This window comes from Eschrichtius robustus, chromosome 2 (assembly GCF_028021215.1).
Source record: "Eschrichtius robustus isolate mEscRob2 chromosome 2, mEscRob2.pri, whole genome shotgun sequence".
Lineage (NCBI taxonomy): Eukaryota > Metazoa > Chordata > Mammalia > Artiodactyla > Eschrichtiidae > Eschrichtius > Eschrichtius robustus.
The window spans coordinates 142341599-142629956 of record NC_090825.1 but is presented as its reverse complement, the minus strand read 5'-3'; positions in this window follow the sequence as shown (position 1 = coordinate 142629956).

Genomic DNA, 288358 nt, shown 5'->3' with positions numbered 1-288358 from the left:
AAATGTTTATTGGGTACTGACTTTATGCAAGGTATTATTCTAGGTACCAGAAATACAACGCTGAACAAGTCAGAGAAAGTTCCTACGCTCTTTTGATTCCTACCTTTTAGTGATAGGAGATAAAAATAAAAAATAAAAACATAAACCCAATAAACAAATTGGCCTCAGTTAGTAACCTGGAAAAGGGAAAAATTAAACTAGTTGATTTGAGAAGAACTGGAAAGAGTGCTGATCATCAGGAAAGGCAGCATCCTAGTTTATGGCCTCCCTTGAAATGCACTGCACAACCCCAGAAGGTGCTGCTTATATAGATTCCACTAAGAGGGTCTGTGAGCAGAGAGCTAAATGGCACAAGAGGAATGGCATGCAAAGATCTAGGTAAAGAGCGTTTCTATAGAAGGGAAAAGAGAGACCAAAGACCCTAGAGAAGGAATGAGCTCTGTATGCTCAAACAGAAAGCAGGACAATGGACTGCAGTATATGAGCATGGGCGCAGATGCCCAAAGATAATGTGAGAAAGGTAGGCATTATGGTTCCCAGGACCAAATACATAATATCACTTATATAGCTTTTGCAAAATATGGATACGTGGGCCCCACCACAGACCAATTAAATCACAATCACTATAGGTGGAGTCCAGGCTCTGTGTGTGTGTGTATGTATGTGTGTGTGTGTGTTTGTGTGTGTTTTAAAGTTTCCTAAATGATATTAAAATGCAGCCAGCATTAAAAGCCATGGATAAAGAGCTTTGTAATCAGTGATCAGGAGTTATGATTACTACATGGCGTTGTTCACGAATGTTCCTGGTTAATTTTTCGTGTCTTGGTAACCCATTAGAAGTTTGTGTTCCAGGCATTCCTAATCATCACGTCTTTGCAAAATGCCAACTAGAGACCTGTGCATGCAATAGTTGTATTGTTGTGCAAGATGCACAATACAAGGCTGTGATTGTCTTCTGTGAGCCTAAATCTGCTTCGAGTGCACTAGAGAAACAGACTCAGGCTTCTAGGCATATTCCCAATTACATTTTAAAAAATAAACAAACAGGTGCATGCAAACACCAGCACTTAGCAGCTGGCTCCCATGCATCTCCTCCAGGGAAATGAAGATACTGGCTAGGAATCCTCCAAAGTCTTTGAAAAAGAGACAAAGGAAGGTTCTTTTGCTTTGGGGTTAGGAGGTGAACAACACAGGACCTCTGGACCATGAGAGGGGTCGATACTCCCAAATGCTGATAAACATTCACAACGATATTCATCTTGTCAGAGTCCCAGTGATCTCTCCGAGAGGAAAGAATGGCCCCACCCAGTTTCAAAAGTCAGAAAACACAAGTACAGGGGGAAAGATCTACCAGATGAAGTTCACGTGAAAAGCAAGAGGGAGAGCGTGAGCAAAACACTGTGGGGTTTGGAAACGACTGTTGGCACGTGTTAGAATTCCAAAGAGTCACTCCAGGATTGTTTGCGGTGGATATAGCTGGGACATCTGTCACCACAATGGCAGCCAGGGCTGGTTTTGATACATTTCTGCTTCATGTGCTCAGTTGAAGAGAAAGCCCTTCCCAACTGGAAGAGAATCATTCTTCAATTGTGGTTCACAGGAATTGCTAGAAGTCCAGGGAGACTTCTGGGTAATAGAGGATAGGAAAAAAAGTTACATCCTTGGTAGTTTATTCCTGATATTGTGATAGTGGGGCACAAAAGTAGCTGTGAACACTCCAGACTCACGTCAACAGTCTTCCTTCCTGGATTGTTCCAAAATTTGACCTGCAGGCATGGCTAACCTTAAACAAGGCTTTCAACATCCTATAATATTTACATATGCTTTGATACTCTGATTCTAGCTATTTATAATAGGGTTTTTGAATTTGAACCTGGGTTTGACTCTGACATCTGCCACTTACTGTGTGACTTACACAAACCACTAGCAGGCAAGCTCCATGAGGATGGGGCTTTAAACCTGATTTCTTTTATAAGAATACACCATTGAAAAAATTAAAAGCAGATCCAAACCAAAATCAAAAAGAACTTTAAAGCCTTTGTCTACTTTGCCTTAGTTTTTGCATCTTTAAAATGGGAATGATTATACTATCTCTCTTATAGATTTGTTAAGTATTAAATGAAATAATGCATGCAGAGCACTTTGTGTGTTGCATAGGAATAGTAAACATTCAATATTATTAGTTGAGGAAAAATTAGTGTGAGTATAATGTCTTTTAGCAGAATATTGATAATGATAAGATAACTTTGCAATTGTCTATAAATATTTTAACAATAGAAGGGTAATCTCTCAGGCTACCTAACAATCACTATCTTGAGTATATGATCCCAAATGTAAGCTCCAAACTTCAAACTAAGTACTGTATTTCTAATGATAGTTAAAAATTATATCCAGATCTTTGATTCACCTATTTCAGCATCTTTGCTTTGAAAACTCCTCCCCTTTCATTTTGAGCTCAGTCTAGGAAAGAATAAAATCACCATGGTGACAACTGCCCTCTCTTTAGAGCACATTCAAATTTATGTTGAGCTTTTCTTGAATGCTGCTGTGTCTTGCCTTTGAATTGTGTTTTGGAGTCACTCCAAGGTCAGGGGAATTTCTTTATCACTTAAGATGGCCTTCAAGGATACAAAAGGGCAATTTGGAGTTCATGATCTGGAATGGATAAATTTGAAAATAAATAATTCTATCATATTTGAATCAGGTGAATAATTCACCATGGCCCTCATGTTAAAGAAGTTGTGACTAAGAGCCTCATACAACAAAAATATATGTATAATATCTTTTTTTCCCTAGACTGTCTGATCGAGACATTCACTGAGTGAGTATTACTTACTCAGAAAGCTGCCATTCATAGTATATAACATCAGCTTGAGTTCTGATACTGGTGTGATAGAGTAAACAAATTTGGGTCTTTTTGTTTTATATTAAACAATGACGACTTGAATTATACTGTGAAAAAAAGTGCTATTTCAATGCTGGTCCAACTTAGGAGAGAGAAGCTGAAAAACAATATGCAGGTAAGGCTGGGTGATGAACTGAAGCTTTAGTGGGTACAGAAGTTATGAGTCTGGAGTGTCCCATGGAGCACTGTGGGAATCAAATGAGATAATGTATGTATGGTTAGTCCTTAGCAGAGCCAACTCATGATACTATATGGTCTCCATATGTTAGCTATTATTAAGTTCCAGAATTTATTATTATTGTTGTTGTTGTTATTGAATTTCAACATTTGGTCTAAAATATATCTACATTTTGGGGAAATTCTCAATCTGTTTCGTATACATAAAGAACTAACATGGCTCTCCAAAGCAATCCCACAACACAGAGCTTATGGGTAATTAGAGGCAAAATCCTGGATATCCTATAGGTACATCTTCAAACTATTAGCCAGTATAGGCAGAGGGGTTTTGTTTGACAAAATAGTTAGAACTCACTGCTTTGCAATGAATTTGGGAAAGCGTGATATGGTGTCTCTTATTACAAAATCCCTATAGCCTTCCTCCCAGTACCCTCACCAAAAAATCACTGCCATCTCTTATACCTGAATGAGAAAGCACACCAAAAGCAGAATCATCCTATAATGGCTAATTTCACACGTCCTCATCTAAACCAATGATCTTCGATATTCGATTGACGTAAGGAGGAAGCTTTAGAGCGGTAGACTAGGCAACTTTTCTGAAAGCATTTCCCTTGACAACCTCAGCTTCACACACACACACACACACACACACACACACACACAGACTGTAGTAGAGAATTATTTGTCTCATGAACCATCCTGCTTCACGTCCTGTTAAAATAGTCATGCCATTATGCGGGAGCACCATCTCTTTGCTCTCCATTGCCCTACCAATGGGCTTTTCCACCCCACTGCTGGCAATCCATGAAGACTCCTAACAGTTAAAACTGAATGGGTCCTGGGACTTCCCTGGTGGTTCAATGCAGGGGGCACAGGTTCAATCCCTGGTCAGGGAACTAAGATCCCACATGCCGTATGGCGTGGCCAAAAAAAAAAAAACACTGAATGGGTCCTTTAAGGAAACTCAGTGGTCGGTGACATTTCTTTCCTGAAGCCCCTATAGTCATAGCCTCATCCCAGGAGGGACATCTGTGTGTACTTTGGGGCTCCTGGATCAATTGAATATCTCAATCTGTGGTACCAATGATTCGTCTGACAGTGGTGGGTCTCCGAAACACTTCTACAGTGACACTGGTGACCTCACCGAAGCTCATATATCTACTACATTTTCAATTAATTCACTTATTCTCTCTATGCCAATCCCATCAAAGTTCTTAGATGTAGTCACACAAATATGAAATGAACTCAGGGAAGGACCCTCAGCAGAAAGAATTCACTCATTCATTCAGAAACTATTTATTGAGCACCTATAATGTCCCAAGCAGCTGGTTAGGCTTTGGGGATTTAGTAATAAGGAAGCCAGACACAGTGGCTGCCCTCTAGGAACTTAGTTTCCTAAGGAGAAAAGCCTGAATCAAGTTGGCTATTCCAAAAAGGTTTCCTGAATTTAAATCACAAAAAGAAGTGGCCACTGAGAGTCCTCACCCGAATGCTGTGGTTTAGAGAAGAGATTCCCCAATAACTGTCTACAGACCAGTGCTGCCTCCCCGACCCACATTTTTATCACTTCATGGCGGAATGAGTAAAAGGAGACCTTCACCGACCTTATATTCCACGAATTCTCTGTGTAAACCCTCCGTTCTGCTCACAGTGGTTCCTCTGTGGAGTCTGCTCACTCCATTTACTTTTTGCCAGCTTCTTATACTGCAATGTTTCCCAACCATATTTCCATCACTACCTTCCCAATGGCCACCCTCTCACACCATCGGCGTTATTTCTTACTATTTTTACGTATCTTGATAAATTTTTGTTTTTTAAACACACTATTTTAAAAGTTAATGATAAAAGACTTAAGCATAAGAAACAGTATTGTTTGCTATGGCTAGAAGGTAGCTGTAAAAATAAATTTAATTTTTAAAACGTTCCTCATTTCAAACTACATACAGTTAGCTAATGAAAGCTCTGAGTCTGAGCCTGCTACCTTTTTTTCCTAAAAGAGAGAAAAGAACAAGTTTAAAGGAGTTGTTAAAACCTTAGTAGATATAAACTGAGATGCTCTTCTTGAATTAATGGACTTATCAGAGAAATCTGAAATGGGAATAACTTCCTCATTGTTCTATTTCACTGTTTCACTGTTCTATTAATCACTTCAGTGCCCTGTACCACCAGTGATACTCATTTGGCTTTTTGGGTAATAATGCTATAATAATATGATGATTGTTGTTGCTACTGCTAATGATAATAGTCATAATAATTAAAATAACAACAACAACAAAAATAAAAGTGCTTACTATAAGCCCAGCACTGTTTTAAGGATTTTTACATGTTTACACAGAATAACTAACTGACTCTTCCTAACAGCCCATGAGGGAAGCACTTATACACATGGGAACCTGGAGCCCTTGAAAGTTTAGTAACATGATCAAGCCTGTCAAGTTTAAGAGCAGTCACTGATCAAACCTCAGCTCTAAGTCAGACAGACCTTGTTTCCAGCTTCATCATTGACTTTGCAACCCTGGGCAAGCCACTTTGATGCCACTTTGCAGAAAAAACTGAAACTTTGAGAGGTGACAATTAAATTATGTTTTTTCCACTATTACTTAGATTGGAATTCACCTTCTTGGGTTCTGCTGAGATGACCTTTCTCATTTCATGTAATTCTTAATGGAAAAAACTAATTCGTGAAATGTTTTGTATGTGTGTCTTTTAAGAGAGTATAGTATGTTAAATGTGGTAAAAGTCTGTAAGTCTTTTTTGCTTTCTAAAAGGTTCAATTACATTGCAAGTATACGTTGGTGCTTTAAAAGAATAAAAGAAGTGATATGAAATTCAGAGGTAGGAGTTACCATTGTAGTTATCACCGTGGGCAGCACGCATAAGGGAAAGCACCAGAGAAGGATGGCACAGAATGAGCCGTGAATAATGGCTGGGGATTTGATAAGCGCACAGCAGAATAACAACAAGGGCTGCTTACTGAGGGCCTATTACATACCACCTACTGTGCTAGACTTTCACTGCAACCACTTCAAAACATTTGCCACAATGTTGGCCAGGAGTGGACATCACCTCATTTTACAGATGAAGAAAGTGAGACTCAGATATTAAACATGCTTCTCAAGGTTAAATAGCTAACGCATGACAGCAGAAGGGTTCAAGTACCACTCTCTTCCTCCCCTTCTTCTTCCTCCTCCTCCTTTTTACTGAATTCTTATGCCAGCATTTGCATTATGAGCTATCAGGCTTTATTTGAGCATTTCTTTTCCAGATTGGGCTCAGAACCGAGGCAGTTGGACTGGGTCTGACTTAAGAACCAGACTGGGTCTGACTTAAGCTGGACTGGGTCCAGGGTGAGGCTTCAGGTGAATAAAATTTTGTTTTAAGGCTGAACAAGTAGGTTAACCTTATCAAAGATAATCTTGCATTACAGTGACCACAATGGAGAACTTTCAACCATCTTAACATAAGCTTGCCCATTTATGAGGTGCCCTAGAGAAAAAGAAGTCTAAGGTAGGCACTCACTACAAAGGGTAGAGGGAAAATTATTATTCCTTCCTCTATAGTTTCTGGTGACCAGAATGAAACTTAACGGGACACCACACTCACTCCAGAACCTAGAAGGGATCCTGGCAAAACTGGCAGAAGCTGGCAAAGGGTGAGAATTCTTTCCAAAGTCAGCTCTCCCAGACCTGTATCTTTGGTGTCTGGTCAAGAGAGGAAGGTAAAATTTCATAGAGTCCTGAAACAGGACAGAAGGAGGCAGGGCACAACCTTTAAAAGAATGACATAGCCATTGAGGATATGACAAAAACTGGTTAGGACCAACTACGTCCAAGATGGCAGAAGATATGACTTCCAGTGGACCTTGAGCCTCACTATACACTCATTATAATACATCAGCATGCTAAGTGACATACTCACAGGCAGCAGACATTTCAGAGGCCAAACATAAAAGGCCAAAAAGTGGGTGGTGGCCTGATTTCTAGGAATCCCCGCCCCTTCCCCCAAATAGTTGGAATAATCCTCCCACTCATTAGCCTATGAAATTACCCAGCCCGTAAAAACTAACCACCCCATATTTTGGGGCCTCTCGTCTTCTGAGATGGCCCACACTCTGTCTGTGGAGCGTGTTTCTCCCATGGCCCCTCTCACTTTCTGAGATGACCCCATGCCCTGGGGCCACTCTTGCGTTTTGAGACATTCTGTCTATGGAATGTGCATCTCTCTAAATAAGTCCACTTCTTACCTATCATTTTGTCTCTCACTGAATTCTCGTCTGCAACAAGACATCAAGGACCTAAGCTTCATTAAATCCTGAGACCAGGTGTATGATCTCAATTAAGAGACAGAGGGTTCAAGTCCCAATCTGAGTTTTGGCTGGGCTCGAGTCCCAGCCTGTGGGTTCAAGTCCCAGTCTCTATTCTGGCTGGGTACCAGTCCTGGCCCGTGGGTTCTGGGTTGGGTGGTTTCAGTCCCTTCCTTTCCAAGCTCGGATTAGCAGGAAAAAACATTGATTGTGGATCCTGTCTCTCCCAGGGATGCCTACTGCCTCTTGTTTATTTCATTTCGCATCCAGAGAACTTGATTTGGCAACTGGGAGGTTGAGGGGCCCCCAAATATGGCCAGACAGAAATGCGGGCTGCACTCTGTGGCCTGGTTCTACTGAGTGTTGCCACCTCTCAGGGGAACTGAGTTTTTCTTTCTTATGTCTATCTTTGAGATGTGGCTCTGATTCTTGGGAGGGCAATATCCTTTGCATCCTCTTTGGGGACTCCTCTTGTGTTCACAGAGTTGTTCAATACTGCCAGGAATATGTATTGTTTGTCCTGGCTGAAACCTGACAAGATATTCAAAAGGATTTTTTTTAAGTGGCCTTATGTTCGGAAGTTGGTCAAGTTGGAAGGTGATATTCAGAACCTTATAGGAACTTTCTTTCTTTAGCTTCTTCCCAAAGCTAAAATGAAACTATGTATCCACAGGGAAAGAAAAGCATTCTGAAGCTACTGTGGAAGGTTTTACTAAAACATTCCAAAGACACCCAGCTCTAAATCTAGAACATAGGAATCTTTTGATTTCCATCTTAGTTGAAGATCTTCTTGCTGATATAAAGAAGCAAATTGAGCATAATGTAGTTGGATGGCTGGGTCAGCTTCTGGATATCATTCAGATTACAAACCAATTCTTTGAGAAACTAACAACAAACAGTTTTATTTGTATTTGTCTTACAAATCTAGTGTTTACAAGAACAGAAATGTGACTACAGAAAAAATTCAAAGCCCACTTACCCTTTTTACCAATCCCAAAGCCTCCCCCATTCATCTAAAAAGCTTACAGATATTGTAAAAGTCTGGATTTAGGAAACAAAATCCCTTTTCTGAGAAACTTAAATCCTTTCTCTGTGCTCTCTGAGATGTAAATGCTCTACCTTGTCTTCTCTAGGAACCCACAGCCATCTCTTGAAATGCAAACTTCAGGAAGGCAATTCTTATTAGAAAAAAAAAAAAGAAGCTATTTGGAAATTAGGTGAATGAAAATTCTTAAAAGTCTTTTCCACAAATATTAGTAAAAGCTTTAGCCATCTGAGCAGATAAGCTTAACTTACTCTATATGCCAGAAACACAATTTGGATTCAACTGTTCTTTTATAAGCTAGTGAGTTTTGCATTATTTTATTTGTCTCATGGCTAAAATTTTAAAACAAAAGCTGTAAGATCTCTGAGTTTGTCTGTAAGTTTATATATGTCTTTGTATGTATGTTATAGATGTGTGATATTTTTTCTACCTCCAGATGATATAGCCAAATTTAATTTGTAAATAGTTCTATTTAATTGAAGACAAACAATTGTTTATATAAATCAAGTATACTCTCAGAAATATAGAAACTAACTAAACTGTTTTTCATGTTTCATGATCTAGGATAATCTTCAGAAAATAAAAGCTAGTTTAAGTTTGTTGGTTTAATTAAAACAGGCATATTTTTAGTGTTATCAACATTAAACCTACTACTTCTATTCTATCTTGGTTACTAACATTCAAATAAGCTCATGTTATCGCTGTTACAGAATTTATCAGCAAGAAAGATAACTTAAGACTATGGTCAGCTGTTTAATGCCTCATGAAATTTTCATTAGTAATCTAAACATAATTGTTAAGAATAAGTAAATTAAGTAGATGTAAATAAGATAAAAGTTTATAAATAAACTTTTCAACAATAATTATGCTTTATGGCATGTCAACTTAAAAATAGTTTCCAAAATCTTTTTGGTCACTTGAAACCTTAATGCTGTACAGTCTTAAGATGGGGTTATATTCCAATAAACCCACTGTAAATTGAAAATATAAGTTGAAAATCCATTTAATACCCTTAACCTACCAAACATCATAGTTTAGCTTAGCCTACCTTAAATGTGTTCTGAACACTTACATTAGCCTATAGTTGGGCAAAATCATCTAACACAAAGCTTATTTTATAATAAAGAGTTGAATGTGTCGTGTCATTTATTGAATATCGTACTGAAAGTAAAAAACAGAAAGCTGGTGCGAGTATAGAATGGTTTTAAGTGTATCGGTTTTTGACCCTCATGACTGAATATCTGACTGGGAGCTGCAGTTCACTGCCACTGCCCAGCATCACGAGAGAGCATCGTACTACATGTACTAGCTGGAAAAAAGATCAAAATTCGAAGTACTGTTTCTACTGAACGTGAATCTCTTTTGCACCGTCATAAAGTTGAAAAATCTCAAGTCAAACCATCGTCAGTCAGGAACCATCTGTACTGAGATAAGTTAAACGATGACTATTCAATGACTATCTAGATAATTTCCAAATAAGATAAAATATTGAAACATTAATTACTGAACATAGGTGTATCCACTTTCAACTTCTTTTTACAGAGGAACTAAAGATATTTGTAACTCTGAAATCAAGACTCCTGGCACAGAGCAGTGAAAACTCTGAATCACCTGATGCAGGTTTCCAGCTGAGATGGAACAAGGCAACTGCCTTGTGGTGTCAGTGTTCATATTATAAATAAGCCTTTTTCATGGTCTCCATAGTGTCACATTTTTACATTTTTGCGCATATTGTTCGTGATTTTGCTATTTAAAATGACCCCCAAGCATTGTACTGAAGTGCTGTCTAGTGATCGTAAGTGCAAAAAGTCTGTGATGTGCCTAATGGAGAAAGGACATGCGCTAGATAAGCTTTGTTCAGGGGGGAGTTATAGTGCTGTTGTCTGCGAGTTCACTGTTAACAATCAACAATGTATATTAAATAAGAAGTCTTTAAACAGAAACACACATAAAACAAGGTTACGTATTGATCTGTTGATTGATAAAAACGTTGCGACCACAGGGTTGCACTTACTTAATCCTCTATTTCCCCTAGGAACAGTAATTCAGCATTTGCTAATTCAGTGTTTTAGACAGCTTTATAGAACATGACTACCACAAATAAGGAGACTCAACTGTATTTATTTATTTTCCCTATGTTCTTGATATTTTATTCTTTGTATGACTATGATCTTGCATTCTTACATTCTTTATTAAGATGCCTTACTTTTGCAACCCATTTTCTGTGGAACTGGGTATGATATGCATGAACACAACACGCACACACACGCAAATATCCATTTAAAGACCTTGACTATAATCTTTTGACTTATTTATAATTTATATTATGTATGATGGTATTTAATTTATATTAAACTGACCTTTTAACAATATATATTTATGTTTTAGTTTTTCAGTTAAATTGAACTCATTTACTTATTTTCCTTTATTTACTCAACACCTTGTTGAAATGCTTGGTTTTACTCAAATTCTGTTCCATTTGTTCATCCTGTTTTGCATAGTTCTCAAGATACAATAAACAGCTATAGGATACTTTTCTTCTTTTTGTAACTGTTTTGTAATAGTAAACAAAGTCATTCAAAGGTATTCCATGTCAATTTTCCAAATGAGCTACTTAAAAATTTAAATAGCATTTTATAATTTTCTTAGTCCATGTTACCAATATCTCCTTGATATATATTGATATATTCAGGGACATGGAAACCAAAATCTGCATCCAATGATGGTTGGCAAAAATGCTAAGTACATTAGTCCCACTTCAGCATAAGTGACAACAGCGGGAATTTAAACAAGACAATCCATAATTTAGAAAGTTATGTAATTCTTTATAATAAAACATATGGTTTTCTCTAGAATAATCCCATATCTTCGCTGGTCAAAAAATGTTCAATCAGTGGATTAGTATCTGGAGTAACAGATTGGACCCAAAAACTTGGTTCCCTTGACCAAAATATTTAACCTCTTGGATCGCAGATTTTAGGATTAAATAAGACTTTGTTTTTATGTTAAATAAAATAATTTATATTAAGGAGAAAACATTTTTTAAATGTGGTACATGGTATGCATTTAATAACTGTTCCTTTCTACTTTTCATCTATTCATAATTGTTATATTAAAACACCACAAGCATCATATATTAGTTCTGATTATATGTTCTACTTTATTCTTTAAATTTTCAAGAAAATATTTTGTGAAATATATAATATTGCACGACTGTATGTGAGAGAATGTGAAATATTTAAAGAAAACCTGTTGTAAGTCTCACAATGTTAAGAAGCAACTCAGGCATGTAATGCAGGGAAAAAAAAATAATCTCAAAATGCACTCATCTTAAAGGTTAGATGTTGAGTATTAAAGGGTGTTTCTCTGCTGGCAAAAAAGGAAAAGGGAAAAAAAAGAGCTTAGTGTAATACTTTCAAAATGGTGCTAATAATTTCAGTTCTTGCATAGAAGTGGATTTGAAACTAGAGAATAAATGTGTTAATCTTATTTTTTTAAAGAGACTTGGTCACATATATTCAGTACATACTGATTATTATGAACTCTTTAAATGGGAAGGAAAGTGAAAAATGTCACTTGCTTTCTATTGATGGGGAATTAAATCCACATCTCACCCACTGCCGATGTGTAGCTGAAAACACAGCCTTCATGTAGGTCTGTTGATTTTCCCAAATTCTCTACCTAAAGTAGGGTTTCATTTCAATAATATCGGAAATCAAGAAACATTCTTTCTGTTTAGCCCTTATCAAAGGCAATCTTTCAAAGTATCACAGTTTTTTCTATGATTTTTAAGTTGCTTTCTCTTTCATCTTCATTTTTAAAATAGTGAAAAATAGCCAAAAAGCATGTTTTAGTGATGACAAAATCACAGCTTGCATTTCATCCTAGTCTGGTTGAAAGCAGATACGACTGTCTTAGAACTATAACAACCTCCATTTAAATCTTGTGTTTTCTATCAATCCACCATGGAGTAAAAACCATTTTATATACTACCAGTGAAGCAAAAGGAGCCACATGGAAACGTTTAAGGTAGATCCCTGGCCAGAAAAGCTGTATACTTCATTCTGCCTCTTATGAGCAAAGAGAGTATCATTTAAAACTTCAGGCGTAAGCCTAACTTGAAAAGAAAAAAAGCCATTGGTGGTCTAGGAGGAAAGTGAAAACCCGGGCAAACACCAGCTTGTATTTATAAAGCCTCCTATTGTCTGGGAAAGCTACTCTCATTGATTCTATTAGGGCTGCAAATGACACTCTGAATGAACAGCAGAGGGCAGAAGCCTTGCAGAGTCCTTTTCCAAGTAGGTGGGTATTTCTTGAGAACAAGTTCAATAGAATATAAAATATGATGCCAGAGAGTTATCGTGAAGAACTTCTTCTCAAAGTTAATAGTAGTTTTCTGAAAACCAAGCCCGGCCTCACTGACTGGCTTGTTATTCCGCCAAAATTCAAGGCATTTTTGGTTTCAATAGTCAATTACCAAAGTACTGCCCTAACTAAAATGATGGCAAAACCTAACGAGAACATTAAGAAAGCGTAATGAATTTTCAGGCCAGCACGTTAGGCAGATCACTGACATTTGGAGACTTGCTTTCATTATCAAGGAAGTTCCTAAGACCATGTAGCCTTTTCTCCCTCTTCCCACATCTACATGCTACTCCTCATTATCCTCTGCCTGACCACCATGTACCAAAGATCCATCTTCTCCAGAAAACCTAATCAAAAGGTTATAAGCTTTTTAGATGATAAACTTAGGATGGTGAGCAAGAAAGGGAAAAACAGGGGACAATTGCCAGCTCTAACAAGGTCAGGAAAATCCTCTAGGAATCCTAAATACAGGCCTCCTTCTCCAATGCAGGATTCTTTCTTCTAGGTCCTGCCCCACCAAACTCACCTCCTCTAACTCTGCAGTGTTCTCTGTTACTTGCTCTGGGAGAGGACAGATGGGCTAGCATGGATATGTCAGAGTCTTAGGTCTGCTTCACCGTACGCCCTCCTATTTCTTCCAAAATTAACAACTCTGCATTTATAATGGATTTCCAACACTTGGTGATATTTCCTTAAGAACAGAAACAATGATGGACCCAGGTTTCCGAGACAGAAAGTGGAACCGGGAGATGATCCTGGGAGAGGATGGTGGCTGATCTGTGTGTGAGCAACCGCAAAGTCAGAGCTGTGCTCTAACAAAATCAAGTTTTCCCTGTACAACCCACTTTGGATCTGATCTCCAAGACACTAGGAACAACGATACTTTAGAGAAAGTAGACTCTAAACTGACTGATTGAACTAAGGCTGTCTGATGACTGTATTACACACACCTCCTTCCTGAGGGTATTCCCATCCTCACCCCTCCCTTATTCCCATGCCCACTCCCTCAGCCACGGTAGACCTATACTCATTGCCTCATTTTCATTGAAAAAGCTTCTGCAAGCAATAAAAAATAAAGAAAAAGAAAAAAAGGATTTAATCCAGATACCTTTTCCATTTATCCATCTAATCACTTATGAGTCTTTACTGGACCTCCTCTCATACCTCCTCCTTGGCCACAAAGTCTCTATACGTACTCAAATTACTGAAATTATTCTGTAACTAATGTTTTAGCTAAGTCAGATGTCCCATCCCCAAATTAGAACTGCATAATATATTAGTTGTCCCCACAGAACCCATCTACGGGTCAAACTTGGTAGGATTTGACTTGTAAAAATATAAAAGCAAGATTGAAGAAAGCAAAACACTGGAGAAAAATGGATGTAGGAAGCCCAAGAAAGCCTTAGGAAGACATTTGATATATGATGTTAGATGCTGTAGAAATATATTGAGGATGTCAGTTCAGGGATAATAAAAGCAGAAAGGATTTTACTAGGAGCATTAGAAAGACTTGCTGGCTTCCTTTTGCTTTCTGCCTGCATAGATTAACAACATTAAACAGATGAAGGGGAACAAATTTTTCTATCCAAAAGGTCTTTACACATGACAATGTGATGCTATGTGGTCCAGCTAATCAAAACCATCACCTTTTATTTCCATATGTACATAACAAATACCAAAAGTGTGGTGGCCAAATTATTCTTAGAGGCTAGGGAATGAGGACTTGGGGGCTGGCGGGGGAGTCCATCCAGGTAGATAAGAACCAGATGCATGACTGAAGAATGGTAAAGTCATTCTCTTGGGTTGGGAGCAAGAGAGACAATCGCAGATTTCAGAGAGAGAAAATGACAGTACTAATTACTTTTGTCCATAAGGAAAAGCCAGCTTTCCTGCACAGAGCTGGAAAAGCCCTATTTTGTGCTCTGTATGAAAGCACTTTGGTCAACAATGCAAACAGAACTTGAGGCACAGCAAAACACAAAATTGTAGCTATGATTCCACTCACCAAAATGGTGGATCTTCAATGTGCAACAGGGAGCTCTACAGGAGTACTCCACAGCAAAGCCAAGTGACAAAGCAAGCCCCAGACTGCTCAGGCAATAAAAAGCTGGATGTGACTGTTAAAAAAAAAAAAAAGAAAGAAAGTAGGTAAGATTAAAATGAGTGCATAAAACAAAACAAAACAAAAGAATAAAAATGCAAATAAATACCATATATCTTCAATATGTAGGGAAGCTGGAATTGGGAGCTAAATTAGCTTAATTGTATACCTTACCCTTTCGAATATCTTTCAAAAGAGGAATGTAAAATATGGTATAAAACATATTAGTTCAGTTATTTTGACTATGGCACACCATTCCCATTAAGATACAATAGCATACCCATTTGTTATCCTTCAAATGTGATGCTGTTTATAATATTATAACACTGAAAAGCACAGTATTAGAATGGGAGAAGAGTTTAAAGGCATCTTTCTAGCAATATACAGATTTTAGGTCTGCTCTTCACATTTATGAATGATTTATTTCATCTTAAAATGTACTGTTTGCTCACCCATACAGTTTGAGCATTATTTTGTCAACTTTTAAATTCAAATACTTGCTAGTTGGTGCCATAGTCAATAGGATATGGGAAGCCCCCTGACTCTAACACAACTTGCTTTGGACAAATAACCTAAGCTCTCCTTACCTAAAAATTGGATATAACAGCACCTATTTCACAGAAATGTTGTGAAAATTAAACACAAAAATCTATCAAAGCACTTAGTACAGTGCCTGGCACACGGCACCCCTACATTACTTGTCAGCTGTCATTGTTGTCATAGTTGTTACCACGACTCCAAGGCCACAGAGATCTCAACAGAGATTTTTGTGCTCATTTCCCAACGATTAACTCTTTAAAATTCACACACACCCCTCCCCCTTTCAAAAAAGTCCACAAATTAAGTGAATTTGCTTAAGACATTCACTATTCATTAGATTCCCTTCTCCCCTGGCAGTAGGACTGGGGCAGTGATGGAGGCACAGGAAGATTTCTTAAGTTTGCAAAGGAATTTCACAAATAATGCAAACATGAAAAGAAAGGTCAACAAAGAGAAACAACAGTTGAAAATGAATGGTTCTAATTTCCCAGCTCTGTTTCAGTCATTCTCATCCTGAGTACTAACGTAGACATCCACATGTCAAAAGGAGCCATCCCCCACCAATCAGCCAACCCAGGTAGGTTCCCAGGCAGTGCTGGTGAGCAAGAGAGGGGCCAGTCTGACTGAGGCCATCTCCAGTGCCCAGATGTGGCCAGAGCTGGATACCACACTCCTAATCACCTTCCTCCCAAGGGCAAGAGTTATTTTCAGACTGATGGCTCTATCTTCCCTGGCCACTCTGAAAAGCCTTCCAGCCCTCCACAGAGACTCCTGGTAGGATGTAATAAATACTGGGTGCTAGCTTCCTGATCTTCCAGACAGGAAGAGGGCTTGCCATAGAGCAATGGAGAGTACAGAACTTAAATCACAGCAGACCTGAGTTTGAATTGTGTCTCTATCACTAATAAGTACAATCTCATACAAGGTTCCTCAGACCCTCTAAGCCTCAGTCTACTTATCTGTAAAATGGGAGCAGGGGCAAAACTCCTACAACACAAATTTGAATAGGGAAAGAAAATGTTTCTAGAACACAGTAGGCATACAACAAATGTTCATCGCAATTTCTGCTTTCCTTGCTCTGCTATCTTGCTTATTTTGGTACACTGATAGTCTGATTATAAGGAAATGATAGAATTGTCTGATCAAGACTATGTGTCTTTAAAAGACAAACTGACAAGACAAGACAGAATTATAAGACCTTGTGTCAACTTGCTTTGTTGTTATTTTGTTTTTTTCCCCAAGGTTTCAACCTGGCAATCACAGCCCAGCAAAGCAATACAGTTCTTTGATTTCCTCCTTAGAAACTCCGCAGCCTTTATTGTCTTTATATTGTACAACTTTAGCACTTAATTATATCCTACCTTGTAATAATTAGGTGTCCTTATAATCAAGTCTGTTTACTCACTTGTGCAGTTCTGATCCTTTAATCTCTCTTGAATATTAGTTTTTAATGCTAATAAGAGCCACAATTTAACAATTTTATTACTAAATAAAATTGAGAGACTATTTTGAAGATTCACTAATGGGTTGAATCTAAAACTTATTTTTATAATTAGGAATAGTACCAAGTCATAAAAGTAAGCCTCAACAGTAGAAACACATGGAGCTTGTATGCCTTCCCATGGACTAGTTGTACAGCCTTGGACAGGTCACTGACCTTCATCTTTGGACCTGTAAATAAGCCTGCACTTAAGTCAAATCTTTGTTTCAGCTAGATCACAAATTTATTTTACCGAGAAATTAGGAATTCTCTATAACAACAAGACAGCTGTTAATTTTAAGCAAGAGATATGTTACTGGCTTTGTTACTTCAAATCATGTTAATTATAAATTTAAAAGCCTGTTGCTAGAATGTAAAATAAAAACAGGCGTGGTCAGTGTACATAGTATAGTTAGTACAGCCTAATGATTAATAAATCTCTAGGCTCTACAGTTAAACTGCTTGGGTTTAACATGTGACAAAGACACAATAGCCATGGATTCCAAGACAAATTTCAAACCTCTATGTTCCTTAGACTCCTCCTGGGAAAAATAGGGATAATAACAATATCTAACTTACAGGGTTGTTGTAAAGATTACATAGATAATTCACTTAATGACTGGTACATACTGAATGTTAGCTATTATTATTTTTTATTAGTGAAGTAGAATTACATAAAAATCTGCTTTCTGAAGTATCAAATTTACCTCATATTACATGCATTATGAATATTTGTCAATTGGATAAATGGAAATGATTTTTTGACCAGTGTAGTTCACTTATCAAATATTCAGTAACAAATGATGCATGCTTTAAGGCAATACATTTACTAAATGTTGTTATTTATTAGGTTTCCGTCTACACTGATATGTCAGATAATGCATATATTGATTGAAATTAAATACCTTATTAATTAAATTATAATGAAACTAACCCAACCCAAACTGTAATTTTTTTTCTAAAATATAAATTTTTGTTAGATTTTATAGACTTTATGTAACTACAATGAAATCTATATTTTCAAATTTATTTTTGAATATTCTTTTATAGTATCATTGTTAAAAAAAGGTACAGTTAAATAAAAACAAAGACAGTAAAAGTCGTTCAAAAGCACATCAAACTGACAGAGCAGTGTAAAGCAACTATACTCCAATTTAAAAAAAAAAAAGCACATCAGCCAGTGATAACTGCTGCTTACATGTTGGTGAGCAACCTCCTAGACTTCTCTTTATAAATAAATTCACATGGAATACACAAAATTGTGCATACACAGGACAATGCCATCTATCTATTTTTATTCCAAACCCTTTTCTCTAATAGAAATACATTTTCTAGATTACTGATGGCAGTTAATCTGGGTCCACTGTTGATTCAATCAAATTATTTTAACTTTTCATTTAATGTTGATAGGAAATTTGAGAATTCTAAATCTTCTTTTAGAAGTATTGTAAAATGAGTAATTTAAATTAATTAAATATTATTGACATTTGGGGAGTAATTTAGGAATGCCTTAATTTGCATCTTTCAGATAGACTTTTCCACCATTAAACATGTCAGAAAAATTAAACAAATACCAGAGTATGTATTTTACACAGACGCCACAAAACGAAATGATACAGACAAACCTATAAAAAGCCAGACAATAGGAGTAAAACTTGCAAGATGTTGTTATCTTCATTCAAACTACCAGTTCCCTTAATGGAAATTAAGTTTATAGGCTTAAAAGAAATATGAACAATTTTCCCTTGAGATATAAAGAGAATGATATTACAATGTGAGGAATGGGAGATTAGCAAATGCAAATTAATTGACTTCTTTCTAATGAATAAAAATATTTCATAAACATAAAAATATGAGCATATGAGTTTCATTACACATGGCAGAAGAAAATGAAATGAGTTCAAATGAATTTCAGAATACTCAAGCCATTTTGCATTCTATGATTCACATAAATGCTTCGAAACTTCAGCCTTATTCAAAAATGGAATAGTCTAAGTCCAAATAGAAGATCTCTCTACTACTCAATAAGGAAATTTGATAATGAGGCATTTTGACCTGCAATAAAATAATTTTATGAGGTAGTGAAGTATTAATTGATCTAGATATACTAAAATCAGTAAACTAGTGACATTCATGCATTCATTTGACAAATACCTAATTGATCATATATCAGATACTACTTTGCGCTCTAGATCTATGTTGTCCAACAGAGTAGCCGCCAGCCACATATGGGTACTTACTGGCTATTGAGCACTTAAAATGTGGCTAGTCTGCAATGACATGTGCTGTAAATGGAAAACACACACGTGATTTCACAGATTTAGTATAAAGATGTAAACTAACTCAATAATATTTTTATATTGGTTATTACACATTGAAAAGATAATGTTGAATATATTGAGTTAAATAAAATATATTCACATAATTAACTTCACCAGCTTCTTTTAATTCATGTGCCTATTAGAACATTTAAAATAACATATGTCGTTTGCATTATATTTCTATTGCACAGCCCTTCCCAAGAAGATGACAGTAGTTAACAAGGAAATCAGGTCTTTGTATTCATGTATGCATGCTTGTGGTCGGGCACTAAGGCTGTTTAAGGACCTGTGTGTCAGACACAGAGGAAGGTGCATTAAAGTGTGAGCTGCAAGCCAACCCATGAAATCTTGCCACCTAGTCATATGCATTAGAAAGACACATCAAAAGTCACGTAAATAGCAAAGCTATTAAATATGAACAACTTAAAACATAACACTGCTTTTTGCAAAGAAGTCTCTAATACAGTTATGGTTGTTCAATGCATCTCACTTCTTTTGTCATGAGGGGAGCATTAGGTCAATCTGCGGTGCAGAACGTACCACTGGGGTGGTGGTGCGTGCTCCTCGGGCTTCAGGGGAGGGAGGAGGAGCTCATATTTTATTTGCTTTTAATGGTAAATTTGTACAGTGGAGCAAGAGAGCAGCCTCAACACAAATGCTATTTGAAATTCATCGATATCTCCAAGCTAGCTAAGTTAGATCTGTAGAGGAGAAAGCCCCGAGAAAACATTTCAAAACCTCCAGAGGTCCCTGAAGCCCCCCTAAGGACCTGAAGGCTGTGACAAATAGATTACAGAACTGTCAAGTAAACGTTAGAGGTTAATTAGCAGAGCACGACCATTGGTGGCTCTGACCAATATCACACATAATAACAAGAAGGTATGCTTAGAATAATATCTATTTTTATAATATGTTTTATTCCCTCCAAAACCACTTCTGACCAAAGAAGTCTCCTTTTCTCACTGTATGGAATCTCTGAACTGTTCACGCTTTAGGATAACATTTCAATTAATTTAAATCATCTTCTCTCCCACACAGAGATTTCCACAATAACCTGTCAAATTCTGGCATAATTTTGCTCAGAATATGTGGTTTCTATCATAGAGATGCACCAAACCAGTCAAAACACAATCATATTTTCAACTTTCAAATGCAGAATATGTGATCCGAAGCTTATGTTCAACAGTTTCAATAAAAAGAAAAAAATAATCGACCAAAGTTTAAAAAGATACCCCGTGTAATACCAATTCTTTAAGTAATTTTGAAAGGGTCGAATCTTATTTTGCTTCAGAGTTTTTTGATAGAGACATTACTGGAGTTTTATAAAATATTCACTCTCTCCCTGCTCATTTTTTGAATGAATAAATATGAGGCCAATTTTATACAGAATCACTTCAGCCTGAACTAATAATTGTGTACTGCAGCCTAGAATAATGTTTGTTTCAGAGGGATACATATAAAAAGGAATGCAAAAGAAAACATTAAATCAGGCACTAATTATAATTAATTCATAGATAGTTGAGATTCACTTGCTTTTGCTAAAGTATTTAAAAGAGCATTCATATGGAGGCCCAGAGTGCAATCAAAAGAGGACTCGATCATATAAGCACTGTTTTTATTTTCTGAATAGCTTTAGGATACAATATACTGTGTTAGGAGACAAATTGGTTCAAGCAGAAACCTGTAGGTCCCTGTGAATCCCTTGATGATTATTTCTTTTATGTTGAGGAATGTATGTGGGTCCTTCAGAGAAATTTTGAAATCTTTAAGGAAAAATAAAAACTTGACAAAAGGCATTGCTTAGCATTGATTTACGCTGAAACATTCTGGGGCATTGGATTTGCATTGAAACATAAACACACGTTTATAAAACTATCATCTATTTTTAAATAGGGATAGATGGACAACTAACCCACGGAATAAGAGTGCTTTTGAAATCAGAAAAAGAGTTTGATCTTTGTGTATGGTAGCCATCTCTTTTCACCTGATGTCTCAGACTACTCAGGTGGTTTCATTATAAAGTAATCAACGTATTTAACCCTTGTTTATGAGCAAACTATTTAATTTGTTAATCTGATCGCCTCAACTATCTCCCACGACACCCTCAAAGGGTTACTTAGCTGTTCATAGTATTAATTCCCTGATATGGAGACAGCTGAACTCCTTTTCTGCTCACTCGTGGCCCTGCATTCTCACCACCCAGGGAGGGTTATTCAAGTGAGTAAGCCAACAAGGTATCAAGTCAGCCTACCACCTAAAACTTTACATCAACACACAGTCACCCTTGGTGAGAGCCTGACCCAGAATACAGAATAACTGTAGAATACAAATAGGCACAGCATTCCACCAAATGCTATAAAGCTACAAAAGAAGCCAAAGAAAAAAGCTTAAGGAATTTCGTTTCCAAATACATGAACACTGACCAGGGCTGGTCTATGATAATTTTTCACAGTGAAGACAGAGTAGGAAATTTTTCACAAAAATTAACACAATCAATACGGCTAACCAGTCTGTGAACAAAAACTTTTGAAGCACCTTTAAATTTGCTTTAACTGCACTCAGTTTGAAATGATCAGTTTACTAAAAATCACAATTGATTCATATTTTTGCATTAAGAATAGCTGCCAGTGGACTTCTATTTACCAACATTTTATCAGCCATCACTATGTTTTACTTGTAGTTAGATGAAAATAATGAAGTTGCATTTAAAAAAAACAAATCATGTTTCTCCCCTTCAGGCACACTACTCATACATGGGTACAAACAAACACACACATATTTTCTCTCACACACACATACACATCAACTCATTATAGGCATTTACAATTGGAAGAGATTTACTCTATGTTCACTATTTCAGAATAAGAGAGGAAAAAGGAGATAGAGAAATTTGGAAATAACGTGTTTGCAATATTTTGAAAATTAAAAATCCCATATCCGAAATGTCATATAGATATAATTATACTTTTATATTTTCTAAAAGTACAATCACTAAACAGATGAAGCTGTGAGAATATTAAAATGTTATGTTCTAAAATTTTTAATACAAATAATGCCTATTTTAATCACATTGCTGTCAGATCTAATGGCATCAATAAAAATTAAGGATACCCAGTCACCATTAATTTCAGAGCTAAAACACTCATTATATAAGGTGCTGGTGGAAAGAATGCCATTCTTCCAGAAGAAGAAATAAAAATGAACTGGTTATTTACCATGTTCATCTCACCAACATGAACTGCACCCTTTAAAATATAAATTCTCCAATAAGAATAAATACAAACACACCCCAAACAAGAAATCAGCAGGATTACTGTATTAAAAAATATAGGGCCGCCCTGGTGGCACAGTGGTTAAGAATCCGCCTGCTAAAGCAGGGGACACAGGTTCGAGCTCTGGTCCAGGAAGATCCCACATGTACTGAGGAACTAAGCCTGTGCACCACAACTACTGAGCCTGCTTTCTAGAGCCCGCAAAACACAACTACTGAGGCAGCATGCCACAACTACTGAAGCCCTCGCACCTAGAGCCCGCGCACCACAACGAAGAGTAGCCCCCGCTCGCCGCAACTTGAGAAAGTCCACATGCAGCAACAGAGACCCAACGCAGCCAAAAAAAAAATTTTTTTAATAAAAAATAAATAAATTAGAAAACAAAAACTGATTAAAAAATATATATACATATATATTCCCAGAAAATCATATTAAGTAGCAAATAAATGCCTTCGTCTCTTTGGCTACCCTCCCCTTAATTAAAGATTGGCACAGTCTAAGAACTAAATTTATTTTCAATTAAAATAAGAAGCCCGTATGTCATGATAATTTTTTGTTACTATTTCTAATGTACAAAACAAAGGTTTGCTGTTAGCGCTGAACACAGTCATCAAAACAAATCCTTTAATTTTCAGTAACTGTAAGGAGACTTGAAGAGTCGTTCTCCTAGTAAGGTACTACCTCAGTGGTTAATCCTATTAAGAACTGAGCCATGCACTGCCACTAAATCCTCTGGCGAATTTGAGGAATCAAAGGCTTACTGCACACTTAGAAGGCAACGACTTTTGTAAAGGGCTCTATTCTATGAGGAACAAAAGAATACCACTTGTGTACTTAAATACATCTGCTTTTCCTTCCAAAATACTCCATTTTTAAGGAAAGATATGTGATTTAAACGTATTTAGAGTTCAGCTTTTGGCACCACTCTCGTTTCTGAGGAGAAGTGCCATCTGCGGGCCCCATCGCTCACACATAATGATATGCTTACAAGCTGCTTCCCTCTTCTGCACAATATACCCTTTTCACTTTAACATACATTTTCCATAAATTTTTGAATAACAAATTGGGCTGTGGAAGTTTGCTGAAACGGGACAAGGGAAATGCCTGTAGGCTAGAAAGCGGCGATTTTACTAAAGAAATGGCTGCAATAGGAAATATCCACCCCGCCTCCCCCCCAACACCCTCCCCATACACCTATCTTGAGCTGTGACACTTTAAAATTGCAAAGGAAAACTTCTCTCCTCGATAGATTAGGTCTGTACATTAACTTGGGCAAAGAGCCCACATGCCTGCCATCCATTACACCTGCTGGGTGACAAACAGATGAGAATCATCATGCAGACTCCCAGCGTTTGATCTCCTGATATCGCCAGATGTCCCCCATTTACATTCAAACATAACCACAGTCATTAATGCAACTCGCCTGGCTGGCACTTAATAGGGGGAAAAGTTGAATTCTAATCTAAAATCCTAACTATCCAAAGCTTTCAGTAAGTGAATATCGAAACAACTGAATACAGTTCAATTTGTGTAACTTTCTGCCTATTAAAAGAACTGATTTCACTGTCGGGTTGGGGGCTGGTACAGACAGGCAGACTTTGAGCATATTTCCAAAGAGAAGACCTGTATCTTGCCCCATTTGCTTTCTGAATTTTGAATTTAAACAACAAAATTTACCTTTACCTTTATCTGCTATATTCTTAAACACAATAAGAATAATCTTGATCGTTGGCTCCAATTCAAATACACCACTTACTAAAACAACAACAAAAGTCCAGGAAGCTTGGAAAGCTTGTTTCTCCCCCGTCTCCCTCCCTAAGTCTGATAGCACTCACGAAACTGCTTGCTGATAAGAATTCAGCTGGAGAACTCGGGGCGGGGGGGGGCGGGGGGGGGGGGAGAAAAAAAATCAGATGCACAGGTATCACTCCGGATCCACTGAATAAGAGTCTCTAAAGGTAAGACCCAGGAATTTTAAAATTTCCTTGCTCTTTTGAAATCGATCCTAGATCTTGAGCTTGACAACTCCTGGAAGTATATTCAGGAACTAACAGCTTGACTTTTTGAGACTTTTCTTGCCCATTCTTTCTTTTATGCAGAAAATATTTATATAGTATCTACTGTGTACCTGGCACTGGGTGCTTGGTATACATAGAATCTGTAAGACACAAGATTTTATTTTTGCATGGCTCAATGGGTGGCTCTAGGAAGAGGCAGAAGACTGTCTAGTATTACGAGGGCAGAAAGATTCTTATACAAGAACTAAAGTGAGTGAAAAAGCCCTGAGCAACTTCCCAGCAATTTATAATGTGTCTGTCAATTTGGACATTTCTAGAAGATTTGGGAAGGAAGAAGCCACTAGACTTACCAAAAAGACCTTAACAGCTATGCCTAGGTAGGGCTCTGATTGTTTAGGGGAAGAAGGTTGAATTTAAGCACTAAAGAGGAAGCCAGAAACACTGCAGCTTATTCCTGCATCCTTCCTCTGTTTAGACTCGAATCCATTTAGATCTCCCTTCTTCTAGCTTCCTCTCCCTCTGGATTGAAAATACTTTCTCTCCAGAGAGATTGTTATTGAGCAGCTGTCCTGGACCCCCAGTTGCTCTCCCATAATGCTCTGTTCTATTTTCCTCATCTCATTTACTGCGATGTGTTCATTTGTTTATCCACCTCTTATCCGTCTCCCTACATGGGAGCAGAGGACTTGCCTGTCATTCCCCTGTCCCAGGACCTAGAACACCTAGAACAACACCTGGCAATGAAGTGGGTATCCAATACATGTTGAATGAATGAATAAATAAACCAAAAATAGTTATATTTACTGTTCCTTGATCCCGTCTATCACCAGACATCGATTATTTTCTATAATATACCTTCTTGGATTTATATTGGTGGATTATATTAGCATTAGTGAATTTTTCATTTGAAATCCAACCTGATTCTTTTGGCCCATATGTTATCTAGCTTTTATCCACTGAAGAGGCTTACTCTTGGACTCAGTTCAGTAGCAACCCATGTTTATGCCAACCCAATACATCTTCAGCCCATCTCTCATTATAACTTATAAAGTATCCTAATGCCCCTCACCAGGGACAGAATTCCAAACCTTATTCAAATCTTCCACTCCATACTAAAGAACAAGGACAACAACAAAAAACCCTCGAAGGAAGAATCCTTGAGGAATTTCTGTTTCAAGGTCAAGGCAATAGTCTTGATAAACTTGATAAACCCAGACCATCAACTCATAGAATAAGAGGAATTAAACACTGAAATCATTGATTTAAGGCTTTTGGTAATAATGTCAAAATATTAAATCAGGCTTAAAATTACTAAGTACTATCAGGCTACTTTTATTTTATTTTTTTTCCTCCAGCTGCTCAGCACATCCCCGCAATTGGATGGCACCTTCTAATGGAAAGGGAGCTCCGATTCTATCGACAGTTCCATGACAAGTCATCCTTCACCTACCATTGTCCAGTCTTCTTAGCTGTTCATTATCTTGACTGCTGTACCTATGAGATAATGATACACTCTGCTTCTACCCCTGACTGTAACACATTTTTGCTCCAGGCTTCCTTTTAATTGAAACACACTCTCTGTATTACTATATTTCTGGGCAAAAGTAAACACATTTAACACAAGAATTCAGTTTGTACTTGCTTCACCAATAGGAGGTGTGTAAAAAGTTACCTGCCTCTAGAAAAGAGCTTGAATGATCCTTTTGAGATGTTAATATTTTTAACTCTTTTCTTTCACTTTCACTGCCATTTGTCACTTCTGGGGATGTGATAATCAATGATCTCTGTGAGGAAAAAATGTTATTAGCCACCCTTACCAATTCCCCGAGTGTCCCAAACTCATTCAGGAAGTAGTGAGTAAAGTTTTCTCAACCCTTAAGTATAAAACTGACTGAAAATGCTTTAACTCGGAAAAAGGGAGGAATCTAATAACTTGTGCGTGTTAAATTATCTGTGTTCATTGTAAATCGCTTTGAGTAGCCACCAATTAACTAGAACAGAATTGCTCAACTTCAGGATCAGTGGCAGCTATGCATGGCCAAAATGTTGCTCTTGCCTAGCAGACATTCTCAAAATTTGAAATCTTTCAATAAAAACAGGTGAATTAGTTCTGCCAACAAATAGAGTTCAAAAAAATAAATATGTGCATAAGGAACGTTAGGGTTTATTTTCTCATTGACTGGCATGAAAAGATGGTGTGCTAACCATACAAGAACCACGCCATATTAAGTACAGAGCCTTACTTCATTTTATCCCATTCATTGTTACGATCATACCTATGCTATTAGAACATTCATCATTCCCATTTTTACAAACAAGAACACCTAAGCACAGAAATATTAAACATATTGTCCAAGGACACTCCATAGAGCTGGACCTTGGACCTAGATCTACCTGATCCCACATCCCAGGTTCTTAGCCAGCACTGTGCTATGATGCCTATTCTCTCATAACTGAATTCTTTGGAGTTAAAATATAAAAGCAGCCCAATAAAGTTATCTAATGACTGTCATGTATTCTTATAACAAAAAATGTATGATTTACATTTTGAAAATATAAAATGGACTCATGAATTATTAAATTATTCAGACTGACTTAAGATATTAATATTTGTTAGCATTCCTTTTATTTATAAAGTGTCACATTACTTGTCTTTTTTTAATTTATTATTTTATTTTATTTTATTTTATTTTTGGCTGCATTGGCTCTTCGCTGCTGCTCGCGGGCTTTTTCTAGTTGCGGCGAGAGGGGGCTACTCTTTGTTGCGGGGCGTGGGCTTCTCATGGCGGTGGCTTCTCTTGTTGCGGAGCATGGGCTCTAGGCACGCGGGCTTCAGTAGTTGTGGCATGCGGCCTCAGTAGTTGTGGCTCGCGGGCTCTAGAGCACAGGCTCAGTATTTGTGGTGAACGGGCTTAGTTGCTCTGCGGCATGTGGGATCTTCCCGGACCAGGGCTCAAACCCGTGTCCCTGCACTGGCAGGCGGATTCTTAACCACTGCACCACCAGGGAAGCCCTACTTGTCTTTTCTCATCATTGTGGAAAACACACGTTTTTCAGCACCATATATTTACGGAAGGGGTGATAGAAGAAAGAGAATTTACTCCTTCTACCAGGAAGATAGTAATTAACCAAGATTAACAGTGTGTGTGTGTGTGTGTGTGTGTGTGTGTGTGTGAGAGAGAGAGAGAGAGACAGAGAGAGAGAGAGAGAGAAACAGAGAGCGAAGAGAGAGAAACAGAGAGGGAGAGAGAAACAGAGAGGGAGAGAGAAAGAGAGAGAAAGAGAGGAGGTAGGAAGAGATTAATCATTCACCACTCTTAGAATTAAAATGGTTCTTAAATGTTAACATGCAGAAGAATCAGCTGGAGTTTTTTTAAATTTCAGATCACTAGACTCTCCCTCAGAGATTCTGATTCAGCAAGTGTCAGGGAAGACTCAGGAATCTGAATTTTTAATAAGCAACAACAGGTGATTCTACTACAGTCTGTATCTGTATTGTCCAATAACGTAGCCACTAAGCATTTAAAATGTGGCTACTACAAAATGAGGTGCACTGAATGTAAAAAATACACACTAGATTTTAGACTCAATAAGAAAACAGATATGAAATATCTTCTGAATAATTTTTATTTGTTACATGTTGATATTTTAGATATGTTTCATAAAATACATTACTAAAATTAATTTTTTACTTGGTTTTAGTGTGGGTACTGTAAAATTTTAAATTATATATGTAGCTCATATTGGTATGTCAATTGACATATTTCCTTGTGAACTCATTTTTTGGGGGGTGGGGGCAACACTGGTTGACACTCTCATTCCAAGACAAAGGTAGTAAAAGAATTCTAGGGCTTCCCTGGTGGCTCAGTGGTTAAGAATCCGCCTGCCAACGCAGGGGACACGGGTCAAGCCCTGGTCTGGGAAGATCCCACATGCCGCGGGGCAACTAAGCCCATAAGCCACAACTACTGAGCCTGTGCCCTAGAGCCCGCGAGCCACAACTACTGAAGCCCGCGTGCCTAGAGCCCGTGCTCCGCAACAAGAGAAGCCACCACAATGAGAAGCCCGCGCACCGCAACGAAGAGTAGCCCCTGCTCACCGCAACTAGAGAAAGCCCGCATGCGGCAATGAAGACCCAACGCACCCAAAACTAAATAAACAAATTAATTAATTAAAAAAAAGAATTCTAAATTAAAATCAGGACAAAGGTGTGTATAATAAAAATTTTACTATGTAACATATTTTTGAATACTTCTAAAGATCTGACAAAGATATAATAAAGTATTTTGTACTGAAGAAAAAAAAAAAAAAACTTGAAGCATTAACTATCCTTAACTACCATTCAATGATTATCAAATCTCATGTGTGACTGGTGTTTGCCTTTAATTATGAATTCCCTTGGGGTGTGATATATGTATGCATGTTCGTGTGTATGGACACTGTTCAGAAAACCCACCACAAAGTAGGATCTTTCATTCAGTCTTGTCCACAGAGAAGTAGAAACATTCGGCAAGAAAACTGTCAGGTATAATCCAGTATGGTTGTAATTGGCATTAGCTATGTAATGAGATAAATAGGTTTATTTGGGTATGTGGGAACATAATTACCCTTGTTAATATCCTCTCTATTGGCCAATGTACAGTTGACACTTGAACAACATGGGTTTGAACTGCGTGGCTCCACTTACATGCTGATTTTTTCCAATAATACATACTACAGTGCTAAACAATTTGCAGTTGGTTGAATCAGCAGATGTGCAACCACAGATATGCAGGGCCACAGATATGTAAAGTTATATACATATTTTCCACTGTGAGGAGGCTTGGTGGCCCTAATCTTCTCATTGTTCAATGGTCAACTGTACTATGAATTCTAAAGAGCTGACACAAGTTGTACCTTCTGAAACCAACTTATCTGGAATTACTACTGATACTCCAAATTATCCATTATTACTCTACTAAAGTGAGGTTCATACATTTATTTTCATATCACTTTATACGCTTTAGTAATGAGTCAATTTCAGTCTTAACTTCCCTGATGTATACCATATACTCGTATTTTATTCTTTGTTTGTCCCCACCTCCACTATATACTCATATTTTTATGAAGGGTTTTATCAGAGGTCCCCAAACTTTCTCAGTTCATGGTACCCTTAATGTCTCAGTAATGTTTTCATGATGCCCCTAGGGCAAAGAATTATATAACAGTTCCAGTTATTAAGCAATTAGGCCCAAACAACTTAACAATAGTGGTTTAGACAGATATTGCTGTGTTTAAATATTTTAAGTATCTCATAGGTTCCAAGTGAGTTGGCTAAGGTTCACACAGTTGCCTCAGCCCAGTTTGAGAACTGTAGGACTACATAGTTTTAAATGTTTTAGGAAGTAAAATGCAAAATTCTGTTCTTTTTAAGGGAAAAAACACACCTAATAAAAATAGCTATTTAGAGCTTTGTTACTTTTGACACATTTTAATTATCAGAGTTCGTAAAAGTCATCATGTATTGCACCACTGCAATAAGTATCTCAGATTGACATTTAATATAGATTATATCAGTCAATCAGTTGATGAGTCAACAAGTATTTGTAGAATACATTTGTAGAATGCCTATTATGTATCCAAGTCTCTACTCTCAAACAGCCGATACCTTATAATCTATCTACAGATACATCTCAATGTCAAGATCCCCATGTTTTTCTAGAAGAAATTATCACATGATTCAAATAGGGAGCTCAAATGACTACTGTAATCTAAATTCTTCTATTTCTTATCTTTATCTTTATTTATTGTGTTGTTTTTATTAATCCATGGTTAAAAATTCTTGTGATGACTGGGAAGTCTTGTGAAATTCTGAAGATAAAGTATTTTAACCAAAATGTTGCTATCCTTTTAAGAGGTAGGGACTCAAACAGTGAGTCAACAAAAATTAAAAACTGACTCTCAAATTCTAGTTCCTATCTGGCGTGTAAAGACGATTAGAAGTTGCCACTCTGTCCTAACAAGTAAAAAGCTGAACAAACAGAAAAGTCACAACTCTGGTTTGATATGACAGAGAAGTGAGGCTGCCCTTAAAAACTGGAGAGATAGGCAGATACAGAGAATCACAAATTAACAGAGCAGAAACCCACAATCAGAAACCTCCATGGGAACCAGCGGCAGGATAAGAAAATCTGAACTATAATTAACAAATTGCTGGAGGCTCAATTTGGACAAGTCTGAGAGTTAAAAACTCCAGGGGCACCTCAGTCATAGTGAGTCTCCCAAACTTTTGTCAGTTTTACCTCCAGAAGCTCTATCAGGTTCTCACAGTGAATATCGGAGAAAAATTCCCTTGTGCTTTTGGCAAGGGAGAGGAAAAGAAATCATTTTGAAATATGCTAGAACATTCTATACTTCTTAACAAGGCCTGATCTCAGGAGAAACTATATTACCAGTTTAAGCTGGCAGGGATTCATCAGATACTAACCCATCTGTGGGAAGGGAAATGTCCAATTCCAGTTCTTTATAGTCTTTCATGTAGGGGAGGGGAAATACCCAAATTCAACCTTGTCAGGCTTTCATGTGAGGGAAGGGAAATACACTCCAGTCCTCTCCATTCGTCCTGTCCCACTTACGCAGGGGAACACTGAGAAGCACTGGTAAAGTTCACAATCCAAGTTTACTGAGACTTAATCATAGGACTATAGAACACTTACCCTCCCCCCATACCTTACCACCACACTACTAAAGATCTGTTTAACACAATTCCTTCTATCCAGTACTGCATGTCTGCCTTTCAACAACAACAACAAAAAAAGAAAAATTATAAGGCATACTGAAGGGCAAGAAGCATAGTCTGAAAGGATTTAAAAAGCAACAGAACCAGAGTCAGAAATAGCAGGAATATTAGAATTATTAGACTATAATTTTTTTAAACTATGATTAATAGGCTGAGGGTTCTAATGGAAAATGTGGACAGCATACAAGAATAGGATAATGTAAGTAGAGAAATGGAAATTCTAAGAAAGAATCAAAAAGAAATAAGTCAAATCACTAACATAAATAAAGAATGTCTTTGATAGGCCCATTAGTAGACTGGATAAGACCGAGGAAAGAATCTCTAAACTAGAGGATGTGACAGTAGAAACTTCCAAACTGAAAACAAAGAGAAAAATGACTGGGAAAAATATAAAGGACAAAATATACAAGAACTATGGGACAACTATAAAACGTGTAACATGTGTAATGGGAGTAACAGAAAAAGAAGAGAGAAGGCAACAAAAGCAATACTTGAAGCAACAATAACTGAGAATTTCCCCAAAATTAGTGTTGATACCAAACCACAGATCCAGGAAAGTCAGAGGACACCAAACAGAATAAATGCCTAACAAACTAAAATTAGATAATGTTCAAACTTCAGAAAATCAAAGATAAAGAAAAAATCTTTAAAGAAGCTAGAGGAAAAAAAACACTTTACCTACAGAGGAGCAAAATAAGAATTACATCCAACTTCTCTGCAGAAATCATGGAAGCATGAAGATAAGGGAGTGAAACACTCAATGTTTTGAGAGGAAAAAACCCTACCAATCTAGAATTCTAGATCCTTAGGTAAGCTATATATAAGTGAAATGAATAATAGCAATGATATAAGAAACTGGAGGGAGGAATTAGAGATATTTTGTTATAAAGTACTCACACTATTCATGAAGGGATAATAATGGAGCAAAGATAGTCTCTTCAACAACTGGTGCTAGAACAACTGGACATGACATGCAAAAATACATCTAGACTCAGATCTTACTCCCTTCAAAGATTAACTCAAAATTAACACAGACCTAAAGGTAAACATAAAACTATAAAATTCCTAGAAGGTAACATAGAGTAAACCTAGATGACCTTGGATATGGGTATGAAATTTTTAGATACAACACCAAAGGCATGATCCATGAAAGAAATCATTGATAAGCTGGACTTCATTAAAATTAAAAACTCCTGCTCTGTGAAAGAGATGTTAAGAGAATGATAAGACAAGTCACAGACTGAGAGAAGGTATTCGCAAAAGACACATCTGATAAAAGGCTGTTATACAAAATATACAAAGAAGTCTTAAAACTCAACAATAACAAAAATAACAAATCTGTTTTTAAAAAAGGGCAAAAGGCCTGAACAGATACATCACCAAAGACTGTACACAGACAGCAAGTAAGCATATGAAAAGATATTCCATATCACATGTCATTAGGGAATTGCAAATGAAAACAATACCACTATGCACCTACTAGAATGGCCCGAATCCAAAACACGGACAATATCACATGCTGGTAAGAATGCGGAGCAACGGGAAATGTAATTCATTTGCTGGCCTGAATGCAAAATGATACAACCACTTTGGAAGACAGTTTGTCAGTTTCTTACAAAACTAAATACATGCTTACCATAAGATCTGACATTCACACTCCATGGTTATCTACCCCAATGAACCAAAAACTTACGTCCACACAAAAACCTGCACATGAGTGTTTATATCTGCTTTATTTATAATTGCCAAAACTTGGAAGCAACCAAGCTGTTCTTCAGTAGGTGAGTGGATAAACTGTGGTACATCCTAACGATGAAATTTTATTCAGCACTAAAAACATATGAGCTATCAAGCCATGAAAAGAAATGGAGGATTCTTATATCCATATTACTAAGTGAAAGAGGCCAATCTGAAAAAGCTTCACACTGTATGATTCCAACTATAAGGCATTCTGGAAAAGGCAAAATTATGGAGACAGTAAAAAGATTAGTGGTTGCCGGCAGTTAGTGAGGAGAAAAAGATGAAGAGGCAGAACAAAGAGGAGTTTTAAGGCAGTGAAACTATTCTACATGATATAATAGTGGTGGGTACATGTCATTATACATTTGTGGAAATGCACAGAAAGTCTAATACCAAAAGTGAACCCTAATGTAAACTATGGACTTTGAGTGGTAATGAAATGTCAATTTAGGTTCATGGATTGTAAAAAATACACCATTCAGGTGTGGTAAGTTGATAGTGAAGGGGACTGTACGTGCATAAGGACAGGGGATTTATGGGAACTCTTTCAATTTTGTTGTGAACCTAAAATTGCTCTTAAAAATAAAGTTTATTAATTAAAAAAAATCCCTCACTCTCAAAATAGCTATGCCTGGGAACAGCTATGTTAGTCATGCAACCCTACAAGATGATGAGGTTAACATAAAAGATACTCTGTTGGGTAAAGTGGATGGAAAAATGGACACTTCCAACCAATCAGGAATTCCTAATGGTGGAAGACTTCATGCATAGATAAGGGTAATAGTTTATAGTGGTAGTTTTGACATTATAATCAGTTTAAATGGAGACCTTAAGTAAAATTTATTCAAAGGAAAAGAGGTGTGGCCACTCAGTCGCTTTGAACACCTACAAACATCTGCTCCAAAATTGAATTTATTCATTCCACAAACAACGATGAAGTAGCTACTACGTAGAAGACACTGTACAAGTGCTTCAGGGCATGCGTGAGATGTATAGTCTTCTGATCAGGATCTTGGAAGTTAACACAGAGATGTCATATGTATAAGAAAAAAAATTCTTTTCTAAGTCGAAATGTAAAGGAAAATAAAGAATATAGTAAAGGAAGACAATGTTGGAAAAAAACTTCTGTCTGAGAAAGAAGGAGCATATGGGTCAAGTCTGGAAAGATGAAAAAAATCACCAGGTGGAAATGGGAAGAGCGGAAGAATCCTACTAGAGGGAACAGCATGAAGCAACAGGAGTGCAGAGACGGTCCTGTTCTGAGGACTGGAGTTTGGCCAGGATATGAGGGATGCAAATAAAAGTAGGGAGAAGCCAGACTGGAGAACTGTAAGTGGCGGTTTGGACTAGATTTTGTCAACACTGGGGAAGAAGGCTTTGAACGATTTTAAGCAGAAGAGGATAACATGATTCTCACTGAGTTTTAAAAGGATCTAATCAATAGGACTGTTGATTAGATATTAGAAGAGGGAAGGAGGGATAAAACCTATCTCCAAGGGTGCCCCCAAGAATTAAATAATGTTTACTTAAAAAAAAAGTCAGAAAACTCATGTCTTGGCTTACAATTGTAAAAGCTGCATACACAGTCTATATCATAGTAACATCAACAGAGTTGCAGTTCTAAGAGGAATGAATACTTTAAGGCATGATAATCCAGTAACCTCATATATTAAATTACCTTAAGTGAATTATAAGAGTTTATTCTCTGTAACAGAAATGAAATACAATTTAAGTAATTCATTATTTTCCAAAGTGTCTTTTAAAAGCAGCATATTTGGTGTATCACAGAGTACAACGCTCTTTCAAAGGATCTTTTTAAAATAAAGCACCACCAAATCCTCTCTGTATGTGGAACAAAGTTAAATTCCAGCTCTGCTTCAAGCATAATTAAGTACCCATAGCACCATAAAACTTTTATTAAATTACAGTGTTGGGAATGAAATGTAAATTTGTCTTCCAATATGATGTTGGCATTTCAACCTTTTTTTTTTTTTTTTTTCAGCCTGAATATCATTAATAGTAAAAGTTCAAGGAAAAAGTAAAGCTCAAGTATTTGGTAGAATTCTAGATGTCACATAATTATAAATATTAGTGAGCTTATATTCTTGAGCTATTCTCCACCCTTTCTACTCTACCTATTTTCTAAATAACAATCATTGATACAGTTTAGGATTATAAAAGAACTAATAAGATGGGATTAAAACCTGAAACACCATATATAAATGAGCTTAGTCTTTTGTCATAATAAATGGAGGACATGAATGGCTTTACCTGCCAATTGTTTATGCTACAAATTGTAAAACATATAAATATTATAAGCAGAAGATATTCATTCAAATTCAAAAGCACCAAGAAAATCCTGCAAGTGAATACGGGTCTCTCTTAACACGTAGAAGGAATAGAGAAATCTACTTAAGCTTTAAATGAATTGAAAAAATAGAAATAAATATATATTATCTTTGATCTGCAATACAGAAGAGACATGGGCAAAAATTAGGGAATTCAGATCTTTGTATAGCTGAATATTTTATATAAAGAACTGTTTTGAGAACATCCTACCCAAATAGAGTGGGTTGTTTTTTTTTGCCTTTTAAGAAAGGAAAATGCTGCTTTCATTTCAGAAAATCCACCTTGCCCCAATATCAAAAGCTGACCATGCAAATATGTTCAGGGAACATGTCTGTCTAGAGTATGTCATGAGCAAGCAGAAGTTTCTTTCACCTTCCTCAGGTCCCCTGGAGATCTGACCCAAAGAAAATGTGAATAGAGTTTTCCATTTTGTTTCACATCAGGGTCTCCTGAGAGGCAAAGGACTGGAAAACTAGAGTCACAATATCCAAAGCATGATTCCAGCTGATGTCCCAGTAAAGGAAATGTACACTCCAAGCTTTCTTTTTTTCCAACCCACCATTTGCTCCAAATGATAAAATCACAGCCTCAAGGAAAATCGCACCTTTAACAAAAATTGTTTGTGTTGGCTGTTCTCTTAGAGAAGTTGAGTTTTCCTGGAAAGTTAACATTCCTTGTCAGAGAGGAAGTAAAAATAAATGCGGCACAGGCAAAGATGACATTTGAATCCAAACAAAAGTTTGCCTTTTGCTTTTTTTTTTTTTTTTTTCTTTTCTCATGATTATACACTGATGTGCTAAGAAAAACAGTCCCAATTTAGCTTTCCATAAGCCCTTCGGAGTGGTGCACATATATAGTCTCTCCTAGGGAGGTTCACTCACAAACCCCTGTCAGAAAAAGGAACAAATATGCCATGTGAAAACTGAGTGTTGGTTACAGGATCAACAGAGAGGCCACAGGGGAAAAAATGCCAGTGGCTTATTTATTGAATGATTCAATGTTTTAGACAAGGGAAGACTGAAGTATGTCTCATGAGCTGAAACCAGCTTCAGGCTGACAAACTCCCACCTACAGAACTTATAAACACTAGTGTGCAATACATCAAATTCAGGGTCCAATTATAAGCATCTTGACTAGACCTTGGCCAGTTAATAGTTCCAGACTGATTCTTCCAGTGCCATCAGTCGACCCACCTTGCATTTACATTGGACCTGGACAAATGTATAATATTCACTAAGGGCGGTGACACCAAACACTCCAGAGTGAAGAACTATGCAGACAGAATAGGGGAGGGGCCTCTGATCTAGGTGTTATATTCTCTTTACATTCTTCTGTTTACCTTCTTTAATGTTCTCTGACCCCAGGAGGAAATCCCGACTCCCCACTATAAGGTTGTTCGAGGAACAGAGCCTGTCTTTTGGGGTCTTTTCTCCACAAGCTCAGGCTCTCAAACTCCAAGTCCCAGGCACAGAGGCTTCAAATCTCCCCTCTCATTTCTCCTTGGTCTCTGGGTATTTGTACCATGCTGTCCCCTCAGCCGGAACACTCCTCCTCCATCACAAGCCCTCCTTTGCCCTAATGACTGGAAAACGTCCACTGATTACCATTGTATTTTATGCTCACTATAATTTTTATACAATAGATTTGAAATAAGTGGTTCAATTTTCTCTCACATTATGCTTAGTCTCTAAAGACTACATAGCACAGTATCCGGTACAATGGAGAGACTGAAAACAAATATTCTGAATGAATAAATGACTGAAAAAGAAGTCATCTATCTTCTTAGTTCTTATCAAATTGTCAAAAAACATTCAGTATGTTGAAATCCGAACTTGGTTAGGCATGGCAAAATTCTCATTATGTCCTAGGGCTTAATATGCATTCAATAAACTGTAGCACAAACGATTATTGTTTACATTACAAAAGCATGTATGATTTAGAAAATTCTTCACAACTACTATTTCTACTGCACAATCATATAAAGATGATCGCTTAAAACTTGTTAAAACATTGTTTGATGCATGTGCATTTTTTTTGTGAAAGTGCCTTTATTTTAAGTGAAGGAAACCTGTAAAAGTAAGAGGACTCCCGGTCAACAAACCATATAATTACATGCTATTGTAACAAAAAAAAAGAATTATCAATAAAAAGAGCTCACTCTATTTATGTAGAGACAAGGACATTTTAGGAAAAAAGGTAGTGATGAAAACCTCCAAATGGCCCACAAATAAATTAAGTAATCCTAGTGATATACATGCATGTGGCTTGTGTGTCATTTTAATAAAAGTGCCTAGAGGGCACGGATTTACCACATTTCTATGGCTCTGTGTAGCAAGCACTGCACATGTGTGGGTATTACTTGTGGGTAAGCACTATTTACTCTACAAATAAATTACTATGTAGCTTACATTGTTAGGGTCGCACGATAGCCCTATAGCTTAAAAGACTGAAATAACCATGCATTTATCTTGTCACTACAGGTACTTACAGTGTAATTACAAGGTCAACAGTTACTATGTAATTACGTACTTTCAACATTGTGGTTCTTATAAAAAAAAAGTACACTGTTCTCCCAGTACCTGCTGAGAACCCCTATCTCTGCTCCACCATCCTCACTTGCAAATTTTAAATAGCTACAAATAACATTTTCAAAGGGAAACAAATCAAAGAATCTTTGTTGGCATGATAGCTATCTTAGAATTATTATACAATGGTAGCAGTCAGACCTGAGACATATTCTTGTTCAATGCCCTCACTTTGTTGGAAGATTTTTTTTTTTTAATTCCTTGTAGTATTATACCTAATTTAGAAAGTAACTCAAGATAGAAAATAACCCGAATAGGTGTTTTTGTTTAGCAGCAATAATTTTATAATGGCTGCTCGTTTATATAGAGTAATGAGATGGGGCACATTTTTAAAAGGGTGAATTTCCTGATTTAACTTAATCAAAAGAAAGTACTGAATCATAACTTACCACATAACAGCCCTAAAATTTCACGCTTCTAAAGTTCAGATTCTAACTTCATTTCTGTAGGTCTGATGAATATTGGCATCACATTGCATATAATTTTGTGGTTGGTCCTGTGTATGTGTGGTGTGACTAAACCTCATTCATTTCTTTTCCAATGTCTGGGTGATTCTGAAATCATGAGTGTCATTAAAGCCTAAAGCCCTTCAAATTCTTCCCCCACCCCACCTTTATGCAGTGAAGCAGAAGTACATTGCTTTGATAGTCAATATTTGAGCAACTCATTCCAAATTTATTACAGGTTACTATCATACAGAGAATAATAAAGAATTTTTTTTAATTACTTTAGCTCATAAGAATGGGCTGATAGATATTCCATCAATGTTATGATTCCCTTGGATGGAGAAATGCTAAATGCTAACCCAAACAGATTTTAAAACCATAATTACTTGGTAAATAAGGAAATCATAGCCAAATAATTATTCATGAATGCAGATTAAATTCATCTAGATTTTTTTTTTTCTTATTGAATTCTTCTATCTGTGGCAAAGCCACTGAGCATAGCACTATCAAAGTGGTATTGCTTCTTCAATATGTTTTACACAAAAAAGAGCATGCTGTGTACAGGCTTTTGCTATAGGGTCTTTCTTCTTTCTCTCTCTAGCGATGAAGCACAGATAAGTTATCCAACACTAGTGTGCTTGCGTCATATTAAAAGAGGATGCTTGTTCCCTGATGCAGGAATTCACTGAAAAGCAAAAACCAGGCAATCACATAAGGAACATCACCACTGAGTTCTCACAACTAAAGACTTACTATGATGAGAGTCATCAGCAAGGAAACCACACTCTATATAGACAAATGGGGAAAAGTCTTCAAAACAGAATCTCAGGATGGGAGATCGTCAAGATCTCAAGAGATAATATAAACTAGCCTCTCTCTTATCACCTAATAAAGCCAAGAAGCTTACTTAAACAGTTGCAGGATTTACCTTCTCATTCCTAATCATAATTGAGTTACATGTGAAGGGTTTTTCTCCTTTTCAATAGTTCCAAAACTCATTTGAACATTTTCTTTGTAAGTCTCACAAGATAAATCAAGAAAGCAAAATAAGCTATCTCTAGGATATAAGAGAGGTTGAAATATGCCAGGTACAGATGAACACCTACAGAATGACGTTTTGATGTTAAAAAATAGAATGATTACCTACGTCAAGCTGATTAGAGAATCTGTGAGGGGACCAGATGTGGGAGGAAGGTCAAAGACGACTTTTATCTGTGATGATTCAACCCTATGTATGAGAAGAATATTTAGATATTAAATATAATATAAAAATTAAGAAAATACATGAGAGTAAAGCAAATTGTAATAAAAAGCTACATAAAGAAAAACAGAGTATTTCTCCATTAGTCTTGGGCACAGTTTTCCACGTTGGTGGCAAGAGATCTACCAACACAGTTTGTTGGAAATCAAAGGACAGAGAAAAAGGGGAAATTCTTCAGCCTGCTTCGTATAGAGATGCATGGAGAAAACTATAAATAGGGACACTCATACTGACCTTGGAGTTACTAGAAGTGAGAAAAATGTGTATTATTAGTAGCGTACTGACCCATAGGCTCTGACTAAGAAATGATTCACACTATTTATTCCACGCTTTTAGTAAGTATGCATTTCAACGACTGCTCTCATTCCTTTTTTTGGTGGTAATTTTCAGTAAGTAAGAAGCACTGTACCTTTAAGTTTTAAATACAAAAAAATGACACTGATTAACCTTTAAAATGGTGCCATTTAATCAAGGCAAGTAGATCTTTAATGGGTTTTCAATGGACTAATAAATCACACGATTCTTTTTCACCATGGAAATAAACAAAATATTTGGGGAAAAATTCTCATATTACCTCTTGGAGTGTTCGTGTATAGGAGACTGGGCAGGGAGACAAGTGACGGGGGTTCACACATGGTTATTCTCAGTGTGACTATGATTTGGAAGGAGACCCTTTTGCCTTTTTTTCCAGTGAGTTCTTGATTAGTTACCTTTTTGCTCTGTGTGCTCACAAGTAAGTGGCTATATTGGGATGTCTTAAGGAACTTTGACAAATTTTGAGACAGGGACTAAGAAATGTGGTTGAGCATCATGTTGAAGACAACTGATCTTTCAGTCTAAGAGAAACTGATCAGAGAAGATGAGTAGAGGTTACTCTCTCCGCTCATCCTCCTGCCATCACTCATTCTCCTCAAGGCACAAATGAAGAGCCAAGCAACCATCAGTGTTGGAAAGTGCAGACTGAATTCCTTGTGTCCAGAGCTCAGCGTCTGGGCAAATAACTACTGTTTTGCCTCCAGATTCTGGAGAATTGCCTCCAGCAATTCTCTTTGCTCCCCTGAAATGGGCAGGTCTGTCTTTACACTGTGATGCATACTCTGCCTGGCTTACAGTTGCTTCATGCAAACAAGCTGAGTGAATGACTTGGGAAAAAAGAGACAGCTTGATAATGGTAGACTAGTTGTGCTTTCCCTTTGAACCATGTACAATCTTAAATACAGAAGAACAAGAGGCCATTCATAATAAATTGACTTCCAACTCTGAAGAGTGACCTCTGTATTGGACGAGGAAGATGCCAAGGTAGGGCTGTAAGGTGGAGGAAGGAAAAGGGAATGGAGAGAAGCTACATCTGCAGAAGGGAATGAAAAAAGTCAGGAAGGATGTAGGGATGAAAGCTCTTCAGCTGGCCCTTCATCAGAGCCACCATTGTCAAGCACTTACATTGTGTTAGGTAGTGAACTGAGAATTGTATAGGCTTTATCTCATTTAATCCACATAACTCAATAAGGTTTAGATAATTAGTGTCACGATTTTACAGATGAGAAAACTGAAGAAAAGAGAGAGAATAAAACTTGCAAAGGACACACAGCCAGTAAGTCAGGATTTATATTCCAAATAATGCAGTTTGGGAGGGTTCTCCACGTCACGTCTTCTCCCTCAAGCAAGTCTACATCACCCTCTCCTCCTCTGTAGTTTCAAAGTGTGAAGTCTGCCTCCTCCTTGTCAAAGGCGGCTTTCCCTCTGTGCTGGGACCATGTTATCCAGTAACGTTCTCCTTTAATTTGCCCCCTCACCTCTAGGTCCAGTCTCTCCCATTCTAGAGTCTTCTTCCCCATCAGTCTCTAAAACTGCTCCGATCTGTTCACCCCAATTCTATTCCTTGACCCCTGGACTTTCTCTGACCATCACCACTTTGTCACTGTCTGTACGGTTGACCCTTGAACAACGTGGGTGTGAACGGCATGGGTGGGTCCACTTATAAACAGCTAATTTTTCAATAAATACTACTGTATTACATGATTTGCAGTTGGTTGAATACCAGGATGCAGCACTGTGGATTTGGAAGGCCCACTCTAAAGTGATATTCTGATTTTTAATTGTGAGGGTGTTGGCATCCCTAACCCTCATCATTTTTTCCAGGGTCAACTGTACTTGGTTTTGCCCATTATCCTCTCTTGCCTCTGGAATAGACCTCTGCCCCGCCATGCCCAGAACTGCCTCTGCTGAAGTCACCAGTATTCCACGAGTGGACAAGTCAAGTGGACACTTGTCAGCACACATCTTACCATGACCTTAGGCTTCTGGTTCATTGAAACATTCTGCCCTTCTTTTCTAAAATCTCAGTCTGCCGGCTCTCCATCCCTTAGCCAGCTTCTACACCAGTGGCTCTTCATTTAAATGTCTCAGAAATATTGGTGGCACCGAGAGTTCCATCTGTGTCCTTCTTTTCTGCTACCTCTCTACGCACCCTCGGGATGCTCACAATCTCTCACAAGCTGAAGTGACTTGTACACACTGGTGATCTGTTCACCTATACCACCGACCTGGATTTCTCATCCGAAAACCAGAACTGTACATCCCACTGGGTATTAGGCACAATGACCACATGGATGAATGATGTGACCTCAAACTCAACATATTCCAAACTGAGCTCACTGTGTTCCTACCCTTCTTCCTCACCTCAAAGTCACTTTATATCACACGTCAAAAATAGACGCCAAAACTCTGGAAGTTACACTTGACACTTCAATCTCCAGGACAGCCTTTTCTTCCTCCCTCATAATTCCTCAGTCTACCAAATCCTCTCTAACGAACCACCACACTTTGTCACACTTCAGGCCCTTGTCACTCTTTCCTGGGCCAAGGAGATGGCCCATGTCCTCTGTCTCCAGTCCTACCCCTGCCCCCTTTAACCAGTCCTCTTTACTGTCCTCACAACAGTATCTCTAAAACACAAATCAGACCTAAAGGATGCAGATGCTTTACATCTGCATAAACCTGGCTCTGGCTTCGCCAACTTCCTTAGCCAGGCTGTGCAGGATCTGGCTGCTGTCTTCCTCTTCAGCCCCATCTCCCACCACGTGCACCCTTGTCCCCATAACTCCTGCACAGCTGAGTGTTCTGAACACACTGTAATTCTTCACATCTCTGGATATTTACACATTCAGTTTTCCTTTTCCACTTTGAATTCCCCCCCTCCTTTTTTTTGCCAAGAAAACACCTATTTTATCTTCAATACCTCACACAGACAAGAATTATCTTCTTCCTGAAACAGTTTTTGATCTTGCCCAGAGATAAGCCCTCCCTTCCTTGAAGGCATGCACAAACAGCATGAAGTTTCTAGCATTTACACTTTACACTATATTGCAATTTGATTTTTACCTGAGCCTGTCTGCCTCACTAAGACTTTGAAATCAAGAGCTCCCTTTTCAATCATTTTGCTTTTTCCAGTACCTGGCTCAGGGCCTATCACACAGGAGATGCTGAGTAAATGACTGTTGAACTCCACTTGACATTTGATGGACGAGAACCTTCAGTTTTAAGCTCAAGCAAATAAACAGGCAACCTCAATTATTTTGAAAATAATCAGTATGCCTTTGAAGCAATTTAGCCATAGAACAAATGAGATTTATTTTGGAGATCAATAAATTGGAAGTCAGAATGTGTAGTTCCAGAGCCTGTGGTGTCACTGGCCAGCTGTGAATCCTTAGACAAATCTTTTATCTCTGCTTCATCCAAACATTCCACCTGTAAAGTGAGCTGAATAGAATAATCTCGAAAATCTCTCCAGCTTTCAAATATCTATTTTGTTGTATGAGATCATAACTGCCCACACAGGCAGACATTCAAAAGAAAGGACTAAAGAAAAAAAAAAGGACCAAAAAAAAAAAAAATCCTCTTTGTTGTAAATAATCAAAGATGTGTATTGAATAAGAAGAAATAACAAATTGCTCCCAACAATCTTCCCAAAAGTATGCATATAATTGAATATTTCATACTTAGCTCTAAAAAATCCCCACAAAACTGTCTTGGAAAACAGTCCTTTGGCTAGGAAATGTATGTCTTTATAGATGCATCAAAGACATCTTTCTATCTTTTCCCTCACATTTTCAAATCAAGTACACAATCCTATTATCATTCACAGCTCTAAGTTTCTCCCCCAAAATATAAAATTTGTCTTTGATTCCACAGATCTTGAATATTTATATGCCTTTCAAGTTGGTGTAGTCTATTGAGGAAAGAACACAGCACAGTCACGTCTATTAAATATTAAGTATTTTGCTGCAAAAGCAGATACAGGTACACAGATGTGTGATTACAGCCTCTAGAGATACAAACATGATGCTTTTCCCCCCATTTGGTTGCAAATGAGGGAAAAAAAAAAACTGTGCTAAAAGAAAACTTGCTTAAGTAACATGGTGAGCAATAATGTGGTATTCAAATAAAATGTATTTGAAGTTGCATATTATATCCAAAGGAGCACTGCCATAATTCATAGTGATTAATGTTAATGTCAAAAATATTAAAGAAAGTAATAATGATTTGTATCTTCATGTAATGGGCTACCCTTTCTTTGATCTTTTGTTCCCTTTGATCGATGAAATTAACGGACAATAAATTTCAAACCAATAAAAAGGAATTCATCTTCGCCCAGCACATTGGTCAGCCTGTGGGAATAACTCCTGCACGAGGTCAGAGAGACAAATGCTAAGGCTGGTGTTAAAAAGGGATCAGATAATCTTATGACCATTAATAAAGTTTGTCACGCTGCAAGCTCACGTGCAGATAAGGGTAATCCAATCATCCTTCTGGGCTCAGACTAATTACCTTCTGGGTCACAAAGATGCTGCCGGACCAGCACACAGTCTGGGACACATGTGCACTCTCAGAGAGGGGCTTTGCTTCCATTTCAGTGCAGAACAAGGTCAGCTGAAGACCTTTAAAGGGCACTAAAACCTGAAAATATTTTGATACTTCCCCCTGAGTTTGTAATTTAAAAAAAAAAAAAACTAAATCATAAAACACATAATTTCATGCACGTGCTGAAATTAAAATGGAATTTTTCCAGATTCCTTTGGTTACAAAGTTCAAGTTTGTTTTTTTAATGCTGATTGTTAGAAACGTTTTGGTGTCCCTGCTTTCTTAGGACTCTGAACACTTTCACAATTTGCCTATTTGGTAATTAGACACTTGGTGGGAAGAGTGAAGATGAATTTGTTCACAGCCAAGAACATCAGCCTACACGTGGTTCCCTTGCTCAAGTCCAAAGTATCAGAATCTGTTTCAGGAACTCTGCTTCCATATGCATTGGTGGTGGTTATGGATTTTTGAAATCTTTAGTTAAGGCTGGTTGCATAAATTATGGCCTGCTGGGGGTATCTTCCCAACCAAAGGCATTCCTTAAGACATCCCTTATGTATTATTTCCATATCCTTAATGAGATCCATATCTGCACTGATATTAGTGATCAGTGCCAGGTAAATGTTGAATACACCCAGGGAATTGCACTCAATAAAGGCTGACTTGTCACAAATTCAATGCCAATTGCTGAGGAAATGCATGATGTCTATATGGTTTACTATCTACATGCACGCGACTATTCGTTTATTGTGCTCTGCTCCCCTTTCACCAAAGGCCTGATGTGTCATGAAAAAGAAAATGCATCTAATTGGTATCTAATAACTTAAGGGTTACTGAAAACTGACCACCATGTTGCTAAATGATACTACCCACAGCTCTCATCAGCAGGAAGTCATGATTCTCTTAATAGACTTATAATATACAGACACAATTTACTTTCATAAAACTGCAGGGGTATAGCTCTAAGTTGGCTTCAGTGTGAGGAAATTCATGATCATCAATAATTTATCTCAAAGATTCATTAAAGCTCAATGTATTTATGGCCTTCGAGCTACAGTAAAGTAAGATTAGTAACTGCCAGTGGAGGAAATATTATTCATGTAATTTTCAGCATTTATTAAAATACAGTGTATAGATTTTTTTTTTCCTTTGCATGGTAAAGGCCTCTACAAGGAAAAGTAAGTGTTGGAAACGAAGAATTTTCCAGAACCAGATTCAGACACAAGGAAAATAGATATAATTAGAGATTTAGTGTCTCAAATACTTCTTTTAGGTCTCTGCTAGTGTTTCTTCTCACAGGAAGTCTGGCATCTCACCTCTGTTCTGCCAACTCTTTTACTGCCTTCTGTGTTCCTGACCCTAATTCCACAAGAAGACTGCCTTTTATTCTCTCAGCATCTAGACCCACCTGGTCATGTGTCTGACCTGGGGACTTCACGTTCAGCCTTCTGCCAGCCAACTTCTAACTTGTCTAAATTTTTAACTTCAACTTCAAGATTCATGTCAAAGCTTATCTCCTCTGGTAACCATGTCTGTTCCCTGGTTTTGGCAAGTGAAATGTCTGGGATAGTAGTATATATTGGGAATGATCTTAAAACTGTAAGAATATTTGAGATCTGCAAGGTACTTAGTTCAAGAAAGGATGCTTTGAGAAGAACTGAAGACCACAAGAATAGAAAGCTCCTGGAAAGTTCTGCTGAAAAGCAGATAAACAGGGTGTTAGCTAGATAGGAGTGTAAGATGAAGAGATTTGTGTGTGTGTGTGTTTTAACGTAGTGAAAATAACAGCATGTTTGCATCTTTAAAAATATATGGCTCAATGAATGGATCCTAGAAGCCCTATTTCTGCTGCCAGAGAGAAGGCTATGTCTTTATGCTGACAGATGAACTCCTATTGTAAATAGCAGAAGCAGAAGATTATTAGAGTTTCAGTTTGGAAACTAAATCCCAGAAGAGACATACAGAATGCAGCCAGGCCTTCAAACTCGACTCCCCTCAGGATGTATGTTGGTGAAGCATTAACTGAGCAGGTGAGGACTTGTGCTTTTCTCTTTTTTTTATGACAATGAAAGAGCAACTTCTGTACACTGAGCCTTCATTTCAGAACCTTTAGTTATTTTGATTAGAGATATATTTATAACTTTGGAAAACTAAGTCTTTAAAGTGAAACCAGTACTAACACTGACATAAGGCTTCACACATTATAGATGCACAGATGTTTTTGGTAACACTAAATTAAAATTTGATGTGGCTTCAACCTTCTATTTTTGCAGTTAATACTGCATCTGTCTTCTGTGTTGTTTCCATTTGCTAGCTACCACAACCAGAAAGGAAAACAAAATCCAGCTATACAACTGCAGTATGGGCAGTAGCCATATTGGGCGTGATGGAACAAACATATTAGTGCAGGTGCTGTGTGCAAAGGTGCCTCAGGTGTGTATTACAGTGGTAACTGCAGAGCTGTGATGGTCTGGGTTCCTGAGCAGTGCCTCTTCAAGGACATGCTACCAACACCCAGAACCTCAGCACTGGCAAGGGATCTTACGCTATGAAATCCGAGATTCTCCCCAACGCAGGGGTCTCCTGCAGCATCCCCTGCATTTAGCCAGTTGGTCTCTGCTTGCAAATACCTAGAAATGGTAGCGTACTCTCTTAGGCACACCTGGTTCCAGGATTTAAAAACAGCTCTGAACATTTTAAAGTTGTAATTTGGTTAGCATATCATCTCTCTCCCTAGAATGCTCCCAAGTTTGATTCTATGAAGACATACAGAATTAAATACAGTCCTTCATCCATGATACATGAAGATAGGTGCCAGATTCTCTCAATTTTTTACACACTAAATATGCCCCTTGCCCTTATATCTGTTCTTCATATGGGAAGGATCTCAGACCCTTCATCATCCTGTCACCTTTTCCTGATGCCTACATTTCCTACTGAATTTCTCCACAGCCAGATTTGGGCTTCACTTCTACAGACCAAAGAGACAAAATGTAGATATCAAATAAAGGCTGAGGGTGCTGACTCCAAGCAGATTCTGAGCTGTTAAACTGAAAGAAAGTCTCATCACTTAGTTAATATTCCTAGTAATCTCTAAAAGCAAAAAGGTAAAGGTTAGGTTGAAAGCGCAGAGCTACACAAGGCACAGGTGCAAAAAGTTAGGCTTGGTCATGAACCTCATTCAAGCTCATTCTTGTGGCAATGGATTTTCTCTCTCCTTTAAGGACAATCTAGCCAACCCCAGGACTCTTCTAACCACTCTGAGATAATGAAAGTCTTTAAGTGACTTTTAGTTAACTAAAATGCTTTTCAGTTAAAAAAAAATCTTCTATAGTTAAGATGTCCAGTCCTAGGTACTAGTTAAAACTCCAAAGTTCATTTAAAGCTAACTTATTCCCTCTCTCCTCCTTCAGTCCTATTTCAAGCCTAAACTACACGGTCATGGAGAAGGGCCATTGCAGTCCCCTGAATTTCTGTTTACTGCTTCGAGTTTCTCCTCTTTCCCAATTCCTAGCTTGTCTGCCTTGAATCCCTCCAGAACTGGAGCGGGGAAGCAGAGAAGGGATAAAAGGTACAGGGTACACTACCACTTATTTGACTAGCACTGATGTAACCTGGCCTTGGAGTCGTTGGGTCATGAAAGACGTTTAATGCCTGATTGTTCAAGGACTCCTCCCCCACCTTCTGCCATCACGAGGACATCTTCATCACAGACCCCCTAAGGGTCTCCATTGGCTGCTATAAGGAATGCCCCTCAGTCTTCATTTCATGATACATCTCCAGTCTCCTTCTCCTGTGCTTCATGATACATCTCCAGTCTCCTTCTCCTGGGCCTGTCTTGCCTTCTAAGAAACCTCCTCTAGGAAAGTTTCTCCCCCAAAGCCCACAGAAGACACTTACACATTTTTCCCTACAATAGAGCCCAGGAGCACAGACCATTCCCAAAGCAGCCCCTCTCCCTGCTCCCTAATCTAGGTCACGTTTTCTCATCTCCTCTTCTCCAGGAATGGTCCCAGCACCATACTCTGTGCCTAAGTGTTAGCAGAGAACCTGAGTCAGTCAGTCTCTGGAGCTTTGCTCGGTGGACCCAAGAGGTCCACTCCTCGCCCCTTCACAAGACCCTACAGCTCCTTCCAAGAAATGTCACCCTCCATTTCCAGTTCCCCTTTCAGCTCCTCCAGCTGCTTTAACAAGAAGGCGGTTGGTGGTGAGAAGGTGGCAAAACCAGTTCTTGGGCACTTCTGCAAGTTTTGCATGGTTGGGCTAGGATCCTGTGTTGGAATGAAAGTAATCAGGGCCTAAGATGAAAAACAGAGATAATCCTAATGTAACTTCCTGCTACAAACTGGAAACAACTGGCAATGACTCTGTAAACCATTATTCTTATTTTTGAATATATTTGAATGGGGGTCTAAATGAAGACCTTAAAAACAAAAAGCTCCAAATCACAGAACTGAGTGAAAACAGCAGGAATAAATACAAGTGATGTCTAAGACCTGAGATCAGCCAAGAAAATTTTTCTCCTCATATGACCACTGAAGTGCCTCAAGAAATCAAATTATCATAACATAACTTAAAGCTTACAGAGCAATGGTATGGAGGAGTTGCTCTTCTAACAACAGGAAGATAGCAAAGTCTGTGAAGTGGTTTGCTAAAACCTTCCTCAAAATGCAATGCAAAATGTCCTTACCAGGACTGAAGAAACCAATAGATCTTTATATACATTCATCATGCACCTATTTTTTTTTTTTTTTAAATAGACACTCAAGATTCAATCTGCTTTCCAAACCGGATTCAGATTAAGGGAGGAGTATTTTGTTGAAAATTTAATTGAAGATCCCAGAGCAAAATAGAATTTAAATGGCAAAGCATATTCAGTGTAGGAGGGTCTGCCTGGTCTTACTTAACATCTTCATTAATGGTCCAGGCCAGAGAAATAAACAACAAGTTAATTAAACCTACAGGTAGTATTAAATTGGTATGAGGGGCAAACACTGGTGAGAGATAATAAGAAGTCTTTGGAGGTTAGGAATACAGGAGCAAATAAAAAAAAGACTTTGAGAAAGTGCACATATTTAACAGGATGAGGCCCTTGGAAAACAGGATGGCTCAAAACAAATTCAACTGATTATGCAGACAATTAAAGAAATCCTGCATTCAGTGCCTCAGGAAAATAATCACCAACATCATTTGACTTTCCCACTCAAAGATGTAAAATAATAATAGGTAAGGGAAGAAAAACTTCATGAAATATACCTCAACTCTGGAAAAAAAAAGTGTTTATGTCTAAGTAGAATATAAGAATTCAAAGCAAAGACATTTTATTGATATAATGTGAAAACCCGTAATATAATTAAAATAGAAGAGAAATGAAGATTACATATTGAAATGTGATCATTGTATTATTGGTCTAAAGAATTTTTAAAAACTAAGATCTTGAAGGGTGTAATTTGTTTATAAGCTATCTTAGAAATGCTGAACAATTACTCCAAGCAAAGCAGATGAGTCACAATGAAGAATATAGCCTGAAATAGTCTGATCCCCACTTACCTGTTGAGTTTCATCTCTTTCTGACTTTATTCATGTGCATACATAATAGCTCCAAACTTTAAAACAAACCTTCCATCTTGGTCTGCCTGTGGTCCCTTGCAATGGTTCTTCCCTCATCCTAGAACACTCCTCCCCCTGGATCTTCCCCAGGAGGGAGTCAGGGCAGATGTCCCCTCCTCAGAAGGCCTTCTCTGACCAGCATACTTAAAGCTGACCTTCCTACCAAGGCAGAATCTCATTCTCATCCTGTTTAATTTTCTTTGCGGGACTTATCACTGTCTAAAACTACCCTAGAGTCACTTCATTGTTTGTTTCCTGGCTTCTTCCTGCCACCCCACCCTCGGCTCCCAATACAAGCTCTGTGAAGGCACTCTCCTTGCTTCCTTTACTACTGTGGCCTTAGCCTCAATAATAGCTCCCTCCATAAATGATCACTGAATAAATGAATAAACGTAACCTGGCTGACAGTTAGGAGATTGTGCAAATACCACCAAGAGTGGAAGAAAGTAGATGTAACATAGACAATGGTGGTAGATGACATCATTACCAATGTCTAACAGCAAAGAATCTAAATTTAGGCAAAAGTTTTAAATCAGCAGACGCATGAACACGAATTCTTCAGAGTGGTTACACTGCCAACTCTGTAATTACACATTGGGTCATATTAGGCCTCGAATAATGAACTTTCGAGGATCTCACTCATCTAATAGCATCAAGCCAGTGCCTATATTTACTCATGAAAATCCATATGAAGTTAACTGCCATGTAGTTACTTCCAGTTTTCTTTTTTCTTTTTCCCATGGAGTAGAATTAATGCATGCAACCTAATGAAATATGCTGCAGTTAAAGAACTACTATGCATGGTAATATCTCTGTGTGTATATGTTTCAAATAAAGTAGAGTCTGTGGTGACGTTTCAGGAAAGAATGAAGAACAAGAATTAAATCGCTATTCAATTTCAAATTGCATCTGGGCACCTGAATGCAAAGTCAGACTATGAAAAACTGATGGTTTAATGTACTCCCACCCAGCCTAAACCATTATAATATGTATGTAGGTTTGTTGTATTATTTATTACAAAATATAACGTGGCCCACAAACCAAGATATATAAAAACACTTTCATTTAAAATAGAAAATCACCAACACAAAGGTTTTTAACCTACTCCAGAAGAATGTTTTCCTTTTTGAGGAGGAATTTTGGAGCCTTAGAAGACAGCACTAATTTCTATGGCAGCTAAGGGTCCCTATGCCCGTAAGATGTGACCAGAGTGGTCAACCTGAAATCAAGTGAAGTAGCGTAAATAGCCAACCCATGGCTTTCAGCCTCAAAGAGACTCAGAAATTACCAACACAGTTCAACAGTCACTTGGAACAACTACTGGAAGACAATAATAATCATAATTCAACTCATTTTCCTGAACCACTATTTTAAAATAATTTCACATGGACACCTTCCTCTCTTTTTGCTATCTTTTCCTCCTTATTGTGAGAGGAAGGAGTTCAGTGCTGGGATATCAATTTGGGACAACCAACTGTTACATCACCTAATTCTAACATATCTAAGTGAAGTGAAACCCTGAAAGGATGAACTAGTCTTTGCTGCTGAACCCTCCAGATTGCATAAGGCAACAGGACTCATCAGTGGTTTGGGGGGGTTATTTGGGCTGGTCTGGAAAGTAAGAAAGCACATAGGAATATCCAGTGTCATTTTCTTATTCCTAACATCTCCTCTAGGTTTTTCCATGTAGGTTAGAGCAGGTTTCTCTCACTTTCCTGAAATGCCCAACCACTATCACCCCTGCCACCCCGCCGCTCAAGATGTGTGAAGTTCCCAACTCCGATATAGCATTTTATCACTGGGGCTTTCAGACATAGACAAATGTCTATTTTCCTAATTACCGTAAGGATTTAGGAAAGTCAAGGTGCATGTATGGTCAGAAAAACATGCATACTGACTTACCAAATATGCATGAAAAATGGGTCATGCAAAAGATTTTTCTCTTTTTTCTTGAATTTTTATTTGAAATGGGAAAAATCATTTAAAAAAAGATAGACCCTGCAACAATATAAGAATTTTATTTTGTAGTATCGTATCACATCCAAAAAAAAAAAAAATCTGAACACCATACTCCACCCCCCAACCCCCCCAAAAATTGTATTGCGTTACAAATGTTGAATGACAGTTTGGTGTTTGCAGCGTGTTTACTTATATTTGCTAAAAACAAAAAGGCTTCCCCTAATGAGTATCAGCGTTATTCAGAATAATATGGTTAAGGTACTTATGTTCATATGCTTACCTTCTTTTAAATGATGCCATTTTAAAGTTTCATTGTCATCTCTCTTTAGTATTAGGTACAGAAAGTCCGTAATATATTTTCATAGAAAAAGACAGGAAAGAGAAACTACAAAATCTCTATAAAATAAACTGAAACTGACTAGCTGGCTTTCACTTTTCAAACTGCACCTTCAACAGAAAGAAATATCCAGTAAAATTGCAAACACACCTTTCACAGGCTACTCATCAGGGTTAAAGACAACAATCAGCTTGTCACAATTAACTTCGTAACTACGGAAAACGAGTATCAGCGACAACATGATGTACAAATCTACAGCTCTAAAGATGGAATTCAAGTGGATGGAAACTGAACTTGGGCCAAACTGCTTTATTCTGTTCACCTTGTTCCATAAATCAAGTAGAAGAATATCAGTACATCAGCAACGTTGGATATTAGTTCCATTTTATTGGACTGAATGCATCATTTCATGAAGTGAATTTTCTCAAAAACCAGCAAGAATAAAGAGATGTGAATTATATATGTGCTTAATCACAATATACGATTGATTTTAAGGTTAACACTTTTCCTTCAGATATTACTAAACTGGATCCTATCCCTTTGATCTAACACTTGTCAATCTGTCATGTGACACTGAGAAAATTATTCTAGCAAGCGAGCCTATGTGCTTTCTCCTTCTAACTTCTGTCTTTCACTGAAGTTTTCCCACCGCCCTGCCTACATGCACCTACTTGGTATTGCTTGCAATAATTACACCTCAGTTTTTGAGCTGAAAAATAAAGCAATTCAGGTGAGAATTTTATCTGTAGGAGCCTTGCATTCACCACAGAAAAACATTAAGAAATAGATATAAGATGGCAGGAAATAAAGGTGACAAAATCCTTCAGCTAAGTTAGAAATAAAGTATGTAAACAGTACTGTAATCCCCATGGTTTCCACAGATAATCAATGCAAAAGGCAAAACAAGAATATAGTAACCACAGCTTCAATGTGGATGGGACTTGCTGCCCTGGGGTGAGGTAATGGGAGGGAGAGAGAGGAAGAGGAATCCAATTCAAGTTTTCATTGCATGATTCATATACATATATATCAGAATAGTTCTCTTGGCCAAGTATTTATTAAAAATCCTCACCCAGCCTGCTTATAAACAATTTGAGAATTCATACACTACAATATTCATAGCCATGTTCAAGAAGTGACCTTCTGAGCTGACTTTATTATGAGCTATAAAAAGTGCTAGCTAATAAAACACAAGGGTATTTAGTTGGTTTCCAAGATTTTACTTTCTAGGCTTCTCACCCCCTTCAAAAAAACTCTCCTACTAATGATCATAACTGTTTTGTGATCCACCCTTGACAATACAGAAACCCAACAGCAAAGGCAGCAAAAATATATATACCACTGAATCCTAGGGACATTATTCAACCTGAATTCTAAGGCCAGACTTGCAAATTGTGCCCCTAAGCATCTCTATTGTGGCTTATTCGTTGCTCAATTACATGCATGCAGTTTTTTTGGTGGTTTTACCTTTGAGTATGTATTCTACAAAAGCTCATAAATTTCTTGAAATTAGCTATACCTGTAATCTTATAATATTCCCCAGACTGTGAATAAAATTGTACTTATTTACTTAAAATTAATATCCTTTTCTTGACTCTCAGTGCAATTCTGACAAAACATTGAATTCCATGTTCACATAGGTAGGTGTTTTAATCCAACAATCGTGGCTATCTATCTCTAACGATGGCAAAGCAAGATTGCAGAGTGGCCCACTGCTTGCAGCGGGAACCTACCAAACGAACCTATACGAAGGTCACTTCAGTAGCAAGGAGGACTGAACAACTCAGGAGGCTTTTAAAGAATTCAAAGTACACAACAGGATAAAAGGAGACGCGTGGAGGAAAAAACTTTTCTATCCTAACAAGCTGTTCATTCTATTCCTGTTATAAGCCTAAGTACATATATATGTATACCTATGAGGTTATCCTATTTTGGAATCAACTACCAACTCGAGCCCTCGGATGACTGCAAGTTTACTAACTTAAGTCATGTTGTATGGGCATGCAGAGTTGCCATTTCTCAAGGAAAGCCCAAAAATCTAATTTGTTTCTAATGTGAACATTCCAATATTAAAATTCTCTTTACTTTTGGCTCAGATGAAAGCCGGTCTAAATTGGATCTTAAACTGGAAAACAAATACTCTCTGGTACTTCCAGTGAACGTCGACATGAAGGAGAGATCTTGGATCCTGCACGTAAGCACTAGTCTGTCTGTAGGATGAGCCTCTTAGACAGTTTTGCCCCTTGACTGGGTCTTAGGTTTCCTATACTCAAAATGAAGCTTTCAGCAGTTTCTAGATGTCTTTCTGTGGACCAGCTCCTTACAAGACCTGGATCACTTCTAACAGCTACATGTTCCCAGGTCCCATTCTGGTTCTACTGAATCCAAATTGTGAGAGTTGATGCTAAGGAGGCTCCTTAGGCAAAGCCTGGACGTGGTGAGGCACAGGACCGGATGACCCTGGACTAAGGCCCTTCAGCTCGATCACACTAGAACGTTCCAAGGAACCCCTGCAGGAAGTGATGTCCCGTGAAAGGAGGCGAGGAGTGGTAAATAAAGGGTGCCTGGCAGGCATCAGCTGTGTTTAAACATGGGACAGAGTTGCCACCTCTTCCTTTGTGCAGACTCTCCTTCCCCTTCCTTTTCAGGACTCTCACCCCCTGCTGGTAGTACCCAGAATTTCTCACTTCCCTGTTCTGTTCCTGTTACTATGGAGACAGAAGCCAGAAGAAGCAGCAAAGATGCAAACACAGAGCTGACTCCTGAAAGTGGGGAAGGAAGGAGAAAGGTCAGAAGAAACAAGCAAGCAAATGGGAGTTAGGAGGAAAAACCGAATCCTCATAGGGCAGAGTCCACAAGCGGGCACGCAGTAAAGATGCAGGTGGGGAAATGAAAGGAGAGAAAGCATTGGGGATAGTGCAGGACAAAGCATGTGACCCATCTAAGAAGGTCACCAGCCAATTGCAATTAATTGGGAATAAAAGCCCAGGGTTGCCATACCTACCTTTCTTTCTTTCCAAGGAAAGCCAGAAATCTAGATTTTATTTTGTTTGCAATTCTTAACACTCAAGGGTTCATAACTAATTTATATATATTTATATTTTTTAAAATATATATATTTATATATATATATATTTTTTTAAATTCCACCAACCAAATGGGCCCCCAGCCTGCATTTACTACCCCAGAAGATGTGTGATGTGTGAATTGTGACCAGTGAAGAATGAAAGAGCCCAGGAAGGAAAACACAAGGTAGAACAACTGAAAAGGAATGGGCTTGCAGTTACTACTGAACAGAGGACTAGGAAATTGTTAAAGATTAGCCAGGGTACTTGGTTGATCCCTGACAGTCATAGATTTAACTTGCTTGTTTCTAAGAAATTGCTGGTTGTTTTTGCCCACATCATAGGAACATCCATGCGGCTGTTAGTAATTCTGCCACCAACCGTAAGGATTTGAAGCACTAGCTGCAGGGCAGCCCCCTGGACAGAGTGAGTCTGGTAATTAGCAAGGTCCAGCCAGGGCTCTAACCAGCACCTGCTTTCCATTCCTTGTAACTGGAAACTGTTACATAAACTGAACAAAATGTTTCATTATTTTCACCTGTGGAAGATGGTTATGAAATTAATAAAGCAACATTCATTGAGGGCCAAGTATTGTGTGGATTAGGTTGTGAGAATAACAAATCTAGTCCACAGTCCCTGGCACACAGCACTGGATAAATGTCAGCCATCATTAATATCTGGGTTATCTCTGACAACAACCCCATGAGGAAGGAATTGATGTAATCCTGATTTTAGAGACGAGGATGATTTAGAGAGGTTGCAAAGTGACATGCCCATGTACCTAGGAAGCAATGGAGCCATGTTTAGGAGTTTTTAATCACCAGTTTACACTCCTAGTGCTGAGTGTAGAGAATGGAAGGGTATGGGCCATCATCCAACAATACGGAGATGTTGAGTATGCCCCTTCCACCCTTCCAAAATGTTTCAGATAAACCGAAGCATTGTTTATACTATTATCGTTTGACTCATCAGAGCACAAAAGGGGATTGTTTAAGAATTCTAGTTGTTCTTAATTACATTTTATGAAGAAAATAGTATGCTTGCTATATTTATGACCTTGAGAATCCACAAAGGTCAAGGGTCTGTATTAATAGATGGAATATGAAGGAAAAAGAAAGTACTGCAGCTTCTCACACTGTAAGTTACAATGGAGCAAAGAGATGTATTTATTGGGGTACTCATTCTACGACTGCAAATATCCAGTGTATGTTGTATCCATACAATATATGTGACTAGGCTGGCTTGGATAAAAAGACTAAAATAAAGCACAACTCTGATTAATGATCAAACTAGATTGTTGAGTTACAATTTTTTTTTTATGTCCTGTTATTAAGAAATTAATGTTTTTCAAAGTTTCAGTGATAATGTAGAAAACCCCAATAAAATGTAACACAGGTTCAAAGAATGTTAGACCTGAAAGAGTCCTTATGAATAATTTCTCTCATACAACTCTCTCATGTATTAAGTTAGGAAACTGAGATTAGAAAGAATGAGAATACAAGCCTCGAATCACATTGACTCATTAGTGGCAAAGCTTAGACATCTTGGGATACCTATTGACCACCTCAAAGATGAAACTGACTTATAGTCTATTGTTACCTTAATAAATGGACCCATTAAATTTGATATTGTTTTTCTCAGGAAAAAATATACATGAAAGAAAAGGTTAAAAAATATGACTACTTACTATATACATTTGCTATATATATATATATATATATATATATATATATATATATATATATATTTGATAAATCTAATATAGTGAGTTCTTTCACATTTTAAAGAAAAATGCAAACATCTGCCTACAAAAATTGGTAGAAAAAATGTACAAAATAAATAGTAAGCAAAGATATGTAAAACAAAGAGATACATTTTTTCACTTAGATTGGCAAAGAGTAAAAATATGATAAAACACATTGTTGGTGAATATACAAGTAAATCAACACAAAATATTTGTTGATAATTCTGTGAAAGAAATTTCACAATATGCATCAAAATGTATAATGTGTATGTATACCCTCAGATTCATTAATTCTAATACTAGGGATTCTTTTTAAAAGATTAGAGAGTTGACTAAAAGTACATGAATAAAGATGTTCATTTTAATGTGTGTAGTAAAAAGGTTAGAAACAACTTATATGTCATATTAGTAAAACAAATTATATTTATTTTATTAGAGTCTTATACCACAATAATAAATTATATGGCTCTGTGTTCATGGACATGACAGTAAGTTTCTATTGCCAAGAGGGCAAAAAATAAAGATACTTAAAATGTAAATACATGATTCCATTTATGTAAAATTTTATATCGTATGAATAAAGAGATGTCTGGGACAATATGCACCAAAGTATTAACAGTGATAATATTTGGATGTAAGATTTTAGATGACACTTACATTCTTCCTTATATGTTCCTGAATCATTCAAGTCGAATGTAAATAATCGTGCATTATAATCAGGAGAAAAAAACCCCCAATAAATATATATTTTTTAGCTTGATTTTTTTCTGAAGTAGAAGTACTTTTTCTAAAAAAGAAAATAAAAGCACAAGATGATCTATACTAATAGCACAGTTTTTCTAAGTAACATTTAATATTCACCAGTTTTAACAAGCAAGTAGAATTATATTTATGATCCTAACATAATTTTGCATCTAAGGTAAGTGCTAATAAATAAGCATCTCCAGGGCTTTACCAAGTAAGAGGATATTTGAATTCAAATAGAGACTTCATCGCTATCTAGCTGGGGGAACTGGACTTAGCCAGTGAACATTCCCTAGACCTCACTTACTAAAGCATTAAATGACAAACTTGAGCTTGATGACCTCTGAAGGCATTTCTAACAATAATAATAATAATAATACCTTAGTAATTCACAGTCCCTCAAAATGATCCCCAACCCCTATCTGAATATGACTCTAGATTATATAGGATAAAGTCATATTTTAAATGGAGCTACGGAAATTTGAAATTCTTCCAGAAGTCTTTGAAGAGACTCTTAAGAACTAAACAACATAAATTCCTACTTTAGTGGTCTCGTTTCAATGACAGAGGTTGAAAAATGTTATCTGTTCTTCTGTTTCCTGAGGGCTTTGCTAGGATCTTAGATACAATCACACCATCATGAAAATGTTGACTAATCTGGAAAAATCATCAGTGGGCTCTCCCTCAAGCAGCTCATTCACTATGTTACTGCCATTCTCCAAAAAATCCTGTTGAGAATTGACGACAACATGGCTGTACTTTAGGCTTGAAGATCACTTGGTGGGGGGTTTCACCAAAAGTGGAAGCTTTTCGCCTACACACATTCCAGGACACCCACACATCTCACATCAAATATAATATTCAAGTCCTATCTCCAAAAGTCTAGAGTGAGCACTGGCAATCAGAAGAAAATGATCCAATGTCTGTATATGTTAAACGCTCTAGCTGCTTTTGGAAAGACAGGAAGGGTGTGGAGTTGAAGAGGGCAGATTTAACATTGAAACAGAGAAGTCATAAATTCATTAGCATGCTGTAGCCAGTGAAGTAATGGTAACAGGTTAAAAAAAAAATTGCAAGTATAAGAGAGATGATAAATAGCAGCTGTCATTTAGCTTTACAGTCAAAAGACAAGAAGGTGACCCAGCAATCCCACTACTGGGCATATATCCAGAGAAAACCATAATTCAAAAAGACACAAGTACCCCAATGTTCATTGCAGCACTATTTACAATAGCCAGGTCATGGAAGCAACCTAAATGCCCATAGACAGATGAATGGATAAAGAAGATGTGGTACATATATACAGTGGAATATTACTCAGCCATAAAAAGGAACGAAACTGGGTCATTTGTAGAGACGTGGATGGACCTAGAGACTGTCATACAGAGTGAAGTAAGTCAGAAAAACAAATACTGTATATTAACGCATACATCTGAAATCTAGAAAAATGGTACAGATGAACCGCTTTGCAAGGCAGAAACAGAGACAGAGATGTACATAACAAATGTATGGACACCAAGGGGGGAAAGCGGGGGTGGGGTGGGGGGGGTGGTGATGTGATGAATTGGGAGATTGGGATTGACATGTATACACTGATGTGTATAAAATAGATAACTAACAAGAACCTGCTGTATAATAAATAAATTAAAAAAAAAAAAGACAAGAAGGAATGGTGGAGACTGGATACCTGGAAAATACATGTTGTCTAAAGGGAAAGCTTCAATTTGGCTCAGTAGACTGTCATGATATGGAAATGCAGGCCTTGCGTTGCCAACACTTCTTCTGTCTCCTTTTTTTCTTTTTTCATGAGAAGCTGCAAATCTAGGTTCTGTGCAAATTTAGTTGATTCTTAAATGCTAGCAACCAATTTTTAAATCCTATATGAACAAACTCTGTATTAGGCAAAATGAAACAGGACTGTGGATCAAATTTGGTCTGTGTGCCCCCAATGGATAACTCCTCAGATAAAGACTATACAGCCTGGTGGGAAAAGATATTCAAATCAGTGTCAGAAGTAAAGTATCTTCAAATCTATATTAATATATGCATATCGACTTGTTTGGTCAGGATTTTTATGGACAAAATGACACTGGAGGAAAAGGAGAAAAGAAAGGATAGAGATGAAGGAAGTTGAGAAAGATGATCATAACCAAAGGTGTACAGACATGAAAGTCTTTGTCCTTTTAATTATTATTTTTATCATAGAGATTCAACAGAGTTAAAGGATTAAGTATGGGATAGGTGGAATGGTAAGGGATAGAAGAAAAATCTAACCAACTGAAAGTCTGTGGTGTAGAGCTAGATACTTGACCTATGTTTTCATCTTCAATTCTACTGATAACAGGGTAACAATATTATTCATCTTTAATAGATGTGGGAATTAAGGCAGGCAGGCATTCACCAATCTATAATCCCACAGCACACAGCTGGGATTGAATTAATTAATATCTGACTAAAAAAGTCGAGTTTTTTAACCACGACTGTGTCATGCTGGACAACAGGTTAGAGTTATATTGTAGAGCTTCACTGTCCAATAAAGCAGCCACTAGCCACATATGGCTATTGAGTACTTGCAGTCAGGAATGAGATGCCATGCTAAAATGATTGAACTTCCTCATGCAGACAGTGGGAAGATGCCAAAGGATTTTCAAAGAGGAAGTAACCAAGTGCTATCAGATGTTGTAGAAAGGTGAATCTGGAAGTCCTGGGCTGAAAGGAGTATATGAGTGCATGTCCTTGTCTGGTCCAGCCCACTCACCTCTCAGCCTCATCTTCACAATTCTCCCCCAGGGTTCACTAGCATCCATTCACAATGGCTTTCCTTCAGCTCCTTGAAATATCCAAGCTAATCCCACTTTAAGCCTTTTATATTTGCTGTTGCTTCTGCCTACAAAGCTTATAGCATAGATCCTTACATGGATGGCTCTGTTCATTCTGTTACCCATGTTTCCATGTTCAAACCTGATTCCATGATTTCAAGTAGTGTTGCCAGACCTGCCTCTCACCTCCATCTTCATTTTATTTTCTTCATGACCCCTGACACTGTCTGACATCCTTTGTTTACTGCTTACCTCGGGTCTCTCCTAGAACGGGAGCTCCAGGAGAAGAGACAGGTCCCTATTAGCCACTGTTCTATCTCCAGTGCCTAGAACACTGACTGGCAAATAGGGGAACCTCAATAACTATTTAATGAAAAAGAGAATGCACACATAATATTTAGCAACAAATTATAACCATGATGCTTCAATTTTCAAATAGTTTACCAAAATTTTGAGATAATATTCTTCCAAGTCTTAGAGCTAATAACTAAATCCAGAAGAAAGAGAGAATTGATTGATAATCAATTCTGGTAAATCTCTGTTCTTACGGCTAATTTGATTGCTTGTTCATTTATTTGAATAGCCTATTACCTCAGTTTGAAACGTGGATATATTAAAGTTTAAATTAAGCCTGTTTTCCTTGAGTGAAATTCCAGGCTTGTGAATTTTTTAAAATTCCAATAAATAAATATGTATTTATTTGCTAATGGTACTTCCCATTAGCAAGCCTTCTTGAATAGTTTGCTTTCAGAAGAAAAGTGCTGACCAGACGACAAGTCACGAAGGGAATTCTGTGTTCTGTCTCACCAGTAGAACAGAAAAATGTAGCTGAATCTGGACCTGTAGACTTATACTATGTGGCCCATTTTTATTCCTTGATCATAATATAGACACTCTCATGTTGCAATTTCTATTTTGGACATACAGGTACATTCTCAGCAAACATGTTGTCTTGGGGGTAATTAAAACCGAGAAGATAACAGAGAGTGGTTTTGCAAAGAGACTCTTTTAATTCATTGACTGTCTGATTCTACTGCCATTCTGGTCAACAATGTAAATATAAACAGTCACCCTTCAGGGATATAGAGACAAAAGAATAGCACTTTTATTAGATGTATTTCACCTTTGAAAATTATCTACACTTTTACACTCACACAGTGAATTCACAGTATGAACATCACACCTAATTTCTCTGAATCTCAAAAGACGTTCAAATAATTCTCTCATGGCTTGTGTCCACGCAAACCAATAAAAGGATGACATTCATCCAGGTGTATGACTTTCTCATGTGTGACAGGTATAATGTGAGGAATACTCTTCACATATTAAGCCAAGCACAATTTAAGAAATTACTAATGTTAATACCCTTCATTACATTTTAACCACTTCAGAATGCCATGCATTAAAACACAGTTAGCTGGAAACTGCTGATGAAGTTTAGTTGCAAGGGAGAGCAGGAATTCCTGTTACCGTCCTTGGATTGGCCCCAGTAGTGCAGAATGTGAAAATTATTATTCCTCATCTATCTACAAGCTGCCAGAATCTTAGAAGCTAAAATTCTCAGAAGGGGGCTGAAGCATTTAAGAGGGCCAGTGGGTAGTAAGTCCCAGAGGCTGTATTAGCACATGACAGCTCAGAGGGAAGAGTTTTCATTCGGCTAGATAATGCCTTGGTAAATTTATCTACAGACCCTTAGAGTAAACAGATTGTGTTTCAGTCTTTACTAATTTAGTGTATAACTGAACTATTATTAAAAGCATTCATACTGAAATGAGCAAAATATATTAAAATTCCAAATTCCTATGTAGCTGTTATAGTAAAGATCTCAAAACCGAAGGTCTCCAGAAGAAAGCGATGGGAATTAGAGACAAAAGAATGAAGAAGGACCATGAGGAGTGGGAGACGGTGTTGATGGGAAATTACATGCCCCACGGAAAGGGAGTAGAAGCTTCAAGCCTGGCTCGTCACTGCCACCTGGGTCCAGTTTTGCCAAACCTCCTAGTTTTTCAAAAGAAGATAAGAATTCGTATTTCTATGTAAAATCTTCTAAAATTTAGAAGCAGGCAATGAATACCTACTTTTATAAAGACACCAGTGTGAACTGAGTTGCCAGAACCAGCAAATAAAACTACAGCAATCCGTTTTATTTTGAATTTTAGATAAACAATGAATCATATTTTAGTTTAAGAATGTCCTAAGTGTTGCATAGGATATACTTATACTAAAAACAATTGGTTGTTTACTTGGGAGTTCAGATTTCACTGTGTATCCTCTGACAATCCTCATATCTGGCAATCATACATGTGAACCATATCTGCAAGCTAGATTCAACACTGGGCTGCCCCAACTTTAAAAAACCCTGCCTTGATGAATTTCATTGGATTTTTCTTCTGGGTATTCAATTTGAACCACTATATTAGAGTTTGCTATTCAAGTACTCTGTTTCTGGGTTTTGAAAATTGGGGGGGTGAGTCTTGTTTTAACAAGTAGATATTAAAGTCCCTTGGATGCAAAGACTTCCTCTTTTTTTGATAGTAGATACACAGAGGTAAGTTCAAGGGCAGGTAAAATGTGATATGAAGACCCTGTACATAGGTGCTGAAGAACATAAACTTATGTGAACTTCCATTGTAATGTGGGTAATTTAATCGAGGACAAAATAACAACAACAATAACAATAATAAGAACTAGCATCCTCTAAGCATATGTTGTGCATCAGATCTTGTTCTGAGCACTTTACATGCTTTAAATTATTTAATCCTCTAGTTTCTATGAATTGTGGTTCTCTCATCATTCCCATTTTCCAGATGAAGCACTGAGGCACAGAGAAGTTAAGTACCTTGCCCAGGGCCACACTGTTAGTACACAGCAGAACCAGAATTCTACTCCAGGTGTTCTAGCTCCAGAGCCTTGATATTTCCTCTACAATCTTTCAAAAAAGAGCTAAAATTGATGAGCAGGAACCCCTCAAAGACAGACAAATATAGGCAAACATCTATCAGTTTTACAGAAAGCTGAGACAGAGAAATTTAATTCAGGTTAAGTTCATGAACAAAAATTTGCCAGATCCAAAAGAGTAACATATGGTGTAATCTGTGATGCCCTTTTTGCATGCAGAGACAAAAAAAAAAAAAAAAGTTCTTTCAAGATAATCTCTTTAAAAAAAGAAAAAAAAAGTACAACAAAATGAAGGTGAGACTACAGCCTCACAGTCAGAAGAGTAAAGTATACCACCAGCTTTATGAGTCATTCTGTGAATTTTATGTTCTGTGCATACCACAAAGTTAACGGGAAATTAAATTAACACAGTTCTTTATTAGCATTTTAAATTTTTACCACATTTAATTTCCTGTACTACTGTATTTTGGTTCTGCAGCAATCATTTGAGTAAATTTAACTCAGATTCATCATTCCATCCCCCAAATTAAAGAAATAAGTCATTTCTTTTTCCTGACTTACTTCATGACAACTCACCTGTCTGCCTTATTTTATGTGAAAGGTTATGCGTGTTTAGAGCGGGAGGAAATTTAGGTCTTCTTTTAAGGGTATTCTCTATCCCTTTAATACCTCTTTCAAAAAAGACCTCTTTATGCAATGAATAAAACATGCTGCAGACACAGGATATACACGAACTTTCATCACTGTCTTCAGTGCTTCCCTACGAAATCAGCCATGGGCAAACTTTGGTAAGAGCAGACAGACAGGAGAGGTAATTCACTTTGCCTCCAACTCAAACCAGCAAACACCCACGTTTCCAAAAGGAAGGCTCAACTAGCCAATAAAGAGGCTCTTATGATTCATCTGGCCCACAGACTTTATTTTACAGATAAGAATCTAAGATCCAAAGGGATGAAATGACCAATGTAATCTTTCGCCCATTGTGGAGAGAGTCCTTAAGATTTCCTTTGTTCTACCCTGTGAGGCAAAGCTTGCTCACAGTTTCTGGATAGAGAATGTCTGGGCAGACCAAATACACCCAGGGACTGCACATCTGTGAACCTCTTTCTTCAGCTATGAAACGAAAAGAGGAAAAAGTATTGCCAAGTTTCTTCCTAGCATTCTTTTTTTTTTTAAGAAATTTATTTATTTATGCATTTATGTATTTATTTATTTTTGGCTGCACTGCGCCTCCGTTGTTGCACATGGGCTTTCTTTAGTTGCGTCTAGCGGGGGCTGCTCTTCATTGAGATGTACGGGCTTCTCATTGCGGTGGCTTCTCTTGTTGCGGAGCACGGGCTCTAGGCGTGTGGGCTTCAGTAGTTGTGGCACGCAGTATCTAGAGTGCAGGCTCAGTAGTCGTGGCTCATGGGCCCTAGAGCACAGGCTCAGTAGTTGTGGCTCACGGCCTTAGTTGCTCCGCAGCATGCGGGATCTTCCCGGACCAGGGCTCGAACCTGTGTCCCCTGCATTGGCAGGAGGGTTCTTAACCACTGCACCACCAGGGAAGCCCCTTCCTAGCATTCTTAACGCTATTCTGTAGCTTCCAAAATGATTTCCGGTAACTTGAGTCATCAGGCATATAGAATATTGACCTTCAGGTGTTTCAGTGTACAGAGAATTCTTCCTGAGCTCAAGGCTGACTATCTGCTCACGGACATGCTATGTCTCAAAAGTGTTTGTGAGTAAATTTCACTTGGAATAATTTTCCCATAGAAAATGTTTTATACGTGGTGACATGACAGGACGGGCCAGAAGATAAAGAACTTTAATACTAGGTGAATATTTCTAATTTCAGGGCATAGAGCTGGATCTATGTAAAGTTCAGAAATGGGAAAAATCTTTTTGACACTCTCCCGTATTTTATTATTCTTCCTCCATTTTTTATCATTCTTTTCTTTTCCCCTGACCTACACCACCTCCCACCCCCAAAGGACTAGAATTTGGTAGATTACCTTCTTGCTCTTGGTCCTGAAGAGAATTCTTTTTTCTTTTTTTTTTTGGAAGGAAACAAAGCTTGTCAAAATAATTGATTCTAATTTTGAGGGCTTGAGAGCCCCAGAATCTTCATGGAAGCACTCTAAATTTCTAGAACTGTGCTGTTTGTTCCTTCCATGAAGAAGTGCAGATAGCTCAGGAGAGTCTTTCACAATCTCTCCCCAACCAACCTTACCAGGCCATGGTGATGCCCACTCAGGCATCTAACCACAGCAAGTGGCTTAGCCACTCATATTCTTCTCTGACCTTGCCTACATCAATTTCTCCAGAAGGCCCTTCCCTCTGGAGAAAACATCCATCCAGGCTGTTGAATCATTGCTACTCTTTTGGAGACTCACCTCAATCCCTCTAAATAACAGAAAATGAATGTTGAGTGAATAAATGGATGGGTGGATAGGTGGATGGATGGATGGATGGATGGATGGATGGATGGATGGATGGATGGATGAATAAGTAAAAGAGAATATGCCTTAATCTAAATCTGTAATCTGTAGACAAGGTAAATCAAAGTGAAAAGAAGAATTAGCAACATAGATAGAAAATTGTAAGACAGAGCTTGCATCTATGTGTGCAGGCCAGACCTCAGAAGGAATCTACTCTGGGAAAGATTTTTAAATCCTTCATTTCAATACAGCCACATTAGATTACAAAGCATTTTCACATATATTACCTCATTTGATTTTAACAGGTCTCTGAAAGGTATTGTCTCATTTTACAAATGTGGGAATTGGAGCTGCAAGAATGGAATCGCCTTTTTTTCCTGATCAACTAGACTGTGGTACAGTCTTCCAGACCTCTGCCAGCTGGTTGCCTTCTTCAAAAGTTCTGATCATCCTTAAGTTTTCTTTCACTTTTTTTTTCCTTAGACACTCTAGATCTTTTTCCCCAAATATTTCCATGGCAGTGAGAGTGAATCAAGATACACAGATTAGATTGAGGCAGAAATCTCATCTCCTCACATGTTATTTGCAATTTTACACATGTGGACGAATGAATGAGTGATTACTTATATGCATTCCTAAAATTAAAATCTCTATTTCTCATGAGATATTGTTCTTAGTAGAAGCAAAGGGCATACACTATGATCATAATGAACCTTCATTAAGCTATTCATTCTATGACTCAAACATGATGTCTGGTTTGTGTGTATATACATATATATATATATATATATATATATATTTTTTTTTTTTTTTTTTTTTTTAAAGTGGAATTTAGGGGAGAAAAAGAAACAGGTAAAATGGCTTTTCAGCTATCAAGCTCTTTGATAGTTTTATTGTTGTCTGCCAAGCACCTGTCTCTTTGCTATGGGTGTAACACTGACCCACTAAAACGAAACACTAAAACCAATTTATTTTACTCTGGGAGTAACAAGAATTGTGATATATTATTTCAGGGGAAATTGACTGAACAAGTCTTTTTATATGCAATGTAGTTCATTTAATGTTAATGAAGGTGACTGAGTGGCTTTATATACCCTTTATCTACTTGCACATTTTATAATTAAGAGAAGAATACATTATGAAGAAGATTAGGAACTGTAAAAGACTATTCAATGTTATTTTCCATGAGCAACTTTGTTTTATATAAAAGATGGACACCTCACCCGATAATCACATGTCGATAAACAGCTGAGGGTCTCTCCCACATTTTCTCTTTTCCTAGGCCTTTATCCTACCTTTATTGACATGGATTTGTCATCTCCAACAGGTCAACATGCTAGTAAAGACAGGAATGTTACTTTCACAAGTGTCAACATGATCTGGGAGAAAATGTTTCTAGAATGCTATGACAACTCCAAATAAGACAAATCTCCTGCAGATATTCAAACTACAGAGGATAAATTTTAAAATTTTATACTAGGAAATATATAATGTAAAGTCTTAGCAATTATGAATTTTAATATCTCTTAAATCTGTTATATTAAATATAGAAGTTCAACTAGAATAAAAGTTTCTGATTCAAAATATATATTAAAACTGCTACTGATGTATATAATCGGAAGCCTACATTTTAGAGTAGAGAGACATTAGAACTCATCCAGTTCAGGGGTTGGCAAACTAGAATCCATGGGTCACCACCTGTTACCATAAATAATGTGTTTTGGAACACAGCTACGCCCATTCATTTACATGTCGCCCATGCCTGCTTTCATGCTATAGTGGCAGAGTAATTGTGCCAAAACCTAAAATATTTCAATTCACTCTTACTTTGTATGCATAGGGAAACTGAGGCCAAGAGAAAATGACATGTCCAGGGTTACTCAGATTACTGTTAAAGTTTTATTGAAAATATATTCTCCTAAATAAGACCGGATATTCATCACAAGAGACAATAAAGAAGCCTGGGCTTCTGAAATGAAAAAGACCTAGATTTACCACTAGGGACCACCAGTAAGTAGTTATAAGGCTTTATAGATCACCCGGTCCCCCTGCTGTGGACAATGATTTTTACCTAGAACCCATGCATGCTTTCCCTCTTCTCCAGGGAATCTCAACCGTGTTCAGTTATCTCATCCTCCTTATGACCCCCACCTTCACCTTCAGGCCTGAGCTCTGTTATGTATAAACTTTATCATAGTAATCCACTTCTGTTTTGCCAGTGATCGGCTCAAGAATGGGCAGGAGATCAGGAGTGATCAATGTGATTTGAATAAAGGCTTACAATAGAGGTTTCTTGTAAAATTCTTCCTTTCCCCGGAGACTAATAGGGAGCCAGTTTCTCTCTCTCTACCACTGGATATGAACAAGGAAGTATTTTGCTCCAGTGAATCTTCACAGCTCTCTTCTAACCATTAGGAAAAATAATCTGAGGACAATACTGACACAGAGATTAGGACCGATTGAGTAAAATGACACACACACACACGCACACGCGCACACACACACACACACACACACACACACACACACACAAAAGTAAGCCAGAACTCTAACCGGATCCTGCCTGATATATTTCTAGATTTCCAGTTATAAAAGACAAAATTTCCTTATTGCTTTCATCAGTTTCTATCAGACTATTCCTTATAACTAAAAGCATCTGAATACTTAAAATACTTCTCTAAATTTCAGAATGAGACTATACCTATCTCGCAGTGCTGTTCTGAGGATTATATGGGCTAATATAGCAAGTGTTTGGCACACAGTAAGCATTCAATGGATGTTAGTTATTTTCACTGATTTCAATGAATATCAATTCCCACTGGACAGAATGTCTAGAAAATGGACACACATTTACAAACACTGTGTAAAATACGATGGGGCTGTGCATACAACATTTAGAGTAAAAATAATATAATTTTCTATTGCAATATAAATAATTATATCAGTGCTTCCAGATAAATAATTCAGATTTCCCCTGGTGTTCTTTAGTTATATGGCCAAAGGAGCACAAGAACACTGGGCTGGAAATTGGTCGGTTTATTTTGACAGAATTAACCTAGTTGAAATATATTGATTCATCTCAGGAGACAAGAAAAATCCCATGTATAATATTCAAGGTGAAGAATTTTTGTTTGTAATAAGCCCAGAAAGGGAAAATACCTACTAGTCAATCAAACTGCTGAAGGAAATTCTCATAACATACATACATATATATATATATATATATATATATATTTTTTTTTTTTTTTTTTTTTTTGCCACCTCTTATAGTCAAGACAGGAAGGGCAAGAAGCTGAGAGGCTCTAATCTGGGGCATGAGTAGGTACCTTAATCTGAGGCATTACTGTTAGCAGCTGACAAATCTCTAAGAAATACGCATGACAAATAATCTTCTGCAATCCAGGTATCACCAAATCCCATTTTCTCATTAGGTAGTAATCAGGTGGGCTTTGGCATAAACAAAAGTGTCTTGCTCTCATAGGGAAATCTATCTTAACCTCATTAAGATGAGTGATGATATTAGTAAGAATGAAAGCATTTTCCTTTATCCTTTCTTCCAAGGACAGTTCCAATAACCAGGAGGGAGTTAGCAGCCATAGTGAATGGATCCACCCTAGTTTCATGACTTAAGTTTCATTAAACAAGAACTAGCTCAGGTTTATCAACCTTTTTCCTTCAACCCACAAATTAGAGAGGAGAAAAACTATTCTTGCAAACGTAAAGTGCATTCATGTATTCATTTTGTATTTTACCCACATAATTAGGAATTCTTTTGTTTTGGGTCCTAGCTCCTTTCTAATACGTGCAAAAACAAACAAACAAACAGAAATTAAAGAGACTATCCTGAGAAATGGCATTTGTCAATATGATTAACAGTGCACACTAATGATTTTTCAGGTAAGGACAGCAGACAGGAGGCCTCCATCTCTATTCCAACACTAGAATTTTCCTCACTTTGTGAGCCTCTGAGGATTACTCAGGGCAGAAAAGGGAAAAGTAAATTGGTACAAGAGAGACAGAAAGGGAAATGGCTTGATATATTTGGAGTTAGTACCATGATGACTCAACATCGCAGACTAGAGAAGCAGTAAGTCTATTCAAATCAGAGGGGGAAAAAACCAAAAACCTTAAATCTTTTCCTTGTAGCATAATGATTTGATTTACCCACTTGCAATAGGTGCACAATGGTATACGCTGGTACCCTTACCATGAAAACACAGATGGCAAGATGTCAAACAAACAAACAAACTACAAGGTGCAAATACTTTACAGAAATCATGTATTATCTTACATAATAACAATTTTCTAAGTAATGGATAAACAGTTTTCCAAGCTTATTTTACAAAGAATTCAAAGAATTTACAAAGAAGACCATCCAGTAATCCTGGGAAGTGTATGAATAAATGGTAAACATAACATAAAATGTATTAGTATTCTATGATTATGACATTTCATATGCTCTTTGAAGAAATACCTATGCTTAAAAAGTGATTTCTAGGTTGGGATCTCAGCCAAACACCTGCATGCTAAAATATCATCGTGCAAAGAATGTTTACTACCCCTACTTAAATCTAAAAAATGATCATAAATGTTGTCCTCGGCAAGGATATAACTAAAAAGAATTAACTGTGTTCCCTATATTTCCATCACACTTTAGAAAAGTGTGGCATTTTGAAGAAAAGATTCTGTTTTTCCCAACCACTTAAAAAACCAAAAGTATTTAGAGTTTCAAAATATCATAGGAAACCAAAAGATTAGTCCTGTCATTCTTACATTCACTAATTAAAGACATTCACTGAGAGTCTAGTATGTGCTGGAAAAACGTTTAAACCATCTACACACTTCATATATATAGTGTAAACTACATGCAAGAAAGCCTTTCATTACAGCTAGAGAACAGGTTTGTATAATGATGGTTTATATAAATTTTAGACCCTTCTAATAGACAGCTAAATCACAAAGCAAAGCTGTAACAGTTTTTGCGTACCCTTTTAAAAAGGGATTAATTTAGGCAGACTCTGCAGAAGCTTCCTACGTTCACAAATGCATTTATTTAAGGGAAAAGGTGAAATGTCACATCTGGGATTGATAATGTTTGGCTTCACCCTGGTCTTGGACGATAACTCTTAGACTCCAAGCAGCATTGTATCTCGAAAGAAGAGTAGGTGTAAGGATACTCAGCGTAATGAAACAGGCCAGGTTTAATTCCCTTAATCGCTTGGTCAGGGCAGCTGAATTAACCAGCCACATCTGTTCACGTTGAAGTACCTAATCTGGGTTCTTTCTCTTTATGTAACAGGGTTCTGTAGGGTTATTGTACTGTTTAGTCTGTTTGGCCCATTTGTTTCTTACCTCTCCTCACCCTGGGGGGATGGAAGAGAGGGAAATCCATTAAAATTCAGAACACAGGCCTGCCCATGCTATCACCTTCCTTATGTGAATAGAGAACTAATCCTTAAGCAGACTCCCTTATTGGGCCAGATCTTTTATAATACAGTTAGGGAAAGGGGGAAGGAAGAGTGAGAAAATTAAGACTCATTGAATTCAGTGTTTGTTGTCTTTTTTTTTTTCCATTTCTTTTCCCTAGAGCTAAGAGCAGATCACTACAATCTTCTCCTCTACTGTTAAGCCTAAAAGACCCCATGCTTTAATCTACCTTTCTCCAAAAACCATTGTCAAATTCAAATTCTGTGATGTTCAGAAACGTTAAGTCCAAAAATATCTGTCAGGGTCTTCCTCTTATAAAGCTCATGATCATTTGGGGGGGGGGGAAATGATTGGTTTTCTGAGATGGCATCAAACACCAGTAAATAATTCCTAAGTCCTACAATCTAATACATGCTTTTCACAAAATAAACTTATATAATGCATTTGAATCCTGATTCATTCAGTCAATGACAATGTACTTGTTCTACTTCAATTTTGCTGATGGTATCAGTGTTTTGCAATACTAGGTACTTCAGTTTGCCAACCTGCTATGTTCTCACAAGAAGCTTTTCAACATTCCCTGATGAATGTATCATATTTGAAAGCTTTATTATATATCCGTTGCAATGATATATCAATAGTAATCTTACAATCTAATTAAGCTCTAAGAAGTCAACTTTACACACCTAATTCACTCAAAACTATAGCCTATAAAGTGGTCTTTGGTCAAAACAAAGCAAAACAAAACTCATATACATACCCTCTGGTGGACATGGTCCCCTCAGGCTTGGCAAGAGGAACAGTCTTTGTGGTTAAAATTTTTAAAAGTCCTGATATTCTCTGGGAAGATGTAGCCCCTTGCCTGATAGCATAACTTTGTAAGAGAAGCATGAGATTTCAGCCCCTACTTCTCCCTTGGCCAGGTGCCTTTGTTCAGTGCACATACTACACAACCTTCCATGGCAGCCCTAGAATCCCTCTGCTTGGAATCTCTTCCTCCAGAATTTTTACATCTGATTCCTTCTCATCACTCAGATTTCAGGTCATGTCACCTCCTCTGAGAGTCTTCCCCTGACTACAATAAACCCCTTTCCCAGCCCCATCACTCTCTATGTACACTATGCATTTGTTATCTCTACTGAATTACTACCATCTGAAATTGTCTTGATTCCGGTTGTTTATATGATATTATCTGTCTTCTTCTCATGAGAATATGAGCTCTGAGAGCAAGGGGATCTTGTCAGCCTTAGTCACCATGGTATCTCCAGAACCAATGGCATGCCTGATGTATTGGAAGCATTTGATAAATATGTGTTAAACGATGGCTGGATGCAGGCACTAGAGTTTAGTGTGGAAGGAAAATGGAATCAATGGACATACTCAGAAGTTTAGTGATTATCTTTGTGAAAGCTTTTCATTCCAAGTGTGTTTGATCTGGGGCACTGCAAGACTTCTATAGAGAAAGAAATGGTAAAAGGCCAATAAAATCTGTGAAGGTGCTGTAAGCCAAATTGTTTCTGTCTTCTGTATTCTGATTTTTATGATTACTGAGAGGCCACAACCCCACGAGGAGATGAATCTTGATAGCAACAGAAGAGGACCAACAGTCAGAAGAGAGGACTAAGCTGAAAGCTTTCATGGCCATCAACCATGACAATATGCCTTAGCTAATTCACAGCCAATAGAATGACGTGCTTTACAATAACCTTGATTCCACAACAAAGACAAAAGTAATCTAATAACAAATCATATCCTGTGACATAAATCTATACTACTAATATTAGTTTCTCGGATAGGAAATGAAACCATAATATATGTCACCTGCCAAGTGAGTTCACCAAAGAAATCAACGTAACTCGATTCCTAATAGAAGGGACAAAACCTCCAACTTCATATCTGGCCTCAAATTCTCCTATTAACAGGGAGAAGAGGGACTCCCAAACTTTGGCTGCCACGGCAAATATATATAACAAACAAGAAGGACTCCCTCTCACCCTTGCCTTATCCTGGCTTAACTGCTGTGGCTCCAGATCCTCTCTGAGCAAGATTCTCAGCCTCCCTCATCAACTGCCCAAAGAACACGAAGACTTACTATTATTGACATGTAAGACTCCATTTTCAAACTCACAGTGAGCACCTTTCCATAAATACTGAAACACTGTACATGTTCAGGCTCCTATAAGTAAAACCCAAACATTTAAGCATTCACAATGGGAACTGTAGACATTATGACCCATAGCTAGGTTTAAGTTTTCCTTTGTGTGATGAAGACAAGGTTTATTAAACAGGCCTAATAGTACAAAGGAATTACAAAGGTATAACTCATTGCTTAGAAGTTTATGGATTTCACCATTTTTTGTCAGTTACAATGGCTCCTGCTCGAGGTCAACGGTGTTGAGCATTTCCTTGCGCAAGAAAAGCAGAGGATGTAGTAATGAGCAGTTAGCTTGAGTTAGTGCAAGAACCAAAAGGCATTAACATCGTCTTTCTAAAGAATTTATAGTTCCAAAAGTCCTAAACTCCAAATAAGGAATCGTGGAATTTTACCTTATTAGCCAAGGTACATTATTAGTCTGACCAGGTTACCTGACCTATTAAAGTTTTTCTCTTCACATCTATAAAACAAGGATAACTATACTACCTGTGTACATGGGTGTTATGAGGAATAAATGGTGTAATGTTTTATAAAGTGCTGGGCAAAACACCAGGCACAGACTAAAGCCTAACATTTGTTTATCATTTGCTATTGTATCACTTTAACATCGTTCATCTAAAAAGCTGTGGCCTTCATCGTTGTCATGTTAAAACAATAGCCCTAGTTTCATAAAAGTTGTGTTACACAAAAGGAAAAAGAGTGAAGAAATAGAATCAAAACATTTCTTCCTATTTAAAACAAATATAGTACTTCTTTGGGGAGGAATATAAAATACCATGATTAAATTTTTAAAGGAGGAACTAGAGGTTTGCCCAAATAGCCATAAAGCAGCAGAAGAGCCAACTCTATTAGGTATCCAAGCAGGAGATTTTTATTCATTTTCAAAATAATGAATTAGTTGCCAAAAAGTAACACTCCATATGTTCTCACCTAGCACTGTCATCCTAGTTCACATATCCAAGAAGCTGTCCATTAAAATACCAAACGGACAGTATCTCTGGGCAAAGGGTTTGACGTCCTAAAAGATAGAATCCCTTTGTAAAATTTTACTGCTGTTCTGACACCAACTTGTGCCACATTCTTTACTTCCTATGGTTCATATCTGAACTGAACAACTAAGAACTGTACCCTAAAACCAATAAAAAATTCAGTTACATTTTGGGATAAATTCCAGTGATATCTTTAATACTAACTTACCCATTTAAGAAACGTAGTAGCAGTCTCTATGAAGAAATGCTCCTAATTCAGATATTTTTCTGGCTGACATTACTAGCAACCTAAAAACCAATGTGATGGATGGAAAAAGTTAAAAATATTTCATTCTGTGGTTCCAACATTTCAGAAGCGCAATTGCTGGGAACTAGATTTAAGCTTCAATTAGGGAACGTATACATATATCACAGGGTTGTTCCTCTCCTGTGATGGGGGGAGAAAACTTTAGGTGCCTAAGTTGAAATGCAAAGATCAATAAAAAAGCAGGTTCGACAACCCCAAGGCCAAAGAAGCTTTGAGGAATTTGGAGATTTAAAAGATTATCTCCATAAACCTGGGACCATGTCACTTAATTATACTATCATTGAGGGGTACAAACTAGATACAGAAATCCATTGCTTAAATATCATTTAGTTTAAATATTCTTTGCTTATGTATTATTTTGTATTTTTAACACTTTATTCCAAAGGAAAAAAGTGTACTTGGCAAAAATGCCTGTTAATTATGTAGACATCAATTTGTTTTGAAAAGTAAATATTTTTATACTTCTAATTATTAAAAATAAGCAGAGAGGCGCAGTAATATGGAAAAATTAATAAATGGGTTAGAAAGGAAATAAAAGTTGAAAGGCAAAAAGGAGTCCAAAGTGCAAGAAAGAACGTTTCTATTTCTTCGCTCAGGTTAACCAAGGGAGGGGATGGAACGGGGTAGGGCGGGTGCGTGTCTGGGCCTGTGCCCATGTGCAGCTGATCATTTAATCAATAAAAACTATCACAACAGATAATTCGAGCCTAAAATTTAACTTGGGAGCTCATGTCTCTGTGGAAGGGTGTAAATGAGTTGAAACCTATGGCACAGTGGAGTTGATCCTCTCACGTTTTCTGATGGAAGCTCATTTTCTCACAAGTGCCTGATAACCACACACTTGGACAGCCAGGCCTCTGATCCCTTTCCTCCTCTCATGTGTTGATGTGAAGCACAAAGCTGTAAGTGGGACAGCCTGCAGGACTCATGCTAAAAGCTTTGTTGTGGGAATTCCTAAAGCGTATGCCTATAAATAGGATGGTCTGCATTTACTCAAGTTGTGCACACTGACCCAAATAGGAACGATGCATATGATTCACAAATGTGTACATCAATACCCTGGGAAGCAAATGGGCAGGCACGGTTCCCAAGCCGAGGATGTTTCTAAGGAAACATCCTCAGTATTTTTATGTGCCTCTCCTTCTAAACAGTTTTTAAAACAAAGTCCAAACAAATGACAGCTGGAAGAACATAGTTTCAATATACATGGAGACAAAGAATTAAGATATCCCAATGCAAAGATATCCTACAAATGGATAAGAAAAAGACAGCACACCCAACGTGGAATAGACTGCCAATTCACGAAGATAACACGAATAGCAAAACTAATGGCAAACCAAACTGACATGAAAAACGAAACGTATATGAAAGGAGGCCCAACTACTCTAGGAATCAGGTAAATAAAAATTATAACCAAAACCATTTCTGACTCATTAGATGAAGAACATTTTTAAAAATTGTTAACACCCAATGTGGTCAACGTGTAGGAAAACAGGCAGGCACATTCATCCATTGCTGGAAGGGGTATGAATTTCTGCCATCATTTTCTGGATTTTCTTCTGGCTCTGTTTATTAAAATTTAAAAACTACATCAACTCTTTTACTCAGCTATCTCAATGTTAGAATGCATCTATCCTGCAACAAAGGAAAAAACAACCATATGTAAAGATGTGTGTACAAGTTTGAATGATGAAGAAAAGGCTGTAAGAGCCAAAAGTATAAACTACTTAAATGTCCACTGTCAGGGAAGAAAACATACACGCACTCTATGTCTTAGACTGAGTTCCCCAGAAACAGGCTCTGAGATGAGATTTGTACAACAATGATTCATTAGGAAGTGCTCCTGGGCAAAACAGCTAGCGGAGGGGGACAGGAAAGGGAGGGAGGCCACTGTGCAATTTTAAGCAGCGTCCCACAGCAGGTAACTGGCTCAGTCACATAGAAAAGTTCTGGAGGCTGCTGGGGTCGCGTTCAGTGTTGTCACAGGTAGCCCCCTGCAACTGTCAGTCGCTGGTTCTGGGTTACTCCCAAGGTGGGTGTAAAGCAGCTCTGGCAGCTGGAGCCAAGCCCTTCAGAGAGACGCAGGTACTGGCTGGCAGAAGTAAAACCCACCAGGAGCCAGTGGGCCCAAAAAAGGTGGAAAGACCTCACCTCACCTGGGGCACAATGGTGTATTAACGTGCTATTTTTTTCAAGTGCTCGCTTATGTATGTTTATTTATTAATTTTTTTGGTAAAATATGCAAAACATACAATTTACCATTTTAACTGTTTTTAACTGTATGGTTCGGTGGCATTAAATACATTCACATTCTTGTGCAACTATCACCACCATCCATCTCCAGAACTTTTCCATCTTCCCAAACTCAGAATTCTGTACCTATAAAACAGTAACTCCTCATTCCTTCCTCTCCCCAGCCCTTGACAACCACTATTTTACTTTCTGTCTCCATGAATTTGACCATTTGAGGTAACTCATGTAAGCAGAATCATTGTATTACGTGCAGTAAAAAGAATGAATTAGTTATATACATTTAACCGTGATTAAGTGGAGTGGGGGGAGCATGTTAGAAAATAATGGGGATGATAAGGCATTAGAATGTTTTGTCTGGGAGTGAGGTATCTTATTTATTTATTTATATAAGCCTACACTAAAGTATGGAATGATAAGCATCAAAATATTAACATAAGAGTTACCATAGGATGGTATGGGAGGGGTAGATTGAAGAAAGAATGAACAGAAATAACTAGCAACATATATACAGAGAACTGGATACATATATACTTGTGTACTTTTGTTTTGCCTGTGCATGCATTGCATTCATAAATTAACAGCCAAATAAGGTAAAAAATTAAATATGCTCCACCAAAATTAACTTCTGTGAGCGTTTTTCCTTAAATTGGAAATGCTCAGGTTAAAATCTTTTCTCAGCGTCAACAGGCTTATCCTTTTAACTGAAAGCTGGGAAATGCCTTTGGGACTTAAGTCTATATATGTGATCCTGAAATTAACAGACAAACAGACACAGTCATTCTGGGCAATGGAGGAATAAGGCAGAAAGAAATGGAAATATGTATGTTAAAGCAGGCCAATAATGATATTCAAAATGCAAACACTTCCATTATTTATAAAACTGCAAGGAATCAATGGCAGGAGAATGAATAAATGCATTAAAATGTATTAAACAGAATCATGCACTGCACAGACATGAAATTATATTTTTGAAATTTTTTATTGACCAAAAAAGCATAACAGAATATGAGGTTAAAATAAGGGATATGGAGTGCTGCATAAATAAATGATTCATTACATAAAGTTAAATATATCATGTACCTATGCTCCAGTATGTACACAAATACATACAAGTAAATCAAAATGCATTTCTCTGGAAGAACATACCACCTAAATGTTGATATCAGTTAGATGTAGGTTCTGGGAATATGGCTGATTTTTAAAGTTTCTTCTTTTTACTTTTCTGCGTTGTTTTACTTTCAGACAATGCCATGCTTCAGCATTTTCATCAAGTAAAATCACACGATAAAACAATATGCTTAAAAAAAAAAAAAAAAAGGACAAGGAAATACTTGTAAAGAAACAAGCTCCAGTCTACTTAGCAATTTTGACAGATTAAGAATGGAAAAGGGTTTGCACATTCTCTTCTACTGTTGAACTGACCAAAAGTTTTCTAAAAAGCATCGGGCACCTGGTTACTCTTACATTTTTGTAAAAATCATAATAAGTATATTAACCTGGCTAGCCTGGCCATAACATATCTGGGATCTGAATGCACAATTTCAGGACTCCCAGGTTGGCTCAAAGGACAGTAAAGTTGGGAGGGAACCCAAGACTTCAGGTCCTTTAGGATTAAAAAAGCTAGTCTAGGCTCAATGGTTTGCGTTTGCATCCGCTCTATTAGATCCTACTACAATTCATTAAAGACTTCAGCAGTTGGAATAAGAATGAGCATTCACTGTCAGCAAGCACATCCATATAGATTAAAAGAAGGAAAGATTAAGTTTTTTAAATTCAGCATATCAGAAACATAGCACTAAGGTAAAAGTTTGGTCTACTACACATTATCTTCTCATCTGCCTTCTTAGAAGTCAAAAAAACCACATTTTAAAAGTCCAAAATGGTGGAAACAGAGTAATATTCTATAAGTACTATTAAAAATCAACAGTGCTCCTAGCGGATGTCCTACAGGTTTCAATAAAAAACTGGCATTCTCTTGACTGACAAACTAATAAAATGAATATATTTGATACCCAGGGAGTGGGTGACAAATCTTTACATCTTTTAGACGTTTTCTACCCTCCACAGACCATTCCCAACATTCAACAGACCTTTCTATGAAATTATACACACTGCATGTGGAAACAGTAAAAGACACTACAGAAGAAATCCCTTGAATCCATATCACATTGCTGTGCAAACACTGAGGCAGCAAAGAGACTCACAGAGTCCCAGTTGAAAGGAAAACAAAACCAAAACCAACTTCCTTTCTAGAACTTTTGTTTAAAAAAATTTTTTTTGTTTTATTTTTTTCTTAATGATCTGCACTGTGGACGTTTTCTTGACCTTTTAATTTTTTTTTTCATGTTTAATATTTCTCGATTTATTTGTCATTATCTGCTTATGAATCCCTTTGCAACTTATTTTTTTTTAAACATCTTTATTGCAGTATAATTGCTTTACAATGGTGTGTTAGTTTCTGCTGTATAACAAAGTGAATCAGCTATACATATACATATATCCCCATATCTCCTCCCTCTTGCGTCTCCCTCCTACCCTCCCTATCCCACCCCTCTAGGTGGTCACAAAGGACCGAGCTGATCTCCCTGTGCTATGCGGCTGCTTTCCACTAGCTATCTATTTTACATTTGGTAGAGAATGGACTTGAGGACATGGGGAGTGGAAAGGGTAAGTTGGGATGAAGTGAGAGAGTGGCATGGACATATATACCTTTTAATTTTTTTTAATGAATGAATGAATGAATGAATGTAGTTTTCCTGACTCAGTATTCCAATCATCCTAGGAAAACAGCTGGAAAGAAAGGTCAGTTAAGAAATAAGGTCTAGATGAGTAATACGGTTAGACAGAATTCTTTTTACTTAATTTTAAAGTACATCTGACAGGCTCCCTTCCCACATTCCTTTCGTATAAGTGGGCTGCAGAGCGGAAGAAAAGCTTTTCTTTGACATTCAACAACGCAAGTCCCTTCTAACCCAGTGGAGCATACTGCCTGAAAGGAACACAGTCTGCAAGCTTGGAAGACTATTAAAAATCTTTTTATATATCAAGTTTTATTTCCCTACTAAGGTACCTACTCATAACCAAATAATAAGCCATGTACTTATTCAAAGAGTAATAACATTTCCCATCTTTGGTTTTAAACACTAAGATCTCTAAAAAGTAAAGCCAATGAATCTAGCAAATACAATAAGACTTTACAGAATATGCCATTAACCATCTTCTTTTCAACTGTGTTTTTTATCCCTGTCTGAAATTTTAAAAGTACCAGATTACACAATACTGCCACAAATAAATAACTTTTGTAAGTGATGGTTTCTCTATATACTGTAAAATGATACTTTATTGCAGGGCAACGAATAGCTAGCTTAAAACAAATATAGTACAGTTTACATGAAACATCATTTTTGCAACAGATCAAAAACAGAAACTGAACTTTTCTTTTGCCAAGACATAATGCAATTTTGTATATTTCAAATGACGCACAAAACTAAGAATTTTCCTCATCAGTAAAAACTAAAATTAAATGTTTTCTTGAAATATATTTCAGTGACTAAGTCTTAAATCATCCTTCAATACATCAAATTCAATCTATCCTAATGGAGAAATGCAGTGCTGTGAGTTATCCATTAAGTTGGAGAATCAGAAGTTGTTTTAATTGGTTTCGAATGGAAGCATTATTCTGCATTTCTAATCACGTTTCTACCCCTAAGGCTAATATTAAAAATGAATTACAATTCCTGAGCAAAGGAATTGACTCAGAATCATGGCTGGGATTAACATTTTGTTACAGATAATCCACAAACTAGAGTCCAAAAGCCTATAACTGAGAGTTGAGTATATTTTCTAAGTAAGAAGCTAAAATGCTCATTAGACACACTCCTTGTTAATAATGAACCATCTGAAAAGAGTACATGTGTTATGTAAAGCGTTTTACATTCTATTGTACAATATGAGTCCCTCTTCTAAGATCATCAAAGTATTTATTTACAGAATTTTACTGTATTTCTAGAAATGAGACACTGGCAGGGTTGTCAACTGCCTTGCCCTGAATTACACATATCTTCAAAATGACCTTATAATTTTAAGACATAAAAGAAGTTCTACCTTTCTAACCAGGCAACAAAGGGTGGTTGTCAATCACAAATACACACTCATAGAAAGTTTCAAGTAAACCTGACATCCTGGTCACAATAAATTAAATTATGCTACAAGACAGAAGCTTGTCACTTGTGCCATTAAGTGGTTTCAACTAAAACTTCAAATATGAATGAGGAGGTATAAACTGACCTATTCACTGACAATTAAGCAACTTCTCTGATTTGAGCCTCGGAAATCATTTGCATAATGAAAACACCCTTCCCCCAATTATGCAAATGACAGTTTAAAAGGAAAAGAACACTCAGGAAGAGGTTTTTATTTGTAGGGACATTTTAATGAGGTGATAGGTATCTTAATAACTGTTTTTGGGTGAAGACACCTGGATTATTAAACAGCAATTCTGCTGTATCCTATATTAATTCATAGAAAGATTTTTATCACGTCTGTTTATGAGAGACTTGAACTACTTAGTATCACTTGCCTGGTTTAAAGTAAACCAATTTAAACAAAAGATAAAATAAATGGTAAGTTTGGATGATTTGGGTTTTTCAGATATTTTTCTTTTAGTTTAACAACAATTCACCACAACTACAAATCAGGAAGATCTGCCTGAAATTAACTTCAAAGCAGCTTTTCAAATGAGTCCTAGAGGGTTTCATGAAAAAATGTCACCAAAAAAAAAAGAACTTTACATATATTAATTGCATTTAATTATTTTTTATGTGGAGAAACTTTAAAGGGGAAGAAAAATCCGTATCATTGCAAAATAATCTCTCAAGTGTCTAATACTTCTTAAGAGGAAACTCTTACCTGGAATAATTAAAAGACATTATTATTAACTATTATTACTATTCACTGATTATTAAGAAATTTTGGTTATAATTTACTTCATTCCAGACTGCTTATAATTCTTTTCACAAGATGAGATTTTTAAATATAGTGTTAATTTTATTTTTTAAAAATACAGAGTTAACATTCAATTTAATGTCTTATGATTAGTTTCATTTAGGCAATACAACAGGTTTTATGGATGCTTTCACAACTTGTTTCATTGCTTTAGGCCCAAATCTTCCCCTTTAGGAGGTTAAACTAAATGTTCTCCTAAGTGATTTACAGCTCTGAAATAGCTAGCTACTCCAGTGATATTTTTCTGAAAAAGACCGTTTTTTCCCTAGTTCTTTTTCATATGAACCATACAGTCTGTCCAAAAATATCCCCTGTCATTTTATTGTTAGAAGAACGGTAAAATATTATTGTGAATAATAGAATCAATTTCATAAAAGTACAAGAAGAGTTTTTATATGATATGAATTAAATCAACTCAGGCAAGCAACTTTCTGTAAGGAACTCACTGAATAAGTAAAGGCAGGAGCATCAGAAAGCAAAATAAAATAAGCATTTGGAGACTCCAATGAGATTTGTCTACTAAAAAAAGGAGAGAGAGAGAGGGAGAACTAAAAGAGTAGTCAAATTCTAGCTACCTACCAACAAGCTTGTACTATGTGCTTTGCTGTATAAAACAGCCACTGCCATGGACACAATATTATTTCTTTTGATCCAGCAGGCTGTTCTCATGGATAACATGCAAAGCAACATTTGTAATAAAATGTGATGGGGGCGGGGGGTGGTTCCTGCAGCCTGCTTTTAAAAAGCCTAAAATTTGATTGACTCTAATCTAATAGTCAAAGACTGTACAAAAATAAGGAACATTTAACCTGTTTTGGTTCTTACTGTTCGTATTTTTTTATAATTCCACTTTGGGTAGGTCTTGGACAATGCTCTTTTCATGCAATAAAGTATAATGGCAGTTATGCATGTCATCATAACTCCTCCAACCCCACAAATCAGGTCAGTACTGGTCTGTAAAGAAATCAAGATTCAAGATCTAAGATTACTGCCTACACTCTGGAGAATAAGATATGTGAAATAAGTATGAATGCCTTGAGAACAATTTTTCCATAAGCTTGAAAATGAGAGTAACTCATGATGCTGTTAGTCTTAGGAGGTGATTTCCTTTTCATATCAAACTTCAGTACCTTTAACCAAGGCTTATGCATGAAGACCGCAAGGCCAAACTTTCCTCCTTGAAAACGTACACCGATCCGCTTCACACTTCAGAGCTTCTCATCAAATTAAATTGGATCTTAATTTAGAAATGTGGAACTTCTGGATTTCAGAATCTTTGAGGTAGCTTTTGCACCAGCCTACATTTCTATCTCAAAAGCCCCACAGGATGACAAACCAATTAATTAACACTATATTTAAAAATCTCTAATCAGTTAATTAATTGGTTAATTCACTAACTAACCCATCAACCAATGTATTGGCTAATTGACTAAACTGTCATTTTGTGTCAGGCAAATAGAAATCCAGGAAATAACAACAACTACACAAAGTTTAAACAAAACACACAAAGAACAACTTACTTTTCCTCCAGAAAGTCCAACGATCAGAGAGCTTTTACATGAGTAAATTATAGGTTTTAAGCCACCTGATTAAATTTTGAAATGAATAACTTCCTATGAATAGAACTAAAAGTTCCAATAAGCTTACCTATACGCATAATCATTTATTCATACATGATCATTGATAATAAATTTAACCATTTATTCATTCCAAAAACTAGCTCTATGCAAGGTATTCGTATGTGTATAAAAATATTGTTTTAAATTTTCCAATCTACCTTCTCCATTTTATTAATTAAATGGCTCTTAATTAAGCAATCAGACCAGAACAAATATATGTTATACTCAAAAAGCAACTCTATATCATGGCCCAAACATCTACTATCTTTGGCACATAGAATTCTTCATCCACTACATTTTTGGTAGGCTTTTCTTTAAGCAACAAATATACATATGAATTTAGTAGATAGAGGTTACTTTTGAACTATAAAGGTCTGGCTACAGATTTCTTTCCAATGTGCTCCCAATTATAAACTCTAAACTGTGATTTATAACATAAAACCTTCATATGAACAGTGCAATTCCATAAAGCAAATTAAAGTAAAACTCATGATTACTAACGGCAATAGAGGGAAAGTTCTAACAACTCAAACAGATGTTTGGTATTTGATAGCACTTCTTTTTTTTCTTTTCTTTTTGATCTTCCTAATTTCTACTTGGTTTTCACCTAATTTTTGGCTGGATAAAGTATCTTGGTTTCCATTTTCTGAACTCCCATTAACTGCTTAAACCAAGGTAGCTCTGCCTTCCACTGACTGTGATCTTGCTAAAAAATTTAACAGTGGCTTCTTAACAGCTAAATGTGATGGATACTTTCCAGTCCAAATCTAATGAACACCTCTGCAGTATCTGACACTGATTATAGTGCCCTGCTTCTTAAAACTCTTTTCTGCCTTAGTTTTACAACATTCCTCTCCCATGGTCCTCCTCTCTTGCACCTTTCAATCTTCCCCCACACTCCGTTCTCCTCAGTCTAAGCTGGAAACACTGGTGTTTCCCAACACCCTATGTCCAGCTCTCTTTTCTCCTCTCTTTTCTCTTCTTCTTACCAGTTCTCTGGGCAATTTTGCTCACACTGACACTACTGAAGGCTCTTGTTCATCTCTCTCCCTTAAGCTTCAGACTCATATATCTAATTCTACAGGACAGCCCTATTAAAGGCATCTCAAAACCAGGTGGTCAAAGCTGGACTTCTGATGTCTTCCTCCAACACTTGTTCTGCCCTGACTGAAGCTGCCCATCATTTAGTATATGCTCACCATCAACCTGAAGGCACTACAGAGTCTTCCTTCTCCCTTCCTTCCCACCTCCAATTAAGTCACGTTGATTCCTCTTCCAAAATACGCTCTAGATCCCTGGCCTTCTCTCCATTCAAACTTTCATTAATTGAGTCAATGTGCTCAGCATCTCATCAGAATCACCACCATGGTCTTTCACCTCCAACTCCCTGACTCCAAGACTCAACCACCTAGTCTACTCTTGATCTTGCCACCAGTCAATCTATCTTCAGTGGCTCCCCCTTCCTTTTAGGTGTGGTTTCGGCATTTACCCCCTAAAGATATTCTTTCTCCATAAATGATGCCATCATTGACTCTAATGCTCAAACCAGAACCTCAGAAGTCATCCTTCTTTCTTCTCTTACCCTCACTTTTTACAGCCAAAACAAGAGCTGCCAACTCCACCTCAAAAACATATCCCATGTCTATTGCATCTTACTACCATGACAACATGCACCTGAGTTCATCAGTGCTTGTAAGTTTCAGGACAAAATGAGAATTGTGTTGATTATATCCCTCTAGTGTCTTTGAAACATATTTCTCTTTCCCTCTTTCCTACGAATTATTAGAGCTAGAAGTTTGATAGCTATTCACGTTAAGTCAGATTCATTGAGGTACCATTTAGATACAGTAACATTCAAGGGAGGGTGATCTTTTTAAAATATTAATATGATTATAGCGCTCCTCTGCTTAAAATACTCCAATAAATCCTTACTGCATTGAGAATAAAATCTAAAAGTTCTTCACCGAGGCCTACAGAATCTTTCAGAATCTGGTCACTGACCAGATCTCATCATGGCCCACTCTCGTTCTCCTTGACCTCCTTATAACCACATCTGGTCTTCTCTCCATCTCACCAACACTCCACTTTCACTCCCACTTCAGGGCCTTGGCACTTACTGTTCCTTTTGCCTGAGAAAATCCCATACCTTTCCAAGTGCCCAATTCTTTCTTGTTATTGAGGTCTCAGCTCAAATACCATTGCTTCAGAAAAGCCTTCTCTGTCTACCCTATCTAAATTAACTGGTGCATGTATGCACGTAGATGTACACATATGTGCATAAATATCACTCTCTCTTGTCTTCCAAGTCCTTATCATTTTCTGAAATTATTTTGATCTTCTATTTGTTTACTTATCTTTTTGTCTATCTCACCCCACTAAACCATAAACTACATGTGTTTTTACTACCCCTGTTCTGAAATCAGTGCCTGGTACTTAGCAGAATCTCAATAAACGTTTGCTAAATAAATCAGTGACTCATGAATGATCTGACTCCTATAATTTCCAGCACTCTCCTTCACTGATGCTCTGCTTCAGATGAAGTGAATGAAGACGTCTCTTTTCCCCAAATCCATCACACTCTCTCTGGCCTCTGCACCTTTTCATGTGATACTTAGTCTGCCTTCTGTCTGCTTCCATATTCTGCCTTGTTCATTTAGACTCATACTTCACTTTATGTTTTAGTTCAACATAAATGCACCAGTTTTGTTGCATTGCCTTTGAACCACTGTAAACCTCAAATAACATAAGGGCCAGCACAGTTTTTCTGTAAAAGGACAAATAGGAAATGTTTTAGCATCGTGGGTCATACTAATCAACACTGCTGTTGCAAAAGCAGCCATCAAAAACATGCAATGGAATGGGCATGGCTGTGTTTCAATAAAACTTTATTTATGGGCACAGACATTTCAATTGTACATAATTTTTAAGTATCATGAAATATTACCCTTCTTTTGATATTTTTCCCAGCCATTTGAAAATAGAAAAACATTCTTGGCTTATGGGCATGATGAAATAAAAATTTGCATTTTAAGGCAAGACAAGAAAAATTTCAAACTAAAACGTTTTCTCTGCCCTTTGGCCTCCTCCCGCCCCTCTAATGTGCATTGTGCATCTGCATTATGTGTTAACCAGGCCTCTCCAATGGCACAAATACCTGCTCAACTTTAAAGATCAATTTTTCTCCTTCTGGCATCAGCTACATAACTTTTTAGAAGCTAACATTCCTTTCTCAATCCTGTAAGGGGGTCACGAGGACCCACCACTTGTCTTGTATGTGCAGACATCTTCAGTGGACTTTATGTACAATACCAATATATCATTTCCCTTAAAGACAGCGATTGGTGCAGAACAGACTGGTCAGACAACCTGGGGAGATGCTGGGCTGCACCTAATAAACAGTCTTTGCTTAAAGACTTATTTATGACCTTATTAATAGTACTAGCTGTTTAACTTGTATTCTGCCTTTCTTTTTCCCAAGATTATTGTTTCCTGCATTATCAAATGTGTGACTGAACCTCAGACATAGCTCTATAAGATCAATTACTGTGATAGGGTAACTCTAGATATGGGAAGAAGCAACAAGAGGGAACCATTTCCTGGACCATAACAGACCAGTAAGATAGGAGGTCCAGAGACTTCTGGTTACTGTTAACAAGCCCTACTCCAGGAATAGCACACTGAGTGGCCTATCAATGAAATCCTTGCCTGACCTGGGAATGAGCATTCCTAGTGCCCTGTAACAAATTGGTCATGACACGCCTCCCAAACCGGTTGAAATGAAGACCAAAAGGGAAGGGATTATAAAATAAAGAACATTGCCCACCATCCAGTTCTGCAAGAATCAAGTCATTAGCCACTGCGGTCACTGACCTACAATACACTCTGAAAGGAATTCAGGGCAAAGATTAGGATGAGGCACTCCATGCTCGGTTCTGGTAAACCGGCAGAACAGGACTTCAGATAGATATTTTCGGGAGAAATTTTTTATGAACCTAGATTCTTGCATCTTCCCATACTTACAAAAGCACTAAAACCATTAACTAAGATGTCTCTTCCCTGTGGCTAGCAGCAAACTTCTACTGAGATGTGTGCTTCATTGCATGTACCCCCTTTGCCAAAATCACATATATACTGACCTCCCCCTTTACCTCTCTGGAACAGTTCTCAGAGCTCTCTGAGAGACTGTCTCCCAGGTTATAATCCTCAGTTTGGCTTGAATAAAATTTTCCATTTCTTTCTTAGATTGACCATTGATTAGTTTTTTCTCATTGACGGGCATATAAAACAGGTACTAGGTCAAATTTGGCCCACAGGTTATAATTTGCTGACCCCTACCTTAAACCAATTTTATTAGCTCATTTCCCAATTTCCAGTAAGGCACTATATACCTGGCCTCTTTGTACATGGAAAGTGATAATGATGCATTTTCTCATACCAAAAAGATTGCTACTTTTATCATTCCTATATAGCAACTACTATAGCATCTTTTAAATAATGTGAAGGATAAAATGTAAACATAATTATTTAAAGTATCTTCAGTCACACTAAACATTTGATGGACTCCTAATTCAGGACTCTAATAATTCTAATTCTGCCACACACTTATTGTTCAATACCTGAATCTGTCCTTCAGTCTTATTTGTGACAATTTCCTTATTTATAAAAGAATAGAACATGAACAACGTTACTTCCAATATATATCCATGAAACCAAGATAACTCATTCAATGAGCCATGGTTTTAAAAAAAATTAAAATCACATGGTAGATTCTTCCATGCTCCCAAAGGAAAAGAAAGCCACAATGCTTTCACTCAACAGACATTTATCAAGCACATACTATGTGCAAGGCAATGTGAAAGACAGCAACCTCTGGCATGTAGACAAGAATCATTCACCTTTTAGGTGCATTCACAAATAAGGGTCTGAAACAGTCAAATGAAAACTGTCATCATTATTTTGATAAATCTCAGAAGACATGCAACAACCTTTACTCAAGGATCAATGTGACCCAGGGTTTTCAAGACCCCAAGTTCCCCAGAGAGTGCTGCAGACTGACAAGCTCGTCTCCTAGGGCTTGATTTGACATGAGATACAGTGGAGACATGTAAACCTTGAGTGAAGAGCCTCATCTCAGACAGCTCCATATTGGCCAGACAAGCGCAGTGGCTCAGGAAGGCAGGCTACATCTTCCCCAAGTCAATTGTGAATTATTCTCTCTAAATTGGCTCCACAGCTGTGATTTTCGGTTCCTAGAGTACCCTCCAAATAGCTGATTGGGGTGGGGGGGAATAAAAGCCCGCTTTTTCCCCAAACACACACGTTTTGGCCATCTGCCATCCCAACTCAGGAAGGACATGCAGATTGGAAAATGAAAACTTCTGAGACTATATCAGAAAGATGATAGATCAAAAGTCTGGCACAGGGGCTACCGTTAGGCACTCAAACATGTAACTTCTTCTAGTTTTGGAGACCTACAGGGTAGATCTATGAAATAAACTTGGCTCAAAGGGACCCTGAAGTCCTCAGCCCCAAACAAGTGAGAATCTGGGAAACTGTACCAAACTCTTCTTTTGTTTGTTTTCAAAAGAAATGAGGAATCTTTAAAAAAAAAAGAAAAAAGAAAAGAGAGGAAACTAAGACTATTATCTACCATATTAACCCCTTTCTAGAAATTTGAAAGAAACTCACAATCTGGCTATAGTCATAAGTTACAAAAACTCAACTTTACTATCTTTCAGATAGCAGACGTTCTGCTTTAATCTAATCAACTGCATGTGCTACAGAGTCAGGAGATCTGGAAGTACGTGATAAATGTGGATGAAAGCTGATATTTTAGGGTGCAGCAGTAACCTGGGCTTAATGTTACACATCTGTGTAGGTGTGATATGTGTATACATACACACACATGCATATCACACACATATGGAGAGAGAGGGAGAGAAAGAGAAGAACAGTGAAGAAAAGATTATCTTTCACATATACAACTATTTTCATAAACAGACACAGATATAGAAAGAGAGAACAGAGAACAAACCTATCATCTCTCAGAGAAAAATGATTCAAGTCCTTTCAGTCCTTCAAAAGCAAGCTTTGAGTCTGGATTATTTGATAATTCCTACACTACTATTTTCTCCAGGTATGCATCTGAAATTGTGTCAGTCATTTCATTTGCAGGTTAAATTAGATGGCTTTATCACCTGGCATAACTTTCAAACCCCGCAACTGTCTTTACAACCCTTCTGGTTGCATGGAAAGTTCACCAGGTTGACATTTAGTTACATGACTGAATTTTCAATAAGGATTAATAAAATGATTAATTTACTCTTCTTTTCTCCTCTCTCTCTCCGATTTCCCGCAGGAGTCATGGTTGGCCATCGACGAGAACAAAATATCTAACTGAGGAAAACTGTCTTCCACACGCAGCATCTGTCTCTCTGGCAAGCTCTGTAGACAGTTGGTTACTGGCTCTGGAACCGCTGAAGACTCTCTTTCAGTCTGAGCTATTAGTGGGCTCTCACCCTCCTAGGTGCTGCTTCCCACCGATCCCACTCAATTTGAAAAATGGATTTGTATATATTTATCCTTCGGAGAATCTGCTATTGTGCAAATATCTCAAATTGAGACCCCCGTGGGAGGCGCGCATGACACAGGAGCACTTGCTTTTCTTTTTCTGCAAAATATCCATAAAATAGCTCGGCGGTTCCCAGGGGTCTGCTTCTGGGTATTATATAAGCAGCTTCTCCTTCAGAGAGGGAAAGAGATGCTTCAAGACACAGAAATAAAAATGCCCACAGTTCTCTAAGGGAATTTCAAAATAGCAAGCTGCTTAAATACTAAAGAAAGTACCTGGTTCCTCTCCAAGCCTAAAGATAGCCTGTGATCCTTTAAGAAATGTAAACAGCAGTGGGGGAGGGGAGGGGTGAGTGGAGAGGTCACGACCGGCACTGGAGAGATTGTGGAACACAGAGAATAATCTGGCATTTTGAAAATTCTATAAAAAGTCCTTAGTTGGAGAAGTTTTGTTTTTGGAAAAATGGTTAAGGTGGAGGCATATTTTGTAGGCACGATATTCCAGTAACAGCACATCTGTCTTGCCCTAATTCAGAGCCCAAAATACTTCTGTCAGGCTCTCCCGTTCCTTCTCAAAAATTTCTTCCCAAATCTACTTTATCCACTTTTTTTTTTTTCCAACAATTACTCAACCCTTAGACCCCTTGGAGGCTTCTGATTCTTAAAAGAATTAGAAAAGATCTCCAGTTATTATTAGATTCCATTTTAGATTGAGAAGAAAGGAGAAAATGGGCAAGATAGGCACTCCTTTATGTTGCCTGAGTTACTTTTGAAATTTGCTTCATTCAAAGGCCAGAATAGCACGGAGCACCTTTAAACTAGGAAAAAGAAGTCAACTGGACCAATTATTTATAACTCTCCCATTGAAAGTAGAAATAATTTAACCAACCACCCTGCTCCCACCCAGCCAAAAGACCTAAAGGCATTTAAGAGAGTCCAAGAAGCTCCATTCATACATTTAATATTTTCTAAGAATAACTACACAGCAAAAGATTAAGACTTCAAAAATATCTCACTTACGTAAATCTGACAACAAAAAATACACGGTGGAAAGGATTAATCTCAAACAAAACTCGGAAAAGAGGCTTTTGCAGAAAACTATTCCTCTGGCTAGATCTCTTTTGTTTATAATAAGAAGTCGAGTTTCGACCCATTATATATTCCTTCATACGGTCCCCCTTGTGAATTGAGGTTGTTAAAGTAACATTGTAATTATCTTTTATCTATAGCATGATTTATTTATACCATGAAATCCCCTTTCACATTTTTAGAGTCTTAATAAGTGAATGCTGTCCTTAGCAGTGGAAAAAGAGTAACACTGAAATATGAAACAAATATTTATTTCACCATTCTTTTTCCAAAAAACTATGAATGTGACTCCAATAAAAACACAGTTACACATTTTGTTTTAAACATCTAAAATTTTTGTTCAATTTCAAAGGTCATATTTAGAACTGAAACAACTACGAATATGAATAAGTTGTAGGCCATGCCTAAAGTGGGTGTCTTTTCAAGTAAAAGACAAGACTTACTAACAGGCCCATTTGTTTCCATTAAAAATCTACTCACTGTATTCACAGCAATCTACATGCCAGTATGTGAGCCTGCTTGGACAAAGCCTTTGCTTTGCTTTGTGTGTATCAGATGCAAAATTTACTTAAATTCCAGATAATTGCAAGTGCATCTGCTAGGCTTTGTCACTGGTCTATATGCACATTTCCACAGTGTATACAAAGAGCAATTATCCAACAACTAAAGAAAAAGAAACAGTCATTTCTGCAAATTACAGCCAGCTCCTTTATCAAGGAATAAGTTTGTGCGAAAAGAATGCTACCCCAAAACACTTTTTTAAAATAAAATGTATTCACTCACACCACATACATTAACTACACAGAACAAAAAAGGAAGCTTTTTCAACTGTTAAATTACTAGGTCTGAAACAAGGATAACTGCAATTTCAAATAAAATCATCTCACAAAACATTAAAGTTCTCCCCTGGTGGGGGGAGTGGAGAAAACAATCGATTTAAACCAATTTGATGCACTGGTTTATGTTCTTATTCTGTATTCATGACAAAATATTTCAATAATAGTCACCCTATCTATCACTGGGTTGTATTTCCCTAATTTGAGATATAAGTGCACAGGCTCCAGAACATGAAGAAAATTCAAAACAGGGAATTTTTTTAATCGAACAATAAAAAGTCTTCATTTAAAAGTTTTTTGCTCTATTCATTAAATAGTGAAGTCTAAGTAGACCTAAGTTTTACCAGTTGCACTATTTGGTCACGAGTTCTCTTTCTTTCTCTCTTTCATTCTTTCCTTATTTTTCCTTTGCCTTCTTTTTTTTTTTTTTTTTTTTTTATCTTCATGAACAATCCCATTTCAACTGTTACATTCAACACGGCCAGCCTTCCTTCCAAGCCCAATTCAGTTTTCGGACTTTTACACCTCATGCCAACGAAACAACATCAACGATGCTCCTCTTCAAGGGCCTAATAGACTAAATCTGTTCTTTTAACAAATTCTCAAGGCCAACCACAATGATCACAGTGGTGACGTTAGAATAGAGAGAAAACTTTTTAATACAAAGACTAAAAAAATTTTGTGATGTTTGACCTGTTTGAAATCTATCAATTCAGCGGCCATTTATTTCCTGCTATACCTTCATTTAAATATCGTCATTATCATCTTGTGAAACTTATTATGTTACCAGCCAAAGCTATTAGTCAGTTAAAAAAAAAAAAAGCCTCCCTATTCCCCAAACTGGAGAACCATCATTATCATTAATATTTCATGCAACTGCATTAAATGAGACAATATTCAATATTTAACTATCTAATCCTACAGTAATTTATATTAGAAAATACCAACCATGTGAGAATTCAGTCGGATTATTTTATTGGATGAACCTTTGTCATTATTAATAACACTTCAGTATCTCATAGTTTTTCAGCACAGAATGTAACATCCAAGGACTGAAAGTGATTTTGTTTCTAATTAATTCTCAAAATCCTTGAGAGACAGTGATGGAAGGATAAATATATTAATTTGGAATTGAAGAATAAAGGACTGAGCCTTCAGATGCAAAAGTTTTACTAGATACATGGATTACTTGTGTGGGTCCTACATCTCACTACGTTTGCTAATAATTTAGTGAGGAAGATGTGTTTGAACCTCAGAGAGTCTAAACCACAGAAAAAAAGAAATGTGGTTTTATTTCTTTCAAGTACCACAACTGCTCTTATTAGCAATTTATAAGTAGAAAGTTGGTCTGATCTTTTATACCAAATTCCTACTAATTTCCTTGCAGGCAATTACTCAGCCATCCAGATGTCTTCCTTACAGTACTTTAAACAAATCTTCACTTTTTTCATACCATTTATAGACTTTACATACTTACGCATAGGCAAACTTCAGCCCATTCTAGTGGATTATCTTTAATTTCAACATGAGCAGAATTCACATGAATAACATTTTAATACGGCTCTTGGTGATAACTAAAAGAATTCTTCATGACGAACATATTTGAGATTGGTGTGTGCTAAAATCAAAAGCATTTTGCTTAGTACCTTTACAATCAGGTATGTCCTCCAATCCATTTTAAGCAAGAGAGCAGTTCTCACTGCTATTAGCCTTCCAAGTTCATGCACTGAAGCCCTTGCTGTCCATCCCCTAAGATCCTACAGGTCACTTATGGTAAATACTTGCTGGGGGCTTTTTGTTTATCAGTTTCGTTGACTGCCTCTCCCCTTTTATTTTGAGGGAATTCCACCATTTACATCTTGCTCAAAGTCTAAGTCTTTTTGCCTCATTATAGAATATAAAAGGGCCAGACTATTGTTCTCCCAGACTTTCTAGTTACAGGGATGTGACACGTGATCAAAATGCAGCCAACTGGATGGATGCACCGGATTAGAACTTTGAATCGAGAGCCTGGGATCCCCAGAAGAAAGGACAGTGGTTCCTTCCAGCCCTGGTACAAAAAGTCATCTATTGTACCACTGCAGCCTCCAGGACTGCAGCGCTAGCTGATACTAAAGGCAATGGCAGAGCCCAGTGTCAGGGATGCGGAGGGCTACAGCTGGGCACCCAGTATTCAGTGGCAGAAGCACAAGTGCCTGGTTCCAAACCTTTCCCGGGGACTCCGTGATTCCCAATATCTTTCTAACGCATTCCCTTTCTGTTTACGTTTGCCACAATTAGTCTCTCTAACTTACAAGTAAGAACATAACCCAACCCCACAATCAAAAATAATAAATCAGATTGTGCTTTTATTCTGTGTTGGTTAATTTTAGAAACTGTTGGGAAATTAAGAGATCCTGCAATATTGTGAGTTGTAAAGAACACGTTCTTATCACAAAGACCAGGAAACTTTCTATCCTCCTGCAGCAGATGAGAAGTGATCTCAGAAATTCATGGATCCAACAGGAAAAGAGCCAAGAGTTAAAGTTTAAATGAAGATCCCTTCCTATTTTTCTCAGCCATTGCTTCTCTGATTCAGATCCACAAGGAACAGAAGATGGAAAAGAAATTTGATGGGTTAGCTACAATTTGCTGGAAATGAGATATGCACATCTTGAAAATCACAACAAAAATGAGCATTAATCAAGAGCCTGACCAGGGCTATCAAAAGTCAAAGCTGACTGCCGGAAGTCCAGCAAGCTATTACCTGGGGCTGTGAAAAGGGTCAGTGCCTCTGTGCACTCTTCCTTTGCCATCCACTTTCAGAGCTATTCACCAGGTACTTTTCAAGCATATTATCATTCCTACAAATGACTGATAAAAGATAAACTTAAGAAAGTGAATAAGTTTTGAAAAGTAAATCCCTGAACCTACATATTCACCATACGCTTTCAAGTACAACAGGGAAAATATCCCTTTAGAGAACATTTTTCATCCATGGGAACACTTGGAAATTTTCTTTGCTTCACAATTCCTATCATTTTTCAAAACCCTCCATTTCAAAAAAAAAAAAAAAAAAAGGTAAATCATAAATTGACTCATTGTTGACTCATTGGTCATAAAAAAATGTAAATTGACAGCTCTGGGGCATCAAGTCATTCATCCATTCACTGACTGAACTGACACAGGTAACAGGCACGTCCTAAAAATAACCAGCATCAGGATCTGCCCTTACTCTGAAACCTAGATGTTAACCTGGCAAGAATCCCCAGTTTAATACTAGCCCTCTGGCTTTCTTCTTTACTTAAACATGCCTGCTAGGGCTTCCCTGGTGGCGCAGTGGTTGGGAATCCACCTGCCAATGCAGGGGACACGGGTTCGAGCCCTGGTCTGGGAGGATCCCGCATGCCGCGGAGCAACTAAGCCCGTGAGCCACAACTGCTGAGCCTGCGCGTCTGGAGCCTGTGCTCCACAGCGGGAGAGGCCCGCACACCGCGATGAAGAGTGGCCCCCGCTCGCCGCAACTGGAGAAAGCCCTCGCGCAGAAACGAAGACCCAACACAGCCATAAATAAATAAATAAATAAATTTATTAAAAAAAAAAAAAACATGTCTGCTATATCTGAATTTAAAGGAAAGAAAGCTGAGAAGTTATATCCCTGACCTCACTTGAAGCTATGCTTTTCTCAGAGTAAATGCATTTGGAGTTCCAGGACAATGCTATTAAAAACAAAACAAAGCAAAACAAAAAACTACTACTAACTTCTGTAATTAAAGTATTATTTTATACACACACATGCACACACACATACAATGGTACTTTTGCCTACAGACTGTAAGCTTCTAGACCAGAAGCCAATCATACACACGTATACACACCCAAATAGTATATGATTCTGTATATACCCCGTGGGGGCTTAATAAACAGTTATGAATTGACTGACAAGAGAAAAAACCAAGAAATGACAACCTTCAGGGTAGCCGTAACACAATTTTAACTTGAAAATTGCCCAGAAATAGACTTCAGTCTATGGGAACATACACAAATCATATAAAAAGAACTAGTGCCCCTTATATACCTAGAGAGAGAGTCCTTAGTGAAAAATCACTGTCATAGGAAAGAGAGTTCAGGTTCTTTATTTACTGTTTGGCTTCTTCAGTGAATTCAGCTGAGAGCAACTTTTATTCTGTAATAACCTTTTTTTACAGAATAACTTTTAAAATACAGATTAGAATAAATGCAAAATGTACCTCATCGCTAATATTTTCTTGCCAAGTCAACAGGTATAAAGCCACCTTTCCCTCTCAATTCTCAAGACTCATGTTGCCATTTTAATTTCTTTGCAGCCAAATGTAACAAAAGCATAATCTACAATGCTGAAATAGTTTCTTCAACACCAGCATCTCCAAATAAATGGCAATTAGCAATAAATCATAATCTACTCATTGTCTTCTCTAAAGGATGCATTAACAGTGTGCTACAATTCCTAAAATCACACTTCATTCAGTGTTTCCTTGAAGACAATCTTCAAATACCTCAAATTCAAAAGTGATCTGCTTTTCTCGCGGAAGTTCATACGCACATTCTACCTTAACGGTGTGGCTAGAACAGATAATTTAGCGGTCCCCGGAACTGAAGAATTCCATACATAAGATGATGCTTCTGTAACAATTTAGCCTTGCCACGTCTACTTTAAACGGTGGTTATTTCACTTATGATCTATTTTGAAGAACAACTTCCACACTGATACATTTCCAAAAAAGTATGATGAGAGCAAGTGGGGAAAAAAATAAGAAATAAGCCATGCTTAAGATCGATCCCATTAATCTGGGGTGGGGTAGTGGGTAAAAAAGAGAAGAAAACATTTTTGTTTGAGGGGAGGAATTTTTTTTTTAACAAGAACACATGAGACCAAAAATAAAAGTCTGTGTATGTCTTTACCATCGAAGGTCAGAAACAAAATGTACTTTAATTCACTGCTTTAACAGTGCTGTCTTAGCATCAGCTCACTGCAGTTACACGTAAGGGTCAGTCACTTTGCAAATGCCCCTTGCAGATCCCCTCACTCTCCCCTCCATCCCTCCCCCAACTTTCCACAGTCCAACTCACAGCCAAGGGGTGGGTTTGGTCATCTGCTTCACAGGATAATTTGAGTTCATTTTCCAACACACACCTTTGAACATCTAAATCATTATCTGTTTCAAAGCGTACGGAACTCCTTACATTTCTTCCTAACATTCTATCTAGTGGTTACGAAGAAGTCTGAAAACAACTTCCAACCTTTTCCAGATTTTCCTATGTCAAGCCAAACGCATTTTTCCGGGTGATACTTGTTTTCCAGTTTTCAGGTCTCCCACGTTGATAGCAACGAGAAAGGGTAGGGTTGTAGGGTTTTTCTGTTTGTTTGTATTTTTTATTTTTTTCTTGTTTTCTTGGCAGCCTCCTCTGGACTGTGAGAAGTGATCATTGATCATTTTTCCACACTCATCCACGGCCCTCTCCATGGCCACATGTAAATGTGCCAATGGATAATTAAGCAGCAGACACATCCAATAAATATAATAAATAAATTTGATTTTTTTTCCCCTTAGTAATTGGTTTCATCTGACTGAGTCTGATTATATGCGGGGATATATAAACAGAATTAGAGAGGAGAAAAATTAGATGCTAGGTCACACAAATTGCAGAGCCCTAACCACTGTGAAATGTTTGTGTAATAATTATATTATTATTCTTAAGGTTAGAGAAGCAGTTTGTATCTTCTCCAAAAGTTTAGGTGAGGTTAAAAATAAAACTGGTGGCATGATTATTACCATAAGGAAATGGTAGCCAACTACAGAGTGCCTTTCCCTCTGGTCTGCATCCTCTTCCCACAAACTCACACTGCCTTGCCCTCATGCCTCCATTAAATCCATGCAGGCAGAGCCACATTTCGACTGAGGTCTCCAATTCCAGAGGTCATATCACACCAGACTACATGAACAGACATGAGTTGGGCATATAGAAGGCAGAGAATGAGAAGATATTTGTATACAATTATTGTCTGAGCAAATCCTAAAAAAAAATTAAATCACTTTTCTAATATACTCTCAAGTGACACAAAGAGCAAAGCTTTATCCTGTATTAAAAAAAAAAAAAAAAACCCACTTCTATTCTCACTTACTTTCTTAGACATCACTTTGGCATCAAATTACTCTTAGCATAAGATCTAGCTCTTAGCAGAGCACAGTACCTGGCCTGTCTTGGGAATCTAAAAACTGCTTATTGAAGGAATAAAAAAAAATAAAAGACTGAAATACACTTTCATGCAGCTTTAATTTGCCTATGTCCCTTCTAGGTAATAGGTAATATCTACTGAAACGTATAGTATGTAACCATATAATCTTACATTTGAAATGGTTTAGAAAAATTATCACAGTTAAGATCACAAAGTCTGTTGCAGTAAGTTCCCTAATAATAACTATAATTTTAGCTATGTAGATATTTACTGTTTGAATTAGCCATAAACGTGGACATAGCTATCTTCTCTAATAGTGCAATTTCATTCTTAGAAATAATCTAAGAACCTAATCATTTCTATTTAATGATGTATTTCTTTTTCCACATATACTCTTATTCCTCTAATTAAAGGAGGAGAAATGTCAAGACATTGAGTATCAGTTAAATCCTAAGCAATAATAAAAATGACATTTAAACATCAGCCTTTGCCTAAAGAATCCTCCATAGAATTGTCCTCTCTGAAGATGTGAAATCAGTATATTATTGTTAGTATCAATTTTATCTTCACCAAGTGAATTATATTCTCCAACTTTAGTTTTTGCCTCCTAATAGGTAAATTGAAGATTGAGGCAACTAAACAAACAAACAAAAATGACTTATTCTTTTGAACCAAATTCATAAATACTTTATTTTACAAGGTCCATAACTCCCTTTTATATATTATAAAGTAAGTACTTTACCAAGCCCATAATGATAGAAATGGATCATACAAAATTTCTAATATTTTTTAACAGGCTTAAGCCTATATAGCTAAATAATTTAGTCACCAGAACAATTACATAGACTATCTTTCATAAGGCTGGGTCCTAAACCTTTATAGATCTGCATCATATTCCAGAAATCACAAACTAACGCAATGATGAGAACAACTAAGCTGAGAAATCTGGCATCATATTAATATTAGAATAACCTGTGGCAGAACCAAATCCGGGACAGGAGAAATAACGCGGGGTCTTCACAGGTGATCTAAACAAGTATCAAGGAGAGCAGAGTCTCCTCTGAAAGAACTGCAGTCAAAGCATAAGAAGTCTAAACTTTTAAAGAAACCATCTCTTTCCTCCCAAACCACGCATGCATACTTTCCCAAAATGGATGCAGGATCTTTGGTACCCACCACCAATATTCTGGTGATGAGGTGAGAGACACACTCAATCGTTCCATCAGAGTCAAAGATCAATTCATATTGTCCAGGGGAAAAAAATCTTTGCTGGGGAAACTAGATTTTATTTTAACGTATTAGCTGCATTATTTAATCTCAATTTCTATTCATTAAATTTACATGCAAAGAGTTAAAACACCTGCTCTCTTTTCACCCACACTACTGCTGAAAAGCACATGACCGTACTTTTTTCCAGATAATTATTTTTGTCTAAAAGGTTGGTAATGCTACACTTAGAAGAGGGAGACCAATTAAAGTCTTTCAGCAAAAATGAGGGAACTTTATTTGCAAACTATTTCTCAAGGTGCTTCATTTTTAGCCACGAGGAATTCATACAAAAAGGCTGCAATATTTCAAGTTCAAAACCACATGGGAAAATGCAATATATTAAGTAGACTTGTGGCAGTGAGTAACATGAATTTTGGGGAGAAGATTTTATATCTCTTCAACTTCATAAAATCTTCTAGAAATATGAACAGGATACTTATAGCAGAGCTAAAATAATATGTTAAGTAATGGTTTATCTTTGTTAGGTAGAGAAAACAATCATATATATATACATATATATATATACACACACACACACATACACATATATATATGCACACAATTTACTGGTAGTACAAAGTCCTGAACATTGTGGATATTCCATTTACAAAGCAAAAGCGAAAGCAGAAGTATAAAGAAATACTTTGACAAAGCTACTATTTGCTCTCACTGCACATGACTCTTATAAAATTACTGTTGGTTTCACAAAATTTTAAATGGGGTATTATCTAATTAGATCGACATCCCATTTTATGAAATATTGTTACGTTCCTCTTTCCATTAAGAATATATGAAAAGACAGCCATCCCTCCCACCGCCCCCCCAAAATGTCCTTACAATCTTCCCTGAAGGCTGAGAATCTGTTGTATGTACTATGAGTACAGAATGGAAGGTTTCTTCCTGTGAGTATATCAGGGCTACTAGGAACCAGTAAGTCAAAGAATAAAACTGTTGCTTCACACAAAGTAATGAGAGACAAAAACATATGCTTTTCACATAGTCCCATTTGAGATAGTAGTCTGATATAAGTTTTGTCACTTTAAATCTGACTTGCAGTTTAAGTTTGAGTTTTTAAGTGGAGAGGGATAAAAAGGCCCTTGGCAATGACCTTGACCATATTTCACCAGAAGTCACTTCTCAAAATTAGTCTACACAGAATAGAAAACAATGGAAAAGCTCACCAATACAGCTTTTCCTCAAAAACACACAAGGAGTGCAGAGTTCCTTTCAATTCACAATGAAAAAAAAAAAAAAAAGTCATTACTTTCAAGAAACATTCAGTAACTCCAGCATAATAAACACCTCACACATGCAGATAAAACTCTACTCTTATCAAAATGAGAATAGGAGCCTTAACAATACAGGCAAACGTATTGTCATTGTCAAGTTCCATGAACCAACAGTCTCTTGCTACACAGCCTGTCCTCCCAAAAAAGTTACCTTCTCCCCAGGATGTCAGATGCCATGCCTTTGGAAATGCTGAAATTCAACACAAACACCAATTGAACGTAAACTACCTAATTTACCAACAAGCTCAGCAAGAGGATGGTATTACTTTGACACATTAATCTGAGATCAACACCAGGCACAGAAAGTTAAACTGAGCTTAGTTAAGATTTAATGGAAAACTTAACATCAATAACAATAATAAGAAAACCACCAACAAGCCACAAACACTATACCACACAGAACCATATAAGAGTAATTACAAATCCAGCTGACTGCATAGCAATCTCACCAGGCAATACACCCAAAACATAGCTATGTTTATATTTTAACACAAACTCTCAGAGCTTTTCCGAAGTTGCCAGGAAACTAGAAGTAGAAAGGGGTGGGTGGGTAAAAACCAACCACAGCAGGAAGGAATGTGTTCTTTAAATCAATGGACTCTTGGTCTTCGTAACTAGTGAAGATGCTGAAACTGAAGCTAATTGTGCTCTTTCATAAATAAATTCATGCTCTGAACATATTATATAACAATTAGAAATCTTGCTTCATGGGCCACGTGAAATCAGTCCTTAGCCTGGTCAGTTATCTGTTTGTGCCCCTGTTTGTGGAATATGTCAGAGAAATAATGCAGCTGCTCAGCATGGAATATATTACTTTCTGGTTTTGGTCTTAGAATGAGAAAACCATGCTTTAGAAGACTTGGGTTCTTAGGATCATAATTTACTATACGAATTCATTTTTCCTTCATACCCAGGCAAACAAATGCTTCAAAGACAACTGTGATCCAAATGAATGGAAGCTGGGTTTTTCCCTCCAACTTGATCAAAATGGTAAATGGCAAGGGTCCGTAAAAATATTTTAAATAGCAATATTGCCATCTCAAGGGACCCAGGAGTAAGCTGAGCTTTCATTCTAAATAAAACGTCTTGTTACCATCAGCAGACTACAAAAGAAGAAATAAGCTTTAGATCTTAGGAATCCTGTCCACAATTTCAAGAAAAGCTTTTGTCAACACAGGCAGCCCAGAACAGGTGAATTTGCATGGTGTCTTGGAGTAGGCTTTCTTCTATAGAAAAGAGGGTCTGACTTGAGTTAATTTACAGTTTGTTTTGTTCCAAGTCCTAAACTGTTTTATGCTGCTCTTCCAACATCAGCTAAGTTTACATTAAAACACAGTTGAGCAGTATTATTGCAAACGTACTTTTTGCACCTAGGTAATTGCTGGTCTCTGATGTGGCAACTACAGAGAAGCAGGCTTCCTTAAATAACAATATTTTCCCTCTGTAAAATGTGTGTGCCTCACAGTATCCCTGCACTGGATATCCTCATCTGAATCTAGAGTTCAGAGCTCCTCAGGATGGTAACACACATACTGAAATTGCAATCCGTTCTACCCCCGACTCCCCTCCCTACATTTAAGCTGTCATTATTTTAGCTTATTTTCCCATGGCTTAGCAGAAATTTTCACAACTATCAACTGATTTCTTTTTAAACTGCTGATTTGCCTTTACTTACTGACCCTTCAGTGTTTCTACTGAACTGGAACTGAAAAGTTAGGGGGAAAAAGAGCAAAACAAACGAAACATGGTTAACTGCTAAGGACCCTCCAAAGAACTTAAATACGAATACATAAAGGAACTGTGGTATGTTAATTTTTAAATAATATTTAAAACAGATCCTGGAAGCAAGAGTTACAGAGTCAGTTCTCTTTTTAAGAAAAGAGTTAAGAGGTCAATTTGCATGCATTATGCTGGCTATTTGAAATAATTTTGTTCCATGTGGATGGCAGAATCTGCCCTCCCCCTCCCCAATTGACCAGATGCCACTTCAAGTAAGATCTAAGAAAGGGCTGGTTTGGGGATTAGAAATTGCTGAACATGTCTTGCAATTTTAAATAAAACAATACCAGCAATCTCCCTCCTTTTCCATAGTCCTAAATTTATTACTAAGTAAATTTAAGCAAAAGCTCAAACACTGGAGAACAGGACAGTATGTGATGCACTAAACCACTTATATGTTTATTATCTTTGCAAGCAACATGAGTAGTGGTGTCTATTATTGCCTCCTGCAAGTCTGCAGCAATGTGAGGCAAAACAGCATTTTTAAGAAATTCTCTTTTGGAATGCAAATGATTCTTCCTCTAATTTTGAATATTTTTGCCAGTATGTACCATACAGGAGCTCTGGAATCACTGGCTTCTGTCATGCTGTCAAAACTGAGTCAAAATGCATTGTAATCCTGAAGAACGATAACCTTAAACATCAACGCAACGTTAAAATGCATCCTAAAAAAAAAAAATCCCTATAATTGCGATGAACATTAGAGAGAAAACGGCAGTCCTTCTGCAGGGAAATAACAGTCTGCCCTACCAATCTTTCCCCTCCCCCTTGAAACTCATGCAACTAATGATGACCTCCCGAAGTGCCGAATTTAAATGTTCCAGCATTCATCTGAGGATGAAGGAGGAAAAAAATACATAGAAAACCACGAAACAAGTTGCAAACTGCACAGACGCAAGGAGAGAGAGAAAAGGAAACTGCAGGCTGGTTCAGGAGCGACCGCAGAATGAGGAGCAACAGAAAGGAAATGAGGAAGAAAGAAAAGAGGGGGGAAAAGCCTTAAGCATTAAAGAGTAAGAAGTGAAAAACATTTACCAGCGGCTCGGTCAGTAGCTTCGCTCCCTGACACCATCTACATAGAGATAACTTAGCCTAGAGTCTTCGGTCCCAGCTCGCTCTGGAGCAAAATTCCTTCACTTCGAGGGGGTAACACACACCCTCAAGAAAGAGAGAGAGGGAAAGAAAGGGAAAAATAATCCCAAACACCAAGACAGGCTTTCCCCCTCCTCCCTCTTACCCGCCCCCCGGACTCCCCAAACGGTGCTCGCTTCTGCACAGTTCTGCCGGCTGTGCCGCTGAGCTGCTGCCGATGTGCCGCGGCTCCTGCCGCTGCTGCTGGTGCTGCGGCCTCTGCTACTTCGGAAACGATTAGGAGGAGGACGCCCAAGCACGACCTGAGCCTGCGAGCCACCCAGGACCAGTGTGCAACCTGCTCTGGAATCAAACCCATAACACACGCACGCACACCCAGTGGCTCCCGCACTGGAGCCCCCGCGCGCACAGACACGCGCCCGCCCGCGCGCCGCACAGACACACACGCGCACACACACACATGCCCACAAGCACGCGCGCGCGCACACACATAGACACAAACACACACACGACACACGGAGCGCCGCGCACCTCCCGCCAGCCTGCGCAGCCCCTGAATGGGGAGTGCGAGCCAATCCCCGGCCCCGAGCGCGCGCACAGGCCGAGGCCGCCGGGGCTTGGGTGGTGGCGCTGGGGCTGCAGCTGCTGTGGCTGCGGGGTATGGGACCAGGGAGGGGATCACGGCAGCGAAAGAGGGGCGCTAGGGGCTCGTGCACCCCTTTGTCTGCAGAGAGATTCCCCCAACCAGGCGTTTCCAAGACCAGACACCGAGTGCGCGAGCCGCGGGTGGTGCAGAGTTCAGTTCTGCTCTGGGGTTGGCGGGGGGAGGCTCGGTTCCCTGGCTGCACGCACCGAGGTTCCAGCTCTTCGAAACCCGAGGCACCGCAGCTGCAGCCGGGTCCCTGCACGCAGGGGAGCACAGCAAGCCCGAGCGCCCCGCGGATGACCCGAGCTTGCTTTGGGCTGCGAGCGTGCCCACTGCTTGTCTGCAACCGCAGATCGCGCCTTCCAGGGTTAGGAACGCAGAGAGGGGTAGGGCCGAGCTCCGTGGTTTCCAGAGGGAAGGCAGAGTTTCCAGCGCCTTTAGCCCCTGCTGAGCTGCCTCACCTAGACTCCTCAGTGGCCCTGAACCTGCCCAGGAGGGTGCGATGCCCGGGAAGCTAGGCTTCCAGACCTCAGCGGGGAGTTGCTTTTCTTCCTTCCGTAAAGGGAATTACAAAAGGAAGCAATTCCCAGCCCAGGAAAGGCTGATTCAGTTACAGAGTAGTTGACAGAAAATCCAGCAGGGCCTGGCCGTCGAAATAGTAACAGCTAACAGGTATTGCTTACTTATCCTGTGCAGGCTTTGTGCTATGAGATGCCCATGAATTAACTGATTTTATCTTGTGCAAACACTATATCATTAACCCTAGAAGGAAACTGAGGCCCCAGGATATTTTACCAATTGCTGCTAGTCAATGATAACCAATGCATCCGGGAATCTGAACCTGCAATTTGACTCAGGCACTGGAAAGAGATTGCAGTGCATTGATGAACTCTAGACATTTCCAGCAAAGTAAAGGTCTGTGGGATGTCCAGATGATAACACCCTCTGGCCTTCAAGCGGTACCTAGCCTGTCTTCAGCAATCTGCAAGTCTTTGAAAAACTGCATGCCTGCAATTTGCCAATGTTCTAATACTAATAATATTCACAACACTCATCTCTTGACTGTGTACTCTGAGTCACCCTTTTAATTAGGCGCTGCAGACTTACCATAATAACCTTTAAAATAACCCTGTAAAGAAGCTACCCTTATTCCCATTTTACGCATGAGGAGACTGACACAGAGATGTCCTGTGACTTCCTCAAGGTGATAGGGCCAAAATAAGGAGGGCGTGGTCTGTTCGCCTGCAAGGTCCATGTTGTTTTTGGTTTTGTTTTTTTTTACTAAATTATGTGTCTTCCTTAAGTGCATCCTGAATAAAGCCACGAGATGAGGGCAGAGCGGTTACTTTTTATTTCATTCAACAAACACATATTGATTTCCTATTAACATTCACTCATTCAAGAAATATTTACTAAGCATTTACTTCCTTCAAGGAACTGAGAGGTGACAGAAGATGACAAAGACACATCCCAGAGCTCTTTGAGGTTATAGTCTGACGAGAAGATGGCAATCATATGCTTGTGATGCAGATGCTGAAAGCTTGTTAGGAATGAATGTCCTTCCCTCCCTATTCATCTAGCAAACTCCTATCTGTCCTTCAGTTTTCTACTCCACTGTCACTTCTTCAGGGAAGTCAACTGTGATCTCTCTGGCTGAGTCAAATCCCCCTTAGTATAGGCTTTCAAGGCATCATTTCACTTTTCTTTTTAAAAGTTGCCATATTTCCAGTTTTCCATTAGTGCTGTGATTTAGTTAGTATAGTCTTCCCAACGCACACAACTCTCTAGACCATATTATTAATCTCAGAATACCCGGTAGACGTTAAACTTACTCTCTCTCTTATGGGTGCGCGCGCACACACACACACACACAACTCTTAGAACAGGAGCAATGATTCTTAGGGTAGGAACTGTTCTCACAAAGATGAGTAGGAGTCCATTTCAAAGATGAGTAACATGAGGCTAAGAGAGGTTAAGTAGCTTTCCCAAGGTCACACATTTGGATAAGTGGCAGAGAAGGACTCAAACAGGTTCATCTGGTGCTTAAGTCCACGTGACTAGCCCTCAGACTCTGCTGCTTGGCTCATGTTATCCAGTAACCAATCAGACTACGCAAAAGTGGCTCATGGGAAATACAGTAGACAGATTTCTGGGGATGGCATCGTGGGGGAATACAGAGATAATTCAATATTGTAGAAACTGCATGCAATAGGACATCAGTAATCCACTACTGAGCACCCACCACATGACAGGCACCTTGCTCAGAACTTTTTTAATTTTAACTTTAACAACGATTCTTCTGGCTAAATGCTGTGATTCCCATTTTACAGATGAGGAAACTGAGGCTCCCCAACAAAAAGAAATCTGCTAAACTATAAACTCAAGGGAAAAACTGAGATATCTATTTTTATTTTCCATTTTATCCAATAGTACCTAGCAAACTTTAAACTCACTCGCTGTCTCTCTCTTTCACTGTCACACACACATAGACACACACACACACACACACACACGATATCAAGCAACTTGCCCAAGGTCTTAGAGCGAGTAAGCCACAGAGCTGGGATTTGAACCTAGGTCTGATTTCAGAGTTTCAAGGGAGATCGGGATTGGGGGGTCATTATGGGGTCTGCAGCTTAACCAGGCTATTGGGTCTGAGGATATATCTGGGTCTACCAAGAGGAAGACACTGCTGGTGCTTTTCTTTCCCATTAAATCTTACAAGGAATCTGAGATTCAGAGACTGAAAGTTCCCTGATCCAGGTCACAGCCAGTGGTCACCATGCAGAGCCAGGTTTTACACCCAGGCCTCTTTCACGACAGACTTGTGGTACAGAGTCATGAGTGGCAGACAGAGTATCCAAGCTTTTCAGAGGTTCCTGGCTGGGGAAGGGGACGGGGACCTGGGGAGCCCTTGGAGGAAATGCTGCAGGGAAGCAAGCGAACCTTTGGCACCTCCCTTCCCACCTGTCACCACTCCTCTGGGTTCTACCTTTTTTTAGGTCTCATTCCTCTGCCTTTTCAGGCCTGAACTTGAACTCAATGCCTCATTGCCTCCCCACTCATTTTCAGCACCAGCAGTGGCTCCAAACCACAGGAAAGTAAAAATTGCATTTTGTACGGTTCTGCTCCTAGCAGACTGCTGGGCTTGCTCAGTGACAAGGGGAGGCTTTGATTACGAATAGGAAGCTTTTGTTAAACACCTTTCCATTTTGGAGTATTACCTCTAAAGGGGATATTGGTGTGTAGCTCTTTGCAGATTCCTAGTCTGTAAGAATGAGATGCTTAGATACGGAAAAACACCTCCATCCCATGCATGTTCTACCCTATCTCTAGTATTCATCTCCCTGTTCTGTTCTCTCTGTGCACACAAAAAGCATCCACAAACTGTGTCCATGTATTTACATAGCTCACAGCTGTAGACATATACCTCCGGCTATAAATACATACCGGCCCTTGACTGTGGATATGTCTCCTGCAACTCTCTGGCTATTAACTTGCCCTATACTGAAATATTATGAAGAAAGTGAGTGAGGGGTTGCTAAGAAAATGTTAAATATTAACCCTCTTTCCTTCCCCCTAAGAATACATTTATCCCCTGGAGAATGTCTCAGATGGCAGAAAGCTCTCTGGGATTCTCAATAACACCTTCCTATGTATATGTTAGGCTGCTGATTTTTCTCATGAGAGCCGCAGAATCTTTAACTCATGATAAGATAACCCGTTAAGAAAGTCACAAAGGGCAACCTTCAAGGAAAGCTGTGTTGGAAACCTGAAATGTTAGTGATTATTCTGCGGTGGTCCCCAAGAAAGGAACTTTAAAGCTTTTTGAGGAGTCTCCTAATAATTATACTGCTGAGTACTTTAACAGAGATTGGGAGAGTTATTCCCCATAGTAATTCTCTGAGGCAGGTACAGTCATGATCCCCATTTTACAGATTAAGAAACAGAGGCTCTGAAAGAGTAAACCCTTTAGGGCAAAGTTATACAACTAGTGAGTAAGTGACCTGGGATGCAAATCCAGGTCCGTCTGATGCCATCACCTGTGTAGTGAGCTCTACATTCTGCTGTCTTGAATTCCTGATACCCCTTTGCACATGGAGCTGGATGTGGGGAGGGGTGGTGGTGAGGGCAGTGGCTAATTTGCCCTTGGTATGCACAATAATTTAAGTACAGTAATATCTCTATCCTCCTAGGAAACTAAATGCAGTTTAGATAGCCCCTCGAAAGGAGCATTATTTAGTTTATTTGGCAAATTAGAAATCTGATATATATATATATACAGAGAGAGAGAGAGAGAGAGAGAGAGCGCACGAGCGAGCTTGGTGGGAGGACCCAATCAAAATGAGTGTCATTGGAGCAAAGCATTCTGAGTCCCCTTTGACAAGCCTTTATTCCCTTTCCTTTTTTTTTTTTTTCTTTTTTTTCCCCTTTCCTTTTAAACAGCATTGCAATGTGGTTGTCAACCAATTCCCAGATCATTCACTCTTAATAGATATTCTCTTCAATTTCCTAGAATCCTTACAGAGAATATTCTGGAAAAGTCTTACTTTCATAAGAATGGGAAATTTAGAAGCTTTTTAAAATCACTGCACTTCTCTATATTTGTTTCCAATGTCTGTAAACATCCTTTTGAAAATTCAGCAGATTTTTGCTTTTGAGAAAGGTCAGGAAAGACCCTCAGAATGTGATTCTATCCAGCCAGATTAATTCGGTGCCAAGTAGTTCACCCATGTACCAGTATTTGCATTTTTGCATAGGCTACACCTTGTATAGAAGAGAATAACTGATGACTGTCTTGGTTCTGTAACTTAATGGTAGAGATTGTAACTTGTACAGTAATCATTCATCTTTCCAAAAATCAGTCAAAGAAATAATGTCTGAGTAGCTTGCATAGTTGTAATAGTATCTGAATTTAAATTCTGAAAACCCCTCAAACAACTGCTCAGAACCTACATATTTTAATTTTATGTAATATTACAACAGGTCTGAATTTACAAGCCTGTAGGGAACTAGAAAACAAGAGGTAAACAGATCTCGTTAGAAACTTAATAATAACAAGAAATAGAAACTGATAACCAGAGAATAAAGGAGGAGATAAAATTTAAATTTTACAAAAAATGTTTGGAAGGCTTAATTTAATGTTCAGGTAAGCCTCCAAACACCCACATTTCAAAAGAAATTCTGTATATCTTCGGATTACATTATTATAGTCCAGCGAATGATATTAATGGTGTTGACTCTGAATCCATACTTGATTACTACTTGAAGGCAGAGAAATAAAGCCTAGATTCCTCAGCCTATCACTTAAGGCTCTCCATGGTGTGGCCCAGGAGTGGCTTGTGATTCTCCTCTCCTGAACAAATGTGTTTCAAGGCATCTTGAAATTAGATTGATACTAAGTGATATAAGTCAGAGAGAGAAAGATAAATACTATACGATATCATATAATGGAATCTTATATGTGGAATCTAAAAAGCAGTATGAATGAACTTATTTACAAAACAGAAACAGACTCACAGACATAGAAAACAAACTTATGGTTACCAAACGGGAAGGGTGGGGAGGGATAAATTGGGAGTATGGGATTAACAGATGAACAATACCATATATAAAACAGATAAACAATAGGGATTTACTGTATAGCAGAGAACTATATTCACTATCTTGTAATAAACTATAATGAAAAAGAATAGAAAAGTATATAGATATATACATATATAATATGTATAACCAAATCACTTTGCTGTACACCTGAAACTAACACAATATTGTAAATCAACTATACCTCAATTTAAAAAAAAGTGACTTCCTGGAGAGAGGTCTGAAGAGGGATTTGGACACCACATTCCTGAGAACTATAATACATTTTTCTGAGTGCTGAGATAGATTAGTGATGGCTGTTGCCAGGGCTGACCCAGTATAGTGCTGCATATGCCATGCATTTCCCGAACATAGAACCAATTCTCCTTTCCTAGATTATGTCCCCTAACCTTCTCCCCCAGCCTAGGCTCTAGGCAAAAATCAGTGATTCCCATACAACCGTGCCTTCCTTTGTCCATGGATTTCCCCTCTTACTTTCGCGTTGCCTGGCGCACCATCGCCTCCTTCACAATTTCCACAAGCCAGTTCCTCTTCAAATATCCCACTCAGGTGTCATCAACTATTTCCAAAAGTCTTCCCTGAGTGCCCCAGCCAGAAATCCTCTCCCCTTTTTCTGAAGGTAACTCACTGTAGGTGAATACCATTTTCCCCTTACATTAAAGTTATTCATGTTCTTGCCTTCTCTTTCCTCCTGGACAACAAACTTCTTGAATGCAGTAACCCTGTCTGGATCATTTTTGAATCCATCACCATGAGTCACACAAAGACTTGCACTGAATTAAGTGTATGCTATAGAAATATATAAATAAATGAATGGCGGATGCTCAATATTTGTTGAATGAATGAACATAAGATTATTATTACTAATCTCCTGCTATGTCACAAAGAGATGAAGTGGCATTTTGTAGGCTAGAGAATAGGGCTAACGTTGGGGAGTTTCTATGAGTAGCTAGGCTCTAAGGATATGGCAATAAAGTCCCAGCTCTTGAGAGGCTCCCAGGCCAGTAGAGGAGACAGGAAAGTAGATGGATGTAACAGGTGACCTTGATACTCGACACTTAACAGGAATTTTTTGTCTTGACTTTGCTGGCAGGTCAATAAAAAGTTGATAAGCAGAGTAGATTAGAGAATCTTATGTAATATTTTACCATATTTAATGTCAAGGGGCATCATGATAAAGGAATATTTTGTGTTTGTGTGTATGGGGGTGAGTGTGGGTGTGTGTTTACTTGCTCATGCTGGCTGGGATGCACAGAATCAGAGGGGTGTGCAGAGATTTCCCCAAATCTCCTGAAATGTCTCCAAAAAAGGAAACTGATGATTCCCTTAAGACTAAATAGAAACATCGCTGAATAAATCATACCTTTCAAGAGGCTTAATACATTGTAAAGAGCATTTTCACTGATTGGTAGAAATTCTCTTTGATTAATTAATTAGTTAATGTTTTCAAAGCACTTTCAAGATGAAAAACATTTGGTGAGGGCTACATAATTGTTATTTTTCCTGTGTACCTTGGTTTTCCACATTACTAGGTTTGTTTTCCTCCCAGATCGCTCCCTGAACCCATGTACCATCACAGAGGCATGGTGCCAAGTACTCTGAGAGAAAAGAGACAAAGAGATGGAATGCCAGGGAGCAGGGAATAAGAAAAAAAGACTCTGAAAATCCATTTTTAAACTATATTTGAAATATAATCATACAAGAGAATGGAGAGCAGCACCATGATGGAAACTAGTGATACCCTCTACCAGGGAAATTCCATTTGCACCCCAGCAAAGACTCCCAGTTGCCTTGCACCATGTCTGGATTAATACCTATTTATTTAAGGAGTAACAATGATGAATTTAAGCTTACTGTATTCTAGGTATTGTTCAAGCACCTTGCATAAACACGTTAATTAATATTCTCCTCAAAACAACTGTTTGAGGTACTATTGTTATACACATTTTACAGACAGAGAAACTGAGGATTAGAAAGGTTAAGTGGCTCACCCAAGGTCATGAACAGCTTGTGACACACCTCAGCACTTGTCCATGATGCTAGAAGGAAGGACAGAGGGGAGACGGCAAGAAGAGGAAAATGAGAGGCAGTAAAAGATGGAAATTCCAACAAAATCCTACCCTTACAATATCTGATGACCCACTAATAAATTAACACATAGAAAGTAAATGAGGCCAGCATGTCCTATTGGTGAAACTAATTCACATGGCAAAGGTGATTTAGCTTCATTTCCAAAGTGAAGATCTATATTTAAATACTCCCAGGATCACCTGACATTCTGCCCACAGACAAGGCCCCTAAAATCCTGATTACCCATCAAATGACATGGCACCATGGTGAGAATGAAGTCCTGGGTCATGAACCTCCAATTTCCCTTTGGCTAAAAGCAACTGTCGTATGCTTTCTTTAAAAGCATCTTAATAGAGTGAAAGAGCAAGGGCTTCAGAGGATAGTTTCACATGATCTCAGCCCCTTACTAGCTGTGTCACCCTGGTCCTTATTACTTGACATCTCTGAACCTCAATCATCATATTGATAAAATGGAGTCAAAAAAACCCACTTCTCACCTAGATTTGCTGGGAGCATTATCTCTGACATACGGGGAAAGCACCTAGCAATGCCAGATTGTAGTAGGTGCTGCACAAAAAATACTAATTCTAACATTCTCTCTCCCTCCATCTCCTCTTCTTCCTCCCCCTCAAACTTATGTGGCCTGACCTGTTGAAAGACATATCAACAAATTCCCAGGCAGCACAACAGTTCTCCACATTTGTTTCCAATATCTGTGAACATCTTTTGAAAGATTAATAGATGCTATGATTTGCAACGGCTTCCAGGCACCAAAAATGGTGAGTGGAGCAGAGTAATGTCACTGAAACCGTTGGTTCAGCTGTGTCCCCCCGTAATGAAAAGGCTGATGAGATGAACAGGATGTACAGTCTCTGAAATGGACAAGTTTATTCCGAGAACAGGTATCCAGCACAGGGGCTATAATCCAGTAAGACAGACGTGCACAATTCACTGGTCTTACTGGCAGCAGGGTTCTCATTAATGGTTGTGTCGTTAATAAGGCTCCTTTCAGATGTGAGATATAAAGATGCTAAAGACAGAGAGATGATTGAGTAATGCATCAGAGCGCATCTGACCCTCTTTTTCCACCAGCTCAGTCATCTCAGGCAAGTTATGCCACCTCTTTAAGCCTCAGTTTTTCCATCAAAGAAATGGCGACTAACACTTCATTAGGGTTGTTGTGAGTAGAAAATGAGTTATTCTATGGAAAGGGCATGGGACACTACCTAAGTGTTAGCAGTGGTATTGGAGGTGGTGTATGCTCCCTTCAGGAGAAAAGATGGTGCTTAAAATAAGCTGTTCAAGGTGGGCCCGGGAGGAGGCAAGAAGGAGCAGAGGGATGGCGGCAACATCGAGAAAGATCTTTCTTACAGCGTACAATTCTGTTAAGGGGCAGCAAAAAACAGTTCAGAAGCTGCTCTCACTTATACGTGCTTTCAAGAGGCTTCAGGAACCTTTGCTGCTGTGGTCCCCTCACATGCTCCACATCCTAAGAGGCACCGTATACCGTGCACTAGCTCAAGGAGGGGATATTGAATGGTTGGGAATTCAACTTTCTATTTTTCTTTCTTTTTTCTTCCCTATAGCCTTTGAACAGTTCCCAGCCATCAACAAACACGCTCAGAGAAGTAACAGATTAAGGGCAGGTGAGAGCTCTGCCCAGATGCCGGTGAGAAGGTGAGTTATAATAAGAACGCTGTACTCGCTGCATCTTCGCAACCTTATTTCTCTGGTAAGGAGACAACATTCACTGCCAGGCTTCCAAAAGCACTTGGAAGTGCCCTGTAATGACGGCAAGGTGACTGAGAGGGGCAGAACGCCTTCCACAGTGCAATGAAGTTTGAGAAATAAGGAGTCGGGAGGGTATTTTTGGTTCTCAGATGAAAAAGCCTGCATCCTTTCCTGCCAGCCCAAATTCTAGCCTCCAGCCCCAACCTGATACACTTCAAAGATATTCTAATAGGAAGGGTTGCCAACTAATTGTCGGAGAGCATTAGTATTATCAGTGACCAAACTGTGAGCCTTTGGTCTTTTGGCAAGCCTAGTGGAGAGAAAAGCCAGCTCCAAAAAGCAGTTTCTATGGAAAACAGAGAAGTAGCCCTTATCCCAGGGCACCCAGAGTTAGGCAGCATTTAGCACCCCATATGAGCAAACCAACTATTCTTAGAACAAAACAGATATAGGGCACATTGCCCTCACTTCTATTTTAAGAAAAAGACTAAACACTCAAGGTAAAGGCAAGCAATAAACAAAGCAGCCATTAAAGGATTTAGATTAGGAAAAGTAATTATCCCATTCCTACCCCCAACCTCATCCCAAATGGGTTGCAAACCTTTATAGAGAGCTCTAACAGCCCAGGGCACAGCCATGGTCATTGGAAGGAAAAAAGAGAAGAGGGGAAAGAAGGCCAAAAATACATCCCAACCACATTTCAGCTAGAGAGAAGGTCCCGAGGAGGAAGCAAGAGAGAGGCTTTAACAAGCAACTACAAGTCACTCCATTCCCTGAATGTTAGGGCAAATGGTAAGAGACTGCAGCACAAATTGATTTGATAATCTAGCAGGGAAAAAAGCAGAGGAAATGAGAGGCTACTGGAAAATTCTTGTTGAGAATGTTTCCTCACCAAGAATCTTCTTACGAGCTGTGTTTCTTCCTAATAAGACAAAATTACATCCATAAATTTCTTAAAATCTCTTTATCTTTGAGATTTTATCATGACATCTTTTTCTTAAACATCTTCAATTGTTCCCTACTGCCTAAAAAATGAGACTTAAACCCAACGGTAGGGTATGCCTTGCCCTTGACCATCTATTTTAAACCTACTATCAGGTACTGTCTTTCCCCACTTCAGCCATGGACCCCATATTTTGATCACAGACGATCTTTTTACTTATAATTATGCTCTGTGCCATGGCATGTCTTGCTTCCTACCCTATGCATATTCTCCTTTTCTTCTCCACATTTGGTGAACTATTCATCCCTCAAAGCTTTGATTAATAGAAAAATATTATTCTGAAATATTCCCAGATTTCACTAGGAAGAATTCAGCATTCTCCCCTCTGTGCTGCTTTATTACCTCTTATATTATATTTAACAATTCTTTTACTGTATAATTTCCTCTATCATAGTAATTGTATTCTATAATACCTTACTAGGATATTGAATAATTTGAGGGCTTGAGTCCATGTCTTATTCTTATTTATATTGTGAATGCCTGCCAACAAAAAAGCAATCTGTTAGTGTTTTTCTTGGTTTTGTTTTGGACAAATGAAAAAAGATTTGGGTGTTCATAGTTTGAATATCAGTTCACCTCACTTGTTTTATAAGGGTAACAGTGGCTGAGATCAAGTGATCATGAATAAAGCAAACACCATCATCTGGTGGCAACACAGACAAATTGCAATATCAAGTTTTAAGACATGGGTAAACTTTGGAAATTTCTACCTGCAAGTTTAAATTTAAAAATATGAACCACACTAAGAGTTATTACCTTGTGATCACTGTGGTAATATATTATATTGATTATTAACAGATAACTTCAAAGATACTTGTAATGCAGTTGATTATTCAGTATCCAGTTATTTTCAATTTTAAAGTCTATACACTTTAAACAACTGCAGTTTATTTTACATAAGTTTTCTTTTTTTAATTTTTATTTATTTATTTTTTTATTTTTGGCTGTGTTGGGCCTTCATTTCTGTGTGAGGGCTTTCTCTAGTTGCGGCGAGCGGGGGCCACTCTTCATGGCGGTGCGCGGGCCTCACTATTGCGGCCTCTCTTGTTGCGGAGCACAGGCTCCAGACGCGCAGGCTCAGTAGTTGTGGCTCACGGGCCTAGTTGCTCCGCGGCATGTGGGATCTTCCCAGACCAGGGCTCGAACCCGTGTCCCCTGCATTAGCAGGCAGATTCTCAACCACTGCGCGACCAGGGAAGCCCTACATAAGTTTTATCCTTATAAAGTTGATTTCTAAAGTCTATTCATTATACAATATCCTTTCATATCAAAACTTTGCATTTCTTACTTTAACAAATGAACTATTATGTGCAAAACAATGTATTAGACATTGTATCATAAAAAGTTTTCTCTTAGATTAAAAGAATATAATGTCAGTGTATGTGCCCAGCACTTGGCCAACCAAAAATTCTATAAATAAGCTCATTTTCATGCATCAAATGGTTGCTGCCCTTTTAATGATGATCCTTAGGCACTGTAATTGCTATTGATCTTAAAGAATGTCATAACTATCAAATTTAAAAATTACATTCAATATGGGTTCAGGATTAAGTATTTTCAGCTGGTGTAATATCTGAAGATACCATTTCCCAAGAATTCATAGTAACCCCTCTCACAGTCAGAACAGTTTATCAATATCCTGTTCCATGATGACATAAAAAATTTATAGTACAATAGTTATCATATTGCTACTGGAAAAACAGAAATGTTTTTCTTATACCATTAGAATTCTGTTCTTGTTCCTCTATTTAGTCTTCTACTATTGGGGAGGAAAGTGTATTATGGATGAAATGGCAAAGCTGTTCTATACACACTGGCTGCCATGCAGTCTCTATCTCTATTCAGATACATAATGTAGCTCTAAAGTCAGACTGCTGGAAAAGAAGAATTCCTGAAAGTAAAACAACGTGTTTTGAAGATAAGAACTCGCCTACTGAATTGCACCCCCTGGTCTGAGTTTCACTCTTTGGGTGTTTGTGAATAGAGAATTCACACAGAGGCCTCTCTGAGCACCTCTACACTTGTGGCTCTTCCCTTCTCCTATCTGTTCTGCAATTTATCACCAGGTTATTATCTTAAACCGTCCCTGTACACATCACTTTTGCTTGGAAGTTTTTCAACTTCCAACCATAGAGGGTAAAATTTTACCTGCTTATTTTATCAATCAAAGCAGGCCAACGCACGTGCTCCACTCTCTACGCCACCTACTGGCCCTTGGTACCATTTGCCAACCACCAAATATGCTCTGTAGTTTCCCATCTTGATTTTTTTGTTCTGTGCTGGCACTTCTCCAACTATAATGTACACACAAATCACCTGGGGATGCAGATTCTGATTCATGGGGTCTGGGACAGCCTGGGATGCCACATCTGCTAACCAACGCCACGGTGATGCCGGTGCGCTGGTCCCAGGACCACAATTTGAGTAGCGAGGACCTCTTCCATATCACAGCATGACCTTCCACTCCCATTTGCACCCCTGACATTCTTGACTTTCAAAATAGTTACTTCTTCTTGACAAAACAACTCTGAACCTCTCCCCTTCCTCACTTCTTCCCTAGTCCCTCTAGCCCAGGGTTTTCAACTTGGCTGCACATGAAAATCACCTTGGGAACGCTCAAAACTCCAGCTGCCTAAGGGCATGCCAGGTCGACTAAGTCAAAATCTCTGGGGCTGGGACCAAGGCATCAATATATATTTTTTAAACTCCTCAGGTGATTACAACCTTCTGCCGAAGTTGAGAACCACTGCTTTTGGATAGAAGTGACTTTTTTCTTTCAATACCTATAGCTTTTTGTTCTTACCTGCTTTTATATTTGAATTAACTATGAACTATCCTTGTCTGCTTAAGTGGCCTCTCCCCTACCAGCATACAAACTTCTTGAGGACAGGATGTCAGCCATCTCTGGGCAGTTTGAATATGTTAGCACTGAAGCAAGGGCTGCTGAGGCAGAGTTCCTGAATTCACTTCCCAGATCTATCATGTCCTAGCGTGGGCTTATTTTTAAAACTCTTTATGCCTCAGTTTTCTTCTCCATAAATTGTAAATAACAATAGCAGCTGCATCGTCAGGTATTTTTAATAAGTCAAATAAACATATGAAGCACTGAGTGCTGGATCTTAGTATCTATTTGACAAATGCTAGCCATTATTATTATTAATTAGCCTGCTTTGTCTGCCTCACATTGTATAACATAGCAGTAAGCAGTCAATAATCATTTGCTGGATGAATAAGTCAATAAATGATGGAAAATAAATCATATTTAATTGCTCTAAAATAAACCCAGAACACTAGCCTTCTACTGAAAAAGCTCAAGTGAATGAATGTTCACTATTTATAAGGGCTTGTAGGTATCCATACTGCCATTGGCCTGGTGAATTCAAATCCAAGAAAAGGTAGATGGCTCCTCACCATGGAAGAGATTGGGCAGAAGATAATGACCATGCCTCAAAAAAAAACACGTTTGTTTAAATGTCACCAGTACCACGTGTCCACTAAATTCCACCAAACCTATTAACACCAATTTAAAAGGTTGCACTGAAAATACTATTTTTTTGGGAGAACACCTTTAAAACCCAATCCAAACCTTTAGCAGACACTAAATTTCACAATCTTTCAAACATGTGAATGATCTGTCATCATACACAGGGACTCACCCTCCACTGGAAGGACATCGTCTTGGCCATCACAAGTGTAAACAGCCCAGTTGATAGTCATTCTTACGCCAACAGAGCATATCATCACCATGAAGCAGTAAAGCAGGTAGGTGACTGAAGATGCTAGTCATAATGCATACTGTGATGGAATGGGTGAAGTCCGCCTGTTACCAGTGTGAATAGAGCCCTTCTGTTGGAATCCATCCTGGTGGAATGAATAGCCTCTGTTATGTTTATTGATTACACCCTAAGAATTGAAGTAGAGGTGGCTAGAGCTGCCCAGAAACAGATGCCTTTGTGTGCCTTTCATTTTGGCAAGACCAGATAATCAGTCAGAATTCACTGTTAAACTCTAAACAAAATGTTCGATATTCTTACAACCCACAAAATAAAATCAAACAGAAAAAGAAATGTCTTAAGTAACTGGGATCTGAGCTCTTTTCACTATCTCCGTGGCTGCTGTCCACATCCACGGCACCACTGACCTTGGCCTGAAGAGAAGCTACACAGGCCCCTGCCTCTACACTCTTCTACACAGTCAATATAATTTTTAAAATCCTATTTTTAAAATCCTGGCACCTCCCCGCCTTAAACCCCCCTCCCCCAACAACTTGCTATTGTAGTCTAAATAGATTCCAGACTTCCCGGTGGTCTTACCAGACCTCAGATGGTTTGGTCTTGCCTATTCATCTGACCTCCTCCCATTCCGTGTGAATCACCACAGACACAGGCTCCCTGCTGCTCCTGGTGACATCAAACTCATTCCTCTTTACCTGCCCATCTTTGCCTTTTACACTTGCCTGGAGCTCTCTTTCCTTGGATTCTGCAGATCTTTTCCCTCATTTAGTCCTCCCCCAGATACTCTACCTCATTACCTTCTTTTGTTTTCTTCATAACAGTTATTACCATCTGCAAGCATTTTATTAATCTGTTTACTTGTTTAGTGTCTGTTTTCATAGAAGCTTGTTCACCATTAAAGACCCTTGGCCTAAAATAGCACTAGATACATTGCAGGGGTTCATTACATAGTTGTGCTGAAATCAGTGACTGAACTTAGCAACTTTTTACTTCATAGAAGTTATTTTTACACATAACACCCAGTAATCTTAGTGTTTTGCCACAAATCATAGACCTCTTCCCTTCAATAAAAATAAAAAATTCAGAGAAATTTCCCAAATGGTAATGACTCTTTCCTTTGGTAACACTATTAGATATCATGCATCTTATCTTCTGGATATTGAAAAACACTAAGACTTGTTACTGACAAAAAAGCTGAAGAAAACACAGAGGCTTTATGTCTAGTTATCCTTCATTATTACACATTATATCTATATGGAATTATAATGATACATAGTCTTTTATGATTAGTTTTCTCATTACCATAATATTTTCAAGGTCATCTGTGTTATAACATGTATCAGTATTTCACTTATTTTTACTGTTGAATAATAGTTCATTGAATGGATATACCACATTTATCCATCCATCAGTTGATAGATATCTGGATTGTTTACACTTTTTGGCTACTACGAATAATGTTGCTATGAACACACATGCACAAGTTTTGTACATTTATGTAAAAGTTTTGGGTGGATGTGTGTTCTCATTTATCCCGGGAATATGATAACTTGGGGCATATGATAACTCTATGTTTAGCTTTTTGAGGAACTGTTTTCTAAGGTCATTGCACCAATTTAGATTCCCGCCAGCAATGTACAAGACTTCCAATTTCTCTACCTCCTCAACATTTATTATTGTCTGTCTTTTTTAATGTATCAATCCTAGAGGGTATGGAGTGGTATATCTCATTATGTTTTTGATTTGCATTTCCCTAGTGACTATTGATGTTGAGTATCTTTTAAAGTTCTTATTTGTCATTTGTACATAGTCTTTGAAGAAATATCTATTCTGATCCTTTGCTCATTCTTTAATGGGATTATTTTTCTTTTTATTGAATTTTTAAAGTTCTTTATATATCTAAGATACAAGTCACTAGACATATGATTTGCAAATATTTCTCTCATTCTGTGGGTTGCTTTTTCACTTTCTCTATTGTGTATTCTGAAGCATAAAAGTATTTCATTTCAATGATGTCTACTTTATCTATTTGCTGCTTGTCAAATCTAAAAAAAATGAAAAATTGCCTAACCCAAGGTCACAAAGATTTACTCCAATGTGTTCTTCCAGGATTTTAAAAGTTTTAGCTCTTACATTTAGGTCTATAATTAATTTTGAGTTAATTTTTTGTGTATGGTGTGAGGTAGGGGTCCAAATTCAATCTTTTGTATGTGGCTATCCAGTTGTCCAACACCATCTGTTAAAAAGACCAGTCTTTCCCCATAAAATTGATTTGCCACCTTTGTAGAAAATCAATTGGCCATAAATGTAAGGTTTTATTTCTGGACTCTCAATTCTCTTCCATTGATCTATATGTCTATCCTCATGCCAGTACTACATTGTTTTGAGTATTACAGCTTTTTAGTAAGTTTTGAAATCAGGAAGTGTGAGTTTTCCAACTTTATTCTTCTTTTGTAAAATTGTTTTGGATATTCTCCCTTGCATTTCTACATGAATTTTTGGATTAGTCTGTCAATTTTTGTAAAAAAGCTCACTGGGATTTTGATAGGGATTGTGTTGAATCTGTAGATCAATTTGAGGAATACTGCCATCTTAACAATATTAAATCTTCTGATTCATGGTCATTGGATGTCTTTCCATTTATTTAGATCTTCTTTAATTTCTTCCAAAATTTTTGTAGTTTTCAGTGTACATGTCTTACACTCCATAATAATTACTTTATTCTTCTTAATGCTCTTGTAAATGGTATTGTTTTCTTAATATCATTTCCATAGATATATTCCAAAATTTAATGCATTAAACGTAAATGATTTAGGCAATCGTCTTGGAAGGAAATATGGCACATTGCTAATTTTATGCAAAGTTGTATAATGCCAAGGATGTTTTCCACTTTTAATTTCTACCATAGTATTCCTGTTGCAGTATAAGAAAATTAAGCAACAACAACTGAAGAAGTTAAATCAGGAACATTTCTCCCACAGGCAGTAAAATACCAAATGTTTAAAGAGGATGCTAAAAATGATGAGGGTTAAACTCTCTTCTCCCTTTGTTTTAGGTGACATCTCTCTCTGGAAGCATACTCTCATATTAGGTCCTAATATGCACAATTTTCAGTATAGGATTCCTGAATTAGAAAAGCAAAGAGATCTCCAAAAATTAGAGCAAATCCTATAGAAAATGCAAACATAAATTTAACCTTGGAAGTTTAGATCAAGGCAGGTCTACGGACAGTGTATTTTGAAGCACAACACATTCTTATTCATACTATGTTCAGTGATGCTATTCATTATAATCATTGTGTTTCATGATACTGTCTTGCAGAGATGTATTTTATATATTTTACTGACTAAAGTATTGTATCCTTATAGCTTTAAAAGATCAGAGCAACCAACCTACATTTTTATTTTTAATTGATAATTTAGCCTTTTTAAACATACGAATGAAAATATACCTGCTAATAAGGCTTCTAGCAGTGGTCTGCCCTTTCCGGTCATTGCTTTATATCCTTTCTCCTTAAATTATAAAAGGAGAGCCAGGTGTGTTGGGGATATACAGCTGGGTTATTTCTCGAAACAGCTGGTGCCAACTTGTCAAAAGAAAAGATCTCCTTTTCAAATATGTGCAAACCTTGTGTAAGTAGATATAACGTAAGCTCGGTACCCACTGTTATTGATTCTGCTCATCGACAGCTGAGGTGTTTAATACATTCATCATGTTTGCAATGCCATTTTCAAACTCTGAGGATTCAGCAGTCTGTTTGTCTCAATGGTGCTCTTCAGAGAGCAAAGGCTAACCAGCCCTGTAGTTGTGAGGGCTCTGACAGAAACCTGAGTGAGGAAAATGGAGCAGAGAAGCCAGCAGATATGTTCTAACCTGCCACAAATAATGATTTTTAAAAAGCCCCAGAAGAATGCGCTTTGCTGCTTTACATAATGCTATAATGCATTAACTCATGTAATATGACTAGCAAAAGTTTATTTATTCATTTATTTCTGCCGCAGGCAAATAGTGGATAAATGCTTACAATAGCAGGTTAGCAGGTGTTTCAGCTACAGCCATTAGTACCTCCTTGATCTACAGTAACTGTTTGAGGGCTTGCCTAGTTCTAGCCCGCATGGAAATTGTCAAAGCCTTTAGTGATTTGCAGAAAATAAAAAAGACTGAGATTTTAAACTGTAGTATTTAAATAGATAGAGGATTTGGTACATTCACGCTTGGATAATTAGTTCACAACAGATTAGGCCATAGTCATACTATATGTAATCTATACATCAAGAACTTCATCATCATTTTTACTGGCCACCCATCTTCTCATTTATTTATTTATTTGGAAAAATATCCTGGGATGGTGCTCAACCGCCTCACTAATGTACTCTGTGCTAATAAATTTTTAGATACTCCTTCAGCAGTTCACTCTTCTTATTTGGCATAATATACCTTCAGGCTACTGAGTGCATCTATAGGTTTCCTTCTCTCCATGATACACCGTCCTGTGTGCATAGCAGCTCACTGAACTGAACTGATTTAAATGTGGCTTGAAATGTTAAACACAACTTGTAATATCAAAGGCTTTCATATCAAATAATTTTGTTGCTAGAGAATCCTAGGGAGATTAAGGATGCACATGGTGTCTAAAATGTCCACCAGTTACATGAAATATCCCAGCAGTAGATGGATAATTACCAGCTCACCCTAGGAATACAAAGAAAACACAGCCAGTTTATCCTGTCCATGTAAACAGACTGGAGAGTTTTTCTGGGAATTAGATCCATATAAAACTTACTGAATACAGAATCAAAAATAACTGCAGACATCTGGCAGATAGAAGCTGTTATGATGGGGCCTTGAGGTAGTATCTTCCTTACAACTAGTCATCACAATTTTCTAAGCCCAGCTAAGAAGCAAAATGTGTAAGGCTGAGCTTTCAAACTAGCCTCTGTCAACTTCTCTCAGAAGCCTGTGAAATAAGTTTTTCATAACTTGTAATGCTAAACTGATTTTCAGGGTATGTTTACACCGCTGTTCTGTACTCAGCGTGGGAGGATTCCTGACTCTGGGCTGACTGGGGGAGGTAGGAAGGCCACATGTCATCCAAACTGACTTGAAATGAAGGTTTCCGAAACCAACACACTGGCGTTTCCTGGTTAGTGAGACTCAGACTGGAATAATGTACCCAAAGCTCACTGCCAAAGGAGGTGTTGCTGGAGACAAATATGTAGTGCTGAGATGCAGGATAAGGATGCTGGCCACCAGCAAAGCACAGAGCAATGGTTCTGAACTGGGGACAGTTTTGAGCCTCAGGGAACATTTGTCGACGTCTAGAGACAGTTTTGGTTTTCACAACTAGGGGGTGGGGTGGGTAGGTGCTACTGGCATCTGGTGGATAGAGGCCAAAGATGCTGCTAAACATCCTGCCATACACAGGATGGCCCTAACAACAAAGAATTTTCCAGCCCCGAATGTCAATACCGCTGAGTCTGAGAAACCCTGGTATAGAGTAATGAGGCAACTACCTCATTGACTCAGAGCGAGTGGAGATTTGGGACTGAACTGTCCAAATAATTACCCGAAACTCTCCACTTGGCTATGTCAATGGGGGGCTGGTCTGAGACCACAAATAAAGATGCCTTTGCTTGAGTTAATCAGTATAAACATCCAAAGGTTATGAAGGTTCTTTCACAGTGCAGGCAGAGATCAGCCAATCAATTGTATCTGGTTTTAATCCATCATGAGGGGGCAATCATTCCCACAGGTACAGACACAGTGAGGTGACGTTTCTGAGCTCTAACATTACAGCAAGGGACATGCTAATTCACTGGTGTTGCAACCTCATTCCAGCAAGTACTCTTATTCAGTTAAGGTTTATAAAGTGTTGTGAAGAGAGAGAACGCTTATATAAATGTTAAGTGTCATTACTATTGTTATCTTTCTGAGGAACTCCTTCTGTAAGTGACGTTACAGTATAAAAACACACACAGACATTACTTCGTACCCATTTGTAGTCTTGAGGGGAGGTTGCTATAATGAGTAATTCACATTGTGTCATCTCCTTTACACTCCGAGTTAAAACAAATTAAATAAAGCTTAATTAGAGAGTGTTTTATGCACTACAAAAATGCAGCTGAGTGATATTCTGAGTAAATGCAGGTTAGTTACTGAAGGAATAATATTGAAAAGCCTCCAGAATCATAAAATCATTCCATGATCTTAAACTTATGGATAAAACAGATAAAATCCCTCAATATATTTTGATTTTTTTCAACTGTCTCTTTTTCTTGGTGTTACATTTAAAACAATAAATTTTAAGATTTCCCCATTTTTAGTGAATGTTTGCCATCTTAGCATTTTCATGTTACTAAAATTTCTTTTTAATTTTAGTAGTGCAGAGAAGGGTCTCAACATACTGTGTGAGAAAATAAAATAACAATTAATAACTAGATAAAAAACCTTTTTAACAAGGCCTAAAACATGCTAATAGAGTGACTGCTTAAAATATAGTATGATATATTTGTAAATTATTTTAGGTTTAATTTTGCAGTGGTAGTTACCTTCTAAAATGGCAAGCTTGTCTTAGGATTCTGATTCAGGTGGAAACTGTCAAACTGTCAATGACTGTAGTAGTCATATTTTGACTGTCATGCCTAAGGCAGTGTTGAAGACACCGATAACAATATGGCACCACTAATGATTCAATCATTAGGAGAACACAGGCGGACATGGTTTATGCTTGCATGTGTATGCTGATTGTGTATTTCTATTAGCCTCTTTCATTTTTATACAAATATACAGGAAAACTAGGTTTATCAATTTAATACTTTCCTGCTACTTTTCACCCATATCAAATCAAACTCTTTGACCCACTTCCCCCACCCCTCCATTACTTAAGGTATCTTTTACACTGTCAGAGACAGGAAGATTTAAACTAAGGATTTATGGCAGAAGCAAATTTCTAAAAGAAAAGAAAGGAAAATGTCATCTGTGTGCCTCTATGCAAACGCTAAAACTACAGCATAGTTACACTCTTGCATTTCTATACATGCTAATTTTTCTACTCAGAGCCAAAGCAAGATATGTCTTGATGCTCAGCATCTGCCTTTACCCACTTTCCATGCTCGGCCAACTGACCAGCAAATGAAACATTACTTAAGGCACTGGCATCATTGTAGAGTATGTCATCTGATCAAAAAGAAAAAGGGAAAGAGGAGAGAGAAGGCAGTTTTGATGAACTTATCTAGAGTTTTACAATCAAAAAAGTTGGAAAGCTATTCTAATTTCCACATTTATGTAAATTTTGAGTTAGATTTTGTTTTCTCTTATTTTGAATTATGTATAGCTGTTGACAATGTGGTCAATTCCCTGATTAGAACCAATAAGGTCTTAATCCGTTCCTGCCTCCGTCTTCCAACACTCAAACATGGTCAAGGGAAAAGTATGGACCAAGTGGTAATTGACCAGGGATGGAGATCAAAACTGGTATGGACAATCATGGCAGGAAGAATTGAAAATGGATTGAACTGATATTCTTCAACATTCACAATGACCTATTATTTCATTCCTATGGCTAACCAAGATATAGTTGGAGAGGGCCTCCATTTTCCCAAAGAGATCTACAAAGAAATGTTTGGGGCTCGTGTGAACATGTATACTTCTCAAGCTACAGTTGAAATCATCAAATGTCTACTTATATTTATCAATTTAGTTACACATACCTATTCAAGATTAGATGTTTTTAAACATTTTATTTACATATATTTACATACTGTACCAATCACCTATTTAAAGAGTACAATTCAATGCTTTTTAAGATATTCAGAGTTTCATTAAGAAGCTTAAACCCTTTGGCTGTCACCTCTCTATCAGTCCATCACTTTTTCCAGCCTCAGGCAACCAGTAATAGGCTTTCTCTCACTACAGTGTTCCCTGTTCCAGTCATTTTGTAGGAAAGGAATAATATATGGTATTTTGTAACTCAGTTATTTTTTAAAAATTTTTATTGGAGTATAGTTGATTTACAATGTTGTGTTAGTTTCAGGTATACAGCAAAGTAAATCAGTTCTACATATACATATATCCACTCTTTTTTTTCACATTCTTTTCCCATATAGGCCATTACAGAGTATTGAGTAGAGTTCCCTGGGCTTATTTTACTTAGCATAATGTTTTCAATCTTCATCTATGTTGTAGTACATATCCATCCTCCATTCATTTTTAGGGCTCAATAGTATTTCATTGTATGCATATACCACTTTCGATTATCCATTAGTCAGTTGATGGACATCTGCATTGTTTCTACATCTTAGCTATTATGTATAATGCTGCTATAAACATTCATGTACAGTTTTTGTTTGAACATATATGCAGAATCAGATATTTTAAAATTATTAACCTAGGAATATTTTCATATTTTCACATTTTCTGAAACAATTTTATTCAAACTCTTGAGTGGCATTTTCAACATCAGTCTTCATCACCAATAAAGTCACTTTTTGACCTACTTAACAGTTTTTCCAGTTCACATCATTTTCACTTTATTCTAATTTTTTAGAAATAGAGAATTTTTCTTAATTTTTTTTTTTTTTTTTGCCACGCCATGCAGCTTGCAGTTTTCATAAAACATTTGAACACTTTGTTTGCTGGTTTTCCCACTCTTATGCAAAGTTCACACATATGATCTCCAAGATGTAACCCACTTACTTGACTGCTGTTGAGAGGAACGTCTCAATGTTTGTTTACAATGGCATCCAACACTTACAAGTGTGAGGTAAGACAAGAAGAATGTGTTAATTTTGTGTTATGTTTCTTTATTATTTAAGAATCCAAAGGATGCTCTTCCAAAGAAGGTATGCCAACCGACCGGCAGTGTGTGAGAGTTCCAGGAGCTCCACTTCCTTGCCAGCATTTCGTATTCTCAGGCTTTTTATTTTTAGGCATTCTGCTGGGTGTATAGTCAAATCACATTGTGGGTTTAATTTGCATAACCCTGATAACTAATGAGACTCACACAATAAACATATGTGTATCAGGCATCTTTTATGAAATGACTGTTCAAGTACTTATCCTTTTTTTTTTCCCTATTGTGCTCTCTCTCTTTTCCTAAATGATTTGTAGGAGACCTCTATATTTTGGATTTAAGCCCTTTGTGTGTAATATGTAATGAAAATATATTCTCCCACTCTGAGGCTTAATTTTTCACCCCATTAATCCTATGCTTTAATATATCAATGTTCCTAATATAAATGCAGTCCAATTACCAATTTTCTTTATGTTTATGACTATTATATTCCTTAAAAAATTTTCCCTATGCCAAATATTGTGTTCTAGAAAGGTTTTTGTTTTATCTTTCACAACTTAAGTTACAATTCACCTGGAATTAATTTCTGTGTATGATATGAAGTTGGGTCATTTTTTTTCTATGAGGATTTCCAAATGAATAAGCAGCATTTATTGAAAAGACTGTACTTATCCCATGCTGCAGTACCAACTTTGTCATAAATCAAGAATCAGTACATGGATAAAGCTATTTATGGAATTTTTGTTTCATTGCTTAGTTTGTCTACATTTACAGCAATACTGTTCTGCCTTAATTATCATAGCTTTAAAATAAAGTCTTGTTACTGGGTGGAATAACTCTTCCAACTTCGTCTTTTCTAGATTATACTGTTTATTCTTGGCCCTTGGCATTTCCATATGCATTTACCATCAACTTGTCAAGTTCATCAACATGTCAAGTTATACCAAGTAGAAGAAAAATTTTAAAACCTCCACTCAATTTATTTAGATCATCTTTATCTTCTCTCAATACGATATTATTTCATTTGGAGAGTTATGCATGGCTTTCATTAGATTTGTTCCTAGGTGGCTTGTTTTTCTGACACTATCATAAATGGTGTGGTTTTATAAAATTCATTTTCTAATTGCTTGTTTAGTATAGTCAATACAGTTGATTTTATATACTGACCTTAATAATTCCAACATTTTAAAGTCAGCTTTTTTGGACTTTTCATGTAGATTTGTCTGCAAATGAACTGTTTCATTTCTTGGTTTCCAATTGTTACTTGATTCTTTTTTTTCCCTTGATTTATTATATTGGCTACAACATTTAGTGCAATATTGAACTGAAGTTATGTTAGTAGGCAAACTTGCCTTACACTTGATCTCAGAGAGAAAGCTTGCAATATTTTACATTAAATATAATGTTGGATGTGGTTTGTTTTTTAATTTTTGAATTTGTTTTATAAGTTTTATAAATTAAGAAAGTTCTCTTTTCATTTTGCTAAACTTTTTATCAATAAAGAATGTTATATTTTATTAAAATTTTCTGTATCTCTTGTGAAAATTGTGATAGTTTTCCCTTTTTCTGTTAGTATGTTGTATTACAGTTATTTTCAACTATTAAATAAACCTTGCATTCAAAGCATAAGCCTATTCATGACGCACTATTCTTTTTTAAATTGCTGAATTTGGTTTGTTAATAATTTGGTTAGGATATTTTCATCTATGTTCATGAGTGATATTGGCCATTAATTTCTTTTTCTTATAATGAGCTTTTCAGGATTTTTGTATCAAGATTATTTATGCTGAACTCATAAAATGGGTATTTCCTCCTTTTTCTAGGTTTTGAAAGAATCTGTGCTAGATTAACATCATTTCTTCCAAAAATGTTTGCTAGAATTTCCTGGGCCTGAAATTTTATTTTTTGGAAGATTTTAATGTATAAATTAAATTTAATAATTACAGATATGCTTAGATTTAAAATTGATTCTGTAAATGTATATGTTGATTGGCATAAAGTTGTCATATCTTTATCCTTTCAATATCTGTAGATATGGAGTTTTGACATTTTTCATTCCTGACATTTGTAGACCTTCTCATCATATCCTCTATGTCTTTTATACTTTCTTGTGATTTTCTATACTTTTGTCTATGATTTATTTTGGACATTTTCTTATTTATCTTCCAGTTTACTAAGTCTGTCTGTGTCTAATCCACTGATAAAGTTACCTACTGAGTGTTTAATTTTGGTTATTCTATTTTTTCAGCTCTCAAATATTTATTTTTTTTCTTATTTTCACTTTTTCCTATAATTTTAGCATTTTCTTTTGTTTTCTTGATCATAGCAATTATGGTTACTTTAAAATCTATATTCCATAACTTTAATATCTGAAGTCTCCATGAAACTGTTTTTACTCTCTTTTGTTTCTGTTGGCATTTATTCATGCTGTAAGTTATTTGTGCTGGCTTTTATTTATGTTATCTCATAAATTTGTATGCTTCCTTTTAAAAATGTGTACTAAACATTTAATTAAACAAATGTAGAAATTTAAGTCTTGGATAATGTTATTTTTCCTCTTGATAAAAAAAGTAATATTTATTTTCATAAGATGCCCAGGGGCACAATTAACCTATGATTCTTCCATCCAATTTCCAATTTAGGTTAGTTTGAAAGTGATCTGCAGTCCCTGTGAGAATTTATCTAGTTTCTGCTACTCTAAGGATTCAGTCCTACAGAGTCACAAACCAAAGTGATCAGAGTTTGACAACAGCCTCCTTTCCTTCCCCTTGTGGGCTCTGACCTCCTGTCTGGTCCATGAGCTATTTAATAGTGCTGCATAATCTTCAGTCTCTCAGGTGATTAGCTTAATGATCAGAAAACACTCCAGGAAAAATAGCCCTAAGAATAGGATCCTTCTCAGGCCCTCCACCATCTTATAGATCCCAGCCAAGCAACATTATTTGTTCTCCAAAGGTTTCAAATAGGCATTTTTACATTTTAAGTTTTCTAGCTGTCTTCATAAGAAATTTAGTCCAGGGCTTCCCTGGTGGCGCAGTGGTTGAGAATCTGCCTGCCAATGCAGGGGACACGGGTTCGAGCCCTGGTCTGGGAGGATCCCAAGTGCCGCGGAGCAACTAGGCCCGTGAGCCACAACTACTGAGCCTGTGCGACTGGAGCCTGTGCTCCGCAAAAAGAGAGGCTGCAATAGTGAGAGGCCCGCGCACCACGATGAAGAGAGGACCCCGCTTGCCACAACTGGAGAAAGCCCTCGCACAGAAACGAAGACCCAACACAGCCAAAAAATAAACAAATAAATAAATAATAAAAGTGTTTAAAAAAAAAAAAAAAAGAAATTTAGTCCAAACTTCTTGGCGATTTATTAGTAGAAGCTGAAGTCTAAATAATCTTTACAATAATATAAAATAATACAATTTTTCATAATAATGTAAAAGTTTATATGATTTAGATCAAAAGCTGAAATAGTTAGCATTTAGATTTTCTTTAGTAAAGTAAGTTGATTAAAAAAGTAATGTTGGGACTTCCCTGGTGGCGCAGTGGTTGGGAATCCACCTGCCAATGCAGGGGACATGGGTTCGAGTCCTGGTCCAGGAATATCCCACATGCCACAGAGCAACTAAGCCCGTGCACTCTAGGGCCCGTGAGCCACAACTACTGAGCCCACGTGCCTAGAGCCTGTGCCCCACAACAAAAAAAGCCACCGCAATGACAAACCCGCGCACCACAACGAAGAGTAGCCCCCGCTCGCCGCAACTAGAGAAAGCCCGCGCCAGCAACGAAGACCCAACGGAGCCAAAAATTAATAAATAAACAAATAAATAAATAAATTTATAATAAAAAGTAATGTTGCATATTACTAAATGATCAGAGTATGAGAAAAGGTAAAGGAAATTTTAAGACAGTATTAATATTACTAAAACCTATTGACAAAATAGCTAATATAGTTAAACAGCATAGAAAACCAGTATTTATTAACAAATATGGTCCACTAATTAAGAATGTATATATATATAACTTGTAATATATATGTATGCCTATTATTTGATTCCAGGTTTACAAGCAGATGCTGAAAGCTAATGAACCCACCATGCACACTACTGATCACATTTTGAATGTTTTTGCTCTCTTTTGCTGTATTAGTACAGTGAGCAATTCATTACTCCTGTCCACAATTAAAATGTAACCATCTTTGAAGTAAATGGCAAAAAACCTCACTATATATTCATTCTTTGAAAGATGTAATTCTAACAGGCTTTAAACTTTTTTTCCCCTCCTTCCAGTGACTCAATCCAATCCTCCCAAATACTACTAAAAACAAACACTATTTTCTAGCCTCTGGTTCATAAACTCACAAAACTTAATGAAAAATAAAATTGAGGCAGGGTTGGAATGAAGTAGGGTAGAATTCAGAAACCATGAGTTTTACTATCTAGTGGCAACAATAGATAATTAACTGAAAGCTAATTTAAGCATATGTATCTTGTCTGGGTTGAAATAAACCTATAGAAGTAGGGCTTCTGAAGAGATTCATGAGGCTAAGGGAAGTTAGTTTATCTTTAAGGCTTTGATAGGGACCTGTTTTCTCCTCTATTCCTTATTAGCTGTGTAACCTATTAGAACTTATTTATCTCTTTTTCTGTAAAGGGTAATAATAATTCTACTTCTTGGGATTGCTATGAAGATTGATCAATACATATCAAAGCTTAAAACGATGAAGAGAACACAGTACACACTTGGAAAGGGTTATATATCATTATTGTCATCCTCATCACTAAAAGTTAGACAGCTTGAAGATTTCATCATGGGTCCAGGAAATCTGAGAAGGTCAGAAACATAAGAGGAGTCTACTTTACATGAACATCACACAAAATATACATCCCCCAGAAAAAATGCACAAGTCCCCTTCCTATCCATTGTGAAGAAGTCATTTTTGTGACCTCTACAAACCTCCTTTAAAACAAGCTAGACATGTTACACTGCTCACTCCCAATGGAATCTTCTGGCTTCATAAGAATAAAGTACTATGAACAGGATTTGTTTTGATCTTCTCTAGGTAACTTCAGGACCCACAGAAGTTTTTTTTTTTTTAACTTTATTTTTTTTAACATTTAATTAAATTAATTTATTTTGGCCTCACTGCACAGCATGCAGGATCTTAGTTCCCTAACCGGGGATCAAACCTGCACCCCCTGCAGTGGAAGCGCAGAGTCTTAACCACTGGACCACCAGGGAAGTCCCCCCACAGGAGTTCTTAAACGATGGGGGAACCAATACTTTAAATATCCATAGTCTGGCCTATAAACACAATTTGAACTACATTACAACTTAGAAAGTCATGTTATGAGTTGATGAACATGAGAGAGTGAGGAATAAGTGACTTACAAATGAATTTTGGATCACGCCTGTCTCAGAAGGTAGAGACTCCCTATGTAAATATAAATTCATTTCCTTTTCATATTTAGTAGCCTCCTTCTTGTTTCAATGAGTATAGTCTGACTTTTCTCAGGGACTCAACTTGTCACCTTTAATAGAGCAGATAATTGACAAATGTTTTCCATAAAAGGTCAGAGAGTAAATACCTTAACTTTTTCTGGCCATGTGATCTCTACTGCAACGACTCAAGTCCAGTGTTGAAGCACAAAAGTGGCTATAGGCAATGTGTAAACAAATGGGCATTGCAATGTTACAATAAAATTTTATTTACAAAAACAGGTGGGTGGCTGGATTTGACCCACACTGGCCATAGTTTGCCAATCCCTGAAAAGGAACCAATGGTCAAAGATTTTCTAACATCGCCCAGAAACTTCCTTGGTTTTAACACTGCTCTCATTTACAACTATGACCTGGGAAAAGGGACATACATTTAGTCTATATAAAGTTACACCCGTATTCCAATCACCCCGACAAAGGGACTGCCTTTGTTGCCATTAACCACAGTTTGAAATCTTCATGTGGCTTTCTTTTAGGGCTAGCCTGTGAGATATTTATTATTTATTTAAAGAATGGAATCTTGTGACAAAAGAAGGTATGCATTATTCAAACCTGTAGTAATTTTTTTAAGTCTCCATTATATAAAGATACCTTGAGTGTTAAGTGTATTTGAAAAGAATTCTTTCTCCCACATTGTTATGCAGACATCCTTGAGCAGTAACAAACAGTTTGCACATCTGATACTTTTCAGTATTTTCTCACCAACACTTTTATGAAAAATAGTCTGTTTTTGAAGATAATTTGAAAACTACCAGACTTCATATTGTAGGGACTACAGTTTGAACTTATCAAGACTATAAAAGTATTTTATAAAGAGGGAGATAGGGAAAGCACTAGAAGGCACTACTCTTGTTTTCTTTCTCCCCTCCCCACCTTTTTCTTTTAGAGGAAAGTACAGAGGAAGTCTCGAAAAATTGAAATCATCCTTTCAGCTTTAGTTCTTGACTTTGTGATTTTTTTTTCTTTTTCTTGAAAGGCGTGATTTCATAGCATTTGACAATACTGAGGTAGGTACGGTTTACTTAATGATTGGGACAAAGGACTGAAGCCAAAATCCTAAGCATAATTTAAACGTTGACATTGACTTCCCGTCTGGACTGAAAAAAACTGGCTTTCTCCTTAACTTGTTATTTACCTATCTTGTTGCAATGTAATGAAAATTAATTAATCGGTGTTAGTGAAACACTTGGAAGATGAGAATGCCTTATAAGTGCTAGATATCATTAAAGATGTCCCTGTTGGAATGAATGCTTCCTGCCAAAATACTTTTAGAAAGAATACTGCCTTGCATTTAAAACCCTAATTTAATTTTCAGTAAAATGTTATTGCTTTTTTGTTAAATAGACTGAAGAACCATAAAGTCTTTGATCAAATAAATGCTACCATGGATGGATTATTGTCACATTTTGGTTGGAACAAACACTAGATATTGATCTTGGTGATGTTTTATTCATATTAGAAATTATGTCAATACAAGCCATTTGGACAGATGGAGAGTCATATACTTAACTACAGAATTTAACTACCTGTCCTTGTTTTCTTAATTTTCCCAATTCATTAAAGCACCATTTTTATTAGTAAAACCAAAAATTAATGACCTTGATGCTAGCTTACATCATTGGGCTTTCCAGTGACATTTTCTACATCACCTTCAAATTAGCCTTCTGAGCACACAAATTCATTCTCTTTCTCTCCCCTGAATCTTTACATGAAACCTGCTTTGACATTACTGATAACAGACCAGAATTTAATGATTTTCAAGTAAAATGCTACTGGTAAATATAACTGCATAAATTGCCTCAAATTTGTGAACAGTGCTAAATTAAACATTAATATAATTAATGGAGTGTAGCACTACCTTTCCTTCAGATAAATCCTGCTTCATATCTGTTTAAAATAAAGATGTTTTAATTGGTATGTTGTAAGGGACTTTCACTGCTTTTAATAGGCAAAGTGATAAAACAAATTCTCTATGAACTTGACTATTTTTAGTTTGGGTTTTGTGTTTGTTCAATCATCTGAAAATTAGTGGCTAAACCTGAGAATACACCCCCTCACCCCCTAAGAAAGTATACAGCATATAAATTGCTTCTTTGGATCTGGTAGCATTCAGATGTGTAATACTGTTTTTTAAATGCTGTCTTGTTCTTGTTCTGAGGCCCTGGCTAAAGGCCAGTTAATTCTTCTTCTTGAGCAGCTAAGTCCACACCCCAGAACATCTCCCATGCATTTATTTATTTATTTATTTTTGGCTGTGTTGGGTCTTCGTTTCTGTGCGCAGGCTTTCTCTAGTTGCGGCAAGCGGGGGCCACTCTTCATCATGGTGCGCGGGCCTCTCACTATCGCGGCCTCTCTTGTTGCGGAGGCTCCAGACGCGCAGGCTCAGTAATTGTGGCTCACGGGTCTAGTTGCTCCGCGGAATGTGGGATCTTCCCAGACCAGGGCTCGAACCCGTGTCCCCTGAATTGGCAGGCAGATTCTCAACCACTGCGCCACCAGGGAAGCCCAGTCCACTGGATTCTTATCCGTAGAGAAAGTGTTCTCCCACCCCTGGAATTCTTCAAAAGTTTCTCTTTGTCTTTGGTTTTCTGCAATTTGAATACAATACGCCTAAATGTAGATATTTTGGTGTTGATGTTCTCTGAGTTACCTTGCTTCCTTCAAATATTTCTTCTGTCTCTCTCTCTCTCTCTCTCTCTCTCTCTCTCTCTCTCTCTCTCTCTCTCTCCCCCCCCCCCCCCCCCGGTATACCAGTTGTGTGTATGCCAGATTTTGAAGTTACCAGCAGTCCCTGGATTTCTATTCTGTTATATTTTCTCATTCTTTTTCCTCTTTTCATTTCAATTTGGAAACGTTCTACTAATTTATCTTCACACTTACTGATTCTTTCCTTGGACACGTCCAGTCTACTGATGAGACATCAAAGGTATCCTTCATTTGTGTTACAGTGTTTTTTATTTCTAGCATTTCTTTCTGATTCTTTCTTAGAATATCCAACTCTCTTACTACATTGACCATCTGTTTTTGCATGTTGTCTACTTTTTTCTACTAGAGCTCTTAACAAATTGATCATAGTTATTTTAAATTTATCTGACTGATAATGCCAAAATCTTTACCATATCTAGGTCTGGTTCTCATGTTTTCTTTGTCACTTAGGACCATGTTTTTACTCACTTTTTAGCATACCTTGCAGTAAGAACTGAGATAAACAGGCCTTCAGTTTAAGGTTTTACATGAATCTGGCTTGGAGTTGGTCTGTGCTTTACCTCTGTTATAACTATAGGTGCTAGAGGCTTCAAAGTTCTCCAGAAGCCTGGATTTTGATACCCATGTTTTCTCTGGACTTCTCTAAGAACTCCTCCTCAGATCAAGTCTGTGTCTTGCAGCTTATTTAGTTTTAACACACTGCCATTATACTGGAAATGTTTTCATATGGTGATAAAATACAGGACATGGGGAAGCATTTCATAATCATATACTTACATCTCAATCATTTAGTGGTCATGTGTCCCTGGGCCGTAAGCTTCACAAAGTATTTCTTAGATCCTTACCCCACCCCTCCATGGGATATTTCCCCACTTTGGATAAGGTTCTGGTAAAGTATTTTCTGGAGAGCAGACCTTAATTTTAGATAATGTACTAGGCATACTTCATAATGCTTACCCTTCCCCTCCTCTGGCAGAGCCATGAGGGGGATCTTTCCTGGCTTTTTGCCAAGAGAACCTAGTGGGGTTCCTAGAGGTAAACCTCACTCATGTATAGGGAACCTCGGAGACCAGGGCGCCCCAAGGAGTTGTTCACTCTCAAGCAAATCCACACACAGCCTCCAACAATTCGCTACAATTACCATTTAAGCATTCCTACCAGTTTATGGCTCCAGCACCATCTGCTCCAGTATGCAGAGCTTAGCTATGCCTCTCTGAACTCTCCTTCCTCTCTAGATTTTGCAGTGGCACTTTGCCCTGGAACCTCAGTTAACTAATGGATCCAAAACACAAAAATAATAATAATAACCGTTTTCAGTTTATTCAGCATTTTTTTTTCTTTTAAGGATGGGAGTGATAATTTCCAACGTCTTAACATGTTGGAGTTAAAACATGAAGTTTAACAACATATTTATGATGTACTGTTAAGTAAAACAGAAGCATGTTTTAAAACATGATATAAAGTATAAGTCATTTATATTCACATATGTGTATACATAATAAAAAGATAATACCAAATTATTAAGAGTTCTTATTTCAGAGTACTGAGATGAAAGGTTATTTTCTTTTCAGCTACTTCTTTCATTGCACTTTCTAAACTTTCTATAATGAACTACATCATTTTGAAAACATATTATTTTTATCTTTTCATTACGATGTATTTTAAACACATATTTAAAAAGTAATAAACAATTAATTCTCCTTCTTTAGAGTAATTATTTGTCCTGGTATTTCCTAAGCAAGTTTCATATTTTTAGTTGATATGCAGGTACATAAAGTTTTCGTGTCTTAAAAATTTACAGAAATGGTATTTACTGTATATATCTTCCTGCACCTTGCATATTCCAGCTGAAGATGTATATGCCTACAACCCAGGAATTTCTCTTCTACATAAATGTCCTAAATATATTCCCTCATGGGTACATAATGAAACACATTTAAAATAAAATTTATTTTTGCACTATTATGTCAGGGTGAGATAAAAAAATTGAAAACAACCTAAATTTCCATCAGTCAGAGAGTAGATAATATATTAGCATATTTGTACAAATGCACAGTGTAGAAAAATTAAAATAGAAGGATTAGATATACATGCTATCAATATGGTTAAATCTCAAATAACATTATATTGACTAAAAAATTATACATATTTAGATAGAAACAGCATTCACTCTATTTTTCTTTTTTTTATAATATTATTTATTTTTTATACAGAAGGTTCTTATTATCTATGTTATATATATTAGTGTATCTATGACAGTCCCAATCTCCCAATTCATCCCACCACAACCACCTACCCCACACCCCACTGCTTTCCCCCCTTGGTGTCCATATGTTTGTTCTCTACATCTGTGTCTCTATTTCTGCCTTGCAAAACTGGTTGATCTGTACCATTTTTCTAGATTCCACATACATGCGTTAATATACGATATTTGTTTTTCTCTTTCTGACTTACTTCACTCTGTATGACAGTCTCTAGGTCCATCCACATCTCTACAAGTGACCCAATTTCGTTCCTTTTTATAGCTGAGTAATATTCCATTGTATATATGTACCACATCTGCTTTATCCATTCACCTGTCGATAGGCATTTGGTTGCTTCCATGACCTGGCTACTGTAAATAGTGCTGCAATGAGCACTGGGGTACATGACTCTTTTTGAATTATGGTTTTCTCTGGGTATATGCCCAGTAGTAGGATTGCTGGGTCATATGGTAATTCTATTTTTAGTTTTTTAAGGAACCTCCATACTGTTCTCCATAGTGGCTGTATCAGTTTACATTCCCACCAACAGTGCAAGAGGGTCCCCTTTTCGCCACACCCTCTCCATCATTTGTTGTTTGTAGATTTTCTGATGATGGCCATTCTAACCAGTGTGAGGTGATACCTCATTGTAGTTTTGATTTGCATTTCTCTAATAATCAGTGATGTTGAGTAGCTTTTCATGTGCTTCTTGGCCAACTGTATGTCTTCTTTGGAGAACTGTCTATTTAGGTCTTCTGCCAATTTTTTGATTGAGTTGTTTGTTATTTCTGCACTATTATATCAGGACAAGATAAAAAAATTGATATTGAGCTGCATGAGCTGTTTATATATTTTGGAGATTAATCCTTTGTCTGCTGATTCGTTTGCAAACATTTTCTAACATTCTGAGGGTTGTCGTTTTGTCTTCTTTAGAGTTCCCTTTGCTGTGCAAAAGCTTTTAAGTTTCATTAGGTCCCATTTGTTTACTTTCGTTTTTATTTCCATTATCCTAGGAGGTGGATCAAAAAAGATCTTGCTGTGATTTATGTCAAAGAGTGTTCTTCCTATGTTTCCCTCTAAGAGTTTTATAGTGTCTGGTCTTACATTTAGGTCTCTAATCCATTGTGAGTTTATTTTTGTGTATGGTATTAGGGACTGTTCTAATTTTATTCTTTTACATGTAGCTGTCCAGTTTTCCCAGCACCACGTATTGAAGGGACTGTCTTTTCTCCATTGTATACCCTTGCCTCCTTTGTCATAGATTAGTTGACCATAGGTGCGTGAGTTTATCTCTGGGCTTTCTATTTGTTCCATTGATCTATATTTCTGTTTGTATGGCAGTACCATATTGTCTAGATTACTGTAGCTTTGTAGTATATTCTGAAATCAGGGAGTCTGATTCCTCCAGCTCTGTTTTCTTCCGTCAAGACTGCTTTGGCTCTTCGAGGTCTTCAATGTCTCCATACAAATTCTACGACTTTTTGTTCTAGTTCTGTGAAAAATGCCATTGGTAGTTTGACAGCGATTGCACTGAATCTGTAGATTGCTTTGGGTAGTATAGTTATTTTCACAATATTGATTCTTCCAATCCAAGAACATGGTGTATCTCTATATCTGTTTGTGTCAACTTTGATTTCTTTCATAAATGTCTTATAGGTTTCTGAGTACAGGTCTTTAACCTCCTTAGGTAGGTTTATTCCTAGTTATTTTATTCTTTTTGTTGCAATGGTGAATGAGATTGTTTCCTTAATTTCTCCTTCAGATTTTTCATCATTAGTGTATAGGAATGCAAGTAATTTCTGTGCATTAATTTTGTATCCTGCAACTTTACCAAATTCATTGATTAGCTCTAGTAGTTTTCTGGTGGCATCTTTAGGATCCTCTATGTATAATAGCATCATGTCATCTGCAAGCAGTGACAGTTTTAATTCTTCTTTTCCAATTTGTATTCCTCGTTTCTTTTTCTTGTCTGATTGCCATGGCTAGGACTTCCAAAACTGTGTTGAATAAGAGTGGTGAGACTGGATATCCTTGTCTTGTTCCTGACCATAGAGGAAATCTTTCAGTTTTTCACCATTGAGAATGATGTTTGCTGTGGGTTGTCATATATGGCATTATGTTGAGGTAGGTTCCTGCAATGCCCACTTTCTGGAGAGTTTTTAATCATAAATCGGTGTTGAATTTTGTCAGAAGCTTTTTCTGCATCTGTTGAGATGATCATATGGTTTTCATTTTTCAGTTTGTTAATATGGTGTATCACACTGACTGATTGTGTATATTGAAGAATCCTTGCATCCCTGTGATATATACCACTTGATCATGGTGTATGATCCTTTTAATGTGTTGTTGGATTCTGTTTGCTAGTATTTTGTTGAGGATTTTTGCATCTATATTCATAAGTGATATTGGTCTGGAATTTTCTTTTTTTGTAGTATCTTTGACTGCTTTTGGTATCAGGGTGATGGTAGCTTCATAGAATGAGTTTGGGAGTGTTCTTTCCTCGGCAATTTTTTGGAAGAGTTTGAGAAGGATGGGTGTTAGCTCTTCTCTAAATGTTTGATAGAATTCACCTGTGAAGCCATCTGGTCCTGGACTTTTGTTTCTTGGAAGATTTTCAACCACAGTTTCTATTTCAGTGCTTCTGATTGATCTGTTCATATTTTCTATTTCTTCCTGGTTCAGTCTCAGAAAATTGTGCTTTTCTAAGAATTTGTCCATTTTTTCCAGGTTGTCCATTTTATTGGCATAGAGTTGCTTATAGTTATCTCTTAGGATGCTTTGTATTACTGTGGTGTGTGTTGTAACTTCTTTTTCATTTCTAATTTTATTGATTTGAGACCTCTCTTTTTCTTGATGACTCTGGCTAATGGTTTATCTGTTTTGTTTATCTTCTCAAAGAACTAGCTTTTAGTTTTATTGATCTTTGCTATTGTTTTCTTTATTTCTGCTCTGATCTTTATGATTTCTTTCCTTCTGCTAACTTTGGGTTTTGTTTGTTCTTTCTCTAGTTCTTTTAGGTATAAGGTTATAATGTTTAGTTGAGATTTTTGTTTCTTGAGGTAGCCTTGTGTAGCTATAAACCTCCCTCTTAGAACTGCTTTTGCTGCATCCCATAGGTTTTGGATCGTCGTGTTTTCATTGTCATTTGTCTCTAGGTATTTTTTGATTTCCTCTTTGATTTCTTCACTGACCTCTTGGTTATTTAGTAACGTATTGTTTAGCCTCCATGTGTTTGTGTTTTTTACGTTTTTTTCCCTGTAATTGATTTCTAATCTCATAGCGTTGTGGTCAGAAAAGATGCTTGATATGATTTCAATTTTCTTAAATTTACTGAGGCTTGATTTGTGACCCAAGATGTGATGTATCCTGGAGAATGTTCCATGTGCACTTGAGAAGAAAGTGTAATCTGCTGTCTTTAGATGGAATGTCCTATATATATCAATTAAATCTATCTGGTGTATTGTGTCATTTAAAGCTTCTGTTTCCTTATTCATTTTCTGTTTGGATGATCTATCCATTGGTGTAAGTGAGGTGTTAAAGTCCCCCACTATTATTGTGTTACTGTTGATTTCCTCTTTTACAGCTGTTAGCAGTTGCCTTATGTATTGAGGTGCTCCTATGTTGGGTGCGTATATATTTATAATTGTTATATCTTCTTCTTGGATTGATTCCTTGATCATTATGTAGTGTCCTTCCTTGTCTCTTGTAACATTCTTTATTTTAAAGTCTATTTTATCTGATATGAGTATAGCTACTCCAGCTTTCTTTTGATTTCCATTTGCATGGAGTATCTTTTTCCATCCCCTCACTTTCAGTCTGTATGTGTCCCTAGGTCTAAAGTGGGTCTCTTGTAGACAGCATATATATGGGTCTTGTTTTTGTATCCATTCAGCAAGCCTGTGTCTTTTGGTTGGAGCATTTAATCCATTCATGTTTAAGGTAATTATCGATATGTATGTTCCTATGACCATTTTCTTAATTGTTTTGGGTTTGTTTTTGTAGGTCCTTTTCTTCTCTTGTGTTTCCCACTTAGAGAAGTTCCTGTAGCATTTGTTGTAGAGCTGGTTTGGTGGTGCTGAATTGTCTTAGCCTTTTGCTTGTCTGTAAAGCTTTTGATTTCTCCTTTGAATCTGAATGAGATCCTTGCCGGGTAGAGTAATCTTGGTTGTAGGTTCTTCCCTTTCATCACTTTAAGTATATCATGCCACTCCCTTCTGGCTTGTAGAGTTTCTGCTGAGACATCAGCTGTTAACCTTATGGGAATTCCCTTGTATGTTATTTGTCGTTTTTCCCTTGCTGCTTTCAATAATTTTTCTTTGTCTCTACATTTTGCCAATTTGATTACTATGTGTCTCGGCGTGTTTCTCCTTAGGTTTATCCTGTATGGGACTCGCTGCACTTCCTGGACTTGGGTGGCTATTTCCTTTCCCATGTTAGGGAAGTTTTCGACTATAATCTCTTCAAATATTTTCTCGGATCCTTTCTCTCTCTCTTCACCTTCTGGGACCCCTATAATGCGAATGTTTTTGCGTTTAGTGTTGTCCCAGAGGTCTCTTAGGCTGTCTTCATTTCTTTTCATTCTTTTTTCTTTATTTTGTTCTGCAGCAGTGAATTCCACCATTCTGTCTTCCAGGTCACTTATCCGTTCTTCTGCCTCAGTTATTCTGCTATTGATCCCTTCTAGTGTATTTTTCTTTTCAGTTATTCTATCGTTCATCTCTGTTTGTTTGTTCTTTAATTCTTCTAGATCTTTGTTAAACATTTCTTGAATCTTCTCGATCTTTATCTCCATTCTATTTCTGACGTCCTAGATCATTTTCACTATCATTATTTTGAATTCTTTTTCTTGAAGGTTGCCTATCTCCACTTCATTTAGTTGTTTTACTGGGGTTTTATCTTGTTCCTTCATCGGATACATAGTCCTCTGCCTTTTCATTTTGTCTATCTTTTGGTGAATGTGATTTTCGTTCCACAGGTTGCAGGATTGTAATTCTTCTTGCTTCTGCTGTCTGCCCTTCTGGTGGATGAGGCTATCTAAGAGGCGTGTGCAAGCCTTCTGATGGAAGGGAGTGGTGGTGGGTTGAGCTAGGTGTTGCTCTGGTGGGCAGAGCTGAGTAAAACTTTAATCCGCTTGTCTGCTGATGGGTGCGGCTGAGTTCCCTCCCTGTTGGTTGTTTGGCCAAGGGGACCCAGCACTGGAGCCTACAGGCCCTTTGGTGTGGCTAATGGTGGACTCTGGGAGGGCTCACACCAAGTAATACTTCCCAGAACTTCTGCTGCCAGTGTCCTTGTCCTCACGGTGAGCCACAGCCACCCCCCCGCCTCTGCAGGAGACCCTCCATCACTAGCAGGTAGGTCTGGTTCAGTCTCCAGTGGGGTCACTGCTCCTTCCCCCTGGGTCTTGATGCATACACTATTTTGTGTGTGCCCTCCAGGAGTGGAGTCTCTGTTTCCCCCAGTCCTATCGAAGCCCTGCAATCAAATCCCGCTAGCCTTCAAAGTCTGATTCTCTAGGAATTCCTCCTCCTGTTGCTGGACCTCCAGGTTGGGAAGCCTGACGTGGGGTTCAGAAGCTTCACTCCAGTGGGTGGACTTCTGTGGTATAAGTGTTCTCCAGTTTGTGAGTCATCCACCCAGCAGTTATGGGATTTGATTTTATTGTGATTGCGCCCCTCCTACCATCTCATTGTGGCTTCTCCTTTGTTTTTGGATGTGGGGTATCTTTTTTGGTGAGTTCCAGAGTCTTCCTGTCAATGATTATTCAGCAGTTAGCTGTGATTCTGGTGTTCTTGCAAGAGGGAGTTAGCATTCACTCTTAACCCTTGTTCCTAAATTAATAGTAGTATTCTCTTTTTAATAATTCAACAACTATCTTGCCGTTCTTTTCACTTCATCACTTCCAACACCATCGGCTATTTCAACAATAACACTTGTGATATCATCCAATACTTGGATTTCAAAGTACTCTTCCACATTTTAATGACCAATTTCACTCATTTTGCCCAGCTTTAAACATATGATTTAATCCTCAACTAAGTAATGTCTAAGATGACAATCTCCAAAATTCCATTGTACCTTCACCTTCCTGCTTTATTCCTCCTGTCATTGCAATCTTGCTGAAAATATTACTTTGTTTTCATGATAATCTTCACATCTCCAACTTCTTGCTATTTCCCCTTCCCATCAGATTTTGGAAGACCTCATTTTCCTCTTTCCTCAGCTTTGATACATATAGCTGATTCACTTCATTGTATACCAGAAATAACACAGTATTGTAAAGCAATTATACTTCAATAAAAAAAAATACCATAGATTCCTGCCTTCCCCTCTTTTCTTTTCTGACTTAACAATCCTGTTGATTTTCAACCCTGAGTCAGTCTTCCCTCTCCTAATCCATTTTCTATACTCCTTGGTTTCTGAACACTGCTGGATGAAGTTGCAAAATCAGGTACAGCATGAAACCCACTAATTCCTAACACAATTATTTTTACAAGGTTGCTTCGTAACTATTATCTGTAGGTTGCTTCGTAACTATTATCTGTGTATTATAAATATTTGTGTGTGTAACTATTATTTGTATGTTACAAACTATTAAATACCTGCAGAGGTTTTAACTCTTCTCTTGTCTTCTCAAATTACCAAAACCCTTGAGTACCTTACTGACTGGAATTAGTCTTGATATACCATTTTCTTCAACTTTATTGACAACATTAACTTTGGTTAATTTCTTTTTAACTTTCTCTTCTATATCTCAGTATTACTCTGAAAGTTCAACCAGTATTTCTTTCCTCCTTCTGCTTGTAGAAGAAATATGACTCCCTCATGTCAAAACTAACAGCTACCTGTGTGCCTTTGTTTTGACATCCTACATGTGTCATCATGATTTTACTCTTTTACCTTTTATATTGTCTATTTCGCCTTTCTTCAAAGCCCCTTCTCTTCTGCTTACAAATATACTTATATCTCCCCTCTCCAAACAGAATTTTATGTTTTTCTCACTGTTCCCTTGTTATCAACCAATCTCTCTTTTTACCTCTCGTTTCTCCTCTTACTTGCCAAAATGTTACCTTAATTTTTTAAAATTTTAAGTTCAGCATTATATCACAGAAAATAATAATAAAAGACTACCACAACTGAGATTAAGTAAATATTAATAGTTATCATACTTACTTAAAATATTTTAACAGAAACTAATAAATGATAACACTAAAAGCCCTACCGCCCAAACCTTCTTTTATTCCCTCCCCAGAGGTTGTCACCCTCCTGAAGTCAACATTGCCATTCCCATGCTTTTTCTGTGGTTTGTATCTTTGAATTCTATATACATAAGTGTATATATATATATGTTATATATGTATTCTCTTCTATTTTGTGTCTTTAAAAAATTCTGTATATATTCTTTAATTTATTTTCAATCCACATTAAATTTGTTAATACAGGTAGTACTGGTTTATGTAGTACTGATTTATCCTGTTGAAGGATTTATATTGTTTTCCCTTTTTTTAATATTATAAACAGTGCTGCCAACATCTCCTTGTCCATGTGGGAGAGCTTATTTGAGGAAAGTATGTAGAAGTAATGGTGCTGGTTCGAAGAGTTTGTATAATTTTATTCAGTATTACTAAAGTGAACTTCAAAATGATTGTTAAAATTTACATTCAAACCAGACTTTGTATCATTGCTTGTTTCCACAAATCCTCACCAACACTTCGTGTTACCAGACTTAATTTGTTTTGCCAGTCAGATGAAAAGGAAATGCTATCTTCATTTAGTTTTTCATTTTGCCAATTATTACAATGTAGAGCAGGTTTTCCTGTGTTGACTGGTCATTTGAGTGTTCTGCTCAACTAATTGTCTGTTTATAGCACTTGCCCACTTTCCAGCTTTCTTTTTTATTGATTTTCATTCGTTCATTTATTCAAAAAGCATTGACTGAACATTCACCATTACTAGGCACTCTTTTATGTGCTAGAGAAACATCAATGAACAAAACAAAAATGCTTGCACTTTCGGAGTTTACATTTTAGAAGGGATATAGATAAAGAATGTGAAAAATAAGTAAAATATATATTGTGTTGCAAGGTGATGTGTAAAATAGAAAGAAAAATAGAGCAGAGTAATGGGAATTGTGCAAGTTGCAGTATAAAATATTGTGGTCAGACTAGTCCTCATTGAGGGGAGATTTGATCAGACCTGAAATTGCCAGGGAAGTTAGCCAAATGGTTTCTCGAAGAATAAAGCAGTTCAGACAAAGGAAAGAGCTAGAACAAAAGTCCATGAGGTAGGTGCAAGGTGGTCATGTCTCAGGAACAGACAGGAGACTAGTGTGTGACTGGTCCAGAATGAGTGACAGAGGAAGAAGCTAGAGTGGAGATGAGAGAACCACTGTAAAGTTCTGAGTTATGATCAGACCTGAGGTTTTAAAGGATCATGTGGCTGCTGTGTAAGAATATGAGAGAAGTAGGGAGACCAAATAGGAAGCCGTCATCATAATGTTCGCAAAAGATGATGATGCCTTGAACCAGGATGGTAGCAATGAAGATGATGGAACATGGTCAGACTGTGGAGAAATTTTGAAAACTGAAATGGATTGGATGTGAAGTGTTAAAGAAAAGAGGAGTCAAGAATTGCTCTAGGGGAGACCTTCAAGATGGCAGAAGAGTAAGACGTGGAGATCACCTTCCTCTCCACAAATACATCAAAAATACATCTACATGTGGAACAACTCCTACAGAACACATACTGAACGCTGGCAGAAGACCTCAGGCTTCCCAAAAGGGTCTTGGTGCTCCGGCCGGGTGCCAGGCCTGAACCACTGAGGTGGGAGAGCCAAGTTCAGGACACTGGTCCACCAGAGACCTCCCGGCCCAACGTAGTATCAATCGGCGAGAGCTCTACCAGAGATCTCCGTCTCAGTGCTAAGACCCAGCTCCACTCAACGACCAGCAAGCTCCAGTGCCAGACACCCCATGCCAAACAACTAGGAAGAGAGGAACACAACCCCACCCATTACCAGAGAGGCTGCCTAAAATCATAAAAGTTCCCAGACACTCCAAAACACACCACCGGACATGGCCCTGCCCAACAGAAAGACAAAATACAGCCTCATCTACCAGAACAAAGGTACCAGTCCCCTCCACCAGGAAGCCTACACAACCCACTGAACCAACCTTACCGATTGGGGACAGACACCAAAAACAATAGGAACTACGAACCAGCAGCCTGCAAAAAGGACACCCCAAACTCAGTAAGTGAAGTAAAATGAGAAGAAAGAGAAACACACAGCACATGAAGGAGCAAGGTAAAAACCCAACAGACCAAACAAATGAAGAGGAAATAGGCAGTCTACCTGAAAAAGGATTCAGAGTAATGATAGTAAAGATGATACAAAATCTTGGAAACAGAATGCAGAAAATACAAGAAACATTTAACAAGGACCTAGAAGAACTAAAGAGCAATCAAACAATGATGAACAACACAATAAATGAAATTAAAAATTGTCTGGAAGGAATCAATAGCAGAATAACTGAGGTAGAAGAACGGATAAGTGACCTGGAAGATAAAATAGTGGAAAAAATTACTGCAGAGCAGAATAAAGAAAAAGGAATGAAAAGAATTGAGGACAGTCTCAGAGACCTCTGGGACAACATTAAACACACTAACATTCAAATTATAGGGGACCCAGAAGAAGAAGAGGAAAAGAAAGTCACAAAGAAAATATTTGAAGAGATTATAGTTGAAAACTTCCCTAATATGAGAAAGGAAAGAGTCAATCAAATCCAGGAAGCACAGAGAGTGCCATACAGGATAAATCCAAGGAGAAACATGTCAAGACACATATTAACAAACTATCAAAAAATAAATACAAAGAGAAAATATTAAAAGCAGCAAGGGAAAAGCAACAAATAACATACAAGGGAACACCCAAAGGTTAACAGCTGATCTTTCAGCAGAAACTCTGCAAGCCAGAAGGGAATGGCAGGACATATTTAAAGTGATGAAAGGGAAAAACCTACAACCAAGATTACTCTGCCCAGCAAGGATCTCATTCAGACTTGACGGAGAAACTAAAACATTTACAGACAAGCAAAAGCTAAGAGAATTCAGCACCACCAAACCAGCTCTAAAACAAACGCTAAAGGAACTTCTCTAGGCAGGAAACACACGAGAAGTAAAAGACCTACAATACCAAACCTCCCAAAATTAAGAAAATGGTAATAGGAACATACATATTGATAATTACCTTAAATGTAAATGGATTAAATGCTCCAACCAAAAGACACAGACTGGCTGAATGGATACAAAAACAAGACCCATATATATGCTGTCTACAAGAGACCCACTTCAGACCTAGGGACACATACAGACTGAAAGTGAGGGGATGGAAAAACATATTCCATGCAAATAGAAATCAAAAGAAAGCTGGAGTAGCAATTCTCATATCAGACAAAATAGACTTTAAATAAAGACTATTTCAAGAGACAAAGCAGGACACTAGATAATGATCAAGGGATCAATCCAAGAAGAAGATATAACAATTGTAAATATTTATGCACCCAACATAGGAGCACCTCAATACATAAAGCAAATGCTAACAGCCATAAAAGGGGAAATTGACAGTAACACAATCATAGTAGGGAACATTAACACCCCACTTCCACCAATGGAAAGAGATCATCCAAAATGAAACTAAATAAGGAAACACAAGCTTTAAATGATACATTAAACAAGATGAACTTAATTGATATTTATAGGACATTCCATCCAAAAACAACAGAATACACTTTCTTCTCAAGTGCTCATGGAACATTCTCCAGGATAGATCATATCTTGGGTCACAAATCAAGCCATGGTAAATCAAAAAAAAAAAAAAACTGAAATCGTATCAAGTATCTTTTCTGACCACAACACTATGCAACTAGATATCAATTACAGGAAAAAAACCTAAAAAATACAAACACATGGAGGCTAAACAATATGCTACTAACTAACCAAGAGATCACTGAAGACATCGAAGAGGAAATCAAAAAATACCTAGATACAAATGACAATGAAAACACGACAACCCAAAACCTATGGGATGCAGCAAAAGCAGTTCTAAGAAAAAAGTTTATAGCAATACAATCCTACCTCAAGAAACAAGAAACATCTCAAATAAACAACCTAACCTAACACCTAAAGCAATTAGAGAAAGAAGAACAAAAAAACCCCCCAAAGTTAGCATAAGGAAAGAAATCATAAAAATCAGACCAGAAATAAATGAAAAAGAAATGAAGGAAACGATAGCAAAGATCAGTAAAACTAAAAGCTGGTTCTTTGAGAAGATAAACAAAATTGATAAACCATTAGCCAGACTCATCAAGAAAAAAAGGGAGAAGACTTAAATCAACAGAATTAGAAATGAAAAAGGAGAAGTAACAAATGACACTGCAGAAAAACAAAGGATCATGAGAGATTACTACAAGCAACTATAAGCCAATAAAATGAACAACCTGGAAATAATGGACAAATTCTTACAAAAGCACAAATTTCCAAGACTGAACCAGGAAGGAATAGAAAATATGAACAGACCAATCACAAGCACTGAAATTGAAACTGTGATTAAAAATCTTCCAACAAAAAAAAAGGCCAGGAGAAAATGCCTTCACAGGCAAATTCTATCAAACATTTAGAGAAGAGTGGAGATTGGTTCAAGATGGCAGAGTAGAAGGACGTGCGCTCACTCCCTCTTGCGAGAGCACCGGAATCACAACTAACTGCTGAACAATCATCAACATGAAGGCACTGGAATCACCAAAAAAGATACCTCACATCCAAATACAAAGGAGAAGCCACAATGAGATGGTAGGAGGGGCGCAATCACAATAAAATCAAATCCCGAAACGGCTGGATGGGTGACTCACAAACAGGAGAACACTTATACCACAGAAGTCCATCCACTGGAGTGAAGCTTCTGAGCCCTACGTCACACTTCCCAACCTGGGGGTCCGGCAATGGGAGGAGGAATTCTTAGAGAATCAGACTTTGAAGGCTAGCGGGAATTGATTGCAGGACTTCAACAGGACTGGGGGAAACAGAGACTCCGCTCCTGGAGGGCACACACAAAGTAGTGTGTGCACCAGGACCCAGGGGAAGGAGCAGTGACCCCATAGGAGACTGAACCAGACCTACCTGCTAGTGTTGGAGGGCCTCCTGCACAGGCGGGGGGTGGCTGTGTCTCACTGTGAGGACAAGGACACTGGCAGCAGAAGTTCGGGAAATACTCCTTGGCGTGAGCCCTCCCAGAGTCTGTCATTAGCCCCACCAAAGAGCCCAGGTAGGCACCAGTGTTGGGTTGCCTCAGGCCAAACAACCAACAGGGAGGGAACAGCCTCACCCATCAGCAGACAAGCGGATTAAAGTTTTACTCAGCTCTGCCCACCAGAGCAACACCCAGCTCTACCCACCACCAGTCCCTCCCATCAGGAAGCTTGTACAAACCTCTTAGATCGCCTCATTCACCAGAGGGCAGACAGCAGAAGCAAGAAGAACTACAATCCTGCAGCCTGTGGAACAAAAACCACATTCACAGAAAGACAGACAAGATGAAAAGGCAGAGGGCTATGTACCAGATGAAGGAACAAGATAAAACCCCAGAAAAACAACTAAATGAAGTGGAGATAGGCAACCTTCCAGAAAAAGAATTCAGAATAATGACAGTGAAGATGATCCAGGACCTCGGAAAGAGAATGGAGGCAAAGATCGAGAAGATGTAAGAAATGTTTAACAAAGACCTAGAAGAATTAAAGAACAAGCACCTAGAAGAATTAAAGAACAAACAGAGATGAACAATACAATAACTGAAATGAAAAATAAACTAGAAGGAATCAATAGCAGAATAACTGAGGCAGAAGAACAGATAAGTGACCAGGAGACATAATAGTGGAATTCACTGCCATGGAACAGAATAAAGAATGAAAAGAAATGAAGACAGCCTAAGAGACCTCTGGGACAACATTAAACGCAACAATATTCGCATTATAGGGGTCCCAGAAGGAGAAGAGACAGAGAAAGGACCCGAGAACATATGTGAAGAAATTATAGTCGAAAAATTCCCTAACATGGGAAAGGAAATAGCCACCCAAGTCCAGGAACCACAGAGAGTCCCAGGCAGGATAAAACAGAGGAGAAACATGCCGAGGCATATAGTTATCAAATTGACAAAAATTAAAGAGAAAGGAAAAGTATTGAAAGCAGCAAGGGAAAAACGACAAATAACATACAAGGGCACTCCCATAAGGTTAACAGCTGATTGCTCAGCAGAAACTCCACAAGCCAGAAGGGAATGGCAGGACATACTTAAAGTGATGAAAGGGAAGAACCTACAACCAAGATCACTCACCCAGCCAGGATCACATTCAGATTCAAAGGAGAAATCAAAAGCTTTACAGACAAGCAAAAACTAAGAGAATTCAGCACCACCAAACCAACTCTACAACAAATGCTAAAGGAACTTCTCTAGGCAGGAAACACAAGAGAAGGAAACGACCTAAAATAACAAACCCCCCAAAATTAAGAAAAAGATAATAGGAACATACCTATCGATAATTACCTTAAATGTGAATGGATTAAATGCTCCATCCAAAAGACACAGGCTCGCTGATGGATACAAAAACAAGACCCATATATATGCTGTCTACAAGAGACCCACTTTAGACCTAGGGACACATACATACAGACCAAAAGTGAGCGGATGGAAAAAGTTATTCCATACAAATGGAAATCAAAAGAAAGCTGGAGTAGCAATACTCATATCAGATAAAATAGACTTTAAAATAAAGAATGTTACAAGAGACAAGGAAGAACACTAAATAATGATCAAGGGATCAATTCAAGTAGAAGATATAACAATTACAAATATATATGCACCCAACATAGGAGCACCTCAATACATAAGGCAACTGCTAACAGCTATAAAAGAGGAAATCGACAGTAACACAATAATAGTGGGGGACTTTAACACCTCACTTACACCAATGGACAGATCATCCAGACAGAAAATTAACAAGGAAACATAAGCTTTAAATGACACATCAGATAGATTTAATTGATATTTATTGGACATTACATCCCAAAATAGCAGATTACACTTTCTTCTCAAGTGCACACGGAACATTCTCTAGGATACATCACATCTTGGGTCACAAATCAAGCCTCAGTAAATTTAAGAAAATTGAAATCATATCAAGCATCTTTTCTGACCACACTGCTACAAGATTAGAAATCCATTACAGTGAAAAAAACGTGAAAAACACAAACACATGGAGGCTAAATACGTTACTAAATAACCAAGAGGTCACTGAAGAAATCAAAGAGGAAATCAAAAAATACCTAGAGACAAATGACAATGAAAATACGGTGATGAAAAACCTATGGGATGCAACATAAGCAGTTCTAAGAGGGAACTTTATAGCAATACAAGCCTACCTCAAGAAACAAGAAAAATCTCAAAAAACAATCTAACCTTACACCTAAAGAAACTAGAGAAAGAAGAACAAACAAAACCCAAAGTTAGCAGAAGGAAAGAAATCATAAAGATCAGAGCAGAAATAAATGAAATAGAAATAAAGAAAACAATAGCAAAGATCAATAAAACTAAAAGCTAGTTCTTTGAGAAGATAAACAAAACAGATAAACCATTAGCCAGAGTCATCAAGAAAAAGAGGGAGAGGACTCAAATCAATAAAATTAGAAATGAAAAAGAAGTTACAACACACACCACAGTAATACAAAGCATCCTAAGAGATAACTATAAGCAACTCTATGCCAATAAGATGGACAACCTGGAAGAAATGGACACATTCTTAGAAAGGTATAACCTTCCAAGACTGAGCCAGGAAGATATAGAAAATATGAATAGACCAATCACAAGTAATGAAATTGAAACTGTGATTAAAAATCTTCCAACAAACAAAAGTCCAGGACCAGATGGCTTCACAGGTGAAACATTTAGAGAAGAGCTAACACCCATCCTTCTCAAACTCTTCCAAAAAATTGCAGAGGAAGGAACACTCCCAAACTCATTCTATGAGGCCACCATCATCCTGATACCAAAACCAGACAAAGATACTACAAAAAAAGAAAATTACAGACCAATATCACTCATGAATATAGGTGCAAAAATCCTCAACAAAATACTAGCAAACAGAATCCAACAACACATTAAAAGGATCATACACCATGATCAAGTGGGATTTATCCCAGGGATGCCAGGATTCTTCAATATAGGCAAATCAATCAATGTGATACACCATATTAACAAATTGAAGAAGAAAAATCATATGATCATCTCAATAGATGCAGAAAAAGCTTTTGACAAAATTCAACACCCATTTATGATAAAAACCCTCCAGAAAGTGGGCATAGAGGGAACCTACCTGAACATAATAAAGGCCATATACGACAAACCCACAGCAAACATCATTCTCAATGGTGAAAAACTGAAAGCATTTCCTCTAAGATCAGGAACAAGACAAGGTTGTCCACTCTCACCACTATTATCTGGTCACAAAGTATTTCTTACACATTTCTTTATTTGGCATGCTTATATTCTATTCAGCATTTTTGCATATAGAATCTTAATTGAGTCAGGCTACAATTTTTTTTTTTTCTCATACTTTTTCTTGTTTCATTTGGGTATCAAGGTTACATATTACCTTTAAATTAAAGTTGAAAAATATTCTGTCTTTTTATCTCTCTTGAATAGCATGGAAAAGCCAAAGATTTCATGCTTGTGGAAGGTTTGGTTAAATTCATCTGTAAAATGATCAAGACCCATTAGGGTCCATTCTATTCACCTCTATATTGTATATTTCTATCGTATATGTGCTGCAACACTACAGGAGCCTCTAATTGCTCTCTTCACATTCTCCGTTGTCAGAATGATCTTCATAAACTTTCAATCAAGTCATGTCACTTTCTAATGGTTTCCTATGGCCTGTAAGGCCCTGAGTCATCTGGCCCCGTCTGCCTTTCTGACCTCAGCCACCACCATTCTCTCCCTAACCCAATATGTTTCAAGATTAGTGGTTCTTATTCTATTCTTCAAGCTCACCAGGCTCATTCCCAGTTCAGAGCCCTTGCACTTTGCTGTGCCCTCTGCTCAGAATGCTCTTTTCTTAGATCTGTGTTTGCTGCCTTAATCTCATCATTCATATCCCAGTTTAAACATCACCTCTCAGAAAGGCTTCACCTGACTTCTCTGTGTAAAAGATCAACCCCTTCTCTAGTCCCTCTCTACCCATGACCTCATTCTGGGTGTTGCTGTTGTTTGTCTGTCTGTTTTTACTAACAGTTACCAATATCTAAACTTTTCTTTTTATAACAGATACCAATATCTGAACTTATTTTTTTATTGGATTTTGTTTTTCTTTTTTTTCTTTTGGTTTGTTTGTGTTCACTGTATTTTCTCCCCAACCGTAATGAATGCTTCACAAAGGCAGGAACTTTTTCTCCATTCTCTACTAAAATGTCTCCAAATCTTAGAACAGAGTGAGTACCTGGTACAGGGGCTTTCAAAAATATTTATTGAATGTTTAAGTTAGTGAATGGATAAAAGAACCAATCTCATTTTTCACAAATAGTAAAGGCCATAAAAATCCTAATATGTGATATCCTCACCAATCATTCATTCAACAGCTATTTACTAATCATCTACTTTGTATCAGACCTTGTCCAGGACACTAGATAGACAGTGGTGAACAAACAAGTCCCCTGCTCTCCTCAAGCTTATACCCTAGGGGTGAATGAAAGTAAACACATAAACAGGTAAATGTGTATTATATTTTATGGTATTCTGGTAAACCAGAAAATATAAAAGTTCTGATTGGTAGCATTTGCCAATTACCATGGTGTAAATATTCCCACCCCAGTCAATTTCAAGCTTACAATGTTTTAATAACCACCCACAAAATTTCTGAAACTTTGAAAATTGTCTCCTGCGCAGGCGTTAGTTCGTCAGATAGAACTAAGTGCTATGGAGAAACATAAAGCGGGGGAGGGATGTGAGGAGCTTCTGAGGGTAGTGATATTTGAGCACAGACCTAAAGGAACTGGGGGACCAATCTGGTGCATATCTGGAGGAAGAGCACGTGAGGCAGAAGGAACAGAAAATATGAAGGCCCGAGGTCGGGAGCCACACCTGGAACAGCAAGAAGGATGGTGTGATTGGGGCAGCATGAGCACGTGGAGAGGAGTGGTGAGGTCAGATGAGATCAGAGGGCCTTACAGCCCGTTTCAAGGACTTTTACTTTTCTTCTGAATAAGATGGGACACCACTAGATTGGAGCAGAGGAATAACAAGGTTTAAAATATATAGTCATTCTAAATTATGAAGAACTGTTGTCATGTTCTGCCTTCGAAATATATAATAAACCCAATAATACAGTATAGAATCCTATATAAGTATACGTAGCAAAATCTTTTTATAGACCTGCAGAGGAGTTTTTCCTTTATGAATGTAGGTTACAGAGGTGTGAGCAGCAAATTTTTTTGTGGATAACTTGAAGCACTTGTCTGCAGTTCTACCAATGACTTGCAAATCTGGCAAATGCAAATGTCTGTTTGGCAGTTGTTGGCCTGTAACTTAGCATAAACATTAACCCATTATGTCACACTGCAAATTTCTTCGGTAGATTATTTTACGATACTCATTTGTTTTTTCAGGGGACATTCCAAGCTTAGTAACAGCCTAAAGGATAGTCTCAGGTTTTTATAAAAAACTGATTTTTAATGTTAAGACTAGTTTTAATATGAGTGATTTTTGTGCTAATAGCTTTTTAAAGTGCCACTTAACTGAATATTAGAGCTAAAGAAGTGGGTAACACTGCAAGAAATCATTCTGCATTTTGTATCCATAAAACTCTGGTTTTGGTTTGTGAATTCCACTAATGAGGTCTATATATGAGATAGTTAATACCCACTTGGCCTTCTTACAAATGCATGCCCTGACAAGAAGAGGGCTCTAGAAGACAGTATGAATGTTTCTGCACAAACTGATGAGAAGCATCAGAAAAAAAAAAGATAAAACAGTTGCCCCTTATTGAGCACTTACTATTTGCCCAGCATAACGCTAAGAGCTTTGTTTACATTGTCTCCATAATTTCCTTTGAGCTAAGTACTATTTATAGGGCAGGTTCAAAGAATTTAAGTGAGTCTCACAAAGCCATGTAAGTTGTAAACGGCAGTCTTAGGACTTGACCCAACAGCCTGTGTTCCCACCTGCCATGATTTACTATCTACAGTTACAGAGTCAGAAGGAATAGTTCCATGTATGAATAGCATATATTACCCCAAAGATGTTTCCCCTTGAAATTTTATAAATCACCCCACAATCATTAGAGGTTGTGAAAGCTAGATCCATACACAAGAACTTTACTTTTTAATCTATCACGAACCCCTTAAAGTTCCTTGGCTGGCATTTCCCAAAGGATATTCCATAGACCATTAATTCCATGGATTTTTCACGGTTTTTTTCTGGCCTAATTTGTTTGGGATACACTGGGTAAACACAGTTATATAGGTTGCTGTTGCTGCTTGTTTATCTGTTTTTAAGGACCTCTTGAATCCTTTAATAATGGTCTTTGCAAACTTCTAAGAGGTCAGATAATTCATTTTATTTTCTAAACATGTGTGATCAAGGAACATTTTCTTCCCACATGGTAACCCATGGAATGAGTGCTTTGCAAGAGCATTTTTTTGTGTGGGGGGGTAACTCTTCTAACTCATCCTTAAGTTCACGTTTATAATACAAAGAGAAGCATCGTCTCTTCAGGACAGTGCCTATCCAAGGGTTCAGTATTATTTCTGAAAAGGAAGAATCAGAGCCACACACTTGTTTGTTTTTGTTTTAAAGACTCTGACACTCGTTCAGCTTCTGACAGAGATGTGTAGATCTCGCTAAAATCAAAGAACAAAATTGTATTCCTTGAAGATAACTCTTATCACATTCTTAGACACCACAGGGGTATTTTCTTTGTAACTGGTAAGTTATTGAACATCATCCAAAAACAAGCTTGCTTGGTTATAGACACTGACCGGAGGCAAAAGCCTAGATCCTTCTGTGTTCCACGTTGCGTTTTCCCATCTGCAATAAATGTGTATATATTTGTGCATGTGTGTGCACGTGTGTGTGTGTTCGCAGCAGACACCTATGGGCAAGTTTTGGTCCTGTCAAAGTAACAGAATTATCAGACTTTAGTCATTTAATCTCCCTGATTTCCCCAGGATATATAGCAAATTGCCCCCCAGAACCAGAAAAAAAAGGAGGGGAGGGAATCTTGTGAATGACTGAAGACTCTACCTCACTGGTGTGTTTCTTCTTGCCTTTGAATACATTTTCCTCTGGGCTGTGGATCAGAAAATCAAACCCATCATGTACTAAATGAGGAAGGCATTGCTATATAGAGGGTAGGTTTCAAAGTCAGTAGGGCTGAATGCAATCACAGCTCTATCCATTAACTTCCAGGCTGAGTTTTTGTTTGTTTGTTTCATTTGTTTTTTTTTAAACCAACCATGCATTTATTCAGCAAACAGCTGTTAAATTTGTTTTATATTTCCAGACCTTGTTCTCATTCTAGGTCCACAATATCAAACAAGGCAGGTAAGCCTTTGGGCCTCACTTTTTTCATCTATAAATTGGGAATTTATAGCATTAGAAGTGAGAATCAAATGAAAATATGGCTATAAAGTATCTAATATAGTGCCTGCCACATAAGATATGGTTAATAAATTATAATGATCATAAAAACCAAGGATGATAATTCTTACTGATGTACAGCCCACTGATCTGAAGATTTCACACAATCAAGGATATTCTTTGCATAGGAGGGAAAAAAGCAGCTACTTAAATTGTATGGTATTTTTTCCTAGTAAATAGCCATAATTTCCAAAGTATTTACTCCTTGAAGTCTAGATAATACAGACTGCTTTAAAGAAAAGATGCTGTCTTAGCGAGGTGTCATTGTAAGCCACATTTACTATGAATACTCTAATTCATATTGGTTGATCAGATTAGTTTACAAAATTACCTGGCAGGTACCTGAAAGAGTAGAAAATTGAAAGGTACATTTTATTAAAAGAGATCATAAAACATCTTAGGAAAGGGGACTACTATGAGAGCTCTAATAGTAGAAGATTCTCAAAAACAAGGGAACAGAAGTTCTAACAAAGAAGGAAGAAGACAGATGTACCTACTAAAACTCTGCAGTGAGCTCCCTTCAGATTGAAAATACAATTTCAATTAAGACTTCTAAGAACCTACACGAGCCGAAAGCCCCTGCCTGACTCTGCCTTATCTTACACTGTGGTCTTGCTGCTCTTTTCACTCCAGTCACACAGATCTTCCTGTCCATCAAACTCCAAATATGCCCCCATCTCAGTTTTATAGCCTTGGGGTTTGCACTTGCTAGAATCCTTCTCTTTGCACTGGTGCTCCCTGACATTTTCCCATGGTTGGCTCAAAGGTCTCAGCTCACGAGAGAGGTCTTCCCTGACCACTCGACTTAAGGTAGCCCTGGATATTCTCTAATGTGCCATTCTAATTGATGATTGTCAGTGCATTTACTATAATTCAGAATTTTCTTCTTTATTAACTTATTTAGTTTTTTAGTTTAGTCTGATTTCACCCTAGTTTATAGATGTAAACTCCACATACACAGGGTGCTTGACTTTTTTTTTTTTTTAAGGGAATGCTATTTATTTATTTATTTATTTATTTTGGCTGTGTTGGGTCTTTGTTTCTGTGCGAGGGCTTTCTCTAGTTGCGGCGAGTGAGGGCCACTCTTCATCGTGGTGCGCGGGCCTCTCACTGTCGCGGCCTCTCTTGTTGCGGAGCACAAGCTCCAGACGCACAGGCTCAGTAGCTGTGGCTCACGGGCCTAGTTGCTCCGCGGCATGTGGGATCTTCCCAGACCAGGGCTCGAACCTGTGTCCCCTGCATTGGCAGGCAGATTCTCAACCACTGCGCCACCAGGGAAGCCCCTTGACTATTTTTTAATTGCTGTATCTTGAGCACTGAGAACTGTGCCTGCCATCTAGTTGGCTCTCAATAAAAAATTGGTGAATGAATAAATGATTGAATCCAGCATAAATAAAGTCCTTCAAAGGGATGTTGAGAAATGGCAAAGAATAACTTCACCAAATTGACAATTTTGCCTAGGGCCAAAGCTGAACATAACATTAATAATGTTCATTGATATTTTCTGGACTAATTTTGACATCTCTAATGAAAGAATTGCTCCTTCGTGCATGCAATTCTGGGAAATCAGTTATTATTCTAATCAATGTCTTGCTAATTTGAACCGTGGTTATTTTAAATCACCATAAAGGTGTGTTTGACTATGTGTCACGGGCAGAATTTTCTATCTTTACATTTCTATTTATTATAAAGGAGAGGTGACTTTTAATTTATGTATAGAGGATTAATAATTATGTAGATATTTGTATATTACATACAATCCAGAAGAACAATAACAGCTTCTATTTAAATGGGTGCTTGACAAAATATCATTACCTTTATTCTACTCTTCAAAAACATATAACCTTGTTTCATTTTCTTAGTGACAAATTTCATTAGTTTAAGACATTTTTTAAATCTCACAATTTCCATATTTGCTCTAATATTACTTCTAAAGAATGTCAAACTCCTGCTAACCCACAAATAAGATACTCAGTGCTAGTATGTCAAACACAAGTTCTTATCCAGAGCTCAAAAACATCTTGTGCTACAAACAGAATGGCAATTACTGATGCAAAAAACGTATAGCTCCCTCAAGGTTTTTCAGAAATCTTGATTATTTAATCAGTGTTCCTGATTTGTAAGGATAGGTAGTTGATGGCTCCCAAAATGTGTCACGTTGGACATTATCCAGATGGAGTGCCAGTTTTCATTTGAGATTAAAGAGGTAAAACCCAAGAAGAAAGGTTTTCCACCATCTCGGACTATAGCTCAACTTATACTGGATGACAAATAAAACTTGGCAGTCTGCTTTGCCCATGATTTTAAAACAGAAACTTCACTGAACTGTCAGTTACCAAATGAGGTGATTAACTCTGATGTTGATTAAAGTTTTTTATTATTGACAAGTTTCTTTTTTCTTCTTCCTTTCTGGGGGTCTAGCTCTTTCAATATGATTCTCACCTCCTGTGTAAGATTTCATTATGTCATTTAGGTTTCGATATATATACTTACTGGTGCTATTTTCAGGACTTGCTATTGTATGCTTGCAGAATTAATGTACAATATGCACTGCATAAAAGAAAACTAAATCATGCATATTCTTTTCATAGTTATACACAGGAATACCATAGTGACATTCAACTTAACTCTTCCCAGATATGCCTCTCTCTCTTTTTAGTCCTTTCATTTTATATGTATAGAGTTTCAATTTTTAACATTTGGGCTCCCAATCCACACCAACGGCATCCCTGAAATTGACAGCTATACTAAAGAAAAAGCAATAGCTACAAGAAAAGTCAGAAAGGGATTGGACAATAGCAAGGAGTCAGACCTCTCCCTCAAAAAAAAAAGTGCTTATTAGTATCACTACTTCAAAAAAGCACAAGAGGTTAATGGTCCAGGAGATTGTTGAGGAAGCAGTCACTTCAGCTATTCAGGATGGAGAGGAGTCAGGTAGCCAGGCTAGGAGGTACATTAAATGAAGGGTACCGATGATGAGGGCAACAGGCTAGCCTGACCAAAAGATGGAATCAGATTATTTTGGAAGTACCCTTTTATACAACATTTCCCCTTCTTTTAGCTTCAATCCTAAGAAACCCCTTTCAATTTCCTTAACAGAGCTTGCCACTCTCACTGTGAGGCACCGATATTATTTTTCCTTCTTAGAGCATTCTGTCCTTGTTCTCTTCCATTTCCCCTATATTTCCACAGCTATAAGGTTGCCTCTCTCTCAGTTTTCATTTAGATATCACTTGTAGCAGGAAGACTTTGGTGACTGTGCATGTACATATCAGGGTCCTATATATTTTCCATCAGAGAACTTGGGCTATAATAGGACTGCAGGTAACCAGTCTAGGTCACTCGCCAGATACTAAATACCTTGAAGGTAAGTGCCATATTGATCTTTATACATCCTTGTACCTCCAGTATCCATTGCAGCACCTTCCAACTGTTCAATAAGTATTTGTTAAAGGAATAAACATTGCTTATGGGTGTGGTTGGCTGTGGACACCTGGGCATAAGCAGGAAATTGACTGCTCCTTCTTGAAGAGTGAACATTACAGTGGCAAAAAACCTGATATTTTCAGGGGCAGCTAAAGAAACTAAGATTCTTGGCAATGACATAGGATGAGGGTATAACTCTATGGTACTCCATTCAGCAGTCCCTGGCATGCTGTTTTGATATTAAGAAAGCAGCTAATAGTAATAATGCTTTCCAATCTCACTGCACTTCATACCCAAAGGATTTATTGAGTTTTATAAACACTGATTAATCATCCTTGCCCTAGTGAGGCGGGTAAGAGTTATTATGCTCATATTATGGAGAGAAAAACCAAGGCAGAGAGAGATTAAGTGGTTAACCCAAGGTCAGGCTGTGAGTCATGGACAGCTGGCACTCAGACATGGAGTTTTAAACTTGCAGCTCTGTGCTTAGTCTATTAAGCACAGAACTGGGAGTGAGATGCCTTCCTGACGCCCCTAGGAAGTATGAGCACCTCCCTTTCCCATGATTTCCCATTGCTGTTTGCACCACCATTGCCATTACCTTACTGTATGCCATACACACACCTAGCCCTTTCCATGATTAAGTCAATGAAATCTGGTGGCGGGGGAACACGTGAAGTAAGTTTTATTTTCACCACTTTAATGATGAGAAAGCTGAGTCTCAGAAATATTAATTGACTATTAAGTAGGAGACTTGGGATTCAGACCCCTGACTCTCAGAAGTGAAAGTCCACGCTGTTTTACAACATCCCGTATCGTAAATGCTTGTGTACATGGCAGGGTCAGAAATGAAGTATGGGTAGGTGGTGTAGTTCACAGAGAACAGCAGAGTACTAGGATACAACTGATTCTCAATAAATGTTTGTGGAATAAATAAAAGAAAGAAGCTAAAATTCCTCCCAAGATCCTAGGAAACTGAAGCTAGGGTCCAGCATTAGAATGGCTCAGGGTCACAGAGGACGAGCTGATGTCAAGTTCATTGCAATGACTCCTCGATGTAGACACTCTTAGGGGCGTCTGGATGTCCTCCCACGAAGGGAAAGTAGAGACATACTGAAGAGTCACCTCAGCCTCACCCCACCCTCACATCCTTTCCATCCCAGCAAGGCATACAAATCTACCTTTATTTTTTCTCATTTAAATGTATATAGAAAGTGTGTATAAAGGTTAACATATCCAGAAATTCATTACTATTCTGCTTAAATTAAGGAAAACTCTAGATAGCCCCCTAAATATCCAACAAATGAGTATTAATTCAATTTACCAATATCTTCAAATATCTTACAACTTTGCAGCCATTAAACACAGTGCTTTAGAAGTGATCTTTCAACATGTCAGCAGTACTAGCACACTAGTACTTAAATGAAAAAAAGCAGGTAACAGAATAATACATAGGTCTGGTCTTGGTCTTGTCTTGTGAAATAAAATATATGTATAAACACATAAAACTCTGGAAGGATACACCCAGATAGTAACAGTGGTTTATCTCTAGAATGTGGGATTCTGGGCATCTTTCTTTTGTTTATCTACATTTTCTGAATCTTCTGAAATGATCATGCATTATTCTGGTAATGAGAACAACGAACGTTATTTTTAATTTTGAAAAAAATTAAAACAGATGCCTCTTGGGAAAGAAAGGGTTTTGAACCACTGGAATCATAAACCAGGCACCAGCTGCCACCTGAAAATCTCAGTTTTAGAATAAGCCACAGACTCCTGAACATCCCCAAGCATGTGTTCTCCCTCCCTCCCCACACATACTGACCTCTGATATAAGAAATCAAATGATTCATTCTGTTCCCCTCCACCTTACCCTGACATAGCAAAGATGGAATGTGCGGTATTTCCAAATCAAAATAGGCACAGTGCAGCAAGAGGCACTTCCAAATGATGAAATTAGATTAGAAGTTAAGACAAAATACATTTAACTGGCTTTTAAAGAAATTTGGTGGAACACATTACTATAAACAGTACATTTGGGCAGCCAAACAAACTTTGCCCAGAGAAAATCAATTTTGCTCCCCAAACAATGAGAAAAATTACTTTAGATTCGACATTAAATATTGTTGTAAGTATTTTTTAAGAAGCATTTCTATAACTCTGTGTAGAAAGAGGAGTCAAAGGATGCCTCTGTTACCATGGTAACAGCTTCCCTCAGAAGAGCCAAGGATGAAGTAGCATACATTGGTCCTGCATATATTTGGCCAATCAATAAACAAAAGACTTACTCTGCATGCATCGCGTTAGGAAAGTGGTCAAGGTGTCCATGATTAGTAAAAGGGTAGGCAGGATTCAGGTATTCTGGGTTCAATCATTCAGCCTAATTTTCAACTGAGCGTTGTTAACACTTTCTTCATTAGAAACCCATTATGAATATAAACTATTACTAAAATGTCTGTCGATCCTTGAAAAATGGAAATCTTCATTACAGAATTTTACCACATCGGTATAACACGGAAGGTGGTAAACTACAATTAGAGGTGTAGAGAAAATGTGTGCTACAGTGAGAAACGCATGCACCCTGAAACCCCAGGAGTAATGGTAACAATAATAATAGCTAATATTTCCCCTATAGCCCAACATGAGCCAAGTGTTTTACATGGATTTTTTAAACTGAATCTTCCAAACAACCTTAAGAGTTACAACAATGAGTTTTTATTCCCATATTACAAATGATGTGAGAACAATTATTATTCCTGTTTTGCTGGTGAGGGAACTCACACTTAGAGACTGAATTAAGTAGGTCAAAGTTTTCCACCTTGGGAGTGTTGGAGCCTGGGGTTCACACCACAAGCAGTGGGCTCAGGAGGGGTGCTCTATCCACTACACCCTACTGCCAGCTGGGCCGGTGATGACAGCTTTATGAAAGTGACTTCACTTCTCTGAGTCCCAAGCTCAGACTTCTGTGGGATTACAATTAAATAATGTATGTTAAGAGAAAGCATGTAACAGGCTCTCAGAAAATGCTCCTTCCTTCCTCTTGAAAACCTTCAGTTCCTCAGAACCAATATGGGTTACTGTGAGATATTAACAGCTTTTGACTTACTCAACGTGAGAGAGGGTTGAGAATTACTAGAATACTAAAATCTCATTTTACTTCTTGGGTGCAATTTCCTTTTCCTTGAACATATGAACAGAGTTACCAATAAACAGTATGTGTATGTGTGCGCACACATGTGCGCGCGCACACACACACACACACACAACCATCCATGGGTTTCTTCTCCCATTTCCTTATCACAATCATATGAAATGGCCACAAGAAATATGGCAGCAGGAATGACAGCAGAGGGAAATACGATGAACAGTCAGCAGAAAACAAGCTCTGTGACTCTGGGAGCTTCTGGGGTATCACTTTCTAGGCTTCAATTTCCTCTGCTGGAACAGGAAACAGCTGAAGGTTATTTCTTCTAAAGAACCTTCCAGGAGTAAACGTTCATGACGTGATGGTTGCTGTGAACTATGTGGCCCTTGTTGATTCGAACCTTCTCTCCACCTTTTATACCTTTTATGGATTTTCATACCTGGTTAGGGAGAATGATCCATTTTTAGCTCCAATGCATGTTGCCTGCCTTCCAGGTAGTTTACCTGACCCCTCACAGTCTCTTCTTCATAACAGAGACTTCTACAATTTGACCCTATATTGAAAACTCGATGCTCTTCTTTTTCAGTGTTTTCCGTGAAATATTTGTTCTCAAGCCTGTTATTGCACAAATTATTACTTCGGGATAAGGACCCTAAAATTAGGGAGGGGACAGCAAATACTTGCTTAAGTGACCCAGATGTCCCCCAATATTCAAAAAGTTGGTAGAGGTATTGATAAAAAGCAAAACGGGGAGGCTCTTTGGGGGATCAATTATTTGGGAGCAGAGTTATGGAACTGTTTCATTCTTCCAGACTTGTACATTAAGTGAAATTTTCTGTCACCTGTACCTGGATCCATTTGAAATGGCTTCTTGATGCATTTTCATTAGTAACATCTACTCAGAAAAGAGTATTTAGCATGTTTTTTACTTGACGCATTTCCTCGGGTCAAATCATAAATATATTCCCTGAATTTCATACCTACCTGAGCATAACATGAAGCTCATATTTAAACCACCTATAGGGAACGTTTTCCTGCAAACTTGACATGTGAGTACATGAAACCTCTCTCTTCTTTGGTCACATGGATATGGGAGCTTTGTGCCTTAAAAGACACAACCAAAAGTGTCAATTGTCTGGCTCTTTAACAGGCAGGCCCATTGTTGTCTCAAATACCAGCAGCAGTTTGAATTCAACTGCAATGCTGTTTCCGAAATCCTCTTCAGTGTCGGGGAGAGGAGGCTTGTACTTGGAGAAATGATTCTATGCTGGAAATGAGACTCAAGACATTCCTCTCCCCATCCTTCTAAAGCGGAATTTGCAAACTGCTGGCCCATGGGTTATCCCCAGAAGAGATTATATAGGCTGCAGTGGGGGTTGAATAGTGTTTTACATTTGAATTAATTGCCAATGTTTAAAAATCATTAGATTTCACTGCTTCTCTTGAAAAAGCTGGCAACTCTGGGCCTGCATTCCCACATGGCGACCATCTGCTGGATCTGGTCGAGGCTGCTTATATTTACAGTGGTGTGTGCTCTCTGTGCCCCACTGTCCCCACCACTCCTGAGTCTTTACTCTTCAGTCAGGCTCAATGGCATCAGCCCTAGAGCATCTTACACCTGGGCCACTTCACCCATTTACTTTACCTGGACCGATGCATATTTAACAGCAGGTGTGGCTTGGGGCCAAAGCGCTGGGAATTACTGCAGGCCCTGATTTTACACCTAGAGGCAGTGTCCTGGGGCTCCCTGCTCTGCCAAAAATTCACTCCTTGTTGTGGTAGTGGGTGCATAGTGGTGAGAGGGGTCCTAGGAAATAACCCAGGGCACTTGGGGCAGTTTTTGGGGCTCCCTGGGGGAGTTAGAGGCAGCAATTATTTTTGAACTGTTGTGAAAGAGCCCGGACTTGGTACTGAATATCATGCCTTAGGCATTAAACCTGTGACCCTAGCTGTAAAGTTAAGTTCGCTTTCCCGAGCAGACAGATATATAAACAGACCATGCTTGAGGGGATGACTGTCAAGTGGAATGCCACACCAATCTATGTGGCCCATTTTCCCTGGTATTACAACTACACCTTGGATATATTTTAAAAGCAATTTACCAGGTAAAATATTAAGTGGCATATGAAGGACCTCAAAGAGAATTGGTCCTACAAGTAGGGAAACGCACACTTAACTGAGACAGAAAATGAGGTAACATAGACTTTCTATTCCCATCTTCCATAGGAAGGTCACAGAGTGCTTCCTTCATGAATCGCCCCACTTGATGATGTTTTAATTTAAAATATTAAACAACTCCCTTTAACTTACGACAGTGCCACTCTGAAACTCAGAAGGAGCTACACACACAGTGTATATCAGAAATTCTCAGCCTCAGCACTGCTGACATTTTAGACCAGATCGTTTTCGGGTGGTGGTGGGGAGGGACTGCCCTATGCACTGTAACCTTTTTGGAGCATCCCTGGTCTCTATCTACTAGATGCCAGCACGAATCCCCAGTCATGACAACCCCAAATTGCCAGAAGTCTCCTGGAAGGCAAATGACTCTCAATTGAAGCCTCTGGTCTACATTACCACAACTCCAAAGGGTCAGGTGGCCGATAACTGGTTGCTTCCAACCCAAAGTGTAATAGAATACATCATTAGGAACATAATGATGACTTATGTCTATATTACTACAAAGAGAGATTTGACAATTTGTGAAATTGCTTAACCTGACCATTTAATTACCTTTTCGGAAGAGAAGATTTGAAAAAGGATAGCTTTAGATAGTCATTTGGTATCACGAAACGTTTCTTTTTTTGTGGGGAAGGATATGAGAAAAAGCGCATACAGCTTTTTTTTTTAATTTTTTTAATGTTCCCTAATCTCATTAAAATCCTAAGTAGTGGCAGACAGCAGAAGAAAGAAGAACTACAATCCTGCAACTGTGGAACAAAAACCACATTCACAGAAAGATAGACAACATGAAAAGGCAGAGGGCCATGTATCAGATTAAGGAACAGGATAAAACCCCAGAAAAACAACTAAATGAAGTGGAGATAGGCAACCTTCCAGAAAAAGAATTCAGAATAATGATAGTGAAGATGATCCAGGACCTCGGAATAAGAATGGAGGCAAAGATTGAGAAGATGCAAGAAATGATTAACAAAGACCTAGAAGAATTAAAGAACAAACAAACAGAGATGACCAATACAATAACTGAAATGAAAACTACACTAGAAGGAATCAATAGCAGAATAACTGAGGCAGAAGAACGGATAAGTGACCTGGAAGACAGAATGGTGGAATTCACTGCTGCGGAACAGACTAAAGAAAAAAGAATGAAAAGAAATGAAGACAGCCTAAGAGACCTCTGGGACAACATTAAACGCAACAACATTCGCATTATAGGGGTGCCAGAAGGAGAAGAGAGAGAGAAAGGACCAGAGAAAATATTTGAAGAGATTATAGTCGAAAACTTCCCTAGCATGGGAAAGGAAATAGCCACCCAAGTCCAGGAAGCACAGAGAGTCCCATACAGAATAAACCCAAGGAGAAACACGCCGAGACACACAGTAATCAAAAATTAAAGACAAAGAAAAATTATTGAAAGCAGCAAGGGAAAAACGACAAATAACATACAAGGGAACTCCCATAAGGTTAACAGCTGATTTCTCAGCAGAAACTCTGCAAGCCAGAAGGGAGTGGCATGATATAGTTAAAGTGATGAAAGGGAAGAACCTACAACCAAGATTACTCTACCCGGCAAGGATCTCATTTAGATTTGATGGAGAAATCAAAAGCTTTACAGACAAGCAAAAGCTACGAGAATTCAGCACCACCAAACCAGCTCTACAACAAATGCTAAAGGAACTTCTCGAAGTGGGAAACACAAGAGAAGAAAAGGACCTACAAAAACAAACCCAAAACAATTAAGAAAATGGTCATAGGAAAATACATATCGATAATTACCTTAAACGTGAATGGATTAAATGCCCCAACCAAAAGACATAGACTGGCTGAATGGATACAAAAACAAGACCCATATATATGCTGTCTACAAGAGACCCACTTTAGACCTAGGGACACATACAGACTGAAAGTGAGGGGATGGAAAAAGATACTCCATGCAAATGGAAATCAAAAGAAAGCTGGAGTAGCTATACTCATATCAGATAAAATAGACTTTAAAATAAAGAATGTTACAAGAGACAAGGAAGGACACTACATAATGATCCAGGGATCAATCCAAGAAGAAGATATAACAATTATAAATATATATGCACCCAACATAGGAGCACCTCAATACATAAGGCAACTGCTAACAGCTATAAAAGAGGAAATCGACAGTAACACAATAATAGTGGGGGACTTTAACACTTCACTTACACCAATGGACAGATCATCCAAAATGAAAATAAATAAGGAAACAGAAGCTTTAAATGACACAATAGACCAGATAGATTTAATTGATATATATAGGACATTCCATCCAAAAACAGGAGATTACACGTTCTTCTCAAGTGCGCACGGAACATTCTCCAGGATAGATCACATCTTGGGTCACAAATCAAGCCTCAGTAAATTTAAGAAAATTGAAATCATATCAAGCATCTTTTCTGACCACAACGCGATGAGATTAGAAATGAATTACAGGGAAAAAAACGTAAAAAAGACAAACACATGGAGCCTAAACAATACGTTACTAAATAACCAAGAGATCACTGAAGAAATCAAAGAGGAAATAAAAAAATACCTAGAGACAAATGACAATGAAAATACGACAATCCAAAACCTATGCGATGCAGCAAAAGCAGTTCTAAGAGGGAACTTTATAGCTATATAAGCCTACCTCAAGAAACAAGAAAAATCTCAAATAAACAATCTAACCTTACTCCTAAAGGAACTAGAGAAAGAAGAACAAACAAAACCCAAAGTTAGCAGAAGGAAAGAAATCATAAAGCTCAGAGCAGAAATAAATAAAAGAGAAACAAAGAAAACAAAAGCAAAGATCAATAAAACTAAAAGCTGCTTCTTTGAGAAGATAAACACAATTGATAAACCATTAGCCAGATTCATCAAGAAAAAGAGGGAGAGGATTCAAATCAATCAAATTAGAAATGAAAAAGGAGAAGTTACAACAGACACCGCAGAACACAAAGCATCCTAAGAGACTACTACAAGCAACTCTATGCCAATAAAATGGAACACCTGAAAGAAATGGACAAATTCTTAGAAAGGTATAACCTTCCAAGACTGAACCAGGAAGAAATAGAAAATATGAATAGACCAATCACAAGTAATGAAATTGAAACTGTGATTAAAAATCTTCCAACAAACAAAAGTCCAGGACCAGATGGCTTCACAGGAGAATTCTATCAAACATTTAGAGAAGAGCTAACACCCAACCTTCTCAAACTCTTCCAAAAAATTGTTGAGGAAAGAACACTCCCAAACTCATTCTATGAGACCACCCTGATACCAAAACCTGACAAAGATACTACAAAAAAAGAAAACTACAGACCAGTATCACTGATGAATATAGATGCAAAAATCCTCAACAAAATACTAGCAAACAGAATCCAACAACACAATGAAAGGATCATACACCATGACCAAGTGGGATTTACCTCAGGGATGTAAGGATTCTTCAATATACGCAAATCAATCAATGTGATACACCATATTAACAAATTGAAGAATAAAAACCTTATGATCAACTCCAGAGATGCAGAAAAAGCATTTGACAAAATTCAACACCCATTTATGATAAAAACTCTCCAGAAAGTGGGCATAGAGGGAACCTACCTCAACATAATAAAGGCCATATACGACAAACCCACAGCAAACACCATTCTCAATGGTGAAAAACTGAAAGCATTTCCTCTAAGATCAGGAACGAGACAAGGATACCCAGTGTTACCACTATTATTCAACATAGTTTTGGAAGTCCTAGCCACGGCAATCAGAGAAGAAAAAGAAATAAAAGGAATACAAATTGGAAAAGAAGAAGTAAAACTGTCACTGTTTGCGGATGACATGCTACTATACACAGAGAATCCTAAAGATGCCACCAGAAAACTACTAGAGCTAATCAATGAATCTGGTAAAGTTGCAGGATACAAAATTAATGCACAGGAATCTCTTGCATTCCTATACACTAATGATGAAAAATCAGAAAGAGAAATTAAGGAAACACTCCCATTTACCACTGCAACAAAAAGAACAAAATACCTAGGAATAAACCTACCTAGGGAGACAAAAGATCTGTATGTAGAAAACTAGAAGACAGTGATGAAAGAAATTAAGATGATACCAACAGATGGAGAGATATACCATGTTCTTGGATTGGAAGAATCAACATTGTGAAAATGAGTATACTACCCAAAGCAATCTACAGATTCAATGCAATCACTATCAAATTACCAATGGCATTTTTTACAGAAGTAGAACAAAAAATCTTAAAATTTGTATGGAGACACAAAAGACCCCAAATAGCCAAAGCCGTCTTCAGGGAAAAAAACAGAGCTGGAGGAATCAGACTCCCTGACTTCAGACTATACTACAAAGCTACAGTAATCAAGACAATATGGTACTGGCACAAAAACAGAAACAAAGATCAATGGAACAAGATAGAAAGTCCAGAGATAAACCCACACACCTATGGTCAACTAATCGATGACAAAGGAGCCAAGGGTATACAATGGAGAAAAGATAGTCCCTTCAATAAGTGGTGCTGGGAAAACTGGACAGCTACATGTAAAAGAATGAAATTAGAACACTCCCTAACACCATACACAAAAATAAACTCAAAATGGATTAGAGACCTAAATGTAAGACCAGATATCATAAAACTCTTAGAGGGAAACATAGGAAGAACACTCTTTGACATAAATCACAGCAAGATCTTCTTTGATCCACCTCCTTGAGTAAAGGAAATAAAAACACAAATAAACAAATGGGACCTAATGAAACTTCAAAGCTTTTGCGCAGCAAAGGAAAACATAAACAAGACGAAAAGACAACCCTCAGAATGGGAGAAAATATTTGCAAACGAATCAACGGACAAAGGATTAATCTCCAAAATATATCAACTGCTCATGCAGTTCAATATTAAAAAAACAAACAACCCAATCCAAAAATGGGCAGAAGACCTAAATAGACATTTCTCCAAAGAAGACATACAGATGGCCACGAAGCACATGAAAAGATGCTCAACATCACTAATTATTAGAGAAATGCAAATCAAAACTACAATGAGGTATCACCTCACACCAGTTAGAATGGGCATCATCAGAAAATCTACAAACAACAAATGCTGGAGAGGGTGTGGAGAAAAGGGAACCCTCTTGCGCTGTTGGTGGGAATGTAAATTGATAGAGCCACTATGGAGAACAGTATGGAGGTTCCTTAAAAAAGTAAAAATAGAATTACCAAATGATCCAGCAATCCCACTACTGGGCATATACCCAGAGAAAACCATAATTCAAAAAGACACATGCACCCCAATGTTCATTGCAGCACTATTTACAATAGCCAGGTCCTGGAAGCAACCTAAATGCCAATTGACAGATGAATGCATAAAGAAGATGTGGTGCATATATACAATGGAATATTACTCAGCCATAAAAAGGAACGAAATTGGGTCATTTGTAGAGACGTGGATGGATCTAGAGACTGTCATACAGAGTGAAGTAAGTCAGAAAGAGAAAAACAAATATCGTATATTAACGCATATATGTGGAACCTAGAGAAGTGGTACAGATGAACTGGTTTTCAGGGCAGAAATAGAGACACAGATGTAGAAAACAAACGTATGGACACCAAGGGGGGAAAGTGGTGGGGTGGGGGTGGTGGTGTGATGAATTGGGCGATTGGGATTGACATGTATACACTGATGTGTATAAAGTGGATCACTAATAAGAACCTGCTGTATAAAAACAATTAACTAATTTTAAAAAATTCCTAAGTAACTTTTGCATTTTCTGGAACATTTAGGATGATTTGAAGGTGTTCCCTCCAGAATACTTACTGTGACTGATTTTTAAAACACATGTGTACTTAATTACTAACTTTCCTGTAAATACCAGACTACAAGGAAGAATCAGACTTAGGGAAGTTAAGTGATGACTTCTCCATAGACAAAGACTGCTCATAGGCTTGATCCTTACACTTGTCTTTGATCCTCTCAGAGTGAAGAATCTCACTCATCATTTGCAGAGGCAGTGTATTAAATAGTTCTTCTTACTCCCTCTTCAGTTTATTTTCCACAGCATTACAATAAACTACTACTCAAATAATTGACAGGGAATATTACTAAATCCTGAAAGTGTCTTTGAAACCAGCAAAAATGATTAAGTCCAGGGCAGTTTTAATATTTAATAATACCAGCATTCACCTGGCTAGAGCTTCTTGGGCTATACTGGATGTCTCCCTTTCATCAGCTACCTTTAACAAGCCCTGTGGAATCTGCCTTAGAAATGATGTTGAAATCTTTTCCTCCCTCACATCTAGCCTTCCAAGCTTGCTTGGACCCTTGTTATCCGTACCCTCGTATACTGCAATGGCCTATAATTAGCGTCCTGCTTTCCCAAATCATCCACCATTTTGATGCTATAATTATTGTTGTAAAAGTCAAATCTGATTTTAACTTCTTTACTTAAAAACCTCTAATCACTTCCCATTGCAAAGTCAAATGCCAAAGTCTATATGAGACAAACATATATGTATCCTTCCACTCTTAGATTCTGCCACTTCCCACTATGTGCTAAGTCTTAAGCTCACAGGCTATTTGAAAAAGAGCTCATTATATGCTCTCCCATTTCTGTGTCTCCTTGGTTTGCGACATTCATACCTGGAAAGGCTCAATTTCTTTTAAATTCACCTAGAATGCTACCTTTCCTGTGTTTTTACTATCCCTTGGAAGACTTAACCTTCCTTTCTGTTCCAAATCTTCTACAGAAGCATTTTATAATGTGGTCTTGGAATTACTTGAGCATCTGTTTCATCCACTGAATGGTGAGCTCTCTCATAAGGTGAAGAACTATGTTTGACAATTTTTTAATGTGTATATTTTTCACTTGGTAAAGGGTCCATCATAGAGAAAGATTTTTAAAAATATTTCTTTCACTTTAAAAAGGGTCTGGAAAACATTCAGTAGGTATTCGTGAATATCTGTCTGCTTTTGAGTTAGTTTTTTAATATATACAGATCCAAGTTAGATTCTATTATTTAAAATATATAATACTATTATCACTGTCCCTAGCATTTAGTAAAGGTAAATAGAATTTGGTTAACATTATATTCATTGTTGTTACTATCTATTCAAGGAAATATCTCAAACTGAAGAAAAAAAAATCCAGATAATGTGAGATACAAAGAAGCTGCAAAGATCAACATCTTTGATCTCTATAAACAAAATATTTTTCTACACTTCAATGTATTTTTAACTCGATAAACATTTATCAAGTCCAATTAAACCAGAAAAAAATGGTATTAGCTAAAGTAAAGTACGCTATATATAAATAGACATGTCATTATCCCTGAAATTCAAATATTTCCATTTAAAACAAAAATGAAGTTAAGAAATAAAGCGAATGACAAAATAAAAGATTTAGTTTAAATGGTACATTTCTATATGGTATAGGTAGTATCTTTCTATTGATTAGAGTATCTGATTCGGTAAACTGTCAGTATCACTAACCATGTAACTGAAGCGCCTGTAAACAAAGAGTACACACTACTTACCATTTACAGTAGGGAAGTTAATAGGACAGTATCTCTTTCTGCACTTGGGTCTTCTCATTTTATGCCACACAGTGATAAACAGATTTGCTTATTAGTGATTATTCCCTTTATAAGAAATCATATTTATTTAGAAAAATTCTACTGCCTATGGACAATCCAAGTTTTGTTGTTTACTTATTTTTTGGAGAGTTATCTTGGGCAATTTTTTACTTAAAAAATTTAGTTAAAAATGGCAAATATTTAAGAGATATAGTTGTATTTGTTCTTTTTTTTTTTAAACATTGGAATTTACTGTCCAATATGGTAACCACTAGCCACATGTGGCTTTTGAAATATCCCAAATTTAAGTGTGCTCTAAGATCTTAAAGACTTAGTACAAAAATTAACATAAACAGGTCACATATGAAATAGATCATGTAATCATGTGTGTAAAAATATATGTATATATACATGTTTAAATATATACATACATATGTGTATACATATATGATCACATGCTGAAATAATACTTTGTATATATTGGGTTAAATAAAATAGCAAAATTAATCCCATTGTTTTCTTTTTTAATGTGGCCATTAGAGAATTTTAAGTTGCATACGTGGATCACCTTATATTTCTCTTGGACAGTACTAGATTAGACACTTTGTTCCTAGAATGAGTCATACCTTTGTTTTCCTTTTTACTGTGTTAAATATTATTGAAGGAGAATTACAGGATTAACTGCTCTAGTAACCAAATTTTAGAGATGAGGAAATGGAGGTCCAGAGATACACTTCCCTAGGGTCCTAAAACTAACCAGAGAGCAGAACAGCAGAACTGGAACACGGATTTCTAGACTTGCAGTCCTGAGCCAAGTTATTGGCAAAGTAGCAGATAACAATGACCAGCTGTTGGAGGAACAAACGGAGAGATAGTGTTTCCATGCTGTGTTGCATTCATCTAAGAGATTCTGACATGAATCCTCCTTGTGGGCAGTAGGGAAAAAGGCAAAGCAATTGTGGTCAGTAATAATAGTGATAAAGTTAGGTTCATAAAAAAACCTAATAAATTCCAATATGGGGTCCTTAAGCAGTAAGAGATATGACTGATGAAATGAACCTGTTAAAGTATTGCCGACCACCCCTATAGTTTGGTGACTTTGTTTACAAAGTAGGAAGAATGAGACTGCGTCAATGAATGAAAAATAAAACCTACATTTCTTGGGAAGGAGGCATCCGTCTTTTTCTATTTGTAAATGCTGAGGAGCAGAGTTTAAGGAGGGCTAATGTCACCCATTCATCTTAATTAAAGAGTTAATTGCTCGTGTATCCTGATTTAGTTAGCTGAGCCTGGTAGCGTGGGAAGCCTTTCCCTCTATGTATTTTATTGACCGATGTAATGACATCATCAGTAAGTCTCAGGATTTATTCATGCTTCAGCCTATCCTTATAATGTTAATAGCCTTGTACATGATAAAACTTTCAAGTGGAAAGGAGCCCTTGCGCCTGGCACAGAATACAAAAAGGACAATGGCTGCTAAATGCCTGGCTTCAGCTGTCACTGAAGCATTTCCGCAAAGTCTAGAGTCACAAAAATAGTAAAAAGTCATTTTAAATGCTAGTTTTCATAAAATGTTTGCATATGGAATCATGTAGCAGGTTTTTACAGTTGCACATTAAATATCTGAAAGTTAGCAGTTTCTATTCTACCTAACCATAGGCAGGCAAGGGTGGAGAAAGGTCCTGCTGTTAGCAGGGTTAAGACAATTGCTTTGGAGTGAGAACTGTTAAAGAGTACCTTTAAAACACACATACTCACACACACTCAGAAAAAAATTGAGACCAAATAATTACCCATAACTTGGATGAAGGGATTCCTAAAAACAAGGTTTTTCAACCTAGAAAACAGAATTTTTCCTCAAAATTCTCTACCATTTCTAAACACATAAATAACATGTTTAGATCAACTAAAAGGCTACAGTGGATACATGACTAATTTTAGACTCATACCCTTTGCTAATACATTTTAAAAAATGGAAAAAGAGGCAAAAATCAAAGAACAGCAGGGAAAAAGTACTATCTTGAGGGCATACAGAAGCAAAAACACAGCAATGATGTTCAGAGTTAATGGGCCTTTTTGTGTCTCTTTTCACACGGAGCTATAAGCAGTCCTAGTTAAAGTTAGTGCCTTGCTTCTACAACCGAAACTGGTTCAAGAATCATACCCTGTTTTTGAGCTGCTGATTACATATTAAATGTCAAATTATGGCCAAGGTAAATACACTGTGGTTATATTAAGAAAAATGAATAACAACACAAGGTTAGAAGGTAGAAGTTTTAAACGTGTGTGTGTAATGTGTGTGTGTATAGGTATACAGCATTAGTTATAACCATATAATATAATAATAACATAAAATATAATAATAACATACGATATAATATACATAGTATAGTTCTCTCTTACAGGCTGACACTCCCAATAGCCTTAGATTGATTATGTAACTAATCTGCTCCTCAGTTTTCACATCTGTAAAATGGTGACAATTACAGTATTTCTCCCACGGAGTTATTGTGAGGGTGAAATGAGTTAATGTCTGTAACACTTAGAACACGGCCTGTTGTGTGTTAAGCACCATAAAGGTGTGAACCCATAATTATTCTTATGAGTAAGTCTGTCCTTTTAAGATCATGATGCACTAGAGTCTCCTTAATGTAGAGTTTGACTTTGAGCTTTGGAAAATTCATTTCTCCATTCTGTCTTAAAGTTTTAATTGCTTTTTATATGTAAGAAAAACTAATTTTGTTGCGATTATATACAGCAGCATCTATGTACAGAGAGGCAACACTGGGTTGTAGTTAAGATTCAAGGCTCTGAAGGGAAGCAAACCTGGGCTCATACCCACTTTCTACCTCTTTGTAGCTCTGTGACCTTGAGAAACAGGCCTAACATGTCTAAGCTTTGGGTTTCTTTTTTATTAAATGAGGATAAACGTTAAGATACTCCTATAGTACTTGTGAAGATTACAGAATACAATGGTTGTAAAATCATAAAATCATATCTCACACATAATAATGATAGCATTTCTATTTCTTCTCCTTTTAATTATGAGAACAATGGTGATATGCAAGAGAAAAAAATCAAAAAAGCCATACTATTGAATATTAATAGCTGTTGTCCCTGGAGGTCAGATAATGAGCCATTTTTCCCCTTGGTTTTCCACATTGCTCTTTTTCCCACAGTGAGCATGGTGGAGGTAAGCGATGGGAGTGTGCTGGAAACCAAGTGGTACAGCTCAGAGGAAGGAGACCCTATTTCCAGTTGTGGGTGATTAACTCAAAGTTACTAGACAGATAGGGATTCTCTAGGTGGAAATGGAGGGGAGTTATTTCAGAGAAAGGGGGCTGGGCCAAGTTTCCAACATGCAAGCACAGTCTGTAATAGGGAAAAATGAACAACCCTCATGTGATGCTCCTGAGGATCTGTGGAAGGACAAAAGATGAGGCTGAAGAATCGGGTAAGAGATTAGAGAACTTGAAACTTATTTTGTAGTTCGTAAATGGCCACTTCAGTGGGTGAGAAAGGGGACAGTGGAGTCCCAAATTAAGCAGTGCTTAGATTTGAAAGCAACGTGCAGGGCAAAAATCAGAGATAGGTGAAATTCGTCACGAAAATCATTTAAATCTCTCATAACCTATAGCATGGGGGAGATGCATCTCATATGATGGTTATGTATACAACACAAACAAAATTTTTAGAACTACAGAGCTAGACTAAGGAAGGAACAAAAGAAAGTCTGTGGGTAAGTATTTGCGGGCTTCCAAAATATTTCATCTTTAAGAGAAGTATTTAATGAATCTCTAGTAGTGAAAAGAAGTGGGAATCATGTTGTGTTTCTGAGTCCCCACTGATTTTAGGCCATTCTACACTAATATTAAACAGCTCTAATTTTTATACATGTTAATAGATTTGTTTGTGAAGTGCTTTATCTGAAAGCACTTACCAGTTTTACTGGTACCAAAGTAAGTGGGATATAAAATGCACATGTAAGACTGTCAGTTAAGGATCTAAAGTAGAAATCAAAAGGATTAGAAAACAAAGTCGCAGAGACCGAATGATAGAATCAAGGATGACTTTAAGGACTTAGTAAGATATGGGACCACTGGCACACACGATAAAATATAGTTAGGGGACTGCTTTAGGTGAGTGGCCAGAAAGGATGGAGATGTTTTGACTTGTTGACATTGAGGTGAGAAGATATATCAAATATCAGTCATCCAGCAGAACAACAATGCTCAAGAAGGACATCAGAATGGATGATAAAGGTTTTGAACATAGATGGAGTTGACTGGGAAGACAATACTTTCACAGTCAGAATTTAGTTCTCTATTCATAAAACCTGACTTATGAGAATGGGATTCTTATTTGTGTTGCACTCTTAACTCCTAATTTTAACTAAAATTAATGAGGTGGCCATCTGCAGAGGGATTCTATAAGGATTAAGGAATTGGGTCTTATCTTTAGCATTAACTACTCTGTGAGGTTATGTAAACTCCTGATTCATTAGATTTCTTATACCAGTTCTTAAGGCGACTTAATAAAGGGTGTATTCAGACTTCCCTTAGTTATGACTTTCACTACTTTGTCATGATATAATCCAGAAATAGTTAAACAGTTTTAAGCTTTTTCCCTTAAGGCAAAATCAGCTTTATACTTACAGCTATCAAATCATCTTTAGGTTGTTATATATATTTTTTTCCTATTAGGACGAGTATGTATTCAAATTATAATTATAAAATAATGAACACTTAATAGGAAGAAGACAGATGTTCTCCAACTGAAGTGATGGGATAAAGGTCATGGCTACTTCTGGAAATGATTTCAAATTTAAAAAAGACTAGAAATGTTGACATTTTATATAAAATAACAATGGCTACAAGTTATTGAGCACCTTACAATATGTTAGTCCTTGAATTAAAATGTTTATAGATGGTATCACATTTAGTCTTCCAACGTTTCACAGAGCAGATACATATTACCCCGATTTTAAGAAAAAAGAGAAATGTGAGGTGAGAAATATAATTTGCCCAAAGGCCACACCCTTGGAAAAGTTGAAACCAGGATTCAAACTCATATCTGTTTAACTTTGAAGCTCAACTCTGTCCACCACACCCAACTGGTGGCCCAATTTTATCAACACTGTTCACTCAAGTTAAATATCCACTGCAAAATGTCTTTTGCTTGTAGTTGTTGTACTTTTATTATTAAAATATCTATCAAAACTTTAAATAACTCCAAGTGAAGTAATAACCCTGAAAAATATTTGTTGTAGATTGCCAAAACCACTTGAATAACAGTAAGTTTTCGTAAAACTGAGTCTTATTTTGAGATATAGTTTCTTTTTGATTGAAGTACTTTTTTAATAAATGAAACTCTGGACAAGCATAGTATAAGAATGGAACCTCCTCCAATACTATCTATTTACTAATAAACATGTGCAGAGAGCGGAACAGAGCAGAGGACTTATAATTCTTTGACTGTATCTGGTAGCAAAGACTTCTGATATCGTCATGTAAAAAATTGAAGAATAAAACCTCCCAAGAAGCTGAAGTAGGAAAACAGGACAAACTGAAAGATAGGTAGAGAACGGGCCATCAAGAACCTTAACAACACAGAACCACGGACACAAGAAAGAACATAAAAATGGCTGAGAGAAAATGTTCAGGAGACTTCAGAGCAAAAAATAAAGATGTTAATCTCATGATAAACATAACACTTCGAAGGAGGAAAAGGCAGCACAATCTCATTCCACCGAATTGAAATGATTCAGTCAGGAGAAATAAATTTTTTAAAGATTCAAAAGAAAAGGGACCAGAGAAATAAAGCGAAAGACAATCAAATACAAAAATAAATGACAAAGCAGGCAGAGAAATTTTGTATTGACAAGAGAGACTGATTATCCACATCAGAATGACAGAACCTGGGGAAAGAGAGAGGTTCCTTATTTCCAAATAAGAGTGATGGGGGGGGGGCAATTAAGAAAAAAATTAAATAAAAATCAAGTGAAAAGTGAAAAATATTAGAATCCAGAGCAATTCTGTGGCACTAGGGGAAAACGCTATCACAATTAGGATTTAAGTTGAGCAGAAATGCATAAAGAGGTACTGCTACATTGTCCAAAATACCGAACTTTACCATCAATAAATACAGGTGTTTAGTTCATTCATATATACTGGTATTGAAAGCAATCAATAACTTGTAAAAACCTTTGCAAAAGCATAGAGATACTGTCATTAGGATCACAACTAGTTTTGCAAAACTTAGTTCACAGTGGTGGTGAGAGAGCTTGGACTTGCATTTAGCAGACTAGAAGCCAACTCTTAAGTCTGCTTTGAGAGGGAGTGGAGCTGGGCCAGGTCATTTAGCTCCAGTTTTCCTTTCTACTAAGCAGGAAAAAGCCATCAGCCCTGCTGACATCACCGTGTACTGAAAAGAATGCAAGGCTTCTTCCAAATGGCTGTACCTACTTATTGCTTTGGAAAGGCAGTCTGGTAAAATAGGAAAAGTGTGGGCTGGGAATGTGACAAATCTGGATCAGAATCCAGATGCCGGTGCCCATCATTTGTGTGACCTACCAGAACTAATTAACACCCCTGACCCTCAGTTTCTTCATCTACAAAGTGAGAAGAGTAATGTATATTTCATAAAAATGGTGTGAGGATTAAATGAGCAAATGCTCCGTCACATTCTAGGCTTTGATCAAAAAGGATCCTTTTTTCCTTAACATCAAATATTATTATTACCATCACCATTCTTACTCTGTTGCTAAATCTGATATGTTGATAACTTTCTTCTTTTAAATGGTTGTGCAATTCTTTTAAATGGTTGCCCCATTTCTTCATATGTAGCATTCACTCCTGTTTCTCTAGTTCTCAAAAAACCAAAAAAAAAAAACTTCTGTAAGTGCCCCAATACCTTTTAAATAAATTATTTTTGCTGTCATTGTTGCTTAAAATAACCAGAGACTTTATCCTGATGCCTACTAAAAACCTGGACCTACACAAAAAATAAGAAACACAATGGCTCAGAGGTCAGATAAACTAGGCTTTTTCCAATCTCACCTCTGTTGTACACATCCATTCATTCATATAGAGATAATTTAAATGTATCAACTATGAACTAGTATCTACTGGGCCCTCACTAACCCCCATGGAGATTTCATCCAGTCCCATGGCTTTCTGATACAATTTTTATAGTAATGACACCATATATATATATATACCTCAAGCTCCAACTCTGCCTTGGACTCCAAATGACTTGGATATCCAATCACCAGACTAATCAGTATCTCAGGAAGGATGTTTTACAGGCATCTCCAATATAGCATGCCCAAAACCCAGCTCCAAATCTTTTCCCCAGAACATTCTGTCTTGCAATAGACCAACTCTCTGTTAAAAGGTACCTCCATCTTTCTAGTTGTTCAGGCCAAAATCCTTGAGGTCATCTTTGACTGGCCTTTGTCATTCACACCTCATATCTATGCTGTCAGATTTATCTCTAAAATATATCCAGAATCACACTACTCACCACCTTCACTACCACCCACCCTCAGCTTAAGCCATATGTGATTATGCTTCCCTGCATTATTTTAAGACATTCCAAATATTCTCCCCGCTTCCATTCTTGACCTCTTTCAGTCTGTTCTCAACGTGGCCATCTGTGATCATCTGATGAAAGGTAAGTCAGGCCACACCACACCCTTTGTTCAAACCTCCCATTGGCTTCGCATCTCACTCACAGTAAATTGTCTACAACGGCCTAGAAGTTTTCACCCTCCCCTTCTATGACCTGTCTGATCCAACATCATACTGTTCTCGGTCTCATTCACTCCTTTCCAGCCACTCTGGCCTCCTTGCTATACTCAGACACGTCAGGCCCGTTTCCACCTCATACCTACACACTGGCTGTTCCCTCTGCCTATAACGCTCTTCCTTTCATCTCTCCTCATGGCTTCCTCCTTCGCCTCCTCAGGTCTTGGTTCAAACGTCACTTTCTCCGCAAAAAGTCCCTGATCACTCCCTCCTTAGCCCCTTGTCCTGCTTTGTAATTTTCCACAGTGCATTTTCTCCACTTAACATTTTATATATTTTACATAAGGTTTATGCTTACTGTTTGCCTCTCTGCACTAGAATGTCAGCTCTTGGAGGACAGGGAGTGCTGTTTGTTTTTGTTCCTTATTTCTTTAGGCCTGGCATATATTGGGCATTTAATAAATATTTGTTGAATACATTTAGTGAATGTATCAGACTCTAGAGTACAATAATAAGATAAAGTCCCAGTCCTCAAGGAGCTTAAATTCGAGGTCTGGGTGAGGGGGAGACAGTAAACAGGGATACTTGTATCCAACTCAGAAGGGGAAAAAGAGGCTTCTTAGAAGTAAATGTGCCTTTCCCCTGCGGTCTCTACCAGGGCTGCAGTGTCCCCGCCGAGCTTTGGACACATGCAGAGGGGCCAGCTGTGGACTTTGGGCAGATGCAGCCCCAGGATGACTTGAAAGTAGGGCATCCTTGGCCCTCCTGAAGAAAGGAAATGAGTGGCAGGTGGACAGTCTGTGTATGGCATTATCATATGCCTTTACCTGAGTGAGAAACCTTCCTCCATTGGGACCTCAGACGTTGGACAGCCCTTTGGGACACCAAGATAAGTAATGATTGAAAGAAACTATTGTCAATGAACTTTTGCATTTAAATTTTGGATTATATCTCAAAATTTAATCAGCAAAACAAAACCCCAGAGGAATAAATTCTGCAGGCCCCAAAGGAACACAAATGGTGGCTCAGTGTCTAGGAATTCATACAAAGGAAAACAACCTGGATCCCACTGAGGATATTACATTTAGTCATCATGTCTCCTTAGGCTTGTCTTGGCTGTGACAGCTTAGACTTTCCTTGTTTTTGATGACCTCAAGTTTTGAAATAGTGGTTGAGGGACTTCCCTGTTGGCGCAGTGGTTAAGAATCTGCCTGCCAATGCAGGGGACATGGGTTTGAGCCCTGGTCCAGGAAGATCTGACATGCTGTAGAGCAACTAAGCCCGTGTGCCAAAACTACTGAGCCTGTGCTCTAGAGCCTGTGAGCCACAACTACTGAGCCCGCCTGCCACAACTACTGAAGCCTGCGTGCCTAGAGCCCATGCACTGCAACAAGAGAAGCCACCTCAATGAGAAGCCCACGCACTGCAACGAAGAGTAGCCCCCGCTTGCTGCAACTAGAGAATGCCTGCATGCAGCAACAAAGACCCAATGCAGCCAAAAATAAATAAATTAACTAATTTAAAAAAAAAAGAAGTAAATGCACTGGCAAGTCACTTAAACACTCTGAATTTTACTTTCCTCATCTGGAAACTAGAGATAATCAATCTATCCCTAAGGATGAGAATTAAATAAGATTGGGAATGTAACATCCCTGCCACAAGAACTGGTACCTCAAAGACATGCAAAATGTGTTTAGCTCCATTGCTACCCTCCCTAAGGATTTTATATTTTCATCTAGTTCTATCTCTGCAGTTTTCTACCTCTCAGTCTTTATGTTAAATATTGAAGGTAGTAAATGGCAGAACTCTACTGGCTACTATAGGTCCAAGTAAACAATCACATTTTGTAGAATCTGTTCAAGTATCACTGGTTGTATAATTGTCCTAATCATCTGATTACTGAAAAGTAACCAGAATTAATGCAAAATGGTCAAGTAGTTAGCAATTTAGTTGCCTCAAAGATGTTATTAAAAGGATGTTAGCAGGACTGTCTCACTACTCTAAAACTCTCCACTGCAGTGGGCTCTAAAAAGCCCCTTCTGGGGAGCTCTTAGTGGAGGCCACTGGCCATCTGCCTTCTGAAATTATTATTAGCTTTGCACTCAGATGATATCAAAATCCAGGGAGTCCAGCTGAGCTGTGGTTACTGCTGATACTAGGACTATTAACTTGGATATTTTTTTTCCTCTGTCCTATATATCTCCTCATAAAAGATTAGAGCTAAGACATCAGTGCCTCCTGATGCAATGAGTGTTTACATACCTACACACACACACACACACACACACACACTTAGCAAAGAGAACACAAACGTGCTACATCTATCAACTACTGTAACTGGATAATTGTATATAGTTAAATAAATATATAAATATGTGATAATGCTTACATCAAGTAAGTTATTTTGCGCTAGCTTATCTATGTACAAATGTAAATTTAAGTGTTCTCTATATATTACTTATATACTATATATTGGCTGTTTATGATAAAAGCATTTATGTATACCTTTAGTCATTCTATGAATATATGCTTAGAAATTTTCATGACAAAAGGCTTAACAATACACTAAATTAATTTCACTTCGATTTGCAAAAGAGTTATTGAGTGCGTTTATGAATGTCCAATGAACTGGGAAAACAAGGAAGAATAGAAACTATCTCTACTCAAGGAGGTTAATCAACTAGGACACCATAGACTAAAATTCACACCAGGTAAGATTAAAAAAAACCTTAAGAACTATGCATGACGAAGAAGAATAAGAAGTGAAAATACAGGCAAAACTTAGTGAGGCATATTTTCAACATACTGATGCAATTTAATTAGGGAAAAATTCCACTTATACGTATTCATGTATACATTTAAATGCCATATGGACTAAAGCATCATATTAAGACCCTCAAATTTAGTTCTTAGAAGTTCCAGAATCAAGTATAGCACTGTAATGTTTGAATCAAATATAGGACCCTTTGAAACTGAAGAAAGAAAGAAAAATAGAACCCTGAGCCCTCCTTGAGCTGAAACAGATGGTATCTACTCAAAGGGTAGGAAAAATTTGTTTTCTCTTCACATGGTTGACATGTGACAAAAATGCTGAATGAAATCCTACAAAAAAATTATCACTCAAGACCTCATTTTACTTCTAGAGGTATAGACTGCTTTGTCAATGCTTCATTTTTAGATCAGTGAGGCTGGTTTCCAGGAATTTTCCTTCTTTCACAATAGCCAAACTGATATTAAGGGTCAGAGTCTTGCAAAAAGTATTAATGTAGAAAAGAAAATCCATTAAGGTGAGGAAACTAACAAAACAGAATCTTATGCTTGGAGACAAGAATAATTTATTTGTCGATGTGGGACAATGAGTTATTTGGTCTTTCTTCGCAAATGAGATAACTGTCATATCCCATCATATCCCACTACCAAGAATTATATATAACAGCATTTGGTGAAATATGAAATTCTAAAAATACACTGAAAGGCTGGAGTCATCTTAATGGTTTATTATGATAGGTGTTCCTGGGTTTGAAATATCTTCTTTCAGAGAAGACAAATGGGGGCGACATTATTTTAGAAAGTCCACATCTTTTAAAAAGATGGATTAAAAGCTCTTTGAGACAGCTGTGCTGTTTTATTAGGAGAACAACATTTTCTTCCTAAATAGTCCTTGAGGGCAATTGCATGGAATAATCAGGGGACAGTTTGGGCTCCATTCAAAACTGAAGCTCAAGGAAATGCTGCAGAGGAGAAGATGGCAGGATAATCACTTTTCCTGCAAATGTAAACGTGTGAATAAGGACAGTGAAGGAAATCAGACTTAAATCAGAGTAACAATGTCATAGCTTCAGTTGCAAAAGACGTACCTTTTCTGTAGCACTGCTTCACTGTGGTTAACACCTGGGCTTTGAAGTCAGAGAAAACTAAATTTGAGCACCTTCTCTGTTTCGTAGTCACCTGGGACCTTGGTCAAAGTTCATCAAACTCATCACCTCTATATCTTTCTCTGTGAAATGGGGACAGTATTTTGTACCTCTCCTGGTGGTTATGAGGATTAAATGAGATAACACAAGTAATGGCCTTATCAAAGTGACTTTGCTTTGCAGAGGTGAACAAACCTGCTATTTTGGAAATGTATAGCTTAGTAGGTAAGCCCATGGGCTCTGACCTTAGATCCTCAAGATCTGCTCTTTAAAAAGAAAAAAAAAAAAAAAAGAAGATCTGCTCTCTTACTCCTTGTGTAACTGTGAAAGATTGATTCAATCTCTGAACTCCAGTGACGCATCTAAAAAGTAGAGGTGATGTAAGTATCCACCTCTAAAGTTGTGAAGGTTAATCACAAAATGCAAAGTGCTTAATACAGTGCCTGACATAATTATAACAAGAGCTAACAGGTACAGGTATAAATATAACCTTAAATAACAATACAATTAATATACACATAATACAAAATTCACAACTTCTGAGTTTTTTTTTCTATTTTAAGGGTCTTTTGGTTTTGTTCCATGTCTATTTTCATATCTCTGAAGTGCCTCAGGAGAAAAATCCTAAATGTATAACAGATACACAAGGGCACTGTGGAACACGGGCACTGCACCTGTCATCATGTCACTCATAATCACTTTTCCCTGCTCAAATGTGCACACCTGGGGAAGGTTGAAAACTCCGTCTCCTACATTACCCCCATTACAGTTGGGTAGGGAACATCTGGCCAATTAATTTTCATGTGTTCTGGGAGGGTGGATCACCAATTACAACTTTCAAACGTTCTTATTTTCATTACCTTCCTATCGTTAGCACACGCTAGACTCGGGTAGCTGCTTGCTATGAGAGCTTGCACTGCTCACATTCTAGAGGAGGATACACAGAGAGGACCACAGATCATACAAGGCAGAACCGTAACTGCATATGCTGTTCTCTTCAGACTTTTCTCCTACAAATACACAAAGTGCCTATATGTAAGCCAAGGGAACCAAGTTAATGAAACTAAATACTCTGCCAAAGATAGTAATGCATTTCCATTTGGACTAACCGTGAGGTCAGGCAAAAGTCTTCCAAACATCCCCACTTATTCTGTTTTCTAATAAAGAAAAGGAAATATAGTCTTCAGGATAAGTGTGATGAATCACCCAAATTTATCCTGAAGAGGGTGGTTCATTCATAAATAATAAACTATATCTTCCTGTCACAAACACTTATTTTCTACTGTAATAATACTCAATAAAAATCATTTTGGGTCCATCTTTGAAGCAGAAATTTAGGGATAGGAGATGTTTATGTAGCCGGCTTTTCTTCTAGGACTCTGTGGTCTATGTAACTACCATTTGTCCAATAAATACAAGTCTCTTACAGTTCTATGGTGAACTCAACAGGGTCCAGGCTATTATTTAAGGCTTTTTAAAGAGTAAATACCAAATAATCTGAAAAGGCATCTTAAAGGGTAAAAGTGCAGCCATTTTTTTCTGGTTGCTAGCTGCGGGGAATCAAAGGAGAATTTTCTCCCTCTGGAAGGCAGACTTCCACTCAGACTAATGGAGAACATGCATTTTAACAATATCTGATGTGGCACAGAATTTCAACATGCCAGTTCAACACCTATAATCATCCTGAAGCAGGTAGGGAGTATTGGTGCTGGAATATTGGAAGAAAATGTGGTAATCACAATTTTGGTAATCATATGTGACAATGGATGTCTACATATGCATGTACAGGTTATATGTTATGTGCATATGTGTTTATACACATATATCAAGTTTTAGGGTAGGTCAAAAGTTGTATCAGCATCTAGAATTTTGTACTTGTTGAACACTTTGTCCCTCACCAGAGATGATATTGGTTGAATGGAAGCATCTCACTTCCCTTGTCAATGGAGGGGAGGAGGGGACGGATTTTAATCATGCTTCACCAATCAGGTACCAATCAGACCCTCCATTAGTTTCTTACCTAGATTTCAGAGTTTCTGTAGTCCCCATCCTTCTATGAGGCTTGACTATTCAGCCATTCATTTGATTCTGTGACATAGCCAATATGCTTTTAATTTATTCTTCTGTTTTTCTACTTACATTAGTCAGTATTGGCCTCTGTTGCACGTAACTAATGGTTTCTGAATCATGTCGTATACACCCTCCCATGCTTCCTGCAACTTCCCACTTTGCAAAACTGAACACAGGATATGTGTTCTCCCCCACCACCATAAAAAGCAAGACTACCCTGGATTTCACTTTTAAAACATTCTCACATTCACTTACATTAATAAACTACTCTTTTGAGACCAATGAAAGTGATTTACCTATGTGTTTTATTTTCCACTTTCCTACCGACTAAAAAGTTTAAAAAATTAACTTCATTGATTTTGAAACACTAATCTTTTCTCAGCACTTGGACAGAACCTGACTCTATGCAAATAGGTTAGTTTCTGTATTTGGACATCAGTAGCAATATTTTTCCAAGTTTTAAATCATCCACATAACATGTTAAATTATAGTGCCTCTCCTTCTTATCTGACAGATTCCAACCTTTTGAGTCTCTGCCTTCTTTCTTTGCTACAATAAATTGATCCTTTAAAACATCCAGGTGCAAATGAATTAATGGTCTTCTATTGTGAGTGAGAGTGATGGAAGCCCTCCCCCCTCCTCCTCCACATTGAGGTCCCTTCCCCTTCTGAGAAACCCACATATCAATTAAACTCACCTGCTAATTAAAAGCTTGTTTGGAAAAATCCTTGCTAGTTAGATGCAAAAGAAAAATGTAAAGGTGTCTAAAAATAGAGGCTTTGAATGTCAATTACTTCCTTCCTCCTCAGTTCCTGGTTCCTCGGGTTGAATTGAACGCTGGTGAAGAGCTGGGAGAGGGAAAAAAGAAAGAAAAAAGAGGCTTTTTCACCTATATTTCCCCGAGAGTATATCACTGGTTTAGTAACTTCAGCTCTTTGACAGCAATATCAAGATACACAGTTTTTATTCATGAGACGAAAATACCATCTCTCACTCCTTCTCATACAGCCACACAGATTTCCTGTACAAAGGAGTAGAAACCACAGTTCTCACATGTTGACTGTCAACAGTCATGCCAGAGCTTTTGTGAGCTGGAATATCAAATGAATAAAAGTAAATGTGGAAAGGATGCTCGGTTTTCTTCCTTAATGACAGCAGCTCCTAGATCTTCAACCACCACTCCTTCCTATCTGCTTTTTTGAGAAATGGGTCCTAAGGGCAGATTTATACAAACACTAGATTGTCTTCTCTTTCTTTTCTACCCCAGACTTAAAAGCTATATTGCTCTGAAGTAACATGTTAAGTATCAAACTATACAAAATAAAAGAAAATTATAAAAATAGAACTCGGGAGACGGGGAAAGTCACAGGTATGAACAAAGACCTTTTTAATGTACCAGACAATGAGAACAAATTAAATTATTATCTGCCTTAGAAAATGACAGCTAATTGATACATTTATTCATTCACTCAGTAGATTTTTGTTAAAGGTCCACTCTTTGGTAGTCACTGAGTTAGGAGGTGGCGTTAGAATTGTAATTACAATCTAGTCCCAGCCCTCGGGGAGTTTATAGTCTAGAAAAAAAACTTAGAGTAATGGAAATTACAATAGCATGTGACAAAGCTGGTAATAGGACAAACACAGGCAGCTAACCCAGATATGGAAAGTTAAACAAAGGCATTTAGGAATGGCTACAGTTAAGCTGAAGACAAAAGGTTGAAGATAAAGTACATAGGAAGGAGAATAAGAAGAGAGAAAAAGGCATTCCAATGCTGTTAAATGGGCACCATGAAAGAGACCATGACACTTTTGGGGAACTGTCCATACTTCTTTGGACCGGGAGCACAGACAGTGAAGGAAAAACCCAGAGAAAGACCAAAATACGATGGTATTTTAAACTGCCTTTTGCAATAATCATAAATTAGTGAGTTTTTTTAATAATAGGATATGTAGATGGAAATAGGAAAGGACAAAGATTCTCCATTTCAGGATTTCCTTTATGATGAGAAAAAACAAAACAGGGCATGTTTAGGTGGCTATGAAAAATACTGTTTACAAAAAATTGGGGGATTTAACTGATTTCACATAATTGAAGCCCAAAATAGATATATTCCATAGAGATTTAAATTCACAGGATTAAGGTAGACTGCATGTCACAGAATGAAGATAATATACTGACTAATATAGCAAAGCCCTGTAAATACATAAACGCTTCATGGAAAAAAAATGATTTTCCAATATGTTTATATTCAAAAATAGAACATGGTTTTGAAAAAGAGAAGATACATGCACACAATGGAACACTGCATATCAATGAGATGAAAGCTAATTTTCAATTCAGTTAAGAATTATTGAGCACCTACTATGTGTCAAGCATTTTAATAGGCTCTAGGGCAATCACAGTTGATGAATAATGCAGTCAGGTCCTGAAGCTGAAAAACTAACAGGGAAGCTAGATCATTGAAAAGAACCCTCGGCAAGTGCTCAGCATTATAATATGTTCCCTCTATTCTATTACCTAGAATATAAGGCAAGTAACATTTCTTATTCACAGCTGTATCCCTGGTGCCTAAAATAGTGCTCAGCACAGTGATTAAGTTAAACATGTAACGCGCATCTTGACAAGTGGTCTCTGGATCTGAGGGCTTAAGCTCCAGCTTCAATGTAACACTAAGGCGCAAGGCCTTCTATCTTTTTCCATATCTTGTTGTTTGAGGCCAGAAGAAACTGTCCTCCTAGCTGTGAAATCCAAAGTTCTTAGATTAAATCCTACAGTCCCAAATTAATCCTCCAAGTTGCAAATCACCTTCCAATGGTTTATAATTGCAACAAAAATAAAATTACAACTTCATACCAAGGTCTACTGTCCCCCCAATGATACCTTCACCTTCCTGTCAACATCCCTCTGACTTTTCTACACTCTAGACACATGGACTTCCTATTCCTCAAGCACATCACACATTTCATTTTATGGCTTTTGCCCTTTTCTCTCCATCTGGAATGCTCTTCTCCGAGAACTTTGCATGGTTCACTCTTACCATAAAGGTCTCAGATTGAATGTCACATCTTCAATGAGGCCTTCTCTGACCATCCTTTTAAAATGGACACACTCACCCATCAGTATTATTCTATCACGTCATCCTGCTTTATATTCTTCATAGCAATTCTTATTATTTGACATTTTCCTCTTGCTTGCGTCTCTTCCCAACCACTACAACTAGACTGTTAGCTCCATAAAGAAAAGGAAATGATATTCTATATCATTAAAGGAGTGCCTTGCATATAGCAAGAACTTAATAAATATTTGCTTACTGTATAAATTATCCAATGATAAGCAGACCTTCATTTAAGTTGACAGAAACTATGGATATTGCTATCTCTAACAGAAAATTCAGAGCAGTAGCCATAATATTACAACTAATCCATTTTTTAGTGGTGTAGAACTACATTATAAGTGTAAAGTTGGGATCCATTCTTTAAAGGTATTTTAAAAAAATCTATAATGGACTTGGAGGGCATTATGCTAAGTGAAATAACTCAGACAAATTACTGTATGATATCACATATGTGGAATATAAAAAATACAACAAACTAGAGAATAAAACAAGAAGCAGACTCATAGATATAGAGAACAAACCAGTGGTTACCACTGGGGAGAGGGAAGGGGGGAGAGGCAAGATAGGTGTAGGTAAAAAAAAAAAAGGGTTATTATGGGATTATATGAAATCATGTACGTGAAATTTTTGAAAACTATAAAGCACTATAGAATTTAAAGAATCTTTCATTCAGTTAAAAAAATTAAAATAAAAACTATTTTAAAGTAAAAAAAAAAAAAAATCCATAAACATTTTGCCCTCTCCCTCTCCTCATAAAAATGTACTTTTTTTTTTTTTAACATCTTGAGTATAATTGCTTTACAATGTTGTTTAGTTTCTGCTGTATAACAAAGTGAACCAGCATATGTATACATATAACCCCATATCCCCTCCCTCTTACATCTCCCTCCCACCCTCCCTATCCCACCCCTCTAGGTATGGAGCTGATCTCCCTGTGCGATGCAGCTGCTTCCCACTAGCTACCTATTTTACATTTGGTAGTGTATATATGTCAGTGCTACTCTCTCACTTCGCCCCACCTTGCCCTTCCCCTTCCCTGTGTCCTCAAGTCCATTCTCAACGTCTGTGTCTTTATTCCTGTCCTGCCCCTAGGTTCTTCAGAACCTTTATTATTTATTTTAGATTCCATATATATGTGTTAGCTTATGGTATTTGTTTTTCTCTTTCTGACTTACTTCACCCTGTTATGACAGTCTCTATGTCCATCCACCTCACTAGAAATAACTCAATTTCATTTCTTTTTATGGCGGAGTAATATTCCATTGTATATATACACAACATCTTTATCTGTTCATCTAAGTGTCGATGGACACTTAGGTTGCTTCCATGTCCTGGCTACTGTAAATAGAGCTGCAGTGAACATTGTGGTACATGACTCTTTTTGAATTATGGTTTTCTCAGGGTATATGCCCTGTAGTGGGATTGCTGGGTCATATGGTAGTTCTACTTTTAGTTTTTTAAGGAACCTCCATACTGTTCTCCATAGTGGCTGTATCAATTTACATTCCCACCAACAGTGCAAGAGGGTTCCTTTTCTCCACACCCTCTCCAGCATTTATTGTTTGTAGATTTTTTGATGATGGCCATTCTGACCGGTGTGAAGGGATACCTCACTGTAGTTTTGATGTGCATTTCTTTCATGGTTAGTGATGTTGAGCATCCTTTCATGTGTTTGTTGGCAATCTGTATATCTTCTTTGGAGAAATGTCTGTTTAGGTCTTCTGCACATTTTTGGATTGGGTTGTTTGTTTTTTTGACATTGAGCTGCATGAGCTGCTTGTAAATTTTGGAGATTAATCCTTTGTCCGTTGCTTCATTTGCAAATATTTTCTCCCATTCTGAGGGTTGTCTTTTCGTCTTGTTCATGGTTTACTTTGCTGTGCAAAAGCTTTTAACTTTCATTAGATCCTATGTGTTTACTTTTGATTTTATTTCCATTACTCTAGGAGGTGGGTTAAAAAGATCTTGCTGTGATTTATGTCAAAGAGTGTTCTTCCTATGATTGCCTCTAAGAGTTTTATAGTGTCTGGCCTTACATTTAGGTCTTTAATCCATTTTGAGTTTATTTTTGTGTATGGTGTTAGGAAGTGTTCTAATTTCATTCTTTTACATGTAGCTGTACAGCTTTTAAGCACCACATATTGAAGAGGCTGTCTTTTCTTCATTGTATATTCTTGCCTCCTTTATCAAAGATAAGGTGACCATATGTGCGTGGGTTTATCCCTGGGCTTTCTATTCTGTTCCATTGATCTATATTTCTGTTTTTGTGCCAGTACCATACTGTCTTGATTACTGTAGCTCTGTAGTATAGTCTGGAGTCAGGGAGCCTGATTCCTCCAGCTCCGTTTTTCTTTCACAAGGTTGCTTTGGCTATTCGAGGTCTTTTGTGTTTCCATACAAATTGTGAAATTTTTGTTCTAGTTCTGTGAAAAATGCCATTGGTAGTTTGATAGGGATTGCGTTGAATCTGTAGATTGCTTTGGGTAGTATAGTCATTTTCACAATGTTGATTCTTCCAATCCAAGAACATGGTATATTTTCCATCTATCCGCATCATCCTTAATTTCTTTCAACAGTGTCTTACAGTTTTCTGCATACAGGTCTTTTGTCTCCTTAGGTAGGTTTATTCCTAGGTATTTTATTTTTTTGTTGCAACGGTAAATGGGAGTGTTTCCTTAATTTCTCTTTCAGATTATTCATCATTAGTGTATAGGAATGCAAGAGATTTCTGTGCATTAATTTTGTATCCTGCAACTTTACCAAATTCATTGATTAGCTCTAGTAGTTTTCTGGTAGCATCTTTAGGATTCTCTCTATGTATAGTATCATCTGCAAACAGTGACAGCTTTACTTCTTCTTTTCCCAATTGGATTCTTTTTTTTTTTTTCTTTTTCTTCTCTGATTGCTGTGGCTAAAACTTCCAAAACTATGTTGAATAACAGTGGTGAGAGTGGGCAACCTTGCCTTGTTCCTGATCTTAGAAGAAATGGTTTCAGTTGTTCACCATGGAGAACGATGTTGGCTGCGGGTTTGTCATATATGGCCTTTATTATGTTGAGGTAAGTTCCCTCTACGCCTACTTCCTGGGGAGTTTTTATCATAAATCACTGTTGAATTTTGTCAAAGCTTTTTCTGCATCTATTAGATGATCATATGGTTTGTATCCTTCAGTTTGTTAATATGGCATATCACATTGATTGACTTGCATATATTGAAGAATCCTTGCATTATTGGGATGAACCCCACTTAATCATGGTGTATGATCCTTTTAAGGTGCTGCTAGATTCTGTTTGCTAGTAATTTGTTGAGGATTTTTGCATCTATGTTCATCAATGATAATGGCTGTAGTTTTCTTTTTTTGTGACATCTTTGTCTGGCTTTGGTATCAGTGTGATGGTGCCCTCATAGAATGAGTTTGGGAGTGTTCCTTCCTCTGCAATTTTTTGGAAGAGTTTGAGAAGGATACGTGTTAGCTCTTCTCTAAATGACTGATAGAATTCGCCTGTGAAGCCATCTGGTCCTGGGCTTTTGTTTGTTGGAAGATATTTTAATCACAGTCTCAATTTCACTGCTTGTGATTGGTCTGTTTATATTTTCTATTCCTTCCTGGTTCAGTCTTGGAAATTTGTGCTTTTCTAAGAATTTGTCCATTTTATTGGCATATAGTTGCTTGTAGTAATCTCTCATGATCCTTTGTATTTCTGCAGTGTCAGATACTACTTTTCCTTTTTCATTTCTCATTCTGTTGATTTGAGTCTTCTCCCTTTTTTTCTTGATGAGTCTGGCTAATGGTTTATCAATTTTGTTTATCTCCTCAAAGAACCAGCTTTTAGTTTTATTGATCTTTGCTATTGTTTCCTTCATTCCTATGCATTTATTTCTGATCTGACCTTTATGATTTCTTTCCTTCTGCTAACTTTGGGGTTTTTTTGTTCTTCTTTCTCTAACGGCTTTAGGTGTAAAGTTAGGTTGTGGATTTGAGATGTTTCTTGTTTCTTGAGGTAGGATTGTATTGCTATAAACTTCCCTCTTAGAACTGCTTTTGCTGCATCCCATAGGTTTTGGATCGTCGTGTTTTCGTTGTAGTTTGTCTCTAGGTATTTTTTGATTTCCTCTTTGATTTATTCAGTGACATCTTGGTTATTTAGTAACGTATTGTTTAGCCTCCATGTGTTTGTATTTTTTACAGTTTTTTTCCTGTAGTTGATATGTAGTCCCTTAGCGTTGTGGTTGGAAAAGATACTTGATACAATTTCAATTTTCTTAAATTTACCGAGGCTTGATTTGTGACGCAAGATATGATCTGTCCTGGAGAATGTTCCATGACTACTTGAGAAGTAACTGTATTCTGTTGCTTTTGGATGAAATGTCCTATAAATATCAATTAAGTCCATCTTGTTTAATGTGTCACTTAAAGCTTGTGTTTCCTTACTTATTTTCATTTTGGATGATCTGTCCATTGGTGAAAGTGGGGTGTTAAAGTCCCCTACTATGATTGTGTTACTGTCGATTTCTCCTTTTATGGCTGTTAGCATTTGCCTTATGTATTGAGGTGCTCCTACGTTGGGTGCATAAATATTTACAATTGTTATATCTTCTTCTTGGATTGATCCCTTGATCATTATGTAGTGTCCTTCTTTGTCTCTTGTAATAGTCTTTAAAGTCTATTTTGTCTGATATGAGAATTGCTACTCCAGCCTTCTTTTGATTTCCATTTGCATGGAATATCTCTTCCATCCCCTCACTTTCAGTCTGTATGTGTCCCTAGGTCTGAAGTGGGTCTCTTGTAGACAGCATATATATGGGTCTTGTTTTTGTATCCATTCAGCCAGTCTATGTCTTTTGGTGGGAGCATTTAATCCATTTACATTTAAGGTAATTATCAATATGTATGTTCCTATTACCATTTTCTTAATTGTTTGGGTTTGTTTTTGTAGGTGTTTCTCCTCTTCTTGTGTTTCCCGGCTAGAGAAGTTCCTTTAGCATTTGTTGTAAAGCTGGTTTGGTGGTGCTGAATTCTCTTAACTTTTGCTTGTCTGTAAAGGTTTTCATTTCTCCGTCAAATCTGAATGAGATTCTTGCTGGGTAGAGTAACCTTGGTTGTAGGTTTTTCCCTTTCATCACTTTAAATATGTCATGCCACTCCCTTCTGGTTTGCAGAGTTTCTGCTGAAAGATCAGCTGTTAACCTTATGGTGATTCCCTTGTATGTTGCTTTTCCCTTGCTGCTTTTAATATTTTCTCTTTGTATTTAATTTTTGATAGTTTGATTAATATGTGTTTTGGTGTGTTTCTCCTTGGATTTATCCTGTATGGGACTCTGTGCGCTTCCTGGACTTGATTGACTATTTCCTTTCCCGTGTTAGGCAAGTTTTCCACTATAATCTCTTCAAATATTTTCTCAGTCCCTTTCTTTTTCTCTTCTTCTGGGACCCCTACAATTCGAATGTTGGTGCATTTAATATTGTCCCAGAGGTCTCTGAGACTGTCCTCAATTCTTTTCATTCTTCTTTTTTTTAAATTCTGCTTTGCTGTAGTTATTTCCACTCTTTTATCTTCCAGGTCACTTATCCGTTCTTCTGCCTCAGTCACTCTGCTATTGATCCCCTCTAGAGAATTTTTAATTTCATTTATTGTGGTGCTCATCATTGTTTGTTTGCTCTTTAGTTCTTCTAGGTCCTTATTAAATGTTTCTTGTATTTTCTCCATTCTATTTCCAAGATTTTGGATTACCTTTACTATCATTACTTTGAATTCTTTTTCAGGTAGACTGCCTATTTCCTCTTCATTTTTTTGGTCTGGTGGGTTTTTACCTTGCTCCTTCATCTGCTGTATATTTCTCTGTCTTCTCATTTTTCTTAACTTACTGTGTTTGTTTTGGGGTCTCCTTTTTGCAGGCCGCAGGTTCGTAGTTCCTGTTGTTTTTGGTGTCTGCTCCCAGTGGGTAAGATTGGTTCAGTGGGTTGTGTAGGCTTCCTGGTGGAGGGGACTGGTGCCTGTGTTCTGGTGGATGAGGCTGGATCTTGTCTTTCTGGTGGGCAGGGCCGTGTCCGGTGGTGTGTTTTGGTGTGTCTGTGAACTTATTATGATTTTAGGCAGCCTCTCTGCTAATGGGTGGGGTTGTGTTCCTGTCTTGTTAGTTGTTTGGCATGAGGCATCCAGCACTGGAGTTTGCTGGCCGTTGGTTGGAGCTGGGTCTTAGTGTTGAGACAGAGATCTCTGGGAGAGCTCTTACGATTCATATTACATGGGGCCGGAAGGTCTGTGGTGATCCAATATCCTGAAGTTGGCTCTCCCACCTCAGAGGCTTAGGCCTGACACCAGGCCGGAGCACCAAGACCCTGCCAGCCACACAGCTCAGAAGAAAAGGGAGAAAAATGAAAGAAAAATGATAATAATAAAAAAAAATTTTAATTATTAAAATAAAAAAGTAATAATAAAAAAAGAAGATAGCAACGAAACCAATAAAGAAATCCACCAATGATATCAAGCGCTAAAAACTATATACTATGATAAACATAAAAATCAGAAACAAGTCAGTCACAGACAGCAAACCCCAAGTCTACAGTTGCTCCCAAAGTCCACTGCCTCAGTTTTGGGATGATTTGTTGTCTATTCAGGTATTCCACAGATGCAGGGTACATCAAGTTGATTGTGGGGATTTAATCCACTGCTCCTGAGGCTGCTGGGAGAAATTTCCCGTTCTCTTCTTTGTTTGCACAGCTCTTGGGGTTCAGCTTTGGATTTGGACCCACCTCTGTGTGTAGGTCGCCCTCAGGCATCTGTTCCCCACCCAGACAGGCGAGGGTTAAAGCAGCAGCTGATTAGGGGGCTCTTGCCCACTCCTGTGGGGGGAGGGAGGAGTACTGTGGTTATAATTGGAATGCAGGGCAAGCCTGCGGCGGCAGAGGCCATCATGATGTTGCAGCAGCCTGAGGCACACTATGTGTTCTCCTGGGGAAGTTGTCCCTGGATCACGGGAGCCTGGCAGTGGCGGGCTGCACAGGCTCCCGGGAGGGGCGGTGTGGATAGTGACCTGTGCTTGCACACAGGATTCTTGGTGGCAGCAGCAGCAGCCTTAGCGTCTCATGCCCGTCTCTGGGGTCTGTGCTGGTAGCCGCGGCTCGCGCCCGTCTCTGAAGCTCGTTTAGGCGGTGCTCTGAATCCCCTCTCCTCGTGCACCCCAAAACAATGGTTTCTTGCCTCTTAGGCAGTTCCAGACTTTTTCCCGGACTCCCTCCCGGCTAGTTGTGGCGCACTAGCCCCCTTCAGGGTGTGTTCACACAGCCAACCCCAGTCGTCTCCCTGGGATGTGACCTCTGAATCCTGAGCCTCAGCTCCCAGCCCCCACCCACCCCGGCGGGTAAGCAGACAAGCCTCTGGGGTTGGTGAGTGCTGGTCAGCACCGCTCCTCTGTGCGGGAATCTCTCCGCTTTGCCCTCCGCACCCCTGTTGCTGCGCTCTCCTCTGTGGCTCCGAAGCTTCCCCCCTGCCACCCCCGTCTCCACCAGTGAAGGGCCTTCATATTTTGTGGAAACTTTTCCTTCTTCACAGCTCCCTCCCAGAGGTGCAGGTCCCATCCCTATTCTTTGTCTCTGGGTTTTCTTTTTTTCTTTTGCCCTACCCAGGTATGTGGGAATTTTCTTGCCTTTTGGGAAGTCTGAGGTATTTTGCCAGTGTTCAGTAGATGTTCTATAGCTGTTGTTCCACATGTAGATGTATTTTTGATGAAGGCTCCCCCCAGAAAAGTACTTACTTTTAAGATACATTTATTCTGAAAAAAAGTTATGATCTCACAAATGACTCAATGGGCACAAGAATATAGAGGGTAAAAAACTTCCAGGGTAATTTCCTTTAATATTTTAACCTTCAAATAGCTTTTTTTAATTGAGCATAAAATACCTTCACTCATTTTGGCTATAAAGAAAAATACAGTGTGAAGAATGTCAGTCTGTAAGGCCCATGAATTACTCTTTTTTTGAAACTAAGGACGAAGGCCTAGATTTCAGCAGTGACTAGATCACTGTGGGACAAACTTTGCAGAGAAGTGAACAAAATACAGAACTGATTTCTCTGTTAGCATCATGACAAACAGTATTCTGAAATGGACAAAAAGAAAAACATCCAAGCCAGTTCTCCAAAGTTTAACGTCGTATAAAATTATGAGCAAACACTACATTATGAGTGACCATGGTCCTTTATGAGTGTGATTCATATGGTCAAATTTTAGTTAAACAGCTGTTCATTTCATTTCTATGGAAAAGGTAGAATTTAAATTAGGGAGGTAACATAGGGTAGTGGTTAAAAACATGGGTGTTGGAACCAGTTACCCCTAGATTCATAACTCATCCATTTACTATCTATGAGTTCTTGGGCTAATTTACTATGAGTCTGTGAATCACAGTTTCCTCACCTGTAAAATACAGATAGTAATTCTCACTGCTGCAAAGCTGTGAGCTTAAATAGGATAATGAATGTGTTGAACATAGTACCTGAAACATAGTAAAAGTTCAATAAATGTTAGCAATTATTATTAGCCTCATTATGTTTAAGAGAAAATTAAAAAGTGAAGTGACTTATTGTAATAAGTATAAAATTAACCCTTAAATTCAAATATTTTAATTGACTTTTGAAATTTAGGTATTTGAGAACACAGGATTTTTGTTATATTTTCCCTTTGTTGGTATTATCTTTAATTTCTAAAGGAACCACTTGCCTGCTCCATGTCTCAGCTTTTATATTTGCCCATATTTCATGGTGATTTCCCAGGGCTTCTTTGGTGCAATAGTAAAATCAGGCTTCATTTTATTTTTTGTTTTATATGCAGAGGCTATGATCTGAAAATTTCTGTAATATTTGGCTTCTCACATCTGAAGTCCCTCTTAGAAGTTTCCTAACATGTTTTGCATCTCTTTATCAGGAATTTAAGTAATTTTTGCTGATGTCGTCATTCTCTTTATTTAGCCAATCTTAGGTTCATCTAGGTTGTATTCTACTTGGTGGAGAAAGGTTACCCTACACCTTCAGAAAGCAATCAGGGAAGCTGATTTAGATATAAAACTTACCTAAAATTTTGTTTTCATCTCATCTCCTATCCTTTGCATTCATCTGGTATAGTCCTAAAATGTCCAGATCAGGATGTGTGCAGTGCTTAACAACAGAATGCAAAACTTCTTTCATCCCTCACTAGGTTAATCCTTTATTCTCTTTGAAAAACAGAATTCACCTTTTTTCTCCTGGACAGTAAGAATAATTCTGTTTTTCTAGAAATCTGCAATGTCTTCTTACCCTTGAAGCCTGTATATGGAAAACCAACCAGAGCAGGGTTTTGTTTTATTTTGTTTTTTTGTTTTGTTTTGGTTTTTTATTCATACATTATGCAATTTTTAAAAATCCACAGTCAGCTGGACTTCCAGAGATCTGAATTATGTTCTAACTACTCTGGTTAATTAGAGTGCTATTTAATTTTTGTAATTCAGCCTAAGCCTGAATAGTGCAAAACCCATCTGACCTGTATCTTACAGTCATCCGTTTGCCACAAGTCTCAGACCTTTTTAATGATGAGCCACCCTGACTGGTAATCACCTTTGGGCCTCCTGTTCCTTCTCTTTACAAATTAAAAAGGAGCCTGCAAACACATCCTGGTGCAGGGTGCATAGGCTATATGGTGAGGGTGCAAGAGTAGAAAACTATCAGCATTGCTGAATACTGATGACTGAAAAATGTAGTGAAGACGTCTCCAATCATCTTCCACTATTTGTGCATTTAGGAAAAAAAAAAGAGGAAGAAGAGGCACATTGAGCTTAAAGGGAGAGTGGCAGGGGATGAGCCGGAGAAGTAGATGTGGGTCACGTCTTGTATGGTATGTGCTTATAAGAGAGAGGATGCTGTCATGATTAGATTGCAGTTTTAAAAGATCCTAGGTATAGAGTGAATTAGAGGGATGAATATTAAAGTGATACAAATAGTGAGCTGGCTTGCTGTAATAATCCAAGCAAGAAAGAATAGTGAGTTGGATACAGGAATGATAGCATTAAAAAAATCACTCATTTAAATATTATTTATTAAACAGCTACCATATTAGGCCCTATTTTAGATGTTGGGACAAAGTTTTGAATACAAGTGACAAGATTCCTTCTCTACTAAAGTTTACTTTCTAATTGGAGGCAACTGAGAGGAAGAATGAATAAATAAATAATAGATAAAACTGTCTGGTTACTGTAGGATGATGAACTCAGGGAGAGGTGGAGGGGGCTTCAGATTGGGAGATTAGGAAAAAAAAGTGTTCTCTGAACAAAGGACACCAAAACGAAGTACTGACCAATAAGAAAAGCACTCACAAAGTATCCTAAGCAGGAACAAGGTTGTATATTCAAAGCAAAGAATGAAAGTTGGTGTGACAAGCAGAGTGGGAGATGGGAGAATAAAAGTCAGAGAAACAGGACTTTTGAAGTTGGATAGAGTTTGGATGTTAAGTGAAGATTTTTATGAAAGGAAAGAACATGATTGGAATTAGGTTTTTAAGAGACCACTCTGGCTCCTGAGTAGTTCGTGATTGTAGAGGTCAAAAAGAGGCAAAACTAGTCCAGTTCATAAATATTTTACTTTAGCACAAGTGACAATGATGAGAGCGGCAGAGATGGAGAACAGAGGCAGGGTTTGGGAGATTTTGGAGGTAACACTGACAGCCCTTATTGATGAACTGAATATGGAGGTCGGAAGAAAGAAACAAATCAAGGAAAAATTCTCGATCTTGAGCTTTGGCAATTACGTGGATGTAGTGCCATTTGTGAGATGGCATAACTCAGGGGAGATTAGAAGAGGAAAATATGGCTAAGATGTTGATGTTGATATGCCCATGACAACATCCGTGCAGATATGCCAGATTGGAAGTTACGGTCATGAGTCTAGAGTTGGTGATAAGTTCACAAAGGAGACATAAATGTGACACTCATTAGGAAACAGGTGGTGTTTTATGGAATGAAAGTAGATGAGCATGTAGATAGACAATGCCAAGGTTGGTGTGTTCTATGGGCAAGCAGAGCAGCAGACATCTGCAAGAGTGAGAAGGGGAACCCAAGGGGTTGGAGGAAAACCAGTGTGTGTCTTGACAGTCAAGAGCAGGGAGAAGTTCAAGAAGCAGAGAGGAGTCCACTGTGCGAAATTCTGCTGAGAGTTCAGACAATGGAAGAGGGAGAAAAGTGGATGAGTTCCAAGATGTATATCAGAGGGGTATTCAATCACAGGACTTGTTGATGGATTGGATGTAGTCCATAGATCAAGAAGGTAGCCCTTCATCATGTCACTCTGGCCTCCCTCCTACTTCTCTGCCTCCCTCCTACTTTTGGTCTATCATCCGACAAAAACAATCAACAAAAAGTACACATTTCTAATTTGCTATTCTTTCTGGGCCTTTAATTTTCCTCTTATACCGCCCCTTTTTCACAATGTTGTGGATAAAATACAGGTTAGAGTCTTCCTTCAAGAATCTCCAGCAGCCTTCCTTTGCCTGGGTTTAAATGAAAAATTCTACCTTCACAGCTCAGCTTTCATGCATCTGACCCATCAGATGGTCTCTGATTGCCCCTGCAGAATTATTCTTTCTTCTGCTATTTCCATAGTATATTGCTTGTACCTATATATGGAACTTTTAAAATTCTGCCATGGGGTGTTTATATTTCAGTTTCCCCTATTGCACTGAAAATATCTTGAGAAGAATCACTAAAAATCTGGGCTGAAGCAACAACAGCAATAGCAACAATAAAACAACAACAGTAGCAGAAGCACCAGGTCAAAAATCATCATTGATATCTAAGTGCTTGGTATGAGTCAGGCATAATACTTAGCACTTTAAATAGATCACGTTACTGAATATTTCTTGACTCTTTGGGGCAAGTACCAGTATTATTTTAACTTTACAGATGAAGAACCTGAGGCAGAGAAAGACAAGTCACACGTCTGAGATCAAATGACTATCGTGCACGGAGCATATGCACACAGAGCAAGATTTGAAGTTTGTCTTTTCCCCAAGTTTATGGGGTCTTCCCAGTGGCAATGCATAGAAACAATCACTGGACTCATTTCAGAAAGACAAGAGTAACTTAAGTTCATTATTATACATTTCTGGTTAAGAGCTCCTTTGGCTTCCAAATCAATCAAACATTATAGCTCTAGTCTGTTTTCTAGAGAGTGTGTATGTTGTGAAGGAGCGTCTTCGATCTGCCATGGTCCACATGCACCTTTAACTGAGGTCTGCTTAGGAGCACAGTTAATTTAATTACCAGGATCCAAGCTACATGTGTGCCTAGGACATCGTGAATGAGGCTGAAGTTGGTAGCCTGAAAATGGAGAACAAAATAAAAGCATCCACCAGATCACTGGGTCACAGGAGAGAGAACTTGGGGTGTACTTGCTTTAAGGAGCCCTTGACACAGCACAGTATGAAAAGCTGCTGGGTTTGGCCAATATCCTATAGCTCAACGAAAGAAGATTTCATGTCTAATTATGGGTGAGCTATTTTTGTCATAGTCCCCTACAGGGTCACTGCTTCTAATCCTGCACTTATTAATTTGGGAAACATTTTGGAAAATACTTGAGATTAAGACTGACTATATTCTAAAGAGAGAAGCTGAAATAAGCAAGTCAGTGCATCCTTTGGTAAGTTGACAGGCGGTGAATTGTAGCAAAAGGAATGAAGCTTCAGGCCAAAATTAAGTCCTATAAAGCATAGCTTTATAGTCATTTCTGTGGCTGTGAAACCTGGTTCTGTTAGTACAAGGACATTTAGTTTCTAGAGAAATTTTGTTTGAATGCCTCAGAATTAGGATACCATTCAGTGAAGAGTGGTAATAGCTTGTCTGTTTTTTTAAAAACATTTACACTTCTCTTTTCCTTTCCTTGGTCTGGGCCTTCATCACCTCATACCTAGGTTATAATACTCTCTGAATGAGCCTCTTTGATGGTCATTCCTAGATCTACCCTATTCCGCAAGCTGCGACCAATGGATCCTTTCTAAAACATCACTTGGACCGTGTCATTCACCATCCCCCGTTGCTTAAGAATCTACAACGTCTCCCGGCTGTCCATTCCATATAATTCGACTTGACGTTCAACTCGCCCCACCCTATGGGTTCAATCTGAAAGTAAATCATCCTCTCAGTCCCACTGATTCCAAATTCCTCCTCATCACATAGACATACATACTTGGCTTTTCTTCTTACCGCTTCTATCTGAATCCATACTTTTTGGTTTTCAATGTCTAGCAGAAAAATCACTTCCTTAATGAACCTCTTCCAGATAACTCCCTACCCCTTTATTTAGTGATTTATTAATTTATCACCTGTTTTCAATGCAGCACAGAATGCAAGTTTCTAACAACCTTAACTAATTGCCTTATAAATGCACTCGATTTCTCTCATGTACATGTATTGTCTTCTCAATTTAACAAATGTCTCGAGAGAACACATGGATTTTTGTAGTTGTTGTTATGCGACTCCCTATACTCTAACACAGTGTTAGGTAAGCAGAAGGAACTTAATAATTATGTGTTGAAGGAAGTAAAAAAAAAAAAAAAAATCTACATGGCAGAGTGGAAAGAGCACCAGATTGAGAACTTGCAATGCAGGTTCTGGTTTTGATGGTAGCACTTATCAACTGGGTGGTGTTCAGTAAATCACTTAACTCCTCTAAGACCCAACTGACAAATTTGTAAGTTAAAAGTAGTAATAGTATCTTCCCTACTTATTGCAAGAGCACGATGCAAAGAAGAAAGGAAACGACGTATGTTAGTGTTTTCTTTACAAAAAGAAGACGTTTCTGTATTTGACTGTATTTCCACATGCAGCATGGAAAGCAATCTTCCTTCATCCTGGAGATATTTTTGAAATTGATTTTTAGTTGGTTGATACAGTGAACAAGAATGAACAATTGAAATAAAACAATATGAAAAGTGATTTGCAATATGACCAAACATAAGACTTATACACAAGGGTTCAGAGTAGCTTTTTGCATAATAGCTCAAAATTGAAAATAAACCAAACCTCTATCAAAAGTTTAATTAATAAGTAAATTGTGGCATATTCATCCAATGAATAAAAAAAGGAGTTAAGAGGAATTTAAAAAGGAGGAGTTAGGAGGAATGAATCTCATAATTATCATGCCAAGCAAAATAAGTCAGACCTAAAAAAAGTACATATTGTATACTTCCACTTAGATAAAATTCTAGAAAAGACATATCTAATCTATATTATGAGACAAGCAGAGCAGTGGTTGCCTTGTACCAAAGATGGGAGTAGGGATCGACTGGGATGGGGCACAAGGACATTTCTGGAGTGAATGAAATGTTTCATATCTTGATTGTCACGGTGGTACCATGGGTATATATATTTGTCAAAAGTCATTGATACATATCTTAAATAGGTGCATTTTATTGTATGTAAATTTTAACTTAATAAAACTTTTAAAAATTGCATTTGAAATTGATGTGTGACTTCACTGTAGTTCCTACAGAGAAATAAAGATTGATAGGAGAATTATATATGACCTTATTTTACAAATGGGAGAAAGAATGAATTACTTTCTCTTTCAAGGAACACTGAGGATTTTAGCCAGTAGGTTGCTAATCTGGCAGAGAAGAAAACAAAGTGAGATGGAATTTGTCCATGGGCCTTTGAGATCTAATACATCTGCCAAAATAAGATGAATTACTTTCTTCTTATTGATGAATTAAAAGCCCTTTTTTTTTTTTCAGGATTAAGAGACGAATATTACCTCATTGAAAACAGGAATATCTATGGTAGGTCAGATTTCCACAGTCCACAAAATGATCAACCCCCCACACTGCAGAATTTATATTTCTGGACTCCAAAAATCAGCAAAAGCTGATAACTGTACAGCTTCTGTACTCTCCAATTATCTCCTTTCAGAGCCAGAACACACAAACACTTTTTTGCATTTAATTAAGTATTGCAATTCCAGATTATCTTTGATTAATGAAGAGCAATACAGCGTATAGCTAGAATTATGTGATTATTTCACAATTGATCTTTAATTATTCCATCTGATAATAATTTCACTAATTCTTCATAATGTTCTCATTGAGCTTCTTATAAATGAGCTATAACAATTAATAATTTTCATTAATTTTCCTTGAAAATGATGTGAAGTTTTAGATAGAACTCTTAACCTTCAAAAACTGTTTTTACATTTTTAATTAAAGGATAAGCTGCACTATCATATGGAAAAACTGCATGATTTCTTTGGCTCAAGCAAGTCAAGTAAACACTCCAATGTTTCCTTCTCTTTTTGTTGTTTGGAAGTTGATACTTGGGTGACTGGTACTAAATCATCCATTTTTTTCTCTCTCCCTCCTGCATTTTTATAATAGCTGGATTTCAGTGTCAGACAGATGTTGATTTTATGCTAATTTGACCCTTTCTGTATAATTTTGGCCAATTTAAACTACTGCAGCAGTGTTAAGAAGTTGGAAGTTAGAGCTTTCATTGAGAATTAGGTGGTGCTTTAAGATGTGGGATGGGATGAGGATGCCTAGGGCAAGTATGTAGGTAGAAGGACCAAGGTCGGAGCCTTCAGGCACTCCATTTCTTGTAAAGCAGGGCAGGGGGTTGTCAGGGAGACTGAGAAGGAGCCGGCTGTGAGGCTGGAGGAAACCCAGAGGATATCATGAGGGCAAAAGAAGGAAGAGGTTCCAGAGGAAGCTAACAATGTATTAAATACCCTTAACATTCACTATTCAATTTAAGCCCTCTGAAGTGAATATACTGTCATCCACATATTTAAAAAGAGCAAAAGAAAGCATACCAAGTTCATCCAGCTAATGAAGGCAGAGTCAAGACTTCAACCTAAAACTTTCTTATTTAGAACCCACAGTATGTGTTTATTAAATGGAAACTTCCTGTTGCTTATTTATTGGTTATAAACACTTTAGGTCCTTTCTTTAGGTCTAGCCTGATAGATTGAGGCTGTGTGTGCATGGCCCTGACGTGGCCTAGGCAGGGAACAGTAAGGTGACCTGGACACCATTTGACTACAGAATATAATCTTCCAGCAATTTGGTCTGTGGAGACTGTTTGGACTGCTGGAGATCATGCAGGGACACAGCGGGACTAATGACTATTGATGAACTTACACCTTTGTGCTGAGAATTTCATCTAATTATATTTAGAGGGCATGACTTCAAAGTTGTTGGAAAATACAGTGCCATTAATTACTGTTTAGAAACTCACATATTGCTTCCAAATACATTTAAAGTGAAATATTTAAAGTAAAAATATCTGCCATTTTTAAAGGATGTCTACTGTGTCATATTCAATGCACATTCCTCAACACTGTGAGACAGGCCTTAATATTCCCATTTTCTACATGAGAAAACTGAGATTTAGAGAGTCTGAGTAACTTGCTGAAGGTCACAGCACTTGGAAATGGCAAAAGCCAGGACTGAAACTCTGAAAACTTACCCCAAATTTAATTCTATACAGTATGTCTAGAATGGATTATTTACTTCAGGAGCAAGAGACTGGCTTATTGGGCATCAAAAGTTGTTGCAGATAACTGAATTTTCCCACACAGTTAATATAACACTTAAGGGAACCAAATTTTAAAGTTGTTAATTGTCGGGAATTCCCTGGGGGTCCAGTGGTTAGGATTCCATGCTTTCACTGCCAAGGGCGCGGGTTCAATCTCTGGTGGGGGAGCTAAGATCCCACAAGCCACGCAGTGTGGCCAAAAAATAAAATAAAATAAGTTTAAAAAATAAAATTGTTAATTATTGAGGAGTAGAACTCTTTCTAAAATTGTTGCAGGCCTTTCTGCCTTCTTTTGTACCGAACTCTAGATAAGGGTTTACATTTTCTTGATAGCATGAGGCATCTATTACAATCATCAGTCATGGTACTGTTTCACAGGTGTAAGACCCAGTGGGTTGCAAAGTTAAATGAACAAAACCCCTAAACTAAGGATTTATCTTCTTGAAAAAAATCCTTTGGTGTCAGCCAACTTTACTTAGGATATCTGCATCTTGCTTAAAAAATGGTATTCATGTGTTACACTTGTGGAAAGACAATACAGCCAACTTTGTACAAAACATATTAGGGAATCAAAACCCAAAATATTAATTTCCCAAGCAACTGTCTTCTCCTCTAGAAAATGATCTTGTTGCACGGTGTTCCCCTTTTTCTTTGCCTTATCAACAAGAGTCAGAGCATAGTGTAGGATTCCTGCATTAGTAACACAAGGAGTAAAATGTCTCTCTTTGTAAGGCTCCACTTATATGTCTTTCTGACTCACAGTGAATCTACTGTTGGGGACGAAGCATCAAAAATCCAGCACCATCAAGAGAGTTTTAAAAAAGGGATAATCCCAAACCTGCATATTGTTTATAACCAGAAGTTATTAACATAGAGCTAGAATGTATATTAACAAATTTTTAAAAAGGACTTTTGGGGGCTTCGCTGGTGGCGCAGTGGTTGAGAGTCTGCCTGCCAATGCAGGGGACACGGGTTCGAGCCCTGGTCTGGGAAGATCCCACATGCCGCGGAGCAACTAGGCCCGTGAGCCACAATTACTGAGCCTGCGCGTGTGGAGCCCGTGCCCCGCAACAAGAGAGGCCGCGACAGTGAGAGGCCCGCGCACCGCAATGAAGAGTGGCCCCCGCTTGCCGCAACTAGAGAAAGCCCTCGCACAGAAACGAAGACCTAACACAGCCATAAATAAATTAAAAAAAAAAAAAAAAGGACTTTTGAATATTCAAGGAGATTAGGGCATAAGAAACAGAATTATTTAACCTTTAAAGTCACAGTAGACTTCAACATTCTTACAATATAGTACACCTTAATGCTGTGAATAAGATTCGGGCACTGTGGTTAGATCGAATGAATAGCAACAGTAATACCTATGAAGAAGGATTAAAGAAAAGAAAGGCAGGACACCATCTCTGCTCCCTCACAGTAAACTCTATTTTGTATGACAGATTAGCTTTACACTCTTCAGGTAAGTCTGCCATTTTGAAAGGATTACTCATTGAATGTACCAAAAGATCAATGAATTGGCCAGAAAAATATATTCTAACTCACTCTGTTAAATATTTGGCACATTAGAAAGCTTTGGGATGATGATAACTCCCAATTACTTATCATATTTATAGAAATTTAGGGTTTATGGAAGACTAACTGAGGTTCAGTTTGACTAGTTTAAAATAAAATAGATGGGTTTAATCAGCCACTTAAAACTGTTTAAGCACTGGTTCAGTTGAGAAGTCTTTCCTCTAAAATACCCATTAAATGGTTTTGTGACTCTGAGTTATTGGTTTATTCCTACCAGTTGTATTTGGCTGCCTATCATGTCTCATTAAAAAGCACCTAGGATTTCCCTGGAGGTCCCGTGGTCAAGGCTCTGCATTTCCACAGCAGGGGGCATGGGTTCAATCCCTGGTCAGGGAAGTTCCACATGCCATGCAGTGCGGCCAAAAAATAAATAAATTAATTAATTAATTAAAAAAAAAATTAAAAGCACCGAAGTTAATGAAGATACAATGCTCACATAACTAGTCATTTATACACGTTTGGCCTCCTTTCCTCTCCCCACCTCCTTCTTCCTTGCCATCTCTCTTTATTTCTTCCTTCTTTGTCTCTCTCATCTACTGAGAGTCAACTATATACCAGGTACTCTGCCTCAGTTTGTTCAAAGATAAATTAAAATCAGTTTTCTTAGAAGGGTACTCTATGATTTTCCTTCAAGTTTGGAGTACACACTTAGGGATGCATACAGGTTTTCTGTGTTTTATGTTATAACTTGTATGTTCTACTGTAACACAGTTTAGCTTTCTATTGCAGCAGACTGAATGACTTCATCTCATTCCCAATTAAGCCTTTCCTTCATCTGTCCTGATTAGCACAAAGTGGGATGAGGTAAAAAGAAGTCATACTCTCAGAGGCTAAGGCAGGAAGCAGGACCTGGCTAGCCCTTTCCTTAAATGTCCCAGGGCCTGCTCCCACTGTAGAGCTGTCCAATGACAGATGTATTTTTAATGTGGCACCCTAGTGCCCTGCGGAGGTGTGGAGATTTAAGCTGCTTGTTAAAGGGCTGTCTTCTCTTCTCTTTCCTTGAAGCTAGCGTTCTTCTCTACTCTTCTGACTGGCAAGCTCCTTTGCCTCTCCATGGCTACTTCTGTTATCTGTAGCCTCTCTTTTCCATTTTTCTTTTGCCTTCTCCATTCTGTGTTTTTTTTCTTGTTTCTCCCATGACTCTCAACTTCATGGCTGAGCAACTTGATTTTCATAGCAGCTAAACAGTGCTCCCATGTTTTCCTTTTAGTCTAAGCAACAGCATTTTACTTCTAACAGTTGGATATTTGGACCTCTGACCTATTGGTTCACCCAAATGGAAAGCTGTGCCACATGTTGACAAAGAGCTCAAGCTATGGGGTCAGATTAAATCTTGGCTCCATCATTTCTGAGTGACTTAAGATGAGTTGCTTAACATCTTGGAGACTCAGTTTCTTCAGCTGTAAAGTGGGGATAGCAATAATAGCCCCCATCTCATAGGGTTGCTGTGACAGTTAAATGAAATAATACACACTAAATCATTTAGTACTGTGGCTGTGACATGGTAATAAGCACTCATTTAACCATTTTTAAAATTGTCTTGTTGTATTCTGCTCAAGACTTGCTTCCCTTTATAAGTATCCCATATGAATCGTTTGTACTTTAATGTGTAATGAGTTTATCATATTTGGTTTTTGTTTTGTTTGTTGCTGCTATTGTTGTTGCTGTTGATTTGTTGAATCTCAAAGCAGATTTTGAGTGTCACACAGGACCTAATAAAAAATGGCGCAAAGAATAAAAAACAAAAACAAACAAACAAAAAAACACAAAAGCCTTGCTTCCCTTTTTTTCTATGCAAGGGATCATTTTAAAAAGACAACCATTTGTAGGTTTTGCTTTCCTGATGATGCCAGATATCAAATCTTCAGATACTCTCAGTGTATAAGTTTCACAATGATTTTTTCTAATATGTCTTATTTTTAATCTATAGATGTTCTCAGAAAACAAGGAGTGTGCATGTGCACATACGCATACACAGGCACACTCACTGCCTATGGACATTTCTGGGTCAGCAGATGTTACCCTGCTACTTCAAGTTAGAATGGGCACATGCATCTGTAAAGACGGTAAGCTGGTTGATATAATAAGAAAGAGATCCATTTAGATTAATGTTTAGCAGCACAGTGAACTTAAATTCATTTTTTTCTTCCCATGCCATAAAAAATTCCATCTGCCATTTATTAATATTAAGGAATTTGATTACAACTTACGCTTGGTGCAGATGAATGCTTATAAAAAACATGCAATCCTTCGTAAGTACTAAAAATGAACTAAAGGCAAAGACATATCAGAAAAAGAAAACAGCATGGGGGTAATTGTGTGAAGAGTAGCTTAAAAGCCTGTATTGTACTACTGCCATGTAAGAAGGGGGGAGGCTACTGCCAAACACATTCCTGAAATGAGAATTGTTTCAACTACAAAAAAGCATGACAGCTCCACGTGAATAACTTAAAGTCCAAAGGTCACTTACAAAGGAGAAACAGGTGGTGAAACCTTGGAGCAGCAAAAATTATAGCCATATCTTGACTCTAGTAACCCTCTGAGAGGAGATATAGGTTACCATTTTCAAAAATGGAGACTTTCCTCTGCATGTGGATTGATGTAAAATTTCAGACAACAGAAAGTTAAGAATGTTTTCTTGGTTAGTATGACTTTTTCTACCCTGATTACCTTTCTGGTGCTTTGGATCAGAATGACCTCTGCATCAGAAAAATTCACATTCCAAGACTAGAAATAAATAAATACTACAAAATCGGAATCTTCATAGGACTGGGTCCAGCTGTGTCCAATTTCAAGGTGTTTCCTACCTCTTTTAAAAGCCAGTGTTCTAATCACATCAGTTTTACAGGTAAGGGAAATAAAGGTTCATAAAGTTGGTGGCAAGGAGAATTAAAATTCTTCGGTCATCTATATACTACATGGAGAGCCAAAAATGGAGTAGTGGTTAAGAGCCTGGGAGCAAATTCCACTGCCACTAATTACTCCCTTTGCTTCCTTGGGAAAGTTAACCTTTTTCTGCCTTAGTTTCCCCAGCTGAGCAGGGGGTTATAATATTGCTTAGCATGTAAGGTTGTTATGAAAATGAGCTGAGTTAAAACATGTAAAGTGCAAAAAGCAGAGCCTAGCAAAGAGAGAGTACTCAATAAACAATAGCTGAGTTTATTAAGTGACAACCCTTTGCTAAGATTTTGCATGTTGTATTATTTAATCTTCACATCAACCCTGAATAAGGCCATGTTATCCCATTTTACAGGTGGAAAAAGACATTCAGAAATGATAAGTAACGTACCAGAGTCCACCCACCAGTGAGCAGTTATGTAGCCATTCAGACCCATTTCCGCATAACCCAAAAAAGCCAATTTCATGCCATACCAGTCAGTTACCTCTTTGACCCCGTGAAAAGCGCAATCAATTTAAATTTTTTTGGCAACTGAAGAAGTGAAAATGGAACCAAAGTCTTTGAAAAGTTACAGTGCAACTTTTTTCCTCTGCAAACTAGAATGATGCATTATATACTTCTGCATTCTATTTTTAAAGTGGTAATACTGAAATGAATGTATCTGAAAGGACTGCTCTCTCTTAGGTACCCATAAATGTCCCTGCCATGAATTGCGTGATTGTTTTGGAGAAGAGAAGAAGACAAAATAAAACTCAAACCCACATGCGTAATAAAAGATTGCCACCTGCCTTTAGGTGTAATTCTGTAAGATGTTTTTTGAGCTTCCAGTGGACGCTGCTTTCTGTATGTACCGAGAAAACTGCCAGACTACCTGCCGCCCATCCAAACTGGAATTGACCATGACGGCTGATGAAGCTTCAGAGACTGTTCCTTTGCATCAGTGCTATTTGACTAGGCTTCTGCCATGCTACTTCCTTCTTAGCCATCAAAAGCTCCAAAGACAATGGGTCTACAGGTGAAACAGTGTGAGAATTTTACCAAAAGAAAGTAAAGACTAAATAGTGCATGAATTTCTTAAATCCAAACTGGAGTCCAAAAGGAGATTTCATTCAGTAGAAACAAGCCACCCATGCAAACCATCTGTAGGATAACCACATGACAGACCCAGTGGTGGTTTCATAGTTGCCAATAAAACAAGCTTAGAAGCCTCCCAAAGAGACAAATGCTTCTGAAAAATATCTTCCACTGCTTAGCATATGGGTCTGTGATTGCTGCCCAAACAAAAGGATAAAGCAGGGTAGGATAGAGCTATAGCTGAAAAATGTTTTTCCTTCTTGCTTTTATTATAATAAGGAGATGCTTTCCTTTTCATTTCTTTTGCTTTTTCAGAGCTCCCAGAAAGATGCCCAGTCTTTCTGACCAATCTGGGGTTTAATGGCATTCTCTCCAGTGCTCAGGGGAACTGGATTTATTCAAGAAGATGCAGGACTTGCTTTTCCTATTGTTTTAAATTTCAGTGCCTTGATATCTTCTCCTGCTGAAGGGGATAGGAGAAGGCCAAGAGATGAGATGGCAAATAATGTTTTTCATTTAAGTCTCTTCCTATTCTCTTCACTCTACAACTCGATACCAAGGCAGCTTTCCCTTTCCTCTTCGCATGGGTTTGTGGAATTGTCAAACCAGAAGGTCTAGTCTGCAGGGCAGAGCAGCATCAAACGTTACCCGCCGTGCATCCTGCGGCTGATGGGATAGAGGAAATCACAAGCTTGGAAGGGCATTTGACTGGAATCTCCTTGGCCAGAGGCACTGAGAAGAAGGGATGCTACACTGGCAGAAAGTAACAATGTCATCGTATTTACCCTTCTCTCAGCTCCCACCCTTTGTCTTTTTCCTCTCCTTCTGAATTAAAAAAAAAAAAAAATGCATACATCAATACGATATTAAGGCAAAAAAAGGCAAGAGAGGAAAAGAAAATTTACCTCTCCCTAATCTCCAATGCAACAAAAGACAATGTGTCCAGAAGCGCAAAATCTTGTTTTAATGACCTCATCTAGTCCTGCCAAATGCTACTCAATGAATCACAATTAATCGCGCTCCTAATAAACTCGAGTGAAAAAAATCAGGCATCATGTGGTGAAATTCAGAATCCACATGAAATACTCCAAAGGGGACCTAAAGACTCAACATTTAAAAAGGATACATTATACTTGGTGTAACATTCAAAAGTTGCTTAAAATTTCAACAAGATAAACTGATTTTAAAAGTAAAATGTATCTCTGCCACCAGAAGCAGCAGAAACAGCAGAGCTCAAGCAGTAATATTACAGGTAAGTAAGCAAGAGGAAAAATAGGCAGTGGATTACAACCTCCAGTGGATAGAGAATATTCGATTATATGGAGGTCTTTACTATAGGATTCAGATCAGGGTAGATTCAGAATTGGGAATAGTGTAGACTTAGTCTACTCAAGTGACAACATCAGTCAGCAGACAGATGAACAAAGGTGTAGGGTATTTTAGAGAGAAGGGGGGATGGGGAATACAGAGCAAGTGGATCTCACCATTTCTTCCTTTACAGGTGATCACGATCTGGTTCCCAAGATTAGACTTATAAATATGAGAGAAATAGAGAATAAAAGATCACATACAATTAGGTGCAAAATTATATTAGACACTGCCAAAGTAGTATTGGTATTAATGGTGAAGGAAAAATGAATGAGTCTAGAGTTCTTCGGGATGACCCTATGGAGAAGAATCTGGAGGTTCTGACAGCAAATAACTGAAGAAAAGTTAGGGCAATAACTTTCAGATAAGAGAAAGCTCCTGAGCAAAGACATGCAAGTCAGAATAAGCCAGTTGTGAGTAGGATAAAGTAAAACAGGCAATAGAGAAGTATGTGGCACACGGAATGGAGAGTTTTGAAAAATTAGGATAGCCAGTTGATCAGGCAGTTGGAATAAAGTTGTGTAACTTGTACTTTATCCAGAGGTTCTCTGAAGCCTTTTAAATATATTAATATTAGTATTATTGTTAATAACAACTTGCTAATTATTGAGTCATCCTTAAGGGACAGGTACTGTCTAAGCATTTTACACGCATTATTTCACATAATTTTCACAGCAACCCTATATGGCAGAGATCATTATTGTTTCCATATTAAGATGAAGTATTGAAAAGTCAAAGAATTTCAGAAAATTTTCCAGGTCCATGCAGTAGAATTTGAATCAAAGCTGTTTCACCTCACAGCTTAAGAGACTGGAGAGATGAAATCTAGTCTTTTCCACATCAGCAGTAATTACTGAGTACATATTAAATAACGATGCTCTTAAAGTTACATATGAGAGATGTGTTATCTGATTTCCCAAAGCAGAGGCATGTCATAATTCTTGAGTCCTTCCAAGATCAAGACCATGTCGTTTGTTTCACTTACTTACTCATCAAATATCACATACCCCTGCAAATAGACTCTCTCATGCATGTGTACACACACACACACACACACACAATTAAACAATAAAACTAATGTCCAGAGAAGCTAGATCACCTGTACCTAGGGTTATCTACATGGTAGAGCCCGGATCCATAACCAAATCAATCTCTTTCCTAAACAAGGGGTTGGCAAACTCTAGCCTGTAAGCCAAATCTGGCCCACAGCCTGTTTCTGTATGGCTCATGAGCTAAGAATGGTTTTTACATTTTTAAATGGTTGAAAAAAAAATCAAAGGAAGAATATTTCAGGAGACATGAAAATTATATGAAATTCCAATTACTGTGTCCATAAATACAATTTTATTGGAACACCAGGCACATTTGTTTAGGTATTGTCTATGTCTGCTTCCATGTCACAATAGCAGAGTTGAGTAGTTGCAACAGAGAATATCCGGTCTGCAAAGCCTAAAATACTATTTGACTCTTTAGAGATAAACTTTTCTGAAACTGTCCTGAATCATGATCTTTCTACTCTGTAATCCTGTCTTTCATTGTGTTGTCCTATACCTACAACGTAGATCATCTGCCAGACTGAAGAAAGAAGGTAAGCTAGGGTATAAAAACACCACTAAAAGTAAGGAACATTTCTCTATCACTTTTAATTTCAGATTTGTAATAACCAGCATACCGAAGGCTCTTTATTTCCTCTTAGTCTGTAGACCTGAAATGCAAATGCAGAATAACAGAAAGAATATGTGCTCTAAGAGTATTTTATGAAGATTATTCTGAGGGGAAAAAAAGGAAAGTGGATCAGAGACAAGAAGACAACTTGGAGGATAGTTTCAGTGATTCAGGCATCAGGTGTCAAAGTCTCAAGCTGCTGGGATATTTGTGGAATGATAGTTATACCTCTAATCTGAGTCAAGCAACTAACTGCTTCTCTAGAAGAATATTTGGGAAAAATAAAAATAAGAGATCTGGCATTATATTTTTAGTGTTCCTTATCACTAAGAACTATACATTTGGTACCCGGGTTTCAAACAATTAGCCACTTACAAAGGTATTTTAACCCAAATACGGCAGCTCTTCAGCTATTCATTCACATTAACCCAGACATTAAGAGGACCACTCTCTGAAATCCTTCAGCTTCACGTGCTGCATCTCTTAAAACTATGCACTACAAAACTTTTCATTCAAGTAGTTTATGCCTTGGTGTTTGGAGACAACCTCTGACAAGATTTCCATCACTAGCCATGGGGAGACACTGGATATCTTTATCAGCTTTGTGTCCACTGTGAACCGTGTTCTCAAAACTTAAGGCAGAGACCGGACAAAGCGTGAATCTCACCACTACGTGGGGGGGAAAAAGCAAGGTTTGACATCCAAGGCACTAATTACCCACTAGGAGTTACAGAGTGTCAGAGTCTAGCCCACAACCTTTTACAGGTGGCAACTCCCAACAACAACAACAGTCACAATATGTTTAAAGAAAACACTGTTGCCTGGTATTTAAGGATCTTATTCTGAAAAAAATCTTTTTTTTTTTTTTTTTGAACTAATGTGTCACAATGTCAAGGTTGTGTCAACCATAATGGTGATATGCCCAAATGACAATGTTTACTGAGGTCAAAATAAATGTGTTTCCCTCTAAACTGCAGTTTGCTTAACCTCATTTTAAAAATACACTACCTAGGGACTTCCCTGGTGGCAAAGTGGTTGAGAATCCACCTTCCAATGCAGGGGACATGGGTTCAATCCCTGGTCTGGGAAGATCCCACATGCCGTGGAGCAACTAAGCCCGTGAGCCACAGCTACTGAGCCCATGTGCCACAACTACTGAAGCCCACACGCCTAGAGCCCATGCTCCGCAACAAGAGAAGCCACCACAATGAGAAGCCCGTGAACCGCAATGAAAAGTGGCCCCAGCTCGTAGCAACTAGAGAAAGCCCACTCAGCAACGAAGACCCAACGCAGCCAAAAATAAATAAATAAATAAAAATAAATTTTTTAAAAAATACACTGCCTAAAGCGGGTAGAAAGAAAATTGGGGCATTATCAGTTGTCTGTGTTTGAGTACCACTACTAAAAAAGCACACACCAAAAGCTTTTAAGAAGGTGCTGTGCTATGCTTTTTTCATTAGGGTCAGTCTGTCAGGTAATTATCCCCTGGGAGTATTGGGAGTATAGTTCCTCTGTTTTTCTGTGCTATAGACAGCCAAGGGAACTGCCCCATGTCCAACCCCACTTTCGGGTTCTAAGTGAAGTTTTCCTGGGGTCAGCTCATACCCCAGCTTCTTTGTGGGTCTGAGAGCCCAAATGTTCTTCCTCATCAGGTCATCACTTTTTATTCCAAGACTTCTATTGAGCAGAGTCAAAAGTGCGCCCTCCACAGAAGTTCACAGGAGTAGTGAAGTTGATTCTAGAAGAAAGGGACCTCGGGGTCTTGCATGTATTTGAAAAGGGCCAGGGATAAAATGTTAGGCATCGTCAAACAGATATGCTATAACAGGACTTTCCCCATCTGGTTCACTTATTCCTGTGGCCAGACTGAAAGAAACTGGGAAGTCATTTATACACAGATTTATTCACAGATTGAATAAGCAATATTTCCTATATTTAAGTAGGATAATTTGTCAATTGTTGAGAGATGCTGTGATTAATAAAACAGAATTTCATTTAAAAGTGATAGATTCATAATAATTTTTTGCCTTTATGTATTTTTTAAATAAACAGTAACTTAAAAAGCAGAACCACAAGACTCTGGAGGTCTGAGATATATTTTGGTATTTTAAAAACGTGCTCATACTCAAAAACTTTGGGAATCGTGTGCCTGAGACTTTAGAAAAAAATGTCCAAAAGATCAGAGGAAAAAGATACTTATTATTCCATGGTTAGTGACGCATAGAGCAAGTGAAAATTTGTCTTCTAAACTAGTTAAGCTTCTGTAGTGGATTATTAACCAGATGGCTTTAGAAAAGAGATGATCACTGTGAACCAGCATAAATTTACTACAAACAAACAAATCTAATTTCCTTTGACAAAAGGGTTACTAGACTCATCAGCATATAAAGTATTGTAGAGATTCTATATATAGATTTCAATAAAACAGATGACAAAGACTCCCATGATATTCTTTTCACCAAAGGGAAATGTGGACTAGATAATAATATGGTTTACCAGTTGGAACACTTGGCAAATGACAGAAACCTAATGCAAACTGGCTGAAGCCAAAGAGTTCATATTATGGCTTATGTAACAGCACAGTCAAGACCTGGCTTTGACTCTAGAACAGCTAGATGTGGGTTTGGTCTCGTTCTCTTTATCTCTAGGCTCCACTTTCATCTAGTAGAATGCTTAACTAGGTCCTGTCCATATGGTGACTCCTGGCAATTCCAGCCTTAAGTCTTCCCAGTTTCAGTTCCAGTAAGAGAGTCTCTCTTCCCAACAATTCTACAAAAGTTCAAGACTTTAGTCTCCCTAGAATGACTTGTATTATGTTCCTATTTCTGTAGCCAGTAGAAGTTAATATTCTCATGGACCAAGTTTGGTCACATGACACCCTGAGAACCAGGGATAGACTGAGCTCTCAAAATCACATAGAGTGAAAATGGCAGAAGAATGGTTCTCAAGGAAATACACTGCCAGAGGAAGGAGAAATGGATATTAGCACAAACAACAATTGTGTACTACAGATGGTTAGGTATTGAAAAGCCTTATGTATGTATAAGTATATCAACTTAGAGAAGTCTTCAAAGTATACCTCAGGGTTTTACCTTTGTCTTAGGCTTTATTGAAGTCACTGAATAATGTTTATCATATTTTCAGTTGATCCAAAAGTTTACTTAACATGTTGAATGCTTTAACTTAATATGTTGGACGCTTTAATTATGATTCATGTTAGACCCATGGGCCAAAACCAAGACGATGGAATTTTACATTAAATGATGCAAGTACAGGGCACTGGAAAGTTGACATGACAGAAGTACATTTGAAAAAGACGCAGAGGTTCGTGTTAACCACGAACTCAAAATGAGCCTGCTAAAGCAATCTTTTTGCCTGCAGTATCATGTATAATTCAGATCAAGGTCAGTCATAGCTTCTCTGTTTTCGTGCAGGTCAGATCAGATCTAGAATTTATGCATTCCGGATATTCTGTTTTGGTTTTGAGTGATCTCCTTTTTTATGCTTAACACAGTTCACAATTATGTATTTGTGTTGTTCTTTGAATCATGTTTACCTGCCCCCTCTTGAATATAAATTTCTTGAGGGTAGAGTCAGGTGATGTGTGAGTGCGTGCGTGTGTGTGTTTTACCACTATATCATCTGATGCTGTATGGTAGCATCAATAAACATGCTTTATAAGGAGAAAAAGAAACCTGAACGTGCCCTAACGAAGATGAGGAATATGGAAGATAATTTGGGAACTTGTTCATGAAAAGAAGAAAGAACAGACATGCTAAGCTTGGAGGAGGATGTTGAAATAATATTCAGTTGGGTGGGAGGGGAGATGATTAGCTTGTAAGGTTCCTCACAATTTTGAAAGGATAAGATTTTCTCATTCTCCAAATACTACCAAACTCCTGGGAACCTTACTCAGTGCCTTGTCCAGTCATGTAAATTAGTACTGTTCTTGGAAGACAGGGTTGTACTGAGCCATGCAAAAGTCAGAAACTCATGCTTCTGCCAAGGGTTATAACTGATGGCAAGTTTGCCTGCAGTGATACGCAACAGAGCCTCATTCTCTTAAATATGTAGGAATGAAGTGATTACAACTTGGGCCCATAGGAGAAAGAAGCATCCAGCTGATCTATAGCACATATAAGTCAAACTCCTACTTCCTTTCTCTTCCGCTCTCTTTTCTTTCCCAAGAATAGAGTTTTAAAACACCTTTCGAAATAAGTGAGCCATTGTCTGGCATTTGGAGAACTTTTTTCATGTATCTACATATATTTAGAATTTCGTATGGCTTGAAGTAATGATTTATATAACTAGTTTTATATTTGCATGTGGGCTGAAGTATATATACACGTATATGTAAATGTAAACTTTTAATTATTTATACTGTGAACAGAACTAGGCTTTGGTATGTTCTATATATTCTAAAGAGGACAACTCTAATACTTCATTCAAATTCCTCTCTTATTTGAAGGACTACATCTTCTCCTCTCTAAAAATCTAGATCGCATCCCTTCTACTTAAGCCCCACTGTGTTTACAATTCTCACCCAATTTTACTGTCTTTTATTACTATTTTTTTGACTACGTAAATCCACCTTCCTGGGCAGCATTATGTGCTGAGTACTATGCTACAATGGTTGTAAGTGACGGTAGGAATTTCCATTTTACTGTAAGCCATGTGAGGCAGCTAGGGTGCTGTCATCCTGTGCAAACCCATCAACAGCCAAGCACAATCCTGGGCACATAATGGCTTTTTTTTTTTTTTTTTTTTTTTTAACATTTAGAATCAAAGCTGAGCTTTTTGGGAGAAAAAGGATCCTCTTTTTCTGGTAATTTCCATCGTTCCTTCAAATGCATCTGTGGAAACCCCTGGGGGTTCAAGTCAGTGCTTAGATTCTTTAAAAAGTGTTTTTACAAAGGAATTCATCTATAATCAAAGCAGCAATAATGAGTCAACCTGGGAAACATGATAATTTCTCCTAAGGGTTAAACTGTTTCAAATCAGAAGTCAAAATTATATTTATACTAATGACAACCTTAAAAATGTAACACAGCATCCAATTTTTGCATAAAAATTACACATTTTAAATACCAAAAGCTTGATGTGAATTTTACACTCTGTTTATGTTAAACCAAAAAAGTGAACTTAAAAGTAATCATGTAAATTGAATGATAATAAGAGTTCTTTTATATTTTTAGACTACTTCAAATGAATAATTTAAAAGGCATCAAGCAAAATATTTTATTAACATAAAGTTAATGGTATATTTTTATAGTACCTGATTTTCAAAAATTTGCACTAAGACATTATCATAATCAGCTCCTGTCAGTTGTGTGCCATTTTACATACACTATTTTTGAATAAAGTTAATGCACTCATTGGCATAGAAGCTCAGTTTAAATCTCATTCCTGAACTATCACTGCTAGCCTTATTAAAATACTTTTAATTTGCCAACTTCTACGTAAATCTGAGGTGAAGATGGCTTCACTCATTGAAATGTAATTTCTATCCGCAGTGTTTCTGACTATATAACGAGGTCAAATAAAAAATCTGAGTCGTTTTTGTTAAAATAGGGGGGAAATCATAAGAATAGGCAGGTTACCCACCATGAAATGGAGCAGAAAGTATTTTTACTCAGAAATTATATCATGATACAAATAAAACTTTATGGTGGTTACTCTCCTGTAAATTAGATATTTATTCCTTTCCCATTACTGTGCCTTTTCTCAATGTGTTGGCTTAAATTGTAATATGAATCTCTAAATTCCATGTGCCAAAGAGAACTGGCTTATTTTCAAATATGAATTTTCATATATAATACTTGTATAGCATATTATATTTTTGATACAAAATTGGGCAAGTATTCAGTAATTTCTTTTTTATATATTAAAAAGAATAGAATAGCCTTTGACACTACAAACTGTTCTGCCCTCCTAATTGACCTCTGGCATATAATACTATAATTTTACTGACCTTATGGTCAGGAATAAAAGATACTTGAGCTACAAAGTCAGTTTGAAATTTGATTTGTATCAGTCCCTTTCTCTTCCAGTTAGGTCAGCAATTTTCACCATCAAACAATGCATTTCCTAAGGGTATCTCATTACAGATACTACAGTCTATGGATATTCAACTAGACAAGCATCAGATCCACTTTCTTGAGTACCGGGGGTGGGGGGAGGGGACAAAACACTGTCCTACTGGAGAATTCCAAACACAATCGCGGTTCATTGGTGCCCAGTTATTTTTATGTAATTTTTTTGCTTTGTCTTCCACCCAAAGTGCCAGAAAAAGAGTCCTATTCCGTCCTTACTTTGCCACAACAAGTCTCACTGGTGTTTTGTACCTGAATCAAAGGCCCAGAACAGTCCTTTAGAAGGCTTTAAATAAATAAATGGATGTGGGCAAAGAATATATTTTTTATTGCTCCTGAGAATTTCTTTAAACTCCCATTGGTTGCCCATGAACAAAGAACATTTATTTTCTATTTCTCTTGATGTTTTAAACTTTCTGTTTTCTTAGCATCTATTTTTTTTTCCCTCTAGTGTATGTGTATTTAGTCTAATAGTGCTTTTGAGTGCCCAGGTACTGCTGTGATAAGTGCCACAGAAATACTTATGTAGAAAGATAGATTACTCTGAACTGGCTTCCATTCTCCTTTTTCCAAACAAAACTTCTAGTGACAGAAAAAAAAAAAAGCCACCAGTTTATGAAAATCAGTGGTGTTTTTGTATGCATAAGGAATATGGAATTATGTCAAAAGGAGTGATAAAATCAATACCTGAGCCCTAGAAGATGGAGTCTTCTCTTCAGAAGAAAAATAGTTTAAAAAAATTTTTTTAATAAAAATAAAAAAAGAAACCTCAGAAGTATGGTATGTCTTTGGGAATTTCACCCGCATAGGTTGTCAGTGATTGGGTTCCTTTTTCTCTAAGCTTACAAGGAGTTAAAGGTGAATAAACCTCTCAAACACTACAAAATACATTCACAGGAAGCAGCAAATGAAGTACAGTAACATAACCAGTGGATGAGCAACTGCAAACTCAGGGCTCTAGAAACAAACTTGGCATGTTTAATTACCCTTATCAAAAGACTTGGAATTTTGATAATATACTACGTAAAATTGCTGTAACATTTGAGAACAGTCTGAATTAAAAATTCCAATTGATGGTGAGTCAAAATAAAATCTAAAAAGATGAGGAGGGCGAATATGGTGTACCAGGAGCTTTCCTTCAGTACTTCAGTGTGTTTATAATCACCCAGTAAACATCTGAAGCCCCAACATGTTCAAATGATTAATTTAAAAAAGAAACAAAAAGCAAGAGGAATTTGGTCTGTGCAGTCCAGTGGCCAACTTCAAAGATTCCATGAGAAGAGAGCACTTTGTGATGGAAATTCTTTTCCTCTGGGGTTTCCCATTGCCATGTGATATTCAAGATGTTTTTCCCATATTTTTCCTGGCATAGTGTAGCCTTCTCCTCTAAAGAGGCTAGACGATTATTGAAAAAAAAAAAGAGAGATGATAGAAATCATTACAGAGTTTCAGTTTCATGGAAACCAAGTCACCTTTGGGAGCTAATGCTATGCCTTTGCTATACTGATCCACATCCTGGTAAGTTGCTTTGCATAAAGTTTATGTGCTTTGAAACCAAAGAGGAGCATTTTAATTAACTTCTAGTTCTATTTTGCTCATTTCTGTCAACCACAGACTACTTATGAAACTGCTTAAAAGCCAGCTTATCCTAGGAACATACTAGTCTTCCCAGCTGGATTTTAACTTTACACTGTCTCCCCAAGCTTACCTTCAAAACTCTCAGTGTGTTTTTCTGTCACTGCATTATTATGTTGATGTATTCAGACCTTGTGATGGCTGTTTATTACCCACTCTAACTACTCTACTAGATTGTGAGCCTTGAATAACTGGAATCTTCTCCCCCTGCAAGCCCTGTCACTCAGAACTACTCACTGGCTCCACACTTGAATGATTATTTTCATGACTGTAGGATATGTTGAGGCTCTCCTTCTTCCTGAGATGCATTTTCCTCCGTTGTTCACCTAGAAGTTCCAATACCTTCTCTGGGAATTTGCTCCAGTCCCACCCCATCCCAGCCAACTTAGCAGGATGCAATGTTTCACTGATTGTGCTGTGGTGGCACTTTGCTCGTATCTTCCATTCAGCACACATCACATAATAATCTGAATTGTTCTCACTCCTCCATTCCTTAACCACACTGTTTTCTACATCTTTATGTCCCGAGTATTTAGCAGAGCTCTTGGCATAAAGATAGATGCTTGATAAATGTTTGCTGCTTGCCTTTGTATCTTTCATATTACCTCACACTATTCTTTGTTTCAAACAGATACTGAATAAGGTTGGCTAAACAGAATGACATATTTTCCTAAAATTACCTTCCCAGTTGTGAAATAAGCATGATGGCATAAACATACTGGGTTGTCTGTTCAGTTTATAATAAATCTCCTTTTCCCTGATCCATCATTGCCCCTATATGATGGGTCCACGGCATGGCACCTAACCCAAGCTGAAGCAATGAGAATTTCTTTGCCAAAAATTAAGATGAAAAAGGAGTTTCCACTGAGATTCTGCCTTTGGGTGACTGGACTTGTGTAGCATGTTAACTTTGATCTGCCAAAATCTATATTCAATTGGGCAGATTGAGGAGACTAAAGGAGGTAGTTTAGAGCGATATTAGAGAGGAGCAGGAAGGGAATGTGGAAGGGAAAAGTCTAGACAGTGTTCCCACTGGTGGTTCAGGACATGTTTCAAGGGACTGGCTACATTGCTTTCCTTGGGTTTTGTGGGATATCCCTGTATCCTTATAATGAACTCTCCCTGTTCTGTTTTACCTAGCTCAGTTTGGTTTGCTACTTTTGACAAAAGGATTCCTAAAAATTGTTTCAGGAGGAGTTCCTAGGTACACAAAGTATCTTTTGATTGTCAGGATGATCCTCATTACACCTCTCACTGCCTGTATTAGTTTTCTACTGATGCTGTAACAAATTATCTCACATTTAGTGGCTTAAAACAACACAGATTTACTATTTTTCAGTTCTGGAGGTCCAAAGTCTGACACAGGTCTCAACGGGCTGAAGTCATGGTATTTGTAGGGCAGCAATCCTTTCTGGAGACCCTAGGGGAGGATGCATTTCCTTGTCTTTTACAGCTCCCAGAGGCTGCCTTCATTCCTAGGCCCATGGTCTCCCTCCTCCATCTTCAAAGACATCAACAGCAGGTTGAGTTCTTCTCACACCACCTCACTCTGACCTCCTCCTCTGCCCAACTCTCCCATTTTTAAGGACTGTATGATTACATTGGGCCATCCCAGATAACCCTGGATAATATCCCTATCTCAAATTCCTTAATTTAGTCACATCTTCAAAGTCCCATTTGCCATTTAAGGGGACATATTCACATATTCTGGGGATTAGGATATGGATGACATTTTTTAGGGGGAGGCATTATTTTTCCTCTACACTGCCTCTTAACCCTCAAGCCATAAGCTGTTATTACTTGCTTTGTTGTGTACCCCAAATCTCCATGCCCTCCCCAGCCAAAAAAAAAAAAAAAAACACACAAGAAACAAGCAAAACAAAACAACCAGAATGTAAGTTCCATAAAGGCTTGAAGTTTTTGTCTTGTTTATGCCATTTCCCCCAGTGCCTACAACAGGACCTGGTATAGTATAGGTATTCAATAATGTCTGATATAAAAATAAATTTAATCAGCTTCCCATAAACCCTGGTACTTTTTCTTTTATTAGAAAAGATTTATAGAAATAGAACATCAGTATATGATTTCTACTAGTTAAGGTCTCACCTTGTCAGAGGCTTATAATGTTTATCTGAATGGGTTCTGGGCCAGGCAGACCTGGTTTAAATCCCTTCTCAGTGGACTCACTATTTCCTTGCATGAGACAGAAAATGCAAAGCACCCAGCATAATTTACCAAGTACCAAACACTGTTCTAACCACTTTACATGCATGTTCTCACCTTATTTTCATAAAGATGCTGCAAGATGGAACTATGGAAGGCTTCCCAAAGGGGGTGAAATAGGACATGAGCATGTTCTTCTGCCTAGTCTGTGGTAGACAGAATAATGCCTGACTCCAATGTCCTAATCCCCCAATACAAGTTTCCCCTGCTCTCTGAAAGTAGTGTTTCTACGAAGCCTTTTGTAAGCTGAAATGGCTTAAAGCAAAGAAGTAATTATTTCAGGACACATCTTGCTAAGTGATGCACAAAATAAATTGAGATAAAGCACAGATGCTCACAGACACAGTTCAAAGCTATGGTGCCTTGATGCTGAGATGCTGAGAGTAGATCTCAGGAAAGGAGCTTGGTGAAAGCCATTTTTGTTTTTGACCTTTTTTTTTTTGAAAATTCTCTTCAGATTTCTTTCAATTCATGAAAGCAGGTACTAATGTAGGTCTTTCATAGAAGCAAAGTTGCGTAAAGTGAGCTTTTGAAAAGCAAGGGATAACTTTACATCCCTGGAAACTGTGAATATGCTAGATTATATGGAAATTAAGGTTGTAGATAAAATTAAGGTTGATTATCAGCTGACCTGAAGATAAAGAGATTATCCTGGATTATCCAGGTGGGCTGAATGTAATCACAAAGATCCTTAAAAGTGGAGGAGGGAAGCAGAAAAGAGAGTCATAGAAAGATGTTACAATGAAAGAATGGTCAGAGAAATGAAATGTTGCTGACTTTGAATATGGAGGAAGGAGACCTTGGGCCAAGGAATGTGGACAGGCTTTAGAATGTGGAAAAAGAAGGGCAATGGATTTACCTTCTAGAGCCTCCTGAAAGAAATGCAGCCCTCCCAACACCTTAATTTTAACCCAGTGAGACCCGTGTTGGGATTTCTGACCTACATTTCTAATTTCACCTTGAGCATATTTCACTGCATTTCTTTCATCTTATTTCCCTCAATCTGCTGTCTCTCTCTTGCTATTTTTATTTTTTCCACCTTTGTTTTTTGCCTCTTCCCACTCCAGGTTTGGGGACACATCTCCATGGGATAGGGAAGAACAACCTTGTCTGAAAGGTCACTAATATTTCAGGACCATGGACAGTGGTCTCACTCTGGAAACCAGAAATAAGTTTCAGTGTTTTTTAAAAACAATTTCATTTTGAAATTAATTTCTAAATTTCACTTCTTTTCTTCAAAACTCCTTTCTTCACACATGCCCTGCTCCCTTAAGCCAACCCTCTCTGGCATCAGATACTGCATTATTAATTGATCAATTGTTTGAAGACTCTCATTAGCACCCTATGATGCTAAGTAAATGACCACTGTTTACTTTTTTTTTTTTTTTTTTATTTATTTATTATTTATTTTTGGCTGTGTTGGGTCTTCGTTTCTGTGCGAGGGCTTTCTCCAGTTGTGGCAAGTGGGGGCCGCTCTTCATCACGGTGCGCGGGCCTCTCACTGTCGCGGCCTCTCCCCTTGCGGAGCACAGGCTCCAGACGCGCAGGCTCAGCAGTTGTGGCACACGGGCTTAGTCGCTCCGCGGCATGTGGGATCTTCCCAGACCAGGGCTCGAACCCGTGTCCCCTGCACTGGCAGGCGGACTTCTTAACCACTGCGCCACCAGGGAAGCCCACTGTTTACTTTTTAATATTTTGATTTGTCCTCTTGTCAGGCTCACTTCCTGGTTTCTTATTTTTGCTCTTGTTCACTGTTTTGTCCTCAAAATAACTGCAGGTAATATGTGTGGACTGCAAATTCATGCTATTCAGCTTCAGTTGGACCCTGTCTGTGAGCCATTTATATCATTAGGTTAAACCATATAAAATTTTTGCATGCCAAAATAATATATTTAAGTTTAAAAATGATCAAATTGTAAGCAATTTTATAAGGTTTGACCTAACTGATTTTAATTACAAATAATATTTCCAGTAGAGTTTTTCAAAATCCTGTCACTACCATCAAATTAACAACCTCACACTTGTATTTCCTCATTGCATGAATTATTTTATTTCTATTTACTGAATAGGCTGGATGATCACAAGAAAGAGTTCAATTTTTCTTCTTACTTCTTCATAATCTCCCTACTTTTCTCCTCATATCAAATTTTTTTCTCTGCTCTCTGAGGAGTTTCACTGGCCTCAAATCCAACAAGGTTTCCCCATACCTTTGTTTCTCAAGCCCTAAAATCTCTTCTGGAATGTTGGTTCATACTATCCTTCATATTCACCTTCACCACTTGACTATGTCCTTGATTTCTACCTTCAAGTCTAATCAGATCTTCCTTTTTAAAATAAAATTGCCCTTGACACTGCCAACTTTTCTACATTCTCTATCTTCACTTTTCCTAACCCCACCTAATAGGGTTTCAGTCCTCACTGCTCAAAAGAAACCATTATCTCAAGGTTCACTGAAGATTTTTTAATTGACAGATTTGAGGTCATTTTTCCCTTCTAAGTCATCCCTACCCTTGCCACTCCCACAACAGTTATCAATGTGTATCCATTCCTCAATGCTACCCATTCTCTCTCTCGTTTCTCTACTCCTTGACTCCTCCTACTGCCAGCTGAGATGATTGATACATCTTTGTTCTTTTGTTATTACAGTGCTTTCTTCATATCTATTCCTAGCCTTTTCTCTTAATTCTACACTCTTATTTTTCCATTGTCCTTTTAAATTTCTGTATTTTCCCAGTGTAGAGTTGAAAGTTCACAGTTTACTTCTGTCTGTTCTCTCCACTAAGTCCTTTCCATTTTCTCTCCTTAATATATCTTATGCCTCTCCTCTTCTTTTAAAACATTAAAATATTGGGTGGAAGAGGCCTGTCAAAAGTGTATTTAAAAATCAATACTCTTATACCATATTCTGTGTGTCTATTGGGAGTGGATGTGGGGTTCAGCAATTAAATATGCACGGTCAACATTTATACTTTGTTATTTTCGTCTAGCTCTACTTTGCATATTAGCGTATTAAAGGTTCTGAATAGCCCTTCAATTAATACACCTGTTTACCTATATTCAACCTAATGTTCCTAAACTGATTTGACCTTGTAAACATTTTGCTCATCATCTTTAATAACATTCTGTTGAACACATGGGAAAATGTCATCATAGAAGAATAGACATTTTCTTTGGAGTCTGACAAACATGTCCAAATCCTGATTTTGCTATTTATTAGCTCTGTGGGCAAGCTATTTAGCCTCTCTGAGCTTCTACTTCTTCAGAATTAATAACAACTACCTTGAAACCACCTTCTAAGGATTAGGGAGAGTACATTAACACACTCCACATGATATCTAGCACACAGTAAGTGCACCATAAATGTTAGCATCATCAATGTCATTATTATTATTGCATTATAGTTACTTATGATGTGTCTTACACATGCTACGTTACTGTATATTTTGAAGTCTCAGTGACTCATATTCCTTTTAGAATGTCTCGTACATTGCTTTGCTCCATAAATACTGGGATGAAGGTATGATGTATAATATATACTGGAAGGGTGAGATACAGGAAAATAATGAGTTATTTAAATTACTCTGCTATGTCATGTCATATAATGACCCAAATTGAGTTGAAGAGAAGAAATTTCTCTGCCAATAAATTAATACTCAAGCCTGTGTCTAAAAACAGCACCAATTTTTCAGTGGAAGAATTCCCAGTTAATAGTTGGTTTATAAGCAGTTTGGAAAACAACTTGGAAATTAAAATGTATTATTTTCATCATTAACTGCTGTTTTTGAAATAGTTACTTGAATGAATTCATTTTCCTCTCTTTTATTGTATGCTACTGTGTTTGTTATTCTTATTAAAACAGTGTGCATCCACAGCCACGGAACGATGGAGTTCCTACTATGCCTTCCAACAACACTTACGACATTTCAAAAGGATGTCATGTAGTTGTTCTGACAGTGGAGTGATACACATATCTCCAAGACAAACAGAGATTCTAGGACCCTTTGGTTCTGTGTTGATTTGATTGATAGAACCTCCAAGGTTTAGTCACCTAGGACATAAACTACAGCCAAGAAAATAATACCACATTCTGTGTGATAAAAGAAATTTGTTTTAGCAGCAAGTATAGTAAAATAAATAATGTAGTACACATAACATCATAGTAAAATAAATAAATAAGCTAATAGAAAGCATAATTTAATGTACATCATCAATATCTAAGTCTGAATCCAAATGGTGAAATGTGTTTGAACCAAAACGGTCACACCAGTTTTTCTGAAGATAATTGAGAATAATAATTTGCACTGATATATCATTTTTCAATGTGCTGATAAATGAAACCCTTTCATCTTTTTTTTTTGCTTACTGGTCAATACAGGCTTAGTTACACATGACATGATGGTCATGATGACAACCCAACCAACTTCCCATTCTTGCTGAAATCCTCTCACCAACAATCTCTAGCTCAAGGAAGCAATAATCAGGCTACTGCCTGTGCCAGAGCAAGGCTGACTCAAAAAACAGACCTTACATTTGCTGTTCCTTCTGTTTGGAATGGTTTTTTCTCAGGGATATCATAGTGCTTTAATTAAAAGACAGGATTTGGGTTCAAGTTCTAGTTCTGACACTTACAAAGCTCTGACCTTGAGCAAATGACTTCATCTCTATGTGTTTCAGATTCCTGTCATATAAAAGCAATTAATAGGGGCTTCCCTGGTGGCGCAGTGGTTGAGAATGTGCCTGCCAATGCAGGGGACACGGGTTCGAGCCCTGGTCTGGGAAGATCCCACATGCCGCGGAATGACTAGGCCCGTGAGCCACAATTACTGAGCCTGCGCGTCTGGAGCCTTTGCTCCTCAACAAGAGAGGCCGCGATAGTGAAGAGGCCCGCGCACCGCGATGAAGAGTGGCCCCCACTTGCCGCATCTAGAGAAAGCCCTCGCACAGAAACGAAGACCCAACACAGCGATAAATAAATAAATAAATAAAATTAAAAAAATAAAAGAAGCAAAAAAAAAAAAAAAGCAATTAATAATACTATCTACCCATAAGGTGATTCTGAGGATTAAATAAGTTAGTGTATGTAAGGCACGTGGAGTGATGTCTGCACAGGGTAGCACTATGCGTGGTTGCTTCTATCATCACGCTTATCACCACCACCACCATCATCATCATCATTTTTGCATGACTGACTCCTTTACTCCTTGCAGGCCTTGGTTTGAATGTTTCCTCCCCAGAGAGGACTGAACTCACCAACCTATCTAAAGAAGTCCGTAAACCATTTTCTTTGCAGCACTTATCACTTCTTTTTTTTCATCGTCTTCCTTCATAGAACAGCGTCTTGTTTAGTTCAATGTTTTTTCTCCAGTGCCTAATGGAGAACTTTGCATATAGTAGGTACTCAGTAAATATTGAGCTGGTGGCCCATGATATGGTTTGGTTTAAAAATCTCCACCTAACAGTGTCTAAACCAGTAGAAATGGCTCATTCCAAGATTTAGTCTAAATAATATATAGGTCCTGGATGGCTGTGAGTGAGAGAAGAATTCAGTAGACACTAAAACAAAATCAAGTTGTGATGAACTAGATCCTCAAGAAGTTGAAGCTTTTGAGTTACAATAACCTGCCATGTGCACCCATACAATGAAGTCCCATTTAAATTAAGTTGGCCTGATTGGGTCTGTTCCTATCAAAGATTCTTAAATAAGAGAACTGCAAGTTCTTTGTTCCAGAACTCTATTTCAACTTGGACTGACTTATTTAATGGAGACAGAAAATAAATAAAATAAAATACCTAATATATTCTATTCCCCCAAACATGAAAGTCAATTTAGAAAGTTGAAATTTGTAACCAGCATGGGTAAACAACTAAAAGTGGAAGAGGAGTCAACAATTTTATGGTCTCATGGGCCCTTATACGTGTCAGTTCACTAAAATGACCTGAAGTGTTGAACCTTCTTTCTCTAGGGGATATTTTTAAAAATTCCTTATTTCCCAGAGGAATAGCCATATTGTTTCACTCTCATTTTTTGATGGGAAAATAAGGACACAAGCAAGCCAATTAGCTCTCTGGGTTCAGAGCCTCTAGAATTTTAAAGCAAACCTGGCCTCCCACCATCTTCATTTTAAAGGTGAAGAAAATGAGGCCCAGAGAGAAAAATGCCTTGCCCAAATTTACCCAGAGCTCGTTTAGGTCTTTTTCCTATAAAAGACTATATCATCCTTCACTACAAGCTCAAAAAGTAAGCTCATGGTAGAATTCAGCTCAAACTAATAATCAGAATGTTGTTACACTGGTTGATAAAGACAAAAACTAGCAATGATTCTAGTAGTGATCAGTAATTGGGTGCTTATTTGATCCAGGCACTCTGATTAGTCCTTTGTGCATGTTAAACTCAGGACATACTCATGAATTCATCAACATTATTACCATTTTGCAGATGGGGAAAGAGAGGCTTTAGAGGGGTTGCCTGGAGTGTGATCTCTCAGCTAATAAATTGCTGAATCAGTGACTGACTTCCGATTTGATTGCAAACCCCACACTCCTTACTGTGAGGCAAACTGTAGCCCCAGGAGTGAGTTCTGGATCAATGCCTGTTCCTGTATAGCCAGAGATAAGAATAGTTTTTACATTTTAAATGACTGGGGAAAAAAAAAAAAAGGAACAGTTTTTCATGACACTTGACATGATGTGAAATTCAAATTTCAGTGTCCATTATAATTAAAGTTTTATTGGAACAAAGCCACACTCCTTTGTTTACATTTTTCGGTGGCTGCTTCCACGCTACTATAGCAGAATGGAGTAGTTATGACAGACACCACGTAGACTTCAAAGCCTAAAATGTTGATGATCTGGCCTTTACTGAGTTTGCAGTCCCCTTAATCACAAAGTTCTTAATCATTATCTATATTGTTGCCAAAGCTAATAATTAGGAAGAAAACTACAATAAGACAATTGGGGTGAAAAAACAGCCCAAGCTAATAATTAGAAAGAAAACTACAATAAAACAATTGGGGTGAAAAAACAGCAGCTATACAAGAAGAACAAATGCCTGCCTCTCCAAAACAGGGACAGTTCCATTTATGAATGGAGAATAATGTTCAAGAGCAATAATCCGGCACAAGGGGAACAACCTGGTGCAAGGAAAGCAAACTCTTTACTATATTCTAGCCGAGATAACCATGTTATCCTTAAATAGGTCATAGACATTCCTGTTAGGGAGTGTTTTCTCACACAGCTCACCTAACGAAAGCAAAAAGTCATCACTTCAAATCTACACCAGTAACTCACAAAGTATGCTCCAAGAATCCCTGGAAATCCCCGAGACCCATTTAGGGGTCTATGAGATCAAACAATTTTAATAATGTTACTAAGATCTTATTATCCCTTTCACTCTCATTCTCTCATAAACGGAGTTTTCTAGAGGATGCATGACAAATGATATCACAACAGATTGAATGCAGAAGCAGATACGAGAATCCAGGTGTTGTATTTGATCTACATTTGAAAGAGAGTTGCGTAAATGTTAAAACAATGTCACTCTTTTCGCTCTATTTTTGTTTTAGAAAATATAGTCATAAAATTATGTCATTGATGTCAACATAATTTTTTAAATTTTTGAGATATTAATATTTTAAATGTCTCATTTTAAATTTCTAACACAGTAAATATTGATAGATAAAACTCAGAAACAAAAATTCTTAACCAACTTCAGTTTGAAAGACCAAAAAGTTTGAGAACTGATATTCTGCAAATTTCTCCACCCTCAGTGTTCAACCCAAGCTTGACCATGTACGTGTCTTTCCAACTATTCTTGACTACTGTACTAGAGGTTCCCAAACCTGAATCCACATCAAAATCACCTGGAAGGCTTATTAATATCACATCTCTATGGCCCACACTCTCTAGAAGTAGGGCCCAAATTGCTATATTTTATTCTCAGATAATTCTGGTCCAACTAGTTTTGGGTCAGTGCTAGGGAAACCTGGCAGAGTTAATGTCGATGTGCTCTGTTACGGGCTGAATTGTGCCCCCACTCCAAACCCAACGTATACGCTGAAGTCCTAATCCCTTAGTGCCTCAGAATGTGACTGTACTTTGAAATAGGGTCATACAGAGGTAACTGAGTTAAAATGAGGTCATGAGGATGGGCCCTAATCCAATATGACTGGTGTTCTCATACCGGGAAGAGGTTAGGATACAGACACACAAACAGAGGAAAGACCAGGTGAAGGCACTGGAAGAAGACAACCATCTATAATCCAAGGAGAGAGGCCTCAGAGGGAATCAACCCTATGAATATCTTGATGTTGTACTTCTACCCTCCAAAACTGTGAGGAAATACAGTTCTGCTGTTTAAGCCACCCAGTCTGTGGTATTTTCTTATGGTAGCTCTAGCAAACTAATACAACCTCCTTCTCTGAAATCCTCCTCTTCTAGTCTGTATTCTATTTCCTGAATCATTATTTTCACAATCTTATCATGTATTTTCTTTTTCATCTCCTCCACTATAACGTGAGCTCCATGGGGACTGACAGTACTACATCTGTTTTATCTATCACAGCATTTTCGATTCCTAATACAATGCTGGTACATGGTAGATGATACATATTTGGAGACTGAATCTATAAATGAATGTTAACATTTGCACATTTATTTACTTAACTACTTCAGTGTTTCTAGTATGTGCATCTCCTTTATTCGAAGAGATTATAAACTTCTGGATTGCAGAGACTGTGGTTTATCCTTTTTCTCTATTCTCTTTGTAAACTTTATAGGTTATGTTTCAAAAAAAGAAAACTGCTGAAGGAATGACTTGATATATAATTGGAGAGTTAACTTTAACATATCTATTTCCTGGGTTAATGGTAATAGAGAGGATGAATGTTTAATATATTTACTAAGTATTTTGTGTATATCTGGTCTGGCTGAATTTAAAAATAATTTAGATTTATCTTAATAAGTCTACTGATGACTAATCGGTACCACAAGGTAGTGTCTGTAGAATCTATGTGCATGTGTTGATTTGGCTAAGGGTTTCTGGCTTTTGCCTTAATTCTGAGTGAGAAGGTTTGTGCATGTGTGCACATGCTCTGGAGATCCCAGGAGACCAATGAAGGGAAAGGAAGAACATATTTACATTGCCCACGTGCTTGAATTGGTTTTAAGCCCCAGCAAGGAAATGGGTTAGGAACAGAAGCTCAAGATGCAGTTTTCATAAGACTTTCTGATAATGCTATCAGGTTGCCCCAAACCTGAAGTATTGTGTTGTAGGCCAAGTTATTGTGGAGAGATGCTGACTGTGCTTGAGGGGACCTGCATTTCCTAAAGGACTGGTGGCTATGGGACCAGGTCCAGAGACAATAGACTTGGCAGAAATGGTGGCATGCTCATGATGATGTCATCAGTCGTACCACTAGAGCATCTTCCTCAAGGATTTCCATGAATATGAGTCACTGATAAGGAAATGGGAGAGCAAAGAAGGGAAAGAAGGTGTAGCTTTACCTGATGGGCAGCTTCATCAGGTCACGTGAGGCATAACTGAGGAATCCCATAAATACAAGTGGGAGACAGGTGACTTTGCAGAAGGTTGGGAGACCCTAAGTTAGCAATGAAGGCAAGAACACAGGAAATGAGAGTCATTAACTGGAATGTACCCACAGTCTGTGGAGTTAAGGGAACATTTTCATTCTTGGGATTTACCTAATGTAATTCTTACATCAAGCCTATAGTGTAGGTATCATTATCCCATTTGCTATGTTTGTAAAGTCTGGTTTAGAAAAGTTCAGTCACTTGAGAGGAAGTACTGTAACAGAGTCAGTGGTTAAACGTGGTTAAGAATGAGAACTGCATTCAATTCTAGCTTTCCTACTTACTACTTGAGCAAGTTATTAATATTCTCTGTGCTTTATTTTCTTACTTACAAAATGAGAATGACAAATAACAGTAATACTGAAAACACATTATCTCATATAGAGTTGTGAGGATTAAATAATTTTATGCGAGTAAATCTCTTCAACAGTCCCTGGCACAAACTAACTTTTCAAAAAGAGGTTTTTTAAAATTATATTGGGTCACATGACAAGAAAATGGCATATTCAGAAATCAAAACTCTGATTTTTCTAACTGTAAAGTCTGTGTCTCTCAGAATTAGGATATATTATGATAACAACTTTAATAACTACTTCCTCTCCTCCATCTCCTCTGCCTTTTTCTCCTTCTCCTTTTTCTTCTGCATATTGTATTTTTTCTTCTCATATATTCCTTTTAAATTCACCTATATAGTGTGTGGTAGAGGGCTCCAAGGTCAATGATTACTAAGCCATGCTTTGCTGACTTACAACAGGAATTCTCATTTATTTCATTCATTTATTCATTTCTCACAAAATGCAAGGCAATGAGCTACCAAAATAAATAAGTTGCAATCATTATTTTGGAACACTGATAGTCTTCAGAAAACTCTTTTTTATCATACACACGAAGACAGCAGGGGCCCTACCCATGCCCTCTACATCTTCTTTAGACCTAATGGGAAGAAGCACCTGACAAGATGATTGTCAGGTAATCTCCAGCTTCAATGCAATAAATGTGTAGGTACTGAACTTGAAAGCTTGTGACATTTGACAGAATATCAATGAAATTGTTATGCACAGCTACAGTTTGGACTATGTAAAATTACATCACAGAAGATGAATGGCAGTGTTTCAACAGCTATGAAATGATAACATTGTTGGCTATGTTTAACTTTGCATGGCACAGAAAAGTAGAAAATGCCCCTTGGAACCACTTAGAAATGCAGGCAAGTCATATTTGCAATTGCATGGATGTGACTTCCCATGAAACAGTATTAAAACAGAACAGCAAGGGAACGGAATAAAATACGAAGACACAACAGTTTTTCAATTTGTTAGCTGTGCATGATAATCACTTTGTTCCTGCTTTATTAATTCAATTGTCATATAATTCATTGCTGTAAATTGCACCCCTAAAACCTGTGTGATCACAAATCTTAAAGGTGGTGCAGAGAGAATGTAAACATTTGAAGTTGATGGATCAAGTTCTCTTAAACATTTCCTTTAAGACACCAAAAAATTCTTAAAAAGTGAAAGAAAACCAAAAAATAAAAACAAAAACAAAGCCATTAAATTTTCATCCCAATTCTCAAAAGTTAGCCCCATCAACACAAATCATCCCTGGAAGCCCCAAAATGCTTCAATGGATTTTGATAGGTAAGAATCCTTGACTAATCCTAGGTCTTTTTGGTGCCACAATTTGCCACAGACCTTAGTTCTTCCTTTGAACAGTGTCAAACCAATAATGCTTATTTCTGGAAATGTATGCAAGAAAGCCAAAGTCAAAGCCGTGACTTGAGAGGGCTCCGTCCACACTCTTGAAAAAGGCAGAGTTCACCAAGCATAAGTGGCAGGAAGGTCGCTCCAAAAGAACATGAACACATAAAGTAATCATTAGGAAGTGAAAAGGCTACCGGAGGCAGATTGCCCTTGAAACTAGGGAATATGGACCAATGAATCTCAGCTTTAGACCAAGGCACCCCCCTCTATGTGAAATTGAGCATACTTATTCAAATGGGTATGTGTGTGTGCATGTGGGAATCGAGTGGAACGATATACTGAGAAGTGGATCATCCACAACAATCTAGTCTCGGGAAGTGACTAAAGTTTATTGTAAATAAATATGAGGGAAGAATGTGTTCTTTTCTCTTGCATCACAGCCTCTAAAAGTTTTTCCTTTTTTTTTTTTTAAAGGGAATTTGTCAGAATTACAGAATGATTTATAGGAAAGATTAAACAGCTTCAAATGGGCAATGAGAAAGGGGAATAAAGAATGAATCTGGATTTCCTCCCTATCATAAAAGAACTTTCCTTAATGTATAACTCACAAGTTTGGGGGAGGGACATGTGGGGAGGATTATATTATGGATATTTTTAATGAAAACAGCACAAAGCTGTATCACAGGAGATGATATATTCTGGTCATTAATGTCTTTACATATAGGATAAAAGTTCAAGTTCCTGGGAATTCTGCAGAAGACAAATCCTCTGAATAAAATATTGATACTAAGAAAGCAAATTTATGTACTTTCCTGGCTGGTACTAGACTAGAAACTCCCAATGAGTCCTTCACAATAACATTTATTTTAGGGTGGTTTACGGTTGGGTGTTCTTGTTTTGGGGGTTTGTTTGGGGATTTTTTGTTTGTATGGTTTTGTTGTTGTTTTTGGTTGGTGTTTTCTGGCTGTTGTTTTGGACTTTAGGTGTCTTGTTTCAGTGCTGGCCTATGAACAGCCCTTGTCATGGACCTGTGAGAGACTTTTTTTGTTGTTGTTGTTGATAACTACTCACAAACATATCTCTAAGATATAAAGTATGTAGAGGCTTAAATCCACTAGCTGCTGCCAGCTTATTCCATCCAGAATTTGCTCAAATACATATGAGACAGGAGATGAAGTTTCTTGCTTAAAAATATCCTTTCCAACACTTTGATAATATCCAACCCTCTAACTTTTGTCAATCTGATGGATGTTAAATCAAATTTCATTTTTGTTTTAATTTGCAACTTCTGATAGCTAATATTGTTGAGAATTTCTCCACAAATTTGATAGCCATTATGGTTTCCCAAGAATTGTCTCTTTATATCCTGCACATTTTATGATTGGTTTTATTTTCCTTGTTAATTCTCAATATTTTTCAGGTACCAAAACAGTCATTAATACTAAATACAGATGATCCCCCAAAAAATCAAAATCATTAAGTCAATATTTTTGATAATGAGTAGGAATTCAGAAAGCAAAACCCTTCCCATCAAAGCCAAACAAAGAATAAAGACAACTAGCAAGATGTTTTAGATGAGGGATCAAAAAACTTTTTCTGTAAAGGACTAGCTAGTAAAGTTTTTGAGGATTTGCAATAATTACTTCTAATGCTATATTACCAGGAATTTCCATTATTCTTATATTACAAATTATAGGACATTATGAACCATTGTCATATCTCCAAACAAGAAAGAAAGCCATATATATTTCCCTTTAGATTCCTAATTTTATGTCACTTGTTCATGTCTCTCCTATTAGAATATAAAACCTTGAGGCCAGGAGCTTTAGTTGACAAGCAATTAGGAAAGCTTTCATAAGAATCTGAAACGATTGACTAAAACAAGCAATTTTGCCATGTTGCCTATTCATGTGTCTCATATACTGAAATTAAATGGTTTCATAAAAATAAATTAAGAAGAAATTGGTACACTACTATATATAAAATAGATAACCAGCAAGGACCTACTATATAGCATAGGGAACTATACTCAATATTTCATAATAACCTATAAGGGAAAACAATCTGAAAAAAATTGACATATATGTATGTATAGCTGAATCACTGTGCTGTACACCTGAAACTAACACAACATTGTAAATAAACTATATTTCAATTTAAAAAATGAACAAATAAATAAATAAAATATTTTAAAACATTTTTTAAAAAGTTCAAAGAAAAAAAAAAGAAGAAGAAATAGCAAGTCCTTACATAGGTATCTACTCTAACAATGTCCAAATGGGTAGAATTGCTGTATCCCCATTCATCAGTCACAATGTATGTGCTGAAAAAAAAAAAGAAACATGCAATGTCTATTTGTCTCTGTTTCTCTTCACTTCATACACAAATAGGTCTATAATTTTCCTACATCATTAAAAAAATAAAGTAGGCTAGTATTGTCACTCCAATGAATATTGTCTCTTGTACTGGTCATACAACAAAGATGCTAAGGGACATGCCTCCTGGGTCTCCACCCATCAAAAGCTAAGTAATGTTTCTGCACTAAAAGCTAAAATTGACTCACTTAAATCCTGAAAGCTGTAAATTTGTCCAAAATCTATACTTCATTAGCTCATACATACTTCATATGTGGCATACTTCACATGTCTCATAACATTAAGCACTTTCCATGTCAAGTTGGAGTCCTTGACACAAAGGATCAAGAGTGCCCAAAGCTTAGGGAATTAGACCTATTCTACTTGGAAACAGAGGAAAAGCATCTCTGCTCTAGTTTCTGCTCAGGATATGTTAACATTGTGGAAAAAATACCTTTTGTGGGGAGTTCATCTTATCCTCTCTGCCTAAAGGATAGATGTTTCCACTAGACTGAAGTAGGTGTTCTCCATTTTTTTTTTTTTAATTAATTAATTAATTTATTTTTGGCTGTGTTGGGTCTTCGTTGCTGTGCGCGGGCTTTCTCTAGTTGCAGTGAGCGGGGGCTACTCTTCCTTGCAGTGTGCGGGCTTCTCATTGTCGTGGCTTCTCTTGTTGTGGAGCACGGGCTCTAGGTGTGCAGGTTTCAATAGTTGTGGCACGTGGGCTCAGTAGTTGTGGCTCGCAGGCTCTAGAGCTCAGGCTCAGTAGTTGTGGTGCATGGGCTTAGTTGTTCCGCGGCATGTGGGATCTTCCCGGACCAGGGCTCAACCCCGTGTCCCTTGCATTGGCAGGCAGAGTCTTAACCACTGAGCCACCAGGGAAGCCCAGGTGTTCTCCATTTTAACCTAGAGTGTTCTCTCATAAATCTCCTCTTTCCTCTGCACCTAGGGTCAACAGACTTTTTCTATAAAAGGCCAGGTAGTAAATATTTTAGGCTTTGCAGTTCATAGGTCTCTGTCACAATTACACAACTCTGCCTTTGTAGCATGAAAACACAGGCAATATGTAAATGCATGAACATGTCTGTGTTCCAATAAAACTATGTGTATAGACACTGAAATTTGATTTTCATATAGTTTTCATGGGTCATGAAACGTTACTTTTGATTTTTTTTTCAAACATTTAAAAATGTAAAAACTATTCTTGGCTCATGAGCTGTACAAAAAACAGGTGACAGGCCACATTTGGCTCACAGAATGTTGTTTGCCAAACTCTGCGCTAGACTGCTCTCTTCCATGTGTCACACCATATTAGTCATATTTTAGCTGATTGCTGTTGCCAGTCTCCATTCTAATCCTGAAGATAATAAACACCTTCCCTCCCCTCCCATCTCTTCCCCTCTCCTCCCCTCCCCTCCCATCCCTTCCTTTTCCCTTCCCTTCCCTTCCCCTTCCCTTTGGCCACCTACACCATGTTCCACTGTACCAGTCTCTTTCTGTCCCTGTCTCTCCAAATGGTAAAAAGAACTATTCATTTACTGTCAGGAAATCAATATTTTGGAGGGAAAAGTCTGGCTTCCAAGCAGTATCTCCAGGAATACAAACCTCCAGGGAAAAGAGTGTTCTCTCTATGGTGCTTTCTGTCACTTTGATTTAAAATTACCTCCCACCACAGCAGAGTGGCAATACTTTAGAGACTGCTGGATACTGGATGCTTTCATATCTAACCCTGCACAGTCCACTTCATGTAGGTTACACTAGCAAGATAGCCTCCTACATAGGAGAAGAAACCTGACTCTGAAAATTACAGAGGATGGCAACTTTCACCTGGAAGGGATTTTAAAAAATCATAATCTGCTATAAAATTACCAGCACTCTCATTAAGATGTGATTAATTCCACACACAAAAACATATTAGGAGAAGAACCGTCAAGATGGCGGAGGAGTAAGACGTGGAGATCACCTTCCTCCCAACAAATACATCAGAAATACATCTACATGTGGAACAACTCCTACAGAACACCTACTGAACGCTGGCAGAACATCTCAGACCTCCCAAAAGGCAAGAAACTCCCCACATACCTGGGTAGGGCAAAAGAAAAAAGAAAAAACAGAGACAAAGAATAGGGATGGGACCTGCACCAGTGGGAGGGAGCTGTGAAGGAGGAAAGGTCTCCACACACTAGGAAGCCCCTTCGCGGGCAGAGACTGCAGGTGTCAGAGGGGGGAAGCTTCGGAGCCACGGAGAAGAGCGCAGCCACAGGGCTGCAGAGGGCAAAGCGGAGAGATTCCTGCACAGAGGACCGGTGCCGACCAGCATTCACCAGCCCGAGAGGCTTGTCTGCTCACCCGCCAGGGCGGGCGGGGGCTGGGAGCTGAGGCTCGGGCTTCGGAGGTCAGACCGCAGGGAGAGGACTGGGGTTGGCTGCGTGAACACAGCCTGGAGGGACTAGGGCGCCACAGCTAGCCGGGAGGGAGTCTGGGAAAAAGTCTGGACCTGCCTAAGAGGCAAGAGACCATTGTTTCCGGGTGCGTGAGGAGAGGGGATTCACAGCACCGCCTAAACGAGCTCCAGAGATGGGTGCGAGCCACGGCTATTAGCGCAGACCCCAGAGACGGGCATGAGACGCTAACGCTGCTGCTGCCGCCACCAAGAAGCCTGTGTGCAAGCACAGGTCACTTATCCACACCTCCCCTCCCGGGAGCCTGTGCAGCCCGTCACTGCCAGGGTCCCGTGATCCAGGGACAACTTCCCCGGGAGAACGCACGGCGCACCTCAGGCTGTTGTAATGTCATGCTGGCCTCTGCCGCCGCAGGCTCGCCCCGCATTCCATGCCCCACCCTCCCCCGGGCCTGAGTGAGCCAGAGCCCCCTAATCAGCTGCTACTTTAACCCCTTCCTGTATGAGTGAAGAACAGATGCCCTCAGGCAACCTATATGCAGAGGCGGGACCAAATCCAAAGCTGAATCCCAGGAGCTGTGTGAACAAAGAAGAGAAAGGGAAAGTTCTCCCAGCAGCCTAAGGAGCAGCGGATTAAACCTCCACAATCAACTTGATATACCCTGCATCTGTGGAATACCTGAATAGACAACGAACCATCGCAAAATTGAGGCAGTGGACTTTGGGAGCAACTGTAGACTTGGGGTTCGCTTTCTGCATCTAATTTGTTTCTGGTATTATGTTTATCTTAGTTTAGTATTTAGAGTTTACTGTCATTGGTAGATTTGTTTATTGATTTGGTAGCTCTCTTCCTTTTTTTTTTTTTAAATATAGGTACGTATTTTTCTTTCCTTTTTTGCTTTTTGTGAGCGTGTATGTGTATGCTTCTTTGGGTGATTTTGTCTGTATAGCTTTGCTCTTACCATTTGTCCTAGGGTTCTGTCTGTCCATCTTTCCTTCTTTTTTGTTTTTGTAAAGTTTTTAGCGCTTGTTATCATTGATGGACTTGTTTTTTGGTTTGGTTGCTCTCTTCTTTCTTTCTTTTTCTATTACTTTTTAATTTTTAAATTTTTAACAATTTTTAAAATTTTTTGTTTTAATAACCTTATTTTATTTTATTTATTTAATTTTTTTCTTTCTGTCTTTCTTTTTTTCTCCCTTTTCTTCTGAGCCATGTGGCTGACAGGGTCTTGGTGGTCCGGCCGGGTGTCAGGCCTACGCCTCTGAGGTGGGAGAGCCTAGTTCAGGACATTGGTCCACCAGAGACCCCCCGGCTCCACGTAATATCAAACGGTGTAAGCTCTCCCAGAGATCGCCATCTCAAAGCTAAGACCCAGCTCCACTCAACAACCAGCAAGCTACAGTGCTAGACACCCTATGTCCAACAACTAGCAAAACAGGAACACAACCCCACCCATTAGCAGAGAGGCTGCCTAAAATCATAATGAGGTCACAGACACCCCAAAACACACCACAAGGTGCAGTCCTGGCCACCAGAAAACAAGGTGGAGCCTCATCCACCAGAACACAGGCACCAGTCCCCTCCACCAGGAGGCCTACACAACCCACTGAACAAACCTTAGCCTCTGGAGGTAGACACCAAAAACAACGGGAACTACGAACCTGCAGCCTGCGAAAAGGAGGCTAAGTTAAGCAAAACACACTAAGTTAAGCAAAGTGAGAAGGCAGAGAAACACACAGCAGATGAAGGAGCAAGGTAAAAACCCACGAGACCAAACAAATGAAGAGGAAATAGGCAGTCTACCTGAAAAAGAATTCAGAGTAATGACAGTAAAGATGATCCAAAACCTTGGAAAAAGAATGGAGAAAATACAAGAAATGTTTAACAAGAACCTAGAAGAACTAAAGAGCAAACAAACTGACATGAACAACACAATAAATGAAATAAAAAATTCTCTAGGAGGAATCAACAGCAGAATAACTGAGGCAGAAGAACGGATAAGTGACCTGGAAGATAAAATAGTGGAAATAATTACTGCAGAGCAGAATAAAGAAAAAAGAACGAGAAGAATTGAGGACAGTGTCAGAGACCTCTGGGACAACATTAAATGCACCAACAGTCGAATTATAGGGGGCCCAGAAAAAGAATAGAAGAAGAAAGGGACAGAGAAAATATCTGAAGAGATTATAGTTGAAAACTTCCCTAACAAGGGAAAGGAAATAGTCAATGAAGTCCAGGAAGCACAGAGAGTCCCATACAGGATAAATCCAAGGAGAAACATGCCAAGACACATATTAATCAGACTATCAAAAATTAAATACAAAGAGAAAATATTAAAAGCAGCAGGGAAAAGCAACAAACAACATACAAGGGAATCCCCATACGGTTAACAGCTGATCTTTCAGCAGAAACTCTGCAAGCCAGAAGGGAGTGGCAGGACATATTTAAAGTGATGAAAGGGAAAAACCTACAACCAAGATTACTCTTCCCAGCAAGGATCTCATTCAGATTCGACAGAGAAATTAAAACCTTTACAGACAAGCAAAAGTTAAGAGAATTCAGCACCACCAAACCAGCTTTACAACAAATGCTAAAGGAACTTCTCTAGGCAAGAAACACAAGAGAAGGAAAAGGCCTACAAAAACAAACCCAAAACAACTAAGAAAATGGTAATAGGAACATACATATCAATAATTACCTTTAATTTAAATGGATTAAATGCTCCAACCAAAACACATAGACTGGCTGAATGGATACAAAAACAAGACCCATATATATGCTGTCTACAAGAGACCCACTTCAGACCTAGGGACACATACAGACTGAAAGTGAGGGGATGGAAAAAGATATTACATGCAAATGGAAATCAAAAGAAACCTGATGTAGCAATTCTCAAATCAGACAAAATAGACTTTAAAGTAAAGACTATTACAAGAGACAAAGAAGGACACTACATAATGATCAAGGGACCAATCCAAGAAGAAGATATAACAATTTTAACTATTTATGCACCCAACATAGGAGTACCTCAATACATAAGGCAAATGCTAACAGCCATAAAAGGGGAAATCAACAGTAACACAATCACAATAGGGGACTTTAACACCCCACTTTCACCAATGGACAGGTCATACAAAATGAAATTAAGTAAGGAAACACAAGCTTTAAATGATACATTAAACAAGATGGACTTAATTGATATTTATAGGACATTCCATCCAAAAACAACAGAATACACTTTCTTCTCAAGTGCTCATGGAACATTCTCCAGGATAGATCATATCTTGGGTCACAAATCAAGCCTTGGTAAATTTAAGAAAATTGAAATCGTATAAAGTGTCTTTTCCGACCACAACACCTAGATATCAATTACAGGAAAAAACCTGTAAAAAATACAAGCAAATGGAGGCTAAACAATACACTACTAAATAACCAAGAGATCTCTGAAGAAATCAAAGAGGAAATCAAAAAATACCTAGAAACAAATGACAATGAAAACATGACGACCCAAACCCTATGGGATGCAGCAAAAGCAGTTCTAAGAGGGAAGTTTATAACAATACAATCCTACCTCAAGAAACAAGAAACATCTCAAATAAACAACCTAACCTTACACCTAAAGCGATTAGAGAAAGAAGAACAAAAACACTCCAAAGTTAGCATAAGGAAAGAAATCATAAAGATCAGATCAGAAATAAATGAAAAAGAAATGAAGGAAACAATAGCAAAGATCAATAAAACTAAAAGGTGGTTCTTTGAGAAGATAAACAAACTTGATAAACCATTAACCAGAGTCATCAAGAAAAAAAGGGAGAAGACTCAAATCAACAGAATTAGAAATGAAAAAGAAGAAGTAACCACTGACACTGCAGAAATACAAAGGATCATGAGAGATTACTACCAGCAACTATATGCCAATAAAATGGACAACCTGGAAGAAATGGACAAATTCTTAGAAAAGCATGACCTTCTGAGACTGAACAAGGAAGAAATACAAAATATAAAGAGACCAATCACAAGCACTGAAATTGAGACTGTGATTAAAAATCTCCCAACAAACAAAAGCCCAGGAACAGATAGCTTCACAGGTGAATTCTATCAAACATTTAGAGAAGACTAACACCTATCCTTCTCAAACTCTTCAAAAATATAGCCAACTCATTCTACAAGGCCACCATCACCCTGATACCAAAATCAGACAAAGATTTCACAAAGAAAGAAAACTACAGACCAATGTCACTGATGAACACAGATGCAAAAATCCTCAACAAAATACTAGCAAACAGAATCCAAAAGCACATTAAAAGACTCATACACCATGATCAAGTGGGGTTTATCCCAGGAAGGCAAGTATTCTTCAATATACGCAAATCAATCAATGTGATACACCATATTAACAAATTGAAGAAGAAAAAAACATATGATGATCTCAATAGATGCAGAAAAAGCTTTCAACAAAATTCAACACCCATTTATGATAAAAACTCCCCAGAAAGTAGGCATAGAGGGAACTTACCTCAACATAATAAAGGCCATATATGACAAACCCACAGCCAACATCATTCTCAATGGTGAAAAACTGAAACCATTTCCTACAAGATCAGGAACAAGACAAGGTTGTCCACACTCACCACTATTATTCAACATACTTTTGAAAGTTTTAGCCACAGCAATCAGAGAAGGAAAAGAAATAAAAGGAATCCAAGTTGGAAAAGAAGAAGTAAAGCTGTCACTGTTTGCAGATGACATGATACTATATATAAAGAATCCTAAAGATGCTACCAGAAAACTACTAGAGCTAATCAATGAATTTGGTAAAGTAGCAGGATACAAAATTAATGCACAGAAATCTGTTGCATTCCTATACACTAATGATGAAAAATCTGAAAGAAAAATTAAGGAAACACTCCCATTTACCATTGCAACAAAAAGAATAAAATACCTAGAATAAACCTACCTAAGGAGACAAAAGACCTGCATGCAGAAAATTATAAGACACTGTTGAAGGAAATTAAGGATGATTCAGATAGACGGAAAATATACCATGTTCTTGGATTGGAAGAATCAACATTGTGAAAATGACTCTACTACCCAAAGCACTCTACAGAGTCAATGCAATCCCTATCAAACTACCAATGGCATTTTTCACAGAACTAGAACAAAAAATTTCACAATTTGTATGGAAACACAAAAGACCCTCAATAGCCAAAGCAATCTTGAGAAAGGAAAACGGAGCTGGAGGCATCAGGCTCCCTGACTTCAGACTATACTACAAAGCTACAGTAATCAAGACAGTATGGTACTGGCACAAAAACAGAAATACAGATCAATGGAACAGGATAGAAGGCCCAGAGATAAACCCACGCACATATGGACACCTTATATTTGATAAAGCAGGCAAGAATATACAATGGAGAAAAGACAGCCTCTTCAATAAGTGGTGCTGGGAAAACTGGACAGCTACATGTAAAAGAATGAAATTAGAACACTCCCTAAAACCATAAACAAAAATTAACTCAAAATGGATTAAAGACCTAAATGTAAGGCCAGACACTATAAAACTCTTAGAGGAAAACATAGGCAGAACACTCTAGGACATAAATCACAGCAAGATCCTTTTGACCAACCTCCTAGAGAAATGGAAATAAAAACAAAAATAAACAAATGGGACCTAATGAAACTTAAAAGCTTTTGCACAGCAAAGGAAAACATAAACAATATGAAAAGAAAACCCTCAGAATGGGAGAAAATATTTGCAAATGAAGCAACGGACAAAGGATTAATCTCCAAAATTTACAAGCTGCTCATGCAGCTCAATATTAAAAAAAACAAACAACCCAATCTAAAAACGGGCAAAAGACTTAAACAGACATTTCTCCAAAGAAGATATACAGACTGCCAACAAACACATGAAAGGATGCTCAACATCACTAATCATGAGAGAAATGCAAATCAAAACTACAATGAGATATCTCCTCACACCCATCAGGATGGCCATCATCAAAATATCTACAAACAGTAAATGCTGGAGAGGGTGTGGAGAAAAGGGAACCCTCTTGCACTGTTGGTGGGAATGTAAATTGATACAGACACTATGGAGAACAGTATGGAGGTTCCTTAAAAAACTAAAAATAGAACTACCATACGACCCAGCAATCCCACTACTGGGCATATACCCTGAGAAAACCATAATTCAAAAAGAGTCATGTACCACAATGTTCATTGCAGCTCTATTTACAATAGCCAGGACATGGAAGCAACCTAAGTGTCCATCAACACATGAATGGATAAAGAAGATGTGACACATATATACAATGGAATATTACTCAGCCATAAAAAGAAAGGAAACTGAGTTATTTGTAGTGAGGTGGATGGACCTAGGGTCTGTCATACAGAGTGAAGTACGTCAGAAAGAAAAAAACAAATACCATATGCTAACACATACATTTGGAATCTAAAAAAGAAAAAAGAAAAAAATGGCTGTGAAGAAGCTAGAGGCAGGACAGGAATAAAGATACAGACGTAGAGAATGGACTTGAGGACACAGGGAGGGGGAAGGGTAAACTGGGATGAAATGAGAGAGTGGCATGGACATATATATATACATTACCAAATGTAAAACAGATAGCTAGTGGGAAGCAGCTGCGTAGCCCAGGGAGATCAGCTCAGTGCTTTGTGACCACCTAGAGGGGTGGGATAAGGAGGATGGGAGGGAGACGCAGGAGGGAGGAGATACGGAGATATATGTATATGTATACCTCATTCACTTCGTTATAAAGCAGAAACTAACACACCATTGTAAAGCAATTATACTCCGATAAAGACGTTAAAAAAAAACATATTAGGGAGAATCAATATGGGGAGTGTGATTCTCAGAGAGTAAAAACTAAGTGGGAAACATATGCAGCTCAGCTCACCAATCTGCAGAGGGGAATCCACAGGCACTTCCATTTGTACGAAAGAAATGGTTCTCATCAGAAACACAGAATAAAGATGTCTTTTTCTTCTTCCACCCTTACAAGTCCTGCATGGCATTTTGAAAGCATGAGCCTTATTGAGCAGAAATGGCAAGTAGCGATTAAAGTATCAGAAGCTGCAAACATTTCATATTTTTGAAGTTAAAAAATGCTTCAAATATTAAATCTTTACATCTTTTATTAAAAATATTTTTACAAACCACATACTAATTGATAAATAAGTTATCTTATCTTTTTATCTTGACTTAGCTTTTCACATTACTTATCTTACCCTTTTCTAGTTAAATTAATGTTTAACTTCTAAAATAACACATCAAAACTACAGTTTTGGGGGGGGGGTTGGGATTTTTTTGGTGGGGGGGATATGCACAGAGAGTCTTGTGTGCTTTCCTTTTATTTATTTTCAGGTAGTGTTTGGATCTTTCTCTGAGTAGCCAGAATATACATATTTTAAAGCTCTTTTATAAAGCGTTTATAGCAAGTGACATGTTTTGTATTGTTTGACATTTGTATTCACATAAATCTACACATTCCACAGAGTTCACCAGTTTAAAAGCTGTGTTAACACTGTGTTCAAGGGGTAAAATTGACAGTAGATGTGCATGATACACATCTCTTGTTTGGGCCACCTAGTCACCATTTACACATACTTCAGGCAAAACTTCCTGATCATCATTGAAGAATCTACCCATCCAGCACTTTCAGTCTCTGCCACCTCTGAGGGGACTCCAGGAGTGGAGTGTGCTATTTAACCCAAGTCTGTTATTAAATTCCAATCCTCTGATCACAGCCATTGGTTCAGGGATGGTCATATGACCAAAGCTGTCCAATGAGAGGGAGTTTGTGGATTCCCTCAGGACATTTGTGGATATCATCAGGAAAAGGACATACATGTTTCTTCTGGATGGGAACATACCCAGGATAGCTAGGAACCATCGATACAACCACTGGGAGAAGAGCCTGTGTGCAAATGAAGCCAATCCATGGAGGAGGGTGGGACCAACAGATCTAAGATCAGAAGAAACCAGACCTGCCTAACATGATAGCCTGGAGCACTTGAAGCCAAACATCTTACTGGACTTTTTAGTTGAGTTATCCAGTAAATGCTGTTTGCCTGTGTGTTTGTCAGTTTAAGTTGGATTTTTCCTTACTTTCAACAACTATTACTGCCATGGTTCATAACTATAATCGTTGATTATAATCTTTCCTACTACTATATTATTTGACCAGGCAAGAGTATTCCAGAGTATTTCAGAGTCCTTTTTAAGAGGATAATATGCTGAAAGTCATGTACTAGGGAGGCTAGTCTGGCAGCTATGTGCATGTTGGGAGAGGCCAGACAATGCAGAACACAGTTGCAGCAATGGAAATGGGACTGGATGAAGGTCTGGCCGTAGGGGAGACAGAAGACAGGACTGTTAGCCCTCTCAGCTCAGAGAGAGAAATCCAGGGTACTGCCTGAGGATATATAGCGAGACAAAACCTGAATAAAGAACACAGAGGAGTCCAACCCATTTCTTCTGTGACCTTTTGGTGCTTTTCTTGTGGTTAACAAGCATTTGTGGAGCACCCACTAAGGACTAAGTACGATGTATTACATCGCAGACCATAGGAGTTACATTTAAAATGTGTCTTCAACTTCCAAAGTTGTAACATGCTCTTTCCTCCACTTTAATATCTTCAGCTAAAATTCAGAAGACACAAGGAAACTGAAGAATTATTTCATATTTTATTCTACAGATAATTACGTACCCTGACCTAGTTTGCATAGTGTACAGGACAATTTCAGTTTCTTTACAGGAGCTAAATTATGAGCTTTCTGTTATTCAATTAGTTCGCACTGACTCCTGGAAGCCAGAGTTCAGATCTGAAAGCTTGGTCAAATGCATGAGATATTTACATATATTCATCACAGCACACCCTTTAAGATGACATTAATTAGAGTAAAATATCTGAATCTCACTGTGTTATGATTAGAGATACCACAATAATGTAGACTCTGCCACGAGGGTGGAGATATCCATAGCAAGATAATGTTCTGAGCACTTGGAGAAGGCAATGGTAGGTTCCTTGAGAGGAGCATTAAAAAACTGATGTCTTGTTCTTTTCTCTGAGGCTATAAAAGAGCCATCATCCTTCTTATTAATATTAATCTCAGTGCTCCCAATGTGGTGCTCGATGAGAACCCAGTGTCTGAGTGTCTGAAAAAAATGAAATATAATAAAGATCATTGCTGTCTACACTTGTTTAACTTCCTTATGAGCGCTCCTATAATTTGTGAAAACTGGAAGAAATTCCTCTTAAAACAATGATTCAAGTATATCTGCTGTTCTGCTGAAGAATTATTATTAAATAGTAATAATAAAAAGCTTTCACTGAGCCCTTAAACTTTGCATATAAATGTATGATGTAAGTAATTTCCACTACCCTTATTAGCTTTGTCTTACAGGCAAGGAAATTCAAGCTCAGAAAGGTTAAGCAACTTGCCTAAACTTGCAGAGCTAGTAGGAGGTAGAGCTAGGAATTACCCAGGAAAATCGATGTTCAAAATCCAAACTTTGCCCATGTGTGAAATTAACAACATGGTTGTAAGCCCCAGATACAGCAACAATCTAGGTCAACTCTTCCAGCAACAGACTGGGACCTCTGGGAGAGCAGGTGCTGTTTCTTAGCCATACTTTGTCTGTTTTTTTGTGTGTTGTTTTTTGTTTGTTTGTTTTTTGTTTCTTTTAAACTACTTCTGGAATACAGGGAAGGGCTCTGGGGAAAAGTATACTAGTAATCAGGAGTCATCACTATATGGTAAGCATGTTATCTCCCCTATCTTTAACAACCACCTATAGAGCAGGCACTAGTATTTCCATGGAAAAAGATGATGATCAGAGAGGCTAACAATGGTCACAAAGCCAATGAGTGGCAGAGATAGTTTGAATTCAGGATCATAACACCCCAGAGCAAACGTATGCCAGCAGATCCATTTTTGAATGAGTCTATGACTGAACAATTCTGACTTGCATCACACCAATCACTTGTTTTTCCAAAATTTGTTTTCTTTAGCTTTAACTTCTGCAGAATTTCTACCCCTCCCTAGAGGGGGAGGAGAGATATGTGATGTATAAACAAAAACACCATAAAATTTGTGTTTGTTCATGTACACTGCATCACATTTCAAATAAGATTCTAATTGGAGGCTAAAATGATACAACATATCGAGAGGATGCTTTGTGCTCTTCATATTCTTCAAAGTATCTGTACATAAAATGTTGGCAAACCATCAAACGAGGAAGTCTTCAATGATCGGGATCTTTAAAACGGGATCTTTTAAAATTCAAAGTTAATATACTGTTTGTTTAATATGCAAAAAAGAAGTTAAATAATGCTTTATCAGCTGACACGTGAGAAGATTCTGAAGTTAGCCCTATCAGTTTCAAATTATACATGATGATTAAGCATACTCCTATTTTGCTGAAGATTAAATACTGAAATGAATTGTGGCCCTTGATTTGCTAACTGAATGATGAATTGTTATAGTAAAACAGGAAAATTATAATGATCAGAGTCAAAATTTACCGATTCCCTCCATCCTAGACATACATGTTTTCTCATCCTCACCAACGTTAGTAGTACGTTCATTATACAAATGAGGAAGCTGAGGCTCCCCATGGAGAAATAACCAACTACACTGATAGAGTTAGCAAGGGAAAAAGCAGGTAAAATGAGTCCAGGTCCCTTTGTGTCCAAAGTCCATTTTTTTTTTAATCGTTACCCTTCACTGGATACTGCATTTTGGTGTAGGTGGCAAAAACACTTTCTTCTCTCCTTTCAAACAAGACAAAACAACAAAAAGAAGACACAGTAGGGGGTGATAGCTAAATTCTAACTGAAGACTGTAACTAGACAATAGGCCAAAGTGAACAGAAAGAAGGACATTGTCCACTGAGAATTTGTATTAAAAAAAACAACACAAAAACACTAATTTGAAAAGCTATATGCACCCCTATCTCATTGCAGCATTGTTTATAATAGTCAAGATATGGAAACAACTGAAGTGTTTATCCACTGATGAATGAATGGATAAAAAAAAAAAGAATGAAATCCTGCCATTTGTGACAATGATAGACCTTGAAGGTATCATGCTAAGTGCAATACGTCAGATGGAGAAAGACAAATACCACACGATTTCACTCACATGTGGAATCAACGAAATTTTTTAAAAAGAGCAAACAAAATAAAACTAAAATAAACTCATAGATACAGAGGTCAGAGGAGTGGTTACCAGAGAGGAAGGGTATTCAGTGGGTGGGTGAAATGGGTGGAGAGGGTCAACTGTGATGAATGGTAACAAGATTTGTGGTGGTGGTCACTCTGTAGTGTATACAGATGTTGAATGATACTGCTATATACCTGAAACTTAAAAAAAGAAAAGAACCCCCCCAAAAAAGTCTTTCAGGAAAAGGAGCAATCCCTTGGGCTAGGAGAGAAATTAGCAATGACATGGGAAGATGAGGGAAGAAAAGATGTGATGGACTTCTCCCTAGTACTTGGAAAACAGAGACTAGGTAAAAAGCCAGGAAAATAGATTTTAATAATGTAAGCAACTAAATACTAGCAAATCAGTAAATAATACTAAATCAGCTAATAAACAGCAAATCAATATTGAATACCCACAATGTACAAAATGTATTACCGAACATTGAAACTCAGGTGTAAATAAGATAGTTGTCTCCTGAAACAGCTGAAAAAGACTAAGAAAATTTAAGGACCAGAACTAAATTATAATAATTTTATAATAATAATAATAATAAATAACATTTACCGAGCACTTTCTGTGTACTGAACACATGCTAAGTATTTTATATTTATTTACTCTTTAACTATCACAACAATCATCAAGAGAAGTAATGGTATTTTTCCGATTTTATAGATGTAAATTTGCCAAGCTTACAGAGTTAGGAAGCGTAGAGCTGCAATTTGAACCCAGTTACACATTTTCAACCATTGTAATATACCTTCAACATATACCATAGTCTCTACCTTAATGTATTTATATCAAATTTTTAAAAATTTTCTGTGTCCTACCCTGTGGTTATTGTTTAATGATGATCATCTTCCACTTCAAACAAGATACTCTACTTTTATCTGCTCTTATTTATTGGGTTTCTTTACACATGAGAAACTTTCTCAAGCAAAAATGTTCTCTCAAAAAAAAAGAGTCTGAAAGTGAATGAAACAGATAATTGTTAGGGTTGCTTGCTCATATGAAGAGTGCTTTATACACTTCACAAAACTCTGCCATAGAAGAATAGAAAATATATTTCCATTTAAAATGCTAAGTCTTTGACCTATGATCTAAATCACATTAATTCAAACTCTGCCCATTTGAAATTCACTGACTTACAGAATTTTAGAGATGAGCAAATAAGAAGGGTAAGTAGGAGTTCAGTGGGAGTATTTATTCTCCTTAGGAAAACACATTTGGGAGACTCAAAACACCAGTATGCCAATCTCAAATGACTTTCACATGATTATTAAAAGTAGTCTAATGGCAGCTCTCCTGCTCAGGTATTTTTGTCTCATGTGTACCCAAGAGTGATAAACATATATTTTACCATTAGTATACTTTAGCTTAGACTTTTTGTCTCCATAGATTTGTCTCAAAGTCATGAGTACGCGATGCATTTTAAATAATTTAAAATCAGTAATTTAATTATAATCACAGCACACAAGACTGATAAGCCCTGTGAAGGACAGCTGCAAGTGGTGTCAAATATATTAGCCCTGAATAATCTCAGAAATTCTCCCTCTGACTTCTGAAGACAATGTTTCCTCATACTGTTTTTCCGCAACAAATAAATAGGTATGCTTTGAAAAGTATTCTGTGTCATAATTACATTTGGGAAACATGAGGTTAAAAGTAGCTAAACAACTTTCTTTCTTGTAGGAGTTCTCAGAGCATCTAATATGCTAATGTATGTGGTGAATAACCCAGAAATGGATTTTGTAGGCAATGTTTCACAACCTTAAATGTCATTGTGCACATCTATTATTATCATCATCTAAAATTGTTTTCCACAAAATATCATTTTGGAAGAGGCTCTTCTAAGTTAACCATGACTTGAGAGAGAAACTGTGTTGTCCAGAGTTTTCTTTTCATTTTCACTCCTCTCAGCTTTCTGGAGAAGCACCTATTTTCCCAACAAATCTCTGAGCTGCTTGTGATAACCTCATTCCCAAGTAGCCAGGCTGAAGCTTGTACTGGCTATCGTTAATTTTGCAAGAAAAGTTGATTAATTACAATATTTAATCGAGCTTTGAAAACCTTTGTCATTTCTTGGTTTAGATTCTAGGGTTCTGTAGGAACCTACAGATTATGAGTGATGGAAATGACAGACACAAGCCGCTACACTCAAGGCATGTCATCCTTGAATGGGGGAAAACTGACAATTAAAATGGGGTACTTAAATCCAATGAAATCAATATAATGTTAGTGGAAGTATGGATGCAAATAGAAGTGGCATCTAACTCAGTCTTGGTGATTCAGGGAAGGCTTCCTAATGAGACTGGCCTCCAAGACTGGGCATATTATGAGCTCTGTAGTAACCATTTCTTAATCAAGTGAAGGGTGTATATTCTAGGGAATGTCCCAGGCATAGAGCAGAGGAAATAATGTAAGCAGAGATAGGAGAGAGCTTGCCCTGTTCAAAGAATTAGAAGACATTCCTTAGGTGGGGTAGAGATCAAGAAGGGAAATGAAGAGAGATGTGTCTGGAGAAGTAAACAGGGACTGACAGATCTTGACCCAAAATGTTTTAATCACTACTTCCCTCCTTTACCCCCCAGACGCCGAGCACATTACAATTACCTTACCGTTCTTGAAGCTTTTCCTCCCTAAAATGCTTTACCTAACTTCTACCTTTCTTTTAAGACCCAGGCAAAAACAATCCATCTTACAACAATCCTGCATTTCAAACTACTATAAGAGTTTCTATCATCCTCACCCTTTAGTTACATACAGCCCATGGCAATGTGAACATAGAACTAAAAACAGTAACGCATGCTCTCTCCTTCTGACCAACATAGAAGGTGTGAGAGTAAAGGTTGCACAGTAGAATCTTTGAAAGTGAAAGACAAAGCCATAAATATTCAATACAAAATGATTCAAAATAAAAGATGGGGCTGGCATATTTGGGGGAAATTTTATATCTTATTCATAAACAGCCATTTTAAGAATGTTTCCAGATTCTACGACTTTATCCAAAGAACACAATAGGACCAGTGCACAATAGTGCACAAGGATGTTCATTAAAGCCTGCTTATAAGAGCAAAAAAGTTGGAAACGATGTCAAGGTCCTTCAAAAAGGGACTGGTTTAAGAATGATGGTTTATCCACACAAAGGAGTACCACACAGCTATTAAAAATAATGATGTAGATCTAAACATGTTGAGATCAAAAGGAGTCCATGACATATCGTTAAATGACAAAAGCAGGTTGCCAATAAGCTGGTATGGTATGATTTCAATTATGTAAAATTTTAAATACCCAGTTACAGGGAGATGTTGACAATAATAGTCACCAACAAGATAACAATGTTTAATTCAGGGTGGGATACTGTCAGGTGATTTTTGTTTTCTTCCTTATGTTCTAGTGTATCATTTGATTTCTCTTAAATAATGACCAGAGTTTTATGTGGAGAAAAATTTTAAAATCTAGTCCAATTTTGATTTTAAAAGTAGAAAATTGCATTTTCAATGGACAGAAGAGTATAACATGTTTTGGGCATGTAGCTTATTAGGCAAGTAGTTTTCAAATATTTTTCTCCTTGGTTACGTCCAGTGGCTGCCTCACTGGGGACCTCTGTAGACATGAGACATCCTGTGGGTCCCGGACCACTGGCAGGAGGGAGCTGGCTATCATTCTACCTTTCTCTCTACCATTGATCTTGGCAATGAACTGCTATGTTAGATTATTGGTGTGATACGCCCCCAGGGAACAAAAGATCTTCCATGAGTCCTAGGATTTGGAGACACTGTTGAGAATACAGGGGCAGATTTTGACTGGTATTAGAAGGCATAATAAGATGATTTTTCTCTTCCATTCAGGAAACAAGAGAGAATTTGGTTCCTCATGAGAATTTGGTTCCAAGAGGTGCTTTAATAAATGTTTCTCACAACAATGACAGGATTTTTTACATCAAAGTGAGTTCCATGAATGCAGATCTGAAAGGAATCAAGTAAATATAAACCATTATCTTATATTTATACCCCACCCATTTTTATCTGACTGACATCCTTGGTCCCTGTACTAAATTTTCTTCTCTGAGATAATGTCCTCCATCTTCCTGAAAATCTGATATTCACACTGTTCAAAATCAGCTCCCATTCTTCTCCATCAGAAAGGCTTCCTTCATGATCCCTCTTGGTTCAATGTGTGTGCTTTAACTGGACCTTCTCAGCACTTACCTTTTCAGTCTATTTTCTAGTCTTTTGTACATCTGGGTAATGTTGGTTTGTGGAGTTTCCATGCCTATTCCATTTCTTGAACTCTCAGCTTCCATGACAAACACATATTTGTGGATTGTTGGACATATCCTCTGCTTGCTAATCTGGCACTTTTCCTTGTCGACCTTCTAAAATACATATCAGTGACTGTTATGGGCTACATTGTATCCTCCTTAAAATTCATAAGCTGAAGATTTAACCCCCAATACCTCAAAATGTGGCTATATTTACAGACAGAGCCTTTAAATGATAGTAAGTTAAAATAAGGTTGTTAGGATGGGCCCTGATCCAGTCTGACTGATGTTCTTACAGAAGAAGAAATATGGACACACAAAGAGACACCAGGGCCACACAAGTGCAGAAGAAGGACCATGTGAGGAGAATTAAGAGGGGAGTCACCTACAAGCCAAGGAAAGAGGCCTCAGAAGAAACCAAATCTGCTGATAATTTGGATTCCGGACCTTCAGCCTTCAAAACCATGAGAAAATAAACTTCTCTTGTTTAAGCCACACAGTCTGTGGTATTTTGTCATGGCAGCCCTAGAAAACTAATATGGTGATCTAAATCCCAATCCTCCATTAACACTGAAAGTTAAGCTATAAGGGAGAATAAGTAATATCTTCAAACAAGTTACTTTAGACTTCTTTATTAAACAGTTATTTGATTCTCCACAGATTAGGGAGAAATTTGCCCCTTCGTATTCCATATAAGTCCAAAGAAAATTGGAGTCAGATCCATAGCGGGCCTATTATTTCTGTCCTGGTGAAAATAATTAAAATCAGGCAGAACCCCTCTTAGTCACAGATGTTCTTCTCCAAACATTTAGAAAACTTTGGAGGATGGAAGTAAAGGACAGAATCTCAATAATGTAATATACAGCCATCTGGGAGCAAATTCCACTTTTGAGTAAATGCATTTATTCAACAAAAATAAAAGAGGCATCCTATAGCCAGAATTGTCTCTAGTCACTCCAGAGAGTGCCTCTGACATGGGTGGTAGATATGGTATCTGAGACCTGTCCAGAGTCACTGAGTAGGCAATCCAGCACTGGAAGTTAGAGCTGTTTCAGTAATTAACAACTCTCACCTTCAGATTAAAGAGTTGGAAATAGTAGTAATAAGCAGTTAATTGAAGGTGGAGGGCAGGGATATATAGACAGGAAAGGGGGAAAAAAAGAAATTTCTAATATAATGGAAATGTTCTGTGTCTTCATTGTGACATGGGTGTATACATAGGAAAAATATTCACTGAGATAGGCACTTAAGTTCCATGTGGTTTACTGCATGTATGCTATACCTTCATCAACAATTTTTAGGTATACATAATTTAACAGATCTTAATATTCCAAATAGGAATCCTGAGCAATGTCTCTCATTATCATCATTTATGAATTATATTATTGCCTCGAGACACCTTATTATTATAACCCAGAGTTAGGTAGCAATGGAATTGCTATTTAAATTTTTACGTGAAATATATTTCGCCTGTAACTAGATAATAAGCTCTCTGAAGGCAAGCAACATTTTATATATCTGTCTTTTTGGAGCACTCACTATAAGCTAGGGACTGCATGCTAAGTGATGAACAAACAGTATTTCTTTTCATCCTCAGCCTTTTGGGAATTAGGTATCTTTATTCCGTTTTTACAGATAAGCCCAAAGTCAACCAGCTGGTCAGCAGAGGAACAAAATTCAACCCCTGTTTTTTCTACTGCAAGGCAGTACTATATATTCTATTGTAATGTTATGCTATATATTATATATGGTATATTATATATAAACCCTATACTACGGTATACTATATACTATACTATAACTACTATACTAATCTTACGTTGCCATTGTTTAATGTTTTGTCTTCTCTGTTATATTTTAAGCTCCTAAATGACCACGGTTCTATCTTCTCTTTCCGTTTTATTGCCTGACTTTCCTTGAATAGGGAATTAAATGCAATGGGTCCTAAATCAATGATGTGGACAATGGCAGGACACCAGTACCTGGAGGCATGGACATGGTCAACTTCTGCAGTGATGGGAACTTCTGGATGTATTTCAAAAGTTTAGTTCATGACCAAAATCAAAGGCAGACATTCTGCAAATATATGATAAGGCCATTATCGATGACAAGAGCAGCAAGCTTACACAGAACAAAAACGTGCTCAGCAGTGGTACAAACAGAGAATTCTCAATTTCCCCAAACGACTCGCAGATTAAAAAACAATGAGGTATTTGCGTCTCTAAGAAACAAACATGAGATGGTTGGAGATAAACGGAAAACAACACTCAATTTCTAAGTGGGTGGTTTTAAGACTAACGGCCGCACACTTCTTAAGTTGATTGAAAAATAGTATTTTTAATTTTTAATTTATTCATCTTTCCCAAGAACGCTAACTTTTAAATAGTTCCCTTAAGTGTTCCTTCATGATCATTCAAAAATAGCCTCTCATTTTTCTCCAGTTCTCTGTATTACGACCAGTTTTAGCTGAAACGGTGGAGTAAGCAGGTTTTCCCTCTAGCTTCCTCCCATCTCTCCTTTATCTTTCCTCCCCTAGATGTTTTCACCCCCAGTCCTCTCTCCAGTGACACCTGCAGATAACAGTATTGTTAGGAGCTCAGCATTCTCAGGGGATTTCCATTTTAACAGGTTACTCTCCTATTTAGAGGACCTTGCAATGGATCATCAGTGTGCAGTCAGGGCATGTTTAGCCTGCCCAGTGTTTAAACGACTAGCAATAACTACAAAGACTATTGAGACAACACGTGAAAAAGTGTTTTTACGCTCTCTTTCCAGGTTCTTCTGAAAAATCAAAGAGTTGGTAATTAAATAATGCAATGATCAGCTGGAACTGCGCAAAAGGTATCTGCTCTCCAAGGTTGTGGGCTCTCCAGGTTGCCACAGTCCCCACCACTCCTTATCACATCCTTGACAAAGAGAAGTAATCAGCTGCCACTTATCAGTGTATGAGCTATTATTTTACTGAGACTACAGAAACTATTTCTCAATGCCCAGAGATCTACCTCAAGTGAGAACATAAAATGTAGGCCAAAAAGGCTTATTTTGTCTTCTTACACCAAACATGCTTTACTCATTTACATGCCTTGAATGAACCATACAGACACCAAGTGTGTGGCCCAACTTTAGCTCCTCATGGTCGACTTTAAGTGTGATAACAGGAGGTAGAAAGATTTATTTTGGCTAGCATTCATTCCATCAGTCACTCATCACATATTTACTGAGTGTCTGCCATGTGTCAGACACTGTAAGAGTCACCAGAAATGATGATGATGATGATGGCAAAATAATAATTAATATTTATGGAAGGCCAGATGTTGCTCTACGCATGCACTCATTTGATCCTCATAGCCACCCTATGAGGTCGATTCTATTATCATCCTCATTTCACAGATGAGAAGACGGGGTTTAGAGAGACAAAGTTATTTGCCCAAGATCTGCTAAGAAGTGATCTGGGTGGGTTATGAACCCAGCAATCTAACTACAGAGTACAGCAGCTTTAACCATTACACATACAGCCTCTGACACATAGACACCCAGGGGTGGCCCCTTGGCCTCCTGGGCTTCATAAGCGCTTCTTTCCAGGTTATTGTAAGGAGACTGCAGACAGAATGAGACTTCTTGCCTCACCATGTTTTTAAATTTTATTGTGTTCTCTGAATCTCTCCCGTGTTTGTTCAACGTTTTAATCTGGATCATTTACCAAATCCCTCGTTTTCCAATATTTTAATTAATTTCTTTTAAGATCAGTCACTGCTGTATCCCTCATCTATCCATGGCTGAATTTATAAATCCCAATAAGGAAACGTAAATAAACAAACAAATAGAACCCCCACTAATCCTCTCTGACAAATCCTGTGTTTTATCTAATGAGCTCTAATGTATTAGGATAAACAACCATTCCAAACTATTTGGTCAGAATTTAGAGAATCAATTTTTTGAAGCATTGGGGTGATTTTCCTTTCTTGAATCAGTTCAGATCTAAATAAGCTTCAAATGCAAACTCCAGGACCTTTTGCTTGATTTTTTTAGGCTAACATAAGAGCAGACTCTCTTGAAAAGTTTTATATGCCAGGGAGTTTGTGAGGGTTCATCAGACCACTTCACTCCCTTGAAACAAAAGGTCAAGTAGCCATTCCGGGCAGATATTTTGGAGGTTGTTTCTGGTTGACTCCAGTGTAGAAACCTAAGTAAATGTGGTAGAGTCTGACAATTACCCTGTTTATATAATCCAAATCCCAGTTTGTTTTCAATGTAAATGGAAAAACTCAAGCTTTCTCAGCCCTTCTGCTTGCCTCCATTTGCTTGTTTCCCTACCTGTTTTAAACTTTAACACTATGAAATAATCATACCTTAAATAGCCCACTTTTTACTTCTCCTCTACCATTTGAAACCTGAAAGCAAATGAAATTATTTTGTGCGCTCTCCTGTCCTATATCCTTCTCCAGTGTAGTTTTCTTAAGAAACAAAGTTACTTCTGCAATAACATCAACATTCCACTTCATTTTACCTGAAAAACAGTCTGTTTACCAAGAATCAAAGAATTATTTTATGATTTCAAGAAAAATATGATACATATGAGAGGAATGGGATCATATTCAGTGTCCTTATTACCTTCTTCAGCAGTCGCAAACAACTGAAGTCCAACAGCGTCGCAGGTGGTGAAGAATCTACAGTCCACCCGAGTCCCAAAAAGGTCTTTGGAATACTGAGTTCTATAATCCAATCTTCTTCCCATAATGAACTTGATCCTACAGCCTGCTGCTCCTTGGTTCTCTACCTCCATCATTCAGGGGATTTCCATTTACCAACAAAAGTTAAACTTCTCTAGTTAGGTGTATTTTCTATTTTACTAAACACTTTCTCCATCTAGATCAGGCTGTTCTTCTTGACCTAAATTGACCACTTTTCCTCCTTCTCCTCTTTGATACTCCTATTATACTGTTAAAAAGCTTGAACATATTCTCAAGATTTTCCTCAGACGTTCACTCTAACTCATGCATGTATCTGACATGTGTTTATTGAGCACCTACTAGGGGCCAAACTCTATTTTCTATGATGGGACTACAGTGATCAACAAATCAAAGTCCCTGCCCTCATGTTGCTCATGTGGTAGTGATGGATAAAGTATTAAACAAGAGTAGCTTTATATAAAAATAAACACCACAAGGAAAAAAGAAGAGACTAATGTGATGGAGAATACTGGAGGAGGGAGTTACTTTAGATTGGGTAGAAAGCATGGAGAATGATCTTTCTTCTCCTGAAAACCATACATCCTGCTCAGTTCCCTCTAGAGGTGACTCCTTTTCTCACACCTTGGAGCCAAGAGTCAGGGCTGGAATTCTATTTACTTCCTACTGCCACTTGCTAATTATTTTGCAATCCCTTTCATTCAACAATTCCAGCTTTTTACGAAGCCCATACCATTGAACATTTTTCATTTGGCCATCGTATTTTGCCTACTTCCATGGTGTTTCCCTTACATTCTTTGACATCTTTATTCCCTAAGTCATAGATTCTCTATTTTGCACCTTATCCTCCACCTTTAGCTTGAATGGATACATGATTCACAAGGATCAAGGAAACAACACCCTAGTGTATCAGTTCTTGGATTTATTTCTACTCCAGTGACCTTCAGCTCTACTCCACACGGGCAACCCACTTGCACAGCCACACTTGCACTTCATTAGTACTCTATGATAGTAACTTGGAATTTCTGTTCTTGATTGGCAGGCCCCCATCATTCCACTTCACACTAACCACACTCTTCTTTTCATTTGGATCTATATAATCATTAATCTCCAAGTCTGCTTGTACTCTTCTGATTCACCTTTGAGTGCTGACTCTGTGGAACAGATCTGAGTTGAAACCACAGCCTCTACTTAGAACTGCAGGACTTTAAGGAAAAGTTATTTAATCTATCCTATTATACTAGGATAGACTAGACTCATTCTTTTTTTGTAAAACAAGGATAATATTACAAGAGTATGTTAGGCTTACATACTCTTTTTTTGTAAAACAAGGATAATATTACAAGAGTATGTTACAAGACATTAGCAACTCCTTGGCACACAGGAAATGCTTAATGAATGATTAAGGTCATTATTGTTGTTTCCTTTCTGCCTAGTCTGGTTTCTCTTCTAGGTCTTCACCATTAATTAGTACCATCTTATGCTACAAAACATTTTGCCAGTCGTCATGATTGGAAAGTAAATTCACTATTCTTTTTCTCTTTAGCTGCCTTCCTACTGGTTTTTGACAGCAAAATTCCCATAACTGTATTGATGGTTTGAAGTTCACATTGATGTATTCAACCCCCCCTCAATTGTTATTCACCAAATCTTTTTCTCATTGCTACCTCCTTTATCGGAGTCCCTATTTCTCTTTTATTAACTGTCTACCTCCTTTATCGGAATCCCTATTTCTCTTTTATTAACCACAAAAATCCCTAAATGCCCTCACTGAGGCTCAATAAATGATCTAATCTCCCATTTTACTAATGTATCAGGATGTTAAATTCAACTCTTCCTGTTGTCTTGAATTTTCTGCATAGGTTCTTGGCTGAGAATGACACAGTAGTTGCCAAATACTCCCCCATTCTAAAGACAGTTGCTAAACCAGCTACACAGGACTTGCAAAAGAGATGGCTCAAAACCAATTCTGCTAGCATAGGCTCATCACTACCTTTTGAATGTATAAGATATTGACGTTTAAGAGGTCATGAGGGAATTCACTGGGGAGAAGAGTTGAAATACCATTACGTCCTATCCTTGTTCCTCACCTTCTATTGTGTGAAAGACCTTTCAAAAGGACCCCAAGGAGACCTTAATACACGTCCTTGAAGCTGAGCCTAAGGTTTGGCATGAGGTTCTTACCGGGAAAAATCTGAAGGGAAAAGCTGTTGCCTAGAGTGACCTGCACCAGGAGCAAATTGCCCCTCCACCAACAGCTGGAAAAGGTGCACATTTCCTGAGAAATAAAATGGTTCTCAAGATAGAGTGTCAGTCTAGGACCTCCTTAGGAACTGCATGGAGGGCTGAAGTGACTCAACAGAGAGGTGGACAATCAGGAGGCCAGAGGATGCGGGTGGAATTGAAAGCAGCCAGTCAGACTGGAAGTCTTGCCTTGGATTACAGAAGCTGCCACTGGTGCTTCCCAGTGTGTGTATCTTTGAAAAACTCAACAAAAGATTCTTTTCTGAGAAACTCAACAAAAGAGACATGGAGCCTGAAACTGTACATGTACCTCAAGAAGATAAGGACAACAGATGACAACTACTCCAGCCACATAGATTGAGAAATTTCCCCCTTTCTCCACTTTCCACTTTAGTATATCCTGGAGGGATAAAAATAAATAGGGAGTGGGGGAACAGGTAAATAAGGGAAAGAGAAGAATGAATCTATGTATCCCTCCCAACGGCAAGCTTCTAAGCCTAAAGTTAGCCTGAGCTGGGGAAGGAGAGACAATTATAAATTGAATGCCTTTGAGATTAAATATTATATTGTTTTGGACTATTCAGTTAGCAAAATAAGGTTACTCTGGGGAATTAAAGAGGTCAGAAAAGCAGTGGTACCCAACTCAGATTTTATCCAGATTATGAAAGAATGAGTCTAGGCATCCAGTTTAAGGGGCAGTGAAAGAAAGAATAAATTCACTACGTGACTTCACCCAGATCCAGATCATTCAATAAAACAATAACACTAAGATCTTTTAATATGGACCTCTTCAATTTCTCTCCTATTCTCCTTGAAATTTTACTTGTTTGTTCACTTGTCCTTTCCTTATTTTCTCATGACTTACAAAAAAAAAAAAAAATCCTCCCTCCAGTAAGATAATTAATTTTTACCAACTTCTTCCTCATGATTCTCATTTATACTCCAATTGATTTTTCTTTTGAATTTGATACTTCCTCATTTTCCATGACTCTGCACTCCCTTTATTGCCCATTGTCATCATTTCTTAGTCTCCAGTTCTGTGGGGTTTTTTTTTTTCCTTTATCATCCTTTATGTTTTCTTTCCTTCTGTTCATAGTCTTTCTCTATGGCTCTCTCTATATATGTGGTTTTATATAACATCGCTATTATTATAACTTCCATAGCTACACTTCCAGTCTTGGTGTTTTGCCTAAGTCTAAGATGTAGAGTTTCAAAGGCCTACAAGATATCTCCATATTTTTATCTCTAGGGTACTTTGTCTCTACTTTTATTTCTTTAATGAAATCCTATTCATCAATTAAGAGCAGCTCAAATGTCACTTACTTTGTGTGTTCTTCTTCCCTTAGAGGAAAGTACATACAAAATTTCATTCTTCTGTGTAATGCACAAAACAGTTTTTTACTGGACTGTTCCACTGCTAGGATCTCTCTGGACAACTACGGTGGGTTTTTTGTTTGTTTGTTTTCATTTTGTACCTTCCAAAGCACCTAACACAGTTCTCCTACAATTAGAACATTCATGATCACTGCCAAATTAAATTGAAATAAAGATTTTGGGTAAAACAAATGAAGATGACACCTTGGAAAAGAGTCTGTTCAAATACTTAAAAAATACGAAGGGGGTGGAGCCAGAATGCATAGAATAGAACCTAGGGGAAACTGATTATTCTTTCTGTATATTCTTTTTTTTTTTTAATTAATTAATTAATTTATTTTTATTTTTGGCTGTGTTGGGTCTTCCGTTTCTGTGCGAGGGCTTTCTCTAGTTGCGGCAAGTGGGGGCCACTCTTCATCGCGGTGCACGGGCCTCTCACTATCGCGGCCTCTCTTGTTGCGGAGCACAGGCTCCAGACGTGCAGGCTCAGTAGTTGTGGCTCACGGGCCTAGTTGCTCCGCGGCATGTGGGATCTTCCCAGACCAGGGCTCGAACCCGTGTCCCCTGCATTGGCAGGCAGATTCTCAACCACTGCGCCACCAGGGAAGCCCCCTTTCTGTATATTCTTATCAGTTTTCTTGAACATTTATTTTTTAATATTTTTTATTTTCTCAAATACAGTAGTCCTCTCTTATTTGCAGGGGATACATTCCAAGATCCTCAGTGGATGCCTGAAACTGTGGCTCATACCCAACCTTATACGTACTATGTTTTTCCTGTACATACATACCTATGATAAAGTTTAATCTATAAATTAGGCACAGCAAGAGAACAACCAAATTGCCAGTATCACTACTCTTGCATTTTGGGGCCATTATTAAGTAAAATAAGTGTTACTTGAACACAAGCACTTCAATATCATGACAGTCCATCTGATAACCTAAAGGGCTACTAAGTGACTAATGGGGAGAAGACGTCAGAACACATACAGAGTGGATATGCTGGGCAAAGCCATGGTTCATATCCCGGGTTGGATGGAGGGGGATGGCACAGGATTTCACCATGCTACTCAGAACGGCCAGCAATTCAAAACTTATGAATTGTTCACTTCTAGAGTTTTCGTGTAATATTTCCAGGCCATGATTGACTGGGAGTAACTGAATCCAGAGAAAGCAAAACCATGGTTAAGGGGGAACTACTGTAAACTGGAAACTGCTTGAGAGTAGAGAGGTCTTACCCAGCCGAATAAAAAGATCCTTGAGCTGAATTTTAGTCTCAATATCCAGGATAGTAGGAAAATTCTAAACTTAGCGAAGGCAATGAGGGAATGAGAATTAGCCATACCTAAAATGCACAAATATGTGTAAGATGCATATAGATATCAAGTACACATATATAAACGTGTCTGTATTTAGCACTCATGGGACTATATCTGCTTAATGAATTTAATTTGGAATCACAAAGCGAAAATTTTGTTAGACGTGTTCTTTCACAAGTGACTTACTGTAAAGAAAAAATCCAAAATCTTTTGTGTTGTAAAAAATGGTCAGCTGCCTATAGTCTCCTGAGTTCTGATTCCTGATTCTTGACTGCTTCCATGACAACCATGTCATTTCACTGCCAGAATATCTTATAAACAGTTAAGATGAATGGAAATATATTCATGCTCTCCCGAAATTAATTGTTAAGAAATAAAAGGGAGACAGAGAGAACTACAGTTATTCATTTGGTGAGCTTCATTCTACGTGGATAAAGAAGACTTTCCTGGCTAAGCTCTCTCCACATGGATCAACTTTGATATGCTATTTATTCTTACTTAGAGGTTGCCTGTGTCATTCTCCAGTTGTTTCACAACTGGATGTCTTGCTTCTTTCAGTAGAATATTAACTCTTACAACTTTAGTCTTGTATTTATTCTTTTTTTATTGAGTTCTTGCTACGTGCCAGGCACTGGTACTCATGCCCGTGTTGTGATTTGATTTGATCTTTACAAAAATCATTTTAAGATGAGGAAACTGAGGCACCAAACAGTTAAACAATGAATGTTTAATTAAAGAAGGAGATGGGTTTAAAATAAGCTCTAATGAGCTTTTTAACTCATTTTTTACATTGCTTACTCTTTTCCTTCTTAGATGCTTCTTAAGGAATTTATCATATTCTATTACGTATTGTGATAAATTGTATTATTGTTCTCAACTCATTACCCTTCCCTGTATCCATGTCTTTTGTTCTTTGTAAGTCCTCCATTAAAGGCAGAGTCGATTTTCTCACCCCCATTAATGTTGAGCTTCACTGTGTGACTTCTTTTGCCAATGCAATATGGGATAAGTGGCAATGTGTCCAGAGCCTAGCCTTTAAGAGGCATTGGAGGTCTTTGCTTGCCCCTCTTATGCATCTGCCATCAGGATGAGAAGAGCATTCTTTGGCTAGCACATTGGATCAGGGAGGATGAGAGACACTTGGAACAAATCTTGATGCAATCTATCACCTTGTGTCAAGACAAGCAAAGAGCAAGCTAAGTCAGATTACACCTGCCTAGGCAACCTACAGACAAGTAAGCAAGAATAAACTATTGTTATAGGTCACTGAGTTTTGGAGTGGTTTGTTACCCAGTGTTACTGTGGCAAAAGTAACCGATACACTCAAGATTATTCTTTGTGCTCATACCTAATTTCCTTTATGAGATAATATGAGTTGTTCAGAGTCCTCGTCAGTCTTCTCTTAGACCTCCGAAACAACTAATACAATGTCTTGCAGGGTGTGAGTGTCCAAACAATGTTGAATGAATAAATGTATATCTTCTTTTCTATTTCCCAAAGTGTGCTGCTATGTAAGGATTGGTGCTTGGCAATTAAAAATACATGAATCTCATGTAAGCAAAGATTCTATAAGATAAAATAATTTTTACTGGTTTCTCTACTCATGGTATTTGTCACTGGAGGATCCTAAAGTTTTCCTACTTAAAATGTCAATTTTCCGAGAAGTGAATCGTTTCAAAATACCAGTGTGACCTCTTTAGAAAGGCAGCTTTGTATAGTGATAAGAACACAACTCAAGCACAGTTCTGTTACTATTGGGAATGCCAAGATGGGACAAATCCATTGACTTTTCTGAGCCCAAGTTCTCATATGGAAAGTAGGGATAATATTATTATTTCTCATGGAGTTTTTAATGCAGATTAGAATAACTGATATAGACAAATATCTACTTCTAATTTAAAAATTACTATTTATTGCATACCTACTTCGTGTAATAAGGCTTCTACTCATTACTCACAGTATAATCATAGCACATTGTTCCAAAATGTCAATTTTACTTGATCCTATATAATATATAATATTTTCATAAACTTTACAAATAAAAAAAACTATAAAGAAATTTTTCACATGCAGGTGAATTCGGGGCTGGATTTTCTCTGACTTTAAGAAGTTTGATTCCTTCTTTTTTTTTTTTTTTTTTTAAAGATTTATTTATTGATTGAGTGATTACTATGTTGGGTCTTCGTTTCTGTGCTAGGGCTTCCTGTAGTTGTGGCAAGCGGGGGCCACTCCTCATCGCGGTGCGCGGGCCTCTCACTGTTGTGGCCTCTCTTGTTGCGGAGCACAGGCTCCAGATGCGCAAGCTCAGTAGTTGTGGCTCACGGGCCCAGCTGCTCCGCGGCATGTGGGATCCTCCCAGGCCAGGGCGCGAACCCGTGTCCCCTGCACTAGCAGGCAGACTCTCAACCACTGCGCCACCAAGGAAGCCCCTGATTCCTTCTTTAGTAGTGTTTTGTGAATGTATTAGTCAGCTCAGGCTGCCGTAACAAAATACTACAGACTTGATGGCTTAAATAATTGACATTTATTTTCTCACAATTCTAAAGGCTAGAAGACCAAGGTCAAGGTACCAGCAGGACTGGTTTCTGGTAAGGCCACTCTTCTGGGCTTCTTGATATGTTCTCACCTGGTCTTTTATTTATGTACACACAATAAAGAGAGAGAGAGCAAGATCTCTGGTGTTTCTTCTTCTTCTTGCAAGGACACCAGTTCTATAGGATTAGGGTCCCACCCTAATGATTTAATTTAATCATAATTACTTCCTTAAAGATCCTATCTCCAAATACAGTCAAACTGGGGGTTAGGGCTTTAACGTATGATTTTTGGGAGGATGCAAGTCAGTCCATAAAAGTAAGCTATGGTGGTTTTTCCAATATGTCCAAAAATTCTTTGATACTTTTTTTTAATATTTATTGGAGTATAATTGCTTTACAATGGTGTGTTAGTTTCTGTTGTACAACAAAGTGAATCAGCTATACGCATACACATATCCCCATATCCCCTCCCTCTTGTGTCTCCATCCCATCGTCCCTATCCCACCCCTCTAGGTGGTCACAAAGCACCAAGCTGATCTCTCTGTGCTATGCGGCTGCTTCCCACTAGCTATCTGTTTTACATTTGGTAGTGCATATATGCCAATGCCACCCTCTCACTTTGTCCCAGCTTACCTTTCCCCCTCCCTATGTCCTCAAGTCCATTCTCTACGTCTGCGTCTTTACCCCTGTCCTGCCCCTAGGTTCTTCAGAACCATTTTTGTTTTTTAGATTCCATATATATGTGTTAGCATATGGTATTTGTTTTTCTCTTTCTGACTTACTTCACTCTAGGACAGACTCTAGGTTCATCCACCTCACTACAAATAACTCAATTGTTTCTTTTTATGGTTGAGTAATATTCCATTGTACATATGTGCCACATCTTCTTTATCCACTCATCTGGATGGACACTTAGGTTGCTTCCATGTCCTGGCTATTGTAAATAGAGCTGCAGTGAACATTGTGGTACATGACTCTTTTTGACTTATGGTTTTCTCAGGGTATACGTCCAGTAGTGGGATTGCTGGGTCGTACGGTAGTTCTATTTTTAGTTTTTTAAGGAACCTCCATACTGTTCTCCATAGTGGCTGTATCAATTTACATTCCCACCAACAGTGCAAGAGGGTTCCCTTTTCTCCACACCTTCTCCAGAATTTACTGTTTGTAGATTTTTTGATGATGGCCATTCTGCCTGGTGTGAGGTGATACCTCATTGTAGTTTTGATTTGCATTTATCTAATGATTTGTGATGTTGAGCATCCTTTCATGTGTTTGTTGGCAATCTGTATATCTTCTTTGGAGAAATGTCTGTTTAGGTCTTCTGCCCATTTTTGGATTGGGTTGTTTGTTTTTTGGATATTGAGCTTCATGAGCTGCTTGTATATTTTGGAGATTAATCCTTTGTCCGTTGCTTCATGTGCAAATATTTTCTCCCATTCTGAGGGTTGTCTTTTCATCTTGTTTATGTTTTCCTTTGCTGTGAAAAAGCTTTTAAGTTTCATTAGGTCCCATGTGTTTATTTTTGTTTTTATTTCCATTTCTCTAGGAGGTGGGTCAAAAAGGATCTTGCTGTGATTTATGTCATAGAGTGTTCCGCCTATGTTTTCCTCTAAGAGTTTTATAGTGTCCAGCCTTACATTTAGGTCTTTAATCCATTTGGAGTTTATTTTTGTGTATGGTGTTAGGGAGTGTTCTAATTTCATTCTTTTACATGTAGCTGTCCAGTTTTCCCAGCTCCACTTATTGAAGAGGCTATTTTTTCTCCATTGTATACTCTTGGCTCCTTAGTCAAAGATAAAGTGACCATATGTGCATGGGTTTATCTCTGGGCTTTCCATCCTGTTCCTTTGATCTATATTTCTGTTTTTGTGCCAGTACCATACTGTCTTGATTACTGTAGCTTTGTAGTATAGTCTGAAGTCAGAGAGCCTGATTCCTTCATGATACTCCTCTTTTTAAGAGGTGATATTTAATTCCCCTCTTCTCGAGTGCAGTCTGGATTCATAACTTACTTCTAATGAATAAAATATGGCAGAACTGATGAGACATCCTTCCAAGAATAGGTTATAAAAAGGCTGCAGCTTCAACTTGCATGCTGTATCTTACTCTCACACTCTAGGTCTTACCCTCCTGGATCGTTTGATCCAGGAGAAGCCAACTGCCATAGAGACCCACATAATGAAGAACAGAGGCCTCTAACCAAGAGCCAGTGAGGTACTAAAGCCTGCCAATTACCATATGAGTGAACCTGTAAGTGGATTCACCAGCCCCATTTAAACCTTGAGATAACTATAGCTACAGCTGACAGGTGACTGCAACCTCATAATTTCTAAGAAAGTTGTTCTAAGTACTGCCTGCTTTCTTTGTGCTCCTTACAGTAAAATGAGAGAGGAGAAAAATAAAGAAAGGTCATTAAACTTGAAAGAACCAGGACCTGATGGTTTTGAGAAATCTCAGACATTCCAGATAGCAAACAATTCTAAAATAAAGCAATGGCTTCTCAGCAAAGCACATATACAGACTGTTGCCAGGAAAACTAGCCTAAAGGTGAAGCCAAGTGTGTGACTGTAAAATTATTTCATGAGGCCACGGAAAAAGTTACAACAGTGCCTTGGAGTTCCTTTTAATCAGACAAAAGACTCAATAAAGCTATCAACTGAGTGTCTTGCAGATCCTCTCAATCAAACAATAGGAATGCTAAGGAATCTTAACGGCATTGTCCTTCAGGAGTCTCAGCAGAATCCTATGCTAAAGGACTTATCTTGAGGAAACTGGAGGTGTGGCTTTTCTCTAATAGAGTGATCCTCTGTAAGATTCACATAAATAAGATTTATAGAAGAATTATATATGCAAAAACATTGCCAGCTTGAATTGAAAAGGACAGAAACAATAGAAAATGAAAAGAAGGCTTTGGACCTCCAAAATTCTACTATCAGAAAGCAGGCTAAGAAAACTACTTAGCTGCAAATACATTCTATGTGTCAAAAAAAGGAAGGATGAGGGAGAACAAAGGGCCCAGATGGTGAAGCTGAGAGCCATGGAAAATTATTCCCAAACTCTGAGAACTTATCAATAAATATCCAACAGTTGTCCAGCAGGATTTCACAATAGTTATGCACCAATGACATTTCGTGCCTATTTTTACTTGTTTGGATCAGGAAAGCTCAGAGTGGTTATCCTAAGTCTGCCCCAACACTACAGAGGTGTATGTACACTGTGTGTGTTGGCAGCAGATAATATATGCCTTTAGGTTCATAAGCAGAGGGGCCACTCAAGGGGCCACAATTAGGGAATTAAATCCGAAGAGCCTTATCTGCACCTTGACTCAATTTAGATGGTAAAATTCCAGGTTTCAGCTGAGGCTGCAATAGCATGAGACTTTGGGGGGCTCTGATTTGGGGTACGTATTTTGTACGTGAGGTGAATGTAAATTGTATACTATGGAAGACTTGGTGGTTTTACAAATATATCCACAAATCCTTTGATACTTCATCTCTTTAAGAAGTGGAGCTTAATTCTCTTCTCCTTGAGTGTGGGCTTGTTGGGCTCTTTGGATGTCAGCAGCTTGTTTTTAATAAATAACATACAGCAAGAATGATGAGTTGTCACTTCTGAGATTAGGTTATAAAAAAGACTGTGGCTTCTGTGTTGGGTGTTTTTCTTGTTCTTGCGCTCTCATACTTTTCTTCTCAGATCACTCTTTCCTGGGGAAGACAGTTGCTATGGAGAGGACCACATGGCTAGGAACAGGCGTCTCATGGAATGGAAACCTTCAACAACCACATGAGTGAGCATGGAAGCAGGTTTTCCAGCCTCAGTCGAGTCTCCAGATGACTGTAGCTGTGGCTGATGTCTGACTGCAATCTCATGAAAGTCCCTGGGCCAGAATCACCCAGCTAAGCTGCTCCAGATTCCTGACTCTCAGAAACTGTGTCATATAATAAACATTTATTGTTTTAAGCTGTTAAATGTTGGGTGTATTTTGTTATGCTGTAATAGATGACTAATATAGGGGAAAACTTAAAACAATCCTGTATAGGTAAATCTACTCATTCTACAGATAAAGCAGGTGAGGTATAAAAATTTTCCCAAACCACACAGCTAATAAATGGAAGGGTAAAGATTTGAATTCACATCTATGTGTCTCAGAAGAAAAAAAAAAAAAAGTAAGCTTTGTGTAAATAAAAATCAAAACATAAGGAAACCACAATCTTTTATAAAAATAATGTTTGGGCTGATACAGAAATTCCAGTAATGACATACAAAACTACCATCTGCTTAAGGAGTAACTAAGGTGTTGGGCAGGCAGAGGAACGTGCAAGAGATGCTTAAATCTATACACCACAGGGGCCAGGACATCTGCTAAAAAAAAAAAAAAAAGGTGAGCCATTCCTTCTCGATTCCAGCTTTCCCAATTATGTTAATTGTAACAGAACTTGGCTTCCTGGCAAAGCAGAGCTAGTGAGGCATTTGACACACCGTAGAATTTAAGTTCAAAAGTAAAATTGTTTAATGAATGCACACCCTACTCCTTATTCATTATGCAAAGTCGGGTTGTAGAGTTTTTCAATATGTGCTCTAATTCCCTTTAAGAAACGTGATTCCACATTCCTCATATTAGTGCAGGAGGAAAAAAAAATATTCTGCTGGAAGAGGCTTTGGGGTCAGTTAGAAATTCTCTGCTCTGTTTTCAAAAGGAAAATATAATCCCCTTTTCTCAGCTATTGTGTTTTCTTCTGGTGAGGGTTGATGGCTGTAAAACACAGCACCTCCCCTTCAACTTTTCCATATAACTTGATTAGACAGGAATAATCTCTTATGCTTTCATGCACAAATTTAGGAGTGACCCAGAACAAACGAGTTTCCTTCATCACCATAGCAACCAGGACTATGGAAAAATGCCACTCACTAGGCTATGCAAGTCAGATTTCATTCCTTTGATGTTAATTAACAAATTGCTTTCAGAAAATCAATGAGTTCCCCTGCTCCCCTCTAAATGTCTGTGATATATTTTTTAACATTTCCTAAAGTGATGCAGTGTCAGAATGGATGGGAGAGATGGGGAGCAAAACAGAACGCTACCTTTTCCTGGTATAACACTTTGGTGATTAGGAACGCAATAGTGCATCGGGCCAGGAGGAGTATCCACTTGGACCTACTGGGCATTGAGACACAAACCTAAATTTATGTTTTCCTACTACACAAGTTCCCCTCCTCTTAGAAGATGGTGACTGTTTCCTTTGCAGAAAAAAAAAAAAAAAAAGGTGTGTGTATGTGTTTGTGTGTGTGCGCTAAACAAAAGGGCTGTCACAAACAAAAGTTGTAGAAACCTATATTTACATTCTTCTATTCTCCTAATCTTCTCCTGGGAAAGGAAAATTTCTCAAGGGCAATTTGGTGATTTTTACCAAAAATCTTTAAGTACCCTTTCTCTCAGAAATATGGCTCCCAGAGAATTATCAGAAGGAGATATATACTCAGAGAAGGGTATATAGATAAATGTACATAAACAGTCTTCACAGTGATATTTATAATAAATTTTTAAAGTTGGAAACATTCTAAATGACAATGAGGGGTGAAACTGATCTAAAATGTGTTTTTAGAGAATTTAACAGGGTTCATAAAATTTTAAGTGAAAAAGCAGGTTGAAAAACAGATTGCTGAGGTGATACATTAAAAAAATAAATAAGTCTCCAAGCAAAAGTTTCAGAAATTTGGCAAAAGAATAAATAAACCTCGCATGAAGGGTTTTCTCTGTGTGTGTCTTCCTGAGGTTTGCAGCTATTTTACTGAACGTATGTGGTGGGATATAAAACGATTTTGACAGAAATATATGAAAGATCTAGTTACATGTAATAGGTCCTCAGCCAGATGTGTACCTATCTTTTTTACTAGATGACAAAAGTTTATTCAAAGATATCATATCACTGGTCCCAAGAAGTCTCACCATTCTATTCATTGTAACATGATGTGAGAGAACAATTCCAAGAAGGTATACTATGAATTGGCTTAATTAAGTGATTGATAAAAGGATTAAAAACTGAGTTTCCAACATACTGAGTCTTACAAAAAAACTAATTATTAAAAACCTTTATCTACTTGTAAGTAATAAAAATAATTTCTAGATAAAAGGATATAAGGGTCAGAAAAAGATGCACAAATGTGATCAGCTCCAGAATTAAACCTGAAAAACTTTATCAAATAAAATTCACGAAGAACAATTACTGTCAAGATATTTTGACCAGCAGAACTATTTCATTCAAAGAAAGACCAATATGTAAAACTAACTGAAATACAGTTTATACTGTTGGAAGAGCCAGATGAGTCATCTGAAGCCCATCCACTTTATTCTATGAACAACAGTTTGCAAACCACTATTGCAGAAGATAGCTTCTATGGTTCTACCCGGTCCATTCTTGCCCTTCTCTTATCAGAGAGTTTGGGACTGTGTCAGGATATCTAGGCTCTTGCAACCATAGCCACAGGTTCTGCAACACTAACAAGTGATTAACCACTTCGCGCCTCAGTTTTCTTGGCTGTAAAATGAGAGATTGGATTAGATTATTTCTATATATGGAAGGCAGCCTCCGAAATGGCTCCTAAGGATCCACCCTCTTGGTGGTATTCATACCCTGGGTAAATCCCTCTCTTTAATCCCCTCTCTTTGAGCATGGGCTGTGCCTCGTAATTCACTTCTAATAAACAGAGTAAGCTGAATTGGGATAAACTGAAAGTGACAGGATGAAACTTCTGACATTATGGTACATAGACTGTGAGCTCTCTCTCCCCCCACCCCACTAACCCCCCATCCTCACCCCAATCTTTTTCTCTCTTGGAAGGAAACTTCTGAAGTTGTGAAGAGCCCTATGAAGAGGTCCACATGGTGAGTGAGCTTGAAAGTGAATCCTCCCAAAGTCAAGGCTTGGGATGACTGTAGCCTTGATTGCAGCCTAGTGAGAGACCGGAACCGGAGGACAAGCTAAATGTGCCTGGATTCTTGACCCACAGAATTTTAAGGTGTTATATGCTGTAGTTTTAATGTGTAAAGTTTTGGGGGTAATGCTACACAGAAACAGATAACTACACCCAGAAGATAATGTTTTCTTCTGTTTCTCTGGTTCTTTTCTTTAAACAGGTGTTTAAAGAGCATTTGTGGTTACCTATGAATCCAAAGTCAAGTCTGATAGTTTAAAAAACAGTTTACCCTGATTTTGAATTTTTAATCACCTTTGGAAAACCCAGTTCTCCTGGTTTTAGCCCTCATCCTCTTTAGATGCCGAAATGAACTATAGATACTGAGCTTGCCTCAAAATCACGGACACTCCCCACTCCTTCTTCTGGCCTTTACCACACCTGTGACAGAAGAAGGTGACGGTTCATCTTAGGGATCCCATCAATAGAACTGCTAATGAGCAGCTGAATTCAGCTTTGAGGAGGAACCATTCTTTCCTCTTAAAAAGCATAAGTGCAAAAGGGGCTTCCCTGGTGGCGCAGTGGTTGAGAATCTGTCTGCTAATGCAGGGGACACGGGTTCGAGCCCTGGTCTGGGAAGATCCCACATGCCACGGAGCGGCTGGGCCCGTGAGCCACAACTGCTGAGCCTGCGCGTCTGGAGCCTGTGCTCTGCAACAGGAGAGGACGCGATGGTGAGAGGCCCGCGCACCACAATGAAGAGTGGCCCCCGCTTGCCACAACTGGAGAGGGCCCTCACACAGAAACGAAGACCCAACACAGCCAAAAATAAAATAAATAAAAAAAGCATAAGTGCAAAGGCCCTTTAAAAGTTAAACTGCTTAGGAAAGTTTTTGCCAAATTGAATTGTATTATCTTAAAGAGAAGCCATTTTCACTCTACTACCTTATGTATCTTAAACTCATAATTTGGTTCCACTCATCATAATTGATTGGGTCTTTGTGAATTATCCGTCAAAATAAATTCCCTATCCATGCTTTACTTTATATAATCTCTTATTGCTAAGAGATTACATTTTAATTTGTAGCCTATTAGCTAATTTATTACTTATGCTACCCCACTCCTTCAACCCCCCACCCTCAAATTATATAACCTCCTTGAAGAAAAATGCTATACTTTCTCCATCTTTACAAAATAAGACAATAAGCATCCAAGAGGTGTTCAAACTACAAATGACGGGATTATTATTTTGTAGATTTCTTAGTGCCAATTACTATGTTGCCCTAAGAGGCATTCGATTACTATTTGTTAAATAAAATAACAATCTAATATTAAACACAGTAGATTATCCCGCTCCCAAAAATTTCAGTCTCACTCCCACCTGCAAATAAAGTTTAACTGTTCCAACTTTTTTGTTTTTCTAGAAATCCTAGTTAGAGCAACTAGTACATAACAAAACAACTCCAGTACATGAGGCGGAAATTTCCTAACAAAACAGGTAATAAACAATACCAATATAACTACAAAAAACTCAGTTTTCTTTCATCATGTCCTGAAATGTGCCACTGAGTGCTCCTTCCTGGGACCAGACACAGTTTGGTCTGTTCACTAAATATTAATATTCATATTAGGGGGCAGATGAAAAGACCCTCTATGTAGATCAATGTGAAACTGGAGGTGCTTATGCAAAGTCAGTTGTCTTGGAGCCACCGTGACTGCATTTGATCTGTAAGTGTGGAAAACACCAAGCCAGTTTTACTGCCTCCAGCTGACAGGCCTGCTCTTTGGAAAAACTGAATGGTTAAAGAGACTTGGGAAGAGTCTTGACATTGTATGATAGTGTCAGAAAAAACCAGAAAGTCACATTAGCATGTGAACTAGAGACACCTAGCACCTATTTTTGATTAGAGATTAGATGATGGAATTGACAGGTTCAAGATGAATTATGAAGTTGTGCATTAGAATGGCACCACAAATGAGAAAAGCTAACATGAATCTCCCTTCTTGAGTATATTTCGGAGGCCTGATTTCTCTAAAGCAAATGTGAAAAACCCCAAGTCTACTATCTAGCATAGCATCTTTATTACCATAACCTATTTTCTTATGAGGAAGCATTAGAGTTTCCAAGAGTAGATACTTTATGAAACCACACATCTTAATTCCAAATATAAGACAAGATTTAAGAGATTATTACTTAATTCTCCTTACTTTGTCTGGGAGGGTTTTTGTTTTTGTTTTTGTTTTTTTCTCAAAAGACAATTCTTAAATTATAAGCTGCTATGACAATTATTTAAAATCACTTAGCTGCATATGAAGCCAAATATTAGAATGTATCCAAAATGAGCAGTCCCCAGTCCTTGCTGTCCATTCATCACCTGGGGAGTTTTCAAAAAAGAGATTCCTCAGATCATACTGAATGAGAAAGTTTAGGGCTAGGAACCAGAAACAGGTATTTCTAAAAGGTAAAGAATTCATTAAAAGATATACCCAGGCATCCTGGGGAAAGAGAGAGAGAATTCAGTGCTTGAATTTATGCTTCTGTCCAAAGGAATATATGACCTCACTTCTGCTCCTTGATAGTCAGCCACTGTTTTTCACTTTTAGACCGTGTCTCCATTTTCTAATGGAGACTCCTCCATCCTTACTTTCTGGAGCACACGATGCTCAAGGTGATGACGCTTCCTTCCTTCCAAGCACTGGAAGGGCTCGGTTCCTCTGGGTTCCTGAGCAATCCATGGTCTGAGGGATCTGAGACTCTGCTGGATTTCTCCCTGGCAAATTTCCCTTCTCTTCTGCAGTCCCTTAAGGGAAGAGTTGTAAGGAAGTTTCCAGTGAATGAAATCTGTTTACCAAGCTTATCTGTAAACCTCTCTGTTATGTGCATCAATTTAGCTTTCTCTGGGTACTGTTAGATTAACCAAATGGCTAATCCCCAAAATCGGAGAGTGACTTTCTGTCAACATGCTTGTTGAGAGACTATTCCCTGTTTCTGCACGTTTTATATCCATTCTTTTTCTAGACTACAGTTTTCAAAGATGTGTGTGTAGCAAACAGCATTAGAAGATAGAGATCCTATCTTTCCCAGGGGTCAGAGGGCAGATTTGCCTCCTGACCAGGATAATAAAGATAATATCTCCCCTCCAGGTAAAGGTTAGGAAGTTTCAACTCTTCGTAAAATTGGGGGATTTCGAAGCTTTGGATTCCTCAGCTGTGGCGCAAGCACACTGTGGGTGACATCCCCCTAGGCCATCCCACTTCACCCTGATAGGACTTGGGGTCAAGAAGAACAAATGGGAGCACGAAGCCCTTGCCTCCTGCTGTCCCACAAGTCATAAAGTTATTTTGTTCTGAGCCAGGAGTCTTGTGAGCCAGGGCCCATGGAATAGCCACAGGCTAACTTGTTCATGTAACAGGGCAAACTCACAGATTTTCACAGCTCTTTAGAGCGCTTATTAAGTCCCTGGACTCTACTAGACACCATGTCACTGAGTCCCAGTTCTACCACTTACTTGCTACAAGATTCACTAGCTATGCCACATACTAGCTATGTCACTAATAATGGTACTTCCTAGCTGTGGGACCTTGGCAGTAACAAGAGCAATAATAACAATAACAACCACAGTAACAGTAACTGATAGGATTGTAGTGGTAACTAATAATAGCTAATACTTATCAATTGTCCTTTAGACACTGTGCGGAGTGCTTTGTATAACTTAGCTCATTCAATCACAGATGCCATATAAACTAAGAATATCAAATGCTATCAGAATTTTCTCTCTCAGCATTATCATGAAGATCAAAAGGAAATATTGATAGTGCAGTACATTGGGAGCTGTAAACATAAATCCACAGTACTTCTATTTTCTTCTCTTTATTCACCTGGATCTCACACCAGGCCCTTCTATCTCTGTCTTTGCATATGCTGTGTCATCTGTCTGAAACACTTTTCCCTTTGTTCTTCTGCAGGCTCCTCTTGGTCCTGCATGATTCAGCTCAAAGAAGCATTGTAAGGGGAACAGACTGTTCCCTCGAAACACGTTTCCTTCGTGAGCCAAGACATAATGTCTTTTGGCCTGCTGGGTGGAGTAAGTACGCACCCATTTCTCCTACCCCATTTCTCATTTATGTTCAGGGGAGGCAGAGGGACTTAACTCTGTGGTAAGAGGAGAAGTGCTCCTGCACATTCATTTTCCTCTTGAGGCTCTCTCTGAAGCTACTCACCTACCGCCCACACCTATAGCCTTCTCTGCCAGATGAGCCAGCCTGGGGAGTGCTGCCCCAGCCGGCTGTGGTCTGGGTCCTCTGCCAGAGACCAGGGGAATAATGAGTTCATTTGGGCAGGCAAGCGGGGCTGGGGGCTGGGAGAAACCCCTGTTGGCCCCCCAGTCTAAGTCACACTCTCCAATCCAGCTCTACTGTAATGAAGTTGACAATTTTCTTGCTATCTCACTTCCTAGATTTACTTCTCAACTGGTTTGGAAGCCAAAGGGGAAAAGGGAGTGAATAACTGGCATTTCCTGAAAAAATCCACCCCAGCTTCCCCTACCTCCCTTAGCAATATTCTTAAGAGAACAATTCGGGCACTCATTGTCCTGTTTACCTGCCTGATTTTTCATGCAAGTGAGCCAGGGGTACAACCAGTTGGTGTCCGTATGCTCAGTACTAGCAGTATTTGCTACACAGGACATAGCACTGTGTACTATTTTGAGGATGTGGTTAGGTACTCAGTAAATGAAAGAACATAAGCAACCCCCAGAGATTCTAGCTCCTTCTTAGTTCGTCTTTGCAGCAGTAACACTGGAATGTCTGCCCCATTCCAGATAATGGATAATACTTGATAGGTCTGCACCCAAAGAGCAGAACAAGAACATCACATTTAGCTAGGGAGACTCAATGTTTTTCTGCGTTCCTCTTCCACAAATGGCAAGTCATCAGGATGAGATTTCAGAACGTCAAACACTCTTTGGCTTCCAGGCCATGTCAGAATAGTAAAAAAAACAAAAAAAAAAACAACAACAAAACCAAAAAACATGAAAATCAATCTCTCACCAGTGATGTTGCATTTTATATCAAAAGATTTCAGAATCATTTAAAAAAATGGAAACAAGGAACAATTCTTATCTCTCCAAGGACATCATCACCCACCAAAACAATGAAGACATGGACAAAGGAGGGCACACTTCAAGATGCTCCTGACAGTTTGTGGTAATTACATGTCCTGCCCTTCTGGTTTCTTCCCTCTAAGGCTGGAGCTATGCTCTTACACAAGTTACTGAAAATATGGAAGTGGGCCTTGGTGCTCAGAGCTTCACACTAAGCATTTATCCCTCAACTTGGAAGAGTAAGACAGAGACTCCTTAAGTCCTAAGGTAATTTGTGATTACAGTTTCCAAGTTACACTTTGACAGTGTTAAGTCTTAATTTTTAGCTACCATTTATTTATTAAGTTTTTCACCTATAGCATTTCATTTAATCCTCATAACCACCAAAGGAGGAGATAATATTATCAACATTTTACAGATGGAAATGGAGCTTTGATAACTTGCCCAAGTTCAGGTAGCCAGTAGAGGGGCCAGGATTAAAACCCATATTTTGCTGATCCCCATGGCCAAACTGCCTCTCCTTGGCTAATGTTTGAAGAGTGAGCCAACCCACGTGCAACCTTTGAGGAGTGCATCTTGGTAGATGCCTTGAATTTGTTAGTTGAGAAACTGTTTCAAAAATTTCAGCTAACATCAATCATGTGTACTATTTGTCCAAAGAAGTGAGATCACACGGGATAGTAGGAAAGTGTATATAGGTTCTGTGACCTGACAGCCCTGTGTTTGAATGACCTAAAGCAAATAACTTCCTCTCAGGAAACTGGAGTTGTTTCAGCTATAAAAAAGAGAATAACAATAGCATCTCGTTTATAGGGTTTCTCTGAATATTAAAGACAATGAAGAATTTAGAAAAACGATTGGTCCCCAGAAAGTTATTGACAGATGTCAGAAATTAAACTGTGTGTTTTAAATGAAGAAATTCCACTGTAATTCTAGTGGTTTCTATATAAACTTTCCTACAGATGCATGTTTGTTTGTTTTTCTTAAACAATATCTCATCTGGTAAAAATACATCAGACCGAAGATGATAAATTGTAAAAGACAAGAAATTTCATGGAAATTTATATAGACTGTTGCCTCAAAGTTCAGACTAACTGAACCCCTCACACTGATGTACAGAGAAAAACCACGATATCCAAGCTCACAACTTCCCAAATGGTAGCCCTGGAATATTACTATGGATTCCAGAAAGTGTAACTTGCTTCTAACATTGTAATTTGAAGAGCGAACAGCTCCTAACCTTGTTGATTAGCTGCTGTTGAGGGTTGAAATTGGCCATGGAGAAGGAGAAAAAAAAATCTTTTCTTAAAGGCTCAAAAAAAATATCCTGACACATGGAGACTAGCACACTTGCTATTCCACCAGATTTCTCCACACCTGCATGCATATAACACATCCTTTTAAAAATTCACTAACAACATTTGAAATTGGATTCATTTTAACATGGAAAATAAATACTAAGAAAACTGCTAGTTACCGATGGCCAAAAAGGAAGACTTTTCCATACAAGGAACAATTTCTGGAGTTCTGTGAAAAGCTAATTTTGTCCTTCTTCTTCTTTTATTTATATTACAGATATTTTGCAAGTTCCGTAAGACTCCATCCCACACAAGACAGTGAATCTAAGTGTCACAGAAGACTGAATTTCCTCAGTATTTCACAGTTACCAAAACACCTGTGCTAAATACTTTTCTGTGTATCAGCTGTGAAAACTCACTGTTCAATAGCCCTCCAAATTTCTCATTTATTACCCATGGGGGGGCGGATCCTGGGTGCCCCACAATGGGTTATCGTTAAACACTTGGAAGAATAGTATTTCAAGAGCTTCATAATGGATTAAAAAAAAAAAGACCAGCAAATTTCACCTACACTTCTTTTAGACACTGGCTTCTACCTCTTCTGAGATGCTGCCTTATCTGGAAATTAATTAAGCAGAAACTAGATGGGCACAAATACCATAACATTCTGAAGCTTAATTAGCAAATGCTTTTTAACTTCACAACAGGTCCTAGCCTTGTTGGTTACTTTGTTTCTTAAAAGAGGAGAAAGCCAAGCAGTATTATTCTTTGCTTCCTTTCGGAGAGGAAACAAGCATGGAAATTTAAAAATAGATCAAGGGATGCTCAGAGGGCAGCTCCCTAGCAACCTGGGCTGCATTGCTGATATGCTAACAGGAGTGGCCTGCATTTTGCCAGGTATGTCAGCAAGCCACTCCCACTGATAGCAAAGCCATGGAGGGAACACTAATGCGTGCAGCCAGGGAGAGGACACACACAGGTGCCAGATATTCCTTCAAGTCGCAGGCAGTCTGATCACAAGAGAGGCCAACGACTGTACTGGGCAAGTTTCTCAATTGCATTCCCTAGTGAGGCTTCCTGCCCATCCCCAGGGGTCAAGCAGAGAGGCTGGAGGTGGGAGAACTCTTGGTGATCAAAGACCCATGAGAAGAGAAATCATTTCTGAAAATGACTGCTGTTAGACAGTCAAAAATCATGTCTCTGCCTTTTCTTTATTAAATAACAAGGGAGAAAATGAAAAGATGGAATGTTTATTGATAGTCTTTGTGCCTGATGCCGTGGAGCTTGTTTTTGAGGCTCTGATGTGAAGGGGAAAAAAAAAAAATTCCTGCATGGCATATAGTGCAGAGTACTGGCGCCCTAGTGCACACTGTGAAAATATCATAGAAAAATATGACATCAAATTGTCTGCCTACGATGATACCATTTCTTATTAAAATAAAAAGAAGAAAGGTATAGAGACTAACAATGCTTTTCCTTTTCTTACTCAGGCTTCACATAAGGAAAGTTACCTGGTTTTTCAAGATGTTAAAACATGTCCTTGTGTCAAAAATGGAATAATTAAACATTCAATGCCAGCCCCTTAACCAGATGTGCCCCCTTCCACTTTTTTTTTTTTTTTTTTGGCTTGCTTGTTCAAAATGCTTTTCGAAGGAAAATGTCCAGCAAATTACTTTTACTCCATATTTTTCCTTTCTCCCTCCCTCTCTTTTAAGACAGCAGTCTCAAATCGTTGGCCATTCACTATTTTTTGCATAGACAAATATTTTTGTCTTTGACTTTTTTTAAGTAGGGAAAAATGTGGCAACAAAAAGGTAAAAGGAGAAACATAATGAACTTTCATGTTTCTCTCACCAAGACTGAGGATTAAAACCTTACAAATGCTGTTGAAGTTCATTCCTTTTTCACACACTAAGAGGTAACCACCATTCCCCAGAATTTGGTACCTATCATTCCCAAGCATTTCTTTATACCTTCATTCTATATGCACCTATCTGTAAACAACATGTTTGTCATGTTTCCAAATTTTTTAATGTATTGTTATATTGTACAACTTGGTTTTTTAAATTCTACAACTTGTTCTTTTTAAAAAAAAGCCTCCAAATTGCATTTTTGCGATTTATCCATGTTAGTACATTTGTTTTCATTTCATATACTATCTACTTGAATGAATAAAATACAATTTTATTAAATTGTATTTTACTCTCATACACTCTTTTCAAGTATGAGACTCAGTTTCCATTTTTCATACAATTATAAGCAATGCTGGTGCTATCATTTTTCGTCATGTATAAAGATAAATTCTTATCTGCTCAGAACAAATAGGTCTAAGACATATGTTGTCACCTTCCCATATATTCTATGCAAGCTATGATGTTGCCTTAAAAAAAAAAATTAAAATGTACTGTACTCTTATTAGGTATGAAAACTGTGCTCTGTGTTTTATATAATATACCTCTCATTGTAATAGTCTTAAGTAAGTAATTTTATCTCCATTTTACAGAAACAGAAACTGGCATTCAGAGAATGGAAGTAACTGGCAAACATAGAGCTGGCTTGATCTTCAAACACAGAGCTGTCTGACTCTGAAAGCTATGCTCTACACCACCATCCTCTACTGCTGCCCATGCACAGAAAACTCATTCCATTGGCCTCCCAAGCTTTTAACTTGAGCAGTCTTCCCAACAGAAATCTGTTGAGCATGAATCCAACAAATTCTTATTCAAATGCGCATTATATATATTTAAAACTGCACCAAATGATATACACATGAAAAACAGAAAAGGGTGAGATAAGCATGAAATGTTATATTATTTAATTAATGGTCCAAAACATTATGCGCTTTCTAAAATATATTAATAATAGTTATCTATGTTGCATAGATTAGTATTATTTTGACAGCTAGGCAGTTTATTGCTTTTATGTTTGATTAGAAGTTTAAGAATGAGGAAATGGGGACTTCCCTGGAGGTCCAGTGGTTGGGACTTCGCCTTCATGTGCAGGGGATGCGAGTTCGATCTCTGGTTGAGGGGCTGGGATCCCACGTGCCTCACGGCCAAAAAAAAAAAAAAACCAAAAAAACCCCCATAAAACAGAGGCAATATTGTAACAAAATTCAATAGAGACTTTAAAAATGGTCCATGTAAAAAAGAAAAAAACTCTTAAAAAAAAAAAGAATGAGGAAATGGTTATATATGATGTTAGGAAAACAAAGGTATACATTGTGGATTGACTCCTTCAATATCTATTCTATTTGTTGTTTGTTCCTGTATTTGAGTCTAGAAGTATAAGAATATCATCATCATCATCATGTTTTTAAATATATTTTTAGTGAGGGCAAAGTGACTGAATATGCACTTTGTGTTATAATGATTCACAGTTCTGATTTCAAGTTCAGTTTGATTTTTTTTTTCCTAACTTGTTCTTAATCATTGTCATTGATAAAAAGGAAACCTCACAAATCACTGACATTGCTTACTAAATCATGATATTCATTTTTCAATCTTATCCACCAATTATGTAAGGGTATCTTTTTGGCTTAAGTGCAGCTCATAAATTTCAATCTTCTTTAATGTCATTCAGCTATTCTTGCAAACTAGTCATAAAGTGTTATTTTTATTATAATGTAAAAGATTAGTTACAACTCCAGCTTAAAAATACTATTTAGGGACTTCCCTGGTGGCACAGTAGTTGGGAATCCGCCTGCCAATGCAGGGGACACAGGTTCAAGCCCTCGTCCGGGAAGATCCCACATGCCACGGAGCAACGAAGCCCGTGTGCCACAACTACTGAGCCTGTGCTCTAGAGCCCGTGAGCCACAACTACTGAGCCCACACGCCTAGAGCCCATGCTCTGCAACAAGAGAGGCCACCACAATGAGAAGTCCACGCACCGCAATGAAGAGTGGCCCCTGCTCATCACAACTAGAGAAAGCCTGCGCACAGCAACAAAGACCCAACTAAGCCAAAAATAAATAAATAAAAAATAAATTTATAAAAAAGATAATAAAAATTAAAATACTATTTCGAGGGTTTTAAAATAGGTTTGAAAATGCCATTTCCAAATTTTTAACTGCTCAGACATGACTCTTTTGTTGTTGTTGCTGTTTTTGTTTCTTTTTAATGTGACACACATTGTTTCTGGCAATGGAATTGCCTTTCAATGTAAACTTTTCCAAACATCGTATTTCAAAATGCTTTCCCAAAGTGTAAGTTTTTAAAAATATGCACTTCTTTCACACTCACTGTGAAAATGTTACCAAAGAGACTGTTTAAGTGTGCCTTCTTAAAATATACATTTACTAATTAACACACTAACACCTAACTTGTCTTTGAGTTCAATAACACTTTTAAGAACAGCTGTTTCCTATTTATTGACAGCAGAACAGATAAGACATTGTCCTGGGGGTTACACAACGCGGGGTTTAAAATGCCAACTCTGCCACTTGCTATCTGAATTATCCCAAGAAATTTACTTCACCTCTCTTGAGTGTCAGTTTAATATATCTATAAAATATGAATAAAAACAGCATCTACCCACATAGGTTGGGTGGCAAATGTGTGATTAGTTAATGCATGTGGTGTTTAATACAATGCTTGGCACATATAAGGACTCGATGAATTTTAGCTCTTTGTATTATTATTTCATGGGTAACACGAAATACTTTTTGTCACTTGGAAACCTAAGAGATAGTAGCAAACATCTAAGTGCAGGGATCCATTTTTCAGTATCGGCAATCTTATTCTGCAAGTAAGAAGACATTGTTTTACAGACTGAGTCATCCCTTTTGGAAGCAGAATATTGTCATCACAGAACAAAAAGTACCAAGTCACTGGGGAAAAAAAGAACAGCCACAGTTACCATTCACAGTGTGTTAAAGGAACTGCTGCCCGCATTTACTAATATATTAATAAATGGTTAATTAAATTCCTCTTTCATTTGGTGATGCTATATTCCATTGACCTTTTCCAGTTCTATGGCTGATAGTGCTAAAAACAATGTGTTTCAAAGACAATAAAGAGGCATAGGATGCACACAAGGTTATAAATGAGCATGTATACACGTGGTTTAATTTTAGAGGAATGGGACGCTTCTGAAGTAGAATTTCTCTCTCTTGCCAGCTAACATGCCCGAAATTCTACTATTGGATTTTATCATTTCAGCCCTTCTGTTCTTCAACAAATCACCATCTTAAGAGACATAATAGCGTTTTCAGCCAAAGCTTTAATAAAATGAAATCACTTATCATCTTATTGGCTTAGAAAAAAGGTAACACGACCTTATAGAAATGGGTAAGAAGAGGAGAGAGGCGCCGGGAAAGGCAA